This window comes from Oncorhynchus gorbuscha, linkage group LG01 (assembly GCF_021184085.1).
Source record: "Oncorhynchus gorbuscha isolate QuinsamMale2020 ecotype Even-year linkage group LG01, OgorEven_v1.0, whole genome shotgun sequence".
NCBI lineage: Eukaryota > Metazoa > Chordata > Actinopteri > Salmoniformes > Salmonidae > Oncorhynchus > Oncorhynchus gorbuscha.
In genome coordinates, this window is record NC_060173.1 from 106,652,280 (window position 1) to 106,869,779 (window position 217,500).

The 217,500-nt window shown below is 45.0% G+C and overlaps 4 protein-coding genes and 1 non-coding gene across 12 annotated transcripts in view; 2 read left to right on the top strand and 3 right to left on the bottom strand.

Annotated features, from left to right (window-relative positions):
- The window catches only part of LOC124048399 (band 4.1-like protein 5), a 110,679-nt gene extending 70,029 nt beyond the window's left edge, over nt 1–40,650 (bottom strand). For 4 of the 5 annotated variants that reach the window (XM_046369175.1, XM_046369193.1, XM_046369185.1 and 1 more), the window contains exons 1-17: nt 40,532–40,637; nt 37,502–37,703; nt 30,440–30,544; nt 29,980–30,022; nt 29,661–29,739; nt 29,501–29,545; nt 28,914–28,966; nt 24,728–24,848; nt 23,622–23,709; nt 23,182–23,270; nt 22,805–22,895; nt 16,928–17,103; nt 12,039–12,145; nt 11,941–11,959; nt 10,928–10,964; nt 9,859–9,986; nt 607–767 (exon numbers count right to left, since the gene is read on the bottom strand). In XM_046369175.1, the coding sequence (XP_046225131.1) occupies nt 607–767; nt 9,859–9,986; nt 10,928–10,964; nt 11,941–11,959; nt 12,039–12,145; nt 16,928–17,103; nt 22,805–22,895; nt 23,182–23,270; nt 23,622–23,709; nt 24,728–24,848; nt 28,914–28,966; nt 29,501–29,545; nt 29,661–29,739; nt 29,980–30,022; nt 30,440–30,544; nt 37,502–37,681 (1,522 nt within the window). In that variant the 5' untranslated portion in view covers nt 37,682–37,703; nt 40,532–40,637. Of the gene's footprint in view, nt 1–606; nt 768–9,858; nt 9,987–10,927; nt 10,965–11,940; nt 11,960–12,038; nt 12,146–16,927; nt 17,104–22,804; nt 22,896–23,181; nt 23,271–23,621; nt 23,710–24,727; nt 24,849–28,913; nt 28,967–29,500; nt 29,546–29,660; nt 29,740–29,979; nt 30,023–30,439; nt 30,545–37,501; nt 37,704–40,377 lie in introns of all 5 variants that reach the window. The other variant, XM_046369168.1, reaches the window with a different exon arrangement.
- Nucleotides 40,651–44,489: 3,839 nt separating this feature from the next.
- Nucleotides 44,490–154,868, bottom strand: LOC124048432 (tyrosine-protein phosphatase non-receptor type 4-like). Of its 3 annotated transcripts, XM_046369227.1 has the most exons (28): nt 154,334–154,868; nt 120,408–120,458; nt 119,836–119,990; nt 108,043–108,162; nt 104,334–104,376; nt 104,168–104,246; nt 97,507–97,551; nt 96,217–96,269; nt 93,405–93,525; nt 93,078–93,165; nt 91,301–91,389; nt 88,589–88,652; nt 83,133–83,305; nt 82,477–82,545; nt 79,985–80,119; nt 79,537–79,698; nt 71,082–71,238; nt 70,774–70,857; nt 70,238–70,294; nt 67,251–67,407; nt 66,616–66,782; nt 65,328–65,418; nt 63,572–63,633; nt 63,199–63,345; nt 62,832–62,960; nt 61,619–61,767; nt 55,371–55,506; nt 44,490–45,964 (listed from the first exon to the last, which is right to left on the bottom strand). In XM_046369227.1, the coding sequence occupies exons 3-28, from the start codon at nt 119,971–119,973 to the stop codon at nt 45,749–45,751; spliced, it is 2,931 nt and encodes a 976-aa protein (XP_046225183.1). In that variant the 5' UTR covers nt 119,974–119,990; nt 120,408–120,458; nt 154,334–154,868; the 3' UTR covers nt 44,490–45,748. The 3 variants fall into 3 exon arrangements, with proteins under 3 accessions (XP_046225183.1, XP_046225173.1, XP_046225190.1); XM_046369217.1 differs by lacking the exon at nt 120,408–120,458 and having other exon boundaries at nt 154,334–154,867; XM_046369234.1 differs by lacking the exon at nt 120,408–120,458 and having other exon boundaries at nt 108,055–108,162; nt 154,334–154,865.
- Nucleotides 67,043–67,118, top strand: trnaa-ugc. Its single transcript has one exon. It is a non-coding gene; the product is annotated as a tRNA-Ala (tRNA).
- Nucleotides 154,869–157,615: 2,747 nt separating the features above from the next.
- Nucleotides 157,616–160,056, bottom strand: tmem177 (transmembrane protein 177). Of its 2 annotated transcripts, none has more exons than XM_046341323.1 (2): nt 159,801–160,056; nt 157,616–158,949 (listed from the first exon to the last, which is right to left on the bottom strand). In XM_046341323.1, the coding sequence occupies exon 2, from the start codon at nt 158,908–158,910 to the stop codon at nt 157,978–157,980; it is 933 nt and encodes a 310-aa protein (XP_046197279.1). In that variant the 5' UTR covers nt 158,911–158,949; nt 159,801–160,056; the 3' UTR covers nt 157,616–157,977. The 2 variants fall into 2 exon arrangements, with proteins under 2 accessions (XP_046197279.1, XP_046197318.1); XM_046341362.1 differs by having other exon boundaries at nt 159,988–160,008.
- A 44,376-nt stretch (nt 160,057–204,432) lies between these two features.
- The window catches only part of LOC124048448 (ras-related protein M-Ras-like), a 16,819-nt gene continuing 3,751 nt past the window's right edge, over nt 204,433–217,500 (top strand). The window contains exons 1-4 of the mRNA XM_046369247.1: nt 204,433–204,570; nt 213,231–213,448; nt 214,094–214,247; nt 215,190–215,289. Coding sequence (XP_046225203.1) covers nt 213,253–213,448; nt 214,094–214,247; nt 215,190–215,289 — 450 coding nt within the window. The 5' untranslated portion in view covers nt 204,433–204,570; nt 213,231–213,252. The remainder of the gene's footprint in view (nt 204,571–213,230; nt 213,449–214,093; nt 214,248–215,189; nt 215,290–217,500) is intronic.

The window sequence follows — 217,500 nt, forward strand, 5'->3', positions numbered from 1 at the left end:
GTAAGTCCAGCCTTGGCATAACTGGTGTTATACAGTAAGTCCAGCCTTGGCATAACTGGTGTTATACAGTAAGTCCAGCCTTGGCATAACTGGTGTTATACAGTAAGTCCAGCCTTGGCATAACTGGTGTTATACAGTAAGTCCAGCCTTGGCATAACTGGTGTTATACAGTAAGTCCAGCCTTGGCATAACTGGTGTTATACAGTAAGTCCAGCCTTGGCATAACTGGTGTTATACAGTAAGTCCAGCCTTGGCATAATACAGTAAGTCCAGCCTTGGCATAACTGGTGTTATACAGTAAGTCCAGCCTTGGCATAACTGGTGTTATACAGTAAGTCCAGCCTTGGTATAACTGGTGTTATACAGTAAGTCCAGCCTTGGCATAACTGGTGTTATACAGTAAGTCCAGCCTTGGTATAACTGGTGTTATACAGTAAGTCCAGCCTTGGCATAACTGGTGTTATACAGTAAGTCCAGCCTTGGCATAACTGGTGTTATACAGTAAGTCCAGCCTTGGCATAACTGGTGTTATACAGTAAGTCCAGCCTTGGCATGACTGGTGTTATACAGTAAGTCCAGCTTTGGCATGACTGTGTGAAAGCTCACCGGCAAGAGAGACTTTCTCCTCCCCTGTGAGCCTGGAGGCGGAGGCAGTCATGCTTAGCCCCGCCTCCTCAGACAGGCCTGCTGTCGCCATGGGAACGGGTGTATGGGTGACGTCATTAACGCATGTCTCCAGCAGATCGGCTACGAGTGGCAAGGCCATGCTGCGGACACACACACACACACACACACACACACACACACACACACACACACACACACACACACACACACACACACACACACACACACACACACACACACACACACACACACACACACACACACACACACACACACACACACAGGCATGAGAGGGAGACACTGCTATACAAGCAAAGTTTTTCCAGAGCATTTGATCTGACAACAAAATGAACAACCTCCAGGGTATATATCCCTGGGCCCAGGTCCCCCCCCCCTGATCAAGTCACCTGGTACAGAAAGACAGGGTCACAACATGAGTATGACTTACCTGTGCACACTGATGAGAAAGACGGAAGAGTCTGCCCCACTGTGACAGTTAATGAATGAGGCTCAGAGCCAGCACCATGCACGACTAATCCTGAAATCAACTGACCATATCCATAATAACACTTGTAAGTCAACAGCTGCTTTATCAGGCCTCGAGTTAGCTCAGGTAACTGTATGGTAATGAGGAAGTAGATTGTTCTCTACATCAAAGAGGGCCTTGACATGAGACCAGCAGGGCGTAGCTTACACTTGGCTGCAGCCTGAGGACAAAGACACGGTGAAAGCTGATATTACCACCTACTGCCTCAAGTCCTGTAGACGTGACACACCACACATCATGTAACACGACAACGGCATCATCTATACAAACTGCATGTAAGGAGAACAACAATGGTCTGAGAACTCTTTACACACAGTTTGGGGGGGAAAGGGAGACTGGTGGGAGAAGGAGGGAAGGGGATAGAGGGAGTAGATAGAGGGGGCGGTGTACTAGCTAGCGGATCACATTCCATATGTGACTGCAGTGAGATTACAGGCCGAGAGGCTGTGTTTACACAGGCAGCCCAATTCTGATATGTTTTTCACTAATTAGTATTTTCAGCAAAACAGATCAGCCCTGAAAAAGATCCAATGTGAAAAGATGTGACTGGGGAAAATACCAATTATTGGACAAAAGAGCAGAATTGTGCTGCCTGTGTAAACACAGCCTAAGAGGCTTTGATACAACTGGTTTCAGTTGTCAGAGAGACGACACCTGCCTCTTTCGTAGTAAATAAGATGCTGCCAGCTACTAATAATTACACCTCAGGGACTAGTGACATCACTGGCCAGAATACAGCCAAACAGCACTTGTTGCCTCTACAGAATTAACAAACAAGTATACAAATGGCTGAGTGCACTGAAACTATATAAAACAACAACTGCCTACTCACTTCCCATCTGGAGTTGGGCGCTTTGTTTCTGTTCATTGTCAGAAGTCTCAATAAATTACAATACGGAGACAACCTTTGTCAACACGACTTAATAATGTAAAACAGGAAGCTAATTTAAAATGAAATGAAAAATAAAAATCATTGGTAGAGCTGTGTAAGAGTACTGTCAATATATAGAAATAATATAGAATTATTAAGCTACATTCAAATGAACCAGCGAGGAGTTTACAGCAAGTACACTGTTAGGAATCCATCTTCTATCTGTATTCATAGTTTGTACACTGTTAGTTAGTGTGCTGCCATCCTGTTAGAAGATAACAGATTATTTTATTACAATGGTTAAATTGGATTTTCATTGTGTTCAATGGTGTTATTTGCCCCCTAGTGGCGCTTTCTGGTACTTAGAAAGTCAACGCAAACGGGAAGTTCAGAATTTGTTTTGCACGCAAAGAAGCAGCTACAAGCAACGCTACGGTGCAGGTCTTTCAATGTAGTTATTTCTTGTCACGCTTCAGCCTTGGAAAAATATTTGTTTGTAAGTTCGAATCAAGCATTTAGCTAATGATGATAATCTTGTTATTGATAGAGTTTCTTACATATCAATGTTGGTTGCATTTACTCACAAATTGCAATGCCTTTTGTGTATGTCGTTAGCTGTATTACTTTGCTCATGCGTCATGCAAACGAATTGTAAAATATACAATACTGTAGTTTTGTTACTGTTTTTAGTGTAATATGCTTTGTTATTCTACATAGATGGTTATACATTATTAGAGTAATGAAAGGAGCAATTACCATATGGTTAACAATTAGCTATATGGTTTGGCATCATGCCAGATGCATGGTACCTTAGCACGTGCTTTGTATTTATGCAACTTCAAATGTTTAATGTACAGCTACAGTATGTCGGTGTGAATTGAACACTAAAGTATATTCTTTTCTGTATTTTGCAGTTTCACAACATAAACGTTTTCAATATATTAATTCAAGAAAAGTCACGCCTTGGGAGTTTTATTGAAGACTTAGTTGTTAGCTATCTGTCTAGTTTTGCATGGGAACGCAACTCAAGGGCAGAATAGTTAGGAATCCATCTTCTATCTGTATTCATAGTTTGTACACTGTTAGGAATCCATCTTCTATCTGTATTCATAGTTTGTACACTGTTAGGAATCCATCTTCTATCTGTATTCATAGTTTGTACACTGTTAGGAATCCATCTTCTATCTGTATTCATAGTTTGTACACTGTTAGGAATCCATCTTCTATCTGTATTCATAGTTTGTACACTGTTAGGAATCCATCTTCTATCTGTATTCATAGTTTGTACACTGTTAGGAATCCATCTTCTATCTGTATTCATAGTTTGTACACTGTTAGGAATCCATCTTCTATCTGTATTCATAGTTTGTACACTGTTAGGAATCCATCTTCTATCTGTATTCATAGTTTGTGCATTAACTTAACACCAATTAAGGAGAGACTGAAACATGTGCAGATCCATAAAACGTACCACAAACAGATTAAAATCAACAATGATAAAAACGTGGGTTGAATCAAATCATTGGACGATTGAGAATACACAAAGACAGCCGGCAGCAACATGATATGTAACAGATGGAAACCCTCTCATTGTTGACTGTTTCAAGTCAATGTGAGTGGAGAGTGTTTGTCATGCTTATGCATACCTAGGGGATTGCAAAGCTACTGTTTATTTACGGAAGTTAATCAAATCTTCTGTAATTTTGGTAATTAACAGGTACTCTATGGCAATCTATAGTATCTTGGGTCATTTTTATAGAGTATATAGACTGCTCAAAAAAATAAAGGGAACACTAAAATAACACATCCTAGATCTGAAATGAATGAAATATTCTTATTTAATACTTTTTTCTTTACATAGTTGAATGTGCTGACAACAAAATCACACAAAAATTATCAATGGAAATCAAATGTATCAACCCATGGAGGTCTGGATTTGGAGTCACACTACAGGCTGATCCAACTTTGATGTAATGTCCTTAAAACAAGTCAAAATGAGGCTCAGTAGTGTGTGTGGCCTCCACGTGCCTGTATGACCTCCCTACAACGCCTGGGCATGCTCCTGATGAGGTGACAGATGGTCTCCTGAGGGATCTTCTCCCAGACCTGGACTAAAGCATCCGCCAACTCCTGGACAGTCTTTGGTGCAACGTGGCGTTGGTGGATGGAGTGAGACATTATGTCCCAGATGTGCTCAATTAGATTCAGGTCTGGGGAACGGGAGGGCCAGTCCATAGCATCAATGCCTTCCTCTTGCAGGAACTGCTGACACACTCCAGCCACATGAGGTCTAGCATGGTCTTGCATTAGCAGGAACCCAGGGCCAACCGCACCAGCATATGGTCTCACAAGGGGTCTGAGGATCTCATCTCGGTACCTAATGGCAGTCAGGCTACCTCTGGCGAGCACATGGAGGGCTGTGCGGCCCCCCAAAGAAATGCCACCCCACGAATGACCCACCGCCAAACCGGTCATGCTGGAGGATGCAGGCAGCACAACGTTCTCCACGGCGTCTCCAGACTCTGTCACGTCTGTCACATGTACTCAGTGTGAACCTGCTTTCATCTGTGAAGAGCACAGGGCGCCAGTGGCGAATTTGCCAATCTTGGTGTTCTCTGGCAAATGCCAAACATCCTGCACGGTGTTGGGCTGAAAGCACAAACCCCACCTGTGGACGTCAGGCCCTCATACCACCCTCATGGAGTCTGTTTCTGACCGTTTGAGCAGACACATGCACATTTGTGGCCTGCTGGAGGTCATTTTGCAGGGCTCTGGCAGTGCCCCTCCTGCTCCTCCTTGCACAAAGGCGGAGGTAGCGGTCCTGCTGCTGGGTTGTTGCCCTCCTACGGCCTCCTCCACGTTTCCTGACGTACTGGCCTGTCTCCTGGTAGCGCCTCCATGCTCTGGACACTACGCTGACAGACACAGCAAACCTTCTTGCCACAGCTTGCATTGATGTTCCATCCTGGATGAGCTGCACTACCTGAGCCACTTGTGTGGGTTTTAGACTCCATCTCATGCTACCACTAGAATGAAAGCACCGCCAGCATTCAAGTGACCAAAACATTAGCCAGGAAGCATAGGAACTGAGAAGTGGTCTGTGGTCACCACCTGCAGAACCACTCTTTCATTGGGGGGTGTCTTGCTAATTGCCTATAATTTCCACCTGTTGTCAATTCCATTCGCACAACAGCATGTGACATTTATTGTCAATCAGTGTTGCTTCCTAAGTGGACAGTTTGATTTCACAGAACTGTGATTGACTTGGAGTTACATTGTGTTGTTTAAGTGTTCCCTTTATTTTTTTGAGCAGTGTACTATACATTTTTTATATCTGTGTCTATATTGTCCATTGGTTTCTGTCCTTGAAATTCACCAAAATTCTGGTAGTTTACTGGTAAACTTACGAAGTTTCCAGTAAAATATATATATATATATATGCAAACCCGCTGAAGAAGCAGGCAACTCTATACCTGTACAACTAGGCTGACCGCTCTTCAAAGACCGCTGAAGAAGGCATGCTAGAGGTGTACTAATCAGAAATCTTAATATTGATGTCCGCAGTACTTCTATAGAAGGTGGATGATGAGGTGTGTATAGATGAGTGTGAAACTGAGGTCACAGAGGTGGTAACAGGAACATTACCCATCAGACAGACATGGAGGACAACTTAACATCAATGAATATTTTTTTTAAAGCTACTGTGGCTAGCTAATTAGAAACGTGCTTGTTGTTGTCATGCATTTTTGTTAGGTTAGTGGGAAGGCAGGCAGTTAATGGTAACTGGAGTGATTGAGAGTGTGTTTGGTGGAGGTTAATGAGGGTAAACTGAGGGAGAGAGGAGAAGATGTTAGCATGCAGAATCATCCACGGTTTGGGGTGGAGAGGTGTGCAACCTAAAGACTCCTATGCTTCTGTAAAAGTCTATTTCTTAGGGCTTGAAAATGAACACTGGCCTGCACCTGCATCGTTAATCCTCAACAACTGAAAACGGAAACGATGACGTTATCTTCAATACCTTCCGAGGTATAGCCAGGAAAGCTAAGCAGTCAGCAAAGAGCCTAAGGAATGTGTCTAGCAGGTCTAGTTCATTGCCAGTAACTGCACAAACAAATGAATCTGATCTCAACATGAATCAATGCAAGAGATTATCAAATTACAGGAAAGAACAAAACCAAAAAACACTGAAAAAACTATTCAGCGAGTCCGACGTCAGGCTCCCATCAGTATAAACACAGTCATAATACTGGTCCTTAAAGTCTCTGCTCTGGCTCTGGTCTGTGTCACAGTCAGATCCACAGGATTAGGAGCAGTGTTACTCCAGAACTCCAGCCAAATCCTTGCCTCGTTTATTCATGTGAATTCCCCACTTAACACTGTAAAAGCTACACAGAGTGTACAAAACATTAGGAACACCCTTCCAAGAGGCTTCTAAACAGTTTCTACCCCCAAGACAGAAGGCTGCTGAAGATCTAGTCAAATGGCTACCCAGACTATTTGCATTACCCCCCCATGCTTCACGGTTGGGATGGTGTTCTTCAGCTTGCAAGCATCCCCCTTTTTCCTCCAAACATAACAATGGTCATTATGGCCAAACAGTTCTACTTTGTTTCATCAGACCAGAGGACATTTCTCCAAACTGTAGTTTGGCTTTTTTTATGGCGGTTTTGGAGCAGTGGCTTCTACCTTGCTGAGAGGCATTTAAGATTAGGTCGATATAGGACTCGTTTTACTGTGGATATAGATACTTTTGTACCCATTTCCTCCAGCATCTTCACAAGGTCCTTTGTTGTTGTTCTGGGATTGATTTGTACTTTTCTCACCAAAGTACGTTAATCTCTAGGAGACCGAAAACGTCTCCTTCCTGAGCTGTATGACAGCTGCGGGGTCCCATGGTGTTTATATTTACGTACTATTGTTTGTACAGATGAATGTGGTACCTTCAGGTGTTTGGAAATTGCTCCCAAGGATGGACCAGACTTTTTTTCCGAGGTCTTGGCTGATTTCTTTTGATTTTCCCATTATGTCAAGCAAAGAATACGGAGTTTGAAGGTAGGCCTTGAAATACATCCACAGGTACACCTCAAATGATGTCAATTAGCCTATCAGAAGCTTCTAAACCCATGACATCATTTTCTGGAATTTTCCAAGCTGTTTAAAGGCACAGTCCACTTCGGAACCACTAGAATTGTGATACAGTGAATTGTAAGTGTTTTAATCTGTCTGTAAACAACCGTTGGAAATATTACTTGTGTCATGCGCAAAGTAGATGTCCTAACAGACTTGTCAAAACTATAGTTTGTTAACAAGAAATGTGTGGAGTGGTTGAAAAACGAGTTTTAATGACTCCAACGTAAGTGTATGTAAACTTCCGACTTTCAACGGTACCTGCATATAACCCTCTACTACACCACTGATGGGGAACAGGCCTAGATCCAGGGAGGATGGTGTGCCATTATCTTCAGTTCCACAGCCTGATCTGATCGCATGACAACGTGAGAGTCTCTTCCCTGGCCTGTGTGAAGTGGCTCTGAAGAGATCTTCTGGCCTAAAGGAAACTTTCATTAAATCGTAATCGCCAGCTGGCAGAGACCTTCAAGCTTGTTCACTCAGTGCCATGAAATATGCATCCAGTGTGATTTAAGCGTTTATAGGCTGTAGGCTGACATTTTGATCTATCCTCAGTGGCTGCTTTAATCAAATCAAACAACTAGCCTACAGTACTGCATGGCTAGGGAGGGAGACGAGAAGTGAAATAAGATATAATCTCAGCCAGGTACTGCGCCAATAAGGGAAAAGGATTGAACAAAGTGTAGGGAAGATACAGTACCATTAGTAGATCACAACAAGTGGTGGTCGTGAAAACAGGACAGAGGCCAAAGGTCACCTGAGTATTTGGGTTGGTATTGAAGGAGGATCAATGCAGAGAGCAACCATTACCATGGATGAAGATAATTTGTTTACCCCAGGACCCAGTCCCCAGCCCAGAATCACAGGACCCAGTCCCCAGCCCAGAATCACAGGACCCAGTCCCCAGCCCAGAATCACAGGACCCAGTCCCCAGCCCAGAATCACAGGACCCAGTCCCCAGCCCAGAATCACAGGACCCAGTCCCCAGCCCAGAATCACAGGACCCAGTCCCCAGCCCAGAATCACAGGACCCAGTCCCCAGCCCAGAATCACAGGACCCAGTCCCCAGCCCAGAATCACAGGACCCAGTCCCCAGCCCAGAATCACAGGACCCAGTCCCCAGCCCTGAATCACAGGACCCAGTCCCCAGCCCTGAATCACAGGACCCAGTCCCCAGCCCTGAATCACAGGACCCAGTCCCCAGCCCTGAATCACAGGACCCAGTCCCCAGCCCTGAATCACAGGACCCAGTCCCCAGCCCTGAATCACAGGACCCAGTCCCCAACCCTGAATCACAGAACCCAGTCCCCAGCCCTGAATCACAGGACCCAGTCCCCAGCCCTGAATCACAGGACCGTCCCCAGCCCTGAATCACAGGACCCAGTTCCTAGCCCTGAAACACAGGACCCAGTCCCCAGCCCTGAATCACAGGACCCAGTTCCTAGCCCTGAATCACAGGGCCCAGCAGGACCAAGATAACTTAATTGGTTGAAGCAGAACTCCAGATAACTTGGAGGGTACATACCTTGCCTTATGAAAAAGCCTGTTTGGCTTCAGTACATCATACTAGAACAAAAAAAGGTAGAGCTTAAAAAAATGGGGATTTATCTTAAAAGGAACACAGCTTCAAGGTCAACGAAATACAGGAAACCGTTTATTTGTAATATGTCAGGGATTTGAAAGGCAGACAGCCTTCATTGCAGAGTCATCCTCTGGGGATCCAGTTTTAGGAGAGATGAGAGAGGGGGCTGAGGAAAAGGATGGGCTATTTCCTAGAAAAGAGAGTTTGTTGTTTCCACCCCAGCGGGGGTCATGGCCACCACCAACGCAGCAGTAGCTGGACTACAACCACTATCTGTCTACTCCGTGTCATAACACACTGTCAAACATGCACCACCACCCCCCAGATCCCCTTCACATGCTAGTCACTCAGTGTACCTCTACACACTCACCAAACCACCACCACCACCCGACCTCCTGAGAGCTCCAGGGTGAGCGTAATGTAGCCAGGGTCACGTTCACTAGGGCACGCCATGGAAAACACTTCAAAACATTTTGCAATGCAAAACAAAATGTGTGTTTCTTATTTAACAAGTCCAGTTAATCCCACCACTGTTTCAGTCTAATTTATTCCGTTTGGTGCTTAATGAACACGACCCAGGGGGCCTAGTGGTTAGAAGGTTGGGCCAGTAACCAAAAAGTTGCAAGATCGGAATCCCCGAGCTGACAAGGTAAAAATCTGTCGTTCTGTCCCTGAACAAGGCAGTTAACCCACTGTTCCCAGGGCGCCAAAGATGTGAATGTCAATTAAGGCAATCCCCCGCACCGCTCTGATTCAGAGGGGTTGGGTTAAATGCAGAAGGCACATTTAAGTGTCTCCCCATCTGCCTGGTCACTAGCTGTTGCAGAGCAGGCACTAGGCAGAGCAGGCACTAGGCAGAGCAGGCACTAGGCAGAGCAGGCACTAGGCAGAGCCACTATGCGCGTCCACAATGGCACCTTATTCCCACCATAGCCCACTACTCTGGGTGTGATTTGGGATGCTGCCTCTGTTCTCTACCCAGTACCCACTGCCCTGCCCCAATGCCACCCACTGCACTGCCCCAGTGCCCCCCACGACCAGCAGGATGACCAGATTAGGCAGCTTAATGCTCTTATGGCATTAGAACAGAGAGCGCCTCACCTCCTCTTCTCCGATTGGCCACCGCCAGGACTCCTGGGGAGGGTTTCGATTTTCATAGGTCTGCTGGTGGAGCCTGAGGATGCAGGGCTGACCACGGGCAGGGACCAGGGGCTTCTGATGTGGAGGGGCTGGGGGGAGAGACAGGGGTTAGGTCTGATGTGGAGGGGCTGGGGGAGAGACAGGGGTTAGGTCTGATGTGCAGGGGCTGGGGGAGAGACAGGGGTTAGGTCTGATGTGCAGGGGCTGGGGGAGAGACAGGGGTTAGGTCTGATGTGCAGGGGCTGGGGGAGAGACGGGGGTTAGGTCTGATGTGGAGGGGCTGGGGAAGAGACAGGGGTTAGGTCTGATGTGGAGGGGCTGGGGGAGAGACAGGGGTTAGGTCTGATGTGGAGGGGCTGGGGGAGAGACAGGGGTTAGGTCTGATGTGGAGGGGCTGGGGGAGAGACAGGGGTTAGGTCTGATGTGGAGGGGCTGGGGGAGAGACAGGGGTTAGTTCTGATGTGGAGGGGCTGGGGGAGAGACAGGGGCTAGGTCTGATGTGGAGGGGCTGGGGGAGAGACAGGGGTTAGGTCTGATGTGGAGGGGTTGGGGGAGAGACAGGGGTTAGGTCTGATGTGGAGGGGCTGGGGGAGAGACAGGGGTTAGGTCTGATGTGGAGGGGCTGGGGGAGAGACAGGGGTTAGGTCTGATGTGGAGGGGCTGGGGGAGAGACAGGGGTTAGGTCTGATGTGGAGGGGCTGGGGGAGAGACAGGGGTTAGGTCTGATGTGGAGGGGCTGGGGGAGAGACAGGGGTTAGGTCTGATGTGGAGGGGCTGGGGGAGAGACAGGGGTTAGGTCTGATGTGGAGGGGTTGGGGGAGAGACAGGGGGTTAGGTCCGTTCGGCTATTTGAATATTAAAATAACTGCGCCCATCCCTAACACTGATTCTTCCAAGCCCTGAAATAAAAAAATCATGTTGAATTGAGATTCTCCATAAAAAGTGCTTCCCAGTCCAAGACCAAGCTTAAAATGTGCCTGGGAAACTGTCACTAGAGTCAGTAGGGTTCAAGGACAGCAGAGCAACATACCTTGGCATCTGTGTTGGGGCTCATTCCGTTGTTGTGACTGGTGAAGAGAGGAGAGAGAACTCAATGGACATGATTGTTTTTTTAACCTTTGACCTTTCAGCCTTAAGAGCTTATGTTGATGTAACCCTGAAGCAAATTACATTCCACCCTTGTTTTTCACAGAAGACAAGGCTGCCATGGAGGACTCATGTCCTTGTCAGGGCACTATGCCTTTGATTAATCACTCATCGCTACGGCGATGCACGTGAAGTGAGCATCATCACTCCCACAGTCATGACGACATCACTGCTAACTACCTAAGTAATCAACACACATGATTTAACCATTGTGATTCAGTGAGCATGACGAATGGTAAGAAGGGGACGTCAGACTTACTTTTATAATTACCCACTTCTCTCCGTGACATTTAACATTACTCATTCACAACGCTTTACTGCTGTGATGTAAAAAGGTCACCTGCTGAAAGAGCAGAGTAGTGTGCACGCACACGCACACACACACACAGAGAGAGAGAGAGATCTAGAAGTTCTTGCAGCAGACAGCACAGTGTGGACAGAGAACTGTGTGATAACCAGTGTACTCCTCTCACAGCACACGGGAGAGAAAGGCAAGCCTGGAGGAGAATACAAACCAGAGGGTACTACAGACTGTGTGAGGGCCTCTGGTATTAATCTAGTCAAAAATCAGATCACATTTTACTTGTCACATGACCAGAAAATAACAGGTGTAGACCGTGAAACACTTACGAGCCCTTTCCCAACAATGCAAAGAAGAAAATATAGTGTCTGTCTCTCTCTGTGTGTGTCTCTCTCTGTGTGTGTGTGTCATGTTTATCATAATGAAATGAGTCTAACAACAGGAAACAGATATGTATACATCAACAGCTTGAAATTAATCAGTGATCAGTCCCCATCCCAAACATTTAGTAACAAAACATTCCCTTTAATAATAAACATTTTCAAATATCTGATATGTATTATTTTTTTTTTTTTTACATTGGGGGGTGTACTTACTCCTGGGGTTTGTTGGCTCCTGGGAAATAAGAGAAAGAACATATAAATGAGTTATTATGATGTGTAAGGAGTATATTAAACAGTGTGTGTCCACCCACCCCGGTTCATCATGGTCCTCCTGGAGTAGCGTCGGCTGGGCCTCCTCTCAAACGATGCTGACCTCCTGGCTTTGTTGCCCTTGGTGGTCTGGTACTCAGTCTTCCCACTGAGGACAACAGGGTCATATTCATTAGCGTACAATGTAGCAAAACAGTTTGCTTACGGGAAATGAAAACAAGCATTTCCTATTGGACAGGTTAAGGTAGTCACCCACCCCCCCATTTTGGGCCTGTTTGATTCTGTTTCGTTCCTAGTGAATACAACCCAGAACAACAGACAGGAAGGAGGAGGGGGAATGAGAGAGAAACCAAACAACCCACCACCAGGCAGGGGACAATCAAGCAGTGATTCTGCCCAGTGAAGCCTGAACACAGGCAGGCAGGGAGAGGGAGGGCCTCCCTGGCAATCAGACCACCAGGACTGATTCACATACTGACTGGAACTTTTGTTGGGGCTCAGGACCAACACTGGGAAACAGTTTGGCAAATTACTTGAACATATAGAAAATCCTTAGCTAGATCTGGGCTGAAGGGAAAGCTTGTTTTCAAACAGACAAGCCTTGGAAAATATGCAAATGTGGTAGTTTCAAGGAGAAAAGAGCGGGTAATTGGAGTCAAGTTTGTCGAGGAGACACTTCAGCTAGAATGAAAAGAAGATCACATGAAAACACAAAAGGCAAAGAGATTTCTTAATCTCTAGTATAACAGTTGAGGTTTTACTAGTTTGCCACAGTCAGGATGGAAACACACCTGGCCCTATGGAATATAGCCAAGAACTTGAGTATAGTAGCTACTGCTGGGCTACGTCAGAGGAAAAAGAGATGTGGCGGGTGCAATGTATCGTTCTGTATCTCCTCCCATCCTTCAACCCCAGTCCCCAGCTCCCCCTCCTACACCCAGGGTGGCCTTCAATGCTCAACCCCCCGACAAGGTGTGGTGACACGGGACTGACCCCTGCTGAACTCTGTGGTCATCCAAAAATAAATACGCCATCTTATAACAACAAGGCCCTAAAGAGAGCCTGAAGCTGCTGTTTCAGCAGTCTGTTGTTTACACTGCAGCAAGACAAGCTATTGAAAGTTGAAAGTTCTAAGGAGTTTCATTAGGCTTAATGTGAGCACATGGTCAGTTAAATCCTATTCAAATTATAATCTGTGGATTTGTCTAATGTGCACATTTTTTGAGTTTTTAAAAAGCATTAGAATAATGAACTGAGGATTGAATTGTATTGGGGCATTCAAATCAAATCAAATCAAATTTTATTTGTCACATACACATGGTTATTAGATGTTAATGCGAGTGTAGCGAAATGCTTGTGCTTCTAGTTCCGACAATGCAGTGATAACCAACAAGTAATCTAACTAACAATTCCAAAACTACTGTCTTATACACAGTGTAAGGGGATAAGGAACATGTACATAAGGATATATGAATGAGTGATGGTACAGAGCAGCATACAGTAGATGGTATCGAGTACAGTATATACATATGAGATGAGTGTGTAGACAAAGTAAACAAAGTGGCATAGTTAAAGTGGCTAGTGATACATGTGTTACATAAGGATGCAGTCGATGTTGTAGAGTACAGTATATACATATGCATATGAGATGAATAATGTAGGGTAAGTAACATTATATAAGGTAGCATTGTTTAAAGTGGCTAGTGATATATTTACATCATTTCCCATCAATTCCCATTATTAAAATGGCTGGAGTTGGGTCAGTGTCAATGACAGTGTGTTGGCAGCAGCCACTCAATGTTAGTGGTGGCTGTTTAACAGTCTGATGGCCTTGAGATAGAAGCTGTTTTTCAGTCTCTCGGTCCCAGCTTTGATGCACCTGTACTGACCTCGCCTTCTGGATGATAGCGGGGTGAACAGGCAGTGGTTCGGGTGGTTGATGTCCTTGATGATCTTTATGGCCTTCCTGTAACAACGGGTGGTGTAGGTGTCCTGGAGGGCAGGTAGTTTGCCCCCGGTGATGCGTTGTGCAGTCCTCACTACCCTCTGGAGAGCCTTACGGTTGAGGGCGGAGCAGTTGCCGTACCAGGCGGTGATACAGCCCGCCAGGATGCTCTCGATTGTGCATCTGTAGAAGTTTGTGAGTGCTTTTGGTGACAAGCCGAATTTCTTCAGCCTCCTGAGGTTGAATAGGCGCTGCTGCGCCTTCTTCACGACGCTGTCAGTGTGAGTGGACCAATTCAGTTTGTCTGTGATGTGTATGCCGAGGAACTTAAAACTAGCTACCCTCTCCACTACTGTTCCATCGATGTGGATAGGGGGTGTTCCCTCTGCTGTTTCCTGAAGTCCACAATCATCTCCTTAGTTTTGTTGACGTTGAGTGTGAGGTTATTTTCCTGACACCACACTCCGAGGGCCCTCACCTCCTCCCTGTAGGCCGTCTCGTCGTTGTTGGTAATCAAGCCTACCACTGTTGTGTCGTCCGCAAACTTGATGATTGAGTTGGAGGCTTGCGTGGCCACGCAGTCGTGGGTGAACAGGGAGTACAGGAGAGGGCTCAGAACGCACCCTTGTGGGGCCCCCGTGTTGAGGATCAGCGGGGAGGAGATGTTGTTGCCTACCCTCACCACCTGGGGGGCCCGTCAGGAAGTCCAGTACCCAGTTGCACAGGGCGGGGTCGAGACCCAGGGTCTCGAGCTTGATGACGAGCTTGGAGGGTACTATGGTGTTGAATGCCGAGCTGTAGTCGATGAACAGCATTCTCACATAGGTATTCCTCTTGTCCAGGTGGGTTAGGGCAGTGTGCAGTGTGGTTGAGATTGCATCGTCTGTGGACCTATTTGGGCGGTAAGCAAATTGGAGTGGGTCTAGGGTGTCAGGTAGGGTGGAGGTGATATGGTCCTTGACTAGTCTCTCAAAGCACTTCATGATGACGGAAGTGAGTGCTACGGGGCGGTAGTCGTTTAGCTCAGTTACCTTAGCTTTCTTGGGAACAGGAACAATGGTGGCCCTCTTGAAGCATGTGGGAACAGCAGACTGGTATAGGGATTGATTGAATATGTCCGTAAACACACCGGCCAGCTGGTCTGCGCATGCTCTGAGGGCGCGGCTGGGGATGCCGTCTGGGCCTGCAGCCTTGCGAGGGTTAACACGTTTAAATGTCTTGCTCACCTCGGCTGCAGTGAAGGAGAGACCGCATGTTTCCGTTGCAGGCCGTGTCAGTGGCACTGTATTGTCCTCAAAGCGGGCAAAAAAGTAATTTAGTCTGCCTGGGAGCAAGACATCCTGGTCCGTGACTGGGCTGGATTTCATCTTGTAGTTCGTGATTGACTGTAGACCCTGCCACATGCCTCTTGTGTCTGAGCCATTGAATTGAGATTCCACTTTGTCTCTGTACTGACGCTTAGCTTGTTTGATAGCCTTACGGAGGGAATAGCTGCACTGTTTGTATTCAGTCATGTTGCCAGACACCTTGCCCTGATTAAAAGCAGTGGTTCGCGCTTTCAGTTTCACGCGAATGCTGCCATCAATCCACGGTTTCTGGTTAGGGAATGTTTTTATCGTTGCTATGGGAACGACATCTCCGACGCACGTTCTAATGAACTCGCACACCGAATCAGCGTATTCGTCAATATTCCCATCTGACGCAATACGAAACATATCCCAGTCCACGTGATGGAAGCAGTCTTGGAGTGTAGAGTCAGCTTGTTCTGACCAGCGTTGGACAGACCTCAGCGTGGGAGCCTCTTGTTTTAATTTCTGTCTGTAGGCAGGGATCAGCAAAATGGAGTCGTGGTCAGCTTTTCCGAAAGGGGGGCGGGGGCAGGGCCTTATATGCGTCGTGGAAGTTAGAGTAACAATGATCCAAGGTTTTACCACCCCTGGTTGCGCAATCGATATGCTGATAAAATTTAGGGAGTCTTGTTTTCAGATTGGTTTTGTTAAAATCCCCAGCTACAATGAATGCAGCCTCCGGATAAATGTTTTCCAGTTTGCAAAGAGTTAAATAAAGTTCATTCAGAGCCATCGATGTGTCTGCTTGGGGGGGGATATATACGGCTGTGATTATAATCGAAGAGAATTCTCTTGGAAGATAATGCGGTCTACATTTGATTGTGAGGAATTCTAAATCAGGTGAACAGAAGGATTTGAGTTCCTGTATGTTTCCTTCATCACACCATGTCCCGTTAGTCATGAGGCATACGCCCCCGCCACTCTTCTTACCAGATAGATGTTTGTTTCTGTCGGCGCGATGCGTGGAGAAACCCGTTGGCTGCACCGCCCTGGATAGCGTTTTCCCAGTAAGCCATGTTTCCGTAAAGCAGAGAACGTTGCAGTCTCTGATGTCCCTCTGGAATGCCACGCTTGCTCGGATTTCATCAACCTTGTTGTCGAGAGACTGGACATTGGCAAGAAGAATACTGGGAAGTGGTGCGCGATGTGCCCCTTTTCGGAGTCTGACCAGAACACCGCCGCGTTTCCCTCTTTTTCGGAGTCGTTTCCTTGGGTCGCTGCATGCGATCCATTCCGTTGTCCTGTTTGTAAGGCAGAACACAGGATCCACGTCGCGGAAAACATATTCTTGGTCGTACTGATGGTGAGTTGACGCTGATCTTATATTCAGTAGTTCTTCTCGACTGTATGTAATGAAACCTAAGATTACCTGGGGTACTAATGTAAGAAATAACACGTAAAAAAACAAAAAACTGCATAGTTTCCTAGGAACGCGAAGCGAGGCGGCCATCTCAGTCGGCGCCGGAAGTAGGGGTGAGACATTGTGTAGAGACTTGTGCAGAGTGGAGTGAATAATGTAGTGTTAAGTGTAGCAGTACTGTCATCAACCATATTAGACTGACAAGGTTGGTGAGGAGTAATATGCAGACGGTAGCGTACTTCAGAGTGTAGTGTACACATGCTGCTCAATAGCTACCTGTAGCGGAAGCGTGACCCCATGCGGATGAACCCGGAGCGCGCTGAGCCCTTCTGGACTGGGCCGCGGAGCCGGAAGAAAGCATGGTGTTCCACAGCACACTTCCACAGGTGCTTACAAGCCTTGGGGTGGTCCATACGGAACACAAACGTGTGCTGCTGCTCTTTGCCCTGAGACTGGGAGAGAGCGAAAGACAGAGCGAGAGAGAGAGAGAGAGTGAGAGAGAGAGACAGAGCGAGAGACAGAGCGAGAGACAGAGCGAGAGACAGAGCGAGAGACAGAGAGAGAGACAGAGAGAGAGAGAGAGACACAGAGAGAGAGACAGAGACACAGAGAGAGAGACAGAGACACAGAGAGAGAGACAGAGACACAGAGAGAGAGACAGAGACACAGAGAGAGAGACACAGAGACACAGAGAGAGAGACACAGAGACACAGAGAGAGAGAGACAGAGACACAGAGAGAGAGAGACACAGAGAGAGACAGAGAGAGAGACAGAGAGAGAGACAGAGACACAGAGAGAGAGACACAGAGCGAGAGACAGAGAGACAGAGACACAGAGAGAGAGAGAGAGACACAGAGAGAGAGACAGAGACACAGAGAGAGAGACAGAGACACAGAGAGAGAGACAGAGACACAGAGAGAGAGACAGAGACACAGAGAGAGAGACAGAGACACAGAGAGAGAGAGACAAAGAGACAAAGAGAGAGAGACAGAGAGACAGAGAGAGAGAGAGAGAGAGAGAGAGAGAGAGAGAGAGAGAGAGAGAGAGAGACAACACCCCCTGTATTATTAAATACATGAAACAGTACAATGACTAAAAGGTGGATAGGACATTTTTGGGGCTTTGGGTCCTGGGCCCTAGAAACTAGACCAGAGACATGATCTAATTGGTTATTGTGGATCCAGTGACATGCTAATTAAACCAGTTAAGACTTAGTACAATGTAATATACTGAGTGTACGAAACATTAGGAACACCTGCTCTTTCCATGACAGACTGACCAGGTGAATCCAGGTGAAAGCTATGATCCCTTATTGATGTCACTTGTTAAATCCACTTCAATCAGTGTAGATGAAGGGGAGGAGACGGGTTAAATAAGGATGTTTAAGCCTTGAGACATGGATTGTGTGTGTGGCCATTCAGAGGGAGAACGGGCAAGACAAAGGATTTAAGTGCTTTTGAACGGGGTATGGTAATAGGTGCCAGGCGCACCAATTTGTGTCAAGAACTGCAACGCTGCTGGGTTTTTCATGATCAACAGTTCCCTGAATGTTTCAAGAATGGTCCACCACTCAAAGGACATCTAGCCAACTTGACACAACTGTGGGAAACATTGGAGTCAGCTTCGACACCTTGTAGAGTCCATTCCCCAACAAATTGAGGCTGTTCTGAGGGCAAAAGGGAGGGTGTAACTCAATATCAAGAAGGTGGTTAGTTTATATTTCTCTTAAAATTCAAATGAAAATATACATTCAAGGGTTTTTCTTTTTACTAGAAGGTTTGGGATGAGTTGGACCGCAAAGTGAAGGAAAAGCAACCAACAAGTGCTCAGCATATGTGGGAACTCCTTCAAGACTGTTGGAAAAGCATTCCAGGTGAATGTGGTTGAGAGAATGCCAAGAGTGTGCAAAGCTGTCATCAAGGCAAGTAGTGGCTATTTAAATCATCTCAAAAATATTTGGCTCTGTTTAACACTTTAATGGTTACTACATGATTCCATATGTGTTATTTCATAGTTTTGATGTCTTCACTATTATTCTACAATATAGAAAACAGTCAAAATAAAGAAAAACCTTTGAATTAGCAGGTGTTCTAAAACTTTTGACCGGTAGTGTACAACAATCTTATACCCCAGTTTCCTAGCTCAAATTATATCCAAGCACAGACAGAGCACGCGAGAGAGCGAGCGCGCGCCCGAGAGCAAGAAGAGGCTGCTTCATTTCATTAACTTGCTCATTATTGCAATTTTCCATCAGACCTCGATGAGGCAAATTAAATCCCTTCTCATGTCCTATTGGGTTATGCCAGCGTAGCAACATTCTCAGCAGTGCTCTGTCCTGCAGCTAGCCAGCCTGCTCAATACACTGCAATCAGTCTTGTCCAGCGCTCAGCTAACAGTGCTTAAATTCATTAGGACACAAGAGCAGAGTACAGAGATACAAAGAGAACACCACACATTCACATGTAGGATTAAGGTAGAAGAATTCAGGGAACTTTTAATAAATTCCCTGGGTTTTTCAGAAATGCTGGTTTGAGGATTCCAGATTTCCTGCTTATTCTCCCCTATTCCGGGAACAACCAACCAGGATTTCAACCCTAGGCAGGATTAAGACTTCAACTAAGTCATCAGGAGAGGACAACCAGAATACCTTTGAGTGTGCACACGCAGACCCCCCATATACACACAGATCCCCCATATGCACACAGAACCCCCCCATATACACACGATTAGTAAAATGTCCCAAAGTCAAGACCCTGGCCACATTCCGATGGTGCAACAAAGTTCACACATTCCCAGTGGTCACCTGTCAGACTGGCTGAGCAACAGTCCAGAGTAGCGTCATATATCATGACTTTAATTAGTCTACTCCAGGGGGTAACTAGGCAACTAAATTCAGCTGCAGGCCAATTTTTGTCCGAGCGAATGGTGGGGGGCCGGAAAATAATGAGAATAATTTGCACACTGCAAATTGACCACAACTAAGACCAAAAAGAGAATGTATATGAAAATGAAATCATTATATACCTCGATTACATTGAGACACAATCAAGTCTATACAATTTATTTTGTGGGAATACTTAGGAACAGACGTCCTAAATTAAACTCATTCTTCACATAATTCCTGTTGCCAATCCCTGGTCTACTCTGACCAATTACACAACTATATGTCTGGTCAACCAGTCTCCCTCAATCCCTGCCCAGTCTCCCTTCCTCCCTCGCCCTGCCCAGTCTCCCTTCCTCCCTCGCCCTGCCCAGTCTCCCTTCCTCCCTCGCCCTGCCCAGTCTCCCTCCCTCCCTCGCCCTGCCCAGTCTCCCTCCCTCCCTCGCCCTGCCCAGTCTCCCTCCCTCCCTCGCCCTGCCCAGTCTCCCTTCCTCCCTCGCCCTGCCCAGTCTCCCTTCCTCCCTCGCCCTGCCCAGTCTCCCTTCCTCACCACCCTGCTCAGTCTCCCTTCCTCCCCACCCTGCCCAGTCTCCCTTCCCCCCCACCCTGCCCAGTCTCCCTCCCTCCCTGGTTTCCTTTTTCTTGTGGCAACAGGTCACACATCTTGCTGCTGTGATGGCACCACTGTGGAATTTCACCCAGTAGATGAGAGTTTTATCAAAATTGAGCTTGTTTTCTAATTCTTTGTGGGTCTGTGCAATCTGAGGGAAATATGTCTCTCTAATATGGTCATACATTTGGCAGGAGGTTAGGAAGTGCAGCTCAGTTTCCACCTCAGTTTGTGGGCATTGTGCGTATCCTTTTAGGTGGTTGTAGAATTTAATGTCTCTTTTCTGGATTTTTATGATTTTCGGCCTAATTCTGCTCTGCATTATTTGGTGTTTTACGTTGTACACGGGGGATATTTTTGCAGAATTTTGCATGGAGTCTCAATTTGTTTCCCCCCCCCCCAGACCTCACAACCATGAAGGGCAATTGGTTCTATAACTGATTCAACTATTTTTTGGAAGATCCTAATTGGAATGTCGAATTTTATGTTCCTTTTGATGGCATATAATGCCCTTCTTGTTTTGTCTCAGGTAACTTCCACAAAGCTGTGAATGAGCTGAGGTGCTGCTGTTTAGGCCGAGATATGTATAGTTTGTGTGCTCTAGGGAAACAGTGTCTAGATGGAATTTGTATTTGTGGTCCTGGCGACTGGACCTTTTTGGAAAACCATTATTTTTGTCTTACTGAGATTTACTGTCAGGGCCCAGGTCTGACAGAATCTGTGCATAAGATCTAGGTGCTGCTGTAGGCACTCCTTGGTTGGTGACAGAAGCACCAGATCATCAGCAAACAGTAGACATTTGACTTCAGATTCTAGCAGGGTTAGGCCAGGTGCTGCAGAATTTTCTAGTGCCCTCGCCAATTTGTTGAAGAGGGTGGGGCTTAAGCTGCATCACCCCACAGTCTGTGGAAAGACATGTGTTTTTTTTGCCAATTTTAACCCCACACTTATTTGTGTACATGGATTTAATCATGTTGTATGTTTTTTTCCCCAAACACCACTTTCCATCAATTTTGTATAGCAGACCCTCATGCCAAATTGAGTTGAAGTTTTTTTTTTTTTTTAATCAACAAAGCATGAGAAGACTTCACCTTTAGTTTGTTTGTTTGTCCATTAGGGAGTGCCGGGTGAATACATGCTCTGTTGTATGGTCATTTGGTAAAAATCCAATTGACATTTGCTCAGTACATTGTTTTCACTGAGGAAATGTACGAGTCTGCTGTCAATGATAATGCAGAGGATTTCCCCAAGGTTGTATATTGATGCATATCCCACGGTAGTTATTGGGGTCAAATTTGTCTCCACTTTTGTGGATTTGGGTGATCAGTCCTTGGTTCCAAATATTGGAGAAGATGCCAGAGCTAAGGATGATGTTAAAGAGTAAGTATAGCCAATTGGAATTTGTTTTTGGGTTGGAGGGTTTGTATTTTGTCCTGTAGTTCATTCAAGGTAATTGGAGAATCCAGTTTTCACTGTTTGTTCTTGTTTAGTGTTTTCCAATTTTTCCTGAAGTGGTTAGATTCTATGGATTGTTCAATTACATTGAGCCGATTTCTGATTTTCTTCGGCTCACTCACAAGTAGGGACCATGGCTACCGCAGTGTGTGTCAGAGTAGGAACCATGGCTACCCCAGTGTGTGTGTGTGTGTGTCAGAGTAGGGGCCATGGCTACCCCAGTGTGTGTGTGTGTGTGTGTGTGTGTGTGTGTGTGTGTGTGTGTGTGTGTGTGTGTGTGTGTGTGTGTGTGTGTGTGTGTGTGTGTGTGTGTGTGTGTGTGTGTGTGTGTGTGTGTGTGTGTGTGTCAGAGTAGGGACTATGGCTATCCCATTGTGTGTGTGTGTGTGTGTGTGTCTCTCAGAGTAGGGGCCATGGCTACCCCAGTGTGTGTGTGTGTCTCTCATAGTAGGGACCATGTCTACCCCAGTGTGTGTGTGTGTCTCATAGTAGGGACCATGGCTACCCCAGTGTGTGTGTGTGTGTGTGTGTGTGTCATAGTAGGGGCCATGGCTACCCCAGTGTGTGTGTGTGTGTGTGTGTCTCATAGTAGGGACCATGTCTACCCCAGTGTGTGTGTGTGTGTGTGTGTGTGTGTGTGGGTGTGTGTGTGTGTGTGTGTCTCATAGTAGGGACCATGGCTACCCCAGTGTGTGTGTGTGTGTGTGTGTGTGTGTGTGTGTGTGTGTGTGTGTGTGTGTGTGTGTGTGTGTGTGTGTCATAGTAGGGGCCATGGCTACCCCAGTGTGTGTGTGTGTGTGTCTCATAGTAGGGGCCATGGCTACCCCAGTGTGTGTGTGTGTGTGTCTCATAGTAGGGGCCATGGCTACCCCAGTGTGTGTGTGTGTGTGTGTGTGTGTGTGTGTGTGTGTGTGTGTGTGTGTGTGTGTGTGTGTGTGTGTGTGTGTGTGTGTGTGTGGCCCAAGTGTGTGTGTGTGTCTCATAGTAGGGACCATGTCTACCCCAGTGGTGGTGTGTGGTGTGTGTGATGTGTGTGTGGGTGTGTGTGTGTGTGTGTCTCATAGTAGGGACCATGGCTACCCCAGTGTGTGTGTGTGTGTGTGTGTGTGTGTGTGTGTCTCATAGTAGGGACCATGGCTACCCCAGTGTGTGTGTCTCATAGTAGGGACCATGGCTACCCCAGTGTGGAGTAGGGTTGGTTTATTACCTCTTCTGTCTCCTGAGCCTCTTCTCCATCCTCCTCCACCACCACCAGGGTCAGCTTGCTCTTCTTAAAGTCTAGACGGGTGATCTTGGGCCTGGGACACACACACACACACACACACACACACACACACACACACACACACACACACACACACACACACACACACACACACACACACACACACACACACACACACACACACACACACACACACACACACACACACACACACTAGTGTTTCAGATACAACAGGTGTAAGATGTTTTCCAGTTGTTCTGTTAAAAAAACAAGGACATCCTTACTATCTATTGACACAGGGCTTTGTCCATTGGAAAGTGAACGCACCAGCAGAGTTAGGAGCTTAAATGTGGTCTTACCAGAAGAACAGGCCTATCTTGGTCTCTCCCTCAAACACCAGCACTCCAGTGGGAGTCAGTCCTAACTGGTATTCATTACCATCTCGAGCCTGGAGGGGGAAAGAGGACCCATTCAGCGCAGTATTGCTGTTTATGTTTGTCACCGTCGTTAAATCGGCACTATGTCGTCACACTGTCGCAGTTGCAACTTGTTCTCAACTTGCCTACCTGGTTAAATAAAGGTGAAATAAATCAAATTAAAAAACTAGCGCACTGCGTTTCCCTTTTTACAGTCACATCATTTTGCAGATGCTCTTATCCAGAAAGACTAACAGTAGTGAGAGCATACGTCTTCATACTGGTCCCCCGTGGGAATCAAACCCACAACCCTGGCGTTGAAAGTGCCATGCTCTACCAGGTGAGAGACACAGGACCAGTGCAGCACGTTCTGTTCTCCTCACCTTGACCATGTGCATGTCCACCCCATACATCTCCAGCCACTTGGCTTTGTTCAGGTAGTTAATCTCTGCCTGCGACGGCATCTGGCCCCTGGGATGGAGCAGAGGGAGAAAATACAGAATACTGGGTTGAACAGGAGATGGGGTGTGTATGATGTGTGTCTATGTGTGTGCGTGTATGTATGTATGTATGTATGTATGTATGTATGTATGTATGTATGTATGTATGTATGTATGTATGTATGTATGTATGTATGTATGTATGTATGTATGTATGTATGTATGTATGTATGTATGTATGTATGTATGTATGTATGTATGTATGTATGTGTGTATGTATGTATGTGTGTATGTATGTATGTGTGTATGTGTGTATGTGTGTGCGCACGTGTGTGTGTGTGTGTGTGTGTGTGTGTGTGTGTGTGTGTGTGTGTGTGTGTGTGTGTGTGTGTGTGTGTGTGTGTGTGTGTGTGTGTGTGTGTGTGTGTGTGTGTGTGTGTGTGTGTGTGTGTGTGTGTGTGTGTGTGTGAGAGAGAGACAAGGTCACATACAAAGAATGCTGACTCTTGAGATGAACCCCGACGGATGATTCTAAACCTTAAAGGTGACATTAACATCTCACCCATGAGGAAGTCATACAACACAGGAAGCCCATGCATGTGCCCAGGGTTAAAAAACAGACTATGATAATATTGATCCTCACGTAACCTCTGGTCAAACCCGGTCCACACCGACACATGCTTTAAATCAAGTTCTAAAAATAAGTGTACTTAACCCGGCCTGGGAACACCCCCAGCTTGAGTACATCAAGGGTGATCAGATAATATAGGTGTTCTATAGTCCATGGATGACCTGCTGTCTGCTACCCAACGAGGGTTTAACTATGTAGGTGAATAACCAACTACTGGCATCCAAACCCCTGGCCCTAACCCCTGGCCCTAACCCCTGGCCCTAACCATCGTAACATAAAGGCTGTATTAGATGGGCAATACAACCTCTAGACATTGGTAACACTTTACACTAGCTTTCATTAAAACATTACCTTGTAAATGATCTATCGATGGTGATGCCATGAAGTGTTACTCAGACATGTGATATCATTGTTTTACCTGCACTCCTTCCAGGTGTTGAAGATGGCCAGCTCCATGGCCTCAGTCTGCTCTGGCATGAAGCGGAACTCAGACACCATGTCCAGAGCATGCTCCGCAGGGTCACAGTCTCCCAGCTCAGCTGGAACACAACAGGTTACATACTGAGTACTTTAAACCTAACCACAACTCAGACACCCTAACCAACCCCAACCCCATGTCCAGAGCATGCTCCGCAGGGTTAGTCTTCCAGCACAGCTGGAACATAACCATAGACATGAGTTCTCTGAATCAAATAAAATTGTATTTGTCACATGCACCAAATATAACAGGTATATAGACCTTACCATGAAAAGCTTACTTACAAGCCCTTAACCAACAGTGCAGTTCAAGAAATAGACCTCTTCACCATAGGCTCATCATTGATCAGGCCACTGTTTTGTCATCTTAATGAAGGTGTTGGTGTCGTGCTTGACCAAACAGTCGTAGGTGAAGAGGGAATACAGGAGGGGACTAAGCACGCACCCCTGAGGGGAACCGGTGTTGAGGATCAGTGTGGCAGATATGTTGTTGCCTACCCTCACCACCTGGGGCCGGTCCGTCAGGATGTCCAGGATCCTGTTGCAGAGGGAGGTGTTTAGTCCCAGGGTCCTTAGCTTAGTGATGAGCTTTGTGGTCACTATGGTGTTGAATGCGGAGGTTACCTTCACATTATTGGGCACAGGGACTATGGTGGTCTGCTTGAAGCATGTGGGTATTACAGACTCTGTTTGTAATATTTTCAAGGAGAGGTTGAAAATGTCAGTGAAGACACTTGCCAGTTGGTTTGTGCATGCTCTGAATACACGCCATGGTAATCCGTCTGGCCCCACGGCCTTGTGAATGTTGACCTGTTTAAAGGATCTTGCTTACATCAGCTACGGTGAGCATGATCACACAGCCTCCCGGAAAAGATGGTGCTCTCATGCATGCTTCAGTGTCATTTGCCTCAAAACGAGCATAAAAATACATTTAGCTCGTCTGGAAGGCTCGCGGCTGGGTTTCCCTTTGCAGTCCATAACATTTTGCAAGCCCTGCCACATCTAATGAATGTCAGATTGAATCCAACTACACCGGCTCGTAGTCCTGTATTGACGCTTTGCCTATTTGATGGTTCGTCTGAGGGCATAGTGGGATTTCTTATAAACGTCCGTATTAGTGTCCCGCTCGTTGAAAGTGGCAGCTCTAGCATTTAGCTCGATGCGGATGTTGCCTGTAATTCATTGCTTCTGGTTGGGATATGTATGTACGGTCATTGTGTGGACGACGTCCTCAATGCACGTATTGATTAAGCCGGGGACTGAGGTGGTATACTCAACGCCTTTGGATGAATCACGTAACATATTCCAGTCTGTGCTAGCAAAACAGTCCTGCAGCGTAGCATCCGTGTCATCGGACCAATTCGGTATTGAGCGAATCACTGGTACTTCCTGCTTTAGTTTTTGCTTGTAGGCAGGAATCAGGAGGATAGAGGTATGGCCAGATTTGCCAAATGGAGGGCGATCGAGAGCTTTGTATGCGTCTCTGTGTGGAGTAAAGTTGGTCTAGAATTTCTGTTCCTCTGGCTGCACGTTGCTGGTAGAAATGAGGTAAAACCGATTTAAATTTGCCTGCATTAAAGTCCCCGGCCACTAGGAGCGCTGCTTCTGGATGAGCATTTCTTGTTTGCTTATGGCCTTATACAGCTAGCTGAGTGCGGTCTTAGTGCCCGCATCGGTTTGTGGTGGTATATAGACGGCTATGAATAATATAGATGAGAACTTTTGGTAGATAGAGTACCTCATGATAAGCTGTAGACCACACTACCTCAGGCGAGCAATACTTGTGACTTCTTTAACAGTAGACATCGCGCACCATCAGTTATTATAGACAAATAGACGCACACCCCCTTTCCCCTCGTCTTACCAGACGTAGCTACTCTGTCCTGGCGATTTACACAGAAAAACCTGCTAGCTCTATATTATCTGTGTCGTCGTTCAGCCACGACTTGGTGAAACATAAGATGTTACAGACCGTAGATCGATCAGTTTGTTTTCCGGTGATTGCACGTTGGCAAATAGAACCAATGGTAATGGTGATTTACTCACTCGCCTACGAATCCTAACATTCCGACCCTCTCCCATGCTAACTCTCCCATGCTAACTCTCCCATGCTAACTCTCCCATGCTAACTTTCTTCACGCGAATGATGGGGATTTGGACACGTTCTACAGAAAGCAGTATATCCTTAGAGTCAGACTCAATAAGGAAAAAACTATTTGTCCAGTTCGAGGTGAGTAATCGCTGTTCTGATGTCCAGAAGCTCATAAGAGATGGTAGCAGCAATGTTATGTACATAATAGGTTACAAACGATGCGGAAAAAACTAACAAAAAATAGCACAGTTGGTTAGGAACGGCAGGCATCCCGTCCGGCGCCATTATATATCATTAAGGCAATTTGCCATCTAAGGGTCTGGGCTTGTTTTGCAATAAACGTGAAGCTAATGAGAACCTGTGGGCATGTGTTGTTCTGTCCCCATCATTTTGGTCACTGACTAAGGACCTATAGATAACCTGCTAGCTATTCATTCAATTTGTACATTTTGAATACTCCCTTTAAAAAGGTTGTTGCCACCCCCCCCCCCCCCTTAAATTCCTAAAACCCACTAGGACACTAACATTCAAATACATCCAAATTACATTCAAGCCGAGCAAGAGACCTCCAATGACGCCTCAATCTCCTCCTTCCCTAAATAGCAGCATGTAGATAACATCTGACTCTGCAGGCTGGGGGATAAATGGGGCTGCAGTGTGACTCTGCAGGCTGGGGGATAAATGGGGCTGCAGTGTGACTCTGCAGGCTGGGGGATAAATAGAGCTGCAGTGTGACTCTGCAGGCTGGGGGATAAACAGGGCTGCAGTGTGACTCTGCAGGCTGGGGGATAAACAGGGCTGCAGTGTGACTCTGCAGGCTGGGGGATAAACAGGGCTGCAGTGTGACTCTGCAGGCTGGGGGATAAACAGGGCTGCAGTGTGACTCTGGGGGATAAACAGGCTGGGGGATAAACAGGGCTGCAGTGTGACTCTACAGGCTGGGGGATAAACAGGGCTGCAGTGTGACTCTACAGGCTGGGGGATAAACAGGGCTGCAGTGTGACTCTGCAGGCTGGGGGATAAACAGGGCTGCAGTGTGACTCTACAGGCTGGGGGATAAACAGAGCTGCAGTGTGACTCTGCAGGCTGGGGGATAAATAGAGCTGCAGTGTGACTCTGCAGGCTGGGGGATAAATAGAGCTGCAGTGTGACTCTGCAGGCTGGGGGATAAACAGGGCTGCAGTGTGACTCTGCAGGCTGGGGGATAAATAGGGCGTCACTATGTTATCTGGGTGGTGGAAGTGAGGAGAGACTCCGTTATCAGTGATGTGCTTCAGGACTATGGACAGACACCCAGTCTAGCTGCCAAACAGAGTGGAATCTAGCTACGGACTGGACATTCAGATGGCGTTGCATTCCAACCTGAGACATCGTTTGACTCACTGGCCATTTGGCTAGCAGAACAGAATACAGTCTAAAGAACAAAGAGATGACCCTAAAAACAGTGTGTCCGTTTAAGTGGGACTGTTTTGTTTAGGAAGGTCCATTCTGAGTTCTGGCTAACAATAATTGAGAAAAATGTGTTTTTGTTGTATGTGAAAAGGGGGTGTGGAGGATTTCTATGAAAAGGGGAGGGAGCGAGATCGAGAGAGAGGGAGTATGTGAGAGAGAATGAAGGAACGAGGGAGAGGGCTGGATTAGGAGGCATTTGTAGAGAGCTGGGCACTAACGAGCTGGCATTTACCCCACAGAGGAGCTGGAAGAGTGAGAGAGAGGCAGGGGCGATCGCTTCCTTTCAGAACAACCCTGGAGTGCTCATTTACAGTTGAAACACTCAGCAAGGACTGCAGCCTCAGCATTTCTCCAACCCTTTGGAAAGACAGTTCTGGGATGTGGGTACACATCCCAGAACACAAAATGTTCCATTTTCCTTGAATACTCCACCATGTTAACAGGCTCTGAATACTACCGGGGTGCTGTGGGCTCTCCCTTCTGACAGATTAGATTCCACCCCCTCAGAAAAGTGCAACTCCCGTGGATCTCATTCAAGAAGAGTGACAACCACAGCAAGACATTAGACCATCCTAGTTCTTACCTTGTAACGAGAAGGCTGCCAGTTCCACTGCTGTGTCCAAAGGGCATTCTAACCTGTGATACGAGGAGGAGTGGACAATATATTATTGTTGTTGTTTTCAACATGGAGGTACAGTCCGCTCTAGGCAAGGAGACTGTCTGAAGAGATCAGTCACAGCTGTTAGACCAGGGAACTGCGGAGGTAATACAGTACACTGGATCTAACAGCCTGTGTCTCTCTCCAGAGCTCACGCTCTCTCACACACACTCACAACCCTGTGTTATAGGATCACCGCACAGACATAACATGAACACTAATCCCCTGTATTGAAAACAGATACTAATATTCACACTACTTATGGATATAAATAATTCCATTCCACAACATCAATTGTGTAATCCACTACTGTAGCTAAACCTCGTAGCATCTGTACCATGATGCAACAGTACAGATGTAGCCAAAATTAAATGATGTACTTCGCCTACAGACATCAAATATGTTAAATATAATGAAGCACATGACCACATGAACTATACACTGATCTAATTTACTGTACATCTAATCTACTACAGGAAGAGGACAACTGTTGAGTGAGGAGGGTTACTTACTTGCCACTGAGGAGGTCTCGCTTTAGTTGTAATACAAATAGATATCTGAAGGAACAAAACAGGTCAAAAGTCCAGATAACTGACCAATCAATCCAATCTTCATCAACATAAATGTTCTAAAAACAATTGGTTGATACTAATAAGACGACGACAAGCTGACCTGGTCAACTCCTCGTGCAGGTTGTTGGGTTCTGAGGAGTAGAACTTAACTCTCATGTGAAGGCAGTATGGAGGTCCGACTGCACAGAGAAATAGGGGAAGAGATAAAGGAAAAGAACCCGAGGTGTGAAAGTTGGAATGCCAGTAATGAAATCAATCCATTTCTGGCTGTTACATGAAAGCATCAGTTTATCCATCTGTCATCCGTTTATCCAGTCTATGTCTCTACAGCTCTAGGCCTCCATTGGTACAGAAGGAGACAGTAGAAGAAAATATAGGTTGTGCATCTCCGGTGACTTAGGTAAAGAAGAGATACTTACTTTTGACTTGTTTTTTAATGCTTTTTGTAATGTCAAGCCAATGCTGTGAAAGATGAAAAAGACGTCTGTGAGGCATGAACAATGTAAGAGGTAGAGGCTGGGGTTTAGGAGAGAGAGCGGTTTCCTCATCGCACTGTGGCAGAGACCTTCAGTCCTCTTTCACACTCCTCTCCCCCACATTCCTCTCTCCTCTCCCACCTTCCATGCCCTTCACACCATATCAGCATACACAAGCTGCTGGATCTCTGACAGATAGAGGCACTTCAAAATAACTTTCTGAAAAGAACTAGACTTGAACTTCCCATAAGAAAAACACTACATTAGAAAACCAAAAGTACGTAAACTGAAAGATGTTATTCAGAAGCACTATTCCAGAGAGGAGTTGAGAGTGAATAATTCAAACCAAAACAAACCCCTTCCAAATGTCTAGTCAAAACAAGTGTTGGTTGTCTGTTCTTACCGGTACTTGTGCAGAGTCCATGAAGCGTAGTCCAAAGTAGTCCTTCTCTACGATGTCCAGATGGTACATGACCTGGTCAAACAGCTCCTCACCCTTGGCTTTTTTCTGACAGGACAGAGAGAGGTCAGAGGTCACAACACACAGTCATTAGTCTGGAAGCAATGTCAGCAACCTAATCAATCATTCAACAGACAAGACATTTCACTGGGTTCTCTTTAGTATCTTGATAACTGTTGCTAAATGGTTTTCATTATGGTCAACAATACAAATAGAATGAGCGATTGTAGTGAAGTTTGACTGACACCACTGGTGGAAAAGAGAACATATGGATCTGTTTTAGGTGTTTGGTACTCTTCCCTGATATTTCATTCCCCAGACCTGGTGTTGATTTCATTGCCTCTGACTAGAAAACACCAGAAAGAGAGACAAGCACTAAGTAGAACACATTATTTTTCTGGCTTCACCCACTTTAAAAACCAGGTACATTGCCATGCTCAGAATCAGACTGAGAGCTAGCCAGTGCTACTCCTGTTTGTAGCCTGCAGCGGTACTAGCTAGTTCACTACACGGCGGAGCCAACTTTAAAACAGCTGGAAGGAAGGACAACCAAACGGAGGTTGCCATGGCAATCTGTTCGAAGGCACCTGCACAGCGAGTCAGTGGCTGGCTCACGTGGGCCCAGTCAGCCTCTCTACTCAACATCCTGAGGATGTATTACTCAGAGGAGACACTCCCAAGTGCTCAAACAAGGGTAACTCACCACACTAAAGACAGAGGTTAATCATAAAGCGTTACCACATGCAGCAAAGCCTGCAACAGTATCGCTGAAACCTAACAGGCACATTACCGGTGGTGACACTGCTGTAGAGACACAGATAAAGCACACAGCCACACACACACACACAGCCACACACACACACACACACACACACACACACACACACACACACACACACACACACACACACACACACACACACACACACACACACACACACACACACACACACACACACACACACACACACACACACACACACACACAACACCCTGCAGGGGAACAAACATTAGCAGCGAGGACACATGCCTGCCCTGCCCATCTCTGGTCCAGCATGCTATACAGAGGGTGTGGTCATGATGAGGGGAGAGGGGTGGATGGTGCCATTGCACAGTGTTAGCCCCAGCCTGCCGGATGCTCACGCAGGCCCCATGAAGTTGGCATAGCTCACAAAGCAGCCCCTCAGCCTGGGACAATAGACACGAAGGAGCCCCGCAGCCTGGGATAATAGACACGAAGGAGCCCCGCAGCCGGGGACAATAGACACGAAGGAGCCCCGCAGCCTGGGACAATAGACACGAAGGAGCCCTGCAGCCTGGGACAATAGACACAAAGGAGCCCTGCAGCCTGGGACAATAGACACAAAGGAGCCCCGCAGCCTGGGACAATAGACACGAAGGAGCCCCGCAGCCTGGGACAATAGACACGAAGGAGCCCCGCAGCCTGGGACAATAGACAGGAAGGAGCCCGCAGCCTGGGACAATAGACACAAAGGAGCCCCGCAGCCTGGGACAATAGACACGAAGGAGCCCCGCAGCCTGGAACAATAGACACGAAGGAGCCCTGCAGCCTGGGACAATAGACACAAAGGAGCCCCGCAGCCTGGGACAATAGACACAAAGGAGCCCTGCAGCCTGGGACAATAGACACGAAGGAGCCCGCAGCCTGGGACAATAGACATGAAGCAGCCATTGTATGCTCCAGTGAACCCCGGGCCTCGCTGCCACACTGTTCACCAGAGGTTTCCAGCCTGCCCGACCAACTATCTGCCTGGAGACACAGTTACATGTCTAAGGCTGCTCGATGCATGCACGTCAGAGAGCCACTGGGGCAGGACAGAGGGAGGGGACAAGAAACATGGCAGCCCTCCTAACATAGGCTTAAAGCTTGAGGCTCCCTCATTCAGACTGGAGTCCAGTAGCTGTCCGAGGAGAGGTAAATCATCAGGTTGTCCACTGTGCTGCCTGTCTGAAGAGGGAGGAAACCCTTTGGGTGGGCATACCCAAGCCTTCAACCATCTTGGTAAGGGCAATAAACATGCTACGCCACACAGTTTCTTTAAGAGTTATTCTGGACTGATGACTAGCACTAAAACCTAACTCATTGTTAAATCAGAATGCATTAGGCCTGTTTAGGTAACAACATCAGTTTCTACTGACCAAGTGAGCTCAAGTCCACCCATGGTATCCTTACAGTGAAAAGGACTGGACAGTGAACATGCAAAGGTGTTTCTAAAATAAGTTGAATCATTCACGGTTTTACAAATACCAGCCCTATTGGTCAACATTGTATTCACTCTGTTCAATCCCACTATCCCAGCTAGTTCCAAGTGTGGCTGCAGCAGCAGCAGCATGCTAGTCAGACATCACACAGAGCATGTAAAGAAAGGGACAGGTGTGGCTGCAGCAGCAGCAGCATGCTAGTCAGACATCACACAGAGCATGTAAAGAAAGGGACAGGTGTGGCTGCAGCAGCAGCAGCATGCTAGTCAGACATCACACAGAGCATGTAAAGAAAGGGACAGGTGTGGCTGCAGCAGCAGCAGCATGCTAGTCAGACATCACACAGAGCATGTAAAGAAAGGGACAGGTGTGGCTGCAGCAGCAGCAGCATGCTAGTCAGACATCACACAGAGCATGTAAAGAAAGGGACAGGTGTGGCTGCAGCAGCAGCAGCATGCTAGTCAGACATCACACAGAGCATGTAAAGAAAGGGACAGGTAAGGCTGCAGCAGCAGCATACTAGTCAGACATCACACATAGCATGTAAAGAAAGGGACAGCCCATTAGACCCGAAGCTGTCTCAGAACACCAACTCGACGATTTGACGATTAGAATCACTCAGTGAGTTATTGCCTGGGGAGCCCATCGACAGCCTAACAGAACATTGGTTAGTGTAAAGGGAAGAAGAACACACAACTAAAAAAAAACAGCAGTTCTGCTTTGCTGTGTAACACTTAAAGGGGGAATTTGCAGTAGGTGAAACAGCGCCACGGCCGACACCACCATTGTTATTGTTGTCGAGCTGCAGCGTGGTTAAATGCCAGTACACATTGTGCTCTTATATTGTGCGTGCAATGATGTCCGAGGAGGGAAAAACAGTGTTTGGTTGTTTACAGTAACTTATTTGTTGTTGAATATCACAGACGGATGTCATCAGGACTCTTAACGGTAGAGATACACAGCCACAGCGAACACCTTATGTACCTTCCCATGAAAATTAAGAAGCTATTAGAAAACTACCCACTGTTTCTCATGTCTGTAATTAAAAGACTCATTCGGTCCTGCACAGCAGCATGAGAGACAGTACTGATGGGACTGAACAAAGACGGTTCCATCCAAGTTGAGAAACCAGGGCTGTATTCATTATGTCTTGCAACGAAAACCGTTTAAGAACCAAACAGAGCAGACGGAACGAAATGGAGAGGGACCTAACTGAATTTGTCCAATAGAAACTCTTGTTTTCATTTCAAGACTTTTTCCATTTGTAGTAAACTTTGTTGCAAAACAATTTGCAACAGACAAAACGTTTTGCAACATAACTTGCGTAATGAATACACCCCTGAACTCCAAACACTCTTCAGACAAACAGTGCACTATTCCATGTTGTAATAAGTCTCCACCAGCAATGCAATCAGAAGCATTGCAAAACAGAATAAACAAATGGAGAAGCACTGTATAATTAAGCAATAAGGCACGAGGGGGTGTGGTATACATGACCAATGTACCATGGCTAAGCACTGTTCTTAAGCGCGACACAATGCGGAGTGCCTGGATATAGTCGTTAGTCGTGGTATATTGCCCATATACCACAAACCCCTGAGGTGTCTTAATGCTATTATAAACCTAATTAGAACAGTAAAAAAAAAAACTAAATCTGGTCATAACCGTGGTATAAGGTCTGTTATAAACTGGGTGATTCGAATGCTGTTCTAATTACATCGGTAACCAGTGTATAATAGCAGTAAGGTACATTGGGTGTTTGTGGTACATGGCCAATACACTCTACCACGGCTAAGGGCTGTACCCAGGGAGACGGGCGGCAGGGTAGCCTAGTGGTTAGAGCGTTGGACTAGTAACCGGAAGGTTGCAAGTTCAAATCCCCGCGCTGACAAGGTACAAATCTGTCGTTCTGCTGAACAGGCAGCTGAACAGACAGTTAACCCACTGTTCCTGGGCCGTCATTGAAAATAAGAATTTGTTCTTAACTGACTTGCCTAGTTAAAAGGTCAAAAATATATATATATTGGACATATACCCTACCCCCTTGTGCCTTATTGCTTGAATATACCACATCTGTCAGCCAATCAGTATTCAGGGCTCAAACCACCAGGTTTATAAATAGACCTATATCATTACAGTGGAATACCAGAGTGGGATCAAAAGATTATGTATTCAACTGGATTGACAGCTGGAATGCCTTAGAAATTGTAACCCAGAGAAATAAAAGAGGATATTGAGGGACAAGTCTTCCCACTGGAGAAGAGTATCTCCATTCTAGAGGTCGACCGATTAGGATTTTTCAACGCCGATACAGATTATTGGAGGACCAACAAATTACAACAATAGTGAATGTGTATTATATTAAGTTAAAATAAGTAGTCAATCAAATCAATTTAGCCTCAAATAAATAATGAAACATGTTCAATTTGGTTTAAATAATGCAAAAACAAAGTGTTGGAGAAGAAAGTAAAAGTGCAATATGTGCCATGTAAAAAAGCTAACATTTAAGTTCCATGCTCAGAACATGAGAACATATGAAAGCTGGTGGTTACTTTTAACAGGAGTCTTCAATATTCCCAGGTAAGAAGTTTTAGGTTGTAGTTATTATAGGAATTATAGGACTATTTCTTTCTATACCATCTGTATTTCATATCCCTTTGACTATTGGATGTTCTTATAGGCACTTTAGTATTGTATTGCCAATGAAGTCATAAACAGCTCAATGCTTGAAGCACAGCGAAGAGCTGCTGGCAAATACACAAACGTGCTGTTTGAATGAATGCTTACGAGCCTGCTGCTGCCTACCACCGCTCAGTCAGACTGCTCTATTAAATATCAAATCATAGACTTAACAACATAATAACACAGAAATACAAGCAGTAGGTCATTAATATGGTAAAATCCGGAAACTATTATTTAGAGATTTTAAAAAATATATATATTTCAGTGAAATACAGAACCGTTCCATATTTTATCAAACGGGTGGCATCCATGAGTCTAAATATACCTGTTACATTGCACAACCTTCAATGTGTCAGAACTACGTAAAATTCTGGCAAATTAGTTCGCAACGAGCCAGGCAGCCCAAACTGTTGCATATACCCTGACTCTGCGTGTAAGGAACGCAAGAGAAGTGACAATTTCCCTAGTTTAATATTGCCTGCTAACATGAATTTCTTTTAACTACATATGCAGGTTTAAAAATATACTTCTATGTATTGATTTTAAGAAAAGCTTTGATGTTTCTGGTTAGGTACATTTGTGCAACGATTATGCTTTCTTCGCAAATGCGCTTTGGTTAAATCATCCCCCGTTTGGCAAAGTTGGCTGTCTTTGTTAGGAAGAAATAGTCTTCACAGTTCGCAACGAGCCAGGCGGCCCAAACTGCTGCATTTAACCCGACTCTGTTGCAGAGATTGCAAGAGAAGTGACACAACTTCCCTAGTTAAAATAAATTAATGTTAGCAGGCAATATTAACTAAATATGCAGGTTTAAAAATATATACTAGTGTATTGATTTTAAGAAAGGAATGGATGTTTATGGTTAGGTACACATTGGTGCAACGACAGTGCTTTTTTCACATGCGCTTGTTAAATCACCCGTTTGGCGAAGTAGGCTGTGATTCAATGATAAATTAACAGGCACCGCATCGATTATATGCAACGCAGGACAAGCTAGATAAACTAGTAATATCATCAACCATGTGTAGTTAACTAGTGATTGTGTTAAGATTAACATAAGTTAATAAGTTTGATGCTAGCTAGCACCTTACCTTGGCTCCTTGCTGCACTCGCAGTCAGCCTGCCACGAAGTCTCCTCGTGGAGTGCAATGTAATCGGCCATTGATCGGTGTCCAAAAATGCAGATTACCGATTGCTATGAAAACTTTAAAAATCGGCCATTACGATGAAATCGGTCGACCTCTACACCATTCACTTGGCTCCTGGTTGTGGGTAGGTCATAAGGTTGGGCAATATGGCTTAAAAATTTAAATAAATGTTTTTCCAACTTCCATTCACGAGATAGACACAGAGCTGAGTGCCTAAAGACAGCATTTAGCTGTGGTATATTAGACATATACTACAAACCCCCGAGGTGCACAGTACAGGCGCGAAGGAGACCAAAGTCCAAAAAGACAACATGAGACAAACACTCCTAAAAATGTAAATACCAAAAATACTTGCAATACAGGCATATGGAATATGGCGCAAAAACATACATACAAATTAATTTGATATATCACTCAGACCTAGTAGGTCATGTGACCAGGTGTGCTGTAGAGGGGTCATGGAATGAATTACCAGTGATCAACAGCACTCACAACACCACACAGTCCTATACATATACACACACTGGCATGCAGGTCTAATGCCAAGACCGGAGAGGAACTCTCTCAGTAACAGCACACTGAGACGAGGGCACTGAGCTAGTAGCTACCATCTTCTCCACCTCACCCTGACCAGGATCTCAGAGCAACGGAAAGAGCGGGATCTCAGAGCAACGGAAAGAGCTGGTCACTAAGTACTATACAGCAGAACCATATGCACGGGAATGGACTGAAACCAGCACCAATGGCACACAGAGAGCATCAGCCTCGGGGCACCTGGCAAGACGAAAAACACGTGTCTGCTCTGTCCTTCCATTTAAAATACCTTTAAAAGCCCTGTACCAAATATTCACTCGTTTACTTTCTCATGGGGTGTGCCTTGACATCTGTTGAAACTCAAACAACAGGCTAGAGATTCAGAATCTTTCCCATTGTGTTGTGTGTAAAGTCTCACCGCTAGGTCCACACTGACGTCTGTGCCGTCCAGCATTGACACACAGCAGGTGATGACAGACTTGGAGTCCCCGGCAGCAGGGATGTGTGTGGTGGCCCGCTGGGCCTCTCTCAACCGGGCCTGGTCAGCATGCTTACGGATGGACTGCCGACCCAGCGTCCGGCGGAGGAAACTCAGCATGGTGGGGCCTGGTGAACACTACCTGCACATGCGAGAGAAAGGATTAAATGATACAATTGGTTGAGTTCCTCAATCAGATCGTGATGTTAAAGGTGGACTGCAGCTTTGTTTGAACTTTTCCCGTTGAAAAGCAATATCACAAGTATACAGTTGAAGTCAGAAGTTCACATACACTTACATTGGAGTCATTAAAACTCATTTTTTCAACCACTCCACACATTTCTTGTTAACAAACTATAGTTTGGCAAGTCGGTTAGGACATATACTTTGGCAATTTATTTTATTTATTTTACCTTTATTTAACCAGGCAAGTCAGTTAAGAACAAATTCTTATTTTCAATGACAGCCTGGGAACAGTGGGTTAACTGCCTGTTCAGGGGCAGAACGACAGATTTGTACCTTGTCAGCTCGGGGGTATGAACTCGCAACCTTCCGGTTACTAGTCCAACGCTCTAACCACTAGGCTACCCTGCCGCAATGACAAGTACTTTTTCCAACAATTGTTTACATACAGATTATTTCGCTATATCAAAATTCAAGTGGGTCAGAAGTTTAAATACACTAAGTTGACTGTGCCTTTAAACAGCTTGGAAAATTCCAGAAAACGATGTCATGGCTTTAGAAGCTTCTGATAGGCTAATTGACATCATTTGAGTCAATTGGAGGTGTACCTGTGAATGTATTTCAAGACCTACCTTCAAACTCTGTGCTTTTTTGCTTGACATCATGGGAAAATCAAAAGAAATCAGCAGACCTCAGGAAAAAGAATTGTAGACCTCCACAAGTCTGGTTCATCCTTGGGAGCAATTTCCAAACGCCTGAAGGTACCACGTGCATCTGTACAAACAATAGTACGTATAAAAGTATAAACACCATGGGACCACACAGCCGTCATACCGCTCAGAAAGCAGAGGCGTTCTGTCTACTTGCGATGAACGTACTTTGGTGCGAAAAGTGCGAATCAATCCCAGAACAGCAAAAAAAGTGGTGGATATATTGAAGCAACATCTCACGACATCAGTCAGGAAGTTAAAGCTTGGTCGCAAATGGGTCATCCAAATGAACAATGACCCCAAGCATACTTCCAAAGTTGTGGAAAAATGGCTGAAGGACAACAAAGTCAAGGTATTAGAGTGGCCATCACAAAGCCCTGACCTGGGGGGTGTCCTCGGATGGGGCCACAGTGTCTCCTGTCCTCTCCTGTCCCCTCCTGTCTCAGCCTCCAGTATTTATGCTGCAGTAGTTTGTGTCGGGGGGCTAGGGTCAGTTTGTTATATCTGGAGTACTTGTCCTGTCCTATTCGGTGTCCTGTGTGAATCTAAGTGTGCGTTCTCTAATTCTCTCCTTCTTTCTTTCTCTCTCTCGGAGGACCTGAGCCCTAGGACCATGCCCCAGGACTACCTGACATGATGACTCCTTGCTGTCCCCAGTCCACCTGGCCGTGCTGCTGCTCCAGTTTCAACTGTTCTGCCTTATTATTATTCGACCATGCTGGTCATTTATGAACATTTTAACATCTTGGCCATGTTCTGTTATAAGCTCCACCCGGCACAGCCAGAAGAGAACTGGCCACCCCACATAGCCTGGTTCTTCTCTAGGTTTCTTCCTAGCTTTTGGCCTTTCTAGGGAGTTTTTCCTAGCCACCGTGCTTCTACACCTGCATTGCTTGCTGTTTGGGGTTTTAGGCTGGGTTTCTGTACAGCACTTTGAGATATCAGCTGATGTACGAAGGGCTATATAAATAAATTTGATTTGACCTCAATCCTATAGAACATTTGTGGGCAGAAATGAAAAAGCGTGTGTGAGCAAGGAGGCCTACAAACCTGACTCAGTTACACCAGCTCTGTCAGGAGGAATGGGCCAAAATTAACCCAACTTATTGTGAGAAGCTTGTGGAAGGCTACCTGAAACGTTTAACCCAAGTTAAACAATTTAAAGGCAATGCTACCAAATAGTATTTGAGTGTATTTGAACTTCTGACCCACTGGGAATGTGATGAAAGAAATAAAAGCTGAAATTAATAATTCTCTATTGACATTACACATTCTTAAAATAGTGGTGATCCTAACTGACCTAAAACAGGGCATTTTAATCGGATTAAATGTCAGGAATTGTGAAAAACTGAGTTTAAATGTATTTGGCTAAGGTGTATGTAAACTTCCGACTTCAACTGTACACACACTAAAGTACAAAATAGCTATTTTTTGTTCAGTCTGTTAAATACTGTGACAGAATCCGCATCAGTATACGTCTAAGGAGGAACACATCAAATACAAAATTGTGTGACTCATATCACAGCAACTAAGTTCTCTTCTCGGCCTATTACTTTTATACAATGTTATGTAGACTCCCCACAAATAGTTGTTGTTGCTCCAAATGGCTTGGCAATGAAGTTGTGAATAAACACTTGCTGTGTTAACACTAACTTAACTACTGTTCGCAATATGCAGGTTATTCGCCATGACATAACTACATCCAATGGGGCTGAAAAGGTGACAATTTTACACAAGTGTTATGGACTGACAATTTGGACTAACGTTACCTATTATCAGTGAAGTTACTGTAGTGAGCTAGTTAACTAGACAGATTTGCCCCAATAAAATACCGTATAACGTTATTAGCCTAGCTTTGGGTCAAAACATTGTGAGTCTGTCCCACAGACGAACCCATCATGAACGACAGCAACAAGCCGGTACCTATTGTGAGGATGCTGAAGCGACAGATGAAACAAGTCCGACATTCACACTTGCTGATGTCGCCGATGGCCACTTGTAGATCCGAAAGTCCTATACTATAAGCAATACTCACAAAATACTTGCCGATATCTAAAATAATAACCAAACCACTTGCCTGTTCCACCTTCACAAAGTAAAACTAATATGTGTCCATGGTTGACTTGTAGTCTTACTAGCGTTACAATAACTCCTACTCGATACGCCAACGAGACAATTTTCACAAGTCCCAAGAGAAGTGGGAGGCAAAGCATAAAATTCCCCTCAGGAAATGACGTCGAAATAAATCCCTAACAAAACTGCGATTTGTATTTACAGGGACACTTGGGAGTTTCTATATCATGAAAATTAAATAGTAAAACAAATACGTCCTCCCAACTTCACATTATCATATGGTGTTGTTTCAGATTATGCCCATTTTATCATGCATCGAATCGCATACACATATTTACGTTAGTAGACCTTATTGCGGGTGTAGAAAAAGGAGAAGACCAAAGTATAATATATATACACATTCGGAAAGTATTCAGACCCCTTGACTTTCCACATTGTTACGTTACAGCCCTATTCTAGACTTTTCCTCATCAATCAACACACAATAGCCCATAATGACGAAGTTTCTCCCATTCTTCTCTGCAGATCCTCTCAAGCTTTGGCAGGTTGGACTGGAACGTAGCTGCACAGCTATTTTCAGGTCTCTCCAGAGATGTTTGATCGGGTTCAAGTCCGGGCTCTCCCTGGGCCACCGAAGGACATTGAGACTTGTCCCGAAGTCACTATTGCATTGTCTTGGCTGTGTGCTTAGGGTTGTTGTCCTGTTGGAAGGTGAACCTTCGCCTCAGTCTGAGGTCCTGAGCACTCTGGAGCGGGTTTTCATCAAGGATCTCTGTACTTTGCTCCGTTCTTCTTTCCATCAATCCTGACTAGTCTCACAAGCCCTGCTGCTGAAAAAAAAATCCCCACAGCATGATGCTGCCACCACCATGCTTCACTGTAGGAATGGTGCCAGGTTTCCTCCAGACATGATATTTGGCATTCAGGCCAAAGAGTTCAATCTTGTTTCCCATGGATTGAGAGTCCTTTAGGCGCCTTTTGGCGAACTCCAAGCGGGCTGTCATGTGCCTTTTACTGTAGAGTGGCTTTTGTCTGTCCACTCTACCATAAAGGCCTGATTGGTAGAGTGCTGCAGAGATGATTGAGGTTCTCCCATCTCCACAGAGGAACTCTGGAACTCTGTCATAGTGACCATCAGGTTCCTGACCAACACCCTTCTCCCCCAATTGCTCAGTTTGGCTGTGAGACCAACTTTAGGAAGAGTCTTAGTGGTTCCAAACATCTTCTATTTAAGAATGATGGAGGCCCCTGTGTTCTTTGGGACCTTCAGTGCTGCAGAAATGTTTTGCTACCCTTCCCCAGATCTGTGCCTCGACACAATCTTCTCCCGGTGCTCAACGGGCAATTCATTTGACCATATGGCATGGTTTTTGCTCTTTACATGCACTGTCAACTGAGTGACCTTATTTAGACAGGTTATTCACACTAGAATACAGTACATACATATGAAGTGGGTGAAACAGTATGTAGTGATTATTAAAGTGACCAGTGTTCCATGTCTATGTACTGTACAGGCAGCAGCCTCTAAGGTGCATGTTTGAGTAACTGGGTGGTAAGTGCATAGTGAGTGACTAAAATTCAGGGCAGAGTACTGGGCAGAGGTCAGCTCGTCATGACTATTTTAAAGTCTGATGGCCTTGAGATTGAAAAACAGCTTTTGTCTCGGTCCCAGCTTTGATGCAACTGTACTGACCTCACCTTCTGGATGATAGCGAGGTGAACAGGCCGTGGCTCGATCTCAATTTTTTTTGGCCTTCCTGTGACACCGGCTGCTGTAGATGTCCTGGAGGACAGGCAGTGTTCTCCCGGTGATGTGTTGGGAAGACCGCAGACTGCACCACCCTCTCGAGAGCCCTGCGGTTGCAGACGGTACAGTTGTCGTACCAGGTGGTGATAAAAGTTGGTGAGGGTCTAAGGGGCCAAGCCAAATCTCTTCAGCCTCCTGAGGTTGAAGAGGCACTGTTGCACTTTCTTCACCACACGGTCTTTGTGAGTTCCTCAATCTCAATGTTTTTAAACTGCATCATGTCAGTGTAAAACAGGTTTTTATTTTTTCAAAAAGACCAAATATCTACTGTATGATTCCTCTCCATTTAACAACAGCGCCACATACTGACCATGTTGATGGCCTATTTATTGCCTTACCTCTCTTATCCCACCTCATTTGCACATGCCGTATATAGATTTTTCTACTGTAGTACTGTTTGTTTATTCCATGTGTAACTGTATGTGTCAAACTGCTTTGCTTTATCTTGGCCAGGTCGCAGTTGCAAATGAGAACTTGTTCTCAACTAGCCTACCTGGTTAAATAAAGGTGTTCTCAACTAGCCTACCTGGTTAAATAAAGGTGAAATAAAATTTAAATAAAAATGGCTTCAGTGTGATCTTCATGAATGTGTCATCATATGCCCTAGAAGAAAAAGAAACACACACTTATTTAGGCGAGGTGCTGGCTAGCGGAGTAGAACACTTAAATACTTGCGGCTCTCTCTTATCATCATATGCCCTGCCATGCATATCCAGACTGTACCTGTGCACTCCATTCCAACATGCTCAATGCTAAACTTAAAAGCTGACAAATCAAACAGGGAAATATGTCTAATTCAGGCCATTGGAACGTGGGAGGTTGATCACAATGCTATTATTTTAGGCTTCTTACATTCATACTACTATTTAAATAATCGATGCATCAGTCACACTTCTGAAATGTTGACCTCACTGTTGCAGTTGAAGATTTCAATTTCGCTTCGATTTTTAAAACAAGTTCGGCATGCTCTATATAAAAACATTTTAACTCACAAATCATTTTCCCTTTTATTTTAAAGATTTTTTTTATATACACACACACACAACATTGTATTTACATGGTCTAGTATATTTACACAACATTAACAAGTGGCACTGTGTAGTTTGGAGTTTTGGTTCCCTACAGGTGTCTTAAACAAATTCAATGATAAATCTAAATTCTACACCACTTTCTGTTTCTGACATACTCAGTAGCGAGCATGGCTACCCAGTCATCTGCAAAGTGCTGTCCATTCTTAAGAAGCAACAACTGTGGTTTCAGTTTTACAAAAATACAACTCATCCACCCTCCAATACCTACCCCTCTTGCTTCCAAACAGAACCCCACAGTACCCTCGATACGCTATCACAACACATCTCAATGCTGGACATTCATGATAGTTAACATTTGATGATTCTGGAAACCCAAGTCTTGTATGTGGAATTCTGTAGTGTGCTCTTTTTGATGCGCCATCATAATACTCTCAGGCAAAAGAGTGAGTTCCATGTATGATCAAACATTAAAATAATAATAATCAAATGAGGGTTTTGTGGATTTCACACAACGGGCTGATGACCCACCGTAGCGGAATTTACTGTACGGGCTTCTGACAGCGTGGACACGTTGGTCACAATGTACTCACGTCCAATGCTCTGCTATAGATGCATCACAGTCTACTCAGCAGGTCAAGAAGATGTAACCATGGCAAATTAGTTTACAAGAAAGCAGGATTCAATCCTGGTATCCAATATTGAGCTAGAAATGACGCCCAGCTTAAGGTGAAATGGTAGGGGGTTTGCTGATGGTTACACAGACACAGCATCACCAGAGGCAGGGCATAATACATACACACAACAGAAAACTGCTAAAAATACACATGCGTGCTGCACTCTCTCACCCATACACATACACCCCCCCCCCCCAACACACACACACACACACACACACACACTAAAAATACACATGCGTGCTGCACTCTCTCACCCATACACATACCCACCCACCCCCCCACCCCCCCAACACACACACACACACACACACACACACACACACACACACACACACACACACACACACACACACACACACACACACACACACACACACACACACACACACACACACACACACACACACTAAAAATACACATGCGTGCTGCACTCTCTCACCCATGCACCCCCCCCCACACACACACACACACACTGCACTCTCCCACATTGCGCATCGGAGAGGGTGGCACAAGATGCCAGCAGCCAGGCAACCAAAGAAAGCAAGAAAGACTCTTTCATGAGAAGAAGAGTAGCTCAAACTAAACATGCTGATAACTCCAATACAAGAGCTGATGACAATGTGAACACAATTGAACCAGTGGGAAATGAAGGACACCTCTTGTTGCGTGATGTTTGAGTGAAACATGTCATAACTGTGTTGGGTACAAGTACAACAAATTCCCAGTAATCTGTACCTAAAACATTCTAAGTGATTATCATCTCCAACAAACAATAATGTGTTTTAAAAACTCTAACTACCATTTGAAATATATCAAAGGGGGGGGGGTCTAATCATTATTGGTTGAATGCTCTTGGTATTCTCTACATTCTTTAGAGACAGACACACGAACAAAGACAGAGAGGAACGTAACTTAAGAGTTTGTTTTAAGGTCGAGCCTCCCCTTAGTGGCTGTGGACTTTGTCAAATTGCTTAAGAGTAGATCGTCCCCCTGTCTTGACACAGTAAACAGCTCTAAAAATTGACCAACTAGACAGTTTAACATGCCAATCAATGGCTCCTTGTTTGTTCTATGCAAAAACCAAGGCATAGCGTCACATCAGCCACAAGGTTAGCTAGGGGTAGACACAAAGTGCTCTGATGTGTAGTGTCTGAATTTGTCAAAAGCTCAAATATATAATAAATTAAACCACTTTTTTCATTAAAAAGTAAAGAATGACAACTTTTACTAGCTATGATTTCATTTGGGATGCCTGAAGCTAAGACTCACTCTAACGTACACGTTGTTCAATGGACAGGGTTTGACAAACTAAAACACAATAAATATTATTTGAAAAAAATATGGCGTCTCTCGTTGGACCGGAGGGACAGAGAAGAAAAGGAGGAAGATTCATTTGGAGGGGCTTATCGATCACTCTTAAAAACACTCCCTCTCTTACAGCCCCGCCCAGTCGTTGTACTTACGGCACTACTACAGCAATTTCACCATGTTTTAAATGTCTTTTTTAAAATTATTAACCCTGAACACACAATACCCCTAACGGTACCTATTCAACATTACTGGATTCATTTGACTTTCAGTTTTTTGTTTTTTTGACGGCGTAAAGTGCAACAGTGCTTTGTTCTCTCCTCGGCCCATAGCGGTAAGCATGGCAACCAGGGTTCCACCTCCCTGGCGCTGGGCTGACCCAGGTCAGGTCAAAGGGGTCAGGGTTCAGGGCAATCGCTGGTTGCGCTAGTCTCACTCGTCACACTAACGCTAACATCCTCTTCCTCCTCCTCCTCCTCTCCTACTGCTGCTTCTCCTCCATTTTCTTCTTCCTCTCGTTCTTCATCTCTCTGGTAAAGGGTGGGCTTCAAGGGTTTGACCAGGCCTTCCTCATAGACCCTCAAGATGGCTTCACACACAAACTTGTACTGGCTCTGAGGACACAGAAGAGAAAGAGAGAGGGGGAAGGAAGAGAATGTCAACAACATTAGGAGCCAATGGCAAGGCATGAGCAAAGGAGCCAGGACAGCCAGTGATTGGGATACAGAGGGAGCCAGGCGTGAATAAACATCCCTGAGGTGGGTAATGCAGTGGTGGGTGTCGCGAATGTGTCTGCGCGTATGTACATATGTGTTTATGTCAGTGTGTGTCTGTGTACTAAGAAAAGGGTGTGTTGTGTGGGTGTGTGTGTGTGTATGTGCGCACATACTTAGTTCAGTGTGCATGACAGGAGAAAGGAAGCCCACTCTTTTCCCCGAGTGCCATTATCTTCCACCTATTTCTTCCAGACCCTGAGGGTGTCCTAGCCTTATTAGAACTCAGCATATTCTAATGAAATTACCGCTGCAGCAGCCAGTCTCTACCCCCGCTACCCTGGTTCTGAGCACGGGGCTTCTTCAGAGACTGAGAAGAGAGTGTGCTTCCCGAACGGCACCCTATTCCCTATATAGTGCACTACTTTTGACCAGGGTCAATAGCTTTCTAACTTTCTCACATCATTATTGAAGATTCATTCAGGATTATTGGTAATTACGGCAGCATTATGATTGCGTGCTATGAATATGGAACCAAATACTTCACTTTTTACTACTTTAATACCAGAGTGTGTGAGTGGAGCTGGAGCAGAGCGAGGAGCTTGCCCCATTTGACTGAAAGCTGGAGCATCGGCCGATCCAGTAGCGCTCACTTAACGAGCTTTTGCCCGGCCCAGCATGCATTTGTTGTTTACTTGTGTGCTGCTGGTTTTTGTATATATATTTTTATCTTTATTTAACTAGGCAAATCAGTTAAGAACAAATTCTTATTTTCAATGACGGCCTAGTGGGGCCAAACGACAGATTTTTATCTTGTCAGCTCGGGGATTCGATCTTGCAACCTTTCGGTTACTAGTCCAAAGCTCTAACCACTAGGCTACCTGCCACCCCTTGCTTTAGACACTGTCATGGAGTATGTTAAATATCTTTTATAAAAGGTGACTTACAAAGATGAGGAGGACCAAGAGCAATAGAGGGAGAGCGGTGATGCGGTGACTAAAGAATCCTTGTGGAAAGACGGCTATCCTGAAAGCATGAGGTGTACATGCCAACAGAAAGCAACGAGGAGGGAAGCTACCAAAGGGTGTCATTGTAGCAAAGTATTCATAAACAAAAAATCGATCTCTTAAAAGTTTCGTTCATTTTCATTCTATTATTATTATATACACAATAGGTCATCATTGGTTTTGGCTCAATAGGCATATAGACCCCTTCCTGTGTTTGCAAACATTGCTGCACGAGGGAAATGCACGCAAGTTGGTGGCAGAACACAGGGGCCTTCTGTTCTTATAGCAAAAAAAAACGTAATTTACATGTTGCTTACGAGCGCATTTCACACTGTTTTTGGATTATAATTGGATTTTAAGGCTCGTATGAATGTCCTGCTTAATATAATGTTTGTGTCAACACCGCAAATCAACTGCATTATAATTAGATAACACTAACTTCTTCCAGTAAAATGGCTCTTTGGCTAGATTTTGCTACAGCCTATATCAATGAGCGTTAGCATTCTAGCTAACAAATGCTGCATCCAAAATAGTTATTTTGCAGAGATCACAACCAAATATAATCTTGGCGACTGTTCAAGCCAGAATAAAAACATCTTTATAAGTAAATCAAATCAAATTGTATTTGTATTTGTCACATACACATGGTCAGCAGATGTTAATGCGAGTGTAGCGAAATGCTTGTGCTTCTAGTTCCGACAATGCAGTAATAACCAACGAGTAATCTAACCTAACAATTCCACAACTACAACCTTATACACACAAGTGTAAGGGGATGAAGAATATGTACATAAAAATATATGAATGAGTGATGGTACAGAACGGCATAGGCAAGATGCAGTAGATGGTATAGAGTACAGTATATACATATGAGATGAGTAATGTAGGGTATATAGGCATAAAGTGGCATAGTTTAAAGTGGCTAGTGATACATGCATTACATAAAGATGGCAAGATGCAGTAGATGATATAGAGTACAGTATATACATATACATATGAGATGAGTAATGTAGGGTATGTAAACATATTAAGTGGCATTGTTTAAAGTGGCCAGTGATAATTTTTTTTTCCATCAATTTCCTTTATTAAAGTGGCTGAATTTGAGTCAGTATGTTGGCAGCAGCCACTCAAAGTTAGTGATGGCTGTTTAACAGTCTGATGGCCTTGAGATTGAAAAACAGATTCTGTCTCTCGGTCTCTGCTTTGATACTCCTGTACGGACCTCGCCTTCTAGATGATAGCGGGGTGAACAGGCAGTGGCTCGGGTGGTTGTTGTCCTTGATGATCTTTATGGGCTTCCTGTGACATCGGGTGGTGTAGGTGTCCTGGAGGGCAGGTAGTTTGCCCCCGGTTATGCGTTGTGCAGACCTCACTACCCTCTGGAGAGACTTACGGTTGTGGGCGGAGCAGTTGCTGCACCAGGCTGTGATACAGCCCGACAGGATGCTCTCGATTGTGCATCTGTATAAGTGCTTTTGGTGACAAGCCAAATTTCTTCACCCTCCTGAGGTTGAAGAGGCCCTGCTGCGCCTTCTTCACAACGCTGTCTGTGTGGGTGGACCAATTCAGTTTGTCTGTGATGTGTATGCCGAGGAACTTAAAACTTACTACCCTCTCCACTACTGTCCCGTCGATGTGGATAGGGGGGGTGCTCCCTCTGCTGTTTCTTGAAGTCCACAATCATCTCGTTTGTTTTGTTGACGTTGAGTGTGAGGTTATTTTCCTGACACCACACTCCGAGGGACCTCACCTCCTCCCTGTAGGCCGTTGGTAATCAAGCCGATCACTGTTGTGTCGTCCGCAAACATGATGATTGAGTTGGAGGCGTGCATGGCTATGCAGTCGTGGGTGAACAGGGAGTACAGGAGAGGGCTCAGAACACACCCTTGTGGGGCCCGTGTTGAGGATCAGCGGGGTGGAGATGTTGTTACCTACCCTCACCAGCTGGGGGCAGCCCGTCAGGAAGTCCAGTACTCAGTTGCACAGCGCAGGGTCGAGACCCAGGGTCCGAGCTTGATGATGAGTTTGGAGGGTACTATGGTGTTGAATGCCGAGCTGTAGTCGATGAACAGCATTCTCACATAGGTATTCCTCTTGTCCAGATGGGTTAGGGCAGTGTGCAGTGTGGTTGAGCTTGCGTCGTCTGTGGACCTATTGGGGCGGTAAGCAAATTGGAGTGGGTCTAGGGTATAAGGTAGGGTGGAGGTGATATGGTCCTTGACTAGTCTCTCAAAGCACTTCATGATGACGGAAGTCGGTAGTCGTTTAGCTCAGTTAGCTTTCTTGGGAATAGGAACAATGGTGGCCCTCTTGAAGCATGTGGGAACAGCAGACTGGGATAAGGATTGATTGAATATGTCCGTAAACACACCAGCCAGCTGGTCTGCACATGCTCTGAGGACGCGGCTGGGGATGCCGTCTGGGCCTGCAGCCTTGCGAGGGTTAACACATTTAAATGTTTTAATCACGTTGGCTGCGGTGAAGGAGAGCCCGCAGGTTTTGGTAGCGGGCTGTGTCAGTGGCACTGTATTGTCCTCAAAGCGAGCAAAGAAGTTGTTTAGTCTGTCTGGGAACAAGACATCCTGGTCCGCGACAGGGCTGGTTTTCTTTTTGTAATCTGTGATTGACTGTAGACCCTGCCACATACCTCGTGTCTGAGCCGTTGAATTGCGACTCTACTTTGTCTCTATACTGACACTTAGCTTGTTTGATTGCCTTGCGGAGGGAATAGCTACACTGTTTGTATTCGGTCATGTTTCCGGTCACCTTGCCCTGGTTAAAAGCAGTGGTTCGCGCTTTCAGTTTTGCGCGAATGCTGCCATCAATCCACAGTTTCTGGTTGGGAATGTATACGAGTATATGAAGAAATAAAAACTTAAATCTAGGCTATATTGAATGGGTGCAGATGGCAATGGTTTTCTGACTGCAGCCAAGAGTCGTATACGTCACTGTCGTGTTCTGGAAAGGGGTCTATTACCACTTTCCACTTTTTTGATAGGGTTGTTTTAACTAAAATCCTTTAGGCATACCGACAGAAAAAATATTACAAAAATAATATAAAAAAACGACATATCCCTGCCCAGTCTGGCAAGAGTGGCCCAACGGGTGTTCAGCATCCGCAGTGGCTCTGCAAGCACTGAGAGGGTATTCACTGGTTCTGGCCTGCTCTCCCGAGTACCATCGCATGAGACTCTGGCTAAACTCATGTTTCTAAAAATGAATTCAAAGGCACTGTAGATGGAGCCTAATAAGGTATTTTTTAATTTAATGTGCATTTCATTCTCAGTAAGTCACAGCCTATATGTGCCATTTATAGACAATTATCATTGAATACAACAAAATGTTGATTAAATTCTGAGCGCGTTTTGTCCCTACCAGCCTAGTGTATCGCACTCCCAAATGATTCACAATTTATTTATTTGTAGGCTATAGCCTTGAAATAATTTAAATAATATGGCCTAAATAATTCATTTTTGTTCCTTCTTAGGCTCCCTGTCTGGCTCCTATTGAGTGTTTATAATGATGTTTAATACGACATGTAGCCTATTTGAAATTATCAACGCTTCTTGGTCACCTTTTCCTGTTGTTTATTTAAATACTTTTCATTCAAATCATATGGTTTGGTTTCAATACTTCAAAAGCAAATGTAGGGTACAGGTCGTCACAAAAATAGATGGGGTGTTGGTTAAATGGTGATTTTAATGAATGGAGTGATTTTGGAAAGGGCGTGGAGCATCGGTGAGCACGCACCGCTCCCATGAGCACGCACCGCTCCCTGAGCACGCACCGCTCCCTGAGCACGCACCGCTCCATGAGCACGCACCGCTCCATGAGCACGCACCGCTCCCTGAGCACGCACCGCTCCCTGAGCACGCACCGCTCCCTGAGCACGCACCGCTCCCTGAGCACGCACCGCTCCATGAGCACGCACCGCTCCATGAGCACGCACCGCTCCCATGAGCACGCACCGCTCCCTGAGCACGCACCGCTCCCTGAGCACGCACCGCTCCCTGAGCACGCACCGCTCCATGAGCACGCACCGCTCCATGAGCACGCACCGCTCCCTGAGCACGCACCGCTCCCTGAGCACGCACCGCTCCCTGAGCACGCACCGCTCCCTGAGCACGCACCGCTCCCTGAGCACGCACCGCTCCATGAGCACGCACAGCTCCCATGAGCAAGCACCGCTCCCATGAGCAAGCACCGCTCCCATGAGCAAGCACCGCTCTCCCATGAGCACGCACCGCTCCCATGGGCGATGAGAGGGATTTCAAACCGCTCAACTTCACTCACATACCCTGTTAAATACAAATGTAAGCGAATTTGTTCCCATACATTTGGTCCCCTAAAATGGGTGGATGTTGTACAAAATGTGCTGCGATTTCTAAACGGTTCACACCGAAAGGAATGAAAATACCCTCAAATTAAAGAGGACAGTCCTCACTTTAACGTCATTGTATCGTTTTAAATATAAAGTGCTGAAGTATAGAGCCAAAACAACAAAGAATGTGTCTCTGTCCCAATATTTTGAGCTCAATGTATATACTGTATTATACTGTAGCCCAGACTCAATACCAGAGAACCCAGTGAGTGTACGAAACAAAATCCTTACACCTAGCCTAAAAATGGGAATCTGGAGAGACAATGGCATTCTCATGGCACAAGAGATTATCACTGGTAGACTGTAACAATGGAAAGTCTACCACTGACAATACAACAAGGATGAATAAAACATCTTCCAAGTAGGATGACCCTCTCCTTTCAGGTAGTAACACTGTTCTATTCTACACTGTGCTCCATCTGTTATTACTTAACACACTAACACCGATTGTTTCGGTTGTTTGAAAGGCTAAAGGGAGCCATCTTGGAGGAGGCGAGAGGCGAGCCTGCCCAGAAAGGAGGAGGAAGAAGAGAGTGTGAGGAGGAAAAGAGAAGGGGTAAAGAGAATGAGTAAAAAGGAAGTGAGAGGAAGATGAAGAGAGAACTAGAGAGAGAGAGAGAACTAGAGAGAGAGAGAACTAGAGAGAGAGAACTAGAGTGATAAATATTCCTCACAAAGAGATTCATTATTCACAGAAATGACTACATATATTTCAAATTTTTACAAATTGAACCCAGAGGAAAAACTAAGAATACTCATGGGCGAAGGCTTTTGCAGCCAAATATGTATTTTCCTGCCATAGCCTGAGGGACACTGAATAATAACATCTGCATAGTAAACAGTAACTTACTTATTATTACTATTATTGTTATGACTATAATTATTAATGTTTATCATTCCAAATATGGGTGGTAATGGTAGTGATAACAGTTTAGTGATGGTAGTAGTAGTCGTAGTAATGATGATTGTAGTTGTAGTACTGATATAAAGAAGAAGATGACCGTTATTTAGTTATAAGTTAGTTATAGTTTCATTTTCCATAATTTGATTTTATATTTATTACATTTCTACTATTGACTGTTACCATTTTATTGTTATTATTTTTGTATTTAATTTTGTATTATTATTTACTACCATTTTATATTATTATTTGCTATCATTTATCATTTTGTTACACTGTATATTGTATACATTGTTGCTTTGGCAATATTGACACAATGTTTTTCATGCCAATAAAGCAGCTTGAATTTGAGAGAGAGAATGAGAGAGAGAGAGAACGAGAGAGAGAAGAGAGAGAGAACGAGAGACAGAACGAGAGAGAACGAGACAGAGAACGAGAACGAGAGAGACAGAGAACGAGAGAGACAGAGAACGAGAGAGACAGAGAACGAGAGAGACAGAGAACGAGAGAGACAGAGAACGAGAGAGACAGAGAACGAGAGAGACAGAGAACGAGAGAGACAGAGAACGAGAGAGACAGAGAACGAGAGAGACAGAGAACGAGAGAGACAGAGAACGAGAGAGACAGAGAACGAGAGAGAGAGAGACAGAGAACGAGAGAGAGAGAGACAGAGAACGAGAGAGAGAGAGACAGAGAACGAGAGAGACAACGAGAGAGACAGAGAACGAGAGAGACAACGAGAGAGACAGAGAACGAGAGAGAGAGAGACAGAGAACGAGAGAGAGAGAGACAGAGAACGAGAGAGAGAGAGACAGAGAACGAGAGAGAGAGAGACAGAGAACGAGAGAGAGAGAGACAGAGAACGAGAGAGAGAGAGACAGAGAACGAGAGAGAGAGAGACAGAGAACGAGAGAGAGAGAGAGACAGAGAACGAGAGAGAGAGAGACAGAGAACGAGAGAGAGAGAGACAGAGAACGAGAGAGAGAGAGACAGAGAACGAGAGAGAGAGAGACAGAGAACGAGAGAGAGAGAGACAGAGAACGAGAGAGAGAGAGACAGAGAACAGAGAACAGAGAACGAGAGAGAGACAGAGAACGAGAGAGAGAGACAGAGAACGAGAGAGAGAGACCGAGAACGAGAGAGAGAGACGAGAACGAGAGAGAGAGACAGAGAACGAGAGAGAGAGACAGAGAACGAGAGACCGAGAGAACGAGAGAGAGAGAGACAGAGAACGAGAGAGAGAACGAGAACGAGAGACCGAGACAGAGAGAACGAGACAGAGAGAACGAGACAGAGAGAACGAGACAGAGAGAACGAGACAGAGAGAACCGAGACAGAGAGAGACAGAGACAGACAGAGAACGAGACAGAGAGAACGAGACAGAGAGAACGAGACAGAGAGAACGAGACAGAGAGAACGAGACAGAGAGAACGAGACAGAGAGAACGAGACAGAGAGAACGAGACAGAGAGAACGAGACAGAGAGAACGAGACAGAGAGAACGAGACAGAGAGAACGAGACAGAGAGAACGAGACAGAGAGAACGAGACAGAGAGAACGAGACAGAGAGAACGAGACAGAGAGAACGAGACAGAGAGAACGAGACAGAGAGAAACGAGACAGAGAGAACGAGACAGAGAGAACGAGACAGAGAGAACGAGACAGAGAGAACGAGACAGAGAGAACGAGACAGAGAGAACGAGACAGAGAGAAACGAGACAGAGAGAACGAGACAGAGAGAACGAGACAGAGAGAACGAGACAGAGAGAACGAGACAGAGAGAACGAGACAGAGAGAACGAGACAGAGAGAACGAGACAGAGAGAACGAGACAGAGAGAACAGAAGAGAGAACGAGACAGAGAGAACGAGACAGAGACACAGAGAACGAGAACGAGACACAGAGAACGAGAACGAGACACAGAGAGAGAACGAGACACAGAGAGAGAACGAGACACAGAGAACGAGAACGAGACACAGAGAACGAGAACGAGACACAGAGAGAGAACGAGACACAGAGAGAGAACGAGACACAGAGAGAGAACGAGACACAGAGAGAGAACGAGACACAGAGAGAGAACGAGACACAGAGAGAGAACGAGACACAGAGAGAGAACGAGACACAGAGAGAGAACGAGACACAGAGAGAGAACGAGACACAGAGAGAGAACGAGACACAGAGAGAGAACGAGACACAGAGAGAGAACGAGACACAGAGAGAGAACGAGAGACACAGAGAGAGAACGAGAGACACAGAGAGAGAACGAGACACACAGAGAGAGAACGAGAGACACAGAGAGAGAACGAGAGACACAGAGAGAGAACGAGAGACACAGAGAGAGAACGAGAGACACAGAGAGAGAACGAGAGACACAGAGAGAGAACGAGAGACACAGAGAGAGAACGAGAGACACAGAGAGAGAACGAGAGACAGAGAACGAGAGACAGAGAACGAGAGACAGAGAACGAGAGACAGAGAACGAGAGACAGAGAACGAGAGACAGAGAACGAGAGACAGAGAACGAGAGACAGAGAACGAGAGACAGAGAACGAGAGACAGAGAAACGAGAGACAGAGAAACGAGAGACAGAGAACGAGAGACAGAGAACGAGAGACAGAGAACGAGAGACAGAGAGAACGAGAGACAGAGAGAACGAGAGACAGAGAACGAGAGACAGAGAGAACGAGAGACAGAGAGAACGAGAGACAGAGAGAACGAGAGACAGAGAGAACGAGAGACAGAGAGAACGAGACAGAGAGAACGAGACAGAGAGAACGAGACAGAGAGAACGAGACAGAGAGAACGAGACAGAGAGAACGAGACAGAGAACGAGACAGAGACAGAGACAGAGAACGAGACAGAGAGAACGAGACAGAGAGAACGAGACAGAGAGAACGAGACAGAGAGAACGAGACAGAGAGAACGAGACAGAGAGAACGAGACAGAGAGAACGAGACAGAGAGAAGGATGATTAATAGAAGGTTAGAAAAGGAGGATGAAGAAAATAAAGGAGGACTTACAGGTGTCTGAATCATCATGGCTCTCTGGTCCCTCATGGTTCTGACTATGTCTAATGGATAGATGGGCTGACTGCACTCCATCAGGCACAACGCTGTCTCCATGGTGATGAGAACTCCCGTTCGGCCAATCCCTGCGCTGAGTGATGACACACAAGCGGGAGAGAAGGGGAGAGGAGGGAAGGGGGGCGGAGGAAGAAGTTTCACAATAAACTCACGACATCATTTCTACCTTTTAAAACCCTTGAAAACCCAATTTCCACAGCCCCGCTGAAATCCAATGAGCATTGTAAAAAAATCCACATAAAAATCTGTCTGTTTAAACTAGATATCTGCATGGGCTGTATCTCAATCCACCGTATCCGCCGAAATCGGCCTTCGACATCTGCAGTGAAAGGAGGCAGAGCTAGTGGTGTTTGTTAGACCATGAAACATCCCGAAAATCGGCCTTCCCAAGAGAACGTCTGCAGGATCCGAACGGTATGGCCCACAAACTATTATGACCCCTCTATGGAAAGGTGAGTCTCTCTGTTGTTTTTCTCTACTCCGCCCCCACAAGCCTCACAAGACTTGCCTGAAGGTTACCGGGTACCAGTAAAAAAAAATGTATGGAAGTAATTTAGCGCCTAAAAAAAGGGGTTAAATATGTGTCAAAATAAATACAAGATAGATCAGGAAACTATTGTATCTCTCAGCTAATCTGTTAGCTTGTTAGCACAGGCCTGCTAACCGTCTGCATCGCCGCGTCCCAAAAACGCAGTGGCCCATATGTACTCGATCTCTTCCCGATTTTTAAAAAATTTGTTTATACCTTCCGGAAACCTGCCTCACCCAATGTGATACGGAATCGCTATTATCTTTATTTTTAGAACGCACTCAAGAACCTCCAGAAGCTAACCAGCTAGCTAGCTACAAGCTATTTAGTTATTGTTAGTTTTCTTAACCTGGATAACACTCGCCAGCCCAGCCCCCTGCCCCATCCACCGCTGCCCCCTGGACTCTGATCACTTGGCTACATAGCTGATGCACGCTGGACTGTCCATTAATCACGGTACTCCATTCTGCTTGTTTGTTTTATCTGTCGGCCGAGTTGCTTAGTCAATGCCATCTCACCTGCTGTTGTTATGCTAGCTGATTAGCTGTTGTCTCACCCACTGTTTTAGCTAGCTTTCCCAATTCAACACCTGTGTTTACTGTATGCCTCGCTGTATGTCTCTCTCAAATGTCAATATGCCTTGTATACTGTTGCTCAGGTTAGTTATCATTGTTTTAGTTCACAATGGAGCCCCTAGTCCTATTCCTCATACCCCTGATACCTCCTTTGTCCCACCTCCCACATATGCGGTGACCTCACCCATTACAACCAGCATGTCCAGAGATAAAACCTCTCTCATCATCACCCAGTGCCTGGGCTTACCTCCGCCGTACCCGCACCCCACCATACCCGTCTGTGCATTATGCCCTGAATATATTCTACCATGCCCAGAAACCTGCTCCTCTTATTCTCTGTCCCCAACGCTCTAGGCGACCAGTTTTGATAGCCCTTAGCCGCACCCTCATACTACTCCTTCTCTGTTCCGCGGGTGATGTGGAGGTAAACCCAGGCCCTGCATGTCCCCAGGCACCCTCATTTGTTGACTTCTGTGATCGAAAAAGCCTTGGTTTCATGCATGTCAACATTAGAAGCCTCCTCCCTAAGTTTGTTTTACTCACTGCTTTAGCACACTCTGCTAACCCTGATGTCCTTGCCGTGTCTGAATCCTGGCTCAGGAAGGCCACCAAAAATTCAGAGATTTCCATACCCAACTATAACATCTTCCGTCAAGATAGAACTGCCAAAGGGGGAGGAGTCGCAGTCTACTGCAGAGATAGCCTGCAAAGTAATGTCATACTTTCCAGGTCCGTACCCAAACCGTTCGAACTACTAATTCTGAAAATTACTCTCTCCAGAAATAAGTCTCTCACTGTTGCCGCCTGCTTACCGACCCCCCTCAGCTCCCAGCTGTGCCCTGGACACCATTTGTGAATCGATTGCCCCCCATCTAGCTTCTGAGTTTGTTCTGTTAGGTGACCTAAACTGGGCAGTCCTACAATCTAAGCTAGATGCCCTCAATCTCACACAAATCATCAAGGAACCTACCAGGTACAACCCTAACTCTGTAAGCAAAAGCACCCTCATAGACGTCATCCTGACCAACTGGCCCTCCAAATACACCTCTGCTGTCTTCAACCAGGATCTCAGCGACCACTGCCTCATTGCCTGTATCCGCTACGGTGCCGCAGTCAAACGACCACCCCTCATCACTGTCAAACGCTCCCTAAAACACTTCTGTGAGCAGGCCTTTCTAATCGACCTGGCCCGGGTATCCTGGAAGGACATCGACCTCATCCCGTCAGTTGAGGATGCCTGGTCATTCTTTAAGAGTAACTTCCTCACCATATTAGATAAGCATGCTCCGTTCAAAAAATGCAGAACTAAGAACAGATACAGCCCTTGGTTCACTCCAGACCTGACTGCCCTCGACCAGCACAAAAACATCCTGTGGCGGACTGCAATAGCATCGAACAGTCCCCGCGATATGCAACTGTTCAGGGAAGTCAGGAACCAATACACGCAGTCAGTAAGGAAAGCTAAGGCCAGCTTCTTCAGGCAGAAGTTTGCATCCTGTAGCTCCAACTCCAAAAAGTTCTGGGACACTGTGAAGTCCATGGAGACCAAGAGCACCACCTCCCAGCTGCCCACTGCACTGAGGCTAGGGAACACGGTCACCACCGACAAATCCATGATTATCGAAAACTTCAACAAGCATTTCTCAATGGCTGGCCATGCCTTCCGCCTGGCTACTCCTACCTCGGCTAACAGCTCCGGCCCCCCCAATGCTCCTCGCCCAAGCCTTTCCAGGTTCTCCTTTACCCAAATCCAGATAGCAGATGTTCTGAAAGAGCTGCAAAACCTGGACCCGTATAAATCAGCTGGGCTTGACAATCTGGACCCTCTATTTCTGAAACTATCCGCCGCCATTGTCGCAACCCCTATTACCAGCCTGTTCAACCTCTCTTTCATATCGTCTGAGATCCCCAAGGATTGGAAAGCTGCCGCAGTCATCCCCCTCTTCAAAGGGGGAGACAACCTGGACCCAAACTGTTACAGACCTATATCCATTCTGCCCTACCTATCTAAGGTCTTCGAAAGCCAAGTCAACAAACAGGTCACTGACCATCTCGAATCCCACCGTACCTTCTCCGCTGTGCAATCTGGTTTCCGAGCCGGTCACGGGTGCACCTCAGTCACACTCAAGGTACTAAACGACATCATAACCGCCATCGATAAAAGACAGTACTGTGCAGCCGTCTTCATCGACCTTGCCAAGGCTTTCGACTCTTGTCAATCACCATATTCTTATCGGCAGACTCAGTAGCCTCGGTTTTTCGGATGACTGCCTTGCCTGGTTCACCAATTACTTTGCAGACAGAGTTCAGTGTGTCAAATCGGAGGGCATGTTGTCCGGTCCTCTGGCAGTCTCTATGGGGGTGCCACAGGGTTCAATTCTCGGGCCGACTCTTTTCTCTGTGTATATCAATGATGTTGCTCTTGCTGCGGGCGATTACCTGATCCACCTCTACGCAGACGACACCATTCTGTACACTTTCGGCCAGTCATTGGACACTGTGCTATCTAACCTCCAATCGAGCTTCAATGCCATACAACACTCCTTCAGTGGCCTCCAACTGCTCTTAAACGCTAGTAAAACCAAATGCATGCTTTTCAACCGATCGCTGCCTGCACCCTCTTGCCCGACTAGCATCACCACACTGGATGGTTCCGACCTTGAATATTTGGACACCTATAATTACCTAGGTGTCTGCCTAGACTGCAAACTCTCCTTCCAGACCCATATCAAACATCTCCAATCGAAAATCAAATCAAGTCGAGTCGGCTTTCTATTCCGCAACAAAGCCTCCTTCACTCACGCTGCCAAGCTTACCCTAGTAAAACTGACTATCCTCGACTTCGGCGATGTCATCTACAAAATTGCTTCCAACACTCTTCTCAGCAAACTGGATGCAGTTTATCACAGTGCCATCCGTTTTGTCACTAAAGCACCTTATACTACCCACCACTGCGACTTGTATGCTCTAGTCGGCTGGCCCTCGCTACATATTCGTCGCCAGACCCACTGGCTCCAGGTCATCTACAAGGCCATGCTAGGCAAAGCTCCGCCTTATCTCAGCTCACTGGTCACGATGGCAACACCCATCCGTAGCACACGCTCCAGCAGGTGTATCTCATTGATCATCCCTAAAGCCAACACCTCATTCGGCCGCCTTTCGTTCCAGTACTCTGCTGCCTGTGACTGGAACGAATTGCAAAAATCGCTGAAGTTGGAGACTTTTATCTCCCTCACCAACTTCAAACATCAGCTATCTGAGCAGCTAACCGATCGCTGCAGCTGTACATAATCTATTGGTAAATAGCCCACCCATTTTCACCTACCTCATCCCCACAGTTTTTATTTATTTACTTTTCTGCTCTTTTGCACACAGATATCTCTACCTGTACATGATCATTTATCACTTCAGTGTTAATCTGCAATATTGTAATTATTTGCCTACCTTCTCATGCCTTTTGCACACATTGTATATAGACTCCCCCTTTTTCTCTACTGTGTTATTGACTTGTTAATTGTTTACTCCATGTGTAACTCTGTGTTGTCTGTTCACACTGCTATGCTTTATCTTGGCCAGGTCGCAGTTGCAAATGAGAACCTGTTCTCAACTAGCCTACCTGGTTAAATAAAGGTGATATAAAATAAATAAAGATACAGAACAGACACTTCAGAACAAACTTCCTTAGATGTCCAGGGGGACAGTGTGTTGTTCCATGTAGTGAATCTGTTATTCAATGCTTTTACGTGGACTAATAGCAGTAAGGCCAAATTCAATGTTTTATCTAACAAAAAAACATGAAAATATATTTTTTTCTACCGGAAGGGGTCCTAAAATATCAAATATCTAAATGATCCATGGTATGACCATATTAAAACAATACCATATGTTAACTCAGTAGAACCCCCTGCGGCTTAGACTATAGAGGGTTAAATCAGTGGATCATTATTTTTCTGGCGTATAGCAACACAAAGATCGGTTTATGGAATTAAGTCCAGATTCGAATCCAGAAATCTCCCAATCCCTGGGCTCTATACATTAAATACATTCCAGTGTGTTGTTGAGACATCTATTGGCTGAGTCAGATAGGTCTTACTTTAGCCATATGCCATAGAGTTGTGTGCCTGAGATGTGGACTTTGAGTGTGTAGGTGTTCTATCTGGAGTGTTCTGGGCTGCTGGTCTGTGTACTACAGCAGTGTGTAGTGTGTAGGAGTCTAGTAGAACAGTCAGACAGTTCCACTGGGCTGTGTACTACAGCAGTGTGTAGGAGTCTAGTAGAACAGTCAGACAGTTCCACTGGGCTGTGTACTACAGCAGTGTGTAGGAGTCTAGTAGAACAGTCAGACAGTTCCACTGGGCTGTGTACTACAGCAGTGTGTAGGAGTCTAGTAGAACAGTCAGACAGCTCCACTGGGCTGTGTACTACAGCAGTGTGTAGTGTGTAGGAGTCTAGTAGAACAGTCAGACAGTTCCACTGGGCTGTGTACTACAGCAGTGTGTAGGAGTCTAGTATAACAGTCAGACAGCTCCACTGGGCTGTGTACTACAGCAATGTGTAAGAGTCTAGTAGAACAGTCAGACAGTTCCACTGGGCTGTGTACTACAGCAGTGTGTAGGAGTCTAGTAGAACAGTCAGACAGTTCCACTGGGCTGTGTACTACAGCAGTGTGTAGGAGTCTAGTAGAACAGTCAGACAGTTCCACTGGGCTGTGTACTACAGCAGTGTGTAAGAGTCTAGTAGAACAGTCAGACAGCTCCACTGGGCTGTGTACTACAGCAGTGTGTAGGAGTCTAGTAGAACAGTCAGACAGCTCCACTGGGCTGTGTACTACAGCAGTGTGTAGTGTGTAGGAGTCTAGTAGAACAGTCAGACAGTTCCACTGGTCTGTGTACTACAGCAGTGTGTAGGAGTCTAGTAGAACAGTCAGACAGTTCCACAAATAGGGAGAGGAGTAGCCTCTGTAGTTGAGACACAAGGGCTGAGGTCAGATTGAGGGATCCTGTGATGAGTTGTTTAGTGAAAACATTAGACCATTTCTTGCTATACATCTAAGGATGTGTGTCATGCATTATGTTCCCTACCTGCAGTGGACCACCATGGGCTCATCCTTGCCGGCTCGTTTGCTTCGCACCAGGCTGACAAAGTCCAGGAAGTCCATGGAGTCATCTGGGACGCCATGGTCCGGCCAGGCCACGTACTGGATCTGGGTCAACTCCCGGACCTCCTCGCTCTATCACCATGGCAACACAACAGTACAGTCAGTGCAATGTCGCCATGACAACAACAACAAAAAAGACTGTCTGCTCTGCACCCCCCTTTATTACCATCTCACCACGACACACACTGAGACACCTCACCGACACACCTCACCGACACACCTCACCGACACACCTCACCGACACACCTCACCGACACACGCTGAGACACCTCACCGACACACGCTGAGACACCTCACCGACACACGCTGAGACACCTCACCGACACACGCTGAGACACCTCACCGACACACGCTGAGACACCTCACCGACACACGCTGAGACACCTCACCGACACACCTCACCGACACACCTCACCGAGACACACCTCACCGAGACACACCTCACCGAGACACACCTCACCGAGACACACCTCACCGAGACACACCTCACCGAGACACCTCACCGACACACCTCACCGAGACACCTCACCGACACACCTCACCGACACACCTCACCGAGACACCTCACCGACACACACTGAGACACCTCACCGACACACACTGAGACACCTCACCGACACACACTGAGACACCTCACCGACACACACTGAGACACCTCACCGACACACACTGAGACACCTCACCGACACACACTGAGACACCTCACCGACACACACTGAGACACCTCACCGACAATGGTGGAGCACAGCCAGACCAGCACGGTTAATCAAAAACTATTATGGGATGTGTGTTTGCCCTTTCAGCATCGTCTATCAGTGTCGCTATGGTAACACACACAGGCTGCATGTTAATACTAGAAGCCTCATGGCTGTAGCTGCTGGTCCCCATGGCAACATGATGATCCACCGTAGGTGCACCGCACGAGGCCGAAAAAGAACAGCCCACACAAGTCACCATGCCAACTCTTTTAAATGCTGAACACGATAGTTCCAATGCTGTGTTCGTAACGCTTTGGATCATTTTGTTTTAGCTGTGATCCACAATTTCGCTAAGTTTACTTTGACTTCCAAATATTTGTCATTGCATTAGCACTGGCCATTTGGGAAACACAACACTGACTAGTGAGCGTCATGTACCTCGAGGTGTGTCAGGGTCATGTCTCGGACCAGGAAGGCAGAATTACCCTCCTCGGTGAGACAGGCCAGCTGGAAGCAGCCGTACGAGGCAGTGCTGTCAGGGTTGGGCCAGTACTGATGACACTTTACCTGTCGGCACAGAGCAACACCATAAGATCTCAGACACAGAATAGTATGGCATCATGATAGAAAAAAACAGGATCAATTAAATGTTTCTTTACTCCAGAAAAACTCCTGTTTATATTGAGTGCATGACTCGGGCCTGGAGTTTTTCCTTCTTAGGTTACATTGTTCAGGAAAAACTCCTGTCTCCTTTCCCTGGAGCCCCAGAGAGGATACAGTACATGTCTAACCCTACTGTACATACCCGTCCCCTCTCCACCTGGGTGGTGAGCATGACCACCATGGAGGAGCTCTGCTCCCAGGTCATCTGCCAGAAGTCTGGGCACGTGTTGGGCAGCGGGCCCTGGCACGCAATGTACCGGTTGATCAGGCTGGATGCTGGGATCTCCATCTAGAGTACAGGGAGGAGAATAAGACCTGTGTGTAAGGGCTGTTAACGATCAACAGTGTGTGGGCATGTGAGCATGTGTCCATTTCCAGTCCTTGGAGTGGAGACTACACCACCATCTTGGCCGACAGAGGTCTATTTTAGGCCTGCTGAACAAAGAGTCCATGGTAGTGTGGGTGGACTGAGGCGAATAGCATATGTGATGAGGGAGGAGGTTAGAGAAACTCACGTTGATGTAATTTGCATTGATGTAGTCATCTGTGCTTTTCAGAATGACCCGTGTGGCGTCATCTAAAAAGGAGAGAGAAGAGAGAGAGAGAAGAGAGAGAGAGAGAGAAGAGAGAGAAGAGAGAGAGAAGAGAGAGAAGAGAGAGAGAAGAGAGAGAGAGAAGAGAGAGAGAGAAGAGAGAGAGAGAAGAGAGAGAGAGAGAGAGAGAGAGAAGAGAGAGAGAGAGAGAGAGACAGAGAGAGAGAGAGAGAGAGAGAGAGAGAGAGAGAGAGAGAGAGAGAGAGAGAGAGAGACAGGGGAGAGAGAGAGACAGGGGAGAGAGAGAGACAGGGGAGAGAGAGAGACAGGGGAGAGAGAGACAGGGAGAGAGAGAGAGAGAGAGAGGGAGAGAGAGAGAGAGAGAAGAGAGAGAGAGAGAGAGAGAGAGAGAGAGAGAGAGAGAGAGAGAGAGAGAGAGAGAGAGAGAGAGAGAGAGAGAGAGAGAGAGAGAGAGAGAGAGAGAGAGAGAGAGAGGGAGAGAGAGAGAGAGAGAGAGAGAGAGAGAGAGAGAGAGAGAGAGAGAGAGAGAGAGAGAGAGAGAGAGAGAGAGAGAGAGAGACAGACAGGGAGAGAGAGAGAGAGAGAGAGAGAGAGAGAGAGACAGACAGGGGAGAGAGAGAGAGAGAGACAGAGAGAGAGAGAGAGAAGAGAGAGAGAGACAGACAGGGAGAGAGAGAGAAGAGAGAGAGAGAGAGAGAGAGAGAGAGAGAGAGAGAGAGAGAGAGAGAGAGAGAGAGAGAGAGAGAGAGAGAGAGAGAGAGAGAGAGACAGAGAGAGAGAGAGAGACAGAGAGAGAGAGAGACAGAGAGAGAGAGAGGAGAGACAGAGAGACAGAGAGAGAGAGAGAGAGACAGAGGGAGAGAGAGAGACAGGGGAGAGAGAGAGACAGGGGAGAGATAGAGAGAGAGAGACAGAGAGAGAGAGAGAGAGAGAGAGAGAGAGAGAGAGAGAGAGAGAGAGAGAGAGAGAGAGAGAGAGAGAGAGAGAGAGAGAGAGAGAGAGAGAGAGAGAGAGAGAGAGAGAGAGAGAGGGAGAGAGAGGAGAGACAGGGGAGAGAGAGGAGAGACAGGGGAGAGAGAGAAGAGAGAGAGAGAGAGAAGAGAGAGAGACAGGGGAGAGAGAGAAGAGAGAGAGACAGGGGAGAGAGAGAAGAGAGAGAGACAGGGGAGAGAGAGAAGAGAGAGAGACAGGGGAGAGAGAGAAGAGAGAGACAGGGGAGAGAGAGAAGAGAGAGAGACAGGGGAGAGAGAGAAGAGAGAGAGACAGGGGAGAGAGAGAAGAGGGAGACAGGGGAGAGAGAGAAGAGAGACAGGGGAGAGAGAGAAGAGAGAGAGACAGGGGAGAGAGAGAAGAGAGACAGGGGAGAGAGAGAAGAGAGACAGGGGAGAGAGAGAAGAGAGACAGGGGAGAGAGAGAAGAGAGAGACAGGAGGGAGAGAGAAGAGAGAGACAGGGGAGAGAGAGAAGAGAGAGAAGAGAGAGACAGGGGAGAGAGAGAAGAGAGAGACAGGAGAGAGAGAAGAGAGAGACAGGAGAGAGAGGAGAGAAGAGAGAGACAGGGGAGAGAGAGGAGAGACAGAGGAGAGAGAGAAGAGAGAGAGAAGAGAGAGAAAGGAGGAGAGGAGTGTGAAATGGTCAGTTAACACAGTCTGTTAACACAGACTAATAAAAGTGAAGACAACTGTGTGTAGGAGACTGTAGTGTGATGTGATACTCACAGGGTGAGATGTCTCTGTAGCGGTTTTTGGAAATGTTTTGAGGTAATTTGGCACACAACATTGTCATTCCAGGACTTTTCCGGTAGAGTTGCTGTGAGAAAATAATAAAAGCGTTAGGAGAAAAAAAAATCTTGACTGGTAATCTGACTTTAACTCTACACAAGCACCTCGTTCTTCGTTCCCCCTCAATACATTTAGAAATGTGGAGCAAGGAACCATGATATTTCAGCAAAGCATCAAACATGAAATGTACAGACGGAGAAAGCCTGCTATGTCTGAACGTTCACAATCAGAACGCCTGCTATGTCTGAACATTCAGAATCAGAACGCCTGCTATGTCTGAACGTTCACAATCAGAACGCCTGCTATGTCTGAACGTTCACAATCAGAACGCCTGCAATGTCTGAACGTTCACAATCAGAACGCCTGCTATGTCTGAACATTCACAATCAGAACGTTTTAAGTAAACTACTTGCGGCCTCCCAAGTGGGGCAGCGTTTTAAGGCGTCACTCAGGACCCGAGTTTGATCCCAGGCTGTGATCGGGAGTCCCATTGGCCCAGTGTCGTCCGGGTTAGGGGAGGGTTTGGCCGGGGGGGAGCTTTACTTGGCTCATCGCACTCTAGCAACTCCTTGTGGCGGGCCGGGTGCCTGCAGGCTGACCTCGGTTGTCAGTTAAACTGTTTCCTCCGACACATTGGTGCGGAGGTTAAGCGGGCGGGTGTTGAGAAGCGCTTTGGCGGGTCTTGCTTCGGAGGATGAATGACTCGACCTTCGCCTCCCGAGTCCGTTGGGGAGTTGTAGTGAACAGACAAGATGGAAATTGGGGAGAAAAAGGGGGTAAAAATATAAATGAAATAAAGTTACTTGGCGATTATTCCTCACACAGTAACAGGTGTTATAGTAGTTGTCTTATGTGCCATAACCTAGAAGTTATGGCGGTCTCTGTGAGGGGCATCACCCTGCACTTGGAAGGCACAGTAAATCACAGCAATAAAGCTGATACTGTAGAACTTATGTAACACCAGTCCAGGGCAACGTTTCCCTCCAGAAAGTAGTAACCTACTTCGTGACCTCAATGAGGTGAAAACAATAGTGCACAAACTAGGGGGAGCTATTGCTCTCGCCACATTTCCAGTCACCTCAGAAAAGACAACAAAAAAAATGAACAAGACCCACATGACTCGAGGTACAACAACAAAAGAATCACAAGAACATTGAGTGGAATAGACGTGATAGTCTTGCTCATGAAAACTTTACATTTATAGGTGAGGTGAGGACCGACTCACATCAAACTGGGCTAGTACTTCCCCGCTGACCAGACCCTCCTTCAGGGTGTTCATGGAGTCCCTCCAGGCGTCCTGGTCCAGCTGACTGGGGTCCTGGGGACACTTCTCTGGGATGTACTGGAAGTCTGGCTCAGTCTCCTGCTTCTCCTCCACCATGTCATAGATGGCTGGAGAGACAGGGAAGGAAGTAACACAGTTAGTTAGAATAGTGTAGAACAACAGCATCTCTTATGATTAGGCTCTGCTCAGTTTCAATATTCACACCAGCATACCACTTAAAAATAAGCAATGTATTAGGTATTGGATTCTAACTGGAATGCTCTACGCTAGTGTGGATATTGGAAGGTAGCCTCTTTTGTTTGATGTCACTTGTTCTTCTACCTATATCGTAATTATTTGGCCTGTTTTAACTGCACATTTCAATAGTGGTCCCGTGTGGCTCAGTTGGTAGAGCATGGCGCTTGCAATGCCAGGGTTGTGGGTTCAATTCCCACGGGGGACCAGTATGCAAAAAGTATGCAATTTACTACTCACTGTAAGTCGCTCTGGATAAGAACGTCTGCTAAATGGCATAAATGTTAAATGTAGTAAACCCAAGGAGATTACTTAGTCACCAATCAAAGCCCTCTCCTCACCATTGGGCCTGACCAATAAGATGAGCTCTCCTGAGTGGCTCTCACAGCTGGCCTTGATGAACATGACCACCTGGTCGTGAGTGTGCTCCGAGATGTCTCGACCGTTGATCAGAACCACCTGGTCACCTTCGTTCAGGCGAGGGACACACAGGTCAGCCTGTAGAGGGTTGGAGGAGAACGCAATCAGACCACAGTTCTGTGGTTAAAGTGGTATACTGGGAAGAAGACTAGAACACTGGGCCTGTAATATAATAAAGTTGACAAAGACAACTAAGTGCTGTTCATTGTCTTGTGATCAACATCAGAGTAACATCCTGAAGCCTTTTTAGTTGAGCCGTGAAAGGACTGCTACTTCTGTTCACTCGATCTATTGAGATAAACTTTTGTTATTGACCAAATACTTATTTTCCACCATAATTTGCAAATAAATTAATTAAAAATCCTGCAATGTGATTTTCTGGATTTTTCTCTCTCCATTTTGTCTGTCATAGTTGAAGTGTGCCTATGATGAAAATTACAGGCCTCTCTCATCTTTTTAAGTGGGAGAACTTGCACAATTGGTGGCCGACAATACTTTTTTGCTCCACTGTAAGTTTGATGTTAGCTTGCAACTTACCCCGGCTTCTTGCTGCACTCGCAGTCAAGCCTGCCACGCAGTCTCCTCGTTGAGTGCAATGTAATCGGCCAAAATCGGTGTCCAAAAATGCTGATTACCGATTGTCGGTTGACCTCTATTCTGGACAAAAAGAATACCTACGCAAGAATGCTATTCATAGACTAAAGCACAGTCTGCAACACCATAGTACCCTCCAAGCTCATGATTAAGCTTGAGGCCCTGGGTCTGAACACCACCTTGTGCAATTGAGTCCTGGACATTCTGACGGGCAGCCCCCTAGGTGGTGAAGGTAGGCAACAACACCTCCACTACGTTGATCCTCAACACAATGGCCCCACAAGGGTGCATGCTCAGCCCCCTCCTGTACTCCCTGTTCACCCATGACCGCATGGGCACACACGTCTTCAACGCAGACGACAACAGTAGTGATTACCAACAACGACGAGACAACAAGGGCTATATCACTGCCTGGTACGGCACCTGCACCGTTCGCAATCGCAGGGCTCTCCAGAGGGCCCTCAACGACATCTTCAGCACCCGGTGTAACAGGAAGGCCAAAAATATAATCAAGAAACTCAGCCACGCAAGACATGGCCTGTTCACCCCACTACCATCCAGAAGGCGAGGTCAGAACAGGTGCATCAAAGCTGGGAACGAGAGACTTATCTCTCTTCTAAACAGCTTCTATCTCAAAGCCATCAGCCTGTTGAATGGTCACCACTACTCGGCCCCGCGCAGTACCCTGCCCTGAACTTTAGGCACTGTCACTTGCCGGCTACCACCCGGTTACTCAACCCTTCACTTTGGAGGCTGCTGCCTATGTACAGTACATAGACACGGAACACTGGTTACTTTAATCATGTCTACATACTGTTTCACCCACTTCATATGTATGTACTCTATTCTAGTCAAGGCCTATCGTATTTAACTATTGCTGTACATATACCATTCTATCCTACATATATATACATTACACAGTTGACGTTGGAAGTTTACATAGACCTTAGCCAAATACATTTAAACTCAGTTTTTCACAATTCCTGACATTTAATCCTAGTAAAAATTCCCTGTTTTAGGTCAGTTAGGATCACCACTTTATTTTAATAATGTGAAATGTCAGAATAATAGTAAAGAGTGATTTATTTCAGCTTTTATTTCTTTCATCACATTCCCAGTGGGTCAGAAGTTTACATACACTCAATTAGTATTTGGTAGCACTGCCTTGAAATTGTTTAACTTGGGTCAAACGTTTCAGGTAGCCTTCCACAAGCTTCCCACAATAAGTTTGGTGAATTTTGGCCCATTCCTCCTGACAGAGCTGGTGTAACTGAGTCAGGTTTGTAGGCCTTCTTGCTCGCACACGCCTTTTCAGCTCTGCCCACAAATTTTCAATGGGATTGAGGTGAGGGCTTTGTGATGGCCACTCCAATACCTTGAATTTGTTGTCCTTAAGCCATTTTGCCACATCTTTGGAAGTATGCTTGGGGTCATTGTCCATTTGGAAGACCCATTTGCGACAAAGCTTTAACTTCCTGACTGACGTTTTGAGATGATATTTCAATATATCCACATAGTTTTCCATCCTCATGCTGCCATCTATTTTGTGAAGTGATTTGCACTTTTCGCACCAAAGTACGTTCATCTCTAGGATACACTCCTTCCTGAGTGGTATGATGGCTGTGTGATCCCATGTGTTTATACTTGCGTACTATTGTTTGTACAGATGAACGTGGTACTTCAGGCGTTTGGAAATTCCTAGAGAGAACCAGACTTGTGGAGGTCTACAATTGTCTTTCTGAAGTCTTGGCTGTTTTCTTTTGATTTTCCCATAATGTCAAGCAAAGAGGCACTGAGTTTGAAGGTAGGCCTTGAAATATATCCACAGGTACACCTCCAATTGACTCAAATGATGTCAATTAGCCTATCAGATGCTTCTAAAGCCATGACATTTTCTGGAATTTATATATATATGTGTGTGTGTGTGTGTGTGTGTGTGTGTGTGTGTGTGTGTGTGTGTGTGTGTGTGTGTGTGTGTGTGTGTGTGTGTGTGTGTGTGTGTGTGTGTGTGTGTGTGTGTGTGTGTGTGTGTGTGTGTGTGTGTGTGTGTGTGTACTGTAAATGTTTTCCACATTTTATTTTCATTTTACCTTTATTTAACTAGGCAAGTCAGTTAAGAACAAATTGTTATTTACAATGACGGCCTACCCTGTCCAAACCCTAACCCGGACTCCCAATCACGGCCGGCTGTGATACAGCCTAGAATCGAACCAGGGTCTGTAGTGTCGCCTCAAGCACTGAGATGCAGTGACTTAGACCGCTGCACCACTCTGGAGCCAGAGTGTATGGGGTGTTGGTTAGTGTTCTAACATACCGATGTCCCAGGGGCCACACGAGACACGATGACGGGCACCTTCTGATCAGCTCCACCCTAAAACCAAGGCAATGGAGAGGGCTAAACAATCTGATCATATCACCAGCAGTTCTTGGTCAAGTCACATGGTCAGGATTAGGAGCAGTAGGGTTAGGTGACCTTCGGGCATTGTTATTTCATAGCATTATACTTCATTTAAAACATAATAATAAAGATGTTTCATTGTCACACACACACGATAGGTGCAGTGAAATGTGTCGTACAGCGCCCCTGGAGCAAATTAGGGCACAGACAGATTTTTCACCTTGTCGGCTCGAGTATTTGAACCAGCGACCTTTCGGTTACTGGCCCAATGCTCTAATCACTAGGTTACCTGAGGCCCTACAAAGCACTACTGTAGGCACAAGGCAGAGGTCTCACCTTGTCGGCTCGAGTATTTGAACCAGCGACCTTTCGGTTACTGGCCCAACGCTCTAATCGCTAGGTTACCTGCGGCCCTACAAAGCACTACTGTAGGCACAAGGCAGAGGTCTCACCTTGACGTTGAAGCCAAATCGTCTGTTGTCATCTGGCCTCATCTTGACCAGGACCAGATTGTCGTGAGGGACAACACCGTTCAACTGTAGAGAAAGACATAGTGATGTGTTAATACATGTCTCCATTGGAAAGGACATAAGCTCCTGACAGCCTACAGAGACTCTGAAGGGCCCACAGTTCTTCAGAGGTCACAAGGTCAGAAAAACCATGACCCTGGCCATAGTTCTAAGTCATTTAGGTTCAGCTTTAAAAAATTCACTATGAAACAAAATGAAAACAGTGGTAGATTGAGTCAGGGTGGACTTACCGTGGTCTTGTCGGTTGCCATGGGGACATCGTACATCTCGTTGATGTGGTTGTCAAGGAGACTCTGCTGGGAGTGGGCCTGGATGATCTGGCTCAGGTTCTTCCTGGACTGTTTTGGAGGCAGGGCCGGGGGGCGACCATCTACTGTCTCTGGGGAGCTGGAGAGAGACACAGACAGCGTTACACTCATGGTAGAGGACCTTCAGTCTGTCTGTCAGCCAGTCAATTTTAGGTCCTTGATATTTTTTCAAGATAAGGCATGTTCCATTTCCTAAAATCCAACAGAGCTAACAAGAGCTCAGTAAGCCATTCAGCCAATCAGAGCTTTCAGATAAGCAGAAACTCCATTTGCTCGTGGCCATTGGCCAATAGGAGAGCAGAGCTCCTACAGCACTTCCTCCACAGAGAGAGCCGGTGTGTGTGTTGTAGTGTGTAACTACCTTACAATCCCAGTCAGTGGGTGTGTGTTGTGTACAGTGTACCTAACCATCCCAGTCACTCAACCACAGAAATACCAGGAGGCCCAGGGGAACTTGAGGCCAGTCAGGAACAGTCAGAGCACATTGTTTGGGGTCCTGTATGCCAGGCTGGTGTCACAACAGAGGAGACACTGGTGGGGAGGGAGGGGTGACACTGCAGGAGGGACAGACAGGCCTCTCTCTCAAAATAAACAGATACCACAAGGACTTCAGCCACATGGCTGAGAGAGGGAAGGGGGGAAGGGACTACTGCTCACTGACACTGACCACGGGGACATACACAGAGTATTTGTCTGTATTTACCTCAAGACAGTAAGACATAAATACAGTTGTTGTCCTTTTCCCCCCAACTGATTGAAGTCAAGGAACGGAAGGGTCAACCTTCGATTAGTTCTTTAAAGGTCAGGCTGGGGTCAACAGCCTCTCGCGTGACACTGTAGTGGGATGTTTTCCTGGTTCACAGATCAGGTTGCAGAAGGGAAGCACTTGACTTGGTTGCCTTGGTATCCACTGCTTGAAACCTCATCTTACTGAGGTAATGCTGTGACAGCCAAGATTGTTGTATTGATGCTTCTTTTGGGGACAGAGAGAGACAGTGACAGAGAGGAAAAGGAGATGGGGAGAGAGATAGAGAAAAAAGAGATGGGGAGAGAGATGAGGGAGAGACCGAGAGGAAAAAGAGATAGGGAGAGAGATGAGGGAGAGACAGAGACAGGGAGAGAGATGAGGGAGAGAGACAGAGGAAAAAGAGATGGGGAGAGAGACGAGAGGAAAAAAGATGGGGAGAGAGATGAGGGAGAGAGACAGAGAGGAAAAAGAGATGGGGAGAGAGATGAGGGAGAGGGACAGCAAGGAAAAATACATGGGGAAAGAGATGAGGGAGAGACAGAGAGAGTAAAAGAGATGGGGAGAGAGATGAGGGAGAGAGACAGAGAGAGTAAAAGAGATGGGGAGAGAGATGAGAGACATTGACAGAGAGGAAAAGGAGATGGGGAGAGAGATGAGGGAGAGACCGAGAGGGAAAAGAGATAGGGAGAGAGATGAGGGAGAGACGGAGAGAGAGACAGGGAGAGAGATGAGGGAGAGACGGAGAGAGACAGGGAGAGAGATGAGGGAGAGAGACAGCAAGGAAAAATAGATGGGGAGAGAGATGAGGGAGAGACGGAGAGAGAGACAGGGAGAGAGATGAGGGAGAGACAGGGAGAGACAGGGAGAGAGACAGCGAGGAAAAATAGATGGGGAGAGAGATAAGGGAGAGAGACAGAGAGATGAGGGAGAGAGACAGAGAGATGAGGGAGAGAGACAGAGAGATGAGGGAGAGAGACAGAGAGATGAGGGAGAGACAGAGAGATGAGGGAGAGAGACAGAGAGATGAGGGAGAGAGACAGAGAGATGAGGGAGAGAGACAGAGAGATGAGGGAGAGAGACAGAGAGATGAGGGAGAGAGACAGAGAGATGAGGGAGAGAGACAGAGAGATGAGGGAGAGAGACAGAGAGATGAGGGAGAGAGACAGAGAGATGAGGGAGAGAGACAGAGAGATGAGGGAGAGAGACAGAGAGATGAGGGAGAGAGACAGAGAGATGAGGGAGAGAGACAGAGAGGAAAAAGAGATGGGGAGAGTGATGAGAGGAAAAAAGATGGGGAGAGAGATGAGAGAGAGAGACAGGGAGATGAGGGAGAGAGAGAGAGAGGAAAAAGAGAGATGAGGGAGAGAGATAGAGAGGAAAAAGAGAGATGAGGGAGAGAGATAGAGAGGAAAAAGAGAGATGAGGGAGAGAGATAGAGAGGAAAAAGAGATGGGGAGAGAGATGAGGGAGAGAGACAGAGGAAAAAGAGATGGGGAGAGAGACCGAGAGGAAAAAGAGATGGGGAGAGAGATGAGGGAGAGAGACAGAGGAAAAAGAGATGGGGAGAGAGACAGAGAGGGAAAACAGAGATGGGGAGAGAGATGAGACAGAGAGGGAAAACAGAGATGGGGAGAGAGATGAGGGAGAGAGATAGAGAGGAAAACAGAGATGGGGAGAGAGATGAGGGAGAGAGATGAGGGAGAGAGACAGAGAGGGAAAACAGAGATGGGGAGAGAGATGAGACAGAGAGGGAAAACAGAGATGGGGAGAGAGATGAGACAGAGGGGGAAAACAGAGATGGGGAGAGAGATGAGGGAGAGAGATAGAGAGGGAAAACAGAGATGGGAAGAGAGATGAGGGAGAGAGATGAGGGAGAGATGGAGTGGAAAAACAGAGATGGGGAGAGAGATGAGGGAGAGAGATGAGGGAGAGAGATGGAGAGGAAAAACAGAGATGGGGAGAGAGATGAGGGAGAGAGATGGAGAGGAAAAACAGAGATGGGGAGAGAGATGAGGGAGAGAGACCGAGAGTGGAAAACAGAGATGGGGAGAGAGATGAGGGAGAGAGATGAGGGAGAGAGACAGAGAGGGAAAACAGAGATGGGGAGAGAGATGAGGGAGAGAGACAGAGAGGGAAAACAGAGATGGGGAGAGAGATGAGGGAGAGAGACAGAGAGGGAAAACAGAGATGGGGAGAGAGATGAGGGAGAGAGATGAGGGAGAGAGACAGAGAGTGGAAAACAGAGATTGGGAGAGAGATGAGGGAGAGAGATAGAGAGGGAAAACAGAGATGGGGAGAGAGATGAGGGAGAGAGATGGAGGAAAAACAGAGATGGGGAGAGAGATGAGGGAGAGAGATAGAGAGGGTGGAGAGAGATGAGGGAGAGAGATAGAGAGTGGAAAACAGAGATGGGGAGAGAGATGAGGGAGAGAGATGGAGAGGAAAAACAGAGATGGGGAGAGAGATGAGGGAGAGAGACCGAGAGTGGAAAACAGAGATGGGGAGAGAGATGAGGGAGAGAGATGAGGGAGAGAGACAGAGAGGGAAAACAGAGATGGGGAGAGAGATGAGGGAGAGAGACAGAGAGGGAAAACAGAGATGGGGAGAGAGATGAGGGAGAGAGACAGAGAGGGAAAACAGAGATGGGGAGAGAGATGAGGGAGAGAGATGAGGGAGAGAGACAGAGAGTGGAAAACAGAGATTGGGAGAGAGATGAGGGAGAGAGATAGAGAGGGAAAACAGAGATGGGGAGAGAGATGAGGGAGAGAGATAGAGAGGGTGGAGAGAGACGAGGAGAGAGATGAGGGAGAGAGATGAGGAGAGAGATAAAGAGAGGGAAAACAGAGATGGGGAGAGAGATGAGGGAGAGAGATGAGGGAGAGAGATGAGGGAGAGAGATAGAGAGGGAAAACAGAGATGGGGAGAGAGATGAGGGAGAGAGATGAGGGAGAGAGACAGAGAGGGAAAACAGAGATGGGGAGAGAGATGAGACAGAGAGGGAAAACAGAGATGGGGAGAGAGATGAGGGAGAGAGATAGAGAGGGAAAACAGAGATGGGGAGAGAGGGAAAACAGAGATGGGGAGAGAGGGAAAACAGAGATGGGGAGAGAGGGAAAACAGAGAGATGGGGAGAGAGATGAGGGAGAGAGATGAGGGAGAGAGACAGAGAGGGAAAACAGAGATGGGGAGAGAGATGAGGGAGAGAGAGGGGGGAGAGAGAGAGGGAAAACAGAGATGGGGAGAGAGACAGAGAGTGGAAAACAGAGATGGGGAGAGAGATGAGGGAGAGAGATGAGGGAGAGAGATAGAGGGAAAACAGACATGGGGAGAGAGATGAGGGAGAGAGAGAGAGTGGAAAACAGATGGGGAGAGAGATGAGGGAGAGAGATGGAGAACCAATTGCACTTTATGGCAGCGAGGCGTGGGGTCCACTTCCAAAACAAGATTTCATCAAATGGGACAAACACCTCATTGAAACCCTGCATGCAGCGTTCTGTGAGATTCTCCTACAATGTCCATAGGAAAACTACAAACAATGCATGCAGGGCAGAATTAGGCCAATATCCACAAATAATAAAAACTCAAAAAAGAGCAATTAAGTTTTGGAAACATCTAAAATACAGTGACCCTCTCATATCACTACCAAGCCCTGCAATGCCGAGAGCTGAGCAAAGAAAAGAGTCCCCTCATCCAGCTGGTCCTGAGTTCACAAAAATGTTCTACTAACACACTGAAGCCTCAGGACCAGAACATCCAATCAATCAGAATAAACCAAATTACAACACAGTCAAAACAAAACTATATTGCTTATTGGGAAACACAAACACAAGCACAAAGCAAAATGCTATTGCTATCTGGCCCTAAATCGACAGTACACCGTGGCTAAATATTTGACCATGGTTACTGATCAAAACCTTAGAAAAACCTTGACAAAGTACAGGCTCAGTGAGCACAGCCTTTCCATTGAGAAGAGTAGACACAGGAAAACCTGGCTCCCTGTAGAGGAAAGGCTGTGCAACCACTGCACCACAGCAGAACCTGGCTCCCTGTAGAGGAAAGGCTGTGCAACCACTGCACCACAGCAGAACCTGGCTCCCTGTAGAGGAAAGGCTGTGCAACCACTGCACCACAGCAGAACCTGAGACGGAGCTGCATTTCCTGACAAAATGTCAAAAATATAAAACAATTAGAGAGGGTGACATTTTCCCAAATTTGAAACCCTTATTCAAGGATTCAAAGATCTCTCTGATGAGAGTAGGCTACCCGTCCTGTTGGGGGAAGATGCAGAGAGCTGTGGGTTGGCAGCGCACTACATTGCTGCCTGCCATAAGATGAGAGACAGTGTCTGACAGACCAATCAACCTGCACATGTCCTCTACTGTATACTTATTGTTGAATGTATGGTTATTTTGACACTTGGTTATTGTTGTTACTGTTGTCCCGTTGACTATTTGATTCTCCTTTTTATATTCTAAATATCCAAAATAAGCTTGGGCATTATGTACATTGTTACATCATGCCAATAAAGCTAATTGAATTGAGAGAGAAAGAGAGACAGACAGGAAAAAGAGAGATGGGGAGAGAGATGAGGGAGAGAGAGACAGGAAAAAGAGAGATGGGGAGAGAGAGAGATGGGAGAGAGAGAGAGAGAGATGGGAGAGAGAGAGAGATGGGAGAGAGAGAGATGGGAGAGAGAGAGAGATGGGGAGAGAGAGAGAGAGAGATGGGAGAGAGAGAGAGATGGGAGAGAGAGAGAGATGGGAGAGAGAGAGGGCGATGCTTGAGATCCCAGGAAGAGTGAGCAGGTGGTTATGTCATCTTCTGGATCAGTGAAGAGAAGAGCAAATGGCTTGGCAAAGAATGTGGGTGCGTGCAAGTGTGTGTGTATGCGTTTGTCCGTGTGTGTGCGTGTGTGTGTGTGTATGTATATATATATATATATATATATATATATATATATATATATATATATATATATATATATATATGTTTGTGTGTGTGAATAGAGGAGTGAAATGAGAGCGAAAGAGGGAGGGAAAGTATATAGGCAGAGTGTGGGTGTGCCTCTGTGTACATGCATAGGTTAAGTATGAATATGTATGAACTCACTACTGTAAGTCGATCTGAATAAGAACGTCTGCTAAATGACTAAAACGTTAAATTGGGAAGTGAGGGGAGTCTGAACTACTCCCTCTACTCCCATTAGAGAAACAGTATCTGCACTGGTGCTTGCGACACAGTTCTTGGTAAGATAACACTTCTGCAGAACAGATAAACAGCCTTCCTGCTTTAACATAACAAGCCAGTTGTTGTAGAGGCTCTTACCCAATCTGGCCTAATAATAAACAGTTAACAGATCTCTGAAAGGCATCTCAGAGAACATAACAGCCAAAAGAACTGGAGTACAGGGTTGTCTGGAGGTTGAGGTTAGGATGTAGAGCAGAGGGGAAAACAGGGGGGTGGGACAAGGAGAGGGCTGAACATAGCCTCACTCAGTAGGGCAACTCAACACTAGTGGTCCAGAGGTTAGGTCACTGTCACACTGCTACAGTAGAGTCACCAGGGGTTAGGTCACTGTCACACTGCTACAGTAGAGTCACCAGGGGTTAGGTCACTCTCACACTGCTACAGTAGAGTCACCAGGGGTTAGGTCACTCTCACACTGCTACAGTAGAGTCACCAGGGGTTAGGTCACTCTCACACTGCTACAGTAGAGTCACCAGGGGTTAGGTCACTGTCACACTGCTACAGTAGAGTCACCAGGGGTTAGGTCACTGCTCACACTGCACACTGCTACAGTAGAGTCACCAGGGGTTAGGTCACTGTCACACTGCTACAGTAGAGTCACCAGGGGTTAGGTCACTGTCACACTGCTACAGTAGAGTCACCAGGGGTTAGGTCACTGTCACACTGCTACAGTAGAGTCACCAGGGGTTAGGTCACTGTCACACTGCTACAGTAGAGTCACCAGGGGTTAGGTCACTGCTCACACTGCTGTCACACTGCTAGAGTCACCAGGGGTTAGGTCACTGTCACACTGCTACAGTAGAGTCACCAGGGGTTAGGTCACTGTCACACTGCTACAGTAGAGTCACCAGAGGTTAGGTCACTCTCACACTGCTACAGTAGAGTCACCAGGGGTTAGGTCACTGTCACACTGCTACAGTAGAGTCACCAGGGGTTAGGTCACACTCACACTGCTACAGTAGAGTCACCAGGGGTTAGGTCACTCTCACACGTCACTCTGCTACAGTAGAGTCACCAAGGGTTAGGTCACTCTCACACGTCAAACTGCTACAGTAGAGTCACCACGGGTGAGGTCACTCTCACACGTCACACTGCTACAGTAGAGTCACCATGGGTGAGGTCACTTTCACACTGCTACAGTAGAGTCACCAGGGGTTAGGTCACTCTCACACTGCTACAGTAGAGTCACCAGGGGTTAGGTCACTGTCACACTGCTACAGTAGAGTCACCAGGGGTTAGGTCACTCTCACACTGCTACAGTATAGTCACCAGGGGTTAGGTCACTGTCACACTGCTACAGTAGTCACCAGGGGTTAGGTCACTCTCACACTGCTTCAGTAGTCTCACCAGGGTTTAGGTCACTCTCACACGTCACACTGCTACAGTAGTCACCAGGGGTTAGGTCACTGTCACACTGCTACAGTAGAGTCACCAGGGGTTAGGTCACTGTCACACTGCTACAGTAGAGTCACCAGGGGTTAGGTCACTGTCACACTGCTACAGTAGAGTCACCAGGGGTTAGGTCACTGTCACACGTCATGCTGGGTTAGGCTACTCTCACACGTCATGCTGGGTTAGGCTCTACTGTTAGGCTACTCTCAGATATCAGTGTTCTACCAGTGCAGTAGACTACAGCCACGGGCCGGGGGAAGTATGACCCATGGCGGGCATACTGCACTGAGTTAGAGACAGGCCTAATTTTTATGTGTCTACCACCCCCCACAGTGCTCCATCCCAGCCCTGCCGAACCCCCTCCATGCCCCCAGAGCTGTAAACACCGTTTATAGCCCGCGTTCAAAGGCTCTGTTTCCATTTAAGCCCATTAAATGACATTTGGGAAAGGGTGTGAACTGTAATTGCAAGCCACAGACACACAAGCCAACCGTTAAAACGGATAACTTTTAAAAAAGCAGCCGTTTCAGATGTTGGAGCAGACACCATGGCACTGGTACTGTCATGTCCAAGTAAAATGTGGCTTCCATTGATTTTTAGACCGTGGCTTTAGTGGAGACTTTAACAGTGGAATATAGTCACAGGCACCAACTTTCACCCTCATTAACAGCTATGGTGGTGTTTGACAGAGAGGGACGAGCTGGTCAGAGACAACTTCCATTAGATTGTTAGTCTTGCTTAGAGCAGTCCCTTGGTGCATATTGTTTTAACGTAGGTCTAGTATCTCATACTGGGCTACAACTAGCAGCCCCAGTTGTTCCTGGTCAGATCCTACAGTCATATCAACAGGGCCACTGATAACCACCACACCTCTCACCTTCCTGACTACTGCAGTGTGTCCAGTGTCCACTCAAGGTCCAGACTGATTGAGTTGGTGTGAGTGGACGAGGCTGACTTGTGATTGGTGTGTGTGTGTGGCAGCAGACTTACGGGCTGGAGTCCAGACTGATAGAGTTGGCCTGGGTAGAGGACGCTGATTTGTGATTGGAGAAGACGGGGAGACTAGGCGAGGCGTGGATCATGTGGTCCACCAGGTGCCCAACCGACAACGGGCGCATCCGCGTCCCCTCCTGTACGAACAACGAGTTCCGGCTGCACGCACACACGCGCACACACACACACACAACATGGTGGTTAGGAGGATTGTGTGGGGAATCAAAGCCAATGAATGTACGGTATTCCACACTGTTTCAAGACTTCCATTGTTGGTTTGATTCTATTATGTTTAACCCAGCTTCTGTGATACATTTGAAAGTGTACAATTCCTTTTGTTTTTAGCCCATGCTATGAAAAGTGTGAGTTCCATTTCTGATGGTATTGGAAGTGGGACTTATATTAGGACAGGGTATATAAGGAGGAGTGACCGACAGGAACTCACTGGTTAGGGGTACCGGGTGGGGAGCGTGTAGGCAGGCTCTGGGTCTCCAGCCTCTCGTCTGATAGGCTGTTCCTGCTCACCGCCTCCCAGTCTGTCCCGCACATCAACTTCCTGGCCATGGGCTTACTGGGTGACCTACTCAAACAGGAAATATAATCAGCCACGTGACAGAGTCAATGAGGATGTGATAGTGCTGACTTTGTGATAAGGAAGACAGAGGGTGTGGCTGAAAAGGCACCCTATTCCCTATATAGTGCACTACTTTATACTACAGCCCTATTCCCTATATAGTGCACTACTTTATACTACAGCCCTATTCCCTATATAGTGCACTACAGCCCTATTCCCTATATAGTGCACTACTTTATACTACAGCCCTATTCCCTATATAGGGCACTACCTTTGACCAGGGTCTGGATAGGAATTCGGGGGGAAAGTAATGCACTATATAGGGAACAGGGCGCCATGTCAGACCCAGCCAGAGTGGTGAAACACTCCAGTCTAAAGCCCAGATGAATATGACTGACACACAGCTCAGCAATAAAGACAGAATCCGTGAGACTAGGATGTGATGATTGGCCCATCGACATCACTAATTCATCCTACAGCACCGCCAGGATGTGAGGATTGGCCCATCAGCATCACTAATTCATCCTACAGCACCGCCAGGATGTGATGATTGGCCCATCAGCATCACTAATTCATCCTACAGCACCGCCAGGATGTGATGATTGGCCCATCAGCATCACTAATTCATCCTACAGCACCGCCAGGATGTGATGATTGGCCCATCAGCATCACTAATTCATCCTACAGCACCGCCAGGATGTGATGATTGGCCCATCAGCATCACTAATTCATCCTACAGCACCGCCAGGATGTGATGATTGGCCCATCAGCATCACTAATTCATCCTACAGCACCGCCAGGATGCTTAACCATAAATACAGGGCCCTTTTTTAACATTTTGTTGCATTACAAAGTGGGACTGAAACAGACAAAATTGTTGTTGTTTTTTTGTCATTGAGCTACACAAAATACTCCATAATGTTAACGTGAAAAGAGCATTCTAAATATTCATATGAATAATATATCAATAAGTTTTATGGACTCACTTTGTGTGAAATAATAGGGATTAACATGATTGTTGATTGACCATCCCTTCCATCTGCCCCCCACACATACATCTGTAAGGTCCATCAGTCAAGTATTGACTTTCAAGCATCGATTCAACTAAAGACCAGGGAGCTTTTGGAAAAGCATCAAAAAGGGCAGTGATTGGTAGATGAGTTACAATAACAAATCAAACATTGAAAATATCTTTAAGCATGGTCAAGTTAATAATCATGCTGTGCAGTATGTATTAAACCGCCTAGACACATCAAAGATGCAGATGTCTTTCTGATCTGAGTGGCAGGACTGGAAGGAAACTGCTTAGGGTTGTCACCTTGAGGCCATTGGTGATTTTAAAACATGTACAGAGTTCAATGGCTGTGATGGGAGAAAACTGAGGATGGGATCAACATTGTAGTGACTCCACAATAATGACCTAAATGACAGAGTGAAAAGGAGAACACTGATATGCAGAATATTCCAAAACAGTCAAATGTATGCAAAGAGGCACTAAAGTAATACTGCAACATAAAATGGCCTAAACGCAAAGCCTTATGTTTGGTGCGAATCCACCACATCACCGAGTAATATAATAATAATATAATAATAATATATAATATAATAATAATATAATAATATATGCCATTTAGCAGACGCTTTTATCCAAAGCGACTTACAGTCATGTGTGCATACATTCTACGTATGGGTGGTCCCGGGGATCGAACCCACTACCCTGGCGTTACAAGCGCCATGCTCTACCAACTGAGCTACAGAAGGACCACTCGTCTTATTTTCAAGCATAGTGGTGGCTGCATCATGGTATGGGTATGCTTGTCATCAGCAAAGACAAGGGATGGAGCTAAGCACAGGCAAAATCCCAGAGAAAAACCTGGTCCAGTCTGCTTTCCAGCAGACAAGTTCATCTTTCGGCAGGACAATAACCTACAGCACAAAGTCACATCTACACTGGGAGTTACTTACCAAGAAGACAGTGAATGTTCCTGAGTGGTCAAGTAAGTTACAGTTTTGACATAAATCTGCTTGAAAATCTATGTCGAGATCCCAAACACCTTGAACAAAATGGGCAAATATTGCACAATCCAGGTGTGCAAAGCTCTTAGAGACTTATCTAAGTAGACTCACATCTGGAATTGCTGCCAAAGGTGTTTCTAACATGCATTTACTCAGGGGCGTGAATACTTATTTCATCAAGGAATACTTGTGTTTTGCTTTTCATTCATCTTTGTAGATCATTGACAAAAAAAATGCAATTAATGAATTTTACGTAACAATAAAATGTACAGAAATTCAAGGGAGGTGTAGATATTCTATAGACACTGTACATATATATAGTATAGTGTTGTGTTGTGTTGTATTACCTGGCAAACACCCTGTTCTTGATCCCCTTCTCTTTGCCATACTGCACCGACTGCACCTCGGTCCTCCCGCTGCATAGAACAGGTTCAAACAACATCCGAACCATCCCTTTAGTAACACTCAGCCACATCTTACAAACTGCTGTTTTGTGCTGCAACTCACATCCCAATTGGAGCTTTAAAAAATAAAAAAAATGCATCAACAATCTCCCAACTCGGTTTCACCCAAAGTGTGTATCTCACCAGACGACGCGCCCCCTTACCACCCCCCATCCCCTTCACAGCTCAAAGCAAATGCTCAAGTACTTCAACAATGAACAGTTTGTTTTATTTGTACCCTTTCTAATCTCCATCTGAGACGTGAATCCATATGAATAATGGAAAAACTCCTTTTTCCCCAAAAGCGTTTTGAAAGGACTGAAGAAAAACAAGCCCCGTTTTGGGTTTGCGTTAATAATTAATCTACTTTTCCCAAAGATGAGAGCACAATAGGCAACCACTAATATAATTCCCCAAACACTGACTGTTGATGCCACTCATCGTGACCTCGCAAACATCTTTGACTTGTGTTGACATTTCAGTGGCTGTGCTTCGTGCCTTGCAGGTATAGTGTGTATGGGTTGATGCATGCACCTGTGGCAATGGGGATTTTCTCTTACCAGTAACGAAACTTGGAGCCCAGGGTAAAATAGTGGGCAAAGAAGTTCTTCTGAGGGGGAACGGGCCGGTCCAGACGGAAGAAGGTGTGATGCTCTACACAGGTCTTCCATAGGTTCTTACAGGCTCTGTAGCTCACCATGTTGAACCCCAGCAAAGTCTCCCTCGTCTCATTCTGTAGGGGGAGGGAGAGACAGAATGACAGAGTGAGGGAGAGACAGAATGACAGAGTGAGGGAGAGACAGAATGACAGAGTGAGTGACAACAACAATGACAGAGTGAGTGACAACAACAATGAGAAAGAAAATGTTCCTATACTAAGAGCACTGTGGGGGGGGGGGCAGTAGTGAGGTGTTGAGTTAAAATCTTGGTCCTATGGTCACAGATGTCAAGACAATGCTACAGTGCCATGTTCATAGATGGGGAATTAGAATGTGTTGGATTAGCCACCATGATCCGGTAGGTTTGTCGCACAAGACAATTCATCTCTATCTGCAGCCCCAACATCCCCATACCCCTCCCTTAGCCTCCATAGTGTTTCCTGGGGGCACATGCCACATCCCCATACCCCTCCCTTAGCCTCCATAGTGTTTCCTGGGGGCACATGCCACATCCCCATTCCCCTCCCTTAGCCTCCATAGTGTTTCCTGGGGGCACATGCCACATCCCCACATGCCACATCCCCATACCCCTCCCTTAGCCTCCATAGTGTTTCCTGGGGGCACATGCCACATCCCCATACCCCTCCCTTAGCCTCCATAGTGTTTCCTGAGGGCACATGCCACATCCCCCTCCCTTAGCCTCCATAGTGTTTCCTGAGGGCACATGCCACATCCCCATACCCCTCCCTTAGCCTCCATAGTGTTTCCTGAGGGCACATGCCACATCCCCATACCCCTCCCTTAGCCTCCATAGTGTTTCCTGGGGGCACATGCCACATCCCCATACCCCTCCCTTAGCCTCCATAGTGTTTCCTGGGGGCACATGCCACATCCCCATACCCCTCCCTTAGCCTCCATAGTGTTTCCTGGGGGCACATGCCACATCCCCATACCCACATCCCATCCCCATAGCCTCCATAGTAGCCTCCATAGTGTTTCCTGGGGGCACATGCCACATCCCCCCTTAGCCTCCATAGTGTTTCCTGGGGCACATGCCCATACCCCTCCCTTAGCCTCCATAGTGTTTCCTGGGGGCACATGCCACATCCCCATACCCCTCCCTTAGCCTCCATAGTGTTTCCTGAGGGCACATGCCACATCCCCCTCCCTTAGCCTCCATAGTGTTTCCTGAGGGCACATGCCACATCCCCATACCCCTCCCTTAGCCTCCATAGTGTTTCCTGAGGGCACATGCCACATCCCCATACCCCTCCCTTAGCCTCCATGGTGTTTCCTGAGGGCACATGCCACATCCCCATACCCCCCCTCAGCCTCTATGGTGTTTCCTGAGGGAACATGCCACATCCCCATACCCCTCCCTCAGCCTCTACGGTGTTTCCTGAGGGAACATGCCACATCCCCATACCCCTCCCTCAGCCTCTACGGTGTTTCCTGAGGGAACATGCCACATCCCCATACCCCTCCCTCAGCCTCTACGGTGTTTCCTGAGGGAACATGCCTCTCGTCATGAAGACATGGTGGTCCCCATTCCCACTTGGGTCATTATGTTCACAGAGCCAGCCATAGCATAATGTTCTAGTAAGCTGTCTGCTCATATAGCCTGTGAGCCTACTCTACAGAAACAGAGACCAGTTAAGGTTCAGCCTCCTTTAAAAAATATATAGGTTTACTTTGCTGTGACTGTCCACACTAGCATCTTGAAACGTCGTCAAGGAAGAGCAGGTTCTCAGCATCTTGAAACATCATCAAGGAAGAGCAGGTTCTCAGCATCTTGAAACAACGTCAAGGAAGAGCAGGTTCTCAGCATCTTGAAACGTCGTCAAGGAAGAGCAGGTTCTCAGCATCTTGAAACGTTGTCAAGGAAGAGCAGGTTCTCAGCATCTTGAAACATCATCAAGGAAGAGCAGGTTCTCAGCATCTTGAAACAACGTCAAGGAAGAGCAGGTTCTCAGCATCGTTGTCAAGGAAGAGCAGGTTCTCAGCATCGTTGTCAAGGAAGAGCAGGTTCTCAGCATCGTTGTCAAGGAAGAGCAGGTTCTCAGCATCTTGAAACATCATCAAGGAAGAGCAGGTTCTCAGCATCATGAAACATCATCAAGGAAGAGCAGGTTCTCAGCATCTTGAAACATCATCAAGGAAGAGCAGGTTCTCAGCATCATGAAACATCATCAAGGAAGAGCAGGTTCTCAGCATCTTGAAACGTCGTCAAGGAAGAGCAGGTTCTCAGCATCATGAAACGTCGTCAAAGAAGCAGGTTATCTGACCAACACCATCATCATGTACAGTAGACTAAAGCTCCCCTCGCCTCACTAAGAGGTCAGATAATGTTAGGCGATTAGGCCTGGCTCGCAGTCGGTGTTCCAATTCATCCCAAAGGTGTTCGATGGGGTTGAGATCAGGGTTCTGCGCAGGCCATTCAAGTTCTTCGACACCGATCTCGACAAACCATTTCTATATGGACCTTGCATTGTGCATGGGGGCATTTTCATGTTGGAACAGGAAAGGGCCTTCCCCAAACTGTTGCCACAAAGTTGGAAGCACAGAATCATCTAGAATGTCATTGTATGCTGTAGCTTTAAGATTTCCCTTCACTGGAACTAAGGGGCCTAGCCCGAACCAGGAAAAACAGTCCCAGACCATTATTCCTTCACAAAACTTTACAGTTGGCAATATGCATTCAAGTAGGTAGCGTTCTCCTGGCATCCGTCAAACCCAGATTCATCCGTCAGACTGCTAGATGGTGAAGCGTGATTCATCACTCCACAGAATGTGTTTCCATGGCCGAGAGCTTTACACCACTCCAGCTTGGCATTGCACATGGTGATCTTAGGTTTGTGTGCGGCTGCTCAGCCATGGAAACCCATTTCATGAAGCTCCTGACGAACACACTTTGTGCTGGAGCTGCTTCCAGAGGCAGATTGGAATTCAGTAGTGAGTGTTGCAACCCAGGACAGATGTTTTTACGCGCTACGCGCTTCAGCAGTCCCGTTCTATAAGCTTGTGTGGCCTACCACTTCGCGGCTGAGCCGTTGTTGCTCCTAGACATTTCCACTTCACAATAACAACACTTATAGTTGACCAGGGCAGCTCCAACAAGGAAGCATTTTTTTTTTTTTTTTGACTTGTTGGAAAGGTGGCATCCTATGACGGTGCCACGTTGAAAGTCACTGAGCCCTTCAATAAAGACATTTTACAGGCAATGTTTGTCGATGGAGATTGCATGCCTGTGTGCTCGATTTTATACACCTGTCAGCAACGGATGTAGCGGAAATAGCCGAATCCACTAATTTGAAGGGGTGTCCACATACTTTTGTATGGCCCTTCTGTAGCTCAGTTGGTAGAGCATGGCGCTTGTAACGCCAGGGTAGTGGGTTCGATTCCCGGGACCACCCATACGTAGAATGTATGCACACATGACTGTAAGTCGCTTTGGATAAAAGCGTCTGCTAAATGGCATATATTATTATTATTATTATTATTTGTATATATAGTGTATATACAGTGCATTCAGAAAGTATTCAGACCCATTGACTTTATACACATTTTGCTACGTTACAGCCTTATTCTAAAATATATTACATTTATTTTTTCCATCATCAATCTACACACAATACCATATAATGACAAAGCAAAAACAGGTGTAAAATGTATTTAAAAAATGTTTAAAAAATGAATAAATCTATATACATTTACATAAGTATTCAAGACCCTCTGCTATGAGACTTGAAATTGAGCTCAGGTGTATCCTGTTTCCACTGATCATCCTTGAGATGTTTCTACAACTTGATTAGAGTCCACCTTGGGTAAATTCAATTGATTGGACATGACTTGGAAAGGCACACACCTGTCTATATAAAAGGTACCACAGTTGACAGTGCATGTCAGAGCAAAAACCAAGCCATGGGGTCGAAGGAATTGTCTGTAGAGCTCCGAGACAGGATTGTGTCGAGGCACAAATCTGGGGAAAGGTACCAAAACATTTCTGCAGCATTGAAGGTTCCCAAGACCACATTGGCCTCCATCATTCTTAAATGAAATAAGTATTTTCACTTTCCATTATGGGATATTGTGTGTAGATTTATGAATATTTAAATGTTTAAAAATATATATATCTACAGATAAGGCTGTAACGTAACAAAATGTGGAAAAGTCAAGGGGTCTGAATACTTTCTGAATGCACTATATATATATATATATATATATATATATATATATATATATATATATATATATATATATATATATATATATATATATATATATATTTGTGTGTGTGTGTGTGTGATGTATGGACAATGTGGATAGCATATGGTTGAATATGTAGTATATCTGAAGAACAGTATATGTATAGTATATAATAAAATATATATTGCTTGCAGGAACAACTTACTACTACAGGAGGAAAATGTAAAAGGAGGGAAATGAATTTCCTGGTTCGTTGTTGCTTTTTAAAGCATGTGCAGTGACCCGCGCTCACATGACCCATATGTCCATGGGGCTGCATCACAAATGGAACCCTGTTCCCTATACATGGCACTACTTTGATCAAAGCCCTGGTCAAAAGTAGTGCACTACATGGGGACTAGGGTTAAATTTGGGACGCAATCCATGAATAATTCAGTTCGAGTGACACCCTGGAGGCTGGGCGACGGCCGCAGTGCTCTTAGTACAACTGCTCTGGAAAAACCCTTCTCCATTATGAAACCAGGGAGGGAGAGGGGTGATGGGGCTGTTTTGGGGATCTTTTCCTGAGATTCCTTGGAACAGAGGAAGTAGGAGAGGGAGCCTGCAGCACTTTCAATTCATTTTCAAATCACACTCCCCACCTCCACACCCAAAATGCATGATCTATTCTTCATAATGAATAAGCATTTAAGAGGCTCTCCCTCTGTTGCTCTTCCAGATTTCAGTGACAGTCAGAGGCGGAGCAGGCCGGTGATTATGCCCAGAAAACCAGTTCATCAAATAAACAAATATGGACACTGGGTCTGGGTGAGGGGGCAGTTAATGTTGTTCATGTCTAAGCTTGGTTGTTTCAGATTGCCTGTGGAGTGATGAGGGACTGGACCAGTGGTAGGTGGTCCATTAGCAGTGCTTGCTTCCTCCCTGAGGAAGAGCCAGACAACTGGATCTGGTTTGGGGACACTAATGGCAAGGAAGCACAGTTACACAAGCTGAGGCAGAAACTGTGGCTGTGTTCACTGCTGTGTTTTCTGCTGGGTAAGTCATCATTCCTACTGTATAAAACACATTGCTGCTAGATTAGTAGATCCCGCCTTACATTCACATTTTATTGTCAAAATAAGGACATTGAAAACAACAGCTTGAATACCTACCACTTCTCTCCTGAGCTGAACGAAGAACTGTTTGCACTTGAACAATATTTTCACAATCTTCAACCTGAAAGGGGTGAGTGAGAAATACACAGAAATTGCGTCACAATGTGTGTCACTGCAGAGGGTCTCCTTCCTTCACGGCTCAAATCAGAGCCTTCGCTGCAGAGAGCAGCTGTCTCAAAACTAATCCCCCCTCTCCTCTCTTCCTCCCTTCCCCCTCCAGTCTTCTCTCCCTTCCCCCTACAGCCCTTCTACATGACTCACAGCTCAGATAAATATATTTTAAATTCACACACTCTCTCTTAGACAGAGCCATCTAATATAGCTCATTTGTCAGCCCGTTGTGGACATTAATGGGAGAGAGGCTAGAATTCACACATCTCTCTTAGATACCGGACCCCTCTGCTTTCTGAGAGGAGTAATGTTGTGTATCACCTTTTAATAGTATTGGCAGGCAAGCCAAACAGAGAGAGTGGTCAATAGGAGCGAGCCTTCTCGCTTGACAGTGGAGGACAGCTGTTGTGAAACGCGCCACTGTTAGCAGCCCTAAATTTAGCCTGACTGGAAAGCGTCGGAGCTGCCTGTGCTACAGCAAGCAGCTGGCTTTTAAGAATGGGGATGTGTGCTGTGAGGAGCTAGTGGGGGGTGGGGAAGTGTCTGTGTCAGTGTGTGTGTTGGATTATTACTCGTCTGGTGGGGATTTGGGCTGTGCACTCCCACCCCTGGCACACACTTGCAGTAGCCCCACCAACACAGCTGAATATCAAAGATTTCTAAGAATTAAATCTTTGGGCCTCAAAGATAATCCACATGAAAGCCTAAACCGCTCTGAGATTCTAGGAATGATCATCTGTAGTTTACAGATTAACATGTAAAACAGTTATGTGATGTGCTTAGAAGAATCCTATTTGACACTTCTCGGAATGCTTCTGCAACCTGGAATGACATTTGGGGCGGCAGGTAGCCTAGTGTTTAGAGTGTTGGACTAGTAACCGTAAAGGTTGCCAGATCAAATCCCCGAGCTGACAAGGTAAAAATCTGTCATTCTGCCCCTGAACAAGGCAGTTAACTTCTTGGTGACAGGGGGGCAGTATTGAGTAGCTTGGATTAATAAGGTGCCCAGAGTAATATTTGGATAGAAAACACTGAAGTTTCTAAAACTGTTTGAATGATGTGTCTGTGAGTATAACAGAACTCATATGGCAGACGACAATCAGAGGTGTGTAGTTTTTCAACTCTTTGCCATTCCAATATACAGTGTAAATGGGGTCATAATGCACTTCCTACGGCTTCCACTAGATGTCAACAGTCTTTAGAACTTTGTTTCAGGCTTCTACTATGAAGTGGGAGAGAATGAGAGGGGATTGAGCCAGGTGTCTGGGAGAGTGCTCAACGCTCGTGAGGCGCAGTCAAGAGAGAGTTAGCTCTCGTTCCATTGCTTTCCTACAGACATTGAAATTCTCCGGTTGGAACACTATTGAAGATTTATGATAAAAACATCCTAAAGATTGATTCTATACTTAGTTTGACAAATTTCTAATAACTTTTTGAACATTTCGTCCGACGTTCGGCTGGACCTGAACGCGTGTTTGGATTTGTTTACCAAACACCCTAACAAAAGAAGCTATTTGGATATAATTGATTAACTTTATCGAACAAATCAAACATTTATTGTGGAACTGGGATTCCTGGGAGTGCATTCTGATGAAGATCATCAAAGGTAAGTGAATATTTATAATGCCATTTCTGACTGATGTTGACGACACAATATGGCGGATATCTTTTTGGCTGCTTTGTTGTCTGAATGCTGTACTCAGATTATTGCATGGTTTTCTTTTTCCGTAACTTAAAAAAAAAATGTTTTATCTGACACAGCGGTTGCATTAAGGAGAAGTTTATCTCTAATTCCATGTATAACACTTGTTTTTCATCAACATTTATAATGAGTATTTCTGTAAATAGATGTGGCTCTCTGCACTACTGAACATAGAACTACTGAACATAACGCGCCAATGGAAAATGAGATCTTTTTATATAAATATGCACTTCAGCGAACAAAACATACATGTATTGTGTAACATGAAGTCCTATGAGTGTCATCTGATGAAGATCATCAAAGGTTAGTGATTTTTATTTCTATTTGTGCTTTTTGTGACTCTTCTCTTTGGCTGGAAAAATGGCTGTGTTTTTCTGTGACTTGGTGGTGACCTAACAATCGTTTGTGGTGCTTTCGCTGTAAAGACTTTTAAAAAATCAGATACCGTGGCCGGATTAAAGATAAAATTATCTTTAAAATTGTGTAAAATTATTTTATGCTTGAGGAATTTTAATTGAGATTTTTGTTGTTTTGAATTTGGCGACCTGCACTTTCACTGGCTGTTGGCGAGTTGGGACGCTACCGTCCCACATATCCCAGAGAGGTTAACCCACTGTTCCTAGGCCGTCATTGAAATTAAGAATTTGTTCTTAACTGACTTGCCTAGTTAAATAAAAGGTCAAATAAAAAAATATATACATTAAAAAATACATATCATCTTTCCTCTTCCTACTTACACATACAGTAAGCATTTAAGAATGTCTAACACAATCTACCGAAGTGGACGCTCTGTGTGAACACAAACGATCCCCTTGTAGCAACGATCAAATTAATTATAGGATTTACAAATCGCCTCATCTTGTATCAGAATCAAAAGACTCCAGTTTGTCACTCACCAGGGAAAGCAGTTGATTCGTACCCTGTTCTTGTAAACCACGATCCCTGCTGACATCACCCCAATTAAAATCTCAGTGTGGCGTTGATCCTGGAACACACACACAGAGACAGAGAGAGAAAATTAAGTGTCTAAGCACCCTGACAGTGGGCCAGCCTGGTGGAAGCTTTGGAGGGGGTACAGACACAGACCCTCTCCTCCCATCTCCCTCCCCCCATCTCTGTATGGCAGGGTGGGGGTACAGACACAGACCCTCTCCTCCTATCTCTCTCCCCCCATCTCTCTATGGCAGGGTGGGGGTACAGACACAGACCCTCTCCTCCCATCTCCCTCCCCCCATCTCTGTATGGCAGGGTGGGGGTACAGACACAGACCCTCTCCTCCCATCTCCTCCCCCCATCTCTGTATGGCAGGGTGGGGGTACAGACACAGACCCTCTCCTCCCATCTCCCTCCCCCCATCTCTCTATGGCAGGGTGGGGGTACAGACACAGACCCTCTCCTCCCATCTCCCTCCCCCCCATCTCTGTATGGCAGGGTGGGGGTACAGACACAGACCCTCTCCTCCTATCTCCCTCCCCCCATCTCTCTATGGCAGGGTGGGGGTACAGACACAGACCCTATCCTCCCATCTCCTTCCCCCCATCTCTGTATGGCAGGGTGGGGGTACAGACACAGACCCTCTCCTCCCATCTCCCTCCCCCCATCTCTGTATGGCAGGGTGGGGGTACAGACACAGACCCTCTCCTCCTATCTCCCTCCCCCCATCTCTCTATGGCAGGGTGTGTGTGTGTGTGGGGGGGGGGTGTATGACAACAGTAGGGGGGCAATATAGTCCCTAGTTTAAAATTGGGCACAACCACTCCACCTCTTCACTGTAATAGTGTGATGATCATTCTACAGCAAAAATGTCTGGATGGACAATGGTGGCTGGGCCTCAGTTGAGATCTGCCATTCACTCATTGTACCAATCATTTTGTGACCTGCTTTGTCTTATGAACCAAACTACTATACAGACAAAAACAACCAAACCTAGACAGTCAGACAGACAGACCAAGACACCCAAACATGCACCTAAAAGTACACAGACAGACCAGACGACACACACACACACTATCTGGGACAAAAAGAAAAGTCTGTCTAATCGGACAATGAGGGAAATCTCTGTACTCCAGACAATGGCTGGATTAGTGGATTCCCTAGTCCACAGACACACAGACACAGCTTGTCAAGGCTCAGTGGTTCTGCTGTTCTTCAGCTATAAAGGGATACTTCAGGATTTTGGCAATGAGGCCCTTTATCTACTTACACAGAGTCAGATTAACTTGTGGACATCATTTTTATGTCTCTGTGTCCAGTATGAAGGAAGCTCGAGATAGCTTCGCTACTAGCATGCTAGCAGATACCCATAGTCTTCCAGTCATTGCGCTAACGGTAGTTAGCACTGGCTCACAAAACTACCTCTAACTTCCTTCATACTGAACACAGAGACAATAAAATGGTGTCCACAAGTATATCTGACTCGGTGTAAGTAGATAAAGGGCCTCATTGGCAAAATCCTAAAGCATCCCTTTAAAGGCTTCATGAGGGCCTGGCAGCTGGGGACAGAGGAATTACATACTACTGTACGCTGCCTCAACCTACTTGTACCTTCTGGCTTAGAAAGCACAGGCTTTTCCAGGGCTAAAGCACAGCTTTATGGAACATGGGTACCAGTGCTGCTATGACAAGTGTCCTTTCTACTGTAGCAGTGACATACACACAGAGGAGCAGCCTTACCCTTGCATAGTGCAACTCCACTCCGTACAGCTCCAGCGTCCGTGCTGTGTTCAGGTAATTAAACTCTGATTGGGCAGAAGACAGACCACTGAGAAGTAGAGAGAACGATAGAGATAAATGAGAGGGAGACGGTTCCTCTAATGAAACGCACGTAATCCATTCACAGAAGATGGAGCAGCACAGTGCCTGAAAATTCACTCAATAAAACCATGAAAACCTAGTCTGCTTTAAGAGCTGGGGCAGACAAGTGACAAATATACAGCTGTGAATGTGTGTGCCTGCAGCTGTGTGCATGTGTGCCTGGGACATGAAGATGGGCCTCTCTACCTGTGCTGTTGGTGGTGTTTGGTGACCTCCTTGTGGAACCCTTGTGGTGGGTTGGGGATGAAGCAGAACTCTGAGAGGTAGCCAGGAGCATGCTCCGAGTCACTGTAGTCTCCCAACTCAGCTACACAACACACAGAGAGACAATCTATTCAATAGGACACAGACAGTTAAGTCGAAACACATAGCCTATATCATACACAGGAAACAGTAGGCCTATATGGTACTGGACAGACGAACCATTGCCTATCAATGCAGTAATGAATACAAGAACCCCAATCAAAAGCCTGGTTATGAGGTCTGTTTCTAAAATACACAAGTGGGTTGAGAAGCTTTGGACCACCAACCACCACTACAGTAGCTGAGTACCTCAGATCCAATAGCTAGTGGTCGTGTGTGAAACAGACACCAATTCATTGGAGTGGACCTCTTAAAAGGTCAATCCTTCATTGTACAAATAACAAAGCAGTGTCCTTGCCTCTGGTTTTGTGAAAAAGCTGAGTAATTCAAGGACTGACCATACAATATAACATGTATAGTTTTACGCATGTTGAAGCTATACAGTGTTTGTTTACAAACATCAGAATAAAACGAGCTTGTATTAGTTATTTATTCAAGAATCAATGGGTATTTATAACTCATTTATAAGTCCAAAAATGTATGTAGCAACTGCAGATTGCTGCTTTAAAATGGATAGTTTGTGATTTTGACAATGTCTCAGCGTGCATTTTAAAGGAAGTTGCCACCTAGCGTTCGCACAAATGGTAACTAGCGTAATGACAAGAAGTCATGCCTAGTTTGACTTCCTGTCATTGCGCTAACGCTAGTTAGCATTGGATTCAAAACTACATCTAACTTCGTTCATACTGGACACAGAGACGTAAATATGATATCAACAACTTAATCTGACTCTGGGGGAAAATCCCTTTAACCAAGGGCACATAACAAACAGATCAATTCAAAACAGTTCTTGATCTAATCACCACACACAAAAAAAGACCCACAATGTTATAACTAACCGGTCAATTTATGAGCAGTATGCAAATAAATATCTACACAGCACTAACACCAACGCTTTCAGCAGAGTGCATTTCTTGATCGAATTTGAACAGCCTCACTGATTTGGTAAAACTAACCGAATGACCAGTAGTATTTACCAGCAGCATTGAATCATCTTGAAACTGAATTGAAGCTAAAATGATTCATACCACTATCCCCATGGCTACAATGAAATGAAAACCTTCTCTTGGAGAGGGACAAGTGAGATTCTGGACATGGACACCCACAGGTTGTGTTAGAGGTGCAGTTCAAATCCCTCCAGTGACCTATATAGCCATGAGACTCCCTGGGGAATTTGGAGAGAGAGGCAAGCCTCAGCTGGCCACTGAAGTGGGGATGTGGAAAGATTGAATGGAGACAGACCATTGGCTATCCCCCTCTCCAATCTGTCAGGAGCCATTATTCAGGTCAATCTGGTGACACAGGCTGGTAAACTACACTCCTCGGGCTAATGGGCCCATCACAATGGTAGGCTGTGGCTCTATGCTAGCTGTGGACCGCTAGGCTATACTATGATAACATGTTACAGTAGTCAGCGTGCCAATTTATTAGCTAGAATGTTGGTTACCGAGTAATAATAATAGCATCAAACACCTGAAAACCATGTGTTTGATGTATTTGATACCATTCTACTCATTCTGCGTCAGCCATTACCATAAACCTGTTCTCCGCACACTCTTGTGTTGTGTGCTGCACTATACTGTGCTTTGCTGTCCTGAGCATGCTTGGCGAATGGCCGGTCACACTACCAGCACAGAAAAGTCATACCACACAAATAAATCTGGGACAAAACATGGGGAGAAACAGCCTAATGATTAGCACAGCGTTCCGTATACAGCTCTCCATGTCCTGCTAACGTTGGCTGTCATTGTAAATAAGAATTTGTTCTTAACTGACTTGCCTAGTTAAATAAAGGTTAATTAAATGTAAAAAGGAACAAGGGCATAAAGAGAGGATTATGGCCGATTTCAAGCTCCGCTGCAAACTGCTTGTTTTTTGGGGGTGAGAGAATTAAAGAATAAATTGGATATGACATCGTAAAAAGTTATGCAAGGCAGCACACACAGAGTGACCATTGGGAAGTCCTGGTGAGTACACTGACTCTCAACTAAAGGCTTACAACACACATCTTTCTAGTCATCTCACAACAAAAACGCTGGAGTTGCCTAGTGGCCAGAAACTGTGTAGCCTTGTATGAAGCAACAGAGAGATCAAATGTGTGAATTAACTACAAGTAGCTACATATCTTTAGCAGCAAGCCAGGAGAACGTGTACTTACATAGAACAACATGAGACACCAGGAGAACGGGTATTTACATAGAACAACATGGGACACCAGGAGAACGGGTATTTACATAGGAGAACGGAACGGGGATTTACATAGACATGAGACACCAGGAGAACGGGTATTTACATAGAACAACATGGGACACCAGGAGAACGGGTATTTACATAGAACAACATGAGACACCAGGAGAACGGGTATTTACATAGAACAGCATGAGACGCCAGGAGAACGGGTATTTACATAGAACAACATGAGACGCCAGGAGAACGGGTATTTACATAGAACAACATGAGACACCAGGAGAACGGGTATTTACATAGAACAACATGAGACACCAGGAGAACGGGTACTTACATTGAACAGCATAGGACACCAGGAGAACGGGTACTTACATTGAACAGCATAGGACACCAGGAGAACGGGTACTTACATTGAACAGCATAGGACACCAGGAGAACGGGTACTTACATTGAACAGCATAGGAAGCCAGGAGTGCGGCAGTGTTGTGCGGACAGGGCAGTCTGTGGGACACAAACCACAAACACATAAGTCACCACATCAATTCATTTGGATCAATAGGAAAATCATTACAACAGCTTTTATTGATGGCTGCTACCAATAAAGTGTAGTGTAACCGTGTGCTGGCCTGGTAGACTCAGTGTTAGTCCTCTAGAACACTGTGTCAGCGTGCTGGCCTGGTAGACTCAGTGTTAGTCCTCTAGAACACTGTGTCAGCGTGCTGGCCTGGTAGACTCAGTGTTAGTCTTCTAGAACACTGTGTCAGCGTGCTGGCCTGGTAGACTCAGTGTTAGTCCTCCAGAACACTGTGTCAGCGTGCTGGCCTGGTAGACTCAGTGTTAGTCCTCTAGAACACTGTGTCAGCGTGCTGGCCTGGTAGACCCAGTGTTAGTCCTCTAGAACACTGCGTCAGCGTGCTGGCCTGGTAGAATCAGTGTTAGTCCTCTAGTGTTAGCGTGCTGGCCTGGTAGACCAGTGTTAGTCCTCTAGAACACTGTGTCAGTGTGGCCTGGTAGAATCAGTGGTAGAATCAGTGTTGGCCCGGTAGCCCACTAGAACAGTGTGTGTAGCGTGCTGGCCCGGTAGAATCAGTGTTAGTCCACTAGAACAGTGTGTGTCAGCGTGCTGGCCTGGTAGAATCAGTGTTAGTCCACTAGAACAGTGTGTGTCAGCGTGCTGGCCTGGTAGAATCAGTGTTAGTCCACTAGAACAGTGTGTGTCAGCGTGCTGACCTGGTAGAATCAGTGTTAGCCCACTAGAACAGTGTGTGTCAGCGTGCTGGCCCGGTAGAATCAGTGTTAGTCCACTAGAACACTGTGTCAGCGTGCTGGCCTGGTAGAATCAGTGTTAGTCCACTAGAACACTGTGTCAGCGTGCTGGCCCGGTAGAATCAGTGTTAGTCCACTAGAACAGTGTGTCAGTCAGAATCGTGTTAGTCCACTGAACACTGTGTCAGCGTGCGGTAGAATCAGTGTTAGTCCACTAGAACAGTTTGTGTCAGCGTGCTGGCCTGGTAGAATCAGTGTTAGTCCACTAGAACAGTGTGTGTCAGCGTGCTGGTCTGGTAGAACCAGTGTTAGTCCACTAGAAGTGTGTCACCGTGCTGGCCTGGTAGAGTCAGTGTTAGCCTACTAGAACAGTGTGTCAGTGCTGGCCTGGTAGAATCAGTGTTAGTCCACTAGAACAGTGTGTGAGTGTGCTGCTGAACCTGTGTAAATAAGAACAGCCAACTGAACTAACCTTCCTGTCAGGATGTCCTGTTTGAGCTGGAGAAAATACTGGTACCTACAGGGAATAAGGAGAGCAGTTACACCAACAACAATGTGATACAGATGTCTCTGTGATTATGGACCAGAGGACATAATGTACAGTACACTAGAAAAAGCAGCTGGACCAGACCCACTCACATGGAGCTTCTCCCTGCTCATTGCTTAGGCAACATTTCTATGACTTAACTTGCAGCCTGTTGTTTTTGTGTATAACTAATACTGAATGAATCTCATCATAGTGTAAGAGCTCACCAGCACTGTTGTTGTGTGCCGTCTGGAATCGATAATGCACATCCAAAACAGATCCATGCCTCTGCATCTTAGACATGCATAGTGGTTTACTCACTTAATGAGCAATATCATGCTTGAGTGGTGCATGGATTGAATAAATAACACTGGAGTATCCAGTTGACTGTAACTCTGTTTTTAATGACCATGGATGGACACCCTTGCAATAGGGGCTGACAGCATCCATGGCATGCTATTCACATTTATGTCTAGCTGTGAGCCAGGCGGCCAGCAGTAGAATTAGCCCATTATTGGTTAATATACCTACCAAGCTGATCCGAGTCTTAGACTAAGTTGTGGCGAACTCTCAACCCCAGACCTACTCATAACCCGTTTACTGTCATCTTCTCCATTTGTAGAATGATTAAGCTGAGGGCTTTTAGCAAGTGCTAATACAGGGTAATTCATCTCCTTATATGGGCATGACATGGCAGGTTGTAATAGTAATAACACTAATGACTAAAGACAAATGACAAGAGATACCAACATTTACAAAAAACAGTACATTACAGAGAGACAATAGCTACATCAATCTACAAGCTCACATCCACCTACCTCAATGGAAGTGTTTCCATGGAGACCAGGAAGGGTTTCCATATTTTCACAAAGTGGTTGAATTTATTTGTTAAAGCATAGGCAATCTTCTCCATATGAATATACTTATTCATTTCAGAGAGCCGTCTTATAATTGGGAGAGGGGCATCTGATTTCCATGTCAGTGCAACACATTTTCTTGCAGTGGCAAGAGTGATTTCTGTAAATTTGATTTTAAAGATACTCCTCAAATTCACATTTGTGAAGTTACCCAGAAGGCATATTTCAGGGTCAAGAGGGAACGGGACCTTCATAATAAAAGGCAAGGGAGTCACAAACATCATGCCAGAAGGCTTGTCATTTAGTACACTGCCAAGTTGTTCCACATTTAAAACACATTTCTGATATTTCAGGGTGTAACCTCTGAGGTGTCAGATAGAGTTGGTGGAGGAAGCTGTAATGTAGAAGTCTATATCTAGAGTTGATTAAGTAATCCCTCTCACCCCACCCCCCCTAAGTTTTAGATGCACTATTGTTAAGTGACTGTCCCACTGGATGTCATAAGGTGAATGCACCAATTTGTAAGTCGCTCTGGATAAGAGCGTCTGCTAAATGACTTAAATGAAATGAAATGAAATGATGCTGACACACTATTGTGGCATAGGTCCAATCATAGACCCTTATCAATTGTAGGATTCAAATCGGATTCCCATCGCTCGCTAGACTTATGTACATATGGTTTTGGGCATTGTTTCATTAGCAATGAGTACACTCTGGATATAAATATGTGTAGGTCATTGTTATCATTGTTCAAAACTTGATAGGTTTGGTAGTCATATCTCAAAGTGCTTCTGAGAAACTTTCTTAACTGTAAATAATAAAATAAATGATTATTGGATAAATGGTATTTATCTTTAAGTTGCTCAAATGACATACACTTGAAGACGGAAATTTACATACACCTTAGCCAAATACATTTAAACTCAGTTTTTCACAATTCCTGACATTTAATCCTAGTAAAATTACTTTTTTATGTCAGTTAGGATCACCACTTCATTTTAAGAATGTGAAATCTCAGAATAATAGTAGAGAGAATTATTTATTTCAGCTTTTATTTCTTTCATCACATTCCCAGGGGGTCAGAAGTTTACATACACTCAATTAGTGTTTGGTAGCATCGCCTTTAAATTGTTTAACTTGGGTCAAACGTTTCTGGTAGCCTTCCACAAGCTTCCCACAATAAGTTGGGTGAATTTTGGCCCGTTACTCCTGACAGAGCTGGTGTCACCGAGTCAGGTTTGTAGGCTTCCTTGCTCGCACACACTCTTTCAGTTCTGCCCACAAATTTTCTATAGGATTGAGGTCAAGGTTCTGTGATGGCCACTCCAATATCTTGACTGTGTTGTCCTTAAAGCCATTTTGCCATGACTTTGGAAGTATGTTTGGGGTGATTGTCCATTTGGAAGACCCATTTGCGAGCAAGCTTTAACTTCCTGACTGATGTCTTGAGATGTTTCTTCAAAATATCCACAAAATGTTCCAATCTCATGATGCCATCTATTTGGTGAAGTGCACCAGTCCCTCCTGCAGCAAAGCACCCACACAACATGATGCTGCCACCCCGTGCTTCATGGTTGGGATGGTGTCCTTCGGCTTGCAAGCCTACCCCTTTTTCCTCCAAACATAAATGGTCATTATGACCAAACAGTTCTATTTTTGTTTCATCAGAGCAGAGGTCATTTCTCCAAAAAGTACGATCTTTGTTCCCATGTGCAGTTGCAAACCGTAGTCTGGCTTTTTTTTAATGGCGGTTTTGGAGCAGTGGCTTCTTCCTTGCTGAGTGGATATAGATACTTGTGTACCTGTTTCCTTCAGCATCTTCACAAGGTCCTTTGCTGTTGTTCTGGGATTGATTTGCACTTTTTGCACCAAAGCATGTTCATCTCTAGGAGACAGAACGTGTCTCCTTCCTGAGCGGCATGACGGCTGCGTGGTCCCATGGTGTTTATACTTGAGTACTATTGTTTGTACAGATGAACGTGGAACCTTCAGGCGTTTGGAAATTGCTCCCAAGGATGAACCAGACTTGGGGAGGTCTACAATTTTCTTTCTGGGGTCTTGGCGGATTTCTTTTGATTTTCTCATGATGTCAAGCAAATAGGCACTGAGTTTGAAGGTAGGCCTTGAAATACATTCACAGCTACACCAGCAATTGCTTCAAATGATGTCTGTTTGTGTTTGTGAACAGAGTCCCAGGACCAGCTTGCTTAGGAGACTCTTCTCCAGGTTCATCTCTCTGTAGGTGATGGCTTGGTTATGGAAGGTTTGGGAATCGCTTCCTTTTAGGTGGTTGAAGAATTTAACAGCTCTTTTCTGGATCTCTCCATCCTGCCCCTCTCTCTCCCTCCCTCAGACTGGCCTTACTGCCCCTCTCTCTCCCTCCCTCCCTCTCTCCCTCAGACTGGCCTTCCTGCCCCTCTCTCTCCCTCCCTAGAGCTGGCCTTCCTGCCCCTCTCTCTCCCTCCCTCAAGCTGGCCTTCCTGCCCCTCTCTCTCCCTCCCTCAAGCTGGCCTTCCTGCCCCTCTCTAGCGCTGGCCTTCCTGCCCCTCTAGCGCTGGCCTTCCTGCCCCTCTCTCTCCCTCCCTAGAGCTGGCCTTCCTGCCCCTCTCCCTCCCTCCCTAGAGCTGGCCTTCCTGCCCCTCTCCCTCCCTCCCTAGAGCTGGCCTTCCTGCCCCTCTCCCTCCCTCCCTAGCGCTGGCCTTCCTGCCCCTCTCTCTCCCTCCCTCAGACTGGCCTTACTGCCCCTCTCTCTCCCTCCCTCCCTCCCTCCCTCAGACTGGCCTTCCTGCCCCTCTCTCTCCCTCCCTAGAGCTGGCCTTCCTGCCCCTCTCTCTCCCTCCCTCAAGCTGGCCTTCCTGCCCCTCTCTCTCCCTCCCTCAAGCTGGCCTTCCTGCCCCTCTCTAGCGCTGGCCTTCCTGCCCCTCTAGCGCTGGCCTTCCTGCCCCTCTAGCGCTGGCCTTCCTGCCCCTCTCTCCCTCCCTAGAGCTGGCCTTCCTGCCCCTCTCCCTCCCTCCCTAGAGCTGGCCTTCCTGCCCCTCTCCCTCCCTCCCTAGAGCTGGCCTTCCTGCCCCTCTCCCTCCCTCCCTAGAGCTGGCCTTCCTGCCCCTCTCCCTCCCTCCCTAGCGCTGGCCTTCCTGCCCCTCTCTCTCCCTCCCTAGAGCTGACCTTCCTGCCCCTCTCCCTCCCTAGAGCTGGCCTTCCTGCCCCTCTCCCTCCCTAGCGCTGGCCTTCCTGCCCCTCTCCCTCCCTAGCGCTGGCCTTCCTGCCCCTCTCCCTCCCTAGAGCTGGCCTTCCTGCCCCTCTCTCTCCCTCCCTAGAGCTGGCCTTCCTGCCCCTCTCTCTCCCTCCCTCAAGCTGGCCTTCCTGCCCCTCTCTCTCCCTCCCTCAAGCTGGCCTTCCTGCCCCTCTCTAGCGCTGGCCTTCCTGCCCCTCTAGCGCTGGCCTTCCTGCCCCTCTAGCGCTGGCCTTCCTGCCCCTCTCTCTCCCTCCCTAGAGCTGGCCTTCCTGCCCCTCTCCCTCCCTCCCTAGAGCTGGCCTTCCTGCCCCTCTCCCTCCCTCCCTAGAGCTGGCCTTCCTGCCCCTCTCCCTCCCTCCCTAGAGCTGGCCTTCCTGCCCCTCTCCCTCCCTCCCTAGCGCTGGCCTTCCTGCCCCTCTCCCTCCCTCCCTAGAGCTGACCTTCCTGCCCCTCTCCCTCCCTCCCTTCCTGCCCCTCTCCCTCCCTAGAGCTGGCCTTCCTGCCCTCTCCCTCCCTAGCCCCTTCCTGCCCCTCTCCCTCCCTAGAGCTGGCCTTACTGCCCCTCTCTCTCCCTCCCTAGAGCTGACCTTCCTGCCCCTCTCCCTCCCTAGAGCTGGCCTTCCTGCCCCTCTCTCTCCCTCCCTAGAGCTGACCTTCCTGCCCCTCTCCCTCCCTAGAGCTGGCCTTCCTGCCCCTCTCCCTCCCTAGAGCTGACCTTCCTGCCCCTCTCCCTCCCTAGCGCTGGCCTTCCTGCCCCTCTCCCTCCCTCAGACTGGCCTTCCTGCCCCTCTCTCTCCCTCCCTAGAGCTGGCCTTCCTGCCCCTCTCTCTCCCTCCCTCTAGCGCTGGCCTTCCTGCCCCTCTCTCTCCCTCCCTCTAGCGCTGGCCTTCCTGCCCCTCTCTCTCCCTCCCTCAAGCTGGCCTTCCTGCCCCTCTCTAGCGCTGGCCTTCCTGCCCCTCTAGCGCTGGCCTTCCTGCCCCTCTCTCCCTCCCTAGAGCTGGCCTTCCTGCCCCTCTCCCTCCCTCCCTAGCGCTGGCCTTCCTGCCCCTCTCTCTCCCTCCCTAGAGCTGGCCTTCCTGCCCCTCTCCCTCCCTAGAGCTGGCCTTCCTGCCCCTCTCCCTCCCTAGCGCTGGCCTTCCTGCCCCTCTCCCTCCCTAGCGCTGGCCTTCCTGCCCCTCTCCCTCCCTAGCGCTGGCCGTCCTGCCCCTCTCCCTCCCTAGCGCTGGCCGTCCTGCCCCTCTCCCTCCCTAGAGCTGGCCGTCCTGCCCCTCCCCTCCCTCCTGGCCGTCCTGCCCCTCTCCCTCCCTAGAGCTGGCCGTCCTGCCCCTCTCCCTCCCTAGAGCTGGCCGTCCTGCCCCTCTCCCTCCCTAGAGCTGGCCGTCCTGCCCCTCTCCCTCCCTAGAGCTGGCCGTCCTGCCCCTCTCCCTCCCTAGAGCTGGCCGTCCTGCCCCTCTCCCTCCCTAGAGCTGGCCGTCCTGCCCCTCTCCCTCCCTAGAGCTGGCCGTCCTGCCCCTCTCCCTCCCTAGAGCTGGCCGTCCTGCCCCTCTCCCTCCCTAGAGCTGGCCGTCCTGCCCCTCTCCCTCCCTAGAGCTGGCCGTCCTGCCCCTCTCCCTCCCTAGAGCTGGCCGTCCTGCCCCTCTCCCTCCCTAGCACTGGCCTGCCTGCTCTTTCACTTTGCTAATGATGCATGTGTGTGTTCAGTCTGTTGCCTGGAGAATATCCTAGTTCAATCATGGGACCGATGTCCCCGGGATACAGAGGTATTTTCAGGCCAGTCTTGCGAGCACGACTCTTCAGTACTCTTCGTTGCTGAGTGGGTGGGGCTGTTTTTGTCTCATAATATGAAATTACAGTAGGCTACTGGTAGCTTGTAAAGATTACCCTTTTCAGATATAATGGAATGGAAAGCGCCTCGGCTACAACATTTTTGTTTGTCTGTTAGGGTAAGGCTACACTACGGATTTTTAAATGCCCACACAAAACTTTCTCTGGAGATATTAATGGCATTTTAGTTGTCTGTAAAGTAATGCTGCTTCTGAAGTGGGTCTAACTTCCATCACTAGGCGACCAGAACTGTCAATCAAATCATCTCAAACTGCTTCGCACAGCCTGCCTGCAGAACACTCTCTCCTAAAAAAGTAAAGTTATTTTAAATACCGTGACTTACCAAGACATTTAGTAGAAAGAAAGTACATCTAGCTACTCTACCATACAAAAACAACACAGCAGCACACGTTTCTTGTGGTCAGAGAAAGAATAGAACATATGCCGGAGCAGAACTCTACCGTCTGAAAAGGTACAGGCCTTTCTGAAGCCTTCATAAATTGTTATCAGTGGTCGCTATTGACACGTTACTGTAGCTGCATTCCATGTCTGTAAAGGGTTGTAGTTGATATAACGTCATTGCCTGGTCATACATACGTAGTAGAACCATTATTCTACATTTTGAATTGACGTGGAATTTTGGCAGATTAAACATGAAGCAAAATGTTCCATTTCTAATTAGTATCCTTACCTAGTGTACTCTTCCTGAAGTTTATTAGGGTCGGTCACAAAGAACTTCACTCTGAAGCTCAGATTATGAGGCGATCCCCCTGTAAACGCACAATGAGAGAGATTATTGTATCTACACTTAAAAAGAACCACTTCCTAGTTCATCCATCTACTGAAGGTTCACCTACGTTTAAGTTGCTTCCTGATGGGTTTGTTTGGATCCAGCCATCTCTGTAAAAGATAAATGAGGAGAAACTCAATGACACCGCAGCATTTCCTCAGCAGCCGTGTTCATTCTCAATTATTCACAAGTCAGCCCCCTCCACCTCTCACTCTCTGTTTTCTAGTTGGAAAATGCAGGCTGGGCCGTGATGATCTGTAGCTAGTAACAGTGCAATCGGATAGGATTCAGAACCCTTCACTTTTTACAGATTTTGTCACATTAAAGCCGTATTCTAAAATGCATTAAATAGAAACAAATCCTCAATCTACACACAATACCCAATAATGACAAAGAAAAAAACAGGTTTAGAAATGTTTGCAAATGCAAACAAAAATAATGAAATAGCTTATTTACATAGACCCTTTGCTATGAGACTCGAAATTGAGCTAAGGTGCATCCTGTTTCCATTGATCATCCTTGAGATTCTTTGACAACTTGGAGTCCACCTGTGGTAAATTCAATTGACCGGACATGATTTAGAAAAGCACACACCTGTCTATATAAGGTCCCACAGTTGACAGTGCATGTCAGAGCAAAAACCAAGCCATGAGGTCTAAGGAATTGTCCGTAGAGCTCAGAGACAGGATTGTGTCGAGGCACAGATCTGGGGAAGGGCACAAAAACCTTTCTGCAGCATTGAAAGTCCAAGAACACAGGGGCCTCCATCATTCTTAAACGGAAGAAGTTTGAAACCAAGACTTTTTTAGAGCTGGTCGCCCAGCCAAATGGAACAATCGGGGGAGAAGGGCTTTGGTCAGAGAGTTGACCAAGTATCCAATGGTCACTCTGACAGAGCTCCGGAGTTCCTCTGTGGAGATGGGAGAATCTTCCAAAAGGACAACCATCTCCGCAGCACTCCACCATTCAGACCTTTATGGTACAGTGGCCAGACAGAAGCCACTCCTCAATAAAAAGGCACACAACAGCCCGCTTGGAGTTTGCTAAAAGGCACCTAAAGGACTCTCAGACCAAGAGAAACAAGATTCTCTGGTCTGCTGAAACCAAGATTGAACTCTTTGGCCTGAATGGCAAGCGTCAAGTCTGGAGGAAACCAGGCACCGCTCATCACCTGGCTAATACCATCCCTACAGTGAAGCATGGTGGTGGTAGAATTATACTGTGGGGATGTTTTTCAGTGGCAGGGACTGGGAGACTAGTCAGGATCGAGGGAAAGGTGAGCAGTAAATAGAGATCCTTGATGAGAACCTCGTCTAGAGCGCTCAGGACATCAGCCTGGGGAAAAAGTTAACTTCCTAACAGTCTCTGAAAGTCCTTGAGTGGTCCAGTCAGAGCTCGGACTTGAACCCGATCGAACATCTCTGGAGAGACCTGAAAATCGCTGTGCAATGACGCTCCCCATCCAACATGACAGACCTTAAGAGGATCTGCAGAGAATAAATGGAAGAAACTCCCCAAATACAGGTGTGCCAAGCTTGTAGCATCATACTCAAGAAGCCTCAAGTCTGTAATCGCTGCAAAAGGTACTTTAACAAAGTACGGAGTAAATACAAATCACCACCTGGATTCCGTCTTGTGTAGCAACATTTGAATTTCTGTTATTTACATTGGATAAATTAGAGACTCATAGCTACAAAATGGTATATCATACACTGCATTTGAGGAAACAATGGGAAAGTAATTCTGCTTTGAAAGTTGATTAAATTGTAAACTCACTTTTGAGAAAATGTTTTGGTACTACTATTGGAGAGCCCTTCTTTGTCTACACCCATTCAACATTGTTCACACACTGATCCGTGCGTCCTGTACTAATTGTCCAGCTACTTCCAGACATCTAAGAGAGAGAGAGAGAACAGCTCACTGAACATTACTCACCCTATAGCTCCATCTGTGGTTTCGAGTTCAGAGTGCACACTGGACGTTCTGGCCAATAAGTAAGTAGGGTTGTTCCGAAGGCTCTGACCACACAACTACAGTCAAGCACCCACGCTAACTGGCAAACATTGGCTTGCTACTTCCAGACACAATGAGAGAACACCCCACTGACTATTTTACTCACCCTAGCAGAGCTGGTTAGGCTTTTTTCATGTTATCCAGAGTGTTGGTGACTGTACCTGTGCGACTGGCAACAATTGAATTATGCTTCGTTGCCAAATTTACTGACAACGGACATATTCAAAGGGTGTTTTGTTAAGAAATGTAGCTTGATAGCTAGCTAGGTAAACAATCAATCCCAACGCATGACGTTAGTTAGCGAGCCAGCCAGCTAACATTAGCTAGCTAGCTAACAGTACACAAACTTTAAATGAAAATACTTTGTCAAAATTAGAGTGGAGTCTTTTGTTAAGACATGTTTTGTTAAGATATTGTTTTGCTAGCTAGCAAGCAAAACAATGGACCATAATGGACCAACAACATGACATTACTACCCTACATGAATCTGTAGGTACCTAACCAGCAGGTGCAACGGCTATAACTAGTCAAGCAAATGCATCTGAGATACGAAGAATAAGATCACACGTTAGCTAGCGACCCAGCAGGTTAACGTTAGCTAGCTAACAGTACACTTGAAATGAAACCACTTTGTCAAAATTAGAAAAGTGTAATATCTGAAAATGTTACCAGTATGCATCAAGCCTTATTCTAAAATGGTAAGGTGGAGGTGATATGATCCTTGACTAGTATCTCAAAGCACTTCATGATGACAGAAGTGAGTGCTATGGGGCGGTAGTCATTTAGTTCATTTATCTTTGCCTTCTTGGGAACAGGAACAATGGTGGACATCTTGAAGCATGTGGGAACAGAAGACTGGGATCGGGAGCTATATAATACCCCATAAGTCGTTAATCATGAAGCATACACCACCACCACCCTTCTTCACAGAGAGGTATTTATCTCTGTCGGCACGATGCATGAAGAAGCCCGGTGGCTGAACAGACTCCGACAACGTATCCCGAGAAAGACATGTTTCCGTGAAACAGAGAATGTTACAATCTCTGATGTCTCTCTGAAAGGGAACCCTTGCTCTAATTTCATCTACCTTGTTGTCAAAAGACTGAACATTGGTGAGTAGTATACTCTGAAGCGGTGGGCGTTGTGCACGCCTACGGAGCCTGACCAGGAGGCCGCTCCGTCTGCCTCTTCCTTCGGCAACGTTGATTGGGTCGACCGCTGGGATAAGATCGCATGTCCTGGGTGGTGGTCCGAACAAAGGATCCGCTTCGGGAAAGTCGTATTCCTGGTCGTAATGTTGGTAAGTTGACGTCGCGCTTATATCCAATAGTTCTTCCCAGCTGTATGTAATAACGCTTAAGATTTTCTGGGGTAACAATGTAAGAATTAATACATGAAAAAACAAATATTCTGCATAGTTTCCTTAGGACTCGAAGCGAGGCGACCATCAGCTGTGTTGTAGTATACTGTGCAGTGGCAGGCAATGTCCCATTAACATACAGGCTTCCAACATGACTTAGGCTAACAGATGGATTGTACAACAGGTTATGTAGAAGAATAACTCCCTATTTTATCCCTCTCCACCCCCTCCATTTCTCACAGCAACACACTTGTCTGAAGACTAAATTCACCACAGAGAGTTACATTTAGGTGAGAGCAGTAAAAGGCTGTCCTCAAGTGAAAAACTTGATGGAGATGGACAGTAGTGAACGAGACAGTGTTGACTGAAGTGCAAAAAGGTGTTTTGCCATCAAGAGTCTGACCTTGGCACCTACCGGGCTGTCGGTGGAGTCGTCGGACAGATGCAGGCCGAAGTAATCCCTCTCTGTCAGCTCCAGGTGTTTAAACACTTCCTCCAGTAAGACCTGACCCTGGTTGTGCTTCTGTAGAGAGAGGGGCAGGGGGGGTAGAGAGGGGGAGAGGGGGTGGAGAAAGGGGCAGGGGGGGTGAGAAAGAGGGGGCGAGAAAATAACAAATGATGTGTGTGTCTCCTAGCAAACTCTCCATGCCTCAAGTCTCCATGGCAGCCAGGTCTGAGTAGCTGCTACCTATCACTGTCCGTCTCCCATAGCACAGTCACACCAGGGACACAGTGACAACCAATTGTCTCCCTTCTGCCCCTCCCACTCTCCCATGTGACACACTGCAGTGCTGTGCCAGTGAGGGGATGGTGTTGACACGGTGCTCCACAGAAGTAAGTCCATGTCACAGCCCCAGGCCAGTTCTAAGCCACAGGGAGCAGACTGGCAGCTCTGGGCTGCTGACAGAGGGGAAACACAGCCTCTCCCCACGTACACTGTTTAGCCTCAACCCTCAGTTAGATGACACCAAATCAAATCAAATTTGTGTTGGTCACATACACACGTGTTTGGCAGATGTTACTGCGGATGTATCGAAATGCTTGTGTCTCTATCTCCGACAGTGCAGTAATATCTAAAAGTTTCACAACATATACCCAAAACACATGTAAATCTAAGCAAGGAATGAATTAAGAATATATATACATACATAGATACATGTCAGAGCGGCAGTGGACTAAGATAGTGGCATAGTATAGAGCACAGTATATACATAGATGCGTGACGCAATATTTACACACAATTAGAGTGACTAAGATACCGTAGAATAGTAGAGTACAGTTTATACATATAAGATGAGTAATGCAAGAGACATTATTAAAGTGGCTAGTGTTTCATTTCCTTAAAGTGGCCAGTGATTCCTAATCTATGTCTATAGGCAGCAGCCTCTGATGTGCTGGAGATGGCTGTTTATTAACCTCTTTGTGCTTGGGGGCAGTATTTTGACATCCGGATGAAAAGTGTGCCCAAAGTAAACTACCGGTTACTCAGGCCCAGAAGCTAGGATATGCATATAACTGGTAGATTCGGGTAGAAAACACACTAACGTTTCTAAAACTGTTAAAATTATGTCTGTGAGTATAACAGAACTGATAAGGCAGGCAAAACCCTGAGGACAAATGACCCGCCACCAAAAAATAATTCAGGCTACCACTGTTTTGCATTGGCTGCCATGTTAATTATGAGGCGAAATCCTCACAGATTGCAGTTCCCAGGGCTTCCACTAGATGTCAACAGTCTTTAGAAAGAGTTTCAGGCTTGAAAAATGAGCTAGAATTTGTAGTTTTTCTAAGTGGCTCCCATTTTGGCTGTAGTGTTTTCATGTGTGTGGATGAGAGCGTGTTCTTTGTCGTTTATCTCCGGTAAAGAGAATAACGATTCTCAGTCTTCAATTTGATCGTTATTTACGTATTAGAGTACCTTAGGTTTGATTATAAACCTTGTTTGACTTGTTTGGATACGTTTATTGGTAACGTTTGAGATTCATTTTGTATGTATTTAGAAGGAGGGAAACCGGTGGATTATTGAATGAAGCGCGCCAGCTAAACTGAGTTTTTGGGGATATAAAGAAGGACATTATCGAACAAAATGACCATTTGTGATGTAGCTGGGACCTTTTGGAGTGCCAACAGAAAAATATATTCAAAGGTAAGGCATTTATTATATCGCTATTTCTGACTTTCGTGACACCTGTCAGGTTGAAATATGTTTTTCATGCTTTTGTATGTGGGGAGCTGTCTTCAGATAATCGCATGGTGTGCTTTCGCCGTAAAGCCTTTTTGAAATCTGACACAGTGGTTAGATTAACAAGAAGTTAAGCTTTATTTTGATGTATGAAATTTGTATTTTCATGAATGTTAAATATTTCTATTTCCTGTCATTTGAATTTCACGCTCTGCAATTTCACCGGATGTTGTCGAGGTGGGTCGCTAGCGGAACACCTGCACCAGAAAGGTTAACAGTCATTGGTGTAGTATAGAACACAATACAGTATATACACACATATGAAATGGATGATGCAATATGTAAACACAATTTAAAAGTGACTAAGATATCGTAGAGTGGAGTGCAGTTTATACATACGAGAGGAGTAATGCTAGAAACGGAAACATTATTAAAGCGACTAGAGATCCATTTCTAAAAGTGGCCAGTGATTCTAATATGTTATTCCAAAGGATGTTTTAGTTGCACAACTTTATATCTAAGGTGTTTGGTGCAGCACTTGTCAAGTAAAACAACGTGTTATCTTATTTGAACAAAGTCGGAGCCGCTGGGCAGGTCTATGCTATTGGATAGAGAGCAAATCACCGCAGCACTCCATGTCAGTGGACAATTGGACATCATTAAATCAAAACCCAACCTTCAATTACCCATTGTGACGCAAGGATGTTACAAACTCAGTTTTAGACAAGTGACTTTATGACCAAAATTATCCTATTTACACTTTATAGTCAATATTGACACTAGAATTCATGTTTGACTCATATTGATGCCACATACAAGCATTTTGCTACACTCGCAATAACATCTGCTAAATATGTGTATACAATTTGGCTTGGGGCACTGCTAGAGCCTGAGCTTGGAGGAATGAGTGAAATGTGGACATGAGACAGCTTGTTCAGGAGCAGTACAAGACAGATAGACAGGGATGGAGGAAGAGAAAGAGAAACGCAGGCAGGCAGGAAGGGGAGGGAGGCAGGAAAAGGAGGTGGCAGGGAGGGAGAGGGAGAAGGAGGCAGGCAGGCAAAGGAGGCAGGGAGGGAGGGGGGCAGGGAAAGGAGGCGGCAGGCAGGGAGAGCAAGAAGGAGGCAGGCAGGAAAAGGAGAGGAGGCAGGCAGGCAAAGGAGGAGTCAGGGAGGGAGGGAGAGGATGAGGGAGGCATGGAGAGTGAGAAGGAGCTTTTTAATGGAAATTCCAAAGCTAAAAGCAGTTATCATTGAACATTTCTATTGTCTCTGTCAGGTCCACATTGGGTAAATATCAATAGAAAAATAGGAAATTACTATGAAATAAAACATTTCAGTTGTGTATATTACTTTGTTTTTATTTCACGTCTTTATTATTTTTCATTCCTTAAAGTCATCATCTCATCTCTGCTCAGCAGCCAGCCAACATTATCTCTACACTCCCCATATCGTACGGTGGTGAGTCATCCTATTTAGTTTGCTAGGCTAGCTGCAGAGCTGTCTGACTAAATTATTTTACTAGTTCTTCAAAGAAGATGAGGCATACTTAAACTGTCTCTTTCCCTCTCTCTTGTTGCTGTGATGTGCACAATCCTCTCTCTCATTCAGGCTGTGGTCTGTGTGCATCTAACCTAACGTAGCAGGCATACAAGTGTATCCATCTCTGCCTGAGCTGGAAAAAAAACAAGTGCAATGGATTATGGTCATTGTAGTTAATTACCATGTTTCTGAGCTGAACTAGGTTGAATATTTGCTTAATGAAAACTCCATTCCAGCATCCCACAGTTCTTGAGTTGATACTACATGTAATTCAAGTAATTGAACCGATGTTAGTTGTTTAGTGACAATATTTAGTGACCCATCTGACACCAACAATCACTCAGGTTCTTTCCTATTGTCCCGTTCATCATCCTCACTCCTCCTCCCTTCCTACTTTCTCATCACTCCATCTTGTCTTCTCAGTTTCCCTTCACATTCAGAGGAACCAATCACTCAGGGAATGTAGGTCACGACAAGGCTTGGACAAATCTGATCAATCCAACTCGTTATGCCAGGGACGGATGGCTTTCCAGGAACTGCAGAGTACAAATCGATGCGGAACTGAGGAAGGAAATCGAAGGAAAGTTGAGCTTTATCAATTTAGCTGCTGAGCCAAGATCGGTGTCACAAGCTCCTTTTATAGCCGGGCTACCGCGGCAACAGATGGAGTATATATATACACAGTATCAACATGAAAAACATTAACTCAGAGAAGTTACATAATAATATAATTCACATATTCCCACATTATATAATAAAAATAACATGGGGAGGGGGGTTTGTGCAAGCTCTTTTATATTCCTCCTAACATGTAATATGATTGTGTGGCCATTTGGGGTGGCAGGTAGCCTAGTGGGCCAGTAACTGGAAGGTTGCTGGATCAAATTCCCGAGCTGACTTGGTAAAAATCTGTTGTTCTGCCCCTGAACAAGGCAGTTAACACACTGTTCCCAGGTAAATAAGAATTTGTTCTCATCTGACTTGCCTAGCTAAATAAAGACACTGAACTAGGGATGGGTCCCGAAACCAGGTTTTAAATAGGCCCCGGGGCTAAATTATAAACAGACATTATCAGTTCTGCTTTCGGAAACTGGAGAAATTAGGAAAATACATTTCATATTTATTTGCTACACATTTTATAATTTCACCAACCGTTTCTAATTTACAATAGGATTAAGACATTCATATGATGCATTTTCACTATTCCCAATCCAGAAGAGATCGCTCTCACGGAGCCTGTCGCCCGCACAAAGACCCTGCTCTTAATTAGTGACGATGGCAGAGAGAACTAAACATACAAAAGTGTGGATACACTTCACCAAAGTCGATGCTGACAATGCTCGTTGCCACAATGCAACAAGACTTTTGCTTGTTCGAAAGTGCATCATGCACAGGCAGAGAAATGCACAGTTTGACTGCCTAGCTCGTAGTTCATCTGTCGTTGGCTGTTCTACGTTAGGTATGTATGCTAGCAGCCTAGAGCACACACAAGGAGTTAACTTCCTATGGCTGCAGGGGCAGTATTGAGTAGCTTGGATGAAAAGGTGCCCATTGTAAACGGCCAGCTCCTCAGTCTCAGTTGCTAATATATGCATATTATTAGTAGTATTGGACAGAAAACACTCTAAAGTTTCCAAAACTGTCAAAATATTGTCTGTGAGGATAACAGAACTGATATTGCAGGCGAAACCCGAGGAAAATCAAACCAGGAAGTGGCTTCTATTTTGAAAACTCCATGTTCCTTTGCTCCATTTAAAGGGATATCAACCAGATTCATTTTCCTATCGCGTCCTCAAGGTGTCAAGTCTTCAGACAGAGTATAAGGCTTTTATTTTGAAAAATGAGCCAGAAAGACAACATCGTGTCAAGTGGTCGCATGAGTTTTGCTTGCGCAACAGAGTTTGGACAGCCATTACTTTTCCCTCTCCTACTGATAGACATTTGCGGTTGATATATTATCAATTATATATTTTAAAAACAACCCGAGGATTGATTATAAAAAAACATTTGACATGTTTCGGTGGACATTACGAAAAGTATTTGTCTGCGTTTGTCGTGACCGCTCTTTCCTGTGGATTTCTGAACATAACGCGCCAAACAATCTTTATGGAACAAAAGGAACATTTATTGTGTAACTGGGAGTCTTGTGAGTGAAAAGGAAGATCAAAGGTAAACAATTAATTTGATTGCTTTTCTGATTTTCGTGACCAAGCTACTTGATCCTAAGTGTACTTAATGTTTTGTCGAGCGATCGATAAACTTACACAAACGCTTAGATTGCTTTCGCTGTAAAGCACATTTTCAAAATCTGACGACAGGTGGATTAATAACAACACTGTGTTTTCCTATATTGCACTTGTGATTTCATGAATATAAATATTTTTAGTAATATTCATTGAATGTAGCGCTATGCAATTCAGCGGTTGTTGATGACAATTATCCCGTTAACGGGATTGCAGCCATAACAAGTTAACTCAATTATGAGAACATGGGTTCCTGATCAAAAGGAACCATTAGCCAGCTGATTGTTGAGCTATGGGTGTGTTCAGAAATTTAAATTGCCCATTTAAAGATTTTGCTACTTTTCTGTTAAAGTTGCAGCAACAATGAACCAACCCACTCCTCCCTCTAATACTGCTGGTCCAAGCGAAAGACAAGCCCAAAGCCCCTTCACGCTGGCAGCTAGTGGGAGGATGACTGAGGAGAGGGTGAACGAGTGCCACCTAACCGTGACCAAGGTCATAGTGAATGGCCTACACCCCTTTGCAACAGTGGACTCCAAGGACTTCAGGTAACAGTCTGTCAGTATATGTTGAGTTATATTCATGTTTAGTAATAGTATAAAAGGGTTGTATTAGTCCCATCACTCCACAATGCAATAATAAATTCAACACGTGTAAACAGTTTTTGTACTGTAGGGAGATGAGCAAGGCACTCAACACAAATATACCCCTCTCTCCAGGAGTTACCTTAGAGAAATTTTAATTCCTACCTGGTGTGGTGTAGAAAAGGCCAATGTGATCACTGAACTGAAGGACGTGCCAAAGCTGGCCATCACATCAGACGGGTGGACCAGCCTCTGTCAGGACCACTATCTCTCTGTTACAGTGCAGTACACAAGCCAGGGCAGTGTATAACAGAAGGTCATCCACACCAGGACAGTGTACAACAGAAGGTCCTCTACACCAGGACAGTGTACAACAGAAGGTCCTCCACACCAGGACAGTGTACAAATCGCAAACTGGCGAAGTAGTGGGAGAGGAGATCTCAGACATTCAGGAAGAGTTTGAGACAGAGCCGAGAAATATTGTAGCTGTGACTGTTTATATAGCTGGCAATATGGATGTTGTCATCAAGAGCTTTGTGCACATAGTAAATCTAGCAGCACATAAAATCTACAATATTACTTCCATTGATAAATGGGCAGCCTGAATCAAAACAAGCAGTGGTCATGTGGTTCAAGAGATCCTCGATGTCCAAAACAGTTTTGAAGGAAAAGCAGCAGCTCCTTGGTAAAAAGCCAGTTCAATCTATTAAAGTATTATTTTGAAATTCCCACATTTAACAATTTATTTCAAAATTCAAGTGTGTGGTAATTAAATGCATGTTGTTTTTTGTTGTTGTTTCCGACCTTCCGCAACACTCACTCATCATTGAGGTCAGGACCAGATGGACCTCTATCTAACGATAGAGAGATTCATGGAGCAGTGGCAGTGATCCAAGCAGCGGCCTTGGATCCACGAATGAGAACAGCAACGACCAAGGACAACCTGGACCGCCTGAAGGACGAGGACTTCCATAAGGCTGAGGAGTTTGTCCAGCTCATGAGAATCCTCTATACATCCACACTGTGTGTATCATGTGAAAAGAATGCCACCTGTGGACAGATCAAACCGTCCTCCACAAACTGGAAGAGCTCTTCACTGTGAAGCATGAAGATACAACGTTAGTGGCAACCAAAGACCATGTCTGGGAGAACCTCTCCGAGTGCTATCAGGATGAATACATTCAAGCCTTCCTGCATGAGGCCACAGCAATGGACCCCAGATTTAAAGGGAGGCTGGTGAGTTACGCCACCTGGGACAGGCTGAGGAAGGCAACTGTTGAGGCCAATGTGACAGGAGCAACACCAGGGCTGTCAGAGGAGCCGGAGCAGACAGACAGAGCACCAGCAACAGGAGGAGTCTGAATGAGAAGGAGATGAAATGGAGGAGACAGTCCCTCCATTGTACAAAACAAGGTGATCCCTGGAGGAGCTGTTCTCAGAGGAGGACAGGAAGTTGAGGTTGACGATCCAACAGGACACCTCGTCCCTCACCCTCAGCGAGCATGTTAACCTAGAGGTGGAGCTCTACAAAGGCCTGCCTCCCATCTCCATGGCTGAAGATCCTGTGTAGTGGTGGGAGAAGAGATACTCTGCCCCGCCTCACAAACATTACAACAAGCTACCTCTGTGCTCAAGCCTCCTCCACTCCTAGCGAGAGGGTATTTTCGACTGCAGGGATCACAATAAGCCAGGGGAGGTCCCGACTTCTGCCAGAGAAGGCAAATATGTTGATCTTTCTGTGTTAGTCCTTCTGCAGCCCACCTGCAGGCCCCACCAGTGTTGTTCTATACCACTGTATAGTCCTTCTGCAGCCCACCTGCAGGCCCCACCCGTGTTGCTCTATACCACTGTATAGTCCTTCTGCAGCTTACCTGCAGGCCCCACCAGTGTTGTTCTATATCACTGTCTTATCTTCTGCAGCCTACCTGCAGGCCCCACCAGTGTTGTTCTATACCACTGTCTTATCTTCTGCAGCCCACCTGCAGGCCCCACCCGTGTTGCTCTATACCACTGTATAGTCCTTCTGCAGCTTACCTGCAGGCCCCACCAATGTTGTTCTATATCACTGTCTTATCTTCTGCAGCCCACCTGCAGGCCCCACCCGTGTTGTTCTATACCACTGTATAGTCCTTCTGCAGCCCACCTGCAGGCCCCACCCGTGTTGTTCTATACCACTGTATAGTCCTTCTGCAGCCCACCTGCAGGCCCCACCCGTGTTGTTCTATACCACTGTATAGTCCTTCTGCAGCCCACCTGCAGGCCCCACCCGTGTTGCTCTATACCACTGTATAGTCCTTCTGCAGCCCACCTGCAGGCCCCACCCGTGTTGCTCTATACCACTGTATAGTCCTTCTGCAGCCTACCTGCAGGCCCCACCCGTGTTGTTCTATACCACTGTATAGTCCTTCTGCAGCCCACCTGCAGGCACCACCAGTGTTGTTCTATACCACTGTATAGTCCTTCTGCAGCCCACCTGCAGCCCCCACCCGTGTTGCTCTATACCACTGTATAGTCCTTCTGCAGCTTACCTGCAGGCCCCACCAGTGTTGTTCTATACCAGTGTCTTATCTTCTGCAGCCCACCTGTAGGCCCCACCCGTGTTGCTCTATACCACTGTATAGTCCTTCTGCAGCTTACCTGCAGGCCCCACCCGTGTTGTTCTATACCACAGTCTTATCTTCTGCAGCCTACCTGCAGGAACCACCCGTGTTGTTCTATACCACTGTCTTATCTTCTGCAGCCTACCTGCAGGCCCCACCCGTGTTGTTCTATACCACTGTCTTATCTTCTGCAGCCCACCTGCAGGAACCACCCGTGTTGTTCTATACCACTGTCTTATCTTCTGCAGCACACCTGCAGGCCCCACCCGTGTTGTTCTATACCACTGTCTTATCTTCTGCAGCCTACCTGCAGGAACCACCCGTGTTGTTCTATACCACTGTCTTATCTTCTGCAGCCTACCTGCAGGAACCACCCGTGTTGTTCTATACCACTGTCTTATCTTCTGCAACCCACCTGCAGGCCCCACCCGTGTTGCTCTATATCACTGTATAGTACTTCTGCAGCTTACCTGCAGGCCCCACCCGTGTTGTTCTATACCACTGTCTTATCTTCTGCAGCCTACCTGCAGGCCCCACCCGTGTTGCGCTATACCACTGTATAGTCCTTCTGCAGCCCACCTGCATTTACATTTACATTTAAGTCATTTAGCAGACGCTCTTATCCAGAGCGACTTACAAATTGGTGCATTCACCTTATGACATCCAGTAGAACAGTCACTTTACAACAGTGCATCTAAATCTATACCACTGTCTTATCTTCTGCAGCCCACCTGCAGGCCCCACCCGTGTTGCTCTATACCACTGTCTTATCTTCTGCAGCCCACCTGCAGGCCCCACCCGTGTTGCTCTATACCACTGTCTTATCTTCTGCAGCCCACCTGCAGGCCCCACCCGTGTTGCTCTATACCACTATTTTCTTTTGCAGGAAAATATTGTTTTAATTTGTTTTGCATTTCCATCGCCACAACATTAGTCTATAATTAGCGATTTGTTCAAAAACATTGCTGTTTCTTTTGCTGTAAATAATTGTTTGATATAATTATTTGATATATTTTAGAAAATAAAGCAAATGTTAATTATGATCTTAATTTGTTTAGTTTTTTTCTCTCGTAACCCCCCCCCCCCCCCCCCAAAAAAAACAATAGGAATACCGTTAAAGTACCGGATCGATAAGCAGCATCAGTAAGAGTAGGAATACCGTTCAAATCTTAACGATACCCATCCCTACTCTGAACACTGATTTTTTGGCACCCAGTGTGTGTGTGTAGCTAGAAAGACGTGCCTGTGAGCGAGTATATACTTGAATGGACAGCCCTAAGGGAAGCTACTATGTGAGAAAGAATGTCAGGCATTTCACAGTGAGGAGAGCTTAGGCTGTAGCCCTGGCCTCAACCCCCACCACCCTGCAGAGGACGGAAGGAACGGATGGGGGACATTTACATCTTAGATTTGCAACATGTTGTGGTGTTACAGTCCTGGGTATCTTCTAGGAGAAATATAGCCCTGAAAGATCTACGACCCAAAGAGGAGTGTTGAACAACAGGGCTGCAGTAAATCCAACTGATTCCAAGAGCTATTCTGGGACATGGCCATGTAGCGCTTTCGACATAGTTAAGAGTAACAGCCCGTGACAATGGATCAGGAGGAACATACAGTGCTTTCAGAAAGTAATCACACACCTTTTGCCACATTCTGTTGTGTTACAAAGTAGGATTAAACTAGATTTCATGTTGTTGTGTTACAAAGTAGGATTAAACTAGATTTCATGTTGTTGTGTTACAAAGTGGGATTAAACTAGATTTCATGTTGCTGTGTTACAAAGTAGGATTAAACTAGATTTCATGTTGCTGTGTTACAAAGTAGGATTAAACTAGATTTCATGTTGCTGTGTTACAAAGTAGGATTAAACTAGATTTCATGTTGTTGTGTTACAAAGTAGGATTAAACTAGATTTCATGTTGTTGTGTTACAAAGTGGGATTAAACTAGATTTCATGTTGTTGTGTCACAAAGTAGGATTAAACTAGATTTCTCATTTTTTGTCAACAATCAACAACAACAAAAAATACTCTTAATGTTAAGTGGAAGAAAAATTCTACCATTTGTAAAACATAATAATAATTTAAAAAACAATATTATATTGAATAGAATAACAATATTGTATTCAACCCTCAGAGTCAATACATGTTAAATAACCTTTGCCAGCGATTACAGCAGTGAGTCTTTCTGGGTAAATCTCTAAAATCTTTGCACACCTGGATTGTACAATAACAGCATTACACTGTATTCAGGACAAAGTTAAATCTGCCACATTTCTTTGCAGTATTACTTTAGTTCCTTATTGCAAACAGGATGCATGTTTGTATATTTTTATTCTGTAAAAGCTTCCTTCTTTTCACTCTATCAATTACAGTAGTATTGTGGAGTAACTACAATGTAGTTGATCCATCCTCAGTTGTCCTTTCACAGCCATTAAACTCGGTTTTAAAGTCATCATTGGCCTCAGTGAAATCCCGGAGCGGTTTCCTTCCTCTCTGGCAACATTTTTAGTGACTGGGTGATACACCATCCAAAGTGTAATTAATAACTTCACCATGCTCAAAAGGATATTCAATGTCTGTTTATTTATTTTTTTACTAATCTATCAATAGGTGCCCTTCTTTGCGAGGCATAGGAAAACCTCCCTGGTCTTTGTAGTTGCATCTGTGTTTGAAATGTACTGCTCAACTGAAGAACCTTACAGATAATTGTATGGGGTACAGAGATGAGGGACTCATAACAAATCACATTAAACACTGTTATTGCACACAGAGTGAGTGCATGCAACTTATTATGTGACTAGTTAAGCAAATTTGTACTCATATTATACTCGTATTGTACTCGTATTTGCCATAACTAAGGGGTTGAATATTTATTGACTCAAGACTAGGGCTGTGGCGGTCACGAAATTGTCAGCTGGTGATTGTCAAGCAAATAACTGTCGGTCTCATGGTAATTTACCGTTAATTAACATAAACACATTTAGCATCTCATGGCTTCCACACATATACACTTTTTAAAATGGCTTGTTTTGTTGTGATACTTACATTAACTTTGAAGGCTTGGACAGTGTTGTCCAAGAGAAGAATGTTGCAGCCAACCTCAGTGTGCTGCCTGTCGCGTGCCAGCTCTGATGCCCGGACATTGTAAGATCTGCCAGCTGGCAACTGGAAGCGTGTGGTCATTACGGTCCAACCAGGGTCTGCAACACAGAAAGGAAGCTGACCGTAACAACCTGGCCAATGACAGATCTCTGTAGAGATGATGTGTCAAATCTTTTCAAGTCAGTCTGGCAACGCTCATACAGAATAACGGTTCTGATATGTATTCTTCTGGAAATTAAACATGTACAGGAGTTAAAAGGCCCATTGCAGTCCTAAACATGATTTTTCTGTGTTCTATATGTATTTCTACACTGAGGTGGGAATAACACAAGGCAGTAAATTAGTCAAAAGACCAATAAGAGAGAAAATGCCAAAACACTCTGCCAATAGCTGCTAGTTTTCAGGTTTCCCCTCCCAACTGGACACAAAATTCTTGCAATAAAATTGTCCTTTGCAAAGAAGCTATTTTTATTTTGCCCTTTTTAATTGAAAACAACTCACATTAAGGTACTTACATTGCTACCCACAAATGATTTGATTTTGAGATCAAAACGGCATCATTGGACCTTTAAAAGGGCAGAAAGCTGTAGGTCAGAATCAAACCAAATGTTATTTGTCACATGCTCTGAATTACAACAGGTGAAATACAACCTTACAGTGAAATGCTGACTCACAAGCCCTTAACCAACAATGCAGTGAGAAGAAAATATGGGCCAATGTGCGGCCCTATGGGACTCCCAATCACGGCCAGATGGGATACAGCCTGGAGTTGAACCAGGGACTGTAGTAATGCCTCTTGCACTGAGATGCAGAGCCTTAGACCACTGCGCCACTCGGGAATCAAATTAACATGTGTACCTTGTTAAAAGTTCATTTCTGGAATTTCTTTCCTTCTTAATGCATTTGAGCCAATCAGTTGTGTTGTGACAAGGTAATGGTGGTATACAGAAGAGAGCCCTATTTGGTACAAGAGCAAGTCCATATTATGGCAAGAACAGCTCAGATAAGCAAAGAGAAACGACAGTCCATCATTACTTTAAGACATGAAGGTCAGTCAATCCAGGAACACTTCCAACATTTCAAGAACTTTGAAAGTTTCTTCAAGTGCAGTCGCAAAAACTATAAAGCGCTATGATGAAACTGGCTTTCATGAGGATCGCCACAGGAAAGGAAGACCCAGAGTTACCTCTGCTGCAGAGGATAAGTTCATTTGAAGGCTGCAGCCCAAATAAATACCTCAAGTTCAAGTAAAGACATCTCAACATCAACTGTTCAGAGGAGACTGCGTGAATCAGGCCTTCATGGTAGAATTGCTGCAAAGAAACCACTACTAAAGGACACAATAGAAAGAGACTTTCTTGGGACAAGAAACACGAGCAATGGAAATTAGACCATTGGAAATCTGTCCTTATTGGTACCTACCGCCATGTCTTTGTGAGACGCAGAGTAGGTGAACAGATTATCTCCACATGTGTGGTTCCCACCGTGAAGCATGGAGGAGGTGGTGTGATGGTGCTTTGCTGGTGACATTGATTTATTTAGAATTCAAGGCACACCTAACCAGCATGGCTACCACAGTATCCTGCAGCGGTACGCCATCCCATCTGGTTTTCGCTTAGTGGGACTATCATTTGTTTCTCAACAGGACAATCACCTAAAACACCTGCAGGCTGTGTAAGGGCTATTTCACCAAGAAGGAGAGTGATGGAGTGCTGCATCAGATGACCTGGCCTCCACAATCACCCGACCTCAATCCAATTGAGATGGTTTGGGATGAGTTGGACCGCAGAGTGAAGGAAAATAAGCCAACAAGTAAGTGCACAGCATATGTGGGAACTCTTTAAAGACTGTTGGAAAGCATTCCAGGTGAAGCAGGTTGAGAGAGTGTGCAAAGCTGTCATCAAGGCAAAGGGTGGCTACTTTGAAGAATCTCAAATATAAAATACATTTTGATTTGTTTAACACTTTTTTGGTTAATACATGATTCCATATGTGTTATTTTATAGTTTTGATGTCTTCACTACTATTCTACAATGTAGAAAATAGTAAAAAATAAAGAAAAACCCCTTGAATAAGTAGGTGTCTCCAAACTTTTGACTGGTACTGTATGTCCGCTTGTACTTGTTAATATTTATCTAGAATCCGCTAGTAATTTGCTAGCGTTTGTTAACATTATTTACAAGTATTTTTATCTTTGGAAAGAAATAACGCCCTTTGTGTGCACTGCCGGTGACACGTATACCCCGGTACGGTACAGGAACGGTAATTAAATCTGGATAACGGCCAAGCCTACAATACAGTACTATTGACATCAGCACTCAGCTAACAAACTTGTACATTCAGAAGGGGCAACAAGTGCTCCATCTGACAAGAATGAAAATTAAAATGGAGAGTACAGACAAACCTACATGCTGACTGGGGAGAAGATAATTCCATGTTAACTCCCTGATTGAATACACACACACATACACACACACACGTTGGTAAAGCCGTCTTCACAGCATCACCCCTCTCGGGATCGGCTACATTACCTAAGCTATGGAGGTCACGCCCCTTCAGTTTAAACCTGATGGATCCATATGGAAGGCTTTCTGTGCCTTTTTGAAGAGTTATCACAAAACATCCCAGGCCTCGCCAATGAAGAACGGCAGAAGATGGCCTGTGTGTGCAGAAGTGCTGAGTTGAACAGAGACATAGCAGGGGACCCCAGGGACTAATTCCAGCGTGCTGTGCAGAGTCACAGCAGTACTTATTCCATGAACACACACAGCCTTCTACCCTGCTGTACTTAGTCATTCTGGTAATGTAAACTCTCACACAAAGAGGTACAAGTAAACCAACTCGCCCATATTAAGAGCACATTGTCCATTCGTCCTACTACTCTGAGGTGTATTTAGCCTGTCATATGGAGGTTCTGAGAATTTTGTACACAAGACCAGCTACAGTACGTGGAAAGAGATAAGTGACTTAAGGCCTTGGGGATGACATATTACGGCTTACGAGTCACGCATATTGTATGGGATGAGCAGTATGTGATATGATACATATTGTATGGGATGAGCAGTATGTGATATGATACATATTGTATGGGGATGAGCAGTATGTGATATGATACATATTGTATGGGGATGAGCAGCATGTGATATGATACATATTGTATGGGGATGAGCAGCATGTGATATGATACATATTGTATGGGATGAGCAGCATGTGATATGATACATATTGTATGGGATGAGCAGTATGTGATACATATGTACATATGTGATATGATACTCGGGGGGATGAGCAAAGGTCATAGTCATATGCATCCTCCAAAATGATACATGACCATGTGACATGATACATATTGTATGGGATGAGCAAACCATAATAATATGGGCTCGGGTGGCAAAGGTCAAGTCATGCATCCTCCAAAACATGACCCGCCAAACCACGCTTTGTAACACCCGCCCGCTTAACTCAGAAGTCAGCCGGAGCAATGTGTTGTTCACCTGACAACCAGGGTCAGCCTGCAGGCGCCCTGCCCGCCACAAGGAGTCGCTAGATCGCAATGAGACAAGTAAAGCCCCCCCGGCCAAACCCTCCCCTAACCCGGAGGAGGCTGGGACAATTGTGCACCACCCTATGGGACTCCCGATCACAGCCAATTGTGATACAGCCCGGGATCGAACCCGGGTCTGTAGTGACACCTTTAGCACTACAATGCAGTGTCTTAGACCGCTTCGCCACTCGGGAGGCCCAAATGGTTTAATTTATAAATCTAAAGCTGTGTGTGTGTGTGTGTGTGTGTGTACTATGATGCTGTTCACTGATGCTCAACATGTGAGGCGCCACAGCTGAGGCCTGTCTTCTCCCATCCCAATGAGAGGAGGACAAAGCAAAGCCCAGTGAGTTGGCGCTCCGTCAGGCAACAGGAGGCCGGCCGCTCAGGCCTCTGCTCCCCTCCTCTCCCTCCCGGCAGGGAGAACGCTCTGGAAGCATACTTCCATCCAAACACTGGGCCTGGGCTCCCGTGTGTGTAGCAGGCCTCTGCTCCTCTCCTCTCCCTCCCGGCAGGGAGAACGCTCTGGAAGCATACTTCCATCCAAACACTGGGCCTGGGCTCCCGTGTGTGAAGCAGGCCTCTGCTCCCCTCCTCTCCCTCCCGGCAGGGAGAACGCTCTGGAAGCATACTTCCATCCAAACACTGGGCCTGGGCTTCCGTGTGTGTAGCAGGCCTCTGCTCCTCTCCTCTCCCTCCCGGCAGGGAGAACGCTCTGGAAGCGTACTTCCATCCAAACACTGGGCCTGGGCTCCCGTGTGTGAAGCAGGCCTCTGCTCCCCTCCTCTCCCTCCCGGCAGGGAGAACGCTCTGGAAGCATACTTCCATCCAAACACTGGGCCTGGGCTCCCGTGTGTGTAGCAGGCCTCTGCTCCCCTCCTCTCCCTCCCGGCAGGGAGAACGCTCTGGAAGCATACTTCCATCCAAACACTGGGCCTGGGCTCCCGTGTGTGTAGCAGGCCTCTGCTCCCCTCCTCTCCCTCCCGGCAGGGAGAACGCTCTGGAAGCGTACTTCCATCCAAACACTGGGCCTGGGCTCCCGTGTGTGTAGCAGGCCTCTGCTCCTCTCCCTCCCGGCAGGGAGAACGCTCCGGAAGCGTACTTCCAATCCAAAACACTGGACCTGGGCTCCCGTGTGTGTAGCAGGCCTCTGCTCCTCTCCTCTCCCTCCCGGCAGGGAGAACGCTCCGGAAGCGTACTTCCATCCAAAACACTGGACCTGGGCTCCCGTGTGTGTAGCAGGCCTCTTGACCCCAGTGCTTCCTTCACCGGTAGGCTCCTCCAGTGCACTCGGCTTATTACAAACACAGACAGCCCAGCAGCCTTTCTGTCTCCCATCCTCCCCCCTACGTACCAGTCCTTCCCCCTCACCCCTCTGCCTCGCTACTATCAACAGGATATTAGAAAAGCCTAGAAGAATCTCAGGAGATCTCTTTCCTGCTCCAGCAAGGTGCTGTAGTGCAGTTTACACTGGCCACAGAGAAACAGGTGATCAAATGCAGATTTAGAGAGGAGTGTCTTCATCTTCATGTGAGCTGATAGGGAAAGACGGCTGGTGAGCACTGCCAACAGAGCCCTGCATATTATTTTGTCTAAGTGAAGTAGATAGCTTTCACGAGGCACCTACTTGGCAAAGCACAGGGATCAGAAGCAGTGAGTCAATCATCAGACAGCAGCTACAGTAGAAAAGGAGGAGTCACTATGGGGAATCCCCACTGAGATCCACCCAGGTCGACAGCTAGCGTGTGACAACTCAGGCACAACAATACAACTAAGAACAGAGAGGCTTGTTTAGGGAAACAAAAACAGGAGACGACGGTTCATAGCTCGATCAGTAGAAGAAAAAGCACCACTACAGGTTTGCTGTACTAGTATCTAGGACATATAAATTGACAGAACACACAGAAGAGGGAAAAAAATAATGCTTATTTTTTTTAAGAGGGTGTGTTTAGGGGTTGTGGGTAGCTCAAATGACTCTGTACCTGTACCCCCCTGTATATTGCGCAACTATTGTCATTTACTGCTGCTCTTTAATTATTTGTTATTCTTATCTTTTACCCATTTTTAACCAACTGCATTGTTGGTTAAGGGCTTGTGAGTCAGCATTTCACTGTAAGGTTGTATTTCACCTGTTGTATTCAGAGCATGTGACAAATAACATTTGGTTTGATTCTGACCTACAGCTTTCTGCCCTTTTAAAGGTCCAATGATGCCGTTTTTATCTCAAAATCAAATCATTTCTGGGTAGCAATGTAAGTACCTTAATGTGATTTGTTTTCAATTAAAAAGGCCAAAATAAAAATAGCTTCTTTGCAAAGAACATTTATATTGCATGAATTTTGCTAAGTGTCCGGAAGTGGCCTGAGTTGGGAGGGGAAACCTGAAAACTAGCAGCTATTGGCAGAGTGTTTTGGCATTTTCTCTCTTATTGGTCTTTTGACTAATTTACTGCCTTGTGTTATTCCCACCTCAGTGTAGAAATACATATAAAACACAGAAAAATCATGTTTAGGACTGCAATGGGCCTTTTAACTCCTGTACATGTTTAATTTCCAGAAGAATACATATCAGAATCGTTATTCTGTATGAGCGTTGCCAGACTGACTTGAAAAGATTTGACACATCATCTCTACAGCGACCATGCCGTGTCTGTAGGGCAGCAATGCCTCAGTCTCTGTAAAGACACCCTCCATGTCCTAACTCTACCACAAACCTTCCTGGACGAGGCTGACACCCTCCATGTCCTAACTCTACCACAAACCTTCCTGGACGAGGCTGACACCCTCCATGTCCTAACTCTACCACAAACCTTCCTGGACGAGGCTGACACGCTCCATGTCCTAACTCTACCACAAACCTTCCTGGACGAGGCTGACACGCTCCATGTCCTAACTCTACCACAAACCTTCCTGGGCGAGGCTGACACGCTCTTCCCCTGGGCGAGGCTGACACGCTCTTCCCCTGGGCGAGGCTGACACGCTCTTCCCCTGGGCGAGGCTGACACGCTCTTCCCCTGGGCGAGGCTGACACGCTCTTCCCCTGGGCCCACGCCCTTCCCCTGGGCGAGGCTGACACGCCTTCCCCTGGGCGAGGCTGACACGCTCTTCCCCTGGGCGAGGCTGACACGCCCTTCCCCTGGGCGAGGCTGACACGCTCTTCCCCTGGGCGAGGCTGACACGCCCTTCCCCTGGGCGAGGCTGACACGCTCTTCCCCTGGGCGAGGCTGACACGCTCTTCCCCTGGGCGAGGCTGACACGCTCTTCCCCTGGGCGAGGCTGACACGCTGGGCGAGGCTGACACGCTCTTCCCCTGGGCGAGGCTGACACGCTCTTCCCCTGGGCGAGGCTGACACGCTCTTCCCCTGGGCGAGGCTGACACGCTCTTCCCCTGGGCGAGGCTGACACGCTCTTCCCCTGGACGAGGCTGACACGCTCTTCCCCTGGACGAGGCTGACACGCTCTTCCCCTGGACGCTGACACGCTTCCCCTGGAGGCTGAGGCTGACACGCTCTTCCCTGACACGCTCCTCCCCTGGACGAGGCTGACACGCTCCTCCCCTGGACGAGGCTGACACGCTCTCCCCTGGACCCTGACACGCTCCTCCCCTGGACGGCTGACACGCTCTTCCCCCCTGGAGGCTGAGGGACTGACACGCTCCTCCCCTGGGCCCTGACTGGACGAGGCTGACACGCTCCTCCCCTGCTGACACTCCCTGACACGCTGACGAGGCTGACACGCTCCTCCCCTGGACGAGGCTGACACGCTCCTCCCCTGGACGAGGCTGACACGCTCCTCCCCTGGACGAGGCTGACACGCTCCTCCCCTGGACGAGGCTGACACGCTCCTCCCCTGGACGAGGCTGACACGCTCCTCCCTGTCCAATACATGGACGAGACAACACAAACTCCAAGTCGCTGACACGCATATTATTATATTATCATTATTATTATATTATCTCCCATATTATTATTATTATTATATTATCATGGTATCATATTGAGGCTGTCCCACACGCCTCCTCCCTACTGAAGACCTGTCTAAAATGTCTCATTGCTGAAGACCTGTCTAAAATGTCTCATTGCGTCCTGAAGACCTGTCTAAAATGTCTCATTGGACTGAAGGCTGATTCATCTATGAGAATAAGGTCAGTGAAGAGACCAGATCCCAATAAATCAATGTGTTATTTACAGTTCTAGGCAAACTCTTGGACACACCTACTCATTCAAGGGTTTTTCTTTATTTTCACTCCCCACATTGTAGAATAATAGTGACGACATCAAAGCTATTAAATAACACACATGGAATCATGTAGTAAACAAAGAAAAGTGTTAAACAAATCAAAATACATTTTAAATGTGAGATTCTTCCCACCCTTTGCATTTTCCCACCAACTTCATGAGGTAGTCACCTGGCTGAACACGTTAAAAATTCATTTGTGGGATTTCCTCCCCTGGTGACAAGGTAAGGCTGACAAGACGTCCATATTGTGGCAAGAGCCTCCCAATCAATGTACTTTAAGACATGATGGCAATGAATCACGAACTCCTCCCTAAAAAACAATGGTATGAGGCTGTTTGTCATTTATTATCACTTGTCCCTGTGCCCCCATCCCCTGGGTCTTATTTGGTTCTTTCCCTCCTTCTATCCCTCTCTCTCCCCCCTCCCTCTCTCACTCTCTCGCTCTCTCTTCTCTCTAGGCTGACCCACGTTCCTCCCCTCCCTTCCCACACCTGTTCCCGATCCTTTCCCCTGATTAGAGCTGACACGCTCCTCCCCTGGATTGTGTATCGCCCTGTCCTGTCGTGTTTTTTTTGCCTTCATCAGCTGACACGCTCCTCCCCTGCAGTCTGTGGCGTTAGTCTAGCTGACACGCTCCTTTTGGGTCCTCTTTCACCTGCATGACAGAAGGAACCGACCAAGGAATGGACCGACTTCAGACGCTCCCTGCTGGCTGTAAACAGTTCCACCTGAAAGATCACTGAAGGATCACTGACTGATGTCTCTCACACAATGTCTGTCCAATACATATGTTAGGCTTATTCTGTAGGCTGATGTAAGCACCATTCAACACCAGCTGCACCAAAAATTGGAGAGATCACCGTTACGCTTCATTTAATCTGAGCAAAGAGATGGGTTAGATAAAGACTGAGCATACAAGCTGAAGAATGACAACACAAACTCCAAGTTATTCCATTGAGTTTCAATATGTTTCCTGCTCATTGATGTTTGAGGACCGTAGAACGACGGGTAGATCTTCGCTGTTGCACTATTGAGACCTGCAGCTGAACATGTTCACCAACCGCCTGTGCCTCTAACTGGACATTTTGTTAATTCATGTCATCATCATCTGTATCATATTATTATATTATCATTATTATTATATTATCATCACGTATCATATTATTATTATTATTATATTATCATTATTATCATCACGTATCATATTGAACGGAAACAAAAAATGTCCCATTGGCGTCTACTGAAGACCTGTCTAAAATGTCTCATTGGCGTCTACTGAAGACCTGTCTAAAATGTCTCATTGGCGTCTACTGAAGACCTGTCTAAAATGTCTCATTGGCGTCTACTGAAGACCTGTCTAAAATGTCTCATTGGCGTCTACTGAAGACCTGTCTAAAATGTCTCATTCATCTATGAGAATAAGGTCAGTGAAGAGACGATGACAGATCATAAAGCTACAATAAATCAATGTGTTATTTACAGTTCTAGTCAAACTCTTGGACACACCTACTCATTCAAGGGTTTTTCTTTATTTTCACTATTTTCCACATTGTAGAATAATAGTGACGACATCAAAGCTATTAAATAACACACATGGAATCATGTAGTAAACAAAGAAAAGTGTTAAACAAATCAAAATACATTTTAAATGTGAGATTCTTCAAATAGCCACCCTTTGCATTTTCTCCACCAACTTCATGAGGTAGTCACCTGGCATTTCAACTAACAGGTGTGCCTTGTTAAAAATTCATTTGTGGGATTTCTTTCTTTCTTAATGCATTTCAGCCAATCAGTTGTGTTGTGACAAGGTAAGGGTGGTATTCAGAAGAGGGCCCTATTTGGTACAAGACCAAGTCCATATTGTGGCAAGAGCAACTCAATTAAGCAAAGAGAAATGACAATCAATCAGTACTTTAAGACATGATGGTCAATCAATCCAACATTTCAAGAACTTCGAAAGTTTCTTCATGTGCAGTCTAAAAAACAATCAAGCAGTATGATGAAAATGTCTATCATGAGGACTGCCACAGGAAAGGAAGACCCAGAGTTACCTCTGCTGCAGAGGATAAGTTCATTAGAGTTACCAGACTCAGAAATCGCAGCCCAAATAAATGTTTCAGAGTTCAAGTAACAGACACATCTCAACATCAACTGTTCAGAGGAGACTGTGTGAATCAGTCCTTCATGGTTGAATTTCTACAAAGAAACCACTACTAAAGGACAACAATAATAAAAATATACTTGCTTGGGCCAAAAAACACAAGCAATGGACATTAGACCTGGTAGAAATCTGTCCTTTTTGGTCAGATGATTTTTGGTTCCAACTGCCTTTGTGAGACAAGCATGTGTGGTTCCACCGCTGAAGCATGGAGGAGGCAGTGTGATGGTGCTTTGCTGGTGACACTGTCTGTGATTTATTTAGAATTCAAGGCACACTTAACCAGCATGGCTACCACAGCATTCTGCAGCGATACGTCACCCCACCTGGTTTGCGCTTAGTGGGACTATCATTTGTTTTTCAACAAGACAATGACCAATGTGTTATTTCATAGTTTGATGTCTTCACTATTGTTCTACAATATCGAAAATATTACAAATAAAGAAAAACTCTTGAATGAGTAGGTATGTCCAAACTTTTGACTGGTATCTTAAATCAAAATCAAATCATATTGGGTCGCACACATTTAGCAGATGTTACTGCGGGTTTAGCGCAATGCTTGTGTTCCTAGCTAATATCTAACGCAAATCGAAAAAGTTAAATAATGCTATTCAGAAATATAGAAATATTAGCAATGCCAGCGCACGGACTATAAACACATAGGATAAAGTCATTATGAACAGTATATGGATAGAATATGTAGTTATATATATATAATATGTAGGATAGAATGGTATATGTACAGCAATAGCTAAATATGATAGGCCTTGACTAGAATAGAGTACATACGAAGTGGGTAAAACAGTATGTGAAAATTAGTGACCAGTGTCCCATGATTATATATACTGAATAAACATGTATAGGGATGGTCCCATGTTTCATGAGCTAAAATAAGAGATCCCAGATACACGGCAGGGTAGCCTAGTGGTTAGAGCGTTGGACTAGTAACCAAAAGGTTGCAAGTTCAAATCACCCACCTGACAAGGTACAAATCTATCGTTCTGCCCCTGAACAGGCAGTTAACCCACTGTTCCTAGGCCGTCATTGAAAATAAGAATTTGTTCTTAACTGACTTGACTAGTTAAATAAAAGGTCAAATAAATACACAAAAGCCTTATTTCTCAAACATTTTGGGAACACATTTTTTTTGCATTCCTGTTCGTGAGCATTTCTCCTTTGCTAAAATAATCCAGCCATCTGACAGGTGTGGCATATAAAGAAGCTGATTAAACAGTAGGATCATTACACAGGTGCACCTTGTGCTGGGAACAATTAAAGGAGTCACTGCAGATCCGTGTTCATTGTTGTGCCATTCATCCTCCGCCATCACCTTATGCTTCACCATGATAACGCAAGGTCAGCCCCACGTCACAAGGACCTGAACACAATTCCTGGAACCTGAAAATGTCCCAGTTCTTCCATGGCCTGCATACTGACTAGACATTCCACCCATTTAGCATATTTGGGATGCTCTGGATTGATGTTTACGACAGCGTGTTCCAGTTTCGGACAATATCCAGCAACTTCGCATAGAAGAAGAGTGCGACAACATTCTCCAGACCATAGTCGACAGCCTGTTCAACTCCATGTGAAGGAGATGTATCGCGCTGCATAAGGCAAATGGTGGTCACACCAGATACTGACTGGTTCTGATCCACGCCCCTACCTTTTTTATGGTATCTGTGGCCAAAATGCATATCTGTATTCCCAGTCATGTGAAATCCATAGATTAGGGCCTAATGAACTTATTTCAATTGACTGATTTCCTTATATGAACTGTAACTCAGTAAAATCTTTGTTTGGGTCAGGGTACTGGGTGGAGGCCAGCGAGTGGTGACTACTTAACAGTCTGATGGCTCCCAGAGAGCAAGTACTATTTGTCCCAGACAGCCATCATCTCAGATCCTCAAAAAAATATATACATTTCATACAATCCCATAAATAGCACTTTTTGAGTTGTGCTCTCCCATCTCTCTCCCATCCCCTCCTTCCCCCCCTCTCTTTTCTTGCTCCTACTGTGGGGAAATGTTTTGTGTGTATGCCCTTTTCTCTTTCAGCCTCCACTCTGCCTGTCACTCCCGAGCAAGACCATTATGCAAATTGCAATAATCAACTCCTTGGAGAAACCATTCATTCTCTCAAGGCCATTCATAGCTGAGTGGCCAGCGGCCCACAGGGGGTGGAGGCTGGGGGGGGGGGGTGTTTACAACCGAGGGTTTCACACAAGAGAGAGTTTCAGTCCTTTCCTTGAACATCAAGTTTAACGTATGCTGAGCACACAAACAGTGCTCAAAAGGTCAGCTTGATGAGACGAGCAGAGCGGTGGCCATAGACCTGGTAAAGGAGTCAATGGAACAACAGATTGAATGTGCACCAACAAATCTGATCTAAAAAAAAAGGGGATGATGTATTGTAACAGGTCCACAATGTGGTTACTTAAGTCCGATGTGGATAAATGTGGATGTTTTAGCTGCATAACATTTAGAAGTTGTCCCTTTTCAGGTTTAGAAGTAGTGACTGCTAAATGCTAACTCCCGTTCGTATAAGATGGTTAGCATAGCTAGCATACAGAAATCGGTGGTGGTATTCAACGTCATTTTGAACTGTAATGCAGTTTATTGGTAACGATGACATGAACATGTATTGGGGTTGACATTCATACAATCATTACACTCTGATTTTTACCTCAACATAGTGTGAAATACACATTAACAATAGCCTAAATGTAGGGTAATTTAACTCTTTGGCAATAAGGAGACTCTGTTTCTTTCCCCCATGAGTTTTCATGGTATTTCCATTAGTGATGCACCGATAACATTTTTGGCCGATACCATATCCAATATTTTCCTTGCCAAAAAAACCTATACCGATAACCAATATTTTAGCTGTGTTTTAAGCATCCTAGTACAGTTAAATAGTTAACACACACATGGACGCAGCGGTCTAAGGCACTGCATCTCAGTGTAAGAGGTGTCACTACAGTCCCTGGTTCGAATCCAGGCTGTATCACATTTGGCCGTGATGAAAACATAATCAAAACCTATTTCTTTCACTTACTTGCTGTGCTGTTTTGTTGTTCATTTGTTCAGGATTTCTATGGAATACCGTTTGGGTCTTTGCGTGTCAAAAAAAGTGCAAATAACACTATTTGGTGGTCCTTCTGTAGCTCAGTTGGTAGAGCATGGCGCTTTTAACGCCAGGGTAGTGGGTTCGATTCCCGGGACCACCCATACGTAGAATGTATGCACACATGACTGTAAGTCGCTTTGGATAAAAGCGTCTGCTAAATGGCATATATTATTATTTTATTATTATTATTATTATTACTATTTGATGTGTCAAATAATTCTATTTGACCAATCAGGACTGAATATGACTGCACGTCACATAATAATTTAACGAGTTTATATTTTTTGGTTGTAGTTATTACACATTGATTACACTATCACTTGCATTTCATTTGTCCCAACGATTCATCAATACGTATGCTATGATGCTTGTAAAGTTGTCGAGCGCACCTACAGTGCTGGTCATAAAAAAAAAGCTAGCAAGCTCATGGATGCAAACAATGTTCTTCCTCAAAAACATAACAAAACTACATAATTTAGGTATCATTGAAAATAACCCTAATTTATAAGACAGTTCTTAGTTGATTAATGGTGGTCAGACCCATCTATGGGAAGCTTGCTACAATAGTGGACTTTGTGGTTAGCCTTCAAAATAAAACTATAGCATAATTTTTTATTTGATCTTTGTTTAACTAGGCAAGTCTGATTTTTTACCTTGTCAGCTCGGGGATTCGATCTTGCTACCTTTTGGTTACTAGTCCAATGCTCTAACCACTAGGCTACCTGTCGCCCCAATGATATACATTTTTTTTTTTAAAGGCAAACTGCAAATTACACCATTGTGCCTAATCCTTATTGTGGCTAGCTTCACAACACATAACCAGGTCCGGTCGAGCCTCACTAGCCAGATGAAGCTAGCTGGCTTCTCATAACGTTAGCTTTGGGCAATTGAAGTTCAATTTCAATAGGTGAACAACAAGCGACAACCTAGCTAATACTTACTCACAAGGATTCTTAAATCATTGCTAAGAATAATGAAAATGACTGCAGTTTCAACTGGTCATTGTTTTCAGGCTGGTTGTATTGGCGCTAGCTAGGTACCAAGCTAAAGCTAGCTACCCTAGAAGTTGCCGTCGAGCAAATGATGCTTTATTACCAACGCAGTATTGTAAACATTGTTTGTGGCCAGTGTTTGCAGACTCTTTTGTTCAGCTTTGACAGTGCTATTGTATATTTTTTGACACGCAAAAGACCTAAATGGTGTTCAATGGTATGTTTGTCATGAAGCTAATAGCAGTGACGCCATTACTGCGTAACTCCGGTAGGGCAACATCTGAAAAGTAGCGTACTTGGTAGTGTGCCCTGGTGCTCGACCAGTCAGTGAAAGCCAACATCACCCACGACAGAGAACGGTTGATTGACAAGGGCAATGAATTCCATTATCTTGGTTTTAATGGATTGTGCCTTCGAGTTATCTCGCTGAAATCGTCTTACCCTTTCAAATGACTGCTCGATCCACACAGCAGACATTGTGGGCTAGGTTAAGAATGCTGTGTTGCACGTGTAGCTCAAAATTGTACTTGGCATCATTATGTCATACCTAATATAGGTTTGCAAGGTAACTTTGACAACGGTTTTTAAGATCGGGCCAATACAGATATTGGAAATTTTAGCTAATAATCGTCCGATTCCGATATGTTCACCAATATATTGTGCATCTCTAATTTCCATTGTTTTGGTCGAATTCAATTGACCTCTTTACAGCATCTATAGGGTTGGGCTGACGTTAAGTATTATGAGGTCTGTGCCCCCAGAAGGCCTGTGTCCTCATGAGGTCTCATGACATGACGACTCTTGGCTCTGTTGCGACATATAAACTGGTACAAATATAACCCTAGGCTACAGCCTAACAATACAGCATATTGGTCAAATCAAAATACATTACGATTCAGTCATTAAAACCATCCTAAAGCGATGCACGTTTATAATATATAATATAAATAATATATATGCCATTTAGCAGACGCTTTTATCCAAAGCGACTTACAGTCATGTGTGCATACATTCTACGTATGGGTGGTCCCGGGGATTGAACCCACTACCCTGGCGTTACAAGCGCCATGCTCTACCAACTGAGCTACAGAGGACCGTTTAACGTTTAACATTTGATTAGTCATCCAGTACAATGCTGAGAGGAGGAAATGGTTACAAAACATCATTCAAGAGGCTCGGATTGAAAACAAGAGACCCTCTCTTTCCCATTGCACTAGATTCATGACTTTCAGAAAAATAACCAAATTTGATTAAAGCAGCACGTTCTCCAGATTTTCTCCTGCTTACGATAGCAGGTTTAAATGTTAGGGGGCCGTGTTCTGATCACGCAGCAAATTTCTTCCCGCATCCACCTTGACCTTGCACCTTCCTGTGTGGCAGCTGTCGCGGAGGGGAAGCCAGGTGTGTCATGGAGGGGGCCCCCTGCTGCTCCTACGACCCACTTATGGCCAACGATAGAGCCAACTAAATAATATAATTAATAATAATATATGCCATTTAGCAGACGCTTTTATCCAAAGCGACTTACAGTCATGTGTGCATACATTCTACGTATGGGTGGTCCCGGGGATCGAACCCACTACCCTGGCGTTACAAGCGCCATGCTCTACCAACTGAGCTACAGAAGGACCAAAGGCATCATACCTGCCCTGATGGGCAACTAATGGCTGGGCAGATTACAGTCGGCTACCTCCATAGGGGAATCAACATGCAGGATGAGGCAGGGGGAACCAGCTATGGTGTTCCAGGGAGATTGATAGGCTGTAAGTGAATCAGCCTCTGTTCATTAGAAGAGATGTAGAAAATCCCCCAGAGCTGCTCAAGCTCAGGCTGCTGGAGATTGCTAATAGTCTGGGAGGAAGTTAGCCCTTGTGAATTCTTTACGAGTAGTTTCCGATGCATCTCATAGACTTGGACACAAAAACTTCCTCTGTGGGCTCTGTGTGACTTCCGAGTTTTAAAATGGAGAGGATCCTGGCGCAGTGTGGGTAGAGTGAATTATAGACACACACAAGTGACCCTCTGTTCTTCAGGCTGTGTTGCTAAGAACACTGCCAAGGCATGTGTCAGGCCGTCTGTCTGTCAAGGCATGTGTCAGTCCTAACTCACAACCATAGACATTGACTTGTCTTGTTAATGGTATTGATCATGATAGAAAAGCGTGAGAAAGTTTGGAAAAGGCTCTTGGAATTTGGACAGGAACTGATCAGCGACTGCTGTCAGTCAGTTTGATACATATCAGTCAGTTGTGACATGTGCCCATTTCTTAGCATCACACTAGAGTGGTCAGACGTGGTGGAGATTCTGGAGAAGGGAAACTCCAATTATATAAGAAAACTGACGTTTGAATTGTGCCTAATCCTCTTCAGACAAGGGCTTTATCGTCACATCCAGATATGACCATTAGCTTTTAATTTCAGATGAACAACACTCTGCTCAGTCCTCCTGCTAATCATGCTCTGGAAGAAGAGTGGAAATTAAAAATGGCGTCAGTGTGGAAACCCCTCCCTCTCTCTCGGTCTCTGAAAGAGGAAACGAGGAGTCATCTGAGAAACCACATAGAATGGAAACAGATAAAGTAGGCCTATCTGGCATGAGCCTTTTTCTGCCTCGTTTTAACATTTAAACTCTTAAACGGAGTTCACACACACACACAAAGCTGCTTATAGAAGGCATGAAAATTCATTGCCAGTTGTGTAAATAATCACCTTGGAGAGGTTTAGTGCCTTTGACGAGGGTGTCACACTGAAAACACTGTGTTTGACTATCTTTGTGGGTACCAGAAGTCCTCACAAGGATAGTAAAAACAAGGTGGATATTTTGCCGGTTCCCACAAGGAAAAACAATAGTTTAGGTTTAGGGTTATAATTAAGGTTAGGAGTTACGGTTAGATTTAGGGTTAGTGAAAATAGGATTTGGGATGGTAATTAATTATTTGATCCTCACATAAGGACAGCAATACAAAACACTATGTGTGTGTGTGTGTGTGTGTGTGTGTGTGTGTGTGTGTGTGTGTGTGTGTGTGTGTGTGTGTGTGTGTGTGTGTGTGTGTGTGTGTGTGTGTGTGTGTGTGTGTGTGTGTGTGTGTGTGTGTGTGTGTGTGTGTGTGTGTGTGTGTGTGTGTGTGTGTGTGTGTGTGTGTGTGTGTGTGTGTGTGTGTGCACGTCTGGTCTGAGAATGTGACCTAATAGGCCCAGCAGCACATTTATCTGATGAGTGTTTCTACTGATGTATAATGTAGCTCCCACTAGGTTTCCCTGCCGTTGAGCTACTCTAACATTTCCCCCTGAATGATGTACGAGATCAGATGAATCTTAACATTTTCTCAAACCGACCACTTCCTCCTCAAACACAAATTGTGACAGATTGGTTATCTTTAAGGGATATTTATACATGCAATTGTAGAACTGGAATTCTCATGAAGGAAGCTTCCACTTTCTTTTACCACTTCTCAGAAATCAGTCTGTCACATTCATCTCACACGAAATGCAGAGGCAGAGAGGGGAGAAACGTGTGACGTAATCAATTTGTGCCGTGAGAACCCAGTGGTGGAGGTCCAGCTATGGCTGCGGGTTGAGCAGCAAGGCATTCCCATGTAAAAATCTCCATGAGCACGAACATGAAGTTCATAACAGCACATCAAATTTGGTATAAAATGATAGCTAACAGTCTATTTTTGATAAATAAATTATTCAACCATTTACCATCCTAAAAATGTGGAATAAGCAAAGGCTTTGGTTTCTGGTCAAACAGTTGGAAAATGGGTCTAAGAAAACATCTACCGAAAGTCTAAAAAGGTATTAATAATATAATTATAATAATATATGCCATTTAGCAGACGCTTTTATCCAAAGCGACTTCCAGTCATGTGTGCATACATTCTACGTATGGGTGGTCCCGGGAATCGAACCCACTACCCTGGCGTTACAAGCGCCATGCTCTACCAACTGAGCTGTATTAGAAATAAAGTTTCTTCAGAAAGTATTCACATCCTTCAACTTTTTCCACATTTTGTTTCATTTCAGCCCGAATTTAAAATGGATTAAGTTGAGATTTTTTTTTGGGGGGGGGGGGGGGGCACTGGCCTACACACTACACCTCATCACACCAAAGCGTAATTATGTTTTTGAATTTTGTACAAATTATTTAAAAATGAAAAGCTGAAATGCCTCGAGTCAATAAGTATTCAACCCCTTTGTTATGGAAAATCTAAATATGTTCATGAGTAACAATGTGCTTAACAAATCACGTAATAAGTAGCATGAACTCACTGTGTGCAATAATAGTGTTTAACATGACTTCTGAGTGGAGCAGTGATTTTCAAACACAGATTCAACCACAAACACCAGAGAGGTTTTCCAATGCCTCGCAAAGAAGGGAACATATTAGTAGATGGGTAAAAAATAAAAAAGAAGACATTGAATATCCCTTTGAGCATGGTGAAGTTACTAACTTACACTTTGGATGGTGTATCAATTCACCCAGTCACTACAAAGATACAGGTGTCCTTCCTAACTCAGTGGCCGGAGAGGAAGGAAACCACTCAGGGATTTCACTATGAGGCCAATGACGACTTTAAAACAGAGTTTAATGGCTGTGATAGGAGAAAACTGAGGATGAATCAACAACATTGTAGTTACTCCACAATAATAACCTAATTAACAGAGTGAAAAGGAAGCCTTTACAGAATAAAAAATATTCAAAAGCATGCATTTTCTGCAACACACTAAAAACTGCAAAAAATGTGGCAAAGAAATTAACTTTGACCTGAATACAAAGCATTATGTTTTAGCCAAATGCAACGCAACACTTCACTGAGTACCACGTTCCAAATGTTCAAGCATGGTGGGGGCTGCATCATGTTATGGGTATGCTTGTCATCGGCAAGAAATAAGCTGTTTATCATAAAATAAATGGAATAAAGCTAAGCACAGAAAAAAATCCTAGAGGAACACCTGATTCAGTCTGCTTTCCAAACAGATACTGAGAGATGAATTCACCTTTCAGCAGGACAAGAACCTAAAAAAAGGCCAAATATACACTGAAGTTTCTAACCGAAACGAAATTGAATATTTCCGAGTGGCCTCGTAACAATGTTGACATAAAAAAAAAAAAATAAATCGGTTTAAAAATCAAATGTCAAGAGTTGAAAATCCCTGTCTAGCATTGATCAACAAACAAATTGATAGCTGTAATTGCTGCCAATGGTGATTCTAACAAGTATTGACTCAGGGGGTTGAAAACTTATGTAAATCCGATTAGTGTTTTATATACAGTACCAGTCAAAATTTTGAACACACAAGGTTGGAAAAGCATTCCATGTGAAGCTGGTTGAGAGAATGCCAATTTGAAGAATCTCAAATATATTTTTGATTTGTTTAAGACTTTTATTATTATTTTTTACATTGTAGAATAATAGTGAAGACTTCGAAACTATGAAATAACACATCTGGAATAATGTAGAACCAAAAAAAAAGCATTTAACAAAGTCAAATAAATTTGAGATTCTTCAAAGTAGCCACCCTTTCTTTGCCTTGATGACAGCTTTACACAATCTTGGCATTCCTTCAACCAACTTCTTTAGGAATGCTTTTCCAACAGACTTGAAGGAGTTTCCACATACGCTGAGAACGTGTTGGCTGCTTTTCCTTCACTCTGTGGTCCAACTCATCCCAAATAATCTCAATTGGGTTGAGGTCGGGTGATTGTGGAGGCCAGGTCATCTGATGCAGCACTCAATCACTCTCCTTCTTGGTCAAATAGCCCTTACACAGCCTGGATGTGTGTTGGGTCATTGTCCTGTTGAAAAACAAATGATGGTCCCACTAAGCGCAAAACAGATGAGATGGCGTATAACTGCAGAATGCTGTGGTAGCCATGCTGGTTAAGTGTGTATTGAATTCTAAATAAATCAGATACAGTGTCACCAGCAAAGTACCCCCACACCATCACACCTCCTCCTCCATGCTTCACCGTGGGAACCACACATGCAGAGATCATCCGTTCAAATACTCGGTGTCTCACAAAGACACGGCGGTTGGAACCAAAAATCTAAAATTTGGACTCATCAGACGAAAGGACAGATTTCCACAGGTCTAATGCCCATTGCTCATGTTTCTTGGTCCAAGCAAGTCTTATTTTGGTCCTTTAGAAGTGGTTTCTTTGCAGTTCGACCATGAAGGACTGATTCACGCAGTCTCATCTGATCAGTTGATGTTGAGATGTGCCCGTTAATTGAACTCTGAAGCATTTATTTGGGCTGCAATTTCTGAGTCTGGTAACTCTAATGAACTTATCCTCTGTAGCAGAGGTAACTCTGGGTCTTCCTTTCCTGTGGCGGTCCTCATGAGAGCCAGTTTCAACATAACACTTGTTGAAAAAAAACATTGTTTTTGCGACTGCCCTTGAAGAAACTTTCAAAGTTCTTGAAATTTTCCGGATTGACTGACCTTCATGTCTTAAAGTAATCATTTCGCTTTTCTTATTTAAGCTGTTCTTGCCATAATATGGACTTGGTCTTTCACCAAATAGCGCTATCTTCTGTATACCAACCCCTACCTTGTCACAATGCAACTGACTGGCTCAAACGCATTGTGAAAGAAAGAAATTCCACAAATTAACAAGACACACCTGTTAATAGAGATCTATTCCAGGTGACAACCTCATGAAAATATATTTAGATGTTTAACACTTTTGTTTACTACATGAATCCATATGTGATATTTCATAGTTTTGATGTCTTCACTATTATTATTATTCTACAATGTAGAATAGAGTAAAAAAATCAAATAAAAACGCTGGAACGAGTAGGTGTCCCCAAACTTGACTGGTACTGTATATATTTTCAGTAGAAAATATATTTAAAAAATAATAATTTATAAGTCATTGAGCATAGAGTTGTATGGTTTGCTTAACTCTAAAACCAATGGTCTTTGGCAGTGACATTATGTTAAAGTGCAATTGACCAGCAGTAAACAAGATATTGTCTTGAGCATGAGAGCACTTGACACGTTTTCCCACCGGGCTCCCAAGCGGTGCAGCGGTCTAAGGCACTGCATCTCAGTGCAAGAGGCAGAATGGTAGAATCTAGTCCCAATTTAACACCTGCTCCCTACTAGGTGTAGAATCTACACCCAGGCGTAGCTCATAGAGGGGCCCCAGAGGATGACCCCTTGAATCCAAATGATGACAACCCAATGGAAAGGCTTTTAGACTACTCATGTTTTCTTGTCAAGTATGACTGGGGATTTTTGTGAAAACCATTTTAATAAATCATCTGTCAAGGACCAGAAGTCAAGGCTAGCTGTGTCGTTACATGCTGGGGACTGTTAAACTGAACTGCAGGGTACTGTAGCGGGAACGAGTCAGACTTGGCCCAGTGCTGAAATCACAGTCAGTAACCACAAGAATGTAACAGCTTCTGTTATTATCCCTGGAGGAGAAAATAACATGCTCTTCCCACTCCCTCACTATTACAGAATACATGACAGGTTTGTAGATGTGGACAGGAACAGTCCTATGAACTCTGAAAGAATAAAAGGAACCATTATAGCTTCTACAATCAACAACCTTGAAAGCAGATGGAGCATGAGAGTGTACTGTTCTGTGAAGTGGGGCAGCTACCAAAGTTTAGAAGCAAAGCTCGCAAGCACAAATACCCTACACACATTCTGTACAGAGAGACCATGGTTAGTGTTATTACAGGACCATAAATGCTTGCTCTCTTTTCCTCTCGTCTGGCTGTGAGCTAAGGGCGGGTTAGCCAAAGTAAAGGCAAGCCAAACATGCATATTAACAGAGCAGAGTGCAGAAAGCATGTCTGTTTTCGGTATGGGAGGTGGTGCAGGGCTGTCTAGAAGGGTACAGCTTTTGTCAAAATGGACTTTTTGTTGTAGATTTTGGATTACTTACACAACAGAGCTAAAAATTGAGAAGAAAAAACCTTTTTACATCAAATGCTGTATCCCATCTAAACATGACTGTGGTGCGAAGGGTGTTTCTCAAGCTTCCTCACGTGAACACATTCCCTGGAACACCATGTCGATAGGAACTTCAAACTAGGTTCCCCACTCTCTGACACACGCACGCACACCTGACATTTTCACAGCCCCAGGCTACATTTGGCACCATCACCATAAATACATAGACTGGGGGAAGTTATGGAGAGAAGAAAATACATTTCCAACAACTCTGCCTCTAGAACAGGTTGAACGTTGACATGAATTCAGGGTTCCAATGGAAGGGGGAAAGAAAACAAATGGAATTGAAGGAGAAAGCACTTAATGCACTACAGTCTTATTTTTGGATTACAGCGTATCCTTATTTAATTTGGACGTAGATTTTTGTTTCCTCTATGGGCGTCCAATTCAAATACACAGAGGATAAAAACAGTCCCTAAGTTGCTTACATTCCATAATGACTATGTTTGTCAACTGTCTCACAGCATGTTCGGTAGAGACCCATGAATGGTGTAGTATTTCAGTATACTCTTAACAGTGGCTGTCTCGAGTGGCATCAGTCCGAGGACTGGAACTCTTGTGGCATTTGAAGCTGTGCATCGATATGGTTAAGAGCTTGTTTTTAGTGGCTTAGGTTACACAAGCAGCACTGATTGAGAAATAGGAGATACTCTGTTCTGAAGTCTCTCCATAACACCTCAGGGCCACCCTTACCCAATAAAGCGAAGGTAACTGAACTAAATGACAATCGCCCGTAACACTCACTTATGAAGTCATTATGAAGTGCTTTGAGAGGCTAGTTCAGGATCATATTACCTCCACCAAACCCGACACCCTCTTCAATTTGCATACCAACCCAAATAGAGACACAGAGGATGATATTGCCATCACACTACACACTCCCAGAAGGGTGCATGCTCAGCCCTCTCCTGTACTCCCTGTCCACCCATGACTGCGTGGAAATGCACACCTCCAACTCAATCAAGTTTGCAGACAAGACAATAGTGGTTGGCCTGATTGCCAAAAACAACAAGACAGTCTGAAGGGAGGAGGTGAGGGCCCTGGCAGAGTGGGGCCAGGAAAATAACCTCTCAACATCAAGAGAAAACGAAGGAGCTGATAGTGGACTTCAGGAAACCGCAGAGGGAGTACGCCCCCTCCACATCGACTGGGCCGCAGTGGAGAAGCCAAAAAGTTTCACATTCCCCAGTGTACACATTAGAGGTTGACCAATTATGAATTTTTAACGCCGATAACGATTATTGGAGGACCAAAAAAAGCCGATACCAATTAATCAGACGATTGTTTTATTTATTTGTAATGACAATTACAACAATACTGAATTAGCACTTATTTTAACTTAATATAATACATCAATAAAATAAATGTAGCCTCAAATAAATAATGAAACATGTTCAATTTGGTTTAAATAATGCGAAAACAAAGTGTTGGAGAAGAAAGTAAAAGTGCAATATGTACCATGTAAAAAAGCTAACGTTTAAGTTCCTTTCTCAGAACATGAGAACATATGAAAGCTGGTGGTTCCTTTTAACATGAATCTTCAATATTCCCAGGTAAGAAGTTTCAGGTTGTAGTTATTAGAGGAATTATAGGAGTATTTATCTCTATACCATTTGTATTTCATACACCTTTGACTATTGGATGTTCTTATAGGCACTTTAGTATTGCCAGTGTAACAGTATAGCTTCCGTCCCTCTCCTTGCCCCGAACCAGGGCCACATCGACAACAGCCACCCTCGAAGCATCGTTACCCATCGCTCCACAAAAGCCGCGGCCCCTGCAGTTAAAGGGGAACAACTACTTCAAGGTCTCAGAGCGAATGACGTCACCGATTGAAACGGTATTAGCGCGCACCCCGCTAACTAGCTAGCCATTACACATCGGTTACACCAGCCTAATCTCAGGAGTTGATAGGCTTGAAGTCATAAACAGCTCAATGCTTGAAGCACAGCAAAGAGCAACTGGCAAACGCACGAAAGTGCTGTTTGAATGAATGCTTACGGGCCTGCTGGAGTCTACCACCGCTCAGTCAGACTGCTCTATCAAATATCAAATCATAGACTTAATTATAACATAATAACACACAGAAATACAAGCCGTAGGTCATTAATATGGTCATATCCGGAAACTATCATTTCGAAAACAAAATGTTTATTCTTTCAGTGAAATACAGAACCATTCCATGTTTTATCTAACGAGTGGCATCCCTAAGTCTAAATATTGCTGTTACATTGCACAACAATGTTATGTCATAATTATGTACAATTCTGGAAAATGAATTCGTCTTATTTAGGAAGAAATGGTCTTCACATAGTTCGCAACGAGCCAGGTGGCCCAAACTGCTGCATATACCCTGACTGTTTGCACGGAACGGAAGAGAAGTGACCATTTCCAGAGTTAAAATAAATTCATGTTAGCAGGCAATATTAACTAAATATGCAGGTTTAAAAACATGTATTTGTGAATTGATTTTAAAGAAAGGAATTGATGTTTATGGTTAGGTACACATTGGTGCAACGACAGTGCTTTTTTAGCGAATGCGCTTGTTAAGTCATCACCCGTTTGGCGAAGTAGGCTGTGATTCAATGATAAATTAATGATTGATTATATGCAACGCAGGACAAGCTAGATAAACTAGTAATATCAACCATGTGTAGTTATCTAGCTTGTCCTGCGTTTCATATAATCAATGCGGTGCCTGTTAATTTAATCATTGAATCACAGCCTACTTCGCCAAACATGTGATTTAACAAGCGCATTTGTGGAAAAAAAGCACTGTCGTTGCACCAATGTACCTAACCATGAACATCAACGCCTTTCTTAAAATCAATACACAAGTATATATTTTTAAACCTGCATATTTAGTTAATATTGCCTGCTAACAATTTATTTTCACTAGGAAAATTGTGTCACTCTTGCGTTCTGTGCAAGCAGAGTCAGGGTAGATTTTTCTTTACTGGGTTGGGGAGGAAGGAGAGGGCAAGTCACAACAAGCACAGCAGTAGATATGAGCAAAACGTAGGGCAAGAGCAACATGCCAGAGATGTCAGAGGTTGGATGGCTGCGCTATAGAAGATGAGGCCTATGGATTTTTTAAGGGAAGACCGTCTTAATTTCAATACAGGGGAAATGCAGTCACAGGTTTGCCATTACAAGAGTAGAGAGCATTGCCTAGATTCTTTAGGCATCAAAGTGAAGGAAGGACCATGATCTGACCTTCGGTTTGTAAACACTGGTAAACCTGCTCTGGTACAAACAGCGATAAGGGTTCATTCGCCTAGCTGAAACAAAGGGCCCTTACACCAAAACCTTTAGAATCAGCCAAATCCAATCTGAACCTTTTGAAGTCTTTAACAAGGTTTGCAATTGTAACGTTCTCTTCCTAACATATTCAGAACCATTGTTGTTTTCCCTGGACAGTTCCCTGTGTGAACTCTGTCCTTCATTTTGACAAAGTCCTGCTGTTATTAGGACATCAAAAATGTAACATCAAAGTATTCACACCCCTTGACTTATTCCACATTTTGATGTGCTACATGATGACCAAACGGTCTTGAGCATGTATCCAGTTGCACATACTGAGTTTGTCTATCTCCACCAGACGCGGTCAGGACACGCAGGTTATCAAAAACCCCGAACCAACTATGATAATTCATTTGAGGACAAGTCAAAACACATGAAACATTATTGGACATTTAGATATCTAGCTTGCTGTTGCTAGCTAATTTGTCCTGGGATATAAACATTGGGTTGTTATTTTACCTGAAATGAACAATGTTATTTTATTTGCTGGACTTTTGTAGAATTTTGATTCACACAAAATCGTGTGTTCTTTACTGCGACAATTAATCCACAGATAAAATGGGAAACCTTGTGAGGTTCTAGTAATCTCTCCTCATTCAGTCTTCTACAGTGGATGGCAACCAACTAAGGTACAATACAGCCACCAACTAGACTGGTGTGTGGACCTATTTCATCTTTCAATCAACCACATGGGTATATGCTCTTAAAAACCAATGAGGAGATGGGAGAGGTGGGACTTGTAGCACGTTCTATAAATTCTATTTTAGCGCCTGGCAACACAGATGCTTGTTGACGCACACGAGCATTTCAGATGAAATTATTGAATAACAAGTATGTGTACATTTATTTTGCAATGCTCGTGCAAACAATGTTGGAGGTGTGGTCAGCATGTTACAAAGTGGGATCAAAATTAATTTATTTGCAATGTTTTGTCAACGGGGCGGCAGGTAGCCTAGTGGTTAGAGCGTTGGACTAGTAACCGAAGGGTTGCAAGATCAAATCCCCAAGCTGACAACGTACAAATCTGTTGTTCTGGCCCTGAACAAGGCAGCTAACCCGCTGTCATAGTAAATAAGAATTTGTTCTTAACTGACTTGCCTAGTTAAATAAAAAGGTTAAAAAAAATGTTTCTTAAAGCTACCATAATTTCTGGACTATTAAGCGCACCTGAATATAAACCGCACCCACTGAATTTTTTAAAATATGTATTTTGTACATAAATAAGCAGCACATGTCAATAAGCCGCAGGTGCCTACCGGTACAACATTGAAACAAATTACTTTAAACAGCCTTTAAACGAAACATGGCTTGTAACAAAAATAAATAGGCTTTAACGAAACACGGCAGTAAACAGTAGCCTACCAAGAAAGTCATTGGTCACTATCTTCCTCCTCCTGTGCACTGAAACCACTGAAGTCATCTCCTTCGTTGTCGGAGTTGAATAGCCTCAGAATTGCTTCATCCGATGTTGGATCGCTGCACTCTTCAACAGGCAGCAGTCCAGCCTTTCGAAACCCGTTGATGATAGTGGATTTTTTGACAATGCTGCACGCTGTCAGCAGCTCTATTTCCTTTTCCAACAGCCAGATCGATCGCCTTCAACTTGAAAGCTGCATCATATGCATTTCTCTGTGTCTTTGCCATGATGAGGGTGACAAAATGACTACCGTAATCAGAATGATGGGAAGTTTGAGCGCGCTCGATTTACGTCACATTATGTGACAGTGCTCAGTTTTTTGGTGGCATGAATCTTGTGAAAGTGGGAAAAACCCATAAATTAGCCGCGTCATTGTATAAACCGCGAGGTTCAAAGCTTGGGAAAAAAGTAGCGGCTTATAGTCCTGAAATTACGGTACACAAAACACTAATGGAAAAGTAGAAGAACAATTCTAACATTTGTCAAATATTTATGAAAAATAAAACAATATAAAACACAATAAATCAAGGTATATGGTTGTCTAGCAATGATCACCAACAAATTTGAGCACTTGAAGAATAATGTGCAAACGCTGTACAATCCAGGTGTGGAAATCTCTGAGACTCACCCGGAAAGACTCACAGCTGTAATCACTACCAATGCTGCGTCTAGTATTGACTCAAAGTATATGATTGTGCAGCATTGCACATTATTCTTGTTGGTGATCATTGCTAGACAACCATCATGTTGGCCTAACCCAGCCAACAACGTCTGCTGTGTGGATCTATTTTGAAGTTTCAAAGGAAGATAACAAAAAGGCCATATGCAACATTTGTGAAAGTGAAAACGTTCAATACCACAAACCTAATTACTCATTTGAAAGTGCATCACCTCCAGATGTTCAGAGACTACGCGCAAACTTCCAACAACTAAACAAGTTCAAGTCAAGCAGTCATTTGAAAGAGTAAGACCCTTTCAGCGAGACAACTCAAAGGCGAAATACATTAACGCCAAGATAATGGAATTCATTGCCCTTGACAATCAACTGATCTCTGTCGTGGAGGAGGTTGGTTTTCGCCGAAAGCCCCGGTACATACTACCAAGTAGGCGCTACTTGTCAAGAGGTTGCCCTACCGGAGTTACCCAGTATTGTTGAAACGCACATCCATGAGCTACTTGCTATGGGCGTCATTGCTATTAGCTTCACGACTGACATTTGGACCAGCGATGTCAGCCCCCTGAGCATGGCGAGTCTGACAGCACAGTGGGTCGACCAGGATTTGTACTGAGGAAAGCCGTATTGCTGAAGAATGTGCTGGTTCTCATACTGCTGCTGCCATTTCAAATGGCATATGAGAACATGTTTGAAACATGAACACACTCCTAGCCCCATTCGAAGAACTGACACGAGAAATAAGCTCATCAACTGCGTCTGCAGCAGACGTGATACCCTCTGTCATGGCATTGAAGAGTCTGCTCAACAAAACTGCCCACACAGACCGTGGGGTTAACTTGGAAAAGTACTAGAGGCTGTGAACAAGCGATCAAGTGGCATTCTCTCTGAGCCTCTTTACTGTGTTGCCACCATGCTAGATGCTAGGTACAAGGACCGCTACTTCTTTAACAGGCATTCTCTCTGAGCCTCTTTACTGTGTTGCCACCATGCTAGATGCTAGGTACAAGGACCGCTACTTCTTTGACAGGCATTCTCTCTGAGCCTCTTTACTGTGTTGCCACCATGCTAGATGCTAGGTACAAGGACCGCTACTTCTTTAACAGACATTCAATTCAATTCAATTCAACGGCTTTATTGGCATGGGAAACATGTGTTAACATTGCCAAAGCAAGTGAGGTAGACAAGTGAGGTAGACAATTCTCTCTGAGCCTCTTTACTGTGTTGCCACCATGCTAGATGCTAGGTACAAGGACTGCTACTTCTTTAACAGGCATTCTCTCTGAGCCTCTTTACTGTGTTGCCACCATGCTAGATGCTAGGTACAAGGACTTCGATGCAGACAAGAAACAGGGTTTATGTGAAATGTTACATACACAGTTGGACAAGATGGAAATGGATACAGTGACCGTGTGCAGAGGAAGAGAGGCCACAGACAGAGCTGAAACTTGACATGTATGATGAAATCCTGGTTGAGACTGAAACGACTGAACAAATGAACAACGAAACAGCACAGCAAGTAAGTGAAAGAAATAGGTTTTGATTACGTTTTACTGGTAATAGGGACATACGTAAATGCCAACAAAATAACGTTTTGGTAAGAGCGAGAGAGAGTGAGTGATTGAGTAACCTGTATTTAACCTGTATTTAATTAGGCAAATCAGTTAAGAACAAATTGACGCCATACCCCGGCCAAACCCGGACCAATTGTGCGCCGCCCTATGGGACTCCAAATCACTGCTGGATGTGATACAGCCTGGAACCAGGGACTGTAGTGATGGCTCTTGCACTGAGATGCAGTGCCTTAGACTACTGTGTCCATGTGTGTGTGTGTGTGTTAACTATTTAACAGTACTGGAATGCTTAAAAGGCTACTAAAATGTAAAATATCACTATAATTTTTTTTGGCAAAGAAAATATTGGATATCAGTATCGGCCAAAAATGTAATATCGGTGCATCCCTAGCTGTAACAAAATGTGGAAAAGGTGAAGGGGTCTGAATACCTTCCGAATGCACTGTAAACTACATCTCAAATGGCACCCTATTCCCTATGCAATGCACTACTTTTGACCAGGGCCCATAGGATATCATTTGGGAGGCTGCCAAAGCCTGCTATCCAACTCAATGTTGAGATACTGCACAAAGGCTTCAGAAAGAGGCACCATACTCTAAAAATCAAATCTAAGCTGAACCATGTTCTGTGGGCTCTTTTCATGTGGAATATCATGGCTACACTTCATCTTAGCTTTCTGATACACTATAACAGAAAATGGAAGAAAGCTCACTCTATGTTTTCATACACATGGATGGTGACATGCCCTCTTCTTCCCCATTGTTAGTCCGTTAATAGGCCCTAACCCTCCCTATACAGTAATCACCACAGATCATGCTAATCCTTTAATGTTCGTACCTGTTATTTTCTAAGCCACAGCAAACTCAGCCATGACCCAGAGCACCGCTATGCTACAGCAGGCAGCCCCCAGGGCCCGTAATCTCTTAATCTGACCTGGATGATGTTTGAGTCACACTGATCGGTGTGCCCAATATGAACCCTCACAGCTGGAGCAGATCACCTTCCTATGGTCTAGCACAGTGGGCAGTGTACTGGGCAACAGGCATCGCCAACATGCTCAGTAGAACCACTGGATGGGGTCTAAAACTGTCTATTCATTCACTATGAAATAGTGCACTACCGTCTCCAACAAGCACACGCAGATTCTAACTCCCTGTATCCAATCTAGGCAAACAGAACAGTCTATCTTTCAGGGCTGGACTTTAACACAAAGGGTGTTCCAGATTGGGATTTCCCACAGCTGGCAATAGCAATCACATACACGTGGATTTTTATAGGTGATTTCATCTCATTCTCTCAATTCCCTACTGGTGGTGTATCAGCCTTGAGGCAATCCTCTCTTGTCCCAGTGGTGCACCCTAAATAATCATTGGCTGGGAATAAAAGTGCAAATCCATAGTAACGGAATTACACCGAGACTCAAGATTTTTCACTTTACAATGTACCTTTCCACTAAACATTTTACAAAAACACATTTGCAGGAAGAATGTTGCAGCTCAAGTTTGGTAACCTTAAAACAGTGAGATTAAACCACAGAGATCCTATTACATTCCAAATTCTATGGATTTTACTATAATTCTGTTACCAAACTCGATTTATTGTGTAAATTATTTAAAGTAGTCATTGTGTTGTATGGTTTGTTAAACTTTTAAAATGAATGTTTTGTTCGGCATACATCTTAAAGTGAAAAATAGGAGTCTAGGAGTAATTCCATTTGCGTGGAATTACCCCTCTGTAAATCAAGTCAAAAGCTAACCATGTTGTGGTCAAATCAAATTTCAAATCAAATCAAATTTATTTATATAGCCCTTCGTACATCAGCTCAAAGTGCTCATCTCAAAGTGCTGTACAGAAACCCAGCCTAAAACCCCAAACAGCAAGCAATGCAGGTGTAGAAGCACGGTGGCTAGGAAAAACTCTCTACAAAGGCCAAAACCTGTGGTAATTCCTTTACTGTGGAATTGCTCTGAACTAAATGCTGCATCTCCAACAATATAATCACAAATGTTCAACCTGGGAGTAGGTGCATTGAGCAGGTTATATTCAGTTGACAGCAGGTGGTCAGAAGCTCCTACAGTTTTGTAGGGAGAGACACACTTTTCAACAACTTAAATATGTACAACAGGTGAGTAACCAATAACATCATTAACATGCAGCAAAAATGCTATTTCATCTGATTGGTTATGCATCTGTCCAGCGCAAAAGAGACAACAGGCCTGTGAACTAACAATAGGTTCTGAATGAAAGGACTAGTTGAACCTTTCCACCCTACCACGCCTGTGTTTTAGAGCATAAAGCTGTTACACTGTGCTCCAATTAGGACCTTTGATTAATGTGAAGCCTACCATCGTCTGCCCTGGAGAATGGGGTTCTGTTAATTGTAAATGTCTGAGAGGTTTGTTGTTGTTGTTGGTAAAAAGGGTATTTCTATTCTGGTCCCTCTTCCAAGAATTAAGAAGCTGATTTGGGGAAATGGGAAGGATAAAGAATTAAAGCCAGTTGTGGATTCAACTTTGTTATATCAGGAAGTAATGTTTCATTTCAAGGCACAGTGTAGTCCAGTACAAACAGGAGTGTGTAGAACCAGCTGTCACTCATCCCTCTGTGGACTGTCGCTTAGCTGATGAATACCCTTCATTTAGCTGGAAATACAGCGATCATCACAGAGTTAGGAAATGAAAAGATTAGCCAAAACACATTTGATTCTGAGATGTGAGGCTGTGAGAGATGGGAGTGTAAACACAGCTGTGTTTTGCCTTTTAGAGATTTGCTGAAACGGGTGTGATATCCGGCCAGCCGGGCCGACCCGGCTGGCCCTTCGTTATAGATTGCCACACAGGCTGTATCTGCAAGGGGTGCTGACAGGGTGTACTGCACACATGACAACATTGCTGTAACACCCAGGGCAAGCATGTGGCTTTCATTGCAGGGCTAACTAAACAGAAAGTGTCGGAGCTAAGAGCTGTCTCCTGTTAGCATGCCTCGTGTCTCAAACAGAGGTGGTCCTGAGCCAAGTCCACACAGGTGTCATTCTTGGAGCTGCTGCCTTCTAAGAATAGTTTACCTGGGTTGAAATGTATTGACTGATTGGTGTAGGTAGATCATCCACTAGACTAGGGATTGTCCAAGAGGACATGGCTTATGATCACAGGTTTATCTCATCCCCAACCTATAGCTGTATTTTCACTTATGATAAACTGAAACAAGGATGACAATGGCATTCTCATTGCAGTCGTCAAATAAACACAAAAACCATTGTGTGAGCATAATAGGGCTACAAATTCTGCCTCTTTAGCTTTGTTACGGTCATCCCAGCAGTAATGTTAGCCTACTTCATTGTAGATTAGCTAGCTGTGTCCCATCAATCTCCCTGTGGATTCGCCAATGCTCATGTTAGCAGGTGTAGTCTATCCCAATTATCCCCGCACCTGGGACCCTCTCCCCCCCTCCTTTCCCTCTACCCCCAGTCCCAATACCCCACCCACACTCCACTTCAAATCCAAGGATGCCCAGTTCCGGTACACAACCTATTAAGCCATGGCTTTCGCCACTGGCCATTTTTCGATTACCAGCTGGGTCCCCATAAAAAGGTTTTATTCTAGTGTACACAGAGGCATCTCTGCTGACACAGACAGTCACAGTCTCTTTATGGCTTCTTTACACAACACTACTTTGATGACACAAACTAGGTCCAGGATACATCTCTTTAAGAGATGTATCCCACACAACATATCTGCCACATACACCCCTCTGAGTGGTACAGTTTAACGACAACAGCTCTACCACACCACATGTCCATGCAAGAATTACCTTAATGCCAATAGACAAACACCATTTTTGCTCTGTTAGACCAATTTAATGGAAGGCTTTTAAAATATCCACACAATTGTGAATCATTGCATTAATCAAGTGTGCACCACTATGTGCAATATGGATTAGCTTCCTGTGTAGTTGGAATGTCTTTGTCTATATAATATGTTTTTTTTAAAGGTATGATAATAGCTCCACACATGCAGCAGGAATGTGGCATTCGCCACACCACATCCAAGGCTAGCATAAACAAAAACGTTGTAAATCTGATGTTGAACAGAGATAGAACTCACTAGACATATTTGACTAATGTAAATCCACCCTTTGGCATGAATCTGATTTCTCTCTGAATCCTGAACTTGATCTCCTTAGGATTTTGTGAAGCAAAGTAGCAATCTATGGGGGCCTTATTAGATTAATGAAACGAGGACAAGAAAAATACAAAGGTCCTCTTTGGACTATAAAGCAGCCCGTCATTCAGCGTGTAAGGGAGGAATAGGTTTGCTTGAATGAGATTCGGGGACCTGAGAAAGCCAACCAGTACCCATTTGCGACAAGTGAGAGGTCAGGTCTTGTGATGTAGACTATCATTCATTCATTCAGGCTGAACTCGGACATTCAATTTTCTTTCACGTAGTGACATGTTCGAGCTCGCAGGCTGAAATCAACCCAGGTAAAGTACACTCTCGAAGGGCTCCCACAAACATTAATGTGTCATGTCTGACGATTAAGTAATTGTAAACGCTGACCACATTAGCTAGCGACATAATTGAATTATGTCCAAATTAAGAAATGACAGATTAACCATGGATTTACTCATTTGAAACAGCCTTCGGTAATGTCAGAAGGAAACCCTTGACGAATGCTTGTAACGTTAGTTCTCCCTAATGTTATTTCAAAATGACCAACAAGAAAGTGACAGGACTGATACAGCTGTCAGTACAAGGCAACTGCAACCTGGTTGAACAGTTGTGAGTGATCACATACTGTACTGTCTTTGGTGATAGTGGGCCATGCGGATACAGTAACTGGATGCAAATTATGACAATTTAGCCTCTGTTGTAGGCCATTCAGAATGGGTTAATTAAGATAGCTTTATAACTAATTTAGCTAGTTGCGTAATTAAAATGATAAATATCTAGTCAACTGCCTAACTAGCTACAGTAGCTAGTTCCAAAATAATTGGATTAGCTAAATACTGTTAGCTAGCTATTCTCCTTCCATAATCTGTCAAATTTGAGCTGGCTAAATCTAACGTTAGCTGAAGTCATGTGAATACCGTTAACGTTACAGTGACAGTAGTTAAATAACAGTTTATTTTCATTTCCAATAAAATAACATTTTTTAAAAAAGCATAGCCTACATTGGACGTGAGTATAGGACAGTTCAAAAGTGCAACTAGATAAGTTAGCAAAACATTTAGCTATATCTTGGTTGGGTTTATGGACAGCAAAAATGACCTATTAATTTAGCTAGCTAACGTTAGCTAGTCAGTTCATATCTATCTAACGTTAACTTACTGTACAGTAACTAACAAGCTGCATTACTTTTCAGTACAATGTGGTTCTAACGAGTAAAGCTATCGCTTAGCTAAGTACTGTAGCCAGTCGGTCAAATATCTTACCGTCATAAACAGTTCCAGAGGCGTCCAGTTTTTAAGGAATATTGTTTTCTTACAACGGGAAATGAGTTTAGGGTGAGGGACTGAAAAATCCAAGTTCAGTTCACCCGCTGGGAACTCCGACAAAACCTCATTTTTATCACTCCGATCCTTCAGCTTCATACATTCAACTGTCTGCGGGCCCTTTACTAGTTTGAATCCGCGACGAATAATCCACAGACAAGATACAGCAACCATTGGCTACAGCGAACCAGCAGGCATCTCAGACCGAGTGAATGATATTTACAATTCCTTTGATTTGTAAATGAGAGGGTATGAGCGACATAAATGTTGGGGGGGGTGTATTCCGGATTTCCGAATAGCGTCTCTGACTTTCTCAGCCGAGTCGGTTGTCAATGCACGCTGAATGCAGCAGAGGCAACAGCATAGCAACGTACCGGTTTCATCTCCGTAGCGCCACCAGTGCACCGGGGTGGAGTCACAGGACAGGGAGGTTAAACCGCGAGTGAGCATTCCTGTCATTTTCCCACTACTTTTCATGCCATGGTATTGGTATTTTGCCGGTTTTATAGATTTACCGAAATGTATTGTGAGAACTGTGGCATCACCTTAGAACATTGTGCAGCCAAGGTCACTGAAATCTAAATGCAACAGTCTGGAGTAGAATACCGGTAGTCAGTGGCGAGGAAGCGACACCATTGCCTCAGTTAATTTTAGCCACAGGATATGCAATATTCAATTGTTGGTCATAATTAGCCTAAATTAGTTTGTTATTGCCCTAAATTCAGGAAATATCTAGGCATGTGACTGTGAATGGACTGTATTAACAATACACCACTGTGGCCAGACAATGCGACTGTAGAGTAAAATGTAAATTTGGGCTGTGGTGACATCATGTGGTCCAAACAAGAACAGTACTACCCCCTTAATTCCATATCACTGCGACCAATTATGGGGCAAGTATGGGTACCTACATACTTGGTGTCTGAAAGTGGACTTTGCAAAATAACAGGATGGGTCAACAGTGATGGGTGCAGTAGAATCAATGGTTGGATCAACAGCGATGGGTGCAACGTCAAGTCTCCATTATTGGTTAGACCGGCCACAAGCAGGTGCGCTGCGGGTCAGCTTAAATTAAACATTTAATGTTAACTTAATGTTAATACAGCAGGTTAAGTGAACTAATGTAGCGTAGCAGTTTAGGATAATTAACGTGTCCGGTTAGGAGAATCGGGTTAAGGTTCGGAAAAGGGTTAGGCTTAGCTAAAATGCTATAGTTGTCCACAATAAACTTGTTGTGCAGCCCAATCAGCCAGCAAAATGGTCTTAAGTGGTAACAAATCTGCCCAATTAGCTGATTTGATTTCCATACACCTACACTACATGACAAAAAGTATGTGGACACCTGCTCGTCGAACATCTCATTCCAAAATCATGGGCACTAATATGGAGTTGGTCCCCACTCTTCTGGGAAGGCTTTCCACTAGATGTTGGAAACATTGCTACGGGGACTTGCTTCCATTCAGCCACAAGAGCATGAGGGAGGTCGGGCACTGATGTTGGGCTATTAGGCCTGGCTGACAGTCGGCATTCCAATTCATCCCAAAGGTGTTCGATGGAGTTGAGGTCAGGGTTCTGTGCAGGCCAGTCAAGTTCTTCCACACCGATCTTGACAAACCATTTCTGTATGGACCTCGCTTTGTGCATGGGGGCATTTTCATGTTGAAACAGGAAAGGCCCTTCCCCAAACTGTTTTGTTTTTAGCTTTCCCAAGCGCAGAATCGTCTAGAATGTCATTGTATGCTGTAGCATTAAGATTTCTCTTCACTGGAACAAAGGGGCCTAGCCCGAACCAGGAAAAACAGCCCCAGATCATCATTCCTCCTCCACCAAACTTTACAGTTGGCACTATGCATTGGGGCATGTAGCGTTCTCCTGACATCCGCCAAACCCAGATTTGTCCGTCGGACTGCCAGATGGTGAAGCGCAATTCATCACTCCAGAGAACACGTTTCCACTGCTCCAGAGTCCAATGGGGGTGGGCTTCACACCACACCAGCCGACGCTTGGCATTACACATGGTGAGCCGTTGTTACTCCTAGACGTTTCCACGTCACAATATCAGCACGTACAGTTGACTGGGGTAGCTCTAGCAGGGCAGAAATTTGACAAAAATGACTTGTTGGAAAGGTGCCATCTTATGACGGCGTCACGCTGAAAGTCACTGAGCTCTGCAGTAAGGCCATTCTTCTGCCAATGTTTGTCTATTGAGATTACATGGCTGTGTGCTCCATTTTATACACCTGTCAGCAACTTGTGTGGCTGAAATAGCCAAATCCACTAACTTGAAGGGGTGTCCACATACTTTCGTATATATTTAGTGTACTTCTCTTGATCCTCCCACTTCTGTTGACACTCCATGTATGCAGTTAGCAATGACTGATGTGGTGATGAAAATGATTTTCTCTCATACTGGTGAAGTGGTATGTAAAGAAACAGAATATATTTTAAAAGATAAATGCTATTTGCATGTGATTTTTTTTAAACTGTGAATTGTAGAGTATCTATTGTCACAAATTAGTGGTACCCCATATCATCTCCACCCAGTCTGTGGGTACCATTGGTGGTAGCCCAGTACAGTGCTGTAATTTGTTTCTGTGGAGAACGGCCCAATCACCCCAATCATTTCCATAGAAGTTGGGTGGAGAATTGTCATTTTCCTAAACAAGTTTTCCATTGCATAAAATTGAGTTTTTTTGTAATCACAAACACAGGAATTCGTATATAGCCCATAAGAGCCTCACTATCAAAGCTAAAAAGACACAGTCATTGCTGTGACTAGTGTGGATTTTGTTCTGGCTCTATGATTTAGACTGAGATAAAGTGCCATTGAGATGCACCTTCATTTGACAATGCTATTAGTCTCTAGGTTCAGTTTTGCTCCCCAGTAGTCACTCTATCACAATGTTAATTACTTGGTTCTTTTTGTAGAACGCCACAGGGCTTCAGACGTGTGAGATGTGATTAAAAAACTAGATTAGGTTTCCAATTTCTAAATGTGGAGACTCGGGAGATTAAGATCTGTATCACCAAGCAAATTGCTTTAAAATTATGGGTTCATTAAAACCCAACTGATTCTTGATTTCCTTCATGCACACACACTGTCTCTCTCACACAATAGCCAAAGGCTATTTATTTGTTGTGGTTAATAATTCACAACAATTTCATCTCACACAAGTCAGCTGTACATGTTTAAACATTATAACATACATTTTGTCAAATTGGTATTGTTATGAAATATTTTTTATTGTGTCTTGCCCTGATGTATTTTACAACACAAAAGTGCAGGTTCACCATGTAGACCAATTTTAGGCAAATTTGTGCTCAAATTTAGGTCACTGATAAAGAGAAACGATAGTAACAAGGTCAAGTATAACTGTCATTATTCAGGCAATGTTACATGTGGTTGAAATTTCCTTTTTACTCACAGTAATTGTGATTTCATAAATAATACCTGTTGGAAAACTAGCACAAACAGCATTGGGCTTCCAGTCTCGTGTCAGACTTTACGTGTAGCTGGTCAGAGGTCAAAGCTCACGTGATATTTGGTTCTTGGTGCGGAGATTACTGGGCTTCCAATGTCCTTTTTAGGCTTTGTCTTCCTTGAGTAGGCCCACAATGCCATCCCTCCTGGAGGTGTAGGGAGCGTGCTTCAGTCTTAGCAGGTGAGCAGGGAACAGGTTGCCACTGGGCGCGTACATCTCCTCCCCCTTCTGGCCCATCAGCGAACGTAGCGTCTTGTTCCGGGAGAGGATCTTGTTGTAGAACTCCACCCCTCCCTTGGCATAGATCTTGGACAGGCCTGCAGCACGGCGGTCTGATTTGTAGTCCAGCCATTGGCTGACAGCGTCAGAAGTCAGCAAGTAAGAGACAGCGCCCAGGCCGAGCGCCACAACATTCACTACGCCCCTGAAGATCATAGGCCCAATGTGGAGCCTGAAGATCTGCTTCAGGGTCACCGAGTAGACCATCACTCCGGCCAAGCAGAATGGAGCTACAGCCGCATTCAGCACAGGCCCGCCCACCTCAAGACGAGCTACCTCCCTCGCCACGGCAAACTTCTGAGCCTCTGGGGAGAATACTAGAGCATCCTTCAGGGCCGTGCCGATGACACTGTCCCACTCCACCTTCTCGCCATTGATGAGTATGCTGCGGTTTGTGATGCCAGCCGGGTCGTCCAGCGTGCTGTTGAAGTTGGCAGGGATGCCAATCTGGGCACCGGAGGGAAGCCAGGGTACGCCAGCCCCAACAGGGTGGAAGCCAAACGACGCGAAGGCTCTATAACCATCAGGGGCGCCCACATCAGAATCCTTCAGCACCTGTTTGAAGAGGCTCTCCAGCTTCTCAGAAAGGCTGGCTGGTTCTCCTTTGTTCCAGGCCTGATACAGCTTCCTATAAGTGTTCTCTGGGAATAAGTGGTAGAACATTTGGGCTGCAAACACCCCACTGCACCCAGCGATAAGCAGCGGCGTCCGGTACTTCTGTACCATCACGGCATACTTCAGAAATGGAGACGCCATGGTCGTAATCTGTTAGACACAGACTTCAGAGGGATGGATCTGCAGAGAAACAGAATTATAACGTTAATGGTTTTATATCTGACAAAGCAGGTTTGACCTGGCTGAATGAGTGGTGACAAAATACTGCCGGTGAATAGGCCTACTCTTGTTTTAGGAATAACAAATACATACTCTCCAGTGTTTCCCCTATGATTTTTTTTTTCCAGCAGTGGTGGCAAGGATAGGGGGGTTAAATGAATACAGGGAAAACACTGCTCTCTATGAGAAGTTGGGGAACCATGAGGACTGAACTGTTTTTATTCTGCTGTGATTGCATACAACACATTCTCATAGGGATGTGTTGAGAATGTATGGGGTCCTAGAATTCATCCAGACTACCTGAACTTGATGACAACAGTGCATCGTGTAATAAAGGCGGCAGGTAGCCTAGCGGTTAAAGAGCCAGTAATCGATAGGTCGCTGGTTCGAATCCCAGAGCAGACTAATGTGTAGGTCGTCATTGTAAATACGAATGTGTTCTTAACTGACTTGCCTAGTTAAATAAAAAGTTACACAGTTGAAAAATTGGTCGATGTGCCCTTGAGCAAAGTACTTAGCCAACCTCAATTGCTCTGGATAACCGCGTCTGCTGAAAATGTAACAAAGTCTCACACTAATGTTCCAATTGGCAATTATGTTATCCTGTTGGTCAAATCCAAAATGCAATAGATACGTGTGCAACTAGAAGCCAGATTATTATGTTAGCTTGCTGGATAGCTAGCACAGAAATCTCAATAAAATAACGATAGCTGTGCATGACTGCCAGGCAAGTGAAGCAATACTAACAGCTTGAAAACACACACTGAACCAACAGGTAATGTTGCGTTTCATAAAACATTTGGATAACTCACATGCCATGGACATCTATGTAAGGGCAACTTGACAAAAAGGGTCGTCACTAATTACCACAGCCACAAAGTCGTACACCCCGCCTATTTCTACAATTTAATTTGATTTTAAACCTAACCTTAACCCTAAACTCAACCACGCTGCGAACCTTAAATTAACACCAAAAAAACCTCATTTGATTTTTCATACATTTATAGACATAGACACTTTGACTTTGTTGCTGTGCTATATAGTGGAAACAGATTATTACGAAGGCAACAACGCCGTAAAGTAACTGTTTTTTACGACAGTTTTATGTTAAAGTCTAGTCACTACGTTAATCAGTGACAAGTGCGTCTATCTGTTTACGCTGTAAGAATATCAAACACTGCATAGTGGGTTAAAGTAGTGTAATTTTAATGCATTCATGTTTTGCTATCGTAGTCTGCTGGAACAGTTTCATATACGTGTCACGCTATTCAAATGACCACAAGGGGGCATACTCTATTTTACCGCCGCTTCAAATAAGTGCAAAGCAAATGTACAGTATCAGTTCATTAGACCTCACCGAAGGAAGGACAGAGGCATTTGTAAAGTGTTCTAATATAGGGGCTACTCAATTTTACCACAGCTTCAAATAAGTGAAAAGAAAAGGCACAGTATCAGCCTATTAGATCTCACCGAAGGAAGGACAGAGGCATTTGTAAAGTGTTCTAATAGGGGCTGTTATAAATAACATATATTACTATATTTAGTGTGTGTGTGTGTGTGTGTGTGTGTGTGTCACAGAGAAAATGTTCCATCCTCTCTATTTGTCTCACATTTTCAGAGTCATAGCCTGATATGAATCATTTAGCTCTCCAGGCTCCAATATCACTGTTGTTCCCTGTTCTCCTCCAGACTGTTGCTGGAGCTGCCTGTCGCTGTGGGTGTGATGGGTAGAGAATGCTTGATTACCAACCGGTTCTTTTCTCTTTTTTTCTGGGGATTTACCAACCTCATGCATCTGGGTAATTACAGTGTGCATAACACACTTCTCGTGCATTATTACTGCCAGACACACATTGATCCGTGTAGGAATGTGTGTTCAGGCCCTGAGCTGTAATAATGTGCTCAATAAATGTCCAAAATGTCTGCGAGCTGTTATGAAATGTTTATGGTGTTGTTGGAGTATGCAGGAGATGCAAATGAAATGTAACTAGGTGGATGTGATGCAAGGAACATACATTACTTAGTCGGCACATTCGCTATACTTACACAACATTTTTTTGTGACAAAACCATCAGTAAACCTAGAGTTGAAAATGCCATGGAAACCCATTTAAATTGTATTTTATTTATTCGCTACATGGGAATTTGACCGCAAAAGTTATTATCTGCACTACGTATGTATGCACAGACTATCTGTAATAAGTACATTTGATGGAAGCACAACTCTGATGGGAACATACACAAGGGGTTCCCTTAGCCTAGGCTAATTGCGGCATTTGGCCAATAAATAAAATTGTAGCAAACCAAATTGTCAAGGAGAGACTGTCTATCATAGCCTTATACCCAGAATTCATGCCTCAGCACAATTATTTAATAATATTATAATAATATATGCCATTTAGCAGACGCTTTTATCCAAAGCGACTTACAGTCATGTGTGCATACATTTTACGTATGGGTGGTCCCGGGGATCAAACCCACTACCCTGGCGTTACAAGCGCCATGCTCTACCAACTGAGCTACAGAAGGATCTCTATTTCATGCCTTGCAAGCACGTGAGCCTCCAGCTTAGGCCAAAGCAAGCGAGAGAGGAGCCTTTGCATAGGCCACTGTTGATTGTGAAAATGGAAGCTTTTTTCATTGAATTAAAACAAAAGTTGGAGGTAAAAGAGCATGCCTGTAGTGAAAAGCCTATAAGGGGGATTTAGTATGTTTTAATATTGTAGTGGAAGATGAGAAGAACATTGGCATTGCCAAATTCCAGGCTACTGTGCAACTCTCTATTCAGGTGGGATGCAATTTTAGAACTTACATTTATTTATAATGGTTTGTTATATCATTATTATTTTATTATATCATTGTTATTATTGTAAGACTATTTATTTATTATTTATTAGATTTGTAAATATGCTAAACCTGTTTTGTTTAATTCTTTTGAGACATTTCATTGGCTAAATGAAATTTGATCTGTCTTTTTAATTGTGTGCTCTATATTTAGTTTAAGATGGGTTATTAGTAGGTCTGTTGTAAAATGAATAATATTAGCCTATTTCGGTCACTTGTTGGGTAGGGTAGGCAGTTGCGTTTGGTGGTAATTGCTACAATATAACCTGTTCAGAACTTTTGCGAAGATTTAAACCATAATTAATTCAGTTGAGCCATTTTCTTTGTCCAATTTAAGTTCCAACTGTAATGCTGTTTTCCACAATATAACAGCTTGCTCATAAATACCCTTACTTTTGATATTACCATAATAAAGTTCAGAAACCTTTGTCAAGGTGTGGTGTGGCATTATTATTTAGCTTTAGCTACTACAAGCCTATGATACTGTCTAAACACTGAACAAAAATATAAATGCAACATGTAAAGTGTTGGTCCCATGTTTCATGAGCTGAAATAAAAGATCACAGAAATGTTCCATACACACAAAAAGCTTATACCTCTCAACTTTTGTGCACAAATTTGTTTACATCCCTGTTAGTGAGCATTTCTCCTTTGCCAAGAGAATCCATCCACCTGACAGGTGTGGCAATAAAAGGCCACTCTAAAATGTGCAGATTTGTCACACAACACAATGCCATAGACATCTCAAATTTTGAGGGAGCGTGCAATTGGCATGCTGACTGCAGGTTTGTCCAGCAGAGCTTTTGCCAGAGAATTGAATGTTAATTTCTCTACCATAAGCTGCATCCAATGTAATTTTAGAGAAAGTACATTCAACCGGCCTCACAACCGCAGACCACATGTAACCACGGCAGCACAGGACCTCCACATCCGGCTTCTTCACCTGCGGGATCGCCTGAGTCCAGCCAGCCAGACAGCAGATGAAACTGTGGAGTATTTATGTCTGTAATAAAGCCTATTATTTTTGACTGGCTGCGCCCCTGCCCATTCATCATTCATGTGAAATCCATAGATTAGTAATGGTGGTGACTGGTTATAGTTGAAAAAGGAAGTAGATGAAAGCCTGAACATTTGAAAGTCGATATGTTGTATCTAGTATGAACAATTTAAGAGTTACTGTTGGTGTGTTATTTTATGCAAATGTATGCAAATTCATATAGTGATAGTCGATTAAAAAAAATATGAATTTGACATTAGGATAGAGTGAATATGTGAAATTTGGTTTGGTGTCTTTAGCTTGAAGGGTTCAATAATTAATGTTGATGAGTTATTTTACACAAATGTATATAGTTATAGTTGATCAATTAATAATAATTTAAAAGTTAGGATAAATTGAATATGTGAAAGTTGGTTTGGTGTGGTTTGGTGAATGGTAGGTATTATACTGTAGGCTAATATGTTCACATTTAAGTAGTTATTGTCACGCCCTGACCTTAGAGAGCCTCCGGCGACGAGCCCCAGTCCGGGGCCTGAGGCGAGGATTCCCAGTCCGGGGCCTGCGGCGAGGATTCCCAGTCCGGGGCCTGCGGCGGGGGTCCCCAGTCCGGAGGGTCCCTGCACCAGAGGCGCCACCAAAGTGGGGGGAGCCAATGGGGGGGGGGGGGGGGGTGTACTGTCACGCCCTGTCCTTAGAGAGCCTTTTTATGTCTCTATTTGGTTTGGTCAGGGTGTGATTCGGGTGGGCATTCTATGTGTTGTATTCCATTGTGTTTGGCCAAGTGTGGTTCCCAATCAGAGGCAGCTGTCTATCGTTTTCTCTGATTGGAAATCACACTTATGTAGCCTTTTTTCCCACCGATGTTGTGGGACCTTGTCCTTGTATGGTTGCTGTTGAGCCCTACAAGGCTGTATGTTTCGTTGGTTCGCTCTTTCTTGTTTTTCTGATTATCATTAACGAATATGATTAACCTAATCCATGCTGCATCTTGCTCTAATTCCACCAAAGACTATCGTTACAGTTATAATTTAGAGCACAGACCAGAGTTAGTGTGAGGCATAGGTAGCTAGCAACACCCAGGGCTAGAGCTGGACCAGAGCTAGTGCAGACCAGAGCAGTAGTTGTGGTCGCAGTAGTTGTGGTCACAGTAGTGATCAGTAGTTGTGTGGTTGTGGTCAGCAATTGTGGTGATTCGATGTGGTCAGAAATTGTGTGGTTTTGGTTACTAGATGTGGTCAGCAGTTGTGAACAGTAGTTGTGTGGTCAAAAGTGTTCTGGTCAGAAGTTGTGTGGTTGTGGTCAGTAGTGGTGTGGTTGTGGTCAGCAGTTATGTGGTTGAGGTTTGTTGTTGTGTGGTTGTGCTCAGAAGTTGTGGTCAGTAGTTGTGTGATCAGTAGTTGTGTGGTCAAAAGTTGTGGTCAGAAGTTGTGTGGTTGTGGTCAGTAATTGTATGGTCAGAAGGTCTGTGTTTGTGGTGTAATTGTGGTCAGCAGTTGTGTGGTTGTGGTCACTAGTGTTGGTCAGTGGTTGAGTGGTCAGTAGTTGTATGTTCAGTATTTGTTTGGTTGTGGTCAAATGTTGTGGTAAGTAGTTGTTTTGTCGGAAGTTATGTTTTTGTGGTCAGAATTTGTGTGGTTGTGGTTAGTAATTGTGGTCACTATTTGTGTGGTAGTGGTCAGTGGTTGAGTGGTTAGTAGTTGTGTGGTTGTGGTCAGAAGTTGTGTGGTTGTGGTCAGTAGTTGTGGTCAATAATTGTGGTGGTCAGTAATTATGGTGATTTAGATGAGTGGTGAATAGTTGTGTGGTTTTGGTCAGAGGTTGTATGATTGTGGTCAGTAGTTGTTTTGTCAGTAGTTAGGTTTTTGTGGTCAGAATTTGTGTGGTTGTGATCAGTAATTGTGGTCAGTAGTTGTGATGTGGTCATTATTTGTGTGGTCAGAAGTTGTGGGCAACAACGACGGGACGGCCTACATGGAGGAGGTGAGGGCCCTCGGAGTGTGTTGTCAGGAAAATATGGTGATGATAGTGGACTTCAGGAAACAGCAGAGGGAGCACCACCCTATCCACATCGACGGGATAGTCGTGGAAAAGGTGGAAAGTTTTAAGTTCCTCGGCGTACACATCACAGACAAAATGAAATGGTCCACCCACACAGACAGCGTGGTGAAGAAGGTGCAACAGCGCCTCTTCAACCTCAGGAGGCCGAAGAAATTTGGATTGTCACCAAAAACACTCAAACTTTTACAGATGCACAATCGAGAGCATCATATCGGGCTGTACCACCGCCTGGTACGGCAACTGCTCCGCCCACAACCGTAAGGCTCTCCAGAGGGTAGTGAGGTCTGCACAACACATCACCGGGGGCAAACTACCTGCCCTCCAGGTAGGTACACCACCCTATGTCACAGGAAGGTCAAAAAGATCATCAAGGACAACAACCACCTGTTCACCCCACTATCATCCAGAAGGCGAGGTCAGTACAGGTGCATCAAAGCTAGGATCGAGAGACTGAAAAACAGGCCATCGGACTTTTAAACAGCCATCACTAACATTGAGTGGCTGCTGCCAACATACTGACTCAAATGTCTAGCCACACTAATAAAATGTATCATTGTGGTCAGTAGTTGTGTGGTTATTGCCAGTAGTTGTGTTGTGGTCTGTAGTTGTGTGGTTCATTTGTGGTGGGGTCAATATTTGTGTGGTTGTAGTCAGTAATTGTGGTCACTCTTCACCCATGTCATCATTTTTGCCCTCTCTGTCTGTCTGCCCCTAGAGTCTTAACAGGTTAATAGACGATACCTAGACACTTTTTGTCACTCTAAACTCTGTCAAACAGCTGTAACTTTGTATTGGTAGAATTCGTAATCCAATAAGAGGGTTACAGCCCTACTCCTCTATAGAGACCGGCAAACTAGTTAGTTAAGTTATTTAGAACACGGAGAATGATCCTGGAAAAGAAGGACAATGCTAGTAAGCATTAGAAACAGCGCTAGCTGTTCAGTCTGAAACAGATGAACAAGTCAAGGGAATTTGAAAAGCTATGAAGACATTCATTCCCGCGAGACAAGCGTTGCTAGGCAAGTTGAGTAGTCAGTAGTTCACAAATCATGGGGATTTGTCGAGCTATGAAGACTTCTCTTTCACCAAGCAAAGCATTGCTAGGGAACAGTAACATTGGCAACACTGCTCCACTATGGCTAAAGCAAGTGTGAAAAACATGCTAACACCCACAAAACGTATTTGCTAGATTCATAATAGTTTTGTTAGACAAAGCTATAAAGTGACCGTAAAAATTTGATTTTAATGGAATATGCAACTGTTGTTGGCAAATAATTCATCTGCTAACATTAGCTTCTGACATGACTTACTGTGTGTAAAAAGAGAGCAGTTGATGGGTAACTAAAACAGATCTACTGATAACCTATTTCTAAAATGTATTCAGTTTTGAAAAGCAGAGAAGTAGAGGAAGATTTTGTACCCTCTAACTTTTTGTCCAAATTGTTACAAAAATTTACAGAAAATGTTGTTGATGCGTTTACAAAAATAGCTGTAACTTTTTTATCAAAATATAATTTTTATGTTCAAATGCAAGATTTGAGTAAGTTTTTGTCTAAGTTGTTGCAAAGTGGTCAAAGTTGCTGATTTGTGTCAAAAGTTGCATTATTGCATTTACAGTGAATGGAAGTTTGAAGTGATGATGTCACAATTGGGCTTTTTAGAATCTTTTTAGATTGAAGCTGCTGCGTAAGCCCCACAATAATAATAATAATAAGAAGAAGATTTAGAATTGGACATTTGCTTCACAAGTCCCGTTAATTATATATTCTGGGTGCAATTTTAATGGAATTGATGGAGAGAGTGAAAGACTATGACAGTGCTCAAGTGTGCACTGATTTAAAGCAACAATATTCAAGTGAAATGCTGTTTTAAAACTAATAAGTTGACCCCCGAAAGCCAGATAGAGATGTGTAAATTAGACTGTACCATATGCTGCAGAAAATGTAGGGACCACAATGGAAACAAGTCCCAGAATTTATTGTGCAATCTCGATCACTTTTTAAATTATTTGTGCATATATGTAATTTTTTTCTAGTGACAAATAAAATGAACCAATCAATCCAAGCTAGGAAGCGACAATTTGATGAATGGAAAGAGACCTCTGTTGCAAAACACCAAATCAGGGAGCAAAGGGCTGACTCCACATTAGAAGAGTTGTGTGACCAAATTGTGCCTGTGGAACAGTTGGGAGATGTCGCCCATGGCTATTTTCTCCAAGAGGATGTCTTGATGTCTTGATGAGAAAGTGGGATGTTTTGAGTTCATCAAAACTTGTCACACCTGTCAATTAACAGGTAAAGCTAATCAAGCTGGTACCACTGTTTCCCATTCCTGTACTCAACCAACCTTTTGTGTATCTGATAATTGACTGTGTTGGTCCTCTGCCTCGTTCTAAAAGGGGTAGTAGCTACCTGTTCACTGATGTGTCAGACCACTAGGTTTCCTGCTGCCTATCCTCTCAGGTCTATCATGACTGTGCTAAAACCTTTGACTCAGTTTATCTCACTGTTTGGAATCCCTAAGGTCATTCAGAGTGATCAAGGATCTAATTTCACCTCTAATCTGTTTGGTAGGGTTCTCCAACAGCTCCATATTAAACACAATTTGTCTAGCGCTTATCACATGCAAAGTCAAGGAGCGCTGGAACGTTTCCATCAAACACTTAAGTCTTTGTTGAGAGCTTATTGTACTGAGATGGATAAGGATTGGGAGGAGGGGTTGCCTTGGTTACTGTTAGCCGCTAGGGAGGTTTCACAGGAGAGCACGGGTTACAGTCCAAATGACCTTGTGTTTGGACATAGGGTGCGTGGACTTCTATCTGTTCTCCAGGATGACTGGAAGTCTCCCGAGCCCCCTCAGTCCCTGTTATCTTATGTGTGTGATTTCCAGCAACGCCTGTAAGCCGCTGGTGAAATAGCTAAAGAGAAGCTATCATCTTCACAGGAGAGGATGAAGGGCATATTTGATTGGTGAACTGAGCCTTGTCACTTTAGTCCAGGTGACCAGGTTCTTGCTCTGCTGCCAATTGTTTGTTATCCTTTTCAAGCAAAGTTTCAAGGTCCATATACAGTTGTGAGCCAGTGCACTGACAAACTATCTAGTTGCCACTTCAGAACGGAGAAAAGCACACCAACTGTGCCATGTAAATCTGTTAAAACCCTTTTATGCAAGTTCCTCTGAGAATGAACAGTGGGATTATACAGAGGACGATAAACCTGTTCTATCGCGCCTGTCTGTTCCCTTCTGGTCTCGTTTTCTTCTTTCCTCTTAAAGGTTGCCTCCTGTGCTCAAAGGTTGCTGAGGTCTGGGGAGGATGAGGTTGGCTGGGGCAAGTGGAAGTGTGAATACGTACCCCTCATTAATTTGGGACGTAGGCTGGGTCAATTTGTGTGACTGGTATGTAGTTCCGGGGTCCTTGTTGGTCCCCGGTTTTACGGGGGGGGGTGTTGACGACCCTCTCATTCCGTCTGCCGAATTCTTTCTCTTTGCTCTTATTTTCCTTAATAGGATGTCGGTGGGCGGAGCTGGGAGTGTCATCAGCGACATGGGACACACCTGGACCCGGGTGTGTCCCGGGATAATATAATAATAATAATATATGCCATTTAGCAGATGCTTTTATCCAAAGCGACTTACAGTCATGTGTGCATACATTCTACGTATGGGTGGTCCCGGGAATCGAACCCACTACCCTGGCGTTACAAGCACCATGCTCTACCAACTGAGCTACAGAAGGACCACATAAATACACCTCTTTCCCATTGATTGAGGAGACTCTCCATGCAGACACGCTGTTTGATTTTGGTTGTGGCATTTTTGTGGCCGGCCGGTTTGCTTTGGCATCTTTCAACACTCCTCATCACATCTATACACACAACCACTCATTTACACTATTGATTACTGACTACACACACCATTGTTTATTTGTACATAGGTTACCTCAGTTAATAATCATATTTTTGTTATTCCTTATCTCCGTGTTGTCTCCCTTTTTGTTACGGACTTCGAGCCGGTTCGTGACAGTTTAATGACATTCAGAGATTGTTATGCCAAACCTTCAAATTTTTATTTATTTAACTAGGCAAGTCAGTGAAGAACAAATTATAATTTACAATGACGGCCTAGGAACAGTGGGTTAACTTCCTTGTTCAGGGGCAGAATGACAGATTTTTTACCTTGTCAGCTCAGGGATTTGATCTAGCAACCTTTCGGTTACTGGCTCAATACTCTAACCACTAGGCTACCTACCGCAACATTCTTCTGCTGCTACCTTCCTGCCGCAACATTCCATACTGGGTAAGCCTAAGGTAGGGAGGGATGTGTTTTCTGTTTCTCGAGATTGACATAGTCTTGATTTTGGTGTTGAAAACGGAAACCATGATATCGAGGTGCCCAAAGTCGGTATGTTTGGTTTGTTGGTTGTGTGTTGCAGATGGTGGAAAGTTTGTTGCATATATTTTATGTTATTTTAAAAATCGGATTCCCCCACAGCTGATCATTGTCTGCAACTGTCTCTGATCATGAAGTGATGAAACAGGTAGAGAGAGTGAGCTCGTCTGTGGTGGTCGTCGAACCCTCAACTTTCTGGCCTGTAGCCCTGCTTGGCATCCACTGTGCCAAAAAAGCATGCTGAAGTGACTAAGTTGATATCCACATTTATTTATGATTTTTAAATTGAACCTTTATTATTAATTAACTAGGTAAGTCAGTTAAGAACAAAGTCTTTTTTACAATGACGGCCTACCAAAAGGCATTCTGGGGGACGGGGGCTGATTAAAAATATAGGACGAAACACAGAAAGACAACACTACATAAAGCGAGAACGAAGACAACAACATAGCATGGCAGCAACACATGACAACACAGCATGGTAGCAACACATGACAACACAGCATGGTAGCAACACATGACAACACAGCATGGCAGCAACACATGACAACACAGCATGGCAGCAACATATGACAACACAGCATGGCAGCAACACATGACCACACAGCATGGTAGCAACACATGACAACAACATGGTAGCAACACATGACAACAACATGGTAGCAACACAACATGACAGCAGCACAACATGACAGTAGCACAACATGGTAGCAGCACAAAACAGGGTACTAACATTATTTGGCACAGACAACAGCACAAAGGGCAAGAGGGTAGAGACAACAATACATCACACAAAGCAGCCACCACTGTCAGTAAGAGTGTCCATGATTGAGTCTTTGAATGAAGCGATTGAGATAAAACTGTCCAGTTTGAGTGTTTATTGTAGCTCTTTCCAGTCGCAGGTTGCAGCGAACTGAAAATAATGACATTTTTTTAAATAAACAAAGGGTCACTATAGTTATTTTTATTTGTGGTCTTAAACATTATTTTGAGTAAATTATATGAGGGGGGAGGGTGTTCAATCTATTTTACAGTACAAGGGGAGGGTTGTGTAAAAATGTTTGTTTTTTTGTTGGGGAGGGGTGCATTTTTCTTTATGACACCTTGAGATGGACCAGCCCTGATCTGTCCCTAATGTTATTTCATTTTTAGATAGACCACTCATTGTAACTGTGCATACATTACACATTGATGCTGTGAGATTCATCAAACCTCAGTAGAATTATCTACACAAAACGAGCAAGAGGCTATGATCAACTCCAAGAGAGAAAGCTCCTCTTTGCTTTTCCCTACACAAGTCTCCATGGCAACTGGCACTGGCAGACATTTGAGAATCTCCTGGCCCTTAAAAAGGGAACAGTCAAAAGAAGGAGGTTACCCATTCCCCGGAAACATGCTGGTAATAGAATGGATGTTGTGTTCCTCACATAAAGGTTTAAGATCTGGGCTTGCTGCAGCAGTCTTTAGACCAGAGTCCTACTACACCACAGCCTCCCTCTACTCTACCAGCATGAATATGAACACCAGTTCAGTTTAAAACCGCATCCCTTTCGTAATCCCCTTTTAATTCCACTGAGCGAGGTCACTAGGCAACATGGAACACATGCTTGCAGGACAGAAGGAGTAAGATGTATTTTAATGATGGGAGAAAGGAGTTATGGCTGCCACGGTGACGAATGTAAAGCCCTGGCTGAGGGTCAGTGGCGTCAACGTCATTGCTGTTTTTTCAGACGTCACTGGCCGAGCAATCTAGGGTGTCGAATGGAGATTGGTATTATCAAATGCTACTCGTTGGTAACCTTTGGAGCTCTCCCTCATTTGACTATGGATTTTCAGTATTTATTAAGCCTGGGTGTTTGTAGCCTACATAAAGGTCAAGACACTAGTGGATGGAAAGCTTTTGACTAATCTGAATACTGCTGCTAGTGATCTGTATAATTCTTTCATGCAGTATGTCATGCAGGTGAAAGAGGACCCAAAAGCGACTTAACAGAAACAGAGTTTATTTAAGTCCAAAACGGAATAACAGAAATCCTCTAGACTTGTAGAGGGGAAACAACTGGAGAAGCGGCCACAGACTGCAGGTCGCTTCGGGTAGGCGCAGGCCGTAGTCGACAGAGACACCTGCTCACACGCAGCATCTGATGAAGGCAAAAAACACGACAGGACAGGGCGATACACAATCACGGCAAAAACACGACAGGACAGGGCGAAACGCAATCACAGCATGGTGAATACAATACAAGGAACCGACGGGACAGGAACGGAACACAAAGGAATAAATAGGGACTCTAATCAGGGGAAAGGATCGGGAACAGGTGTGGGAAGACTAAATGATGATTAGGGGAATAGGAACAGCTGGGAGCAGGAACGGAACGATAGAGAGAAGAGAGAGCGAGAGAGTGAGAGAGGGAGGGGGAGAGGGGATAGAAGGAGGGAAAGAACCAAATAAGACCAGCAGAGGGAAACGAATAGCATGGGGAGCACAGGGACAAGACATGATAATAAATGACAAACATGACAGTACCCCCCCACTCACCGAGCGCCTCCTGGCGCTCTCGAGGAGGAACACTGGCGGCAACGGAGGAAATCATAGATCAAACGGTCCAGCACGTCCCGAGAAAGAACCCAACTCCTCTCCTCAGGACCGTAACGAAAAAACGATAAAAAGGGAAACTAGGGTACTACTCTAAAAAAAAAAATGAGAACTAGGGACAGACTGAGACACAGCAAGGGCAGGGACAAGAACAGGAGAGATGCGATGGCAGGGAACAGACTGAGACCCAGCAAGACCAGGAGCAGAAGCAGAAAAAAATTACCAGACTTCTTCTGCGCGCAGTCTGAACACGCAGCCACGAAACGGCGCGTGTCACGCTCCTGAGTCGGCCACCAAAAGCGCTGGCGAATAGACGCAAGAGTGCCTCGAACACCGGGATGACCAGCTAACTTGGCAGAGTGAGCCCACTGAAGAACAGCCAGACGAGTGGAAACAGGAACGAAAAGGAGGTTACTAGGACAAGCGCGCGGCGACGCAGTGTGCGTGAGTGCTTGCTTAACCTGTCCTTCAATTCCCCAGACTGTCAACCCGACAACACGCCCATAAGGAAGAATCCCCTCGAGATCAGTAGAAGCCACAGAAGAACTAAACAGATGGGATAAGGCATCAGGCTTGGTGTTCTTGCTACCCGGACGGTAAGAAATCACAAACTCGAAACGAGCGAAAAACAACGCCCAACGAGCTTGACGGGCATTAAGTCGTTTGGCAGAACGGATGTACTCAAGGTTCTTATGGTCTGTCCAAACGACAAAAGGAACGGTCGCCCCTCCAACCACTGTCGCCATTCGCCTAGGGCTAAGCGGATGGCGAGCAGTTCACGGTTACCCACATCATAGTTGCGCTCAGATGGCGACAGGCGATGAGAAAAATAAGCGCAAGGATGAACCTTATCGTCAGACTGGAAGCTGGGATAGGATGGCTCCCACGCCTACCTCTGAAGCGTCAACCTCGACAATGAATTGTCTAGTGACGTCAGGAGTAACGAGGATAGGAGCGGACGTAAAACGTTCTTTTAGAAGATCAAAAGCTCCCTGGGCGGAACCGGACCACTTAAAACACGTCTTGACAGAAGTAAGAGCTGTGAGAGGGGCAGCAACTTGACCGAAATTACGAATGAAACGCCGATAGAAATTAGCGAAACCTAAAAAGCGCTGCAACTCGACACGTGACCTTGGAACGGGCCAATCACTGACAGCTTGGACCTTAGCGGAATCCATCTGAATGCCTTCAGCGGAAATAACGGAACCGAGAAAAGTAACGGAGGAGACATGAAAAGAGCACTTCTCAGCCTTTACGTAGAGACAATTCTCTAAAAGGCGCTGTAGAACACGTCGAACGTGCTGAACATGAATCTCGAGTGACGGAGAAAAAATCAGGATATCGTCAAGATAGACAAAAACAAAAATGTTCAGCATGTCTCTCAGAACATCATTAACTAATGCCTGAAAAACAGCTGGCGCATTGGCGAGACCGAACGGCAGAACCCGGTACTCAAAATGCCCTAACGGAGTGTTAAACGCCGTTTTCCACTCGTCCCCCTCTCTGATGCGCACGAGATGGTAAGCGTTACGAAGGTCCAACTTAGTAAAGCACCTGGCTCCCTGCAGAATCTCGAAGGCTGATGACACAAGGGGAAGCGGATAACGATTCTTAACCGTTATGTCATTCAGCCCTCGATAATCACGCAGGGGCGCAGAGTACCGTCCTTCTTTTTAACAAAAAGAACCCCGCCCCGGCCGGAGAAGAAGAAGGCACTATGGTACCGGCGTCAAGAGACACAGACAAATAATCCTCGAGAGCCTTACGTTCGGGAGCCGACAGAGAGTATAGTCTACCTCGAGGAGGAGTGGTCCCCGGAAGGAGATCAATACTACAATCATACGACCGGTGAGGAGGAAGGGAGTTGGCTCGGGACCGACTGAAGACCGTGCGCAGATCATGATATTCCTCCGGCACTCCTGTCAAATCGCCAGGCTCCTCCTGAGAAGTAGGGACAGAAGAAACGGGAGGGATGGCAGACATTAAACACTTCACATGACAAGAAACGTTCCAGGATAGGATAGAATTACTAGACCAATTAATAGAAGGATTATGACATACTAGCCAGGGATGACCCAAAACAACAGGTGTAAACGGTGAACGGAAAATCAAAAAGAAATAGTCTCACTGTGGTTACCAGATACTGTGAGAGTTAAAGGTAGTGTCTCAAATTTGATACTGGGAAGATGACTACCATCTAAGGCAAACATGGGCGTAGGCCTGTCTAACGGTCTGAAAGGAATGTTATGTTTCCGAACCCATGCTTCGTCCATGAAACAACCCTCAGCCCCAGAGTCAATCAAAGCACTGCATGTAGCACCCGAACCGGTCCAGCGTAGATGGACCGACATAGTAGTACAAGATCTAGATGAAGGGACCTGAGTAGTAGCGCTCACCAGTAGCCCTCCGCTTACTGATGGGCTCTGGCCTCTTACTGGACATGAATTAACAAAATGTCCAGCAACTCCGCAATAGAGGCACAGGCGGTTGGTGATCCTCCGTTCCCTCTCCTTATTCGAGATGCGAATCCCTCCCAGCTGCATGGGCTCAGTCTCAAAGCCAGAGGAGGGAGATGGTTGCGATGCGGAGCAGGGAAACACCGTTGATGCGAGCTCTCTTCCACGAGCCCGGTGACGAAGATCTACCCGTCGTTCTATGCGGATGGCGAGAGCAATCAAAGAATCCACATCTGATGGAACCTCCCGGGAGAGAATCTCATCCTTAACCACTGCGTGAGTCCCTCCAGAAAACGAGCGAGCAGCGCCGGCTCGTTCCACTCACTAGAGGCAGCAAGAGTGCGAAACTCAATAGAATAATCCGTTATGGACCGTTCACCTTGGCATAAGGAAGCCAGGGCCCTAGAAGCCTCCCTACCAAAAACTGAACGGTCAAAAACCCGAATCATCTCCTCTTTAAAGTTCTGGAATTTGTTAGAGCAATCAGCCCTTGCCTCCCAGATAGCTGTGCCCCATTCTCGAGCCCGGCCAGTAAGGAGTGAAATGACGTAAGCAACCCGAGCTCTCTCTCTAGAGTATGTGTTGGGTTGGAGAGAGAACACAATCTCACACTGCGTGAGAAAGGAGCGGCACTCAGTGGGCTGCCCGGAGTAGCAAGGTGGGTTATTAACCCTAGGTTCTGGAGGCTCGGCAGGCCAGGAAGTAACAGGTGGCACGAGACGTAGACTCTGGAACTGTCCAGAGAGGTCGGAAACCTGAGCGGCCAGGTTCTCCACGGCATGGCGAGCAGCAGACAATTCCTGCTCGTGTCTGCCGAGCATGGCTCCTTGGATCTCGACGGCAGTGTAACGAGCGTCTGTAGTCGCTGGGTCCATTCCTTGGTCGGTTCCTTCTGTCATGCAGGTGAAAGAGGACCCAAAAGCGACTTAACAGAAACAGAGTTTATTTAAGTCCAAAACGGAATAACAGAAATCCTCTAGACTTGTAGAGGGGAAACAACTGGAGAAGCGGCCACAGACTGCAGGTCGCTTCGGGTAGGCGCAGGCCGTAGTCGACAGAGACACCTGCTCACACGCAGCATCTGATGAAGGCAAAAACACGACAGGACAGGGCGATACACAATCACGGCAAAAACACGACAGGACAGGGCGAAACGCAATCACAGCATGGTGAATACAATACAAGGAACCGACGGGACAGGAACGGAACACAAAGGAATAAATAGGGACTCTAATCAGGGGAAAGGATCGGGAACAGGTGTGGGAAGACTAAATGATGATTAGGGGAATAGGAACAGCTGGGAGCAGGAACGGAACGATAGAGAGAAGAGAGAGCGAGAGAGTGAGAGAGGGAGGGGGGAGAGAGAGGGATAGAAGGAGGGAAAGAACCAAATAAGACCAGCAGAGGGAAACGAATAGCATGGGGAGCACAGGGACAAGACATGATAATAAATGACAAACATGACACAGTAGAGGGAGATTATGCACACCAATGTGGAATGCGTACAGGCAGCCTTTTGGGGACCCTAAGTGAGATTTGGTGAGATTTATTGCCCCCCTTCTTGACTAAGGAGAGAAAAAATGTACATTTTAAAGTTAACTTCCTGCAAAAAAAATGTTTTACAGCTACGTTCCTGCAATTCTACACATTTTGCCCTGATTCTTGTCATTGATACAGGACCTTCACACAGTATTCACACCTCTTGACCTTTTTTTAGTTTTTTGGTGTGTTACCGCCTGAATTTAAAATGGATTACATTTCTATTTTGTGTCACTTGCCTACCGACAGACAATACCCCATAATGTCAAAGTGGAATTTTGTTTTTAGTAATGTTTACAAATTAATTAAAAAAATTCAAATCTGAAATGTCTTGAGTCTCTTCACAATCTCCAAGTCTAGAACAGACTATGGGAAACGCACAGAACTACATAGAGCCATGACTACATGGAACTCTATTCCACATCAGGTAATTGATACAAGCAGTAGAATCAGATTGAAAAAAACAGATGAAAATGCACCTTATGGAACAGCGGGGACTGTGAAGAGACACACACACACAGGCACAGACACACGCATACAGGCGCTACCACACGCACTCTACACACATGTACATTGTAATATTGTTGTATGGTGCTATTATACTATTTGTATTGTAGAAATGTAGTGGTGTAATAATGTTATATGATGTACTGTTTCATCTTTTGTTTTATATGCAGAGCCCCACCTGTTTAGCTATGTTATTTTGACATTAATACATGTCACATATCAGTTTGCAAACAATGTTTAGTTAATAAAGCTGCATACAAACATGGTCTCCTTTTTGCTTATTGAGTAAGACAGCTCCATAATGCAGGTGTTTCAGCTTAGTTCGGTGCTTTCTGTGGTGGTGGGACAGCTCCATAATGCAGGTGTTTCAGCTTAGCTCAGTGCTTTCTGTGGTTGTGGGACAGCTCCATAATGCAGGTGTTTCAGCTTAGCTCAGTGCTTTCTGTGGTAGTGGGACAGCTCCATAATGCAGGTGTTTCAGCTTAGCTCAGTGCTTTCTGTGGTTGTGGGACAGCTCCATAATGCAGGTGTTTCAGCTTAGCTCAGTGCTTTCTGTGGTAGTGGGACAGCTCCATAATGCAGGTGTTTCAGCTTAGCTCAGTGCTTTCTGTGGTGGTGGGACAGCTCCATAATGCAGGTGTTTCAGCTTAGCTCAGTGCTTTCTGTGGTGGTGGGTCAGCTCCATAATGCAGGTGTTTCAGCTTAGCTCAGTGCTTTCTGTGGTGGTGGGACAGCTCCAAAATACAGGTGTTTCAGCTTAGCTCAGTGCTTTCTGTGGTGGTGGGTCAGCTCCATAATGCAGGTGTTTCAGCTTAGCTCAGTGCTTTCTGTGGTGGTGGGACAGCTCCATAATGCAGGTGTTTCAGCTTAGCTCAGTGCTTTCTGTGGTGGTGGGACAGCTCCATAATGCAGGTGTTTCAGCTTAGCTCAGTGCTTTCTGTGGTGGTGGATCAGCTCCATAATGCAGGTGTTTCAGCTTAGCTCAGTGCTTTCTGTGGTGGTGGGTCAGCTCCATAATGCAGGTGTTTCAGCGTAGCTCAGTGCTTTCTGTGGTGGTGGGACAGCTCCATAATGCAGGTGTTTCAGCTTAGCTCAGTGCTTTCTGTGGTGGTGGGATAGCTCCAAAATACAGGTGTTTCAGCTTAGCTCAGTGCTTTCTGTGGTGGTGGGTCAGCTCCATAATGCAGGTGTTTCAGCTTAGCTCAGTGCTTTCTGTGGTGGTGGGTCAGCTCCATAATGCAGGTGTTTCAGCTTAGCTCAGTGCTTTCTGTGGTGGTGGGACAGCTCCATAATGCAGGTGTTTCAGCTTAGCTCAGTGCTTTCTGTGGTGGTGGGTCAGCTCCATAATGCAGGTGTTTCAGCTTAGCTCAGTGCTTTCTGTGGTGGTGGGTCAGCCAGCGGAACATATGGAGCGTAAGGGTTGGTAATGTTCTCTAGTTGTGCTGTGATTGGCTCAGTGTTCTGTCACTCATGGGGACACTACGTTGCTGCAAAATCTACGGGGAGAGCTAGAAAATTCAAAATTCCCCTTGGGTGCTGCCATAGAGTTACATTAGAAGTGCCCATCCAAGAAGGCTCAGATAAAATTGGCAACAGATAAAATGACATCAAATCACATATCTACCGTAGCTTTGATTGGACTGATCATGTCAATATCATACTTTCAATATGTTAGCTAGCAAGCTAAACAAGCAGTTATCATCATGAATCCTGTAGACAATCTACTGGCAAATAATTTTCAACCCTTGTCATATGAAGAAAAATTATAGATAAATTGTATCGGTGCTCATCGGCCATTTGATATAAACATTACACGACAAGTTGGAAATTGCAAATTCAACAATGAGTGGTTTGGAATGAATCAGTGGCTAGCTGCAAGCGTTGCAAAGCAATCACTAACCCGCTATTCAGTAGAGTGGGTGTGTGGTCCAAGCCTGGGGTTTAAGGATCTCATTTCTAAGCTTAAAAGGATAAACATTCAACACCATGGGCCATAAAAGGTTGAATACATTGGCCGTGCTGGTAACTTGGAACTGGGAAATCTCAGACTTCAGTGAGTTCAAGACAACTGGGAACTAGCCAGGTGTAGCGGTGGTAAGGATTCACTCCATTGTGCTGAAAAGAAAGCTCTGCTGTTGGGACAGCTTTATGCAGGCGCTAACAGTTTGTGGGCACTGTTTGTCACCGTTATAGTGCAATTAATGTAATGTTTAGTGTTGTGTAGTGACTTCGCTGGCATGCATCAACAAATGTTGGGGGGAGTTTTCCTCACCTAAATTTCCATGCTAAAATCTCCACTGTTAATGTAAGGGCTTTAATGTGTTTGGATCCCAGGAAGAGTAATGGGGATTCTAATAAATACGAATACAAGTACAAATAAGTGTTCAACCCCTTTGTTAGGGCAAGCTTAAATACGTCCAGGAGTAAAAATATGCTTAACAAGTAACATAAAAAGTTGCATGGACTCACACTGTGTGCAATAATAGTGTTAAACATGATTTTGGAATGACTACCTCATCTCAGTGCCCCAGATATTATCTGTAAGGTCCCTCAGTCGAATAGTGAATTTCAAATACAAATTCAACCACCAAGACCAGGGAGGTTTTTCAATGCTGTGCAAAGAAGGGCACCTATTGGTTAAAAAAAAGCAGACATTTAATATCCCTTTGGATGATGTGTCAATACACCTAGTCACTACAAAGATACAGGTGTCCTTCTTAACTCAGTTGCAGGAGAGGAAAGAAACCGCTCAGGGATTTCACCATGAGGCCAATGGTGACTTTAAAACAGTTACAGAATTTAATGGCTGTGATAGGAGAACAATGAGGATGGATCAACAACATTGAAGTACTCCACAATACTAACCTAATTGACAGAGTGAAAAGAAGGAAGCTTGTACCGAATAAAAATATTCAAAAACATACATCCTGTTTGCAACAAGGCACTAAAGTAATACTGCAAAAAATGTGGCAAAGCAATTAACTTTTTGTCCTGAATACAAAGTGGTATGTTTGGGGCAAATCCAATACAACACATTACTGAGTACCACTCTCCATATTTTCAAGCATCATGTTTTGAGTATGCTTGTCATCATTAAGGTCTGGGGTGTTTTTCAGGATAAAAAAACCCAGAATGGAGCTAAGCACAGGCAAAATCCTAGAGCAAAACCTGGTTCAGTTAGCTTTCCACCAAACACTGGGAGATGAATTCACCTTTCAGCAGGACAATAACCTAAAACACAAGGCCAAATCTACACTAGAGTTGCTTATCAAGAAGACAGCGAATGTTTCTGAGTGGCCGAGTTACAGTTTTGACTTAAATCTACTTGAAAATGTATGGCAAGACCTGAAAATGGTTGTTTAGCAATGATCAACAACCAATTTTACAGAGCTTGAATCATTTTTTAAAATGAATTATCTGCAAATATTATACAATCTAACATGTATTGACTGAGGGGTGTGAATATAAATGAGATATTTCAGTATTTCATATTGAATAAATTAGCAAGAATATCTGAAAACATGTTATCACTTTGTTATTATGGGGTATTGTGTGTAACACAACCAAATGTGGAATAAGTCAAAGGGTACGACTATTTTGTAAAGGCACGGTATCACGTAAATAAGGTGTGATTTGTGGAAAGGTTCATGTTGTGATAGTGTTAAAGGTCCAATGCGGACTGTTTAATATTGATCTCAATATCAAATCATTTCTGAGTTAGTTAAGTACCTTACTGTGATAGTTTTAAATTAAAATGGTCAAAAACAAACAAAAATAGCTTCTCAGCAGAGAGCAATTTCTCAAACAAGACATTACTAGGACTGTCTGGGAGTGGTCTGAGTTTGGAGGGGGAAAGTGAAAACTAGCTGTTATTGCAGAGAGGTTTGGGACACTCTTTCTTAGGTTAATTAGGTAATTTACCGGCTGGTGATGTCACCAGGTGGGTCAAAACTTCATCCCACCAAAAAGGCTGAAATTTCAAGCTGTTTGTTTTCTAATATCTCTTACACTAAAAGGGATTATCATAATTTTCACAATTTCACATTATTATTCCAACCTCATAGTGTGTAAATATATACTGAACAAAAAATATAAAACCCAACATGTAAAGTGTCCCACATATCCCAGAAATGTTCCATACGTACAAAAAGTTGATTTCTCTCATATTTTGTGCACATATTTGTTTACATCCCTGTTAGTGAGCATTTCTTCTTTGCCAAGATAATCCACCTGACAGGTGTGGCATATCAAGAAGCTGATTAAACAGCATGATCATTACACAGGTGCATCTTGTGCAGGGGACAATAAAAGGCCTCTCTAAAATGTGCAGTTTTATCACACAACACAATGCTACAGATATCTCAAGTTTTGAAGGAGTGTGTAATTGGTATGCTGCCTGTTGCCAGATAATTGAATGTTTATTTCTCTACCACAAGCCACTTCCAATGTCATTCTAGAGAATTTTGAAGTACGTCCAACTGGCCTCACAACTGCAGACCACGTACAACCACGCCAGCCCAGGACCTCCACATCCTCCACATCCGACTTCTTCACCTGCGGAATCATCTGAGACAAGCCCCCCAGAAAGCTGATGAAACTGAGAAGTCTTTTTGTCTGTAATAGTGCGCTTCTTGTGGGTAATTAATCCTGATTGTCCACCCATGACTACGCCCCATGAGGCAAATGGTGGTCACTTCAGATACTGACTGGTTTTCTGATCCATGCCCTTACCATTTTTTTAAAAGTATCTGTGACCAACAGATGCATATTTGTATTCCCAGTAGTGTGAAATCCATAGAAGAGGGCTTAATTCATTTGTTTAAATTGACTGATGTCCTTATTTGAACTGTAACTCAGTAACACACACACACACACACACATCTGTAAAAGAGACCTTGAAATCAATAATCAAATTAAGATCCCATCACTACTGCTTCATCGGTTGAGCAATCAATCAGTTTGAGTGGAGACCAATCGATCAATCTAGCGACCCTTGACATGATTGCCTCCAAGCAATTTACAAAAGGTAAATCAATAGTGTACTTCTCCATTCATTGAGCAGGGAAGTATTCTTTTAGGTTTCAAAGGCCCCTTTGGCTTTCCAGTTGCAGATTATCATTTTTTTGCTCAAGGGATCATTGTTTATGTTTGATATTCATCTTCATGATCAAAATCTATTTGGAAGACAGAGAATGATGTAGTGTCCTGCTATTATATATACATAGTACATCGGAACCAAAGGGAATGGCAGGTTACTGGAAAACAATGTGCGTGGAATAGATTATTTGGTTCCCGGAAGCCTCACATGCACTAATGCAATTCAGCATGAGAAGGGGGGTGAGGGTTTGAGTGAACATGAGGTGTTCCAGGAACTGCAGCACACTGCGAAAGAGAAGGGAGAGAGAGCTGTCCATTTCATGCCCATTAGTCGCTGTAATGAGTCTTGTAAAAGCCAGGAACAGGTATCTAAAGCATTACTTATTTATAAAGGCAATCCTGATATCAAGCAGCACAGCACAGGACCCATCCGCCATCAGATTATACACAATCACGTCGCTCCTACCGCTGCCACCTTCCCTGTAGACACAGGTCTGCTCCTACCGCTGCCACCTTCCCTGTAGACACAGGTCTGCTCCTACCGCTGCCACCTTCCCTGTAGACACAGGTCTGCTCCTACCGCTGCCACCTTCCCTGTCGACACCGGTCTGCTCCTACCGCTGCCACCTTCCCTGTAGACACAGGTCTGCTCCTACCGCTGCCACCTTCCCTGTAGACACAGGTCTGCTCCTACCGCTGCCACCTTCCCTGTAGACACAGGTCTGCTCCTACCGCTGCCACCTTCCCTGTAGACACAGGTCTGCTCCTACCGCTGCCACCTTCCCTGTAGACACAGGTCTGCTCCTACCGCTGCCACCTTCCCTGTAGACACAGGTCTGCTCCTACCGCTGCCACCTTCCCTGTAGACACAGGTCTGCTCCTACCGCTGCCACCTTCCCTGTAGACACAGGTCTGCTCCTACCGCTGCCACCTTCCCTGTAGACACAGGTCTGCTCCTACCGCTGCCACCTTCCCTGTAGACACAGGTCTGCTCCTCCTACGCTGCCACCTTCCCTGTAGACACAGGTCTGCTCCTACCGCTGCCACCTTCCCTGTAGACACAGGTCTGCTCCTACCGCTGCCACCTTCCCTGTAGACACAGGTCTGCTCCTACCGCTGCCACCTTCCCTGTAGACACAGGTCTGCTCCTACCGCTGCCACCTTCCCTGTAGACACAGGTCTGCTCCTACCGCTGCCACCTTCCCTGTAGACACAGGTCTGCTCCTACCGCTGCCACCTTCCCTGTCGACACCGGTCTGCTCCTACCGCTGCCACCTTCCCTGTAGACACAGGTCTGCTCCTACCGTCTGCTCTGCTACCGCTGCCACCTTCCCTGTAGACACAGGTCTGCTCATACTGCTGCCACCTTCCCTGTAGACACAGGTCTGCTCCTACCGCTGCCACCTTCCCTGTAGACACAGGTCTGCTCCTACCGCTGCCACCTTCCCTGTAGACACAGGTCTGCTCCTACGCTGCCACCTTCCCTGTCGACACAGGTCTGCTCCTACCGCTGCACCTTCCCTGTAGACACAGGTCTGCTCCTACCGCTGCCACCTTCCCTGTAGACACAGGTCTGCTCCTACCGCTGCCACCTTCCCTGTAGACACAGGTCTGCTCCTACCGCTGCCACCTTCCCTGTAGACACAGGTCTGCTCCTACCGCTGCCACCTTCCTGTAGACACAGGTCTGCTCCTACCGCTGCCACCTTCCCTGTAGACACAGGTCTGCTCCTACCGCTGCCACCTTCCCTGTAGACACCGGTCTGCTCCTACCGCTGCCACCTTCCCTGTAGACACAGGTCTGCTCCTACCGCTGCCACCTTCCCTGTAGACACAGGTCTGCTCCTACCGCTGCCACCTTCCCTGTAGACACAGGTCTGCTCCTACCGCTGCCACCTTCCCTGTAGACACAGGTCTGCTCCTGCCACCTTCCCTGCTGCCACCTTCCCTGTAGACACAGGTCTGCTCCTACCGCTGCCACCTTCCCTGTAGACACAGGTCTGCTCCTACCGCTGCCACCTTCCCTGTAGACACAGGTCTGCTCCGACCGCTGCCACCTTCCCTGTAGACACAGGTCTGCTCCTACCGCTGCCACCTTCCCTGTAGACACAGGTCTGCTCCTACCGCTGCCACCTTCCCTGTAGACACAGGTCTGCTCCTACCGCTGCCACCTTCCCTGTAGACACAGGTCTGCTCCTACCGCTGCCACCTTCCCTGTAGACACAGGTCTGCTCCTACCGCTGCCACCTTCCCTGTAGACACAGGTCTGCTCCTACCGCTGCCACCTTCCCTGTAGACACAGGTCTGCTCCTACCGCTGCCACCTTCCCTGTAGACACAGGTCTGCTCCTACCGCTGCCACCTTCCCTGTAGACACAGGTCTGCTCCTACCGCTGCCACCTTCCCTGTAGACACCGGTCTGCTCCTACCGCTGCCACCTTCCCTGTAGACACCGGTCTGCTCCTACCGCTGCCACCTTCCCTGTAGACACAGGTCTGCTCCACCTTCCCTGTAGACACGGTCTGCCACCTTCCCTGTAGACACAGGTCTGCTCCTACCGCTGCCACCTTCCCTGTAGACACAGGTCTGCTCCTACCGCTGCCACCTTCCCTGTAGACACAGGTCTGCTCCTACCGCTGCCACCTTCCCTGTAGACACAGGTCTGCTCCTACCGCTGCCACCTTCCCTGTAGACACAGGTCTGCTCCTACCGCTGCCACCTTCCCTGTAGACAAAGGTCTGCTCCTACCGCTGCCACCTTCCCTGTAGACACAGGTCTGCTCCTACCGCTGCCACCTTCCCTGTAGACACAGGTCTGCTCCTACCGCTGCCACCTTCCCTGTAGACACAGGTCTGCTCCTACCGCTGCCACCTTCCCTGTAGACACCGGTCTGCTCCTATCGCCTTCTCCCCACCATTAGACACTTTATGGTTAAAATCTGTGTGTGTGTGTGTGTGTGTGTGTGTGTGTGTGTGTGTGTGTGTGTGTGTGTGTGTGTGTGTGTGTGTGTGTGTGTGTGTGTGTGTGTGTGTGTGTGTGTGTGTGTGTGTGTGTGTGTGTGTGTGTGTGTGTGTGTGTGTGTGTGTGTGTGTGTGCAAACAACCTGCCTTTGCCCCTTACAGTTGGTCTGATAAACCTAAGGGTAACAGTTTAGCCCTAAGAAGATAAATTCCTAGGAACTTTTAAGATTCAAAATGACTAAAAGGTCTGTTCAGGGATTTCTCTTTAATGAATACACTCTTAGAAAAAAAAGCGTTCCAAAGGGGTTCTTTGGCTGTCCCCATAGGATTACCTTATTTGGTTTCAGATAGGGTTGAACCCTCTTCTACATGGATGCAAAGAGTTCTACCTGAAACCAATAAAGGTTCTTCAAAGGGTTCTGCTATGGGAACAGCCAAAGTACCCTTTCATGTTATAGATATAACTCAACAGCTCTAAAATCCATAACTCAACTCCAGCCACTTTAATAATGGAAAAAATGTATGTAAAAATGTATCACTAGCCACTTTAAACAATGTCACTGTCACGTCCTGACCATAGAAAGCCTATATTTTCTATGGTAGAGTAGGTCAGGGCGTGACTAGGAGTTTTAGTCTAGTTTATTATTTCTATGTGCGGTTCTAGGTTTATTTTCTATGTTGGGGTTTGTGTATGATTCCCAATTAGAGGCAGCTGGTAATCATTGTCTCTAATTGGGAATCATACTTAAGTTGCATTTTTCCACCTGTGGGTTATGGGATATTGTTTGAATGTATGTAGTTTTGAGTTAGTTTACGTAGCGTCTCGTTAGTCACGGTTCGTTGTTTGTTTCTTTATTTCTTTTGTTCTAGGTTTTTCACTTTAATAAATTATGTGGAAACCATATTGCGCTGCAGCTTGGTCCAACCATTATTACCACGAATGTGACAGCCACTTTATATACTGTTTACATACCCTACATTACTCATCTCATATGTATATACTGTACTCTATACCATCTACTGCATCTTGCCATCTTTATGTAATACATGTATCACTAGCCACTTTAAACTATGCCACTTTTATGTTTACATACCCTACATTACTCATCTCATATGTATATACTGATACCATCTACTGCATCTTGCCTATGCCGTTCTGTACCATCACTCATTCATATATTTTTATGTACATATTCTTCATCCCTTTACACTTGTGTGTATAAGGTAGTAGTTGTGGAATTGATAGGTTAGATTACTCGTTGGTTATTACTGCATTGTCGGAACTAGAAGCACAAGCATTCCGCTACACTCACATTAACATCTGCTAACCATGTGTGACTAAGATCATAAATTCACATCACTCGACCGTGCAACAACACCAGAACACCTTGAAGTTACACTGTTCCAAGCTGCCAGAATTGTGAGTCAAATATAGTCTGTGTTACAGTGTGAACAGTGTCAGGAACATCATCTGATCTCATATAAATCAAATCCAATTTTATTAGTCACATGCTCCGAATACAACAGGTGTAGACCTTACAGTGAAATGCTTACTTACGGGCCCTAAACCGACAACGCAGTTTTTTTTTACTGATAATAAGAAATAAAAGTAACAAGTAATTAAAGAACAGCAGTAGAATAACAATAGCGAGACTATATATAAGGGGTACCGGTACAGAGTCAATGTACGGGGACACCGGTTAGTTGAGGTAATATGTACATGTAGGTAGAGTTATTAAAGTTACTATTTTAATTTTAGATTTTAAATTTCACCGTTATTTAACCAGGTAGGCCAGTTGAGAACAAGTTCTCATTTACAATTGCAACCAGGTGATTGAGTGAGTCCAGGTGAGTATGGGGGAGGTAATAAACAGGTGATTGAGTGAGTCCAGGTGAGTATAGGGGAGGTAATAAACAGGTGATTGAGTGAGTCCAGGTGAGTATAGGGGAGGTAATAAACAGGTGATTGAGTGAGTCCAGGTGAGTATAGGGGAGGTAATAAACAGGTGATTGAGTGAGTCCAGGTGAGTATAGGGGAGGTAATAAACAGGTGATTGAGTGAGTCCAGGTGAGTATAGGGGAGGTAATAAACAGGTGATTGAGTGAGTCCAGGTGAGTATAGGGGAGGTAATAAACAGGTGATTGAGTGAGTCCAGGTGAGTATGGGGGAGGTAATAAACAGGTGATTGAGTGAGTCCAGGTGAGTATAGGGGAGGTAATAAACAGGTGATTGAGTGAGTCCAGGTGAGTATGGGGGAGGTAATAAACAGGTGATTGAATGAGTCCAGGTGAGTATGGGGGAGGTAATAAACAGGTGATTGAGTGAGTCCAGGTGAGTATAGGGGAGGTAATAAACAGGTGATTGAGTGAGTCCAGGTGAGTATAGGGGAGGTAATAAACAGGTGATTGAGTGAGTCCAGGTGAGTATAGGGAGGTAATAAACAGGTGATTGAGTGAGTCCAGGTGAGTATAGGGGAGGTAATAAACAGGTGATTGAGTGAGTCCAGGTGAGTATAGGGGAGGTAATAAACAGGTGATTGAGTGAGTCCAGGTGAGTATGGGGGAGGTAATAAACAGGTGATTGAATGAGTCCAGGTGAGTATAGGGGAGGTAATAAACAGGTGATTGAGTGAGTCCAGGTGAGTATGGGGGAGGTAATAAACAGGTGATTGAGTGAGTCCAGGTGAGTATGGGGGAGGTAATAAACAGGTGATTGAATGAGTCCAGGTGAGTATAGGGGAGGTAATAAACAGGTGATTGAGTGAGTCCAGGTGAGTATGGGGGAGGTAATAAACAGGTGATTGAGTGAGTCCAGGTGAGTATGGGGGAGGTAATAAACAGGTGATTGAATGAGTCCAGGTGAGTATAGGGGAGGTAATAAACAGGTGATTGAGTGAGTCCAGGTGAGTATAGGGGAGGTAATAAACAGCTGATTGAGTGAGTCCAGGTGAGTATAGGGGAGGTAATAAACAGGTGATTGAGTGAGTCCAGGTGAGTATAGGGGAGGTAATAAACAGCTGATTGAGTGAGTCCAGGTGAGTATAGGGGAGGTAATAAACAGGTGATTGAGTGAGTCCAGGTGAGTATAGGGAGGTAATAAACAGGTGATTGAGTGAGTCCAGGTGAGTATAGGGAGGTAATAAACAGGTGATTGAGTGAGTCCAGGTGAGTATGGGGGAGGTAATAAACAGGTGATTGAATGAGTCCAGGTGAGTATAGGGGAGGTAATAAACAGGTGATTGAATGAGTCCAGGTGAGTATAGGGGAGGTAATAAACAGGTGATTGAGTGAGTCCAGGTGAGTATAGGGGAGGTAATAAACAGGTGATTGAGTGAGTCCAGGTGAGTATAGGGGAGGTAATAAACAGGTGATTGAGTGAGTCCAGGTGAGTATAGGGAGGTAATAAACAGGTGATTGAATGAGTCCAGGTGAGTATAGGGGAGGTAATAAACAGGTGATTGAGTGAGTCCAGGTGAGTATAGGGGAGGTAATAAACAGGTGATTGAGTGAGTCCAGGTGAGTATAGGGAGGTAATAAACAGGTGATTGAGTGAGTCCAGGTGAGTATAGGGGAGGTAATAAACAGGTGATTGAGTGAGTCCAGGTGAGTATAGGGGAGGTAATAAACAGGTGATTGAGTGAGTCCAGGTGAGTATAGGGGAGGTAATAAACAGGTGATTGAGTGAGTCCAGGTGAGTATAGGGAGGTAATAAACAGGTGATTGAGTGAGTCCAGGTGAGTATAGGGGAGGTAATAAACAGGTGATTGAGTGAGTCCAGGTGAGTATGGGGGAGGTAATAAACAGGTGATTGAATGAGTCCAGGTGAGTATAGGGGAGGTAATAAACAGGTGATTGAGTGAGTCCAGGTGAGTATGGGGAGGTAATAAACAGGTGATTGAGTGAGTCCAGGTGAGTATGGGGGAGGTAATAAACAGGTGATTGAATGAGTCCAGGTGAGTATAGGGGAGGTAATAAACAGGTGATTGAGTGAGTCCAGGTGAGTATGGGGGAGGTAATAAACAGGTGATTGAGTGAGTCCAGGTGAGTATGGGGGAGGTAATAAACAGGTGATTGAATGAGTCCAGGTGAGTATAGGGGAGGTAATAAACAGGTGATTGAGTGAGTCCAGGTGAGTATAGGGAGGTAATAAACAGCTGATTGAGTGAGTCCAGGTGAGTATAGGGGAGGTAATAAACAGGTGATTGAGTGAGTCCAGGTGAGTATAGGGGAGGTAATAAACAGCTGATTGAGTGAGTCCAGGTGAGTATAGGGAGGTAATAAACAGGTGATTGAGTGAGTCCAGGTGAGTATAGGGGAGGTAATAAACAGGTGATTGAGTGAGTCCAGGTGAGTATAGGGAGGTAATAAACAGGTGATTGAATGAGTCCAGGTGAGTATAGGGGAGGTAATAAACAGGTGATTGAATGAGTCCAGGTGAGTATAGGGAGGTAATAAACAGGTGATTGAGTGAGTCCAGGTGAGTATAGGGAGGTAATAAACAGGTGATTGAATGAGTCCAGGTGAGTATAGGGGAGGTAATAAACAGGTGATTGAGTGAGTCCAGGTGAGTATAGGGGAGGTAATAAACAGGTGATTGAATGAGTCCAGGTGAGTATAGGGGAGGTAATAAACATGTGATTGAGTGAGTCCAGGTGAGTATAGGGAGGTAATAAACAGGTGATTGAGTGAGTCCAGGTGAGTATAGGGAGGTAATAAACAGGTGATTGAATGAGTCCAGGTGAGTATAGGGAGGTAATAAACAGCTGATTGAGTGAGTCCAGGTGAGTATGGGGGAGGTAATAAACAGGTGATTGAGTGAGTCCAGGTGAGTATAGGGGAGGTAATAAACAGCTGATTGAGTGAGTCCAGGTGAGTATAGGGGAGGTAATAAACAGGTGATTGAGTGAGTCCAGGTGAGTATAGGGGAGGTAATAAACAGGTGATTGAGTGAGTCCAGGTGAGTATAGGGAGGTAATAAACAGGTGATTGAGTGAGTCCAGGTGAGTATAGGGAGGTAATAAACAGGTGATTGAGTGAGTCCAGGTGAGTATGGGGGAGGTAATAAACAGGTGATTGAATGAGTCCAGGTGAGTATAGGGGAGGTAATAAACAGGTGATTGAATGAGTCCAGGTGAGTATAGGGGAGGTAATAAACAGGTGATTGAGTGAGTCCAGGTGAGTATAGGGGAGGTAATAAACAGGTGATTGAGTGAGTCCAGGTGAGTATAGGGAGGTAATAAACAGGTGATTGAGTGAGTCCAGGTGAGTATAGGGAGGTAATAAACAGGTGATTGAGTGAGTCCAGGTGAGTATAGGGGAGGTAATAAACAGGTGATTGAGTGAGTCCAGGTGAGTATAGGGGAGGTAATAAACAGGTGATTGAATGAGTCCAGGTGAGTATAGGGAGGTAATAAACAGGTGATTGAGTGAGTCCAGGTGAGTATAGGGGAGGTAATAAACAGGTGATTGAATGAGTCCAGGTGAGTATAGGGGAGGTAATAAACATGTGATTGAGTGAGTCCAGGTGAGTATAGGGGAGGTAATAAACAGGTGATTGAGTGAGTCCAGGTGAGTATAGGGGAGGTAATAAACAGGTGATTGAATGAGTCCAGGTGAGTATAGGGGAGGTAATAAACAGCTGATTGAGTGAGTCCAGGTGAGTATGGGGGAGGTAATAAACAGGTGATTGAGTGAGTCCAGGTGAGTATAGGGGAGGTAATAAACAGGTGATTGAGTGAGTCCAGGTGAGTATGGGGGAGGTAATAAACAGGTGATTGAGTGAGTCCAGGTGAGTATAGGGGAGGTAATAAACAGGTGATTGAGTGAGTCCAGGTGAGTATAGGGGAGGTAATAAACAGGTGATTGAATGAGTCCAGGTGAGTATAGGGGAGGTAATAAACAGCTGATTGAGTGAGTCCAGGTGAGTATGGGGGAGGTAATAAACAGCTGATTGAGTGAGTCCAGGTGAGTATAGGGGAGGTAATAAACAGGTGATTGAGTGAGTCCAGGTGAGTATAGGGGAGGTAATAAACAGCTGATTGAGTGAGTCCAGGTGAGTATAGGGGAGGTAATAAACAGGTGATTGAGTGAGTCCAGGTGAGTATAGGGGAGGTAATAAACAGGTGATTGAGTGAGTCCAGGTGAGTATAGGGGAGGTAATAAACAGGTGATTGAGTGAGTCCAGGTGAGTATGGGGGAGGTAATAAACAGGTGATTGAATGAGTCCAGGTGAGTATAGGGGAGGTAATAAACAGGTGATTGAATGAGTCCAGGTGAGTATAGGGGAGGTAATAAACAGGTGATTGAGTGAGTCCAGGTGAGTATAGGGGAGGTAATAAACAGGTGATTGAGTGAGTCCAGGTGAGTATAGGGGAGGTAATAAACAGGTGATTGAGTGAGTCCAGGTGAGTATAGGGGAGGTAATAAACAGGTGATTGAATGAGTCCAGGTGAGTATAGGGAGGTAGTAAACAGGTGATTGAATGAGTCCATGTGAGTATAGGGGAGGTAATAAACAGGTGATTGAGTGAGTCCAGGTGAGTATAGGGAGGTAATAAACAGGTGATTGAGTGAGTCCAGGTGAGTATAGGGGAGGTAATAAACAGGTGATTGAGTGAGTCCAGGTGAGTATAGGGGAGGTAATAAACAGGTGATTGAGTGAGTCCAGGTGAGTATAGGGGAGGTAATAAACAGGTGATTGAATGAGTCCAGGTGAGTATAGGGGAGGTAATAAACAGGTGATTGAGTGAGTCCAGGTGAGTATGGGGGAGGTAATAAACAGGTGATTGAATGAGTCCAGGTGAGTATAGGGGAGGTAATAAACAGGTGATTGAATGAGTCCAGGTGAGTATAGGGGAGGTAATAAACAGGTGATTGAATGAGTCCAGGTGAGTATAGGGAGGTAATAAACAGGTGATTGAGTGAGTCCAGGTGAGTATGGGGGAGGTAATAAACAGGTGATTGAATGAGTCCAGGTGAGTATAGGGAGGTAATAAACAGGTGATTGAATGAGTCCAGGTGAGTATAGGGAGGTAATAAACAGGTGATTGAGTGAGTCCAGGTGAGTATGGGGAGGTAATAAACAGGTGATTGAATGAGTCCAGGTGAGTATAGGGGAGGTAATAAACAGGTGATTGAATGAGTCCAGGTGAGTATAGGGGAGGTAATAAACAGGTGATTGAATGAGTCCAGGTGAGTATGGGGGAGGTAATAAACAGGTGATTGAGTGAGTCCAGGTGAGTATGGGGGAGGTAATAAACAGGTGATTGAATGAGTCCAGGTGAGTATAGGGGAGGTAATAAACAGGTGATTGAGTGAGTCCAGGTGAGTATGGGGAGGTAATAAACAGGTGATTGAGTGAGTCCAGGTGAGTATGGGGGAGGTAATAAACAGGTGATTGAATGAGTCCAGGTGAGTATAGGGGAGGTAATAAACAGGTGATTGAGTGAGTCCAGGTGAGTATAGGGGAGGTAATAAACAGCTGATTGAGTGAGTCCAGGTGAGTATAGGGGAGGTAATAAACAGGTGATTGAGTGAGTCCAGGTGAGTATAGGGGAGGTAATAAACAGCTGATTGAGTGAGTCCAGGTGAGTATAGGGGAGGTAATAAACAGGTGATTGAGTGAGTCCAGGTGAGTATAGGGGAGGTAATAAACAGGTGATTGAGTGAGTCCAGGTGAGTATAGGGGAGGTAATAAACAGGTGATTGAGTGAGTCCAGGTGAGTATGGGGGAGGTAATAAACAGGTGATTGAATGAGTCCAGGTGAGTATAGGGGAGGTAATAAACAGGTGATTGAATGAGTCCAGGTGAGTATAGGGGAGGTAATAAACAGGTGATTGAGTGAGTCCAGGTGAGTATAGGGGAGGTAATAAACAGGTGATTGAGTGAGTCCAGGTGAGTATAGGGAGGTAATAAACAGGTGATTGAGTGAGTCCAGGTGAGTATAGGGAGGTAATAAACAGGTGATTGAATGAGTCCAGGTGAGTATAGGGGAGGTAATAAACAGGTGATTGAGTGAGTCCAGGTGAGTATAGGGAGGTAATAAACAGGTGATTGAGTGAGTCCAGGTGAGTATAGGGGAGGTAATAAACAGGTGATTGAGTGAGTCCAGGTGAGTATAGGGAGGTAATAAACAGGTGATTGAATGAGTCCAGGTGAGTATAGGGGAGGTAATAAACAGGTGATTGAATGAGTCCAGGTGAGTATAGGGGAGGTAATAAACAGGTGATTGAGTGAGTCCAGGTGAGTATAGGGGAGGTAATAAACAGGTGATTGAATGAGTCCAGGTGAGTATAGGGGAGGTAATAAACAGGTGATTGAGTGAGTCCAGGTGAGTATAGGGGAGGTAATAAACAGGTGATTGAATGAGTCCAGGTGAGTATAGGGGAGGTAATAAACATGTGATTGAGTGAGTCCAGGTGAGTATAGGGGAGGTAATAAACAGGTGATTGAGTGAGTCCAGGTGAGTATAGGGGAGGTAATAAACAGGTGATTGAATGAGTCCAGGTGAGTATAGGGGAGGTAATAAACAGCTGATTGAGTGAGTCCAGGTGAGTATGGGGGAGGTAATAAACAGGTGATTGAGTGAGTCCAGGTGAGTATAGGGGAGGTAATAAACAGCTGATTGAGTGAGTCCAGGTGAGTATAGGGGAGGTAATAAACAGGTGATTGAGTGAGTCCAGGTGAGTATAGGGAGGTAATAAACAGGTGATTGAGTGAGTCCAGGTGAGTATAGGGAGGTAATAAACAGGTGATTGAGTGAGTCCAGGTGAGTATGGGGGAGGTAATAAACAGGTGATTGAATGAGTCCAGGTGAGTATAGGGAGGTAATAAACAGGTGATTGAATGAGTCCAGGTGAGTATAGGGGAGGTAATAAACAGGTGATTGAGTGAGTCCAGGTGAGTATAGGGAGGTAATAAACAGGTGATTGAGTGAGTCCAGGTGAGTATAGGGGAGGTAATAAACAGGTGATTGAGTGAGTCCAGGTGAGTATAGGGGAGGTAATAAACAGGTGATTGAATGAGTCCAGGTGAGTATAGGGGAGGTAGTAAACAGGTGATTGAATGAGTCCATGTGAGTATAGGGGAGGTAATAAACAGGTGATTGAGTGAGTCCAGGTGAGTATAGGGGAGGTAATAAACAGGTGATTGAGTGAGTCCAGGTGAGTATAGGGGAGGTAATAAACAGGTGATTGAGTGAGTCCAGGTGAGTATAGGGGAGGTAATAAACAGGTGATTGAATGAGTCCAGGTGAGTATAGGGGAGGTAATAAACAGGTGATTGAGTGAGTCCAGGTGAGTATGGGGGAGGTAATAAACAGGTGATTGAATGAGTCCAGGTGAGTATAGGGGAGGTAATAAACAGCTGATTGAGTGAGTCCAGGTGAGTATAGGGGAGGTAATAAACAGGTGATTGAATGAGTCCAGGTGAGTATAGGGGAGGTAATAAACAGGTGATTGAATGAGTCCAGGTGAGTATAGGGGAGGTAATAAACAGGTGATTGAGTGAGTCCAGGTGAGTATGGGGGAGGTAATAAACAGGTGATTGAATGAGTCCAGGTGAGTATAGGGGAGGTAATAAACAGGTGATTGAATGAGTCCAGGTGAGTATAGGGAGGTAATAAACAGGTGATTGAGTGAGTCCAGGTGAGTATGGGGAGGTAATAAACAGGTGATTGAATGAGTCCAGGTGAGTATAGGGGAGGTAATAAACAGGTGATTGAATGAGTCCAGGTGAGTATAGGGGAGGTAATAAACAGGTGATTGAGTGAGTCCAGGTGAGTATGGGGGAGGTAATAAACAGGTGATTGAATGAGTCCAGGTGAGTATGGGGGAGGTAATAAACAGGTGATTGAATGAGTCCAGGTGAGTATAGGGGAGGTAATAAACAGGTGATTGAGTGAGTCCAGGTGAGTATAGGGGAGGTAATAAACAGGTGATTGAGTGAGTCCAGTTGAGTATAGGGGAGGTAATAAACAGGTGATTGAGTGAGTCCAGGTGAGTATAGGGGATGTAATAAACAGGTGATTGAATGAGTCCAGGTGAGTATAGGGGAGGTAATAAACAGGTGATTGAGTGAGTCCAGGTGAGTATAGGGGAGGTAATAAACAGGTGATTGAGTGAGTCCAGGTGAGTATAGGGGAGGTAATAAACAGGTGATTGAGTGAGTCCAGGTGAGTATAGGGGAGGTAATAAACAGGTGATTGAATGAGTCCAGGTGAGTATAGGGGAGGTGATTGAATGAGTCCAGGTGAGTATAGGTGAGGTAATAAACAGGTGATTGAGTGAGTCCAGGTGAGTCCAGTATCGTTGAAGCGCGTGACGAGGGAAAGCAGGTGTGCGTAATGATGGTGGCAGGAGTGAGTAATGCAGGGCAGCCTGGCGCCCTCAAGCGCCAGGGGGGAAGAGAGGGAGCAGGCGTGACAGTACCCCCCCCACTCTAGGAGCGCCACCCGGCATCCCACCTGGGTGAGCTGGCCGAGACATGAGCGCTGGGCAATCCGGCTGGGGGTAAACTCCCCACGAACCGGCTGCGGCATGGGAGCCTGGCGAGCCGGCTGAGACAAGAACGCCTGGCGATCCCGCTGCGGCGTTGAAGCCCGATGATCCGGCGGAGCATGACATGGGATGGGAACCTGACGAGCCAACCGAGGCAAAGAAACCTCTCGAGCCAGCTAGGACGTGGAAGCCCGATGAGCTGGCTTAGGCATCAGTCTCCTGAGGGGGAATATGTTTTGTCGTGCCCTCTTCACGACAGTCTTGGTGTGCTTAGACCATGTTAGTTTGTTGGTGATGTGGACACCAAGGAACTTGAAGTTCTCAACCTGCTCCACTGCAGCCCCGTCGATGAGAATGTGGGTGTGCTCGGTCCTCTTTTGCCTGTAGTCCACAATCATCTCCTTTGTCTTGATCACGTTGAGGTTGTTGTCCTGCCACCACACGGTCAGGTCTCTCACCTCCTCCCTATAGGCTGTCTCATCATTGTCGGTGATCACACTGTTGTGTCATTGGCAAACTTAATGATGGTGTTGGAGTCGTGCCTGGCCGTACAGTCATGAACAGGGAGTGCAGGACTGGACTGAGTACACACCCCTGAGGGGCCCCTGTGTTGAGGATCATCATGGCGGATGTGGGGACGTCCCTTCAGGAAGTCCAGGAACCAGTTGCAGAGGGAGATATCCCATGGTCCTTAGCTTAGTGATGAGCTTTGAGGGCACTATGGTGTTGAAAGCTGAGCTATAGTCAATGAGTAGCATTCTCACATAGGTGTTCCTTTAGTCCAAGTGAGAAAGGGCAGTGTGGAGTTCAATAGAGATTGCATCATCTGTGGATCTGTTGGGGTGGTATGCAAATTGGAGTGGGTCTGGGGTTTCTGGGATAATGGTGTTGATGTGAGCAATGACCAGCCTTTCAAAGCACATTGTGGCTACAGATGTGAGTGTTACGGCTCGGTAGTGGGCACAGTCACTATGGTGGTCCTTCTGTAGCTCAGTTGGTAGAGCATGGCGCTTGTAACGCCAGGGTAGTGGGTTCGATTCCCGGGACCACCCATACGTAGAATGTATGCACACATGACTGTAAGTCGCTTTGGATAAAAGCGTCTGCTAAATGGCATATATTATTATTATTATATACTTAAAACATGTTGGTATTATAGACTCGGACAGGGAGAGGTTGAAAATGTCAGTGAAGACACTTTCCAGTTGGTCAGAGCATGCTCGCAGCACACGTCCTGTTAATCCGTCTGGCCCTGCGGCACTTGTGAATGTTGACCTGTTTAATGGTCTTACTCAAATTGGCTGCGGAGAGCGTGATCACAGTTTTTCTGAACAGCTGGTGCTCTCATGCATTTTTCAGTGTTCTTTGCCTCAAAACGAGCATAAAAGTAGTTTAGCTCGTCTGCTAGGCTCGTGTTACTGGGCAGCTCTCGGCTGTGTTTCCCTTTGTAGTCTGTATTGTTTTGCAAGCCCTGCCACATCCGACGAGCGTCAGAGCCGGTGTAGTACGATTAGATTTTTTACAGATGAAAACTCTCTCAGTAGGTAGTGTGGTCTACAGCTTATCATGAGAAACTCTACCTCAGGTGAGCAATAGCTCGAGACTTCCTTAGATATTGTGTAGCAGCTGTTATTTCCTCTCTCCAGTGTCTGTGTTCTTTTGCCCATCTTAATCTTTTCTTTTTATTGGCCAGTCTGAGATATGGCTTTTTCTTTGCAACTCTGCCTAAAAGGCCAGCACCCCGAAGTCGCCTCTTCACTGTTGATGTTGAGACTGGTGTTTTGCGGGTACTATTTAATGAAGCTGCCAGTTGAGGACTTGTGAGGCGTCTGTTTCTCAAACTAGACACTGTAATGCACTTGTCATCTTGCTCAGTTGTGCACCGGGGGCTCCCACTCCTCTTTCTATTCTATCTGGTTAGAGACAGTTCGCTTTGTTCTGTGAATGGAGTAGTACAAACCGTTTTCCGAGATCTTCAGCCTCTTGGCAATTTCTCGCATGAAATAGCCTTCCTTTCTCAGAACAAGAATAGACTGACGAGTTTCAGAAGACAGTTCTTTGTTTCTGGCCATTTTGAGCCTGTAATCAAACCCACAACTGCTGATGCTCCAGATACTCAACCAGTCTAAAGGCGGCCAGTTTTATTGCTTCTTTAATCAGAACAACAGTTTTCAGCTGTGCTAACATAATTGCAAAAGGGTTTTCTAATGATCAATTACCCTTTTAAAACAATAAACTTGGATTAGCTAACACAACATGCCACTGGAACACAGTTTACAGCTACAATAGTCATTTACAACATTAACCATGTTTACACTGTATTTCTGATCAATTTGATGTTATTTTAATGGACAAAAAAAGTGATTTTATTTCAAAAACAAGTACATTTCGAAGTGACCCCAAACTTTTCAATGGTAGTGTACATTACTCTTGCATAATTTCCACTCAGAGGACCGTTATTAGCATACTTTAACCATTCATATTAAATGCTAGATTATCAGATACTCAGCAAGAATGTCTGATTTCGTTATTACTGAAACATTACCCAAGTGGTAAATATAAAGATCCAGTCGATTTTTATTTTTTTGAGGCCCCTTACACTTCAGTGCTGTGATGCAAAAATTCTAGCATAGCATTTGTATTGTTGGATATTATTCATTCTAATCAGACTGTTTTTTTTTACATGGACGATACATTGGAGAAAAGACAAGTACTGGAAACAATAGAACACTGACAAATCTGGGAAACCAGGCCTGGTATTCATAGCTGACTTTGGTCGGGCGGAGCAATCAGGGGAGAAGAGCCTTGGTCAGGGAGGTGACGAAGAACCTGATGGTGACTCTGACAGAGCTCCAGAGTTCCTCTGTGGAGATGGGAGAACCTTCCAGAAGGACAGCCATCTCTGCAGCACGCCACCAATCAGGCCTTTATGGTAGAGTTGCCAGAAGGAAGCCACTCCTCAGTAAAAGGAAGCCGGTGTAGTACGGTGCGTTTGCTTTAGGTGCGTTTGCTGAAACGCACATAAAGGACTGTCAGACCACTGTCAGACCATGATGAAACCAATATTGAACTTTATGGCCTGAATACCTAGTGTCACGTCTGGAGGAAACCAGGCACGATCCCTGTGGTGAAGCATGGTGATGGCAGCCTCATCCTGTGGGGATGTTTTTCAGTGGCAGGGACTTGGAGACTAGTCAGGATCGAGGGAAAGGTGAATGGAGCAAAGTACAGAGAGATCCTTGATGAGAACCTGCTCCAGAGCGCGCAGCACCTCAGGCTGGGGCGAAGGTTCACCTTCCAACAGGACAACAAACCTAAGCACATAGCCAAGACGATGCAGAAGTGGCTTCGGGACAATTCTCTGAATGTCCTTAAGTGGCCTAGCCGGAGCCAGGACTTGAACCGTATCGAACATCGCTGGAGAGACCTGAAAATAGCTGTGCAGTGACATTCCCCATCCAACCTGACAAAGCTTGAGAGGATTGTCAGAGAAGAATGGGAGAAACTCCCCAAATACAGGTGTGCCAAGCTTGTAGTGTTATACCCAAGAGGACTTGAGGGCGTAATTGCTACCAAAGGTGCTTCAACAAAGGACTGAGTATAGGGTCTGAATACTTATGTAACTGTGATATTTCCAAAAAATGTTCTTATAAATTTGCTTTGTCATCATGTGGTGTTGTGTGTGGATTCATGAGGGAAATAAACAATTTAATCAATTTTAGTATAAGGCTGTAATGTAAAATGTGGAAAAAGTCAAGGAGTCTGAACACTTTCCAAATGCACTGTAAATGCCTAGAATATAAAAGTTTTGGAAAATCTCTTAAACAATGGGTTAAAGTTAAATATAGTAGCCCTAGAATGTAAAATAATAAATAATGACTACGTCTCAGAAAGTTTTAAACTGTCAAGAGAAGTAAAACAAGGTTGTCCACTTTCGGCATATCTAGTTATTATGGCCATCGAAATGTTGGCTATTAAAATCAGATACAACACTAGTATCAAGGGCCTATAAATCCATGGCATAATAAGAAAGGTGTCATTAACCACTGATTCATGTTTTCTTTTAAATCCACAACTTGGATCCCTCCACAGCCTCAGAGGATCTAGATCATTTCCAAACGGGTCTTCTAGCAGATTAGTAGGAATGTCTCGCCCCATGTTCAAGAATGGCCCTTTCCCTTTATTCAGATTACAACCTCTCCCTTTCAGTTATTTGAAAATGAAATAAATCTCCAAAATATCACTATTTTTAATACATGCCATATGTCACATTGTATAATGATAAGAGACCGATGCAGGAATAAAAAGTGAATGATATCATAAATAGGACTGGTGGAGTTATGTCACACATGCAGCTAACATAAAAATATGGAAAGGGCTGGTCTTCACAAAATTACAACCAAATAATTGCTGCATTACTGCAAAAATGGAAGAGGGAGAAAGTAAGAAACTTGTCTGTCGGCCCTGCATTAAAGACCAAAATTGTCTAAAGAAAATTGTGATGGATGAAAAAGTATACCACTTTCATTTAAGGACCAAAAAATGTACAGCTGTGCCATGTAGATTGCAAAATAGTTGGGAAGATATTTTGGATGTACCGATTCCACGGCACATGGTTTATGTATGAACTGATACACCAAACAACACTTGATTCAAAACGTTGAGTTTTTCTATTTAAATTATTATACAAAATTCTTGCAACCAATAGAATGTTATATATATGGGGATACAACCATCCCAGCTCTGCAGATTTTGCTTTGCTGCAAAGAGTCAGAATCATTAGATCATTTGCTTTGGTACTTTCCACATGTATGTCGTTTTTGGTTTAGGAATGGCTGAAGAATTGCAACGTTTACCTGGAGCTAACTGCAAATAGCACTGCTATACACAGTACTAGTCATAGGTTTGGATACACCTACTTATTCCAGGATTTTTCTTTATTTTTTATTATTTTCTAGAATGTAGAATAATAGTGAAGACATCACAAGTATGAAATTACTCATATGGAATCATATAGTAACTTAAAAAGTGTTAAACAAATCAAAATATATTTAATATTTTAGATTCTTCAAAGTAGCCACCCTTTTCCTTGATGACAGTTTTGCACACTGTTGGCATTTTCTCAACCGGCTTCATAAGGTAGTCACCTGGAATGCATTTCAATTAACAGGTTTGCCTTGTTAAAAGTTAATTTGTGAAATGTCTTTCCTTCTTAATGTGTTTAAGCCAATCAGTTGTGTTGTGGGAATGTAGGGGGGGTATACAGAAGATGGCCCTATCTGGTAAAAGACCAAGTCAATATTATGGTAAGAACAGCTCAAATAAGCAAAGAGAAACGACAATCCATCATTACTTTAAGACATGAAGGTCAGTCAATCCGGAAGAATTCAAGAACTTTTGAAGTTTCTTCAAGTACAGTCGCAAAAACCATCAAGCGCTATGATGAAACTGGCTCTAATATTTACTTACTTACTTCTGCATTGTTGGTTAAGCTCTCTTAGGGCTAAGGGCAGTATCCTGAAGTTCCGGATGACTGACGTGCCCAAAGTAAACTGCCTGTTACTCAGGCCCAGAAACTAGGATATGCATATAATTGGTAGCATTGGATAGGAAACACTCTTAAGTTTCTAAAACTGTTAAAATTGTCTGTGAGTATAACAGAACTGATATGGCAGGCAAAAACCAGAGGAAAATCCATCCGGAATTAAAAAATGTTGAGGTCACAGGCCGTTTCAATGCTAACCTATGGGATATACTCTACAATAGGCTCCAGATTGTGCGTTCCAGCTTCACCGGATGTTGTCGATTTTAATCCCGCTAGCGGGATCTGAGCCCTTAGAGGAATATATTAAGGGCTTGTAAGTAAGCATTTAATGGTAAGGTCTATCCATACCTGTAGAATTCAGAGCATGTGACAAATAACATTTGATTTGATTTAAAACGGGTTCCCAGAGGAACACAATGGTGTCTGACCTCATGGCAGGATAGACACATATTTCTAGCCAGTCTCTCTCTCAAGGAGAAAGGACCCACTCTGTATGTATCTGCAGAATCAATATAGGTGTTGTTTACTGTAAGTGAAGTATGGAGAGAAAAAGAACATGATAAATTGTATCTGTGCTATTTCAGAGCCTACACATGCAATCCCAAACACACTTGATTGATATGATCCTATCCGTCACCTGTCCTCTAACTGAAACCCACGAAAGAGATCAGAAGGATATTTAGGCTACTTGTAATGGCATGAAGGAAGCCTTAAATCCATCGTTTCAGCCTCGTATCTGTTCATTTCACCTAAAAGTGTCAACATAATAAAGTCACAATATCCGGCACCGGAACCTATTTGGCCGGATCCGGTACCTCTTGTGGCATGAAAAATAATTGTCACTTTTTGCAATGTAAAAATTCTTATAAAAGCGATCAAAGTTAATTCAAGTTGCCTCTTTGTTCATTATCCTGCCACCACAAAAAAATATATATAACGTGAAAAAGTTGATTTTCAGCCTAATTTTCAAATAATGTATTTAGGTTGGGCCGGCCTGGGTTTATGATTTGCGCACCATTGTAACCTATGTTTGAGACCAACGCGTGGCTGTGTGAGAAGTGTGCCAGTATCTCTCACAGAACTAGAAAGAGTTTCCCTTTCTATGATATACCTCCTTCTCTGCTCTGAAAGACACGAGCCTTCAACTCTCATCTCTCCAGCTTTGCACATAATGTATTTCCTTATAGAATCGCATAAAGGGTTCTGAAGGAACTGCAGCACCCCTGATACATGTAAATACATTTACCAAAGTTATGCTGTCTGTTCAGGAATAAATGAAATAATTCCGAATAACCTACTTCACCATGAGAAGGCCTATAATTCAGCCACAGAGTCTCAATAGATTTTAAAAATAGCCTAGCTGTGGATTGTAGCCCAACAGTGGCAACCCCGTCATTCAGGGCAGGTGGGGCAGAGCCTGTTTATCTATTTGTGTGCCTTTTTTGCATGTTATTTAGCCATTAATACGTGTTACCTATCAGTTTGCAAACAATGTAAAACCCCCAAAATCATTCAGTTAATAAAGCTGCATACAAACACGGTCGCTTTCTTGAGTAAGACAGCTCCAAAATGTAGGTTTTTCAGCCGAGCTCAGTGCTGTCTATGGTGGTGGCAGCCAGTGGAAAATACAGAGCATTGTGGTTGATAATGTTCTCTACTTGCACCGTGATTGGCTCAGCTAATGGGGACATTACATCACTACAAAATCTACGGGGAGAGCTCAAAAATTCAAGCCCCTTGGGTGCTGCCATATAATTACTGTACATTAGAGGTACCCATTCAAGAAGGCTCAAGGTCATTGGCCACAGATAAAATGACATCAAATCACGTTATATCTACAGTAGCTTTGATTGAACTGATCATATCAACATCATACTTTCAATATGCTAGCTAGCAAGCTAAACAAGCAGTCATCATGATGAATCGTGTTGACAATTACTGGCAAATAATTCTCAATCCTTGTGATATGAGGAGAAATTATAGATAAAACATATCTGTGCTCATCGGCAATTGGACATAAACATTACACTACTAAGTTGGAAATCGCAAATCCAACGATGAGTGATTTGGAAGGAATCAGTGGCTAACTGCAAGCGTTGCAAAGCAATCACTAACCTGCTATTCAGTGGGTTGTGGTCCAAGTCTGGGTTTCAGGGTCTCTTTTCCAAGCTTAAAAGGATAAACATGCACATGTCATTGGACAGATAAGGTTGAATACATTGGCCATGCTGTCAATCCAGCATGACTTCTGCTGTGTTCAAAACAACTGGAAACTCGGAACTGGGAAATCTCAGACTTCAGAGAGTTAAAGACAACTGGGAACTCAGAAAAAAAAGCTCAGACTGGTAAAATACATTTTAAATGGTCATCCATTTTTTTTTTGCCCCATCAAGATTTACATGCTAAAATTGCCACTGTAGCCCGATAGTAAGGAATAGCCTAGAGTGGGGAACACGAGGCAAATCTGTCAGTGAGAAAACAGCATGCAGACAAAACAGCCCTTTAGCAATATTTCAAATATGTTTTATTTAACCTTTATTTAACTAGGCAAGTCAGTTAAGAACAAATTCTTATTTACATTGACGGCCTAGGAACAGGGCTTACCCCGGCCAAACCATCCCCTAACCCGGACTACACTGAGCCAAATGTGCGCCGCCCTATGGGACTCCCAATTCTGGCCGTTGGTGATACAGCCCAGGATCGAACCAGGGTCTGTAGTAACGCCTCTAGCACTGAGATGCAGTGCCTTAGACCGCTGAGCCACAATTGAGGGAAAACACGGGTTGGAAAGCAAATGGCTCCTGCTGAAAAGAGAAGACTATGCTAGGCTACCAACATATTTAATCAACTTTCAAATATTGTTTTAGAAAAAAAAATTTTTTTTTTTGGCGCGAGCTCATCAGCCATCACCAGCGAGTGAGCACCGTGTCATTGGGTGAGCCAGGCTATTGAATTTAAGACAAGGTCGTTTTTATTGATCTCAGATTCTAGTTTTCTCAGTGTCAAAGTAGCCTGCCATTTCGATCATTTATTTGTGCGGTATTAAAAAAGATTCTGCCAACGTCATGTGTCATGTAAAATTATGTACAATTGCATGAATAGTGTTTATAAAAGGCCACATTTTTCTGGGATCCTAGGATACAATTTTTTTCCGCCATGTGTGCAACTTCTGTACGTGCCTCTCCTCTACTGCTCTTTGGCACTTTTTTTCTCATGCATTCGTGCTCACTTTTTGTTCCTGGCACCTCGATTTACAAATGAAGCACTGCTGTACCACACCGCAACTTCTCCACACTCAATTATGCATTTTTTCCCCCCTAGTTTGTATACCTCTATTTTTCCATGATCAATGTACTTTGAGTCTCACATCTGATTAACTTTCTCACTTTCATTTTGTTAACATGTGATGCATTATAGAATAATTCATAAATGTACTGATCAGTGACCCATAGAAATACAATGAATTAGGCTAGTGACTGTAATTAGCTAGAATTAATAAATGTAGTGATCAGTGACCCATACACATACAATGAATTAGGCTAGTGACTGTAATTGCCACTAATCAAGTTTCATGGTCAATAAAATAATTACAAAAGCTATGTTGATGTTAAAATCGAAATGTGCTACTCAGAGACGCCACCTTAGAATTTAGACAGAGGTACCGCTTCAAACCATTGCTTGAAACCAGTCTGGGGGAGACATAACGGAACAGTCCACTTTCTCAAAAAAGGTGCGTCCCTAAAAATAATCATCAGATTTCTACATTTTGTAGAACAAATATGTTTCTGTGAAACATATTTAAAAATGTTAATTTAGACCACATTTGAGTAGCAGTCATTATTTAATGCAGAGAGTAAAATCGGATGATTCTTATTTGTAACCAACATAAGGGTCCACCCCTATGAGACCGTTCTATTTTTAGTATCAGCTGTTGCAATAAAGATTTGCTACATAGCGGACTGCGTCGCATCGCGGATATGACAGGCGCATTCTCGTCACAAGATGATGGCAATGTTCTGAGGTAACGGATAGAAAGAGGGATGTGGAATATTTGTACGTGAAGTGCTGTAGTCTACTTCCACGACAACGGGTTTCATATTGGTAAGTTATTTGCTGAAATTATCGTCGTTGGCCAGGCAGCTACACATAGCTACTGTAGGTTGCTTAAACATTCTTAGTAAGTATTTTTCATGTCAGGTTTTTACTCTGCTTTTGTAAATATTTAAATTGTGGAGTTGGTTTCTGCAACGTAAACTGGAGTACATTTTTTTGTAACATTGTGTGGCCTCTGTTGGATTCGAGAAATGGACGCCAATATTCAATTTGCGGAAATTGCTTGATGCAGCAAACTTCTCTAAAAGATTTTCACATTCAAGATGCAACAAAAAACCTTTATCCAGGCGCGGCAACTCGGTTCTTATACACACAGAACCCCGACTTCAAAACAACAGAAATAATGTTGTGACGTTTTATGTCAGTGGTGAAGTGAACAGTAGTATAATCTACTTTTCATTAAAAAAATATAATAACTTGATAAAACATCGCAAGATCATACTTGATTGATACATGTATCTGCTTTGTTACAATGTTTATACCTCAGACTGTATTTCAACTAGGCATGTTATGAATAGATGCATTATAACCATTGTAGAATTTCTTCAGGCACCACATCATAGGATGAGGTCACCCACCATTGAGCAGCCTTCAACAGGGCTACACATAGTCTATAGGGCTACACATAGTCTATAGGGCTACACATAGTCTATAGGACTACACATATTCAATAGGGCTACACATAGTCTATAGGGCTACACATATTCAATAGGGCTACACATAGTCTATAGGGCTACACATAGTCTATAGGGCTACACATAGTCTATAGGGCTACACATATTCAATAGGGCTACACATATTCAATAGGGCTACACATAGTCTATAGGGCTACACATAGTCTATAGGGCTACACATAGTCTATAGGGCTACACATAGTCTATAGGGATACACATAGTCTATAGGGCTACACATAGTCTATAGGGCTACACATATTCAATAGGGCGACACATATTCTATAGGGCGACACATATTCTATAGGGCTACACATATTCTATAGGGCTACACATATTCTATAGGGCTACACATATTCTATAGGGCTACACATAGTCTATAGGGCTACACATAGTCTATAGGGCTACACATAGTCTATAGGGCTACACATATTCTATAGGGCTACACATAGTCTATAGGGCTACACATATTCTATAGGGCTACACATATTCTATAGGGCTACACATAGTCTATAGGGCTACACATAGTCTATAGGGCTACACATATTCTATAGGGCTACTTCTATAGGGCAACACATATTCTATAGGGCTACATATATTCTATAGGGCTACACATATTCTATGGGGCTACACATAGTCTATAGGGCTACACATATTCTATAGGGCTACACATATTCTATAGGGCTACACATAGTCTATAGGGCTACACATAGTCTATAGGGCTACACATATTCTATAGGGCTACTTCTATAGGGCAACACATATTCTATAGGGCTACATATATTCTATAGGGCTACACATATTCTATGGGGCTACACATATTCTATAGGGCTACACATATTCTATAGGGCTACACATAGTCCATAGGGCTACACATATTCTATAGAGCTACACATATTCTATAGAGCTACACATATTCTATGGGGCTGCACATATTCTATAGGGCTACACATATTCTACGGGGCTACACATATTCTATAGGGCTACACATATTCTATGGGGCTACACATAGTCTATAGGGTTACACATAGTCTATAGGGTTACACATATTCTATAGGGTTACACATATTCTATAGGGCTACACATATTCCATAGGGCTACACATAGTCTATAGTGCTACACATAGTCTCTTTTGACTATTAATACCTCAGTGAAATCACCAGATAATACAGCAGCAAGAATAGCATGGCGGTGGGGGCTTTTCACATGGTGGTGGGGGCTTTTCACATGGTGGTGGGGGCTTTTCACAAGGTGGTGGAGGCTTTTCACATGGCGGTGGGGGCTTTTCACATGGTGGTGGAGGCTTTTCACAAGGTGGTGGAGGCTTTTCACAAGGTGGTGGAGGCTTTTCACATGGCGGTGGGGGCTTTTCACATGGTGGTGGAGGCTTTTCACATGGTGGTGGAGGCTTTTCACATGGTGGTGGAGGCTTTTCACATGGTGGTGGAGGCTTTTCACATGGTGGTGGAGGCTTTTCACATTTTTTATTTTACCTTTATTTTACTAGGCAACAAATTCTTATTTTCAATGACGGCCTAGGAACAGTGGGTTAACTGCCTGTTCAGGGGCAGAACAACAGATTTTGTACCTTGTCAGCTCGGGGATTTGAACTTGCAACCTTTCGGTTACTAGTCCAATGCTCTAACCACTAGGCTACCCTGCCGCCCCATGGAGGCTTTTCACATGGTGGTGGGGGCTTTACCCTGATGAAGACAGCTTGGCTGTCAAAACGTTGGTAATTACATTTTTTGCATCTGAGCTCCTAGAGTGTGCGTCTCTCTTTTATTTTCGAGGCTTTTCACTTGGCAGTCGATCAGAGAAGTTAAAATGCTACTGAAGGTACTGTATGTTTAATTTAAACTTGATCAAAGCAGCTTGAACTCTTGTTTTGTTTTAGAGAAGCATGTTGGGCAGTGTCAACCAAATGACTCTAACAAGGCATTACCCTATGAAATGCGACATGGATCTATGCTCTGCAGTACATTAGATGTTCCTATAAAGTCCACTGACAGCCAGGTGAGGTTGATTCACTGAAGAGGCATCTCAACAGTAACATAACCTTATCTTTAACAAGTCATGTACAGTCAGTCAGTCTTTTAGTGGCAAAAGATGTAATGCATGAGTTCTGATCAGATTATAGAATGAGAGACGTTCAGAGCACATTGAGCACACAGCTGTCCATTATGTGATTGTGTATACTGTCATCACAGATGCTGAAGACCCAGAATCTAGTGACCTCATTTGTACCCAGAATCTAGTGACCTCATTTGTACCCAGAATCTAGTGACCTCATTTGTACCCAGAATCTAGTGACCTCATTTGTACCCAGAATCTAGTGACCTCATTTGTACCCAGAATCTAGTGACCTCATTTGTACCCAGAATCTAGTGACCTCATTTGTACCCAGAATCTAGTGACCTCATTTGTACCCAGAATCTAGTGACCTCATTTGTACCCAGAATCTAGTGACCTCATTTGTACCCAGAATCTAGTGACCTCATTTGTACCCAGAATCTAGTGACCTCATATATACCCAGAATCTAGTGACCTTATTTGTACCCAGAATCTAGTTACGTCATGTGTACAGTCAACAGGACTATATGGCACCCAGAATCTAGTGACCATTTACCAGTTGATGAGAATCATGACCCTTTGTACTGGCAGAACTCTAGTGACCTCATTGGTCAGAAGTCTAGTGACCTTATTTGTGAGATCTTAGATGTGTACAGTCAACAGGACTATAGTTGGCACCTGTGGTATAAAATTGTGATGATGAGGTGGTAAACTGGTCAGAACTCCCTTAGTCATTGGTCAGCAGTCAGCACTCACGTGATGATCTTAGATGAGTGAGACAGATCAGAGCTGGACCTGTGGTATAAAATTGGTATGTATTGGGTGGTAAACGGTCAGTAGTAGTTTAATTGATTGATGAGGTGGTACAGTATGTTTTGGGTATGCAGGTTGTTCCTCTAGCTAGGTGTTCCCTTGTGAGGGAGGGAAGTTGTTCTAGCTAGCTGTTCCCTTGTGAGGGAGGGAAGTTGTTCTAGCTAGCTGTTCCCTTGTGAGGGAGGGAAGTTGTTCTAGCTAGCTGTTCCCTTGTGAGGGAGGGAAGTTGTTCTAGCTAGCTGTTCCCTTGTGAAGGAGGGAAGTTGTTCTAGCTAGCTGTTCCCTTGTGAAGGAGGGAAGTTGTTCTAGCTAGCTGTTCCCTTGTGAGGGAGGGAAGTTGTTCTAGCTAGCTGTTCCCTTGTGAGGGAGGGAAGTTGTTCTAGCTAGCTGTTCCCTTGTGAGGGAGGGAAGTTGTTCTAGCTAGCTATTCCCTTGTGAGGGAGGGAAGTTGTTCTAGCTAGCTGTTCCCTTGTGAGGGAGGGAAGTTGTTCTAGCTAGCTTCCCTTGTGAGGGAGGGAGGTTGTTCCTCTAGCTAGCTGTTCCCTTGTGAGGGAGGGAAGTTGTTCTAGCTAGCTATTCCCTTGTGAGGGAGGGAAGTTGTTCTAGCTAGCTGTTCCCTTGTGAGGGAGGGAAGTTGTTCTAGCTAGCTGTTCCCTTGTGAGGGAGGGAGGTTGTTGTTCTAGCTAGCTGTTCCCTTGTGAGGGAGGCAGATTGTTCCTCTAGCTTGCTGTTCCCTTGTGAGGGAGGCAGGAATATCTTCCAGTACATCCTTCTCCAAGGGTCTGTCTGGGCCGCTTGAGGTAGGAAGGTCTGTCTGGGACGCTTGAGGAAGGAAGGTCTGTCTGGGCCTCTAGAGGAAGGAAGGTCTGTCTGGGACGCTAGAGGAAGGAAGGTCTGTCTGGGCCGCTAGAGGCAGGAGGTCTGTCTGGGCTGCTAGAGGCAGGAGGTCTGTCTGGGCCTCTAGAGGCAGGAAGGTCTGTCTGGGCCTCTAGAGGCAGGAAGGTCTGTCTGGGCCTCTAGAGGCAGGAAGGTCTGTCTGGGACGCTTGAGGAAGGACGGTGCAGAGAACCAGGACAGAATCACGGAATCAGGACATTAATTAAAAGGGAATTCAACAATATTAAAAAATTTATTGAACTTAGTAGGAAATCAACTAAATCTATTGAACTTATTAGAAAATATATTTGTGAATTAAGACAGTAACAAAATGCATCAGTGATTCTTATTTTCCTGAAACTTTATGAAAGCACAAGAATGTCCATGTCTGTGTGTGCACGCTTATGTCTACACTTGTCAGAGTCGTGTGTATAGGTGGCAGGGAAGTCAGGCGTTGGAGAATCAAATGGAGTGTAATGGAGTATTTAGTAACAAATAAACTAAACATACTCCAAACACTAAATGTAACAAATAAACAAAATGGGTATGAGGACCCGTCACGCACCAATACAAAACAACACAACACTGAATAACAAACAATCTCTGACAAAAACATGATGAGAAAACAGAGGGTTAAATACACAACAGGTAATGAATGGGATTGAAACCAGGTGTGTAAGAAGACCAGAGAAAACCAATGGAAAATGAAAAATGGATCAATGATGGCTAGAAGACCGGTGACGTTAACCGCCGAGCACCGCCCGAACAAGGAGAGGCTTCGACTTCGGTAGAAGTCGTGACAACACTGTGTAGCCGTTAGCGATAATGCTAATGATAACCTTCTTCTGGAAGCGATGGAGATGCTTTCCCACAAACCTTCTCAATTAAATGTTAAATACAACGTAGCCTATGCCTACCTGGCAGAATGATACAGTATCAACATTATTTTCATCAATCTAGTAGCTATTTGTTTTGCAAACTCTGCAATCACGTGAGCGCTATAGCAATGCTTAATAAAATACTGATCTCTTCCTGGTGTGCAGTAAACACGTTTTTTTTTGCTACAGAGGAATACGAATATGCATTATGAGTACAGGCTAACTACACACCAAAATTGACATTTCTTAATTTTTCTCTAGAACTAAAAAATGGCCTCCTGATGTGGTTTTAACATAGTTGTGTACTTCCAATTCTGCTCTTTTTCCATATAAAAAAGTGTGATGTTGAGAGTGAAAACCTGAAAAAAACAGGAGAAAACAGAAACCTAGAGTAGAAAATGGAAACCTGACTTTGGGGAAAAAAATAACTGGAATCAGGCAAAAAAAAATCGGAATTATTTTAAAGGGTCAGATCTGTATCACACATCCTGGGCAGTGACCTTGCCATACAGTTGAAGTCGGTAGTTTATATACACTTAGGTTGGAATCATTAAAACTAGTTTTTCAACAACTCCACAAAATTATTGTTAACAAACTAGAGTTTTGGCAAGTCGGTTAGGACATCTATTTTGTGCAATACACAAGTCATTTTTCCAACAATTGTTTACAGACAGATTATTTCACATAATTCACTGTATCACAAGTCCAGTGGGTCAGAAGTTCACATACACTCAGTTGACTGTGCCTTTAAACAGCTTGGAAAATTCCAGAAAATTATGTCATGGCTTTAGAAGCTTCTGATAGGCTAAATTACATCATTTGAGTAATTTTGTGTTTCAAGGCCTACCTTCAAACTCAGTGCCTCTTTGCTTGACATCATGGGAAAATCAAAAGAAATCAGCCAAGACCTCCACAAGTCTGGTTCATCCTTGGGAGCAATTTCCAAATGCTTGAAGGTACCACGTTCATCTGTACAAACAATAGTACGCAAGTATAAACACCATGGGACCACGCAACCGTCATACCGCTCAGGATGGAGACACGTTTTGTCTACTAGAGATGAACGTACTTTGGTGTGAAAAGTGCAAATCAATCCCAGAACAACAGCAAACAACCCTGTGAAGATGCTGGAGGAAACAGGTACAAAAGTATCTATATCCACAGTAAAACGAGTCCTATATCAACATAACCTGAAAGGCCGCTCAGCAAGGAAGAAGCCACTGCTCCAAAACTGCCATTAAAAATGCCAGACTATGGTTTGCAACTGCACATGGGGACAAAGATCATACTTTTTGGAGAAATGTCCTCTGGTCTGATTAAACAAAAATAGAACTGTTTGGCGATAATGACCATTATTATGTTTGGAGGAAAAAGGGGGAGACTTGCAAGCCGAAGAACACCATCACAACCGTGAGGCACGGGGATGGCAGCATCATGTTGTGGGGGTGCTTTGCTGCAGGAGGGACTGGTGCACTTCACAAAATAGATGGCATCATGAGGGAGGATAATTATGTGGATATATTGAAGCAACATCTCAAGACATCAGTCAGGAAGTTAAAGCTTGGTCGCAAATGTGTCTTCCAAATGGACAATGACACCAAGCATACTTCCAAAGTCATGGCAAAATAGCTTTAAGGACAACAAAGTCAAGGTATTGGAGTGGCCATCGCAAAGCCCTGACCTCAATCCTATAGAAAATTCGGGGCAGAAATGAAAAAGAGTGTGCGAGCAAGGAGGCCTACAAACCTGACTCAGTTCCACCAGCTCTGTCAGGAGGAATGGGCCAAAATTCACCCAACTTATTGTGGGAAGCTTGTGGAAGGCTACCTGAAACGTTTGACCCAAGTTAAACAATTTAAAGGCAATGCTACCAAATACTAATTGAGTGTATGTAAACTTCTGACCCACTGGGAATGTGATGAAACGTCATTCTCTCTACTATTGTTCAAACATTTCACATTCTTAAAATAGAGTGGTGATCCGAACTGACCTAAAACAGGGATTTTTTACTAGGATTAAATGCCAGGAATTGTGAGAAACTGAGTTTTTAAAAGTATTTTGCTAAGGTGTATGTAAACTTCCGACTTCAACTGTATCTATGCCATGTCCTTTACACACATCCTGTTTCTACCCACAGTCTGTCCTCTACCCACATTTTTTACCCATAGCCTGTCCTCTACCCACAGCCTGTCCTCTACCCACAGCCTGTCCTCTACCCACAGCCTGTCCTCTACCCACAGCCTGTCCTCTACCCACAGCCTGTCCTCTACCCACAGCCTGTCCTCTACCCACAGCCTGTCCTCTACCCACATTTTCTACCCATAGCCTGTCCTCTACCCACAGCATCTACCCACAGCTTGTCCTCTACCCACAGCCTGTCCTCTACCCACAGCCTGTCCTCTACCCACAGCCTGTCCTCTACCCACTATCTTAGTGGCTTTACATGTCTTGTGAAAGCTGTTGCCGTTTGCCATTACAGCATAAGGTTAATGAAATAATGCCCCCACACACAAGACAACAGAGCACTTTCCTGCTGTAATGTCCATATTTATCAAGGACCAGGTCCTCACTAAGTCACAGTAGAAAACAACAATTTAAAGAAAGTGTGGGAGGGAAAATGTTGTCAAGCGACAGAAAAATAAACAGAAAGGGTCAGTGAAACTGAATCACAATTATTTTTGTGGTGAAAATGCACCACGACAGCTGCTGTATAGTCTACTCTTTCAGAGAAAAGTCATGGGCAGTGAATTTCTTTCTGAAAGCCATAATTACAAAACACAGTAGTCTATATGTCTAGACTGTATTTCCCTTGCTCATAATGGTGCTGGGAGAGTGGTTGGTGCTGCATGCTATTCTGGCAGTCTCAGAAGAAGGAGAAAACAGAATAGTCTACATAGTGGGAAGGAGAGCCTCTCCATTACACCACTGGTTGGCTGGCTGTGCAAGGCACTTCTTCATACAGACAACCAATCAGTGACCAGGGTGTTTTCTCCAGCTCAGTCAGTTGCCTAATCTCTATCTTAGGCTCTGCTGCTCCAGCTCTTTGGTTCATTTCAGTATTATGACACATGTTGCTTGCACATCACACACATCCTTTACTACAGCCTTTTCTGCAAGCCTCTCTAGTTGAGATTGACGGAGGTGTCGATAGCTAGCTGATGCTCTTTCTCTCTGAGGGGGTTGGGGTTTGATGCATGGTTCTCCGTGAAGTCTGGTCTCCCTGGCAATGAATTAGCACCAGCAGCAGCAGTCTAACACTCTTATCTTGTGCTCCTTTCTTCCTCCATCTCTCCCTCCCTCCCTGCCCGCCTGCCTCCCCCCTCCTGCCGTGTTCCAGGTGTAGCCAGCTGCCTGTCACCATGGCAACCAGCAGCGCGGTCCCTAGCGACAACCTCCCCACTTACAAGCTGGTGGTGGTGGGGGACGGAGGGGTGGGGAAGAGCGCTCTCACCATCCAGTTCTTTCAGAAGATCTTTGTGTCTGACTACGACCCCACCATCGAGGACTCCTACCTGAAACACACAGAGATAGACGGACAGTGGGCCATCCTGGACGGTAGGGAGACATCTTGTCCTCTGTCTCTCAGGGTTAGGGGGGGTGGTTGTCTCGTTTATTAATTGTGTTTAACTTGTTAATTAAACATATTGTAGCACAGTGCTCCCATATAGATTCACAGATTTAGATCCTGGGATTTACACCCATGATGTGCATTTGTTTTTTAGCTAGATTTTTCACAGTTGAGCAAGAAGATGAATTTCCCAAAAAACATATTGTAAAACCTGCAACATTGGTACCTCTATGTGTGTTATTGTAAGGTGCCTATGTGTGTTATTGCACAGTGCCCATGTGTGTTATTACACAGTGCCTACATTATGGGTTATTACAGTGCCTGTGTGTTATTACAGTGTCTGTGTGTTATTACACAGTGCCTCTGTGTTATTACAGTGTATGTGTGTAATTGCACAGTGCTGAAACACTGGTACCTGTATGTGTGTAATTGCACAGTGCTGAAACACTGGTACCTGTATATGTTTAATTGCACAGTGCTGAAACACTGGTACCTGTATGTGTGTAATTGCACAGTGCTGAAACACTGGTACCTGTATATGTTTAATTGCACAGTGCTGAAACACTGGTACCTGTATGTGTGTAATTGCACAGTGCTGAAACACTGGGACCTGTATGTGTGTAATTGCACAGTGCTGGACACGGCAGGCCAAGAGGAGTTCAGTGCTATGAGAGAGCAGTACATGAGGACGGGGGACGGCTTCCTCATCGTGTTCTCTGTGACAGACAAGGCCAGCTTTGAACATGTGGACCGCTTCCACCAGCTCATCCTCAGGGTGAAGGACAGGTGAGACACAGCTCTTGGTATTGTTTACTCCATGTGTAACTCTGTGTTGTCTGTTCACACTGCTATGCTTTATCTTGGCCAGGTCGCAGTTGTAAATGAGAACTTGTTCTCAACTAGCCTACCTGGTTAAATAAAGGTGTTCTCAACTAGCCTCCCTGGTTAAATAAAGGTGTACTCAACTAGCCTCCCTGGTTAAATAAAGGTGTTCTCAACTAGCCTCCCTAGTTAAATAAAGGTGTTCTCAACTAGCCTCCCTGCTTAAATAAAGGTGTTCTCAACTAGCCTCCCTGGTTAAATAAAGGTGTTCTCAACTAGCCTCCCTGGTTAAATAAAGGTGTTCTCAACTAGCCTCCCTGGTTAAATAAAGGTGAAATCAAAAAGTATGATGCGTGCCTTATGGACCAGACACATACAGGGGACTGCTGCTGGGGCTCTGAGTGCCTCCGACTGGGTTGTCTGCCGTAATGTTTTGTGTCGTCCCTCAAACACTCTCACAGCAGATAGTCATTCTGTTCTCTATTGTATCTCTTGTTCACAAAAAAATGACAACAAACAACTGCTTCCTTAGCCAATGTCTCCATCCCACTGGGCGCAGACGTCTGTACAATTTCTAGTTTTTATTTAGATTTGGTTGAGTTGTTAGCTAACGTGAATTCAACGTGAAATCAACCAAAATAATATGGTTAAAAAAATGTTGGTTAAAAAATTATACTAATAAAAAAAAATGTTTTTGTTTGTAATCCAATCAGTTTCCCACATTGATTCAACATCATCACATAGATTTTGGGGGTTTGAAGTAACGTGGAAACAGCGTTGACTCAACCAACTTTTGCTCAGTGGGATTCCATTCAGATCGTCAGCTGTGTAGTGGTGTTACTGAACACGTTGTGTTAAATGAGATACATCTGTTCCTCAGTCCCTCTTTTTCATTCTCTCCTTCAGGGAGGCCTTCCCCATGGTGCTGGTGGCCAATAAGGTGGACTTGGTTCACCTGCGCAAAATCACCAGCGACCAGGGGCAGGAAATGGCTGCCAAACACAACGTGAGTACAGCTTCGACAAGAAGCATTATGGGACAGCTTGACGTCTAAATCCGTTGTATTAAATGTCTTGTTTGATGTAGTACTGTGTACAAATTATTTCATGTACTTTTGATAGGGACTCCTGGATAGTTTTTTTCTGACCAGGAAAACCGTATTTACTGAATTACCTAGTTAGTGCAGGGCAGGCTGGGAGAGAGGTTGTTGGTGCAGGGCAGGCTGGGAGAGAGGTTGTTAGTGCAGGGTTGGCTGGGAGAGAGGTTGTTGGTGCAGGGCAGGCTGGGAGAGAGGTTGTTGGTGCAGGGCAGGCTGGGAGAGAGGTTGTTGGTGCAGGGCAGGCTGGGAGAGAGGTTGTTGGTGCAGGGCAGGCTGGGAGAGAGGTTGTTGGTTGCAGGGCAGGCTGGGAGAGAGGTTGTTGGTTGCAGGGCAGGCTGGGACAGAGGTTGTTGGTGCAGGGCAGGCTGGGACAGAGGTTGTTGGTACAGGGCAGGCTGGGACAGAGGTTGTTGGTGCAGGGCAGGCTGGGACAGAGGTTGTTGGTTGCAGGGCAGGCTGGGACAGAGGTTGTTGGTTGCAGGGCAGGCTGGGAGAGAGGTTGTTGGTTGCAGGGCAGGCTGGGACAGAGGTTGTTGGTGCAGGGCAGGCTGGGACAGGTTGTTGGTGCAGGGCAGGCTGGGACAGAGGTTGTTGGTGTAGGGCAGGCTGGGACAGAGGTTGTTGGTGCAGGGCAGGCTGGGACAGAGGTTGTTGGTTGCAGGGCAGGCTGGGAGAGAGGTTGTTGGTTGCAGGGCTGGCTGGGAGAGAGGTTGTTGGTTGCAGGGCAGGCTGGGACAGAGGTTGTTGGTGCTGGGCTGGCTGGGACAGAGGTTGTTGGTTGCAAGGCCGGCTGGGACAGAGGTTGTTGGTTGCAAGGCCGGCTGGGAGAGAGGTTGTTGGTTGCAGGCTGGGACAGAGGTTGTTGGTTGCAAGGCTGGGACGGCTGGGACAGAGGTTGTTGTTTGTTGGTGCAGGGCAGGCTGGGAGAGGTTGTTGGTGTGCAGGGCAGGCTGGGACAGAGGTTGTTGGTGCAGGGCAGGCTGGGAGAGGTTGTTGGTGCAGGGCAGGCTTGTTGGTTGCAGGGCAGGCTGGGAGAGAGGTTGTTGGTGCAGGGCAGGCTGGGAGAGGTTGTTGGTGCTGGGCTGGCTGGGAGGTTGTTGGTTGCAGGGCTGGGAGGCTGGGAGAGAGGTTGTTGGTTGCAGGGCAGGCTGGGACAGAGGTTGTTGGTTGCAGGGCAGGCTGGGAGAGAGGTTGTTGGTGCAGGGCAGGCTGGGAGAGAGGTTGTTGGTTGCAGGGCAGGCTGGGACAGAGGTTGTTGGTGCAGGGCAGGCTGGGACAGAGGTTGTTGGTGCAGGGCAGGCTGGGACAGAGGTTATTGGTGCAGGGCAGGCTGGGACAGAGGTTGTTGGTGCAGGGCAGGCTGGGACAGAGGTTGTTGGTGCAGGGCAGGCTGGGACAGAGGTTGTTGGTGCAGGGCAGGCTGGGACAGAGGTTGTTGGTGCAGGGCAGGCTGGGACAGAGGTTGTTGGTGCAGGGCAGGCTGGGACAGAGGTTGTTGGTGCAGGGCAGGCTGGGACAGAGGTTGTTGGTGCAGGGCAGGCTGGGACAGAGGTTGTTGGTGCAGGGCAGGCTGGGACAGAGGTTGTTGGTGCAGGGCAGGCTGGGACAGAGGTTATTGGTGCAGGGCAGGCTGGGACAGAGGTTGTTGGTGCAGGGCAGGCTGGGACAGAGGTTGTTGGTGCAGGGCAGGCTGGGACAGAGGTTATTGGTGCAGGGCAGGCTGGGACAGAGGTTGTTGGTGCAGGGCAGGCTGGGACAGAGGTTGTTGGTGCAGGGCAGGCTGGGACAGAGGTTGTTGGGCTGGGACAGAGGTTGTTGGTGCAGGGCAGGCTGGGACAGAGGTTGTTGGTGCAGGGCAGGCTGGGACAGAGGTTGTTGATGCAGGGCAGGCTGTGACGGAGGTTGTTGGTGCAGGGTAGGAAAAACTCACATTCCTTATTATGAGGGTCTGGTTCGGAAAGAGGTAATTACTATTTGTTGTCTATACCTTGTGGCACTAGCTAAATCAAATCTAATTTTATTTGTCAAATGCGCCAAATACAACAGGTGTAGTAGACCTTACCATGAAATGCTGAATACAACAGGTGTAGTAGACCTTACCATGAAATGCCAAATACA

What these genes read in the sequence shown, in the direction of transcription:
- LOC124048432 (XM_046369227.1), bottom strand. Translation starts at nt 119,973, where the DNA reads ATGACCACACGCTTCCAGTTGCCAGCTGGCAGATCTTACAATGTCCGG. An exon ending in GTGTGGCCCCTGGGACATCG is followed by an intron (nt 67,408 to 70,237) that starts GTATGTTAGAAC and finishes AACCCTCTACAG; the next exon opens with GCTGACCTGTGTGTCCCTCG. An exon ending in CCCATGGTGGTCCACTGCAG is followed by an intron (nt 55,507 to 61,618) that starts GTAGGGAACATA and finishes GTCATCACTCAG; the next exon opens with CGCAGGGATTGGCCGAACGG.
- tmem177 (XM_046341323.1), bottom strand. Translation starts at nt 158,910, where the DNA reads ATGGCGTCTCCATTTCTGAAGTATGCCGTGATGGTACAGAAGTACCGG.